The 241,466-nt window shown below is 39.8% G+C and overlaps 1 protein-coding gene and 2 long non-coding RNA genes across 3 annotated transcripts; 1 reads left to right on the top strand and 2 right to left on the bottom strand.

Moving 5' to 3' along the window:
* Positions 1–91,680: 91,680 nt before the first annotated feature.
* lysmd4 (LysM, putative peptidoglycan-binding, domain containing 4) lies at positions 91,681–96,188 on the bottom strand. The gene is made up of 3 exons (XM_030427213.1): positions 96,032–96,188; positions 93,846–94,123; positions 91,681–93,739 (listed from the first exon to the last, which is right to left on the bottom strand). The coding sequence occupies exons 2-3, from the start codon at positions 94,107–94,109 to the stop codon at positions 93,188–93,190; spliced, it is 816 nt and encodes a 271-aa protein (XP_030283073.1). The 5' UTR covers positions 94,110–94,123; positions 96,032–96,188; the 3' UTR covers positions 91,681–93,187.
* Positions 96,189–99,170: 2,982 nt separating this feature from the next.
* LOC115586181 (uncharacterized) lies at positions 99,171–241,142 on the top strand. Its single transcript, XR_003984832.1, has 5 exons — positions 99,171–99,400; positions 100,233–100,332; positions 100,456–100,510; positions 154,975–155,071; positions 240,889–241,142. It is a non-coding gene; the product is annotated as an uncharacterized LOC115586181 (long non-coding RNA).
* Positions 152,954–179,476, bottom strand: LOC115586182 (uncharacterized). The gene is made up of 3 exons (XR_003984833.1): positions 179,271–179,476; positions 166,506–166,635; positions 152,954–155,093 (listed from the first exon to the last, which is right to left on the bottom strand). It is a non-coding gene; the product is annotated as an uncharacterized LOC115586182 (long non-coding RNA).
* Positions 241,143–241,466: the final 324 nt, after the last annotated feature.

The raw sequence follows: 241,466 nt of genomic DNA, 5'->3' as shown, positions 1-241,466 counted from the left end.
TTTGCAAATGACAGGTTGGAAAAAGACAAATCCATAATAATCAGGATTTAATGGAGGATCAGATGGACAAACACTTTGCAGCCCTGCAGGAGGGGGGGTGGGGAACGCTTCAAGGCAGAGAGGACTGCATAGAGGCTGCACCTGTGTTTTAGGATCAGGCTGCATGCAGGAAAATACCGCCACAGTCCCCCCACCCCCCTTTCCCCTTCAGCTTTTTTCAAGCCTCCGCTCCTCCTAACTGCTTCTCTCTGCTCCAGTTTCGCCTCTGATCAGGAAAATCCACCACACCAGGGAGGCTGACTGAAGCAGCACGTCGACAAGTTCACTGTTCTTACACTATGTCAGGATGGTAATTGGCGGAGATGGCAGTTAAAACCTTCTCATTAACCCGCATGTGATTTTTCGACTCTTTTTTAACGCTGATGCAGGCGATGTCATTTGCATGTGGCTGCTGGACACATTACATCATCCCCTTTGTGCATCCAGCGAGAAACTGACCCCTGTAATCCACTCGTTTACTATCTCAGCCCAGAACCGGCCCTCCCCAGATGGCCACTGAGTGGCAGCATATTTTACATCGATGTAACATTAGAACATGAAAGAGTGACACCCCGGTGTGAATAGAATGGTTGAAGAGGTGCCGGATGCCGGCCCCATCTCAAACACAGCTGGTGTACAGCGCTGCCTCGCTGAGGTATTATGGTGAGTTAACACAACAGATCTGCTTTACATATCACAGGATTAAGAAACAGTGCAGCTCAGCTTCTGCTTTCTTTTACAGAACGAATCAGTGACAGTCAGTCAAGTCACTGCTATAGGGGCCAAATGAAAGGAGCAGTGAGTAACGCTCTCGGGGTCTATGTGGTGGTAGCCTGTGATTTAGTCCATTATAAAAAATCTGTTAAGCTCAGGCGGTCTCACCAAATAAAACAGAAGCGGCACAGAGACAGAAACCGACGGAAAAATCTGCCAGAGTGACGGAAATTCCTGCGAGGCTGATGTAAAAAAGATTATAAGCCACAGAGAGCATTTATTTTTCAAACCTCGTCAGAGAATGAATACAGTGTATATCCTGACAAGACGAGGCTTAATGATTGTTTCTGCCTCTAACTTTCCTGACACGCAGAGTTATGTGTTTCTAGAGTCGCTAAACTTACATACTGTAAGATCAACACATGCAGAGGAGTCACTCAGATCATCACATGCTGTGCTCGACTCAACCGCAGGATCAGATTGTTCTCCTCTTGTTGAAGGAGAGGTTGTGATCATCAGTTCCTCATAAACCCAGTTTACTGATGGCGGACTCGGTTTGTTTGTTTTTATTCTCAGTCAAAGCTTCTTATCTTGATCAAGATCGTACCAGGTGAAACAATGATCATGTGGGACACGAGGTGTTGAAAAAAATGTTTCTCCATAACTGACCACATGTTGGGAGTGGACGATATTATGAAAGACACGCAGGAAGCGAGTCAGCGGTTGCAGTATTTCTGAGTCAGACATGGATTAGTAAACATAGTATGCTCTTACTGACCTTCCAGTCGGCTTTTGAACTCCTGCAGCATAACAATTAGCTCGTCGCAGTGTGTCGCGCCGCTTATTCCTGTGGTGTCACACTGGAAGATCTGAAGGGCTGTTACAGTATACAGACACATCCTCTGTGATCACTGTGTCAGCTGACAGAATGTGCAAAAATACATAAAAAAAAATCTCTGCCCGGTTTTCTTCTCTTAGCTGTGAGGATTTGCCGCTTTTCTTTTTGCCTTAGGTGATAAAATCTGAATACCTTTCAGGTGCTGTGCTTTTATTTATTAGTTTGTTTGTTTGTTTGTTTGATTGGGAAGAAGCATATTAATGAACAACAGTTTAAAAATACACAATGTAAACATGCAGGTTTTTCAGCAAGAATGCTAATTTATAGTCCCTCGGAAGGTGACAAAAACAGTAACATTAAAAATAACATTACACAATGCTAAAAAACACAGAATACACTGACACCATTGTTAAGTGATATGGCCTTGAAATAATATTGTGATTTCTTCTGTGGGGCTATATCCTGATACACGATTCATAGTGGAATACCTTTTTTAAAAAAAAAAATCTCCCTAAAAGCCCTTTATAAATTCTGGGACTTGGTGACAAAATGCAATATCCCAATATCTTAAACTGAAAACCACAATATCAATATGGCAACAATGTTGTAGGGATGACTTTTACATCAACAAAATATTAACACAATGACAATTATGATAAATAATCATCAGTAAAAGAGCACATAATAACTACGTGAGAAAGGCAAGTATTAGAACCAGTAGGATCAGGATATGACTCATCACTTTACTGTAATGCAGCCTTTAAAACCAGGAAAACCCAACACTCACACCATATCATGCTATAACAATATCTAAAACCATAAGACAATACATTGTCTTATGTCATGATAATGATATGATATCAAAATATTGCCCAGCCCTACTTTTGGGCGCTTAAAACAAGCTGTTTGATGACATCACAAGGGGCATTTTCCCCCATTTTCTGACATTTATGGACCGAACAGTAACACATAAATTCATAAAATGATATAGTTGCAGCTCTTATCTGCAATGTTTTGAATTTGTTGTCTTTACAATTATAGCTTAAAAGAACTAGAAAAACGAATTATATTTAAAGTAATATTTCAGATTTTGCAAGAAACAAAAGCTGTTTATTTGGATTTAAGAAACTGATTGTGCTGCCAGATTGCTCAAGTTAAAAAAAATTTAAACCAAAGAATACATACAAGATGCGGCACTTAACAATATATTGTCAGCATATACATTATATGCTTACACAACGGTGCCGTATCATATTGTGGTTCATGCACTGCTTTGTGTTTTTCTGATTTGTTGGAGAAACCGCCGTGTTGACTGAAGATCGACTGTAGCAAATGCAAATATCTGCTGCTCGCAATGACACAGGCCCCCTACGTGTATTCTCCACACATCATAAGACTTGAGCCCAGCGTGAAATAATATCCATTTATGAATATATCACACATACACTACATATGCATATCCTTCAATTTGCACTACTCTGTTTGCCGACATGGTGTTGACACACATCTTGTAGAACTCATTGTGTGTATCGAATATGATCGAAGAGCAGTGTTCAGTGTTAAGAATGACCTTCTGTCCCCGCAAAAGGTTTTTCTTTCTTCCTCTAAAGGCGAATCAATGAGAAAAATATTACCCAGTTAACCGGGGGTAGTCCCTTGGTATTCAGCGGGTCGCTCAACTAGACTAAGATGTACGTTGCATGTACATGATTGGCATTTAAAAAACGAAAGGGGGTAGTTCATCTAGCGGCACTGTCTTTGGTAATCAGGTGTGAGCATGAATGCAAGAAATTCTATTAGGAGGTGATATGTGGGGCTCAGACACTGTGTGGAATTACTACCACAGTCGGTAACAATATGAACGCAGGAAGCTTGCAAATTGGTCCGTTGGTGCACACAGAGGAATGGGCTTGAATGTGTAAACCCTCATTACAGACTCCTCTATCTCATTTTTTAAGCAGAGAAGGTGAGTTTCTTCTTCCCCCCCTTATTTTTTTCCCTTCTCTCTGAAGCCAGACTGCGAATCCAGTGAGAATTATGCACACTGTTTAATTCCAGACATGGACAGAAGTAGACAGAGTGTGTACAGACTGCGAGACAAATAATTAGCTCCGCCGCTAAACAGAAGCGATCACAATGGAAGACACGACACATCAAGCCAAATTTTTTTTAGGGGAGGAACATTAGCCAGCGAATAACAGTTTTGGACCATGAATGATCATCGCAATTTTGCACCTGACAGGGTTTAACATCAACACATGTTGGTGAGCGGCCATGACTCCATTAGCATGCAAGATGCCATAAATGCACGCAAAGAAGACTGCGGCTTATCTCAATAAAACAGCTGCCTATTTTAATTTCCTGCCTCTGAAATTTCGGCGCAAAAAAAGTGAAAGACCAATCTCAACGTTCGGTTTATGAAAATAGAATTAGATAAGGCTTTTTTCTCCACGCGGTCTGAAATGCCTTTCCCGCAATTTAATTTACAGTGGTTCACAGCTAATCAGTCTCAGAGATTTTGGCATTATGCCTTTATTTGTCTTTACTGTCATAATAAAAAAAAAAACAATCAGTGCTTCTTTTTGTTTTTGCATTTTTTGCACGGACAATAGAATTAGCTGCGGCGCATTTATCCCCCGGACTAAATGGATTCATAAAATGGCACATTTGATTTTTTTAAATTAGTCGCTGTCACCGCCATATTTGCCACAGTTTTACTACGCTTATCTGAAACACGTGGCACCTCAAGTCAGCTCTTTCTGTCTGGAAACATCTTCCTATCAGACCCAATTTCTTCCCTCCATTTAAGCTCCTCGACCTGTGTAAATGCAGAGTCAGTCACAGGAATCCAAGCACAGACAAAATGTCGACTTTTATCAAGGTGAATGCTCCCACTGTCTGGGTGTCGGAAAATAAGCAACCCGGTCTGGATTCCTCACAGCTCTTTTATGTCTTGGCTTCGTCTTGCTCGGTTGTTGAACTTTACTGGTGTTGTGCAGTGTTGTCCTGTATGCACAGCTGCAGAGGCTGCGTCCTGCCCTTCCCTTTTGTCCCATTTTGCCACAATAGCTGCAGCGCGAAGCTCAAGTTTTTGCAGGTGCAAGCAAATTATCCGCAGCCCAACGAAAATCACTTTGCAGCTTTCATGCTCCGCCGATAGTGAGAAACAGGAATCGGGCTAATTCTTCTAAGCTGCTTGGGGGGAGTCAGATGCATGTTTGCTGTTGCGTCCTGCAGACAAACACTTGGATGTTTATCATACAAATTAACCCGCATTTTGGTTTCAGGAAACATCACAAGACTGAAATCCAATAAGACGCAATCCGAAATTAATTTCTACCCAGTCTAGCCGGTAAATCTTCGGCATTATGGCGCGGTTGGCTCGCAACTTTTTCATTGTTCACCCTCTAGCTCTCTCTCTTTATTACTCTGACCACACACATTGACTTTAAAGTTCCCCCGCCAGGAGAGCTGCTATAACAAATCCCACAACTCGCACCATTTCACATTTTGATACTAATTCCTTTTGAAATTGTCATTATTTCGAGCAAATATGACCATTATGGGATCCTTGAGAGTTTGGAGTCATTCCCTCCAATATCTGCGCAGCAAAGTAGATTTCATTTGCAATATAAATTGGCAGCCCTATTAAGCTTTAAACCATTATCATGGGTCAGCTCCGCGATAAAATTTCAGAGCAATCCTTCCAACAGCAGTCATTTCATCCTCTGCTGGTGGAAGGGAAATGAATTTGCAATTCTAGGGCGAAGTAGACGGAGATCATTTCCATGCTGAAATATTTATAGTCTCCTTAAAGCTGTTGAAGAGTGGAATTCAGTGGTGACTGAAAGAACAGATTAATTTGAAACTCATTAAGATGTATGCTATCTCGTCAGCAGGCCAAATAGGAGCTATTTCCCATTAGACGCCTCCCAAAACATTTGGAGCTGCCTCTCGCATTGTTACTGCAGACAGCGAGTCCGCAGCCACGATATGTCATCCATGTTCATATCCCTATGCAGCCGTGTAGTCCACTCCATCTTTGTGAAGTGTGCTGTTGTTCATTAATATGATGTGGAAAATGTCAGCGCTCTGGGTTCAGATTAATTGAAGGGACCGCGGACGTCTAATTACAGGATAAAGACTTGCAGCCCTCTGAGACAGTGGGCCTCTCCCCTGGGCCAAATGATGCTGTTATTGATCATTATATGTAAAATGATACTGTAATTTCTCCGGCTCGTCTGCTGCAATAGAAGCAGGTTAATTGAATCAGACCCTGAGAAAAAAATATTGCTGCTGAACCAGCTCTAAAGATCTGATTCGTTACGGAGATGCTCCAGCTCGAGGATCGTGCTTAATATGCAATGAGGTTAATTAACAGCGAGTCGAATGGGTTTCTGGAGCTCCACAATCTCGGGCGTCTTGTGTTTGGTCAGGTGTTTGCTGAAACAGTGGAATGACGGCGGAGGCTGTTGATGTTTTTCCTGACGGCTGTTCGTGGCGAAGCTGCGCCTCACACGGCGCGGCTCTCCTGAGAAGTTGTGAAACAGGAGGAGACTCGAGCCCCCCTCAGGAAACAAATCCCAATGCCAGAGCCAAAATAACATCAGTGAGTCATAGTTGCCTTCAGGCCATGCTGACTTTATCTCCTCTGTCTCAACACGCAGTATGGTCCTCTCACCAGTAACTTTAATTAAAGCTCGAGTAGGAGTCGCCGCATATTTAACCTCATCGTAATGTGTCTATTAAACGGCTCGATTTAAAAAGTCTTCTACTTTCTTTGTGATCCGTGGCCAGTCATTAAGATTGAGATTAATGTGACTGTTAGCGATACTCAGATGACGTGCCACCATTGTGCTATACTGAATGTATATTAGCAAGAGGTTTGCAACCTCTCAATTGTGACGAGGCGTTTGAGTTATAGTGAAAAGTGAATGGTGGTTTTCATGACTAATATAGGAAAAGTCTGGCTCGTTCTTTGTGCCTCTACTTGCCCAGGTATTGTCTACATTTCCTCTCGTTTGTGCCAATCAAAGCAGAAAACCAAAGAAGAAACATACCTCTAGCCAATAAAAATTCAATGATATGACAAGTGACATATTAGGTAAAATAGGTTACCTTTTATGAGGAGCAGTGACGTGTCCTGACAGACATTTTACTGTAACTGTCAGGGCATGTAAATCACCCAAACCACTGGCTGCAAAAAAGAAAGAAGAAAGCAGAAGAATCTCAATGAAAAGCGCTTTAATACCCACTGTAAATCAGTTATTCAGAAGGGTGTGATATACTGTTGTATGTGCAGCTTCGGTATAGATATGTAGGCTACTATATCAAACAAAAAAAGCCCCCTGATTCTCTTGTTGACCTGTTCAACCAGCAGAAACACTGAGATGCCAAATTAGCTTTGAGGGTAGAAAAAGAGTCCAAAAAGGCATGTAGGTACAGTAACAGAGAATATCCATGACAGGAAACTGTGATATCACACACCTTGCAGCATTGGTTAAAGATACACTTCTTGAGTAAAGCAGCACAACCACAATAAATGGTGCTTATAAGGGTTGTGTGAAGACTCGGCTGAAAAGAGCGTCTGGTACAGAAAATTCATTATTTAGAAGTGTCATCTGAGCAAAATGTGTCAATACTCGTACTTGTGATAAAGGAAAGAAGTTTATTCATTCTAGTTTATTAAAAAGTAGAGCTGTGAGAAACGGTCTTAAAATAATATTGCATGCATATACATTTTTATGATGTTTTTGGGTTGTTCGTCCTAGTCTTGTGAAAGCACTATCTCCTGGAATTTCTTTAAATTTGGTAGAAATGTTCACATGATATTGAAATCTCCTTAAAAGCACTTCAGAAATTGTAGGACTGGGAGAATGTAATGATGTGTTTATCCAAATACCTCGATGTCAATATTGTACAGATGCTTATCAGTACAGCACATTAATACAATGAGATTTTTGATAGATAATCATCACTAATGAACTCAAACAATCTGGTAAGTATAAAAGTGACATCAGTTTACTGTAATTCAGTCATTAATACCAGGAAAAGACAACACTTATGCCGTATCATGATATTACAAAATCCTAAATCTGGATCTAATAACGACAAAATGTAGATACTTTACCGGGACATATAATGAACATATTTTAAAAGTGCCTGTCCTATAACTAGTTTACTATCAAATAACAAATAGTAACTTCTGACCAACATTACATCAATTTGGGGCTTGAGTCAACAACTTTTGACAAGCCCCACCCAGTTCTGTTTTGCCCATTCGGTGTACAAAAAATGGATACAGATCATTTATTGGTTTAACAGACACAAATAGTGGTGTACTTGCTCATCCATATCACGTAAAAATAATGCAAGGCTAAATGGTTGTTTTTCTAAAAAGATCAAGCGCAACGAATACAAAGTCCTGATAAAGGGAATGAGATTTACCCTGACGCCACAGTCGACAGGTCTTTGCCAGTAGGACAGCCCACGGCTGTGCTGCTGCCTCTTGTTAGTCGGCTGGAGGCACCCGGCCGTCTACTTAGCACATGGCTATTATGTCCAGCACCCTGATAGGAGCTGGAGCTGCCACTTCAGCTTTACTGAAGGTGTGAGGAGTCTGGGAGAGGCTGAAAATGAGCTCTTTGTACTGCTGAGCTGAAATTTCAGAGGCGAGAAAGTTGGTTTCTGTACAGGAGTAGAACAAGAACATGAAAACAAGCTTCCTTTTCATTTGCGGACGTGATTAAATATCTTGTACCTGTCGCAAACTAGCAGCGAAGAAGTGACAAGACTCTTAAGTTCCCGAGGTTGGGTGAGGGCTGAGGTGGAAAATACATGGGCTTCCTGTTTTGTCTGAATATCAAACCCACACCTGGATGAGCTCAAGGGCCGGTCTGAGTATAACTGGTTTCCACAGCCTCAGGGCCTTTTTCGCTCTGACTATAACGCCACAGTGAAAAAATGCTGGCTTCCTCATTCGTTTTAATGAGACCACTGCGTCTGCACAACAGGGGGTTTAATGTTGAAGAAGCCTCGGGCAAAAACACAAGATGGCACACCTAGAAAGTTGGAGCACTGCAGTGTCATCGTGAAACAACCTGCACTGACCAATCAAATACCAGCAGGCAAAAGTACCTCATGTTGTGAGATTTAGATTGAGGGGGGACATTTTTGTTGCTGTAATTAGCTTCCACAAGTTATACAATCTGGCCTCTAAGACGTACAGAGCCACTCTGAAGTGAAACCTTTAATCTTGACTTGTGGGTTCAGATATCAGCTTCTGCCCTGCAGCTACACGCCAACACCACTGCAGCACTTTTGAGCTGTTTCGCCGTAGTTAAAGTCTCATTACAGAAAAAGTGAGCATTCAACCTCAATCATCCGAAGTTAATGGTTGTCAGCGGCCCACAGATCTCATCTGAGGAGTGACTTGTAACACTGCGTTCTCACAGTATCGGTAGAACAGGGAGACTGAGGGAAACCCCCTGTTCTTCTGACATGGGAGTGTTGGTGCAATGAGTCCAAAATGGTCGCCCAAGCAAAAATATAAATCTGGTGTTCTAGCTTCTTAAAAAATTTGCCGCTTTTCTTTGTCATTCATGTCAGTACAAACAAGAGTCTTTGGACTTTTGGTTGGACAAAAGGAGCAATTTTGACATTGTCATTCTGAATTCTGAAAATTAGAGAATAGAATCAGAATCAGAAATACTTTATTGACCTCTGGAGAGGGACATTTAAAAATATACTGTCAGTTATAGCCCTGTAGCTTCTTTTGCTCTGTTACATAATTGCAGCGCGTTCATTGATAAGTGAAACCAGATACCAATAACCTCAAGGACTGTATAGATTGATTGCAAGTGACTCCCACAACTACAACATATGACCGTTGGAGAGCGACAGGCGAACCAGACCTGACCTTCATTGGTCAGGTTTAGGAAATGATCATGGTATAGGTTAAAATAACTATGTTACGTACGTTACATGAAAGACACGTTACGTATGGGATGTAGTTTAAGCGCCTTACATAAGTTAAAGAACTCACTGATGACTTTTGGGTTTTGCTCAGGACATAAACAGCGGTCTCAACCACCAACCCCACTGACCTCCTTGAGTGGACTTCGTCACTCTTGAACGGCATCAACTGCTTTCTTCCGTTGCTCTCATTATTTTTATTGCAGCCATTAGTGGTCGCAGCCAAACAATAATCGTAAACTAAACTGCTTACACAAACACTTATAAAGCCTTACTTTCCGTTAAGGACAGGCAGAGTATTTAGAGGTAACTGTCTAAAGGAGACACAGGTGTACAGCCAGTCCTGTAGTTTCTTCCTCGGCAGTGCGAAATATTGGATTTTATCGCAGATGTTCCTCTTGTAAGAGGCAGAACTTGAAAGGCTAATATGAATGTTTTTCCCCACCGTGCTTGTAAGTCAATGTGTGCTGTTCAAGCCTGTCAGCAGAATGGTGGTTTTGGTCATGGCCAAGCGGTTGGTCCAGGAGAGAGTGGCAAGTGGTGTTGTGAGGCAAGTCTCCAGCCAGCTGTTCACTGTAATGTAGTCAGTTAGCTTCACTCAAGTGCTCGTTGGACGGTCAATCTGATACCCACAGCTTCCCCATTGTAACTTCCTGAAAGCGGTAATCCTTCAAGAAATGTTTAGTTCATGTTGGAATTGGCCAGATGTGAGGAAATAAGAAAAAAAGCGGGGTTTGAGTTTCAATATTTTTGTTTTTCCATACTTTTATGTCTTCAGGTTGTCCGTCGGTCCCTCTAACCATCCCATTCATATTAACGCGATATCTCAAGAGCACCTTGAGGGGATTTCTTCAAATTTGATGCATATGTCAAGTATGACTCAAGGATGAACTGATTCCAGTGTGTTTGCCAAAGGTCAAGGGTCAAGAATTCATACGATAATTACAGTACATTTTTGCTCAAATGTCTAATAGGATTAAATGATGCAGTTCTGAAATTTGACATCCAAAAGGTCAGAGGTTAAATGCACTGTTACAACATTCTGCCCAATATTTAGCGCCATAGCTCAGGAACAGCATCTTGACTGGTGCGTGGTACGTGTACAACCGCAAAGTGTTAATTCTAGGAAATGAATACCTTTGAGGAAAGACCATCTCGATGTGTAGGAAATCTTGCCCTTTTCTCTGGCAGCCTACTTTTTAACACCTCCATTTAGAAAAAGCTATAGCCACTTTTTGTTCGTATGTATTAAGACAACACCTCATACGAACTGCTCTTTGTAGTCCCACCTGCCGAGAGCGTTCAACCTCAATCGTCTCCTGACTGAAACATATGGTTGCCACACAAGATGTCAGCCGCCCACGACCACATCTAAGCCCTTTTTTCAAGATTGTCTGTTTGTGGTGTTTTCTGGCCTGCACGGACAAACAAACATCCACTCCACTAGCTAGTTCTCATGCCTGCCAAATTTAGCTAACTGCTTTTGAGCTTAACAGCAGCAGGTGCGGCTCACTTGGAGCACGTTTGGCCTTCAGAACAATCAAAGTGCGGTCGGGTCTGTGGGAGAAGCTTTCAGCACATCAAATGTGGGATTGGACGTGCCGTAAGTCTGCTGAATGTAAGAGTGAATTTGTAAGAGACTTCAGGGAGCACTAAATCCCAAATTTGTTGTATCTGACTAAAAAGGGAGCTCAAGTATTCTGCTTCATCTGCAGTGGAAAAGAGAGAACAAGTCTTTTCATAAAGTAAAATGACTCCTTTGTCTCAGCACAGAGGATGTATAGTGCTTTGGGTGACTTTTCCAGATGGCTGACACATGCTCATTTGCTTTCCAGCTGCTATCAGTCTCTTTTTTCACAGTAAGGTGATCTGCGCTCATGATCCCAGCTGTATCTTTGCAGCGAATTCCAGGGTATCAGCAGTCAAACGCTCAGCGCCTCTCATCTCAGACCCAACTTTGCCCCATGTGGAAAACACAACCACACCCAACACATGGGGGGAATACAACAGACATGCAATGGAATCAAATAAAAGAAGATGAGACCCAATGCAAAGGCAATTTTGCTCACTTTTACCTGTAGTATCTTTAAATACAGCCCACTTGAGGTTTGTGAATCTGACACATTGGCATTACCGTCAGTCTGCAGAGAACTGGAAAGAACCCAATGCAGCCTACGCAGAGGAAATCTGAAATCACTCTGCCATTTTAGATAAGAAACTCAATTTCTGTCAGATCTCAGAGCCAAGAATTCTGCCGCCCGAAATCCAGAGAATCTGCCTGTGCTTGTCCTCTGCTGCATTTTAAGAGTATTGATTGACGCCATCGACTGCTCATCCAAGTAGAATTAAGGCAGTTGTAGTAAGAGAGTTGTTCAAGAATGTAGACGCCAGTTTTTTCCATCAGTGTCGTCTCCTTTAGTTCTGTATTAAATAGCCTCATACGTGTCTCAAAAATCCTCACCCATGACCAACACAGATGCAGACACTCACACCCACAGGACTTGGTATTTTACTTCCTCCTGCTTTTCTTTTGCATGTACACTCACATACCTCTCCCACATTTTTCCTTTCTATTCATTGACCATTCCTTCTTTTTTCTGCACCTGCGATTCTTCTGTCACAATGCAAGCAGGCTGACAAAGAACCGAAGCTGCGGTTTCACAGAGGCAACTGTCAGCCGATATGGTTTTAACAGAATGGAGGGTGAGAAAGAAAAAAAAACTCTCTTCTAAGGCATCCGATTGGAACCACCCAAGCAAAATCGCTCAAATAAAACCAGGCAGAGAGACTCAGACGGTGTGTGAAAAGGGAGCTGGAGGATCCAGAGATGAGCGTAGACAGGCCTCACAGCAATCTACAACGCCGCTGACATCCGTGCAGCTGGATCCTCGCTTTTATCGCCATCGACTGAAAAGCAAAGCAAACACGTCGGAGAGAGAAAGGTTTATTTGGCGCAGACATTAAAAATCATCCATTATTTTGACAGCCGTGCATGCAGTGGCAAAGTCAGTCCTCATTCTTGCCTAATCAGCGTTTAAACTCTTTCCCTTCTTTTTCTCAAGCTTGTCTTGCGAGCAAACATCAGAGGCTGATATACGATCGAAACAGACAATGAAGCATCTTCCATAAAACTGTGAGAAACAATTGCAAACTGTTTATTTAGTGGGCAAATAAAAAGCTCTGAGAAAAGCAAAGACTGAGATTAAAAAAAACTGATTGGATGATGGATAGAAAGACGGTCTGGTCAAACAATCTCACCCACTTCTACAGTATGTTTCCAGCTACCTCAACATGCTTCAGGGGCCATTAATCCTTTTCCTGCTGCTCTCAGTGCGGCTCTGAACCTCTGGGCTGTGACATAAGAGCGCAACACTAATTGGACTTGATGGCTCGCGCTGTTCTTTGGTTGAAAAGCAGTTAGAAACAACTGGACGTCCTTTGTGCTGCGCTGTGAGCTCGGGCGTTAAAACCCCTTAACTTGTCAGGCTAGTTAACTTACGTTCCAAAAAGTCTACTGTGTTTGCTAATAACACTCCAGATTATCGGTTTAACCGTTCTTTCCCCCCCTGCGGCGACTCGCTAATTCCTCGTACTGTAGTTAGATTTCACTTTTTAAGCTGTGACATCATGGGGGCTGCCGCTGAGACTTTCACTGCTCCACCTGGGACAAATCCTGCGTCGTGTTCTCAGGAATCTACTGGGGGTATATGTGAGAAAACGGAAGCAGCAATTTTGAATGTGTCTCTCTGTGGCTGCAGCGTATCTGCTCTCCTAATCTCCGACACAAAGCCTGGATGAGCAGCACTTTGTGTGTGTCAGAATGGCAGGCTTAAGAAACAGGCCCCGGCATGCACGGCGCCTCGCGCGGCAGCAACACGGTGGAAAGAACTTAGCTGACAGTGAGAACATCTACAGTGATACGGTTGGAATAATGCTGGCAGGGATAAAAAACACATCCATATGCACACAAACGTGTACGCCCACAAGACAAACACGTACCGGCTGTTTACTGCTGTGAATGTTTTGTGTACGTGCTGCGCAGTTTATTTTCCAGCAGTAAATTCAAGTTGAATACAGACACTGAACTTGGAATTAATGTTTTGGTTTGGTAGAGAAAGATAGAAGAGGGGGATTCATGCTAAGTGGATGTGGATGTGTTTATTCCTGCATGAAATTGTTGGTGAGGGTAGAAGTTGCATCATGTTTGGGGAGAAAAACTTGATTTAGTTTGAGTCTGGCGGATCATGAGGTATCCGTACTCGCTTTCCATGTATGCTATTTTCTACGTCTGCTTTACCACGTTTATCATTCACATTTAATAGGCAATAGTTCATTTGCTAAAGATTTTACATTACAAATAGATTATTAAAGATGAAACAAGTGACGGAGGGAGTTCTCAGATCTTTTACAAACCTTTAGATAAATATTACCATAAAAATACCAAATAGGTACATCGCTTTGCAGAACATTTCAAAACAATACATGTTACTGGATTGAATTACTTTAAGTAACACTACCATCAATAGATTTTAAGTTTATAGGTAAATTAATGTAATTTAATAGTTATTTCACCGTTTAGAAACAATGACATAGTCATACAAGTGTTTATAAACCTCTACAATATCTTTATAAATGTTTTATACAGCATTTTGATGTTATCACTCAATAACAATGACCTAAAGTTTAATTAAACTAAACTAATTTAATCATTGAAATCTGCTAAATTAACTAGTAGAGTCATAAAAGTTGTCAAATAAATGTAGTGAGGTAAAAAGTACAATATGTGGTGGGAGTAGAAGTAGAGCAGTAGCATAAGATGGAATTCTCCAGTAATATACCTCAAAATTTTACTTATACAAACAACTTATAATACTATATATATAATATAATAACTTCAAATACTTTGCACCACAAATCTTTCCAATTTTTCCAGCAAAAGAATATTACCTCTAAATGTTTCATTTAAAGAAGCAAAGATTTTTGTCCCAAAACATTTGTGTAGCAGAACATCTGTTGACAACCCAGATTTCAACTCAATCTTTGTTATAAATGTAAATTTTACATTTGATGCTGTGACAACACTGTGCTTATCATCTGGTTCGGTTTAGGCACAAAAAACACTTGGCTTGGGTTAAGAAAACATCGTGTTTTGGCATAAAATACCACAAACAAGGCTGGAAATGTTGCGACTTCTTGTCAAAAATATCAGTTTGGTTTTTTTGCTGCCAGACGAACAAGGCTGAAAACTGTCCTGAGGTCTCATTAAAAAAAGTCCAGCTGAAAAACACTGCAGTCCCTCGTGAAAAATACCCAGCAGTTTCACGCCTAACTAACGTTTGGAAGCCTTCTCGCATTTCAATCCACCTTCACCTCCTGATGTGACAGTCAGGTCATAAACATGTGACGTGCATATGATATGGTGCGTATTATAGAAATGTCAAGACATCTCTGAACGTATTAGTGGTTTGCAGAAACATTAACTGTAAGGTTCATTTGTTTCACATAATGAGTACTTGATAATGTGAGTAATACTTTAACTTCAGTAAGGGATCTTGCAGCACTCAGATGCAGGGAGTGTTTTGTTTGATTCATTTTTGTTGGCTGATGCTTCTGTGTCAAAGCGGCTAATACAATATACTATGATGAGTGACGAACGTTTCTACGTGTGCAGACACCAACGAAAAAGCCTTTCCTTAAAAAAAAAAAAAAAAATGTTTTAGCGCTCACATGTGTGTCAATCTTGCGTTGCACCTGGGGGTGTCTGTTTCTACTTCCTGTGAACTGTTGGGTGTTTTTAGAGCAGCTCCCACAGAGACTTAAAAAAAAAACAAAAAAAAAAAAAACATACAGATGAGCAACTTTTGGATGTTTGATTTCGTACGACGGAGCAACACAAAATCAGATTTAGTTCATCTGTAAACATCAGAGCGAGTCTAATATGTAGAGCGAACCCTCGGATTCGGCTTAATCACATTCAGTATATCCAACATGATATTCAGAGATGGATCGTAGCCATACTGTATTAAGAGACTCCAGTTAACAGTTGGAAACCTCAACTAGAAACTTTTTGAAGAGAAATATTTCCACTGAAGTTCAATTCAGTCCACAAGTCAAGTGGAAAAAATACCTTTCCTCTCATAGCGCTCATGAATTTCTATTTCAGGTAATCTAAGGCTTTATTCCAGACTCTCCTAACCTTGGGATGGGCTGCTGTTGTGGAGCGTAACACATTTAGGTGCTGCCATTTTCATTAACACTGTCATGTTTCTCTGGAGCTCCCAGAGGCAAACCCATTTTGGCAGCCTGGGCGTTGGATCAGACCAACCACCTGTCATCTTATTTCTGCACATGGCCTCTTCTGTCAAACACTCCCTCACATTCCTCCCCGTGCCCCACACAGCACCTGCGATTGGCTCGCCTATTGCCATCACAGCTGTCAGCCTCACCCCCTCAGTGTTAATTAAAGTGATAGACCTCCCAAAAAGCTGTTTATTCTAACAGCTCGGTGGGTTTTAGCCCAAAGTGTGAGGAGACCAAATACTCAGGAACAGTGTGTGACGCATTTAGGTCTATATAGGGCTGTGCTTGGCGGAAAGCAATGGAGCGAGGTTAACTAAGATACATGTGATATGTAGATTTTAGAGCTGAATTAGTCGACCAATCAAATTAGACAAATGGCAGAAGCAATTTTGGGGAATCAATCAATCGTTTCAGCCAAAATGCTAAAAACTTGCCAGCTCCAGTGACTCAAATGTGTAGTTTTAATGCCTTTTCTATATCATACTTCATAAATAAGTGACTATTTTTTGATTTTGACACCTTTGAACGAATCAACTGATTCACTAACAATGAAAAAAAAGCCTTAGTTGAATCCCAGAGTAGAATGGCGTCATTTTTTGGGATAGAGGAAAAGACTTTCATTTGTCATTTTACACACTTTCCTCTGGGAGCTTTCATGACATTACTCCAGAAACGTTGGAGCTCCAGCCGTCGCGCAGACACAAATCAGCCACAGCAGACCGAATGAAACACAAATGTGCTACGTCCCTGCACAATTGGATTTGTGTCAACTTCATCTCTGGGGACTTTTGTTCCCAGAAAGCTGTAATATTCAGCACAATGAGACAGCGTCAGTTACAACGCATTGATCCAATTCATCCAGGCACTGGAGGCCCATTTGGAAGTAAACACAAGCACATTTTTTTCCCTGTAGATCATTTTCAAAATCGGCGCGATCTCACCGAGAGAGAAAAGTCTGCGAAATAAAGGTTTGCGGTGAGGTTTTGTCAAAAGCATTTCCAGTATTACTGTATTTGGCTAAAAATAAATATAGCTGCAAACTAATTTTCGTCTCCAGCAGCATTAATATGTAAAGTCTGTGGGCGGTTACGCAACAAGATTTCTAAAAAAACCCTCCCTGCCATCACTGAAAAAAGCCCGAAGAGTGTCATTAGAATTCTTTTTTACGTTGTGTGCAGAAACGCCAGCAGGAGGGGAAAAAAACAAAAACCCAAAGAATCTGTTGACAAGAGAGCCAAGACAGAGTTTGTATTCACAGCCAGCCTCCCACAGCGGTCCGTATCTGTGCATTAGTCGACATTATGGAAGGTTTTTACAACACTGTTATTAGATTCATCTCATTATGCTGCGCCAGCTACGCCTCTGCAAATATCATCCTTAGATCCATTTTCATAGTGCCAGACACTCAGGGTGTCAGCAGAAAAATCTTCATTATGAGGGTGTGCAGCTTTTTTAGTGACAGAAGTTGAGATATTGGATGGGGTGGTGGAAGGTTGTATTAGAAATGTACAGTAGGTGATAAAATCCTATAAATGATTGTGTTGTTAAATAACGGGAACAAATTAACCCAATAACCCCCTGAAAGAAATGCATTATTCATGTGTCTGACAGTTGAACTGGTCCTCATGAAAGCCAATTCTTGATGTCGAGTTTAAAGGGACTTCTGAATTTTCATCCCTTCTGTGTCCCCTTTTTTTTCTGTGATTCGACTCTGACAGCGAGCGACTTTGATGTTCTCAGAAAGTGTAAATGGGAGCGGAGTTGAATGAAGCGGCTGGGTATCGCTGTGTGACTGACTTCTCTTTTCATTTCTCGACACCAGTAGCCAAGCAGAGCCTCAGCTATGGAAAAAGCATCCGATCCGTGCCCCCGAAACATTGTCCGGGGTCTCTTAACGTGTTTACCACTGGGTTGTTACAGTTATCATCCAAATATGAACAAAAAAACAGAAACAAAATACTTTTTTTTTTTTTTTTACGAAACTCAATCAAATTAGGCGGTAATGAAGCTTTATTCCCTGAATGGCAGCAGTGTTTTTGTCCCGCTGACAGACGACGAGGCCTGCTGCTGAAGGAGTTCCTGAAAAAACGTCCGGTTTTTCAAATGCCCCCATTCAGGGCCAAAAAGGAAGGGATTTTTTTTTTTTCCCAAGCCCAGTGTTCTCACACTTGTGCTTGCATCTCAAATAAACCTCCTATGGATTCCTCAACTTCAACAGAATGGCAGCGTGGGGGGAGGGGGACGGAGTTGGGAGGGAGGAGGAGGGAGAAGGGGGAAGGAGGGGGGACTGTGTGCCAAAAAGAGCGTTTTATAGAGATGCTGATTTCTCATTCACTGGCCCTCTGTATGAGCAGAAACCCAGAGGAATGCACATTGAAAAGCTACGATTCTTCATTCAGAGGCCATAATGCATCCGTCGTATATGAGCTGAAAAAAAAAAAAAAAAGAGTTTCCCCCCGGTGGGAAAATAGTGACCCCCCGAACCCGCTGAAAAGATAGCTGCTGTGTTTGGGGGGGGGGGGGGGGGGGGGGGCCTCAAGGCTGCAGAGGTGCATTGTGGAGCGAGGGGCTGCTTCTCACCTGCAGAGAAAAGAGAGCGAAAGCCCTCTCGAGGTGTTTACACCAAGCCCTCCTCTGCCTTCCCAGTGGAGCGAAGGAATAACAACGTAAGTCCTGGCTGAAAGTGCGGAAATGCGGCTGTTGCGAGATCTTAATCAAGCCATTCACAAAAGGCATGGATGACAAATCATTCCTCTTTTTGCAGTTACGTTCCCCCTTCCATCTTTTTTTTCCCTTTTAGCTTTTACTCTGCGGTAGATTACACTGAAGACATTATGGAGCATGAAGATCGTCATGACAAAGAGCTGTCACACCTGATAAGCATCATAAAAACACCAACCAAATCCAACATGGAGTATACAGGCTGGCCAAACACAATGAGCAGATAAGAGCTGTTGGTTTTAAATGTGTTGAGCGCTTCGAACAGCCGTTTCTGCAACATCTGAAGTAACCGACGGCCTGGTGGCTTCGAAAAACAACAAAATATAGACAAACCTAAAAGTTAAACTCCAGCCAATACATTAAATATGAGCTTCAGTGTTTATATTTTGGGCTCCTGGAGGCACGACGGTGCTGTAATATTCAGATAGGGCCAACCAAGTGCATAAATAAGAGCCAGTTGCACTTAATCTATATCCTGGCAGAGCTGCTTGGATGTGCATTTATTTTGTTATACTCCCTGACTCGGAGCCAGCATTATGCACGACTCGTGCCACATTTGGAAGAATTAGAGATTATCCACTGTTCCAGCTGACAGGACTGCTAAACAGATGTTGAGTTGGAGACAGATATCCTCCGCAGAGCGAAGCCAAGAATACCGACCGGATTTACAAACTGCACTGACGGACACATGACACTCTGGCTTCATGTGCATGTGTGAGACAAGGAGAGAAAAACACAGAGTGTGTTGTTTTACATACGAACAAAGCACCTCGACAACGAGGGCCGCGGATTCGGCCGACTCGTCTACGTGGTTGTGAGAGTAAAGACAGCTCATTGGCAGCTGCACAGAGAATCAGTTTCCTGGGTGATATTGGTGTTCGCGGTGAGTTGTGCATGGCGGTCACATTAGAGATGCTCTTTATATGAAACCTCTGAAGAACCTCAGTTCAATGGGTCCATAGTCTAGGGAATGCTTTGTAGACAGCCAAAGGTCAGAGCTTTTCTTCCGCCCCCCTCCTCTCAGACTGTGTGGTTTTGTTGCTGAGACCATATGGTACATTTAGAGGACCTCCACGTTGTTTTTTGTGTTTTAAAAGCTATTAACACACACGTCCATGCTTTGTTTTTTTTTTTACAATGCAATTCCACTTTCATTTGCATGTCATCAAATATTAATCAAGTGTTATTCAAAGGGAAATCAATACAGACTGTTGAAGCAGTGTTTTGCTGCCATAAACCAAAAGCAACACTGACTGGATCATTGTCATTATTAACACCACCACTGTCATCATCATGACATCATGAGCACCAACATCTTGCCGCGGCATGATGCAATAAACTACGACCAATAACCAGCGATAAAATTTACACAAGTACATTTCCATTTTCTGCTACTTTATACTTTCACTCCACGACATTTGAGAGGCAAAAATTAAACTTTTGACTCGACTGCATTTATTTGCCAATTTTAGTAACGAGTTATATTGCAGATTCCAGCTGCTTAAAACTAATTAATGCTTTTCTGCAATGAGACTAAAACAATGATACATATAATTAAAGAAATGATAAAAATTCAATCTAATAATCTGCCAGATGGGTAATATTAATAGTAAACAGTAAATTAATCCATTTAACCCTAACCCAACATCTGAAGTAACCGACGACCTGGTGGCTTCGATGCATACTATACATGTATGTAAATACATGTATAGTGTACTTTTACTTGTACTTTTGATACTTACTGTACATCAAATATCAGATATATTATAATATTTTGCCCAAATACTATTCCTATGTGTGACTTACACTTTTACCAAACAAATTTTCAAGCATGACCAAAGATCAGTGACCAAACATTCGATTTTTAATGCAAATGTTAGTGATGCGAGAATGACACGTTTTCCTCGAGTGCCATGTCACCTAATGCCTCATGCAGTTTGGTGATCAGCTGGAGTTTATATACTGTTCCCTTTATCACATTCTCCACATTATTACACCACATCCTCTACACCTTTCAAGTTGTGGCTGTTTGAAAACCCCCACAGGGCAGGTCCAGGAGGTGGAGCCCCCTCATGTGTAGGTGAGCGTGAGAGCAAGAATTTCACAGGCTTGCATCAAACCTACAGGAACAAGCTGAGGCCACAGTGGACCAAACAGAAAGCCGCAGAGGATTCGTACCCTAACTCTCAGGTTTTTGACAAAACTTCCACAAGGTTCTGTGGCTCCATGTAGCAAATTCACAACGAAGATATATCCTCTCATGCTTATGTTATTGTTATTTTACATAGATATGGTTGGTGGAAAAAGCTTCTGAATCAATACACATCAAGACAATGTTTATTGGATTTGGGAAGTTGGGGTGGATGAGGGTGGACCAAGGTTCAGGGTTTGCATCCAGCAGTCTGGGTTTAAGTTTGGGCAACATAAGGACTTCTGGTGAGGTTATAGGGAGAGATTGTAATTGTGTTTTCAGTTAAATGCTAATTGAAAATATTATGTGCGAAGTATTGCCGACTTTTCCTGTATTAAAACAGACTGTGATCTTTCTTTAAGCTTAACAAAGGAACCTGCCGTGAGTAAACATAACCCTCCTGACAACTGAATGATGCTGCAGCCACTGCAAGAGGATAATTTATTGGCAGATTGCCTGTTTTCAGTGAACATTTTACTGGTGCATTCTGTAGAGACATTTCTGTGTCTTGCCAGGTGAGTTAATGAACAACATTTCCTATTATGTACCTAATAATCACATCGGTCGGCATTGACATGTAACTTCTTGGAGACAGAACAGTAAATTCTGACATCGGTCTCATAATCTTCTTTCTGTCCCCATTTTTTATTCCACATTTATCAGCACTTCCATCAATCACACGTATTACCAGTTTCTCGGCAATAATATTGCAACTTTATGCTGCAAGTAGCTGTGACATTGTTGTTCCAGTCTTTATCTAATGATGACCTCAAGCTTGGAAATGATTTGAAGCCATGTTGCAATCGTTCGTATATATTGTAGCAATCGAATCTGAACAGATTCCAGGTGTCATTTTGAAATATTTTGTGCTGAAACGATAAAAAACTCGATTTTGTCATAGTGTGTGGACTGTGTGGGTGGTCTTGCACCGTTAACACTTGTTGCAGGAGACCACAGGAGTTTTTGGTCTGTTTTGATTAGTCCAGCTGTCTTGCTGCCTGCTCACTGAAATACCGACTTTATATATTTTGTTAGTCTCTGTTGCTTTTTATTTCGTATTGCATGTGCCTTGATTCATACATCTGAGTTACTAGACTTTGCCTCCTGATCCTCAATTACTTGCAGCTTTGAGAAAGATACTGTTGGAGCTGAACGTGGTCAGGATTTAAAACTATTTCTTGAATACATTATATGAGAAAGGAACACGTCTGGTTGTTTTTTGTATTCAGGGTAAGCAAATGAAGGTTAAATATTCTCTCTTTAGAGACAACTTCAGAGGTAACCTGTAAAGGGACAAATAAAAATATAATGCTTCAGCCAATTAGACGTGAGCAGCGGAAGTTTGCATTCGACAGCAACACGAACAGAAAAAAAGAGAGCTCGGTATCGACACACTGGATGCTGCTCAGACAGAGAAGTCTGTGTATGTGTGTAGACAACCAATTAATCAATTCAGAGACAACCATAGAGAATTAAAGTATTTAGAGTCCCAGGGTGACGTGCCAGAGAGCTGCTAACGATTTCAGCGCACATGGCAGTGCTTGGCAACTGAGTCCCCAAAACACAGGGCAGAAAATAAGCCCTCAGGGCGGTCTCAGACCTCTAATTGGGCTCTCACCAGTGACAGCCTTGACTAATACTCCGCACTGGTCAGATACAAATAGGGAGGAGAGAGAAAGTTTATTATTCCTTTAGAACGAGGAGGATGAAAGGTGGCCTCTTTTTTTGGAGGTGCCTCATGCCAAACTGGAAAGATACATCCGTTCCCAGCAGAGACGCATGGCTGACATTCAGACTGACAGCCGTGCTCATTGTTCAGACATTTCAGCACTGTTGGCGTTATTGTTTTCTCAGGCACAAAGCTTTTTTTTCTCTAATAAACTTAGAAACAAGAGGATAATTAAACCAATATGTCCGTCTTGGAAGATTAAAGAATAAATGAAAAACAGATATTGGCGATGTATGTTCAGACCTCGGATCAGCGTTCTTGTTTTTTGTGTCAAAGAGTTAACAGACGCTGTCGATCTAATGTCACGTTAAGAGATTCTTTCGAAGAAGCTACAAAGGAGTTTAATAGAAAACAAACTGCAAACACTTCACATTATGTCTGTAATGACACGGACTAGTTTCACACAGACCAAACAACAATTATGTGGCCTCGGTATTCAGTCAATCATGTTGTTGCGATCCGACTAAAATCAATGTTTTCTCACAGTGTTTTACAGCCGTGATGAACCAGCTAACACATGAAACAGTCACAGTCTCTGCTCACACCATAAAAAGCAACTTGCTGTCTCTAAATATAACATTAAGCCTCAGCACACAGGTGCTGTTTCACATTTCAAAAGCTGTTATATTTAGCATTGCTATTGTTAGCTGTTATCTACTAATTCGGCTTCTAATACACAAAAAATGTGTGAAGATGTGTGAGGCTTACCACATCAGCAGGAGCATACTGGTTTAGAATCAAGCATAAAAATGGACCTGCAGATGCATGTGTTACTATTAATATGGACATTACCTGAAGTTGTTAATACTGACATGAGAGAACCTCTTCATTTTATACGAACGGGTATGATTACTGCAGATCATTTCGGACACTGTAGTTCAAAGCCAAAAACGGGGACTAGAAACTGGAGCAAAGTGAGATATTAGATTTGTATTTTTCTGCTCTTATAACGACATCAAACATGTGAGATGTCGCCAATGAAAAATATATATATCACATCATTAGGAATCTGTTGAGGGAGGTATGTTGTTATTTTCTACAGCTGCCACCTTGGACAGGTCTCTCCTTGATCTCAATGGGACTTCTTGGTGAAATAGATAAATAAAACATAAATCAGACGGATGTTATCTGGAATATCCACAGTTGTGTTTTTCCTTGGATCCACTTGTTTTCTCTGTGTAAGCTGGTGGTCAGCCCTCACAGGTGATTCCCCTGTTAAATCCGGACAGTTTGTTGAGGTTAAACGGCAGTGAGAGAGCACAACAGATGGTCTAATACGGTACCTGTCAGCAGGCATGAGGGAGGGCAGGCAGCCCCGCTGTGGAGTGACTGAGCGTGCTCAGACCTCCCACATTTGTTTGCTGTGGTGAAGTCATTAGTAAAGAGTGTTTGTGCCGTTTCTGCAAAGTGACACAGTCACACATATGTGACACTGACAGCTGGTCAGAGGATGAATAAAAACAAACAGAAACAAAACCCTTGTTATTTTCAAAGCTGATGAACTATACAGGAGTTATAACTATAACTATATATTGTTTGTTTGTACTTGAATACTTATATTTTTAGGAACACTGGCAAACACTCAGTGGTGCACATAAATGCATTAATCATCAATCAATGTGTTTCTCATGTGACAGCTCTGTATTTGTGTTAACTCCTCTTCCTGGTTTAATATAGGTGCGTCTGTGTTGGAAAAAGTGATGTCATGTGTTTTCATACAATGAAGATTGAACAATATACAGTAAAGATCTCTGCTGACAGCTGTTGGGCTGTTTGTTTATGTTGGCAGGGTGATGACGCTGTCAGTCACACTGAATCACTCTACACCCACACAGGCCACATGAAGCCAAAGTCATTTGAGTCAAGAGTTATTTAACATCATATATGGTATCAGAAACTTTGGGTTATTTTCTAACTTTGGCATTGATTATTATACATGTTTCATGTTATATATGGAGAAATAGATTTGAAACAAAGTTCTCAAGTCTGTGGAAATTGTGGACTACTTTTATTTTCACAGAGCTTCTGCTGCTCAAGAAAACTGTGATTTTGTTGAATCCGGGCTACTATAACTGCCTGTAATATTGACTGCATCATGTATTGTAGAGCCAGTAATATGGCAGTAGAATAGGAGACATTGTTCCAAGAATGACTCCCATACGTTAATGTACGATGTGTACATATATGGAATATATGTACAAACCATTTGTGAAGCCTTTTTGAAATTAGACCAGTTCCAAATATTGACAAATAAACATATTTATGGATATATGTTGGCATGGAAATGATTAAACATATAACAGACATTTGTATAAATGTGTTTGTATAAACAATATATTTATTGTTAACATATTACAGTTGCAACATGTAAAACCATATACAAATTCAGCATATAGACATTTTTTCATGTATGTGCATATACACATTCTACTATGGGTATTTCATATATGTTAAAAATATATTTATTATTAACATATTACAGCTGCAACATGTAAATTCTACTATGGGTATTTCATATATGTTCTACACCTATATATATACATAAACTATACCCATACATATATGTATGTTTATCTATATAGATACATACGTGACATATATAATCATTCATACATATAACATGTATGTATTTGTATAAATATGTAATGGACAAACAATACATATATGCATGGATTATGATGGACATGTATATGAAATGTTCATTATATTCTTTCAATTTATGAACATATGCACATTTTACTACGGCTGTTTTAATATATGTCATTAACTTATATATTTCCGTATATAAATTATATATATGTTATTAACAACACGGCTGCAGTGCACAATACCAATTCAAATTAAAATTCAACATTCACAAATTTAAATATGGGTATTTGATAAATGCTATAAACATAAATCTCCATAAATCCAATGATGTGTATGTGATAATTATATATTCCCTAACAAAACATGTAACATGTAATATATAATGTATATATGCCATATATTAAATTTTTGTATGGGGTGCTAACACAGACAGGACAACTCTCAGATTCTGTTAAACGTTTCTACTCTAAAGCTGACACAGCACTAATAGATTTGACTCCAGTCCTCCTCAGTGAACCTGTTCTCATATCTTTCTTGCAAATAACCGACGGCACACTGACGTACAGTCAATGTACATCAGAGATGAGATAAAGGACACGCAGCTGCAACAGATCACACAACACCTGTTGCTTTCACTGTGAATGTTATTAATACAAATGACACACTCTTTTTTTCTCCTGAACTCTGCTCCAAGTAAGAAAAATGGGTCAACCATTTCATCATGCTAACGTGTTGTGTTAGGCACCGGCTGAACTGGCTGGATGAGATTACCCAGAGATGTGAAAAATAGTGCAAATGTCTAATCGGATCAGACATCGACAGCTTCATATAACGTTCTCTCAAACTGTTACATACCTGACGTTAGTCTGATGGGATACTGACACATTTTTTTTTTTTTTTACCGCCTGCTTTCTTTCAGCTCGTGTCAGTCTCTTGAGTTGATGGATGAAACAAAGGCAGTCGAGGAGGTGGCGGTCCAGAGGCGCAGGCCTCAGGTGTGAACAGGTGTGTAGGTTCACTGCCATGCTGGAATGGGAGCAGTTCCAGGTGCACAGCTGCGGGGTGTGGCTCACAGTCATACATACACCCAGGCTCCCGGCCTGTGTTGAAATACTCACTCCCTGGGAAGGAGGGGGAGGTGGGCTGGGTGGGGCCTCTGCGTAAATGAAATCTCACATTGCCATAACATTGAACAAGAAAAAGTGTATGCGTGGAGAGGGGAGAGAGAAAAAAGAAGGGCAGAGAGCACAGGTTTTTACATTTTTTCGTTCATGTTTGGGCGCTCTGCCTGTTTCTATGTGTGTAGGCGTGAGTGATCTGTGTATATCTAAGAAAAAGCAGGGCCGTAAGCAAACAGAACGACAAAGAATGACGTTGGGGAGGTTGCATGTCTGGGAGCTAAATAGGTCGTAGTCTGGTCTCCAGGGAAACTATTGTTCTTATCAATCCGCGATTAAACAACTCTGGTAATTTGCAATCGTGCTGCAACACATCCTGGTGAATTTCTTTTGAAACGACATGTCTGTATTGAAACCCCTCTAAGCCCTGGACGGCATCAATCTCAGCCTCGGGACAGATTAGGTTGGAGACAAGCTCTCTGTCTGCAGGGTACATGATCTGTAAGTCTTCTCTATCAAAGGTCAGGGCAGCCGAGTGAAGGCGAGCATCGGGGCGTTGCGTTGCTGGTAAATTTGAAATAAGAAATGGGTCAGTGGCTGCCATGGATTGCTTGTGCCACAAACACGAGCCCACACAAGCTGTCAGGGGACACATATATATATATGAACAGTGATGCAGGGAAGCCATCGCAGATTGGGTGTATGGATTTGGAGCTTGCCATTCTGCGGCTTTAATCCTCGGTTTTTCCTTGTACAATGTAGTCCCACCAGTCCTATTGACTGCTAGACAACGTGCCAGACAAGCAGTCTGACCTTTCCTGTCCTTGGAACAGTTGATGCTGCGTAATGTATTCTGCAGTTGATTCCTTTTCTCGTCCTATGAATTTTAACAACTTTTTTTCTGTCCCCTCGCCAGAAGCATTGAGTCTCTCACTCTGTGTCTTTGCACCGCGGGATATTATTCCTCCTATTACCTTTCAGAGCTGCAATCGCCACACGTCCTGTGGAGAAACAAAGCTGCGAGTCACAGTCAAAAGATGGAAACGGCGGAGGGAATGTCAATTTCGATTGGCTCAGAGGAAGGGTTTTTTTTTTTTTTTCTCTCTTTCAGCGACTGAAGATTAAGCTGATGTCAAACCTGAGATCCAACGAGTTATAAAATGTCCTGGAGAAAACCTGACAATGGCTGAGGTGGGAGTGAAGATCAGAAACGTGCTGAATTCACTGCCAGACAGCTGTTTTTTTTTTCAAATCAACTTATTTTAATTCACCCTACAATCCCACGATGGGAATATATTTGTCAGCCGCAGCTGCCATTGAGGTTTTCTCTTCGTATCAAATCAGCAGACAAGTCAGAGGATGCCAAGAGTGTCCATCAGAATCCATTAGTCGTCTGTTACTAATTACCAGTGACTCCGGGGTTGATTAAAAGAAATCACCAAGCAGCAGCACACACCATTATGCTAATGAAGGCTCATTTGGAGAGGCAGGGCGGGGGCGCGCTGGCAAGTATGTGGACGACTTCTCGGTGCAGCAGGGCTGGCTGGAGTAAACGGCTTCTTGGATGGAATATCGTTACAGGGCTGGAGGAGAAAGAAGCCTTGTGATGCTGATGATGATTGCAGATGTTTTTATCGTATTTATCTTGTCCAAAGACTACACTCATGGATTCATTCCCACACTGACTTTTTTCCCCCTCCCCTGCTTCTCATTTGCATACATATTTTTCGTCTGCACTTGCCCCGTGGCACAAACTACCAAATAACTCCCTGGCAACAGAAGATAAGACATGTTTGGTGTGTTTCTAGACGTAATTGATTTTCTCGTCTAATTAGAAACCCTTCAGGGGGAAGAACAAGAAACCAAAAAGCTAAACGCACCGAGCGGCTCATTGCTTTGGTGCCAGCGTGTTTGCAATACACAAAGACGTCAGAAGGAGCCGCGCCGCACATGACAGCATGTTACGGACACATGTTCACTAAGAGACATTGATCATTCATTACACAAGCAATGTTAAGGTCAATACTCCATCAGTAAGCTCTGTGAAACCATTAAACCCACCACTGGCTCCCTGAGACCTACATGAGCATAAAATCTCAAGCCTAATTTTCCACTAATAACCAGAATAGCACCCCAATCAGAATAAGATGTGTTATGTAACCACTTCAACCAGAAGAAACTGATCCGACCTGGACTATTGTGAATTAATTCTCAATCAGATGAAGAGGGTTGGCGTAAGCCTTTGATGATCTGTTCATGAGGAAAATATGAGCTCCCAGTAACCATTTAAGCGACTGGCTGGCTGGAATAAATGGCCTTTTTTTCTCGTGTTCGTCTCACGTGGGTGTTACATTAGGTGACGTCGACAGGAACATGATCTGTGGCCGATGCATGGTTGAAAGGCTCAAAACAACAATTTGATCAAACAAGTGTCTGAAAACTTCATATTCTTCTTCTTTTCCTCTTCTTGTTATATTTCAGAAGGTTAGAACCACTTTGCACATTTACAAAATGTAAAGCTGCTGTAAGCGTTGTTGTTGTTTTGCATGGATGTGGACATGGCATATCAGCAAACAGGAAGATCCTGATCTCTACGTGTTCACAAGCAGACAGGAATAGTGGAAACCATATTTTCCCTCTGCATGGGTTAAGTGTGGGGACGAGAGACATGGGTTACTGGTGCCAGTAGCTCAGTCTACACAGGCTTGTCTTAGGGACCAGAGGATTGCCCCAGAATAAAGTTCCTCTTCTTCTTTTTCTTCTTCTGACCAAAACACTCACACACAACAGTCATTAGTGTTGCAATATAGAGCTACTAATAAATATTTTAATGAAAATATAGCACTTGTTTAGAGCCATGTAAATGCACATATTGCACGATTTTATGTAGCGTAGCATGCAGAGATATTGTCATTGCAACCAAAGCTACTGGTTCTTTATGTTCGTCACGTGAGCTCAAGATATGACTTCTTTAAATGCCCTTGCTATGATGACAGAGTCCTAAAAAACATACTTTCTCATGAGAGATTCTGTACTTTCGTGTTTTTGGAACTCACTGGTTTGAGAAACCAGTGTTGCACACTTGCTTATTTTTCGAGCGTTAAACCCTAAATATATTTGATTACTAAGGATGCTCTTTACCAGCTTCAGCTTAGATTTTTTTCTTTTATTCATGAATATTTTATGTTACAAATACTTTAAAATCCCCTCTACACATGTATTAAGGCATACATGAAAATTCTCTAATATGTGTATGACATACAGTTGAAAAACAGAATTAACACATTAAAGTCATTAAAATGGGATCTTTTCCTTCTCCTTCGTTAAAAAAAATCCAGAAGTTATGCAAATGTGTATGTGAGCATGCAAATGATCTTACATCTCACGAGATTAGCTGCTGGACAAGGTGCTCAAACATTTAACTATAGGAAAAAATACACATTTTTGACTAGACTCATTTGAAACCAAGTTTTCAAGGGCTTTAGACTCTCTATCTAAACTACTGCCCTCCTAGAGTAGTTTATTTAGTAATGTGACTGGTAAAAACTAAATCAGCTTTCATTGTTTCATCCAAAATGTAATTATTTTTTACATCCTGCAAGGAATCCAGTGGATTCTGTCGCAACCGCCTTAATCCCCCGCTTCCTTTGTCTGATGAAAAATAGCCCCGGGGCTTTCCAGAGGTTTGTCCTTGTGCAGCTCAGCTCCAGATGCACCATCCAGCCCCTGAGCACCTGTTAAAGGCCGCTTCTCCCACTGCATCTAATAAACAGCTCCAACTCTTGATCCTCTCGCATGGTGTAGAGGCCACTTTTCATCCCTAACATCTGTGATTTCCCTGAGCATTTCCAAAAATCCCCTTGGCAGTTCAGTGATCTCCCTCAGCTGTTAGCATACCCTCAGGCCAGGGCAGCCTCACTATGCGCTCCAGCTGCAGGCTTTTTGCTATGGTCGTGGGGCCCCTCTGAAGGGCACTATTGTCCATTCATGGGGTTCACTGTGTGAGAGGTCAGATGAGGGAGAGCCCGCGCTGGGGCCTGGCAGGAAATGAAGGTGGTGTGACAGTTTTGTGTGATAGTGTGGGGCCAGAGCCCGGATAAATAAAAAGTCCAACTAAGCAACGAAAAAGTTGAGTCACTTTATATTATACGGCAAATGAGTATAAAATTCGGACTGATAGAAAACAAATCTTTATAGAAATTAACTTGAACAAAAGCTTAAAATGTGTATCTGCTCTTCAGTTGTTGTATGAGTGATACATTCAGATACATTGTGGACTCGGAGCGCCTCGCAGATGTGCAGATAAATCTTCATTTCTCACCCAGTTAAGCAATTCAGTCAGCCTTAGAGGCAGCGCTGCTCCGAGCCAAAGGCACCTTTCAGGATCAAGAGAAACTGCAGAACAAATTGGAGAACAAACAGTCACACTGGGTCATTCACATCATCCTTTATCTGAAAAGCCAAGGACCTTGGGAGGTGGGCTGCCTGCACCCAACAATGAGCAATAACACATGTTGTGATACTGCACTGACACCTTTTCAAACAGCATTTCTCACATAAATCTTTTATAAGCCCTCCATCCGCAGGCAGCTAAAATGGTTTTACAGTGGAACAAAGTCATCATCAAAGACGAGTCAAAGGGCTTTGTGTCGAGATTGAAATTATTAGCCTCAGTGAAGAGCAGAGGACAATTTCCAAATGTCTTTGGCTGCGCTGCAAAACGATGTCTCCAGTGGTTTCCGACAATTTTACCCCTGGAGCCCTATCAGATGTGCTACTGATCGGTACAACTATGTAATAATACTTTACAGCGCTTCACATGTGAATTCATATCAGTGATATGTGTGGAAATTACTATGTTTAGGCTGGGTTTAAGTTTAATTTGACCATTTATGCATTATTTTTAGTCGTCCATTTTGAATTTTCTGTTTACTGGCCAACGACTTTTTAAGTGTGTTTACAGGTCCTGGGGAGTACTATGCATATGTGAAAAAGTAGTATAAAGCCTCTTGTGCATGTAATCTGTTGAATTGAGTCCAATGATGTCACTCAGTAGTAAATTATCAAAATCGAGACAGCAGAACCAGAGATATAGTCTTTTTTATTCCACACATTCTTCTTCCTTTTAAATTGTGGGGCCTACATTACCCACAGTGCAACTTAGCCGCTGAGTTTCATGACAGGAAGCAATTTATCAGATTACGTTCAGCATCCTCTGGAGCCATAAAAGGCTTTATACTACTTTTTTCACATATGCAGTCACACTCCTTAAGAGTCACACTTGAAGCATCATTCCGTTGCCTGTTCAAGGGGGGAACGTTACGCAGTGATTCAGCTTCACTGATCTGTGTGAAAGGTGCAAAGACAGAAAAGGTCGACATGTTGTTTTGCAGAGGAATCAGAAGTAACAGAGCCATACCGACGTCAGCAAACAGGACTGACACTGTTGATGGCATCCAATCCAAAATCACACACTGGGGCGACATTATGCTGGTGGTGGTTCAGTGTAAAAACGTAGAGCTGGCTCAATGGTGAATCTGTGTTGCACTAATACTGTGGGATTTAAGGTGTTAAAACTGACTGAGGTTTGTTAAAAATTGTCCTGTGCAGTCGGTCTGTCAAAGCAAGAGGCTTCCTGGTTACTGTGAAAATAGCTCACACCAATTTTGTTTTTTTATTTCACTCCAAGTTAAAAATATGAGGCTATAAAAATCACAATTTGTATTTTTTTAAGCTCATCCACAATGTCTGCAGGTGATTGCAAGAGTACGCCTGTTTGTTTTTTTTCCAGATGGATTAGCCATTGTAGTAATCTCCCTGAGAGTATTAACCTCTGCCACAACAACCAACGGGGTTTTTTATGGTGCATAAATAAGAAAAACGCTTGTGGAGTTAATATAAAACAGCAGCAGCAGGAAAAAAAGGGGCACCACAACAATACTTCCATGATATTCAGCAGAAACACAGCAGATAACGCGTATGTAAAATGTCTTGAACAAAGCCGGTGGAATAATATCAGATTATCTCAGTTTGCCTCACACTCTCACTAAAATTCGCCCTCGGTGCAGTTAAAAAACCTCCAGTGCTGACGAGCTGAAGTGCAGAGATATGTTGGACTTGAATAAGAGGATTTTCACCTCAGAAGGGAGATGCCTGTATCTCTGCACATAATACAGCTAATTATTTCGGTACAAGCGGTTCCTTTTCAGTGGGCGAACAAAAGCTAGAACTTAAAAAAAAGGAGAGGAATCCCTCCGTTAGAGGGGAAAAACACTGAGGGGGCTTGAGGGAATTTTTTCAAAGCCCTTACGAAGCTTAATGAGAGGCGAAAATGAGAGAGACAATTGCTTTCAGACAATGCAACACTGCGATGTCTATTTTTCTTGTGGTTCCAAACAAGGTCACATATTTCCAGCCACGGATAATGAGCCACCCATGGCTCTCTGAAAAGAAAAATGTAGACCACATACACGCCTGTAATGCTTTCGACATCCGCTGCAGCACTTCTTTGTTTTTTCTGTTTCCTATCTGCTAAGCGGAGAAGGCAGACGAGCAACAATTAGGATTCAGACAATAACAGACAAAAGTGATGATCCATGCTCAGAGGTGTGGAGGGGGGAGGGGGCGACACAGACACGGGGCGTTGAGGGATTATGAGCCCAAAGGGTGTCTGAACGGCAGACCGGCTGACCTTTCTCTACACTGCACTGGCAACTGGTAATCAGGGGCAATTATAAAGGCCTCTTGGCCACAAATCACCTAATCCTGTTGTGGGAGTGGGAGCCAAATGTAATTATGGCACCGTGGTACGCTGACCCTGCTCCTAGCGAAACTAAGCCCAGAAGCCAACCAGAGCGGTCAAAACTTGCCAACTTTAGCTCAGTTCCAATGGCCGACAACCAAAGTATTCTCATTTGGTCAGAATGAGAGAGACAGCCACCTGTTTCCTGCAGCCGCTGCTTCTTTATTCCCCCGACATCGAGCTAATCTGCATGATGTGGGTACATGTCCAAGTGACACCTTATGTTGAGCCAAATCAAAATCAAGTGTTATTATTTTGTATTTCAACAGAACATTTTTTGTGTCTTCAATGTCATTTTCGTGCTCCTCCATGTCACACCAGCATTTACAGAGACGTTTTCAGAACAAAACCAACTCATTTTCAAAGCATTAAATTGGATTTGCTTGCTGAGGTGAAGTAAGTCAGCGCAGAGCTTTTGTTGTTGAGTTCTACTTCGGTGAACATAAACATGCTTATTTGTGAGGTTAACCAACTGCAAACTGTTCTGACAGTGCTGACCTTTTACAGAATGAAGAATCTGGAGTCCTACTTTTTCTTTTTTTTCTTGTAGTACCATCCAATTTTGCTCCACAGAGAAAACAAGATTTCCAGTCCAGTCCACAAAAACACCAGTACAGTAATCAGTGAAACAATTAGGACAAAGTTTATTGGACATTAAATAAGATACCTCTGAGAGCAGGATTAGTCATCAAAGTTACCATTAAGAATACCTAAAAAATGACATTTTCTGCCACTACTGGGTCCAATATTGCCATGTAGGTGAGATATAAAGTAAGACATAATGATTGCGACATCATGGGCTCTTTAATCTCTCATTTAGCATTTCTTTCACCTGAATACTTTCCATATTCTCAGACAAATGGACATCCAGTAACATACAACAGTTGCTGTAAGAGATTGGAACAACAACAAGATAACAAACAATATTTTAGTCAATTTGACATGAAAGAAACCTACAGGTCCCGCGAAAATACTAGAAGTGCGGCACCACAACTGTCCGTTAAAACTCACCATTGCTTTCTTCTACAGTCATTTTCAACTTCCTAGCTGTAATCTCTGTTGCCTTCAATCTAGTGCGAGCATGTTAGCTTACCTGACAACCTTTATGTCTGTAGCCTTTATGCTAAAACAAATCTGCAATGGACATTATGAAAGATAGTCTGCAGACTTTCAATGATTCCAGTTCTCAGAGCTCTCAGAGAAACAGAAGCCATTTACAGAAATACACAAAAACAGACATATTAGAATATTTAGAATGTTTAGATCTATATAATATAAAGAAGACGTCACTTAAAGCAGTTATAACAAGCCGAAATGATCCTTTAGGCTGCAGTGAGGTAAGTAACTCTCCAGCGGTTCCTCATCAATATGTGAGCCGGGCTGCAGCAAGTCAGTGTCGAAGTTAGATGGCCAACTCCATTACCGACCTCCCTCCAGTCCGACTTCAGCAACAGATTGATCACTCAGCACAACGAGCTCTGACAATTAATAATGGCTGCAGTTTTTACTTCCTCGCTGACTTCCTCCTGTCGACTGCAAGCTTCGTATACCAGGAGAGAGTGACACCGAACTGCAGCTTCACAGATTTAGGTTTAGCACATTAGCATTCATTTTCATGACAGCAAGTCGGTTGATAATCAGCGTTTCTGTCGCACTTGCATGTTCATTTCGTATCTAATCACAAAATCAACCTCAGGAGTGGTGACTGAACATTTTGTCGAAAAATATCCAATATTCAGATTCAATTAAAAGGCTCAGCTTGGATCAGCGTCAGTTTACAGCCCCATGGCATCTTGTCGGATTAGATTAGAACTAATTCCAACATCACACGTCACACCATTTATTTAATGCGCCTTTTACTTAACAACACCATTTATCTAGCGCACCATTGATTTTACCTCACCGTCTAATCATGTGATGGATTTATTTGGCATTCCACCTGGAATGACCTGAAATCCTGAAGCCAATAGTGGTAAAGCCTTCTGTTATGCTGATATATTATGCAGATGCAAATGAAAGATGTTCCTGGTGTTTTTAATAGATTGTCGCTGGACATTTTCGCTGTTTGGCATTGAAGAGACTTTCCTTGATGTTTCTTTATCTAGGAAAAAATTATACTTGGCCAAAAATGAAACAATGATAAAATAATATTTATCTGACAACAATTTGGACATCCATTTCTATTTCCTGGTGTATCAGGTGTGTTTCGCTGTCTTCTGTGACAGAATCAAACTGAGCTGACGTCCCGGAGCGACACTAATATTTCAGGTCTGTCAGGTGAAATAATGTCGGGGTATTAAATGTCAGTCAAACTGTGATAATTTATACGCTGTATTCAACACCCCACTCTTAGAATAGATGCAGCCACCCACAATTCATTTACCTGTTCTATGGCCTGCCTCCCAAATGAAATAGAAATGGCAATCAATCATAATGTAGCAGGGTGAAAGCCTCTGGGGGACAGACAGGCCCAGTCTTTGAAAAAGTGGAATAGATCAGGCGGTAAAGTACAGACAGAAACCATCAGCCGGGCAATTGAGTTCTAGCTGTTAGTGGTGCAATCAGACAGATTTATTCAAGTAGATGTAAGCAAGGCAACTCTTACAACGTCCACAATCAATTTTCTTAAGCCTTGAGGAGGATTTTAAACAAGTTTCTGTTCCCTCTGACTTTGATCACATCTTGTATTTAGAATAAGTGCAAGTGAAAGGAAATGTTCGTAGTAAAACCAATAACTATGTTAGTATATACAAGACAGTATTTTCAATAAACGTGGGAAAAATGGTGGACACTGAAAATATGGTTGGGTTGGGCCAAAAGGAGCCTTATAATGAGAGTCAAGAGTTATTACAAGTCAACAAGGCTGCCAAAAGGCCAACAGCACTTCAAATCACATCACACAGTTTTAGTAAGGACATTGGGGGACATTTCTAACTGTTTTTGAGGTGATGGGGATAAATTATTAGCCTTCGTGTCGATCAAAACTAGCTGTTTTTCATGGGATGTTGGACCATCTCCATCCGTAATTGTGGCAACCAAAACAGGTATTTTAAACCAAACAATAGTTTTTTTTGTCAATAAACCTAACCAGAGCATAAGCACAGCAAGCACTGAGACAAAATAAATTTTACCTTAACAAACGTAGAGTTGCAATGTAAGGGAATGTTCAGTTTATCTTAACTGTGGTTTTGTCACAACATACAAGGCTAACATTTATTCTGGTGATTGGGTTTGAATATTTTCTACTGTCTGACTCTGGTTTTGGTCCCTACCGACTCCTGAGGGAAATATCTTGCAGCTGAATGCTACATTTTGTTCAGACTAGATACTTAATTAGTCTGTTGTTTGGTGCTGGAGCAAAAACATCACTGATTAGAGTGACGACAGTGAGCCCAGAACAGTAAAGTCATGAGTGGAAACCAAAACAAATATCTGAAAGATGCGAAAACAGTCCGAGGTAAGGCTGCGGAGCTAATGCGGATAATTGCTGTTGGTAATTCTCTGTGGGTTCATCCCAACTATAAACCCACCATAATGTCACCCGTTGGTTTGTGGACTACCATTTATAAACCACAAGTTTGGCATTACATCACAGCCATCTTGTTTTTGGAGTTATAAGTGACCATATTTGGACAAGAGGGTGGAGATTTAGAGGATATCCTTACTGGATCTGACTGAAAACCTAAAGAGGTTGAGACTTGTTAATCACAAAGCATCCACGCCCTAAAGCATACCCTGCTTTATTGTCTGTTTCACGCTGTACTGAAGACTTGAAACTAGAGATTGAGACCAAAAACTGTTTACTGGGGCAACAAATCAAGTACTAAGAAGGTTTATTCTCTGACTTCTTTTTGTAACTAGTGGAGTCGTCACCTGCTGGTCATTGGAAAGACTGCAGGTATACTTTGCTACTGGCTTGACTTTTCAAACCCAGAAGCTCCGTCCATATTTTATACAGTCTGTGCGTCATCCCTATATGAGCGACAACTTTCACATTCAAGTTGTCATTTGATCGATGTTTTTATAAAAACATTTAACGATCCCCCTTTTATTGACTTATTCGTGGCACCTCTGAGAGGTTTGTATTCAAGATTGTCAGTGTATTTCCTTTGCTAAGCACCAGGCAAGTTTATCAAAGTGGGTCTTGACGGAAAACTAGACAACACAGCTCACAGTGTGACACAACAAAGAGTTAAACCTTTCTTTCAGATTGCAGCATCTCCTGTTTCCAGCCAAAGGTCTTTGAGGGGTAAAATAATGAGGGATGAAGATGCAACGGATGCATCTAGCATTACAGAGAAGTGCTCCCCTGAGCGAGCAGGGCAAGAGGAGAGGGACCAGCACATGTACAAGTACAGGCAAAGGGCAAAGTGCCCCTGAACTCAGACTGATGACTGCAGGAAAAACCTGATGAGGCATTCGAGCATTCACGTTCATTAGAGAATTACAAAGACACCACAGAGTCCTAAAGGCAGACAGATGAATCTGATTTTCATGCCCAAAAAAGGCTGAAACTTATTGACTTATCCAATTAGCTATGTGATATATGTGGGGTAAATAATAAAGGATCAGTCATTTGTTCCCAGCTCAGATTGATTACTCTTGAGTGGAAAGTCATCTAGATGATGCAGAACAACACAGTTATTAAGCTGCATATTCTCCACACTGTGTTTTTTTGTGTGTGACTTCCAACAATACAATCAGGTAGACTAATATCATTACACCTCGGGGAAATCAGAGGCTTTTTGTTCTCGCTGTCTCTGTAAGAGGATTTTCGAATAAACTCCTCTGAAAGGGAACGTGGAGGTTATCAGATGACTGCGGTGATTCTCCTGCGAGAATTTCCAGTCAACTGAGCCCTAATGAGTTTTTTTGCAGAAACAATTAGATATCAGCCATGCAAGACGTAACAAACTGGGCATCATGCCACATTGATCCAGCGCAACAACCTACATTTCGGATAAATGTCATGCTTTTGTTTCACGCTGACGAATAATGGGGCGGTTTATCGGACATCATGTGGCTTTTTTTGCGTCCATGACACATCAGGGTGTCTGAGAAACGGCCGCCATCTATGAAATCCTAGCTGAGATATTTCACAGAGGAAAGTCGGAACCACGTGTGCTTTTTCAAAAATACCCACTTGTTGTCCTCTTGTTCCTCCTCGGGTTTGTTTGTCTATCGCGCTTTTCTGACGCTCTTTTGAAGCTGATATCAGTCGGAAATTTAGATGATTTCTTCCTCTCCCCTCGCTCTGTACATCAGCTGTGCTAAGATTCTAAGAGGCTCATAGGAATTTTCACGCCGCCTCAGAAGCTTGTTTCTAAAAGAGACCATCGTGTTCATCAGAGAAGCAGCATTTATGAGGGTTGCTCACAACCTGGCAGCGTTTCTTTTTGCAATTACCGTCCCACTGTGGCGTTTCAGCTGGCAGTCAGATACGCTTCTGGATATCATTCAAATTCAACAGGAAAATTTACAGTTTGAGATGAAATATTGATGGTCCAGCTGCAGCCTGTATGAAGGTCAGGACTCTGCCTTTATTGCGGGAGTACAAAGGCAGCTATCTCAGTGAAGACTTTGTCACTCTGAGCCAAATCAATATTCTTTGACATTTGTAGTAAGGTGCAGGGCAGCAGGGGTGACTGGAGCAGAGTGTGTACAAAGGATGGGCTTTGGAGAGGGCTGACAGGCCCCGGTGTGACCATTAGCTCTGCGAGAGGCCCTGCGGTGCCTCGGAGAGCGGGAGGTTGGCGAGGCGCTACAGGCTCTTTATTTAGGAGACACGACAGGAGACCCAGATGAATAACTCAGCCGGGGGAAGCAGAGGATAATGGTAGGTTTCAGTCTTCAATGGCGAATTCAATGGGCATAAACAAAACAAGGCTTAGTGAGGCATTTGAATTGAGGGCAAATAACCATATTTTCCGCGCCACACTCCCCTGGCTCAGATCTAACCGAGGAGATCCAGTGTTGACTGTCGAGCGAACGTGTTGTTTGTGCTGTAATATCAGCGCCCGGGGTAATGAATTCATGCTTCATTGTGATTCAGAATTCATCAGTCACAGAAACAGTGTCTCTGAGTGACACGTTCAATGAGCCCCATACAGTAAATGTCACACAAAGCACATTAGATGAATAGGGCCACCAATCTGCAGATTCTATATAAAGTTTATTGTTTTAACTTTTGTGTTGAATAATTGGGTTTTCTGCTTTTGTTTGTGCCACAAAAGGGACGGATCTCTTCTGCTTATCTTCTCCCCCCAGCAGATTCGCAGAGTATTGACAGGTTCGCATTTAAAATTCATTTAAAACAAAGAGTGTCGCTGCAAATAGACTAAACTGCTGTTTGCTGCAATATAATCTGCATAATTAGATGCTGTAAGATAATGAGACAAATAACAGTATTTTTTAGGGAGGCGGTAGTTAACACAATTTAAAATGGTAAAGCGTGTTTGCTCCTTATTTGCATTCACGACAAAGGTCAGTTTCATCAAATTCACCGAGATGATGCAACGACGAGATATTCTGGTGAAAATCTTTGTTCTCAGGGAGACTGATTGCGCCACAGAAAAGGGACCTTTTCTCTCCATTCTCACCGTGTCTAATTCAAGTGAGAGAACGGGAAAAGTGACTCATGGATTGGAATATTGATTTGACCAGAAACAGGGTTTCATCGTTGTTGTCATGCACAACGCGTCTCTGAGAGCCGGTCTGCTGTGAAGACTCTGCCGCCGCATCCTCAGGGACTGTCCTCCAACAGGTACGATGAAATAATGAAGGATTTGAGGTGGCAGATCAATAATTGAACAGTTTTTTTTCTCCTTACTTTTGTTCTGTCATTGTCTGACTGCAAAATGCTGTATTAACATGTTGCAGTGATGCTGCTGTCAGTTTGTTCCTCCCACTTTGAGTCTGACCACAGGGCAGCCGCAGGGCAGCAACACCCAGGATGACTACATTTCCATTTAATGGCGTCTGTACCCACCTCACCTATAAGCCTGGTGTTTCACATTCTGCAACTTACACTTTCTATTTGTTCACCAACAAATGAGAAGATTAAATCTAAACAGATATTTTGGTATCACTTTGCACAAGTTATTTGTTTTCAAATGGATCCGATTCTTTGTGTGCAAGACTGTTGAGGCTACAATATTTCACTCTCGCCAGTGAAACCCGGGAGATAATCAATATGACATGCCAAACAATAGAACACAATGATTTGAGTTTAATACCCTCGGCTCGAGAATCACTAATGTTCCTGTTGCAGAAAATCGATCTCAACATCGCGCCGGCTCTAAACCGAAAACGCAAAGAGCAGAAAGGAGTGAAAGCACATCTAACACGTGCAGAGTATAACAGTGTGCTGCACATGCAGCGTGGCGTTAGCATGCAAACCGCTACACACTGCTACACACTCGGTTATTTACTGCCTTTCTGGGAGTCATACTGTGGAAAAGTGAAAACAATGCGCTGAAAGAAATCTCTTATATGGTAGAATTTCATTTAAATCAGTGGGCCAGATCAACACTTTCTGGTTATCCACCTCAAATTGTGGTTTAGTTGTGATTTTAACAGACACACATCAGGCACACCATTGTCACATTTAATGAGTTTTCAATAACTGTATACCTACATACTACATATACATATGCTTACACCCAAGCACACACACACTCAGTTATTCTAACAGTATATTTCATTGCATGCATGACACACATAGACACACGCTTGTGGTGTAACTGTCGCTCCACCACTTTGATCCTGACTGATTCTTCTCAACAACATTTGGATCAATTGCTGTGTCATTTCTGTACGACCATTCACGGTCCCCAGAGGATGAAACCTGATGACTCTGATGACCCTATGACTTTTCATGCAGCGCCACCAGCGGCAGATGTTTCCCCTCATCTGTTGAAATATCTCAACATCTAGTGGATGGATTATAACATCCGTGGTTCCCAGACTTAAACTTTTTTCTCCGGAAACTCTCTGTACTGCCACTGTGTATAAGCCCACAGGGGTCTTTGTTGATAGGTGAAACTGAAGGGCGACTGCAGTTCAGGAGGTAGTGCGGGTCCTGATGAAGCAGGTCAGCACCTTGCATGGCAGCCTCTGCCATCAGTGTTTGAATGTGTGTGTGAATGGGTGAATGTGATAAGTGTTGTAGGGCGTTTCGAGCGGTAGGTAGGCCAGAAAAAGCACAAAATGCAAGTGCATTGACGATATTATAAGTTTTGAGTAAAATGTCTTGACATCATCAGTTCCATGCTAATACACTGTACAATCTGACAAAGTTATGTTCCTTAAAAAAACTGAGGAAACTGATTACCTCAAAATTACCAAGTAAAGTAGACTAATCATTTTAAGTTAAACTTTTCAGCTTGTAACTCGAGTAACCACCTATGAGAAAAAGTACATTGGAATGCCACTCAGAGTTGGAATTTTTACTTCAAATGCAAATTCATCTCCCACGCCTGAGGGAGCGGTTGTCAGACATAACACAACAATGGCAGCACCCAGGTGGAAGGTTGATAGGAGGTATTTGTAGAGATAAGCATTTGTAAAAGGTTTGTTAATGAAAAGTTTAGACATTTTTCAAATTATAGAAGTGCTGTAAAATAAGATGTTGAATGGCGTCTGTTACCTCATGTGTCGTTTTCCTCCTTTAATCCATTTATAATGCAGGGAGGCTGCTGAGGGTTCGATTCTGTGTTCGCAAAGAGACACATTTTGTAACATTCAGCTGTGTCTCTTGTTCACTTTTGGCATCTTGCACCTTGAATGCCTGGAGGTCAGAAGTTGGATGCTTCAACTAGGAAATACTGACTTCTGACGCCTTGGACACAGCGTATGATAAAGAACATGGTAAACTGTAAATATAGATAAATTCTACAAACATTACCTGTTAGCATGTTGGCATTAGCATTAGCTCAAAACACTGCTATGCGCAGTAAAGCCTCTCAAAGCTGCTACAATGACTTTAGACTTTCTGTTATGCTCAATCTGATTTGTTTTGTTGCTTCAATCTCAATTTGAAAATCTAATGAGCAGCGGAGGCCGTTAAATGCCGTATACGCATTAGCCTACAACAGCATTGTTTTTCTTAGCTGTCTCTGCTAAACAAGCGAACAAACAAACCTGAGAACTGAAGCTGAATTTTACTTCGCCCCTCACATTTTCACCAGCGTCAGTGATTGCATGGAGATTTTTCTCCCTCATCTGACAGACTCGTTTACATAATAATGCCACAGAGATGGGTACCATGCGCTGGCTGGCGGTCAAAGGAAAAATGTTCAAGCTGCTGTGCGTCCTCTCCGGATTCGGGGGCCCACATTCACATATTCTCTCAGATGAACACATACAGTATCGCTGTGAAGTTGGGATAAACTTGTGAAATAATGTGGAGAGGTTTGTTCAGAGAGTTAAGTGCAGAGGCCAACGTGTAATTAATTAACCATGTCCCTGAGGCAGAAAATGACAGCCACATTTTCGGGGCTTCTATTACAGGGTGTTGAGTTGCAGGCCTCGGGGGAGGTGGGGGGGCTGCCACATCCCAGGAATCTCTCCCCCCTCAAATCAGATACATGATAAATATTCAATGACACATGGGCTTATGGGTAACAACGGGCTCTATTTCCCTGAACTTGATGGAAGAGGGGGGATGACGGAGCAACGTAATACAGGATCCTCAAACCAAAAGCGGGAGTCTGCATCAACACACCCTCGGGATTCACCCTCTGATCTCCAAAACCGTAGACGCCAGTGTCAGTAAACGATCCCCGCAGCACACTCCTCTCCTTACAGGTAAAAGCACGCCGCAACCCAAAATTCACACAGCGAGAGAGAGCCAAGAGAGAGGGGGGAGTGCAATGTTATGAAAGCAACACTTCAATATTTTTTTTGTCTTCGTGCGTACTCGTTGCGTTGTTCGTCTGCCTCAGAGTAAAGGGTTAATTTTCGACGTGTTTGCCTTTGCAGTCGCCGAAGTCGCTCTCTGACAGCATGATCAATAGAGCAGATTACTTCACACTGTCAGCTATCACCTTTCTCTCAGTGCTGGGTAAATGAGCTCAACACAACGGCGACGGAGCGTGCAAGCCGATTGCGAGAGCGTTGTGGGAAAATATGGCACAGTTTGAACCCATTCTGGCATCGCGGAACAAAATTAAACCTTAAATCAGCCTGTTTCAACACACCGCAGCGTAATCAGAGGTGTGATGCCGCGGAGCTGATTAACTGTAAATCATTGCACTCACATCAACATATTGGACAAAGAGATATGTTAATGAGGCGGAGGATGATGGGCAAACTGTGCTCTCAGCCTGTGACCTTAATTAAGTCATCAGACTCGGCTACTTGACCAGCGGTCAGGATGCTCAGTCACATCGTCCCCGTAGCTCTAAAAGGACCCAAAAACAGCTTCTTCTATTGAAGATCACAAAGCTCCGTGTCTATAGATCACAGTGTGTCCTAGAAATTACATTTATATTCTTCCTATTTATCTTCATGAATTTGTTTTAGTGGAACCTAATAGTCACTGATGACACAGATTGTTAATTCGGTGCATTATGGGGGCATTCATAGTAAATTCTAATGCTTTATGACTGTATTCATAAAAAAACTGCAGTCTGTGAACGCACCATCAGTCACAAGCCACTTCCTCTCACTGTTTCTTTCTTCAGTTCAGTATTTACATTTATCATACATTGCACAAGTTATGTACACACAAGGACAGTTACTGTATGTAGTATGTTTATCTTTATTCTAATAGTTTCTGTCATATAATATATTTCATACAAATTGTTATTTTATTCTTCAAATATCTCCTAATTATTGTCTCTATTTTTGAGACTCTTGTGCTGCTACTTATTTCCCTCTGTACTGCTGCGTTATCTGCGACTACCTCCCAAGGGGCATCAATACATTATTACCTCATCTTATCTCAGTAGTTTTTGGTTCTTCCCGTAACATTCAGTACAAAAATGAACCTGAAGCCGCCTCGTTTATTAGCTTTTGCAGCCACCTATTTGCACAGAAAAATATTGTTTACTCATATTTAAACCAGGTGGTGATTTAAACAAATGACTGAAAACGTAAATGCATCTTGTTTGTGCTTTTGGGCAGCATTTCTTTATTTTTGTATCATAAACTAAGACAAAAAGCATTTAACTATACTTAACCAAGTTGTAGGAGTGGCTAAACTTAATCATGAAGGTGTTAAAGTCATGGTGTAAAACTAATTTGAGCAGATATTAGGAAAAACAAATTGACTACATAGCCTAGTTGCCAAGATAAAATGTTCATAGTTAACGTTTCTACAGCGTTATTGTGTGTCATGGGCTACATACCATACGAACATTTATCTGAAACGCGGGAACATCCTCAGGATATACCTATACTATCCAGCTGTGTTTGTGGTGTCCAAAACATGATCTTTCCAACCCCTGATAATATGTTTTTTTTGCCTAAACCTAGATAGATCATAAGCACAGCACTGTCACAGGATCAAACTGAATATTTAACCTAAAAAAACGTGAAATTGCAAAATAAAGATAGATGCATTCATAGTCCTGACATATATTCTGCTGATTAGGTTGGAGTTAGCTACCACTGAACATTTTGAATATATGGTCAGAATGATACGGAGCTCCTGAAGCTCTGAAAAGTTAATTATTTTCATAATAACAAATATTACATTACAGGACTTTATGGGCTCTGCAGTAAGAACACTTTGGTTTTTATAAATGCAATTTCAAGGAGACAGGTTTGATTTTAAAACGTATTTTGTAAAGAGGAATAAAATTATTAATACAGCAGTGTCCTGATACGTAAATCTAAGCAGCGTTGGTGCCCTGTGTACCATGAAGGGAATATTCATATCAGTGCTGCTGCACAGCCTGTGTTTTTTCACTCTGTGTTGTTTTACTCCCTGAAAGCAAAATTTGCATTTGCAGACGGCTGATGTGCATTGTACACAAACTCAATTTAGTCTTCAATCTTCCAGAGACTAACTGCTGAAACACAGCAGCAGAGATATGATGAAGGGAAACAGCATTCGTAATGAAATGATTCCGCACAGTCGTGAAAGTTAATTAGCGCAGTATGATTCAATTGGCTGTCTGTTGCTGCTGTGCAGCTCATGAAGCTCAGGCTATCATGAGTAGACAACATTAGCTGTTGAGTCAAAGGTTCAGACGTTAGAACTCAGTGGACACACTGTTGCTCGCACATTACAAGTCCTGGCACTCACACAACATGCCTTAATCCTATTAAAATAGATCGCTCAAGTACTGCATAACACCAAGTCAATAGAGATACATGTAATTTCATTGCCTCTGAAAAGGATAGATTGCCCTAAAGATACTTAAAGTGGTATTAATTTCACTTTATTGACGTGGCGATGAGGCTGATACTGTGTCTCTGGTGACACATTTGACGGAGGGAAACATGAATACTTCATAGACTTTAGGTGCATGTACCCACACATCCACAACCCGTTTATCTGGTTGGAAATGGCTGTTTTATGTCATCATAGCACCAGAACAATGTAAAGAAATGTGATGTTGGAAAAGTTTGAGTCGCACTGTGATTTGTACTTTTCTTTTATTATCCTTTCAAAACACGTTTTTGTGTCGGTGGCTGTTGGCAGGAACAACACATTACAATCAAATCCAGACAGCGAAACACAAAGTGCTTCACAACACCCCTCACATCACAAGGATTTGTTTGACAAAGCTTTACTGGAGGGTGTAAATAATCGCAGCAAAGTTGTTACCCCACTCCTCCCCATGTCCTTCTTCCTACCTGTAATATTCACTGTAGCTTGCCACCAAACACCAACAACATAAATATGGGTCATATTAAAATGCTTTCATTGTCGACCTATGTGTTTTTTTTTCTGATGAGGAAGGGATCCTATTGAGAGGGTGTGATACATCACTGAGGATCGCCGTCCTGTCTCTGACACTCAGGTCTCTCAAAGCTTAAAAATCTAAGCTTAAAAGATTAAAAATCTAACTGAGTTTGTTTTTGTTAACAACAGACAGCGAAAAATACCTTAGAATGAAGCAGAGAGTTAAAATACTCAGTCAAAAATCTCTATCTCAACAATAAATAAAGCGGTATTTGTCTGTCCGCTTCAAATCGTAGTAACTTCTGCCTGGCATACAATCGTCCTAATCCTTTCCTCCAGTTGACATGTGACAGTTTGTGGTTATTGTTTTTACATTTAAATAGACTAGTGCATTGCCCGTAGGAAAGAATGTATTCCTATAGAAAAGTAGGAGGTTCAATAGCTTTTTCATGGATGGCCAAATGAGGTTGGGTTTGAAGGTGGGACTTCAGGGATATAATTGACCACTAATTGTTTTTGACTACTTTTGATTATACCATTATATTTCACCTTAAAAACTATTTACCTTGTCTTGTTTGGTGTCATTATTTTCAGCACAACCTCACATATGTGACTGTACAGTTATTTTTTCATTTTGACCTAAAATCACAACATAACATAAAATCAGAGTAGGAAAAGGTTAGATTTTTTACTGTGAAAACCACAAATAGTTTAATGAACCAATTGCATTAGTAATAATGCAAATATAAATTGTTGTTTGCTAAATTTGTGCATAAGTTTTTAAAATGTACAAAGTTATATGTAACTATTTACATTTAAATGCAGGCAATGCCTCAGGCTCCTTAGCTCATTCTCTCAACTCTCAAAACTCGCCATCTCTGTCGCTGTCTGCATCACCGCCTCCGTCCCTCACACAACTTCCTGTTCCTCAACAACCAAACTTGCTGCTTGGACACTTTCGTGACAAAAGCCTGTTTTTACCGTTTCTTCCTGCACCAGACACAAAGGAAACATAACGGCAATGTTCGCGAAAAAGTGTGGCGGACATTATTTACCCTAAGTCCGATTTTGGACGTGCTGGTGCGTCCGGTCCGTTGCTTTGGGAGGTGGGCCGTGAAGGTTGGCTAGCGGCTAGCAGCTAGCTACACACGAACATCCACAGATTCCTATTCCACGTTGTTGTCCGCGTGTCTCCGGATCTCCTCAGACCCGAACAGACTCGGTCCAGACTCGTTTAGTCTCATTAATCCACAACAGTCATTTAGATGCACAGAACCACCGGCAAAATCCCGGTCCAGCTCGTGCCGCTGCAGGTATAAATCCGCTTGTTTCTTAAGGTGGGGGGTCGCGGTGGGCTCTGCAGTGATTGGCTCTGGTGCGCACGTGACTGTGGTGGCTACAGTTGGCAATGCTAGCGGAATTCGTAAAACATTTCTGAAATAAATTATTAGCGGTATCATTGCAGTCCAAACAAATGTGACGTTGCACACCCTTGAACCACGCAGCAGCCACGTGGAAACTCTCAGGTCAGTCTGATCCGCAGAGATATTTGAGGCAAACACAGACAGACAGAGATTCCTTGCTTTTATAGAGAGATGTCACACGAAACACGTTGACACAATAACTAAAAGCTGCTCTCACCTGCAGTGGGATTGACACATGAACAGGCATCTCTGTGGCAACAGGTGACAGTCTGAGTGACTTTCAATAAATGAAGTGTAGAAAATTAACCAACAAGAAGCTGGGATTTTAATTTATTAAGCACTGATAAGTTCCCCTCATATTGAAACGGCAGCCAATCAAAGAGCAGAGGATTAAATAGAGAACCATCACTCATCTGCCCTCACATCATTATAGTGAGAAATAAACTCACTCATTTTCAGCAGAGCTTGTCAGCTTAGCTGTGACCTAATTAATACCAGAGAGCATCGCCTTTGGAGAGTAGTGCTGCAGCGCTTAGCCGTGTTAATGAGTTTAGCCTCTTCAGCTGAACTGGTGTGACTTCACCGCCGCCTTATAAGTTTGATTTAATTTATAAAATGATTACCGCTTAAAGAAGTCAATATCTACATCAACAGCTCTGACTGCAGGGAGGAACTGCTTTACCTTAATAATGTTAATAACACACTAGAGGAAGAAGAAGGAGAATGTGAAACTGCAGCTGAAACGGAAACGACTGGTTCAAGATAATCACACGAGGTGTCAGTCATGCTGTCATATCCACAAGCTGTGTGGTGAATGTCAAGATGTTGAACTGACAGCGGGTTGAACAAGTTGAGGAAAGACATCACTGACGAACAAATGCCTGCACGTTTGATATCTTTTCATATAAAGCATAATATGCACGTACAAAACTTCTTACCTAAGGGGTCGCCGACAAATGGACTGTATTCAGTAATGTGAATTATGCTGTAATTGATACGGTAACTCTTACGTAACCCATAACAAAAGCTTTAAATAGAGCAGTTCTCTTCAGGGCAGCCGTTTAGTGGAATAATTGACCATTTTTATTCAGAACATTTCTGAATTTGATAACTTTTAAGATAAGAATAGAACAGGGAAAATGTTTTATGTTGTGTTTTCAATGCTGGGTAGTCAGTGACATAGGCCATCAATTTAGTTGTGGTTCTGTTATTTCCTGTGTCATGTCTCATTTTCTGCTCCCTCCCTTTGTCTGTTTTCCCACCTCAGGTCAGTCCTGTGTCTATCAACGGTTCCCTGTCTCCTCCTCATGTTTGACCTGCTGCCTGTGTCCTCATGTTGTCCTGGTTTGTACTTTGTTTTGCTTTTGTTTTGGATTTCTGGAGTTTTGACATCTGCCTTTGGTTTCTTCTATTTTCAGATTTTATTGATTCCGATAATCATCTTTTTTGTGATTAAAGCCTGCTTTTCATTCAGTTACTTGTCTGCCTGTGTGTATTGCCTTTGTTTAACCACAATGACATGTGATCATAATATAGGATGCAGCAAACCTGATAAATTTTTTATTCACTAGCTTTACTTTGTTCTATTTTGCCTATTTTATGTAAGTGACGCTACTTTTGCTTTTGTTGAGACAGATATCCAGAATTGTGTGAAATATGAAATAGCTAAAAGTATATGCGAATGAACAGTAAAACAATCACTACACTGGTAGATAGGGATGTCCCAAGCCAACCTGCAGGATCAGGATCGGGGCTGTTATGGGCATTTTTCCACTGATTGGGATCGGCAATTTTGAATGTGGACCCAAGGCCGATTTCTTTTTTTTTTTTACGTCAGAGCACAATTTGTGGCAGAACACGTTACTCTGGCAAACCTGGGGATAAAATGTCTGCAGTGTGGAAAAAACTTAAATTAGAAAGCGAAAGGCAAACATGTAACATCTGCAATACCACCGTTTCGTGAGTGGGTAACAAAAGAGCTGCATTTCATACTACTGATTGGGTACAATAAAATATTACAGAGAAGGTAATCAAATTAATTGCTCTGGATAACCAGCTCATCTCTGTGGTAGAGGATCAGGGTTTTCTTTGTCATCTGGAGTTTCTGAATCCCTGGTATGCCCTACAATCTCGGCATTAGCGGCATAGCATGCAGAATAAGAAAGAGCCATATTAAAGTATATACTTTGTTTCAACAAAATAAAAAAAACCTATTAAGCAACAGCTTGGATGTGGGTACTTTTTTTCTTAATGCAGCTGTATCCAGGAAAATATTAGTCAAGGCTCAGTATCGGATCGGGACTCTGTATCGGCATTTACTAAAGGACTCGGATCGGGGTAAAAAAAATGATCGGGATATCCCTACTGGTAGATGTTTCAGCCTTACCACATGGTCTTCATATGTAGACGGAGTTAATTGAGGACAAGCTTTTGATTTGAATTCTTAATGTGGAAATGTACAACTTTGTCTGTGTTAGTGTTTCCCTATAGTCTTACTGTTTGTGGCGCTATGGCAAAATTTTGTTAGCAGCACGGCTACTGTCCACAACAAAAAACAACCACAAAAACTACAATTTGACCTAGAAAACCCAATTCCAAACCTGCCTCCTTATTAATACAACTAGATAATTTACTCTGATTAAAGACTGGGGTTTCTTGGTTAAATTAGGATTCTTGCTGTACTTTCTTGCTTTAAACAGTAGCTAGGCTGCTAGCTATAGCCATTTTGGTAACGTTGTTTGACAGTGTTGCCAGCAGTTATACTGCATAGAAAGTTGAAAAGTTGTCTATTTATACTTAAAGTATTTCTCTGTAATGGGATTTCTTCTTTACCCTCTCCTAGATAGATATTTTTTTTCGAGGATATAGGTTGGAGAAATTTGGTTATGAGAAAAAGGGAGTGGGGAGAAAGGACATTCTTTACTATACATCTCATGTGTATGTTGTTATATAGCAATGTGACTTTGTCTCCTTACAGCTGTTGCACAGTGTTTTCTGTTTAAAGGACATAAAGCAATAAAAATGTGAGGAAAAAAAAATTAAAGCTTTCAGAAAAGTCTAGTAATTGGAAAAACGCAATTTAGATGGCGCTGATTCTATTTACTGCTAATTTCCAGCAAACAACAAACAAATGAGAATCTATAACCAGAAGTGAATTTTTATGCTGTGGAAAATTTCCAAAGTGTCTCGGTGAGATGAAGTTATCATCTCTCAAGAAGTGCGAGCCGTGTGATGAAGTGCAGACGTGCTTGGTTGCTGCTTAGGTGCCCCTCAGAGATTGGACGAGCTGCCTTTTCCCATTACATCCAGTGAAGCATCAAATGGATCTCAGCATGTGATAAAATGATCCCTCAGTTGGTGCGAATGTAGATGAACTTAAACATCGGCAGTGTTTTTTATCAGCGCTATTTTCCGTGCCTGCATCCACAACAAGGCATCTCTTTTAATCTATTTGAAGTGCCCTCCAATCTGAGCTTGACTTTTAAGAGCCCAGCTGACAGTCGGGAACACAGAGCCGACTATTATGTGCAGCTCTGCACCAGCAGGCTGAGTGAGTTGCAGCCTGAGTGCCACTCCAGAGGATAAAAAACAACTGGATATATGCCTGGATCTATACGGGCTCCTGTCGTTGGATATGAGCAGCATATAAGAGACAAAGGGCAAAGCAAAAATGACTGAAAATGACTTGTTATCATGCCACTGTGAAGCACGGCAGAGGATGAAATGACAGACAGCCACAAGCTTTCATCTGCAGGAGAACACGTGCTTGGTAATCAACCCCACGGTCCTTCACTTTTACATTAAAGTGCGACAGGCAGGGAAAGAAATGGGAGGAAAAGCTGCTGATATCAGTGTCAAAAATAGATTAAGTGATCTGAGGCGTTTATTCGTGATTTGTGAGAACATTTCCAGCGACGCACAAATCACAGAAAACATTATTTAATAATGAGCCATGTGAGAGAAAAAAGATTCTTTATAGTGACACTTGTTGGTCTGAAGGGTGCTTATTACAAAAAGGACTCTTACATATGTGAAATATCATCTAATATTCTTTTCTTTTTTTGGACATTTGGTGTCTGAATTATATTGTTTTTTCTAGAGTAAGAGTAAGTGAGTGTATTTTTTAGGAAAAGAAGAGCAACAAAAGTAGTGTATGCCAATTACTTAGGGCTAAATACCATTTGTGCTCATACATAATAATAGCAAATACAAACATTACCTGCACCAACTGTAAATAGACTAAAATTCCAAATTGCCTCGTCATTTCCGTCGTCACTGGAGATTACAAATAATAGCAGGTACGACCCAAAATCATTTTGTACCTTCGGCTCTTTGGCGTGCAGGTGCAGGTAATTGCAATCAGTTGGACCAAAATTGCTCTGGTAATTGCTCGCTTCAAGGGTTTTTTGATATCTTTGTAAACTGTTCAGTTCACAAAGCTCTGACTTATAGAGAAAGTCCATTTATTTTTTCATCTCATAGTGAGAAAAAGACGACAAAAAAGATGATTTGTATTATTGCAGCATGGGGATATTGATTGCCTCGACTAAACCGCAAAAGCCAATAATGATGGCGGATATAACAAAGATTGTGGAATTAAAGATGGACTTATTCACTTATATTTGGAGTTATACTGTTTATAGCTCACATTGTGACCCTCGAGCCTTCCTCTGGGCTTGTGACTTTTCCCAGCGAACCCTTAATGAAACAGGGGATTTATTATTCTGACACTCACACACCATGCATTTGCAATTCTCAGTTGACTCTTCATAAAGCACTTTAAAATGTAAATGACTGTTTAACACAGTTCTTTCCACTGGGAGAGTTTAATGGTGTGAAGCAAAACACTGCCCTTATTTCCATACAGAGGCAGAAAAAGAAATCTCTGCCGCTGTTTTCAGATTACACCGCTGACAGACGAATGTTTGAAAATCGCGTCTCTGCCAATTTATGCAGAGCTGAGTCATTAAGGTGTTCAGAATTCAAATCTTGACTCGACTTTGACGCAATAAAACATCAAATTGAATGAGCTGTGATCCCACAAAAACCATTTGGGACACTGTGGCCGAACACCAGAAAAGGAGATTTGTATGGTTAAACGTCCTGTTAACGGTGTAATCTGAATGAGTAACTTACTTTCATTAAAAAAATACTGTGTTTGGTGGCATCAGTCTTTGTCTCTGAATCAACTGCACAGTACATCCCTGCATTTACTATAACTTTAAGTTGTGTTAGTACTGTGCAATGACATTAAATTAAAAAGAATAAATGTTTTGATATTGACATTGTTTTTTGCAACTGATGGATATTTTGAAACTCTCTTTCTTTATGTGTCATTTTTCTGTTTTCTGTTGAGACAACACTGTACTTAGACTCACAATATGTATTTTCCCAGTGTTGTTCAGGCAGTGCCGGGATAGAGCTGCTCAGCTGCTCAGCAGAGTCGGACTGTCTGGAGGAGTAAACACCAGGAGTCACATCAGGTTTAACTCTGATGATTCTGAGCTGAGAGTGCAAAGATTGCTTTAAAATGTTTGGGATTAAACATTTGATTTATCTTCACTCCTGTTAATCAGCCTGATTGTAGCAACAACATGTAAAGTTGATCTAACATTACTGTAACGTTCATACGTCATAAGTGTGGTACCTTATTCCAGCATCCTATATCCAGTCTGAAGTTTTACCAGTCTCTTGGTCTTGAAGAACAAGATGGCACCCAGGTCTCCAGTGACAGCGAACACTGAGCGCTAAGTTGAAGAATCGGTCTTGTTCACAAATAGCACTTCCGTTTACAAACATGAACTCTTCAAAATAAAACACAGTATTTATCATAATTCATCTGCATCTTTTTAAATGTAGTTATGACATCTTACCCTTTTAATCATCCATGAGAGCTTTTTAACCGTTTTTTATAATGTACCTTTACACCATTTTAATATTTTTATCCTGATGTAACATTTAACCTTTCCTATGTTTTTTTTTTGTTTGTTTGTTTTTTAATTAACAAAGTCACCTACCTTTATCACAACATAATTTTTATTAGAATGTAGAGTCATTTTGACCCGGTTACACCTAAAAAACTTTCAGATTTGATGTATCAGTAATTTGCAGAAACATCTGACGACTGGGCTGTATTGATTGCGTTCATGTTCATCTTTCTTTATACCATGCTATCTGGTGGTTCGCACAGTAAACAAAGATAAACATCTCACAGGAAGATGATGCTGAAAGTTGTTTACTAGCAGTAGTTTTGGGTAGGTCTGGGGATGACAATCAGTTGGAGTGTTGATCCACCGCTCTGGTCCTGCTTCGCCTTTCTAAAAACTAAATATTTGATCCGTAATCATATATTTTAATTTAAAAAATAAAACTCAGTATATATCCTCAAGAAGCTGCTGAAATGTAGAGCATGTGTAAAAATACACTCGCTTTTTGGCCCATTGATTTTTCTGTTCTCTTCTGTTTATAAAAATAAATGGATTATAGATATATAAACTATAACCCTTACCTTCCTAAAGTAATTTAAAGTCATGTGTGCATAGCCCCACAGAGCTACTAGTATGGCTGTGGCTGTCTAATATCCAGTGTTTGTCCTTCTGCACAAGATGTCCTGTGTTGTTCTGTTCTGCACCTCAGCTGCATGTTTCTCAGCAATTCAAACTCTTTGTACACAAAGCAAAAACAGTAAAGTTGTTTCTGAGTCTGTCCTTTCCATATTAACTTACCCTTTATGTAATTAAAAGGAGTAAGAGACGTAGAGAAACAGCCTTTTGGAGTAGACAACCACTGGGAATATTCAGACCCTGTTCTGAGAAAGAAAACATGCTGTCTAAAATGCAAGGCGGGATCATCAGCTTGGGTCCTTATCTCTCTCTCAGAGAGAAAAAAAAGATAGAGGTATTTATGTCTGAGAGGCTTTGATACTTCTTTGCAATAAATCCATCTGCAGGCCTTCAAAGAGACAATGCAGTCTCTATGGAACATGTTCTGTCAGTGTGACGCCTCCAAACCTTCACACAGGCTTTGTCTGGCTCACAGACTCACTGTCTTTAATTGTTTCTTTCACCTCTTGTGTGATAAAGAAATTGAGATTCTAACGGCTAAATATCTCCCAGATTTGACGATCAACTACCCTCATTGTGTTTGGGCGTTTTTACTTAACAGGTATTTTAATAAGGAGAGGAAGCAGCATTGCAAATCAATCATTTCTATTGTCTCCAAACAGATTCACTTTCCGAGAGCCAAATCGCACAATTGGTGCGCACGGTGATGAAGAGCGGATATTCAAGAAACACACATTGGCTTTAGGTTGGCTAATTACTTTTCAAATTGACCCATTTATCTTCATCTGAGAGGCTTCCAGATAAGACGACTGTATTACTTAGTGGTGCTTAAGATCCTTTGTTACGGACGGACAATGCACGGATCCACCTGTGTGTCGAAAACACAGAATAATTGTGTGAGATTATAGAATGAAGAGAAATAGATTTTAACCTGGACGAGGTCAGTGTGGCCGTCAATCACATATTGTTCTTATATCCTTATTAAAATTCACCATCATTAATCTTCTGCACCTGTAAACTCTTTGTACACAGTATTATATACTAGGCTGACTTTGTTTTTAATATATTATGTACCTTGATGTACACTGCCTACTTTCTTTTGTTTATAGTATTTTTTTCCTAATTAATATTTTAATTAAACGGATATCAAAAGGTGAGACCTGATCTAGGCATGACGAATCTAAAGATGTTTGCTGTGGTGATGATTTACAGGCTCATATTGCAGAAAAAAAGACAATAAACTGAACAACAAAAGGATTATTTTCCCTAACATTTTCAATTTACTATACTGTGCTCTTTGCTAACTATCATCTGTTTATGACTGTAGCTATTCTTAGCTTGTTAGCCCAGTTAGCCATGCAGCTAGCAGGAGTGTTAGTGTTTACACCAGACCTTTGGACACCTGCAAAAACAAATGTTTTCAGTAGATATCTGTGCAACACAATACATTGACGTCTTCGACAATATGTCAGAATTGTTCTTTCTTCACATTCTGTTGTTCATTTCCGTTACTTTCTTACATATTGCACCTTTTTAAAAGCAGAGAAAATATTACAAACCAATTATTTATCAGCCAAGGTTGGACAGAAACACGTTTTCCATCACAGTGGCTGTGTCAAGCTTTTCACATAAGCTTTTTTTTCTAAATTTAAGTTTGAATCCACTTATAACATGTAACAGGGGTCGCCATAAACTCAAGTAGGTTCATGCGCACACCATAGGCATTTACATCAGAATGGGGAGCAGTTATTTCACAGCACACCTACCAATCGCAAAAAGCATGGACGCCATGAACACAGCTCTTTCTTAATTCCACGATTGTGTTTCGTGCATTCTGGTGACATTTCATGAATGAAAGTAACAATTAATATCCGACAGCATTTCTATGTCAATTAATTTTACTTTAATTCTGAGAAAAGACCACAGAACAATTCACCCCCAAGCATAAACCTGGTTTAGTCTGTGGAATAAAGTAATATTTACCATTTTCATTTCTTTTCTTGCCTTTGCCCTTGAGAGCGTCTGTGCACACGGCTGCCTTGTGTTCGTCTGCCTTTCAGTGGTGTTTGACATGAAAATTGACGAGGTCAGAGTTTATAGTCCCTTTTCTTCACCTAAAAAAACGGGAATTCTTCTCTCCAGGGCATCTGAAATTTGTTTTAAAATATTCGTTCCCCTGTTCCTTTCTCTGTCCATCTCTCACTCACTGAGGAGGATGAGGTCCAAGAGTGCAGCAGACTTCACGCTGTGCAGAGCCAGAAAAAGGTTATGAAAGGGGGGAAACAATGGGGAAATAAGTTGTCATAAATCAGGAGAAATATCAGAGAATTGTCCCTGGGGAAAGATTTGGGAGGGTCGGCAAGTGTGACTTTCTCTCCGGCATGACAGCTGACCATGAGCTTGCTGACAGGTTTTGTCAGAGGGAGCCGCAAGTGTCATAGCCTGGGACGCTTGGAAGTAACAGCCTCGCCAACGACACATTGATTGATTGACTAACATGTGGAAAAGTCACTGTTAAAGTCAGAATCATGGTGCATTTTGTTTTTCATTGGAATCATTGGATTAAGGAATAATGAGTGAACCAGACCCTGATAAACAAGTAAAATATTATAATGCTGGTTTAATTGTGGTAAAAACTGGCTCAGTTTGGTGATGAATGTTGAATCCAGGACATTTTAGTGTTTATACAGATAATTGTCTTGATTCTGGATGCCAAGCTTGAAACAGTGATGTCTGATCAACATAACAGAGGTAGTTTTTTATTTTTAGGCTCTTTGAAGGCATTTTTTCCTCCATCTGGCAGAAACTAGCAGGCTAGCTGACGCCAAACTGCGCTTCTCACCAAAAAAGTACACTACAGAGCATTAGAGTGATGTTCGTCTGCTCTATATTTAAGGTCAGTGTTCTTATTTAAGTGACAGATTAAATGCTACTAGCCCAAAGCATCCAAAAACACTGATTCCTGCCTTGAGTTCACAAATAGCATGAATTCATTTTTGCCCACTTAAACACGTATTGGCATCGTGAGCTCCACCTATTCATCAGTAGACTGTGTTGTGTTTAAGTTCTTGGCAGAGAAACAGCTTCGGCACTTGACATGGACCGTGCCAATTGTGCAGACAGGCTCATTAAAGGCTGCCTCCCCTCGTGTGACAGCAGCCATTTGTTTAAGAGCCTATCTGCTCTCCAGCCAACCCAGATGCGATGAGTCAAAGCGTAGGAGCGCTCGCAGAGACACCTGACAAATGACAGTGTATACCTGCCTCAGATGGTCGCGGCGTCTCTCAGGAAGAATAATGTCCAAGAGGAATCAATTTCCTGCGATAAATCTGAGCCGAGACAAAAATCTGCAAGATGTTTATGGCAATATGTTTACAAATACGGTCCGACAAGGAGACAAGCTCAGATGGAGAGAGAATGTAATATGTGCAACAATAGATGTGGGTCAGATCATGTCATTCAATAAGATGTATCAGCGGGGACATCGCTGAAGGACTTTCAATGAAATAAAACAGGGGCCGCTCAGACATTTTTCTCTTCTCGTGTTTTAATTCACTGCCTCAGTGGATAAAACATGTTTGTAGACTCGGAACATAGGAACAAAAAAAATATCCAGTCAGTGTCATCTTAAGGTGCTGATTAAAAATGTTAAACCCTTACAACACCAGAGCAGTACTTTTGTGGATCAAAGAACCAAAAACACATTATTTACTTCCCTTTTCACTTTAATCAATAATATGATCAATACATATGAGTAAAAGCTCCAGAACAGCTACTAAATGGAAGTAATGTTTACATTATTTTGTCAAACATTGGTCTGATAATTTGTTGATTGTGTTAAACAATGAAAAAAAGTTCAAAATAGACTTTTCAACTTTTCAGTCGAGTTAACTTCAATATTTAAGGCAGTAACTGAACATACACTTTTAAATTGAAATAAAATTATTTACTTCTGGAGCCTTTGTTTATTGACGACAGACCACAAACGCACAAAGGTATTTTTTTTTTCAGTCAATACATTACTGAGACAAAAGCATGTTAACTATTGTAATATAATATAATATAATATAATCACACATCTGTGACAACTTACTTACTGTTACTGTGTCCGGCTGTATCCAAATGTCCGGACTTCACTGATTTAATTACCCATAATTCATTGCAATATGGATGTGATGTTAAAGAACTTATTATGAATGTGTAAAACAATTACTTTATTATAGTGTTGCTTGAGTCGTGTGGTCCACGTATAGACTGTAGAAGTATTCAAAAGTCTTTCGAAGACTATCAGTGGCTTATATTTGCCTTTCAGTCTCAATGAAATTGACGTGATGACAGTAAACACATCACGACACATCCGACTGAAGCCCGCTCAGTCTGCAAGTCCAGAGGGGGGAAATCTGGATTCAGCATAGGTGGGTTTTTTTTGTGTTACTCAGCCTGCATGCACATCTACACATTAGCAAGAAACAGCGAAGCAAATCCTTCAGGACTGAAAGTGGGACTCCCAGCAGAGAATGTGATCTGTTTACTATTCAGATACGTTGACTAGACACTGATGGACACCAGTGGTTATGTTTATCTTTATTTTAATCACAGTCATTCTCAAGGACAATTCAGTCACTGGATATCGGCAGATGTCCATGATGTCCCCAGCAAATACGACACAATTGAATGAGAATGAGAATCAGAAATACATTAAGTGTTCAAATCTAATCATTTACACCTCCTCGATAACTGCTCCAACTTAATCTGCTAAATGTGACTGGACATGACTGAAAGCTCCAGATTGTTAAAAGCGTTTGTTCATAAGATAAAATAGTCACTGTTCCTGACAGACTGATACAAACTAACTTAAAACTAAATATTGTATGCAGAGAAAAACACAGTATTGCCTCGATCTCTTCGTGTATTATGTTCCACTCTCTGGAGATCTCAAACGTGACTGCAGCATTTCATTTGGAGTAACCTTCACCTCCTCTGCTCCTTCAGACGATTGTGATGCAAAGCGAGCACACACACAACGATGCTGTTCACCATGAGATACAAACAATCGGCTCGTGCGCCTCATCAAATATCTAATAATCCTGCCGGGCTTTAGACAAAAATATCGCAGCAATATTCAGTGTGGTGGCAGAACAAGGACAGTGCTGACTCGCTTGAGAAGATAATCCATGTGTGACGGTAACGCAGTGTTCGCAGTCTGCATATTTTTTTGGCTTTTAGTCATAGACCATGCAGTTCGGGAGGTAAAAGTAGTAAATAGACAGAACCAAAATAGAGAAGGAAAAAGTCAGAATACAGAATTTTACGTCCATAACTTCCTGTCTTTAAAACTAATTACTTCTTAATTAGTTCTTTGATCTATAAAACTTTTTTTTATATATATACTTTTACTTAAATGCAACCCATGCATTGTCTCATCATCTTGTTTATTGAAAATGTCACCATCAATCAGAAACCCATGATGATGTTGAGCCATTTACTGTGACACTGCAGCTGATCTCCGGTCCCTACTTTTCTCCCTCAGCCTTTTGATAAGACACAAGACAAAGTAGTGTGAGCCGAGAAGGGTTAAGCCGCTATCGCTGTGTGCTGTCTGTATTTCACCTCCATTATAGCCGTCTCCCCCATGGCTGTATCGAGTGTCTGCTGCTCAGGATGTGGTGCAACAATTAATCCTCAGATTGATTCACTTCCTATTGAATTGCCCCAAAACTCAAGCTGTAATTCAACCTGTCCTTGTTAATCCTAGACCCTGCTTCACTCACACAACTTTTAAAAAGAAAAGGGGGTGAGCCACGAAGCCAAGCGTTTATTCATCAATTTCCAGCTCTTGAACAGTTTCTGTTTAAGATGGGGAGGGTTCAATCAATACGAGTGATTGATGGGAATCAGTTTGTGTTACTGCGACTTGAAAGCTTCCTGAAAATGAAAGGAGGAGGAACTTTCAGACTGTCTCTTCAATACAAGGGTTAGGGTTGATCAGTAGTCATTTAAAACCTTCAAAAATCTAAAGTTAATTTATAACACTGAAATTGTATTTTCTTTTCTTCAGTCCTAACTCCCGTAGAGCTATGTCATTGATCTTGTGGTAGTCTCAACCTTCAGGCCAACATGACTGCGAAGTCCTCAAGGGGACAGTTTGACATTCGGGGAAATAAACTCATTCGCCTTTTCTGCCGAGAGTTAGAGAAGATTGATAAAACTCTCACATCTGTCTGTTGAGTGTCAGGCTACAGCCGGCGGACGGCTACACAGGTACACGCAAGCTGTTTCCAAAGGTTAAAAAAAATCCCCAAACAAAGTGTGAAAACAACAAACTGTGGTTCTACTGAGGGGTTTTGTGCCCACCTCAGCCACAGAGGTTATGTTTTCACCCCCGTCCGTTGGTTGGTTTGTCAGCAGGATTTAACAAAAACCACTGAACAGAACTCCCAAAATCTTTCCCCAGAACAGACCCTATCAACTTTTGGTATGGATCTAGATAAAGGGACAGGGACTTTCTTTAACATTGTGAGATGAGGGTCATTTTCTACATTTCCCAGGTAATAATGCATGGATCTTCCACGATACTTGGATGGAGGATAGCAGAATAGACCTCACTGACTTTTGTTACTGATACAGGAATTTTTCCCATTCTCTACAATTGCAGGATACATGATCTTTTTTCTTTTTCAACACTTCTGTTAATTTCTCAGGGAACTAGAATAGCACTCAGTACAGCGCATACCTCCAACATCAAATTGTACTAACTCATAGATACCAGCTGCCTGAATAAGAATAATGGTGTCTGAAACCATCTTCTATTCAAGTTTTCTGGAAATCCGTTCAGTTGTTTTTGTGTAATCCTGTGGACAATCCAACCAACCAACAACAGGCATGGGTGAAAACCTGGCAAAGATAATCAATGAGCTTTAGAGGTGCCCACAGCCTGATTTTGTTACCAGTGGTCGAAGCCAGACCAGCTGTATCCCCCTGTTGTCAGTCTTTATGCTAAGCTAAGCTAACCATCTTCTGGCTCCAGCCTTTGAGAAATGCATCCTCTCAAATTTGAATATCTACAATTGACCGGCAAGACCGATGATGAAAATCTCTTGTACAGCTGCTACGCCGACCTTGTGGTGAGATTGTTTTGTGTCGTCCATAAACCTCATTTGTTGATGAGCAACACAAAACCTGTAGTGGCTGCACAAAGCTCCCTTACTGCAAGTGTCGATCTGTGAAGGATGAGCTGTCCTTCAATACCTCCTTTGTCTGAAACTGAAAGAAATTCGAAGAGGCGACGCAGATAATGTAATGACAATATTCAAGGCGAAAGAAAACAAATCATTTCTTTTGCTCTAACGAGGCAGAAAACATCGAGCCGGTTATTCGGCCGTTCTGTAGCTGCAGGATTTAAAAATGTGCTGCTGCAGTCTTGGCTTGCCTGTGATCACGTTTCCACTGGTAAAGTGTTGGAGCAGCAGTTTTTTTTTTTTTTTTCCGAGAGAGATTTCATATCACTGTTGGGAGATAATATATTTATATTAAAAGGCTCTCAGTGCAATCAATCTTTCCTTAGGGAAATGAAAAAAAAAAGAAGCTTAATAAGTTTTATCAGCAGCAGCTTTTGGGGCCCATTGAGGTCCTGTTAATTACGATTATAGTGCAGCACTACGGGGCTCAAGGGGCCGCTTTGAAATGGTGAGAACAAATATTTCACATCTGGGAAATTTGTGTGGGGTTCTGTCGGCCAGTTGGTTTTAAACCGCCGACTTCTGGGGACAGTCTGCCGCGAACATCATTGTGCAACACGAGACGGTAACAATGCTAATCCGCTTCAAAGGCAATGTGCTTGTCACAAGTCCTTTAAAAGCTCACTCACCCAGTCTGAAAAAGTGCCAGAGGGGGAAAAACACTAGGCTGCACTTTGATCTGGCCAGGTCTATCACTTTTGATAAGGGCTTCTGAGGCAAATGAGGAAAAAACATTGTCATTCAAGAAGCAGGCTCAGCCGTATGGCACGTTAATTAATGTAAACTGCTGGAAGCTCCAACGGCTCTGCAAGGGGTTGAAATCCTGCACTATCCTGTTTGGGTTTTTCATTCTTCACTTGGTTCAAGATTTAATCCTTTGAACACACGTGATTCTGAGGTGTCCGTAAATCCAAAGCTGTCCAAACTCGACAGCTCTCTCTACTCAAAGATGCCGTCGGGAGAAAATCCAGTTATCAGAATAATCTGAAATGCAAAGCAGCAGAATACAGACGATGGGCGATGTGCTGGAGCTCTGGATGGATATACTGTAGATGCAATGCATAATTTATCCCCAGTGCTTTAGAGGCCAGACATATTTAATGTGCGAGTCATTTACAACATTTACATTCCTCACCATCCCCTTAATGTGCAGTGCTCAATTGAGTTGTCTCTTGACTGCGGTCCAAGAAAAGCCTCAATAATCACAAGATTGCAATCTGTACGGATTAATGTATTATGTTAACAAATAACAAGTCTCTGTAGCTTTGGTCCAATCAATCAATGCAACTGCTGACCAATTACCTTCTCAAAATAGTTGAGTCCAGAGCGAATGCCCCGAGCCCCGAGATCGCAGCTTATTTTCTTCACACACATAAATATGTGTAACTGGATAAGCAGATAATCCTCAGCAGAAGAAGAGGCTCTGTTCTCAGAATTTCACCTGTGCTTCGGCTATACCTGTTAGTTAAAGGAGAGCGGTATTGATTCCTGTTCGCGCCGGGATGAGAAAACATTTCTCCGAGCTCTTTGATGTGTGAAACCTCGTCTTCGGCTTCAAACCTCTTTAGCTCCTCAGCCGTTCCCTGCTCCTGACATCATTGAGAGTGATTACACCCCGAAGACAAACATTATAAAACCAGTGTGTACTCTTACATCCTGTGAGGTGTCGCGTAGATAATGAAAAGGAAAGTGCAGTATGTGTATACTGTGGAGCCGCAGTGTTTCACCGACTTGGCCAACAAAGAGGCTTTGAGATTATTTTAGGGGGAATGACTGAATAAAGCACGCCACGCTATCCATAATGTGGCACCAGCTCCTTTCAGTTGGAGAGAAAAACAAAACTGTCATTGAAGTGACATTCCCCAACCACAGCGTCACCTGAAAAATAAACAGGAGGGGGAGTGAGAACATTTACAGCTCATTCTCCTCGTGATAATGAGAGCCCGCTGAGTCAATCAGCAGAAAGCTAACACGCCGGTGGGCGTCTCCCGTGGAGGCACCCCGTGTCTACTGAGCCTGAAATCTAAATACTCTGGAGTCGTTGACTTATTTAAATGAGATGGATGTTCCTTTCATGCTACACAGCGGTCCTCAGACATTTCGCAGGATGATTTCAGACGCTCACATGGGGCATTTTGTTCACATGCTCACATTTCTGGGTACAATTTGGAGTAATTTCCTGCTGCTGTTTGTACAGTGAGGCGCTCCAGGCTGCGTTTAAGAGGTTTTGTTGGAAAGCTTACAACATATCCATCTTATTGAGCAGGAGCTGCCATTACTGCCACAGCTTTCGCTTTGAATATTAGACTTTCAATCCCTAATAGAGGTGGGGTTAGACATCGTCGAATCCCCTGATTCAAAGACACAGATTTTTCGGGAATTTGTAATATTGGTAAAATTGTGTAACAGCTGAAGCCCTTCTTGGCAGTAATAAACTGAACTTTAATGATAGTTGCATTGTTTATGTAGTGTAATAAATGAATGCCAAATAAACAACGTTATATCTCCCAGCGTCACATAAAATGAATAAAAAGTTTGTAACTTCAAAACAGACGGACAGATGACCCAGACGTAAACTAAGCAGAGCTCTGTCTTGTGATCCTCTGTCGTCATTTTGCGCCTCTTTGTAGTTGTTATGTTGTTATGGTCATTTTTCATCTATTTGTTGCAATTTTGTGTCGTAGTTGTTTGCGTATCTTTCTAGGCGTGTCACACTTATTTGTTGTCATATTGCATCTCTTTGTGATCATTTTTGCACCTCTTTCTGATTATTTTTGCACCTCTCTATAGTTGTTTTGCAACTCTATTTTTTATCTATTTGTTGCCATTTTGCTTCTCTTTGTAGTTATTTGTGTGTCTTTGTAATCGTTTTTCATCTTTTTGTAGTCCCTTTTTGTCTCTTTGTAGTTGTTTGATTGACTTTCCAGCTATAAATGTTTGAAGTAACTTCGCACACAGGCTCCTGTCTGTGGTACCAGTCTTTGTCCTGTAACTGGCAGTCCCATTCAGTAATCCATGATATTAACCAGACATCACTATCTGAGATCACCATCTGACTCTACTCGGGGGGGACACTGTTACGTTGTGTCTTTCTATTTGAACCTTTTTGAGTTAAATGAAAATAATGTATCTGTTCCTTCTCACTCATGCCCATAAATAAAGACATCTGAACTTCAGAGTTCACTCAATACGATGGTACTTATGTTGATATTGTTACTGGAAATCCTACTTGAAGATCCTGTTTTATTTTACAGCTCTGATGCAGCACATATCACGGCGCAAAGCTCACATATGAGTGATGAGGATACAGTAGGAGACAACTAACTGTGAACATGAGACGCATCAGTCTCTGATCAATAATGAGCTTATGACAGTGATGGACTGCAGGAATTGCAGAGAAATTGGAGAGACAAATTGTCCGGAGCTCAGAATACACAGCCCCACCTTGTTTCAAGGTCACTGCTTTGTAGATACGTGTGATGTAATTGCTGTCAGACATGATCTTAATTGAAGACCCTCCAAAGGTCCCTTTCACTGTTAAATTGTAACTCTCGTGTTTTGAACATGAATCGTTAATTGCTTGCCTGCTGTATCTTTTTTTTGTCTATTCATAAATGCCATCATTTTTGAAATGGCAGCCATATTGATTTATGTTAATTCTACGTGGAAGGCTGCGTCGCAGGTGGGAAGATTTAATAACTTGAAGATGGTTCAGGTGCAGTACTGACACTGGTGTTGTTCTGCCCTCACTGTGCGTGTAGGTGCCCAACTATCAACACTTTGAGTAATGTTGGACCGGGCTCATTAAAGCCTCAAAACATTAATGCCGGATTATTACTCTTAAAATCATGCAAGTCTGTGTTCAAGGACAAACCTGCCTCAAAACAAGTCGGACCCAAGTTAAGACGATCTTTTGGCTCCGCGGTGGCACGGCTGGCACTTGCGTTTGACAGCATTAGCACCTCAAACGTCTGAATGATTCTGTTTTGCTTCTGTTAAGCGGCTGAACATGATTATTCCACCGGCGTTTCCCCCTCGCTCCATCTGCCGTTGTGAGACTATCTGAATGCTTCATTAGAGCCAGGAGTACAGCGTCTTCCTTCTGTGTTATGTTGTAGCAGATTTCCAAGAACCATTCCACCAGGTGGTACATAAAGTGAAACACCACGCAGAGGCTGCCAGCCTTGTCTGTGTTAGTTTTGTTGATGCTAAAATGCTACAATATTTAGGAGCTGACAGAAGCAATGATGCATAAGATTTGTAATACGCTTTAGTCATTGCAGCTTCAGGTGAAAATACTGAAATGAAGCTTTTTACTATTTGACTTTTGTTAAGATGAGAAATCAGATTAAGTCTAATGGGACGTTCCTGTAGCTCAGCTGGTTCTAAACTCGGTGCCCCAGTCTCATTACACTCTCTAGTCCCTCGAAGGTATACCATTAAGGCAGCCTATTACCTCCACTGTGTTGTTGTCCCGAGCAGAGGCAGAAGCAGAGAAAAACAACAATTTGAAAAATACCACGGCCAACAACACAAAGCTAAAATCAATACCTAAGCAGGGGTACCGTCACACTGCCAATTGCTATGTTGTGCTCATACAGAGTTGTTCCTTAAGTGGTCTAAACCTGGAATTACAGGAATAAGACCATGATTGATTCCTCGCTCACCACAGGGATACAGGCAATAATGCCCGCCGCTTAAAAATAAGAAGTGTGCTACTTGACCAAAGTGGCTTTTCTGAATGGAACCCGTATTTGTGTTTTGGGGCCAAAGTGTGGTTGTAATCTCACTGCAAGCCTGAAACCAACAGAATGCATTAATCAAATTCGGGAAGCGAAGGACACCATCCGAGCATTTCAATCTCGGCCTGTATTCCCCAGGTACAATGACAGGCTTCACATAAAAAGAAATAATCTTTTTCCTCTGGAAGAAAAAACTAGTATAGCACTGTGTGTGACAAAGAGAGATAGCAGGCGCCCAGAATAGCAGATTTCTGGCTGGATGAGAGCTATGGGGATGATGAGCGTCTGATAGTTCTGGGTCTTTTTACTGATTTGAACTCGGGTTAATCATGAGAGATGAGACCATTTCCAGTCCAATCAGATGGGAGCAGAAGTTGTAACTGAAGTACTTTCCCGGTGAGGATTTCATCAGACAGAGAAAAACAGATTTAGGTGACAAGATCATGTCATTTGGTTGTGCATCTACCACCACCACACAGCTTGGTGGGTGATCTAATGCTGCAGGATCTCATCCAGAGCTGTGCTGCTAGTTTGTGGGTGATACTGTAGGGCGTCAGCCACACTCCAGTGAGCCATTAATTCACATCACACAAATTAATCCAAGTGTAGAGCTCTGCCACACACAGAGAGCAATATATATTCCAGCACGGCTGCACACAGCCACATTTTGGCACCCAGTTCAGCACAAACGTGAAAGCTGGAGGGGAAAAAAGGGGAGAAAAAAAGTTGGAAAAACTTGAAAAAAAACCCCTGTGTCAGAGTTTTAAATATTACAGAGTGCAAGTCAACGTAGGCCGTCTCGCCTGAAAGGAGTCATAAATACCACACACATGTCAAACCTTCTTCGTTGTCTGCCACATCTGAGCTACAGACGGCAACACTGGCCAGCACTTTGAAGCAATCAAGTTCATTTATGTCATTAATCATTAATTTATATCATTTGAAGGGACACTAATTTACTTGTCCAGAGATGAAAAGATAGACATGACTTTCATGTCTGTATGCTAAATATGAGGCTACAACCAACAGTCAGTTAGCTTAGCTTAGCACAAACACTGTAAACAGGGGAAAACAGCTCACCCTGCTAAAACCAGCACCCTCTAAAACTCACTAGCTGGCACCTTACGTCTACTTTGTGTAATTTGGATAAATCATAATCAGTATGAAAAGTCAACACGTTCACTTCCATTAATGTCAAATACAGCTGCCCGGTCTGCGGCCTTGAGCTCCAAAACATGACGCTCTGCCATCCCTCTATAGCAGTGGTTCTGGAAGTGAGATGCTCCACAGTCAAGTTAGAAGTAAAACATAATATGCAATGTTTGGTTTTGCTTTGCTTGGCAAAATAAAGCCTGCTGACTAACACTTCACACAGTATGACACATGACTTTTGGTAATAAATGTTGTCAAACTGTCGCAGTTTGGTTAAGTTTAGTCTCCTAAACTACTTGGTTAAGTTTAGGGCAGAAACAATTCTTGGTTAGTGTATTACCCATCCAACCACCCCATCCAGCTCTTGTCTTGGATCGTCTTTCTTTTTCTAGTACTACACTAAAGGGGGTCAAACATTGGGCCAATGCAAAGGCTGCTGTATTTGCTGCATTGGGAGGGAGAACGGGCTGGAAAATCAACAATTAGTGGTTTTCCGGGCCTTTATGCTAAGCTAGGCTTATAGCCTGCTGACTTAAACTTAACATGTAGAGTTTATTTATGAGGATGGTAAAGTGAATAAGCACATTTCCCAAAATGTTGAACCACATCACTTGTACGATAAGTACTTTTGGTTTCATTTTGCAAGTTGTGTTACATATTGCAGTAAATACACATCTGATGCTAACGTTTGGTTGTGTTAACTCTCCTTTATAAAATAATAGGTTTGAATATCTCTGTGATCCTGGTCTCTGTGTAGCTGAATAATCAAGTAGGCATGTGCAAGACTCCTCTGAATATTGACATCAAATAGTGTTCATCCTTTACAGAGCTGCTCTCTCTGTCTTTTTGGCCTTTGCTTTAATCTAAGTCCTACCGCTGTGTGGAGCTTCTGGTATAGTCCACAACAGTCTGAAGTGATAAATTCACTTATTTTGCTTTCTTTTTCACTTATCTCAGTTCATTGGGTTTGAAAAAAAAAGAGAAAAAAAAGGGAATAAAAGCCACCACACAATACTCACTGCTCTCACAACTTAATATTCTCCCCATGTATCAGACTGTAATCGCAGTATGGGAGGGTTGTCACACAGAAATAAGAGGAAAATGTCATACCGCCCTCCAAGGAGAGCTAAAACTACTGCCGGAGCACCGTAACAGAAGACACTTAATCACATTTATTACACAGTGAAATGAAGACATTGTCATTAAGAAAACACCTTAAGAGGAAAACATTTAACAAGCTTGTTCTGATGTAATGGAGGCTGCTTGTTGCACTGCAGCACAGCATGAAACCATAAACTTTGCTCGCAGGGCTTGTTGGCCATATAATCCTCCCTTTTTATTTGCACCTGACGCTTCAGTTCATAAGAAAATAGATAAACATAATCTCCTCTGCTACTGTTAAACCACTAACACATACTGTATGACGTGTATAGTGTAGATGCATGACTACAGTGTGTCAGATAACAGGTTTGTGACAGATCGGCAGACGATAGATTGAAACTGACCACAGATATTGTAGATATAGGAGCTCCCGTACATGCAGACGGAATGAAATCTAGCCTGTGGGCAGATTGGACAGGGGTTGAGTTTTGGTAAAGGAGCAGAGACCAGGAGGGGTTCAGGTGGCTGATAGGGCACACCTGGGTCTTACTCACAGATGTGTGAAATCAGTGAAATCATGAGGCCGGATGAAAGGAACCCACTTTGATATACAACCGTCAGCCCAGAGAGTCCAGTGCAGCTGTTGCATCGATTTATGTTAATAAATGACTTTTGTGAGAAAAATAAATCTGGAACAGAAAGAATATACATAACTAGTTAAACCACAGTGTGGACTAGAAAAAAAGACACATTTTTACATGAGTATCAGAAATGTTAAGCCTGCTGACGGATGTCCTGTTCAACGTCTCAAAAGCCAAAACAACATTTAGTTCCTTCTATACTAAGCAAGGCATCATACAGTCTATAGTATTGTGTATAGACTTAGCACTCATTAGCACAAATGCTGGTTAGTAAATACTACTTTTAAGCATGTTTGTGTACACAGAGCTAGTATCTAAAACCTCAGAATGACATTCACTGTCTTTCCCAAGTGAAATAAATGAAGATCACTCATGTGTATTTCATCCATCTAATTCAACAACCCAGTGAGTGAGGCACGATCACACAGCATGTATTACAGATTACAGTTTATGTACCACACAGATGTTGAGATTGGACTTCTGAAGCCTTGATTGTGTTCGTTTAAGTCCTCTCTAATACTTCAGATGACAGATTTCTTAGACATTTTCACAGTAAAAGAAGTCCAATCAGCCGAGCGCGGACTCATCTGACACCTGGAAATTGCTTGGACTTTCTTCATTAGGGGTTTAAAAAACATTAAAAAATGTGTCAGGTGTGGTTAGGTTATTTGTGTCTAATGCTTCTCGTTAAGCCAGTGCCAATAGACGACTGACTCAGTTTGTTCTGAGCTTTAACCGATGAGGTTTAGTTTCTTAAAAATATCGTCAACCCCAAAATGTTCTTGACAACTCTTGTTGTCTCAGGGGATAAACAAAGTCAAATCCTTCAGTTATAGAGTATACTACCAAAAAAGTCCTTTGATGACACATTTTTCTCAAATACTCTTTATGTACCTGTACATCAACATGAGCAAAGTCTCCTTTCTAGGTAATGCACATTTTGGAGCTTGGCGGCGAGACTCTCAGAGCTTCAGATCATTTATCTCACCAAACAGGCCGACAGCTCCGACAAAAATACAGTCTGTTCTGACCTCAATGATACACAAGCTAACACACTAACACACACACAGACAGACTATACGTACACAAACTGAGCCCACACTTATACGCACACATTATCTGCCATGCAAACAGATAAAGAGTGAGGGAAAAGGCAGACACATAGAAAGGGCTGTGTTGTGTGTGTGTGCTGCATGAATTGGATGCATGGTCGCAGAAAAATACTGAGGGTATTGTGTAATGTCAGGAAGGAAAATGTTAATATTTGCCCGTTAGCCTCCAGAGAGGAGCGTGTTATTCTGTAGCTTTATCTCAAACAGGCATCTGTTTTCACAAAATGAAACACCGCTTGAATGAGGCACGTGCGGGAATCAAGGGACGACAATGGACCCCGGCAAATTCACAAATTAGCGGGCCAAGCACACACTTTCAAAGACGGTCTTCAAAGGCAATTTGTGTTCGGCAAGAAATTGTTGTCAATCTATTTGTGCGCTCTAGGTACGTGCCTTACTTGTCCCTGGCTGTTTCTTTCTTCTTTACACCTTTTAAACAGGCTACTAACAAAATCCCATACAGCCATTCGTATAAAGCCTTTTGTGGCTCCAGATGAAGCGGCATGTCTTCTGAAAAACTTGTCACTCAGTGGCTAACTTGCATCGTGGGTAATGTAGGTAATGCCGGGTTGTGAAAGGAGAGAGAATGTGTAGAATGAGAAAGGTGATATATCTCTCGGTCTGTGTCAATTTTTTTTTGCAAACTTTCCATAATGAGCCACAATGAGTTTGACCGGTGGACGGCTTTTCCTACATTACCCACAATGCAACAAAGCCGCTGAGTGAAATCACTGGAGCCAATTCATCAGTTTACCTACAGCTTCTTCTGGAGCCCCCAAAAAGGCTTTAAACTCCTTTTTTTTCTCCACATAGTTCTCCCCAAAACCTGTAAACACAAATTGGCAGAGTGACCCTTTAAGCCACGATAGAGGTGTTTACCAGTGGAGTAAATGTGTATAATACCCTGTCTACTACAACAGGGGTTTACTTTTTCGCACCGTGACTTGTGACCCCGTGACAGGAAGAGGGTTCACTTGTGATCCATCATCAGCTGTCACCCGAAGAATGTTTTCCTTTTTTTCTGTTCAAGTCATTTTTGAGAAGCGTCTGACGGTAAAATGACTCGGTGATTCATTAGGAAAAGCACAATGTTTAGAGTGATGTGTGTATATGTGATTTGTCTGCGTGCCTACTTGGTTAATCCTCTTAGACACCTCGAGGTTTACTGGCCCTCAAGATGGGCTTTGCTGTGTCGAATAGTATATCGTGGAAATATATATATATTTTAACCAAAGTATATGTTTTCAAATGTGCTGTATGTAAAGTAAAAAATACACACACACACACACACACACACACACACAAACACACAGGCTTAGTGAGACAGACAGAGAGGGGGAGAGAGAGAGATGCTGCTATTGATTCGGCAGCCAGTTAATTCAAGTCTTTTGTTACCTAATACAGTCTGATCTATCGCCGATCACATCCTACAGCGGAGCACTAAACGCGATTTACCTCGAGCATGTTGATCCTCTTTCAATAAGACACCTGGGGGAAAGAGAAAGAAAGAGGCAATAATAAAGAGAGGATTTCTGCAAACAGTGACTCATACTGATGAGCCGACTGTGCGAGTTCACTGCCAGGAATGTTTTAATAAAAACAAGTGACTCAGGTTTGATCATATTTTATGAACCTGATGACATTCTGTTTTTCTGCGAAGCACGGGCCGTTGAACTTATTATGCAAGTTTGCCTTCTGTATTAATTCCAGTTATAAGGTTGGCTGGAAATCTAAACAATCAAGTGAGCAGTGCGACAATTATTGGATAAGGGCTTGTTTAAAAAACAGAGGAAGATTAGGACGGATCATAAACTGGGTGAGTTAATGTTGCAGAGGAACATCTGTCTAAATTTAGCCGCCGCAGCTCATTCTGAGTGCATTTCATATGCAAGAGATTGAATGTGTTATTGCTTCTCTTTAAAGTTCACACAGTCTCACTTTAATGTTTTAGTATGTTTTCTGTGTCGTTAAGTCGCTGAGCTCTGGACTGCATCCTAATTTCGATGCAGCAGATCACTTGTTGTAATCACAGTGTTTATTAAGGAATGATTTGTAATTTAAGGGCAAAATAATATCCACAGTATTACTTTGTAACTCGGCTGCGGGGTCGGACTTTGTTCTATCAGTTAATTGATGAATTGGTTCTCGAATGGAACCCCTCTTCAGTGTGCTGAAATGCTGTAGAGAAAAACAAGAAGCTCCGTGCATGTTAAGTGATCACACACACACATTAAATACGAGACTATCCACCCGATCCGCAGTCTGGTCACCCTGCTGCCAGAAGTATCCACTGCTGTACCACCAGACTACGTAGCAGCTTTATTCCCCAGGCTGTTTGACTCCACGATTCATCATCAACACTCCTCTTTGTAGAATAGATGAAACACCAAGGACTCAGACATAGTTTGAACTCATGTGCTTTAAAAAATGACGACAAACTTACCTTGTAACCTCGTAAACTTTCTGTATCTGAAGGGATAACGTGAAGATTTTGATAAGCGTTCATTTCAAGGGTTTTTGCCTATACTGTGAACATTGTGGATAATCATAACAAAGAAAAAGCAGATGAATGAATACCCACAGTCTACATTTTACACTGATAACAAATGGCTCATAAAAAAAAGGGGAAATACCAATTACTTTTAATTTTGAATAATTTTTAAGGCATCAATTGATTCTTTCCGAGGCATAACACAGTTTCTTTAATCCCGGTAGGAGCTTATTTGATGCAGCCAAAGATAGCGATCCAGTCAAAACCAAATCAGCCAATAAGCCATAAAGCTGCAGCGCGGCATATCTGTGCAACCAGTTGAGCGTAAACTTGGCTCTGTGATTCCAACTGGTATTTTCTGCTGCCTTATTCTAAACAGATGGCAGATAACGGCAGGAACCTGTTGCTCTGCGGTCTTTTCCATGGAGTGAAACAAACACATGGGAAGACAATTCCCCCCAGAGAATGTTGCATTTTCGAACATTTAACTGAAGGAAACAAAATCTTTTTGACAAGAGTGAACCTTGAATGTTGTACTGAATGATTTTATCTGACACATCAAGAAAGGAAGAGAGTCAGAGGTCATTTGTTTGTAAATGTTTTGTTGCCAAATACCACTTTTCTTTGCATCTTGTGCCTTGTAACAGTCCGTCTGTTTTCAGAACAAGATCCTGTATATCAAAAAGTACTGTCCATGAAATCTGATATGTAATCATATATTCATGGTCCCCGTAGGATGGTTCATTTTTAAAGATCTCTCGACCCTCCATCTAGTGCCAAACCAGAACAGAATTCCCTCTTACACAGAGCAAAAACTAATATTCAAATGAAGCAAGTCAAGAAATTTACTGGGAATATTCATGATCCCCAGAGGATTAATCATTTCCATTACAGTACAGAGTACAGCCTGAGCTTCAACGTAGCGCTGACGTCATGCTAAAATACAAAACTGTAACGAAAGATCTCATCATCTAAAAGACAGAGTGCTGAGAAATTGGCTAAACACATTCACGTTCCCAGGGGGATACACCCATTTTGAATTTCAATCACCACACGGCCTTTTCTCCGGCACCAACCTCTAGATTCATCTTTTTTTAACCTCGCTACTCATAAAATGTTTATTCCATTCATCACTATTCATCACTTCTACTGCCTATCTGTGTTTCTGAATGACAGCGTCTTCCAAGAGAGTCAATCACCAGAAAATGATCGTCAAGTTTGTAAATCACGGATTTGCCGATTAACATTATTCGGTCCAAGCTTGTAAGATGTCATCAATTGCTCATGTTGGACTGTTTGTTATATTCAAAGATGTCCTATTAGCTGTTAGAAAAGTGTCAGGTGCATTTTTTTATAGTAGACATGAATCAATGAATTGAGAAAAGAACATGCAGATTGTTTGATATTGAAGAAGATTGGCAGCTGCAGCCCTGGCGTTGCTTCTGGTGTACAGGAGGTGTTTACAGATAGTGTTGAGTTGTCTACCTGTCTGTCACAACAGCTCACTTGGACACCACACTTTTACCCTTAAAGCAGTGTTTTTATTATTCATGGTGTCTGTCGATCCTCCGTCCTCAGCATCCTCGACAACTTGTTCTTCACCAACAACTGCAGACATGGAAACATCTCTTTCTTGCGAAATGTCAGCATGGACACAGAGACAGAATATCAGAACAACATCTCCATTGTTTTTGCACTGTTTACATTAACATTATTGTGTTTACAGGCACAAAAAGAATCGACGTAAGTGGCTCATCATAGAATTTTAAGGCCGGGGATCTTCACGGTAAATCATGACAACTGTACGTTTAACTGAGAAGCAGAAAAGAGAAATGTCTTATAAGTCTAAATACTTTAGACTTGCTTCACTAAACAGACCGGACTTATTGTGAAATAAGCCCGTCTGGAATATGTGCAACGTACTGAGGTACAGTATTACTCCGTATTTGTAGTTAATGAGAAACATGCGTACAGTGAATGCTTCCAATTCTTGAGAGCTGCTAACTGATTCGGTTGTATACGAGCTGCGTCTTAGAGCAGTGTTGTCATAACATAAACCAGATGTCTTCTCGGGCTGACGGAGAAACACCTCTCTGCCATCTCGCTGTTTGCTCAGTCCGAGGCAGCGTCGACTGGCTAAATAACAGCACGACTCGCTCCTTAAAGCCGAGAGTTAAGAATGGCGGGAGCGTAGCGGCTCAATCAAATCATTACACGCCGCGTAAAGAAATAACACTGTTTCGAATGATACAAGTGGCTGTGCTCTGTCTGTAACCTATGCAGAGTGTGTCTGGATTGCAGGAGAATTACTGACACCCTGTTGTGGTACTTCCCCTGGCTGTTTGGGTTTGGATGCGTCCCAGACAAAAGCCTGTCCAAATAAGATCAATGTGTTCGTGCTCCTCTCCTCTGAGTGGGTACTCTCCCACAGCTCCGGAGCCTGACAGGAGGAATAAAAGAGAGTTAGCAGCTTATGTTGGAGAGCAAAAAAAAATAAAAAATCTTGTTTATGTATCACGGGACATCATTTGGATGCATCACATCGAATTAACGGCAGAATATATCGCGTCACAGAGATATGATGCACGATCCAGAAAATTTGTTTAAAGGATTTTTTTCTTTTTTTTCCCCCTGTTTAATCTTGACAAAGTGATAAATCCAGGCCATTAGGATAGCACAAAAGTATCGCCTGATACCTTTACAGCTCAGTTAAGATAGTGTGCCTAATTGTATCAGAGCTAATTACAGCTGTGGCAAAAAGCTGCGTAATAAGAAACCAGGATAATGATCCATTACAACGCGGGAGGATCATCTGGATTTCTAGCATCTAGTGGGCTCGCTCGGTGCTGTGGTTGTAAACATATAATAGCTTAATGGCGGGACAATTTGGAAGCAGCTGGAGGCAAAGCAGCCGAGGCAGCTGTTTCAGCTCAGACCAGCAGAGGGGGGGGGGGGGGGAGCGCTGCAAACCACAGCAGTGCATTAGCATAAAGCTCATTGTACACACACACACACACACACACACACACACACACACGTATTTTAGTAAGCAAATATCACACTCAGTAAGTGTAGTAAAAACAGTAAAACTGCTGCTTTTCAAAGAAAAACAAAGCAGAGACAGCCACACATGTTAATCTGCGTTCAATTTAGAGGACGAGCATCAGCGGGGGTTTCAGATAGAAGACAGATTTTTATCACACAGTCAAAACAAGAAAACATAAAAATTCTGCAACGACACCATTGAATTGTTTGGAGTTTAAATCATTGACTGCTGAAACCTTTGTCACTCATAACTAATAATTAAATACATGACAGAAGTGGAACGGCCACAAATTTCAAATCCAAACGCATCAGTACGCTGCGTGTAGTTAAGCACAGATATTGCTGCAGTTTCTCATTTTCACTCTGTACTTTGTGGGCACAAGAGCCAGACTCTCTCCTTACGGAGACTTCAGGAGCTACAGTGCCCTCTACCGGCAGCAGCGGATCTCTTTTTTAGGTATCTGTGGTTCCTGAAAACATACCCAAGGTCCACAAGAAAAACCGTCACTGACATTCCCTCGCCCACAAGCTTAGAAACTATAATTTCGTGGCTTGGGTGAAGTGATTTACTTGGACCAGGCCGACTGAGGTTTTCTGCTTCAGCTGATGTCAGTCCCTCAGCGTGAATGCGTCGTGTTTGTTGTTGGACTTTGAAACAATGGGCATAAAAAGCAGTCCATGTGTCAAACAAAGCAAATACACGACTGTGTTTTCGGGCCTCGGCCGGTTAGAAAGCAGCCACCTCCACATACGAGCCGTGTTCCTGCTGTCTGCATGATCCACGCTTTGTTTCAGACTGTGATTATAAACAACGAGGCTGACCGTGGTGCCGCTCTGTTCTCAAGTGGAGAGCCACTCGCGTTCGCTCTCTCAGCACAAGCACATGTTGTACACAGAGCTGGATTTTTTTCTGGCACCTGTGCAAACACACATACACACTCTTGCACACACACACATACACAACCATAACACCTATTTTTAATAACGTGGCTCTGGAGAAGCTCAAACAGAAAGAGCAGGGTAACTGGAAAAGACGGTTCGTGATCCATCCATTTTTTTCCCTTTTTCTTTTTCTTTTTTTTTTGCATCTGCAACATTCTGAAATGATGACATCCTTGAAATACCTGATAAGAGAAGAGAGAATATTGCAATACGGGGACATTTTTGCATGCAAACAGTCACATCAGCAGTCGCCTTCAGACATTTTACTCCAACGGCAGATGTTCCGATAGTGACACGCTGACGACACCTTTCACACAATGAAAACCTGAGGGGTGTGACACGGCGACAAAAAAACCCCAAACCCTTTGACGGGATTTTATTCACACTCCTCTGCTCCAGTAGATAAATGGCGGGTACTTCCTCGCAATAACAGAGATTTGAAGATGAGCAGAGTTCGGGCGGTGGTGCGGCGAGGCTAACAGCTGCACCGCTTCACCTACTGCAGTAAGTGTACATAAACAATCTTTCTCCTTCTGGGAGCTTTACTCTCTATTTTTTCGAGTGATTATGAAAAATATGGCAACGCTTGACCCGTGAATGTGACAAATAGGAAGCAGACTCGGCTCGCAGCTGTGAACAATTACAAACAGTGGATGGAATGCTCCTCCGCTGCTGCTCTCAGGAATGTGCATCATTGCCCTTTGTCCTCCGAACAAATTGGGGGGAAAAGACTATTCAAGCCGGTATAATCCGTGCATTAGAGGTGTTTTCAAGCGGTCATACTTGACATTCTTTTGAGTTAGCCCCATCCTGACACCTGTGAAAACGCCAAAACACTCCTTTTTTTTTTACACTGTTCAGTTTAGATATGAGAGTAAATACGTGTTATCAAAGTTTGAGCCACCTTAAGATGAAAAACCTTAAATGTGCTGTATGTTTGAATGGGCCACCTGCTGAATTCATACTCCAGACATAGCCGCTAACTGCTGTTAAATGTTGCTGCTGTTAGCTAGCGAGCTCAGTTAAACGTGCAGCCAGCAGGCGTAGCGTTGTTATGTTTGCTATCACATTATCATCTTTAGAGGTACAAAGTAGCTAGGGGGCTAGCTGGTTAGCATGCTAACTTCAATAGATATCTCTGCAACAACAATACATATTTGACATCATGTCAAGACTGTTATTTTGTCACTTTCTGTTGATATTTTTAGATACATTTTGAATATCTCAAACGCAATTTCTGACATATTGCACCTAAGTTGTAGTGGCAGTCGAAATACAAAAAAACTCAAGGAAGTTTGAAGCTGAAAGCTGAAAGAATTCGAACTGTCAGTTCAGGTGCGAGCAGTGAAGGAGTGCCAAAAATTCTGGTGAATTAAAAAGGCGTCAAATGTGAGTCGATGCAAAGATGATGTAAGTGGATTTCCTGGAAAAAGAAAACGTGTCATTTCACGGGTATAAAATGGTGCATGTCGCTGTCAGCTAAAGTGTCAGCTGAGCTGTAAACACTACAACCAGTTGAAGTAAATCAGCTATCAACAGTGAAAGTTGTGTGAGTTCGAGGAGCGGAAGAAGCTTTTTTTGGTCTCTGTTAAAAGGTGAAGACTTAAGACCTGAAAGGTTTTGAAGTGTCAGTCACAGTATGAGCATTGAAAGGAGTTGAAATGTCAGCTGAAAAGAAAAAAAAAGGGTAAATGCAAGTGAAATGAAAGGGCTGTGGTGAAATGTCAGTCGGTTTGTAATCCCAGGCCGCAGAATTGAAGTGTCACAGCAGCCGAAGGAAGCACAGGAAGAGACGCGCAGTATAGATGAGTTACCCTGAGAAAAATATAGGATAGTTTAAACACAATGAGGATACAGTATATATCTGCATATCTAATATGAAACGTAAAAAATAGTAAATAAAAGGTATAATAAAGTCAAAAATAGTAATTAGAGAGTGTATCAAGACAAAGTGTATTAACACAAGTGAACATGAAGTGAAGAAATGTGTTGACACCTCAAATATTAGGGGAAGGATGGACAATTCATATTCATATTAATGTGATTTACTCTACTTTTCAATTTCCCCTCCCCATTCCACTTTTAACAGCTCCTGTCAATCAGCGTTACACAGGGGAGAAATGAGAAATAAACATCTCAAGCTTACTTAATGGAGAGCGAACAAAGTTACAATCGCTGACAGGTTTGAAAAAAAAAAGAAACCGAAGTTATCAGCTTATCAAACCTCAGGTTCTAAAAATGTTTGTTTTTCCCGGTTCGAGGCGTGAATCTTTGCGGGTATTCGCTGCCGCGCCTTAGCCGTGCAAATGAGGACAGATCCTTCTTGGAAATCCTCATTCCAAGCTGACAAGTTTAAACAAAGCAATTTCAGGCCCAACTGCACCTGCAGTATTGACACGCCTCGTCAGGGGTGTCTAGCAGGAAGACAGTCATTTGTCTAGCAGCGCGATTGAAATGAGCCTCCAGAGCCTGGATGCTGTTGGCTGAGGGGCAGAGTGACGGCTAGTTAGAGGCTCACTCCAGAGAGGACATCTCATATTAGGCCGTGATTTAGAGCTGACATGCAAAAATTAAGGCGTTAGTTGACTTAGATTAATTAAAACACCAGGATCGTTAAAGATGAAGGCTGGTGATATTCTGCATTTATGTTATTATCAACAGATTCCATAAAAAAGGCTAAAACCAAAGTTGATCTCTCTGTTTGTTCCTACTGAAGACGTCAATCCAGAATATAAATATACATACATATTTTTGTTTTTTAAAAAAAGGCCTAGTCATTTTTCTGTAACCGGAGTAAATTGTGAATTTGCTCAGGACTATTTCGAGCTGCAGATTTGTTAGGTCAGCACATATTTACAGCAGCAGGGTGGCACGTATGGAATAGTCTCAAAATGAACTACAGCACAGTGGTCACAGTTCGTCATAAATGAGGGAAGTTGTCATTCAACGGTGCAGCTCATTGTTACACTGTAAATAGTTTGTGAACAACAATAGAGGTCTATGGCACAGAGGGAAAGCTATATCAGGCTGCGGCGGTGCAGACAATACTTGGATCGATGTGTTGTTTGTTCGTGGGATTTGTTTGCGACCGTTAAAATAAAGGATATCGCCAGACATGTCCTTTAATGACAAAGACAAACAAAGATAGAGTTTTCGGTGACAAGTCAGGTTTTTTTCTTGCCTGCTTGAAAAGATCCATTATTAGCACATTTTTGAAGAGGATCAGCTTTCACGTTGGACTTCCGTCAGTGAGCCTGAGGGCTGAGGTTGCTAGGCGATGGTGGCTATCTCTGTGGTGACGTGATCCCCCTCGGGCCTGATTCTCACTCATCACCTCCACAGACAGATACAGGGACGTGTGCACAATGCCCACACACACACACACACACACACACACACACACACACACACACACTATCCAGAGGTCTTTCTCTCTCTTTGCTGTTATCTCAGGGAGGCTGTTGTCGCTCACTCATTGCTGTGCTGAGAGGGGCTTCAATGGCCTCACCTGATGAGAGAACACCTCGGAAAACCTCCTCGGTTGTCAAGGAGAAACCAGATGAGGACAATGAAGAGGCCACGGGAGCAGGAGCCGCCGAACGCCTCCTCTGTCCACCACTCAGACAAGCTGTGAACAGACAGATCTGTTTATTCTGGATGAGCGTGATGATTTATTATTGAAAACAACAATATGTCGAAACCCTTACTTTGCAACTTTAGGTCCAATTTTCTGGTTTATGTAGTGACAATGTTGCGGATATGGTCCGGTGGGGTTTCTACAACTGTCCCAATGTCTCATCAAAAATATAATTTTTGTCCCACAAACGCAGTGCGAAAATGTCCCGACGTCGCTGTAAAAATATACTGCGGTTTCACACTTGCAAATGTTGAAGCGTCGTCTTGAACAGTTGTCTTTGGCTTGTTGGTCTTGCTCAGCGCTCACAAACACCACCATCCTTTGGACCTCTTGACATGAAAGTCAGCTCAAATCCATATGACATGCAACGACACATATAGTAACATATATAAACATATATTTATATATATAGAAATGTTGATAATCTATGTATCAAATGCACACATTTGAACGTATCTGTGGTTTTTCCAGAAACATCAAATACCAACATTTTATTCCGGGGACTGAGCTGGATATTCCCTCGAGCCACACAGCTGGCATGGACAAAAGGAGAGGGGAAAGAAAAAACACCTCTCTAAATAAATAAAGCAACCCCAAGTTCAAAGTCAACTACGTCATGAAGTCTTAGAAGTCGTCCCAGGTCCTTCTTTTCAAGTCTCGAGCCAAGTCAATGCTCAACACCACATTATTTATGTCGATAAAAGAAACGTCATGTTTTATCGCTGAGGTACCGCACTGAGAGTCAACAGCTCGCCTGCCTCACACTTGTGTTTATTTACTGCAGACTTTTACTTTTTTCTGCTGCGCGATCTTCAAAGACGACAGCCTCAATACTCCCTCGATTACTACCTGCCAGTCAGAAGTTACTTGTGGACAGACTCAGTTACGGCCCGATATAGAAGTTCCACAAGGTGGTAGTTACAGTACATGGAGCTAAAAGCTAAGAGCACACCTACCCGCCCATCTGAGCGGCTTACCGTGTTTTTCGAGTGTAGAACAAAGTCTGACCTTTTGCATCGAGTTACAGTGTGTTGGGAGGCTTCATTGTCATCACTTTGACACACACACACACACACACACGCACACACACACACACACACACTCTGTGTACTACCTCCAAGCACAGAAAGGAATCATGTTTTCCATTCCCCCACTCTTCCAGCGCTGCAGCTGTATCCATGGGAGCGCAAATCAGGTCAGGAAAACATATCGACACGATGGAAGACCGTATCAGTTCCAGTGTGAGGAGAAAATGACTCAGTGTCACTCATAATCGATTCATAGAGCAACATTCAGATTTATGGGTGATCCGAGACACGAATTAGGCAAGTAGAGTGTTTCCCAATGTAAAAGAAAAATTAAATCTGATGTCAGCAAAATTATGACTATAAACAGACTTCAGTACAAGTGCATGTTCATGTTCAGGCTCCAAACACATATTTTCTTGACTGTCTATCTTGATCTATTCTTGGATGTGCACAAGAAGAAAAAACGCTCTCTGTAAAATATTTTTGCAAGTTTGTGAATCTTTCATATGCGCTTAGGAAAAAAAAAAGAAGGAGTCTGTGCATGCTTGACTGAATATTTAGCAGCATCTATAGTGTCTGAAGACAGACCACAGCAAGCCTCCAGCTCAGCGGCGTGTGATCTTTCCTCTGTACACAAGTCTGTGGCTGCTCATGTGTTTATCACAGAGCTGAGAGGCACAAGGAGAGGAGTGTGCTTTCATTTCTCAAGGGGCATATTCCACTAATCCTTGATTGCTATCATGGTGCTATTGAAGTGGTGCACATCGGCTTCTATCTGAGTGTACTGATGCAGACGTGACAGCCTTCGTTAGAGCCAATAAAACACTCTCATAATGTGGAAGAAAAAGGTGTAGCTTCGCTACATTTTGTGCCCCTCAAAAGAAGATGGTATCATCATCATGTAATAACTTGCTCCAGAAATATTCGACACGCTGCACATCGGTGACCTACTTAAAGTATTTCTACTGTACATCTACAGTCAGGCAGTTCACCCAGATTCAGCCTGGCACAGTGGTTATCAAAGTGGTGATTTAAGTAATGATTCGTTCTTCGCGTTTTTTATTTGACTGTGCTATGTGTTTTTTAGCTTGCAGCGTGGCAATGTCAGGGGAGAAGTCTATCGATCCACCACTTGGGTCCGGATTGAAATATGTCAATAACTCCAGGAACGAGCCCTAAAACCTGCAAATGGGTTTGCATTTTTGGTTCCCCAGAGGTCTATGGGGTTGATAGGGTTGTCTGTTAGCTGGCTAACACAAATGTAATGTATTGTCTCGCGTCGTTCTACAGCATAAATTTCATTAGCAAAATGCATCAATAAATAGGAAAAGATGTTATGGGTTGCTAACAGGTGGCTAAGCGAGACTACAAAGAGTGTCGTGGATGATCAGCGTCATCACATCAAACATAGAAACACCTCTACACGCTTAACTCATTTCTCGCTCAAATTTTCCAATTTGAATATTCATCTATAGTGAAGTGCATGTATATTGTGTACAATATAGTGTATGATGCCTAATGGGAGTGACTTTATGTGACCGAGGTGTTGTTCCTTTTCCTAACGTTAGCTTTTTCACTACTAGCCATCGCATTTACGCACCCAGCAGCACTCAGATGCCATGACATTTTTGTCCAGAGGATGAATGCTACTAAGTAAGTTTGGTGATCCCTGACTTTTCATCTAGTGCCAACAGCAGGATAAAGGTTTTGGTGTTCATTTAAGTTATTCATTTTTTTCACAAGTAAAACACACATCAATTAAGATTTCTGTAAATGTAGGAGTGTTCGCCTGATAGCTTATTTTCAACTGCAGTGCTCTGGTGATGGTTAAAATGTACTGGAAGAAGATAACAAGACGCCATAAAGAAACAGAATGAACAAAATAAGCATTCTTAAGACAGTGCACAATTAGTGCAGAGCAACAGGAAACAGCAAAACATTAGGACGATGATACAGTAACGGTATCCAATTTTCAGTACGCAAGCAAGACGGAGCTTTCATTGACATTGACCTCACCTTTATGTTGACTTTGGAGCCAGTTAGCAGATGTTAGCATGCCAAGACACTTGACTGTGATGGAGAACATGGTAAACTTTCATAACTGGGAAACTTTAGCATGTGATCACGTTCAACGACGCAACATTAGCATTCTGATGTTGGCATAAAGCTAAAAGCTCCCATTTCCACTAAATACAGCAGAGACATGCTAACACGGGCGCGGACTCTTCGTCTTGTTGAATCAAGGACAGAGAAAATGTGTTTGGCGAGAGAGGATGTCATTTCTTGTAACCTGTGAAGCTCTGATGTTGGTCATGTTTTGAGCGTGTTGACCTGCTGTCAATAAGAACCAGAAATCCAATATTCCTGCTGCACCTTTGTTCAATTCAAGTGACAGAACGACATGTGTGGATGGCAGTGGACGCCTCTGATTTATACTGACAGAGCACTGAACTGAGAAAGCAGACTGCACGTCCTCCATCTCTGATTTTCCTGTTGTCCGACGCTTTCAGTTCCGAAAAACATACAAAATCTAAACCCATCCCCCTCGGTTCACACACCGGCTTCGGTTGCTGTAATCTACTCAGGGATCTGCCTGCGTCTGTACGCTGCGGACTCAATTAATGACCGATCAACCTGGCTGTGGACACACAAACACACACATCCGTTTGCTTCTCTCAAGTCTGCATATTCTGGCATCAATACAGGCATTTCAGAATGGGAGAAGTGATTCAGGGTCACGTCTCACATCAGTCCCTCTGCAGTTTTTTGTCTGTCTCCCCGATGTCAAATAATCTTCAAGGCTACGAGCCAGTGTTGAGGTATAAAGGGGTCCGTCGCTGTGTCTTTATCTGACCTTGGATCAGGAGCCGTTCGCCGAGGGGAAGGGGCTGACGAGTGCTTCCCCCCGTGTGCGGCAGCTTTGTGAGCCCTGCGATGAGAGATAGATGCTTGTTCCTCGTGTCCGTTCTCATTGTCGACCGAGTCCTCTATCATGTTCCGATCAACTTGGTTTGACCTCGCCGTTCAGCGGTGCTTCACTTCAGACTACAACAAGATGTAGTCTCGTTAAAAAAACTTAATGAATCTGTTCTATCCATTTGTTTACGCTCTACATTCTGAAAAAACAATCAGGCGTATTAAAAAGAGCATTTCTTCCATACTTCTTATTTACAGGAAACGGAAATAGAACATGTCTACTCTATTCGTTCTTTTGTGTGTTTTTCAGACAGGACTTCCGGTCGACAGATTCTCGAACGCCAACTTCTTCACGGCCGTGCAAACACGAGTGGCGGCTTCTTTCGCAGGCGAGCAGCTCTTTCCTTTGAACGGCTCCTCCGAGAACATGTGCACGAGAACATCTGGGAATGGCAGGAAATTCGGCATCTCTCAGCGTGACGTGCAACTAATGTTTTTCAAGTGCTTCAGAGGGATGAGCATGAGTATTGAGCCCTGCAACCTCCAAACCCCCGACAGAAGTTATGGAGTCCAGCAGCAAGTGGTTCTCATTACCCATGTCTTCTTTCAAACAAATTGCTGTATTGGGCTCACAGCTGGGGTTGGTGCTGTCTGTCTCCTGGCATAATTACTATAATATTGTGTTTTCACAATGTGTCCACAGGATTCTTCCAGTTGTTGGTAACAATACTCTTGGCGTGATTTGACTTGAGTGAGGCGACAGAGGAGGATTTTCAAACCATTGACGCACGCTACAGTACATTAGCCTCCTTTTGTTTTGTTTTTTATTTCACAAAGGTCCTCGTGCAGAATTAAAACCACAGAGTAAGACATGTCTGAAGGAATCCCCCTCTAATTTGAGTGGGCATTCCAGTTCCATTCTAAGAAACCATCCAGTTTTTAATAGTGTTCATCTGGCAGTGAGGAGCTGTGAATTTTCCGCCAGGAATTAAGGTATAAATTGTGCCTGAGCCTGGAGAAGTGAACAGTCTGCACCTGGTCTGACACAGCTGCTTCACACACAGAGCTCTGCAGTTTAGATCAAGAGGCAGGATTTTTTTGTGTTGGGGCCTTGAAAATGTTTCAAGGGCTGAAAATAGAAAAAGGGGAAAATGGTCTCTTTGGCCAGTTGTTTAAAAAACCAGCGAGTGTTTCATTTGGCATCTACAAGCTAATGGAGGAGAGAAAAATGAGGAAAACCATTCATTCGCCTCAAAGAGGAAATGAAAACGAACTAATTCACTCAACCAACCTACAACTGATAAACTACCGCATCCTAATGTTTGATTTTAGTGCTCATTGTGGATTCCTCGGTGCATCGTTTGTCATCATCTCTGAGGGGAGTCTGTCGCACGGCGGCCCCGAGGGTCAAAACACGACAACATAGCAGAAAACGACAAAAGAGGTGGTGTTCCATCATTTCAGCGGTCTGAAATGTTGACGTGTTTCCACAACGTTGTTATGTTTTCTGTTATTCGGCAATGTTGTGTCTTGCTGAAATGTCATTTTGTTTTTTTTTCGAAATGTTGTTTTCCGAAATCATGTTGTGTTTTTTTCGGAACTGCTGCTGTGTTTCGCAAAATCTGGTTATGTTTTCTTAGCTGTCGCGTTTTGTAAAGTGTTGCTGTGTTCTTAGAAATGCTGTTGTATACTTCTGAAATGTCACTGTGTTTTGTTGATCACTCTTGAGTCTTTTGAAAATGATTTGCCTCTTCTCCGTGCTCCTGCAAGCGAAGCTACGGTTAGATTGAGGACATACGTTTGAAAACATTGCAGGTAAAGGGTTAATGTCCTCAGCAGTGCAGGTGTAACGTACGACCAGCGTGCTGAGCCCATATTCCTCCTCGTGTTAATGCCTTGTTGGGCTCCTTCAAGCCAAGCAGGTGCTCAGTTGAGTTGCGTCCAGTGCTTTTCGAGAAGCATGTCCAAACCATTATCCTCTCCTCATCCATGCCTGTCTCTGTGGATTCCCTCTTCCTGCCAACATTTCACATTGTCCTCTGCAGCTAACAAGGGTACAATGGAGTGCAAGTTTATATGAGAGCGTGAGCAACGCCACTTGCGATGAGATGCAGTTAACTGTTAATCTAAAGTGTTGATGTACGGTAATAAAAACCTTGTGAATTCGAGCACCAACTAAAGCTGAATTACTGCTTCATATCAAAAAGACTGAGGGGAGTCAGAACAGTAGATGTCATGTTAAATAGCTTTTCAAAGATGATTTAAATGTATATTGTAGTTTATGCTGTATATTCACTATTGCTTTGTAGATATAGGTGATGAAAAAAGTGACAAAAAAAGCTGTAGAGGCTGTAAAACTACAGCCCTGATAAGACATCTATTCTATTTTTTTATCTGAAGTATTAGTCACTATAGTATGAGGTCACTGCCACGAAATCAAAGCAGCACTTTACTTTATTCAAAAATGTTACAAACATGCCTACATGCCTAATGGTATTTCTTATAATTGGATTTCTATATTATGATGTACAGTATTTTTCAGGATAAATCAGATGATTGTGTGAGAAAAGACGTGCTCAACATCTCATTAAATAGGACTGAGAATATATCCGTACTGTGGCGTTTTCGTGACACGAGACTAGATGTCGTCTGAGATTTAGGGCGTCATTACGTCATTTTTTTCCTGGTTTTAAAGACCTGCCTTAAAGTGGACTGGTGTAATTTTCGGTAACTTATCAGACTGCTCTGTTCATTCTGATCCTTGGCCTTGACCTGCGGAGTCATTATATCCACATTACTGATGACTGAGGTTGATATTTTGTGAAAATACCAGCAGTTGCTACACTACTGTGGCAATATCAATATCAAGGTATTTGGTCAACAGCTATTGTAAGATTTAATTGTGTCGCCCAGTCCGAGCATTTACAAAGTGCTTTTGAGGAGACTTCAAAATATCAAGATTTATATCATGCATGGTTATATAGCCTAGAAACATTGTAATATTATTTTAAGACCACATCGCTCAGCCCTGTCACTACGTTACGTTAGTGATTGTCGGTGAGACCAGTTGGGGAACGAGGAGGAATGTGTTGGCTCATTTCAGTCACGGTGCCATTTTTCCCTGTTGCCTTCTCTACATCTAATGTATCTGTTTATACCGTATGTTCACCCTTATTTGCTTTAATCCTCTGAGATAACCATGAAGACTATAATTTCACTAAATCATCTCAAAGCTCATGTGTTATTAAAGTTTTAACCACAGAAAATGAACCAACTCATTTAATGTTCATGTCTGCCAATATTTAAAGTTGAGTCACCAATGCTTTAGATGGATGACTGACAGAATTCCATACATATATATATATACATACTGCATGTATTTCCATCCAAAAGTAGCTACATTTCTATATATTTTTTTAGAAAGCGGTCGTCTGCGATGATGTTTATAATGTGGTTGGTGCAGCTCGTGCATACTGATATCTACAAGGTGTCTCAAGGATTCAACAGTAATTCAAAAGACTGTCTAACTTTTGCTGTCTTCGCGCACTGTGCCTGTGCAGTTTGACCGGAACCGTCCCTCAAGTGAAGAGCCCTCGAAAACCTCGGTGGAATGCAAAACAGGTGCTGCACAATTGGTTCCTCCGCAGCGGGGGCGAAAGAAAAACAGCCGCCCCTGCAGGAACATGACTGACAGAACATCACATTCTCCAGCCAGCTGTGTCTCCAGATGATCCCTTCCCTACACAGTCGGACTTAAGGGGGATAACATACAGCATGCGTGCAATATATCATGCGTTCTTCGTTACTCAACAAGTCAAAATAAAATCCTATCGAGGAATATTACAAAATACCTTGATAGCTAATGTTTTTTTTTTTTTATCTGATCTGTGTTACGTGTTTGTCATAGTACTTAAGATATGCTGGAAGAAAAAGAAAAAAAATAAAACCCAAACAATTTAAACCATCTGAGTTCTTTTCTTTAACACCTTGTGTGTTCTTCAAGTGGCGCTGTAACATCTGGCATGGATTTATACATCGAAATCCTGGCCGGGGATTCAAAGAGAAGAGTTTTTAATTGAATCCACCCCTAACACTGTGAGACTGAAATGTCTTCTGGCAAGACGCTCCGAATACATACTCATGTTGCTTTGTCATGTGACCTCTCTCACAGATTTTTTATTTTTTTTTCTCCTCCTGATTTGTGACGCCTGTGTCAATCTGACATAGTCTTTCCATGCTCGGAAGGGTGAAGAGTGACTCGTATTTGCAGAACAAAGACAGGAACTTTGATGAATTTAACTTTGCTGTCGACAAATTCCTACAAAACACGTTAAAAAGTCAATGTAATGAAAACCTTTTCAACATATATACTGGCTGTGCTTTTTGGGGTTTTTTTTGTCCCTGAATGTCTGCCTGCTGCTGTGTGCTGCCTCCCCTCCATCGAGTCCGGCCCCGACCATAGCACATACCAGCACCACACTGAACCTACTGCTGTGCAACAATACACACATTCACAGCCCACAGACAGCAAATTGCTTCTCTCATTCCCCACCACGCCCTGCCTTCGTTCTCAGCCACCTGCAAAACAAACTGTGCTGGAAATTTCACTACAAATTACCCTGTGTCTGCCAAATCCCCCCGGGAGCGGAGGAAATCAGAACCCTGGATCTCCCTGCCCCCACAGACACAAACCTGAGCCTCGCTCGCACAGAAGTCCTGCAGATTGTTTTCTTGTTTTATAATCCTGACAATTATGTTCTCTTTTATTAGATGGATACATGTAAGACGGTTTAGATTTCCATTTTAATTCATATCTTTGAGTTTATAAAAGTGAGGACGGGCTTTAAAGAGCTACTGCAAACCTTTCTCCTGAAAAAAAAAGAAAAAAAAAGCTGATGTGAAAGTGAGAGTGTCCGGAGGTGAGGAACAGAAAACCATATGAATGTTCCCGGGTTTGCTTTTGTCAACACCAATTTGAAGAACAACCCCTACTTCTGTGGGCTTCAGGTCAACAAGGCATCGTGAAAACTAAGCCTCCGCTCGCACTGAGAAAGAGTGAAAACTGAGACCTGTTTCGCTTCAGGGGAAAATCAAAGGAAGGCACATACCTTAGCAGTGAATAATGATCAACAGCATGAGCCTAACTGCCTTTGCATTGCAAGGGCCACAGTGCCTCCTGGCGAGCGCTCCGCAGAGCTGCAACCAGGCAAGAATGTCAGAGGGAAGGAGAGAGAGAGAGAGTGAGTCAGTGGCCGATGTGCCAGAGAGATGAGTGTTGAAAGCTCCTTGGAAAAAGGATTACGGCTGTTTATGTTGGCCAAGTGGCCCACTGCCAGCTGCTCAAGTGTGCAAACTTCTTAAAGCTGCAGAGCTGCGGGTTCGGTCGTGAATCTTTTTCTCTCTATTTACCCTCCACCCAAGACTGGATGGATGGCTGTGCTTTGTTCAAGGGGAAAACCCCCTCCGCTTCTTGCCCCCACCTCCACAAGGCCAAGATCTACCCCTAAAAAATGTGCTGGATCCAAAACCAGCCGTTTTTACTGTGCCACCACCATCAAAAACATGCCCGTGCACAGAGTGTGCACACATATGGTTCAAGTAGATTCATTTATTTTCGAGCCAAAGTCCACCAGAAGGGAAAAAAAAAAAAAAAAAAAAAACCATGATCACATTAAAACCAATCATTCACACCATATTTGGATTGTTGACAGTAAGAATGTGATTACATTAAGTAAAGCTGTCTTCCTCAGGAGCAAACTTGATATGGATTTCATCAAATAAAGAAAAGGCAGGGAGTAGAAGTGTCCAGGTTGGCGGTGGGTGTGGAGGTGGCTGTGGGGGTGGGTGTGGGTGTGGGGGCATGCATCAACAGTAGGATAAGACTCAGCCTGGGAGCTGGCAGGACGCCAGAGCTCTGCGGCCTGGAGCTACATCAGAGCAGGGTTCGTGAGCTGCAGTTATGAGATGGAGGGTCTCAGGTCATGGAATAATAAAAGGCATAAAGCCTCTGCAGTAAAAGAGCTAAACTACAACTTTTGTTCTCAAGTCTCAGAAAGTCCTCATGAAGCTTGCTCTCCCCTGCACTTGGGTTGTGGGTGACAGCGCTACTGTTTGACGTTGAGGACTTAAACACGCACATTCAGCGGTTAAAGGGCTTTTTTTTTTTTACATATTAATAAAAACGTCACAGGAGGTCACAGACTTTCTAATGGAGGTGGACCACGACATTGAGAAACTGATTCAGACCACGATTGATCAAGATGACGATTTCTTGGATAACTCGTCTCTTCAGCGGTCCAGGTGGCTACGATACATCACTAAGAATCTCATCAATATGCTTCTCAGGGGTGTTTTTTTTGGCTTTAAATGTAGGGTACAAAAGTTTGGACCCCATTACAGCGAGCATCCAAGGGGTAGACCCTGACTTTCCTTAAAGTTTTAGCCGTGCTGACATTGTGCTTTGACTTCTGCCCAGATGGGGAAAACAAAACAACTTAATTCTGCATTGAAATTTACCTTCTGTCCTGCTGCTCGTGTTACTGCGTGCAATCGTATTTCATTTCTACTTTGTGTTTTATGGTTATTCATCGCTGAGACATAAATACAAACATTAACTTGTGTGTACGAATTACATGTTTTTAAGTCTATATATTGGCTTCATAAATTAGATTTCAAACATTATGACAGCAGCTAACAGCTTTGTGTTATATAAAGATGTAGCGTATTAATGGCATCCTGACTAGAGAATAACGTCACACTTCCTGTTCATACTGCATGTTGTTATCCATCTTTTCTCTAGTCGTTGTTTTGGTAGCTGGACTGGCTGCGCGTGCATGTTAGCGCACGTGAGCTATGTCTTACAGGCTGCTAAAGGGCTCCAACTCGACTCTGATCTGACTTTCTTCTCAAAGCACGTGTAACTTGATGGGCTAATGCTACAGGCCACAGAAGACATGATAGTTCATTTGCTTTAGCCAATATGACTTATCTGCAAATGTTGCAACCACTAGCTGTATATAGCACCTTTAAGTTCACTCGTTCACTGGGAAGGACAGAGAGGGCTGACAGGCTTAATGGCTAACAAGTTCTGAAGACTCTGATGTTCTCTCAAATTAAGCCAGATTCTAAAAACTGGCAATCAATGTAGAACCTCTGTATGGCGCTCGGGTCATGCAACTGTTTAACAAATGTTTTAAAATCCCTGTCAGATCGTTATTTCCCTCTTCACATTCTCATCCTCACCTCGTGCAAATGTTTTGGTTTCAGAGCATCACATACAATGCGGTTACACCTGTTGCAGCTTTCCAGATCAGATCATCAAGGTGAACAATGAAAAAACAGTGGGTATTGATGTGGGAGAAGGAATAAACTTTCTTTATATTTTATTAATATTTTGACTATTTTAATCATTCGTATTTTTAAAAAGCTGTAATAAACCATATACCCATCCTACATGCAGTCTTGCTCAGGAGCTATAGGAAGTAAACTTGTCTGACGCCATCCCTCCAATAATCAACACACAAATATTTGTGCATGCTGCCATCCTTTGGTGACTGTCGGTACTGCAACTAATCAAAAATTCGAAACTTCCCTTAAGAGGTACTTCCATAATACATACTATAGCTACACAATATACTGTATATGTATGTAGTTGTATATGTGCTGTCCTAGTGAGTAATTCCATCTCAGTAAGTTGTGTGTCTGATCTTAAACTGGTGTGAATATAATTCTTGGAAATTCTTGTAGGAAAAAAGTCACAGAAAACAAGGGCACACACTCACGCTATAAAGTTTGTATTCAAATAGCTACATGCCGAATAAAAACATTCTTGAACATCCATCAACGTCAAATTGACCGAAACGTTTGAAAAATATGGCAATAATACATTTTTCAGTTTCATTAAAATAAAATACTTTGGATTTTAAAAAGTGCATTGGACAAGCGAGAAATTCACCAATTGTTCATGGTGGACCCAGGTACCCATCAAACAATGTAAGATTACGTGTGCTATACAATACGCACCTGACAATGAAGGTTTAAGGCACTTTCCTGTATCGCAAAGCTCACTCAGAGAGCTTATAGGTGAGTAAATTACATTTTCAAACTGCAACACCATGTACTTGAAAGACTGTAAGGTGTCAATGAATTGATAAAATCTAACACGGTGAAGTATATTGCACCAAGTTCTTACTGTAAACACAATTTTACACTTCTGGCACTGTACACAGACCCAGAGAAAAGGCATGACGTGCATGGCAATAACTTAACAATAAACACACAAACACAAAAAATAAGTTACATCAAAGAAGGCACACAAAAAATGCTCAAACCCATGTAAAATACAGTTTACACTCAAACAGTAACAATACATTTCCAATGTTACCGTTTTTAGGCAAAAGTCTAAAAATATATAACTGTATTGGGACAGATATCAAGATGACGCCTGATACACAACACGGATTTTATGTCACTTGATGTGTTTATACTGGCAACAGGCACGGCTGGAAAGAAAAGTTGTGGTAAAGCCTACAAAGAAATATCTACCGGGTGGATGTTTGCATAGTGCTTGCATGACCATGTAAGGCCTTCAGACCAGATCAGGCACTGCAGTGAAAAGTCCAGTCCACCCTTTCAATCTGAATGTGTGTAGTGCGTTAAGGCAGTGCGGACTGTTTGGGTTGTCAACAAAAAGAGCGCAGAGGCTGTGTGGTGAAAGACAAATGAAACAGGTGAAAGAAACACTGTCTTAACGGCTAAAAAAGGTACACAAACAATCAGAGGTCCACCATGTTGCTTGGTGCCTCAAACAACATTTACGCTTCCAGGAGACTGACGATAACGATACTCTCCCAGTTGTGTCCTCCAACACTGCTGTACAACCACGCTTAATCTCTGCAAAGCCTGATTTGGTCTGAATACAGCCCAATACCTCTAATACAGTATAATGATGAACTGTAATCCCCCCCCAAAACAAAATAAACAGTACCAAAAGAAATTTCAGCCAATTCTGTATGAAAGCTCATGTTAGTGTCATAAAGTCATAAAAATGATTGTGCAGCTATTTCTTTTTTTTTCTTCTCCAAGACAATCATTGAGGTGTTTGCCTGAAGCATCACAGTTATAGTAGAAAATAAAAAAGGTCGCATTCGCTGTTAGAAGCTACACACATGATGGTATTGCACTGAGATGAAATTTGGATTCAACACGACTGTCACCTACATCGAAGACTATCCAACCCAATATTCTTAAATAAAAATTCAGGCTTTCTGTGACTCTGGTCTGAGCTATCTTGGGTTTTTAAAATGCGCCACATCTGTTGTCACTGAGGCATTTGAAGACATGCTGGCTGAATGTGTAGCACCACTACCATCTGTTGGTGAAACTACTCCATTATCTTTTGTTTTGAAATAAATTACATAAAATAATGGCAGGACGATGCCTATCAGAAGCATGGCAACTACAGCGTTCCACCACTGGATGCCCCAGTCCGCACCGGGACTGGTCAGGCGCTGTCCTCTGAATCCAAACCTTTCCCGTTTGTCCGAGTTATCCAAGAAATCGTCATCTTGATCAATCGTGGTCTGAATCAGTTTCTCAATGTCGTGGTCCACCTCCATTAGAAAGTCTGTGACCTCCTGTAGATGTGGTTGGGCTCTGGCTCTGTCCTGAGAAGTTGCTGGTGCGGCAGATGAACGTGGCAATTCTTCTGCAGGGTCACGTAGGTCTGTGCAAGTCTCAGTTAAAAGGCTGTGCTTCTGAACAGGTATTTTGATAGATTTCAGTGCAAATAGATCTTGTTCCTGCATAAGGTTGTTCACCCGTTTTATATCAGCCACCTGTGGACAGAAACACGAATAAAGATACATAAATGTCATCACTGCTATTGAAGAGAACAACACCAGAAATATACAAAGAACATCAGCTGATGTCACAAATCTTTACCTTGCAGCCATACTGCAGTGCGAGCTTGTTGAGGTTGTCGCCATCTAACACCTGCCGCTCCAGCAGCTGGACGTTCCTCAGTCTGTCCTGCTCCTGCTCTTGGTAAACCCGCGGCTGCATCTCAATGATATTGAGCTCCTCATCATCGGAGGATCCAGCGGACTCATTCTGCCTCCTCCTAAACATGTAAACCTGGCCATCTGCACTGGCATGGACATCCACCGGGGCCTGGAAAGCCCGTGGACCCTGCTCCCCCCGCCGCATAGTTAAACACCAGCCTGTGAAGACATGTCCAACATTAAAGCAAGGATACAATTAAACGTGAGTCTCAGATGCGCAAGTCACAGTTAAGACTTATTCATACATACAGTGTGCAACTAGTTAGCATCTGCTCCACTACCTTGTGCAACGAAACAGCATTTTTTTTTTTTGAGAGGGTTTCCTTTTTGTCTTTTTTAAAAAAATTAAAAATATAAGCAACTCAGGAATCAAGATTCTTAAAGTTTTATTAGCAATTAACAATATTTCCCAAGAGACCCTGTCATGGCCTAACAGGAGGTGTAGTTGTTCAATACCAAATAGTAATTGTATCTCTCCAGTAGCAATGGGAGTCCAGCAACTGAGAATCTGTGTAACATAAAACTACACTTGTAAATGTACAGAAAAATATGCCAAAAGGGAGAGTGACCATTCCTATGGAAGCCCAGTATTCATGTTCAATTAAGTTTTGAAACATCATCAGGGTCCACAGTGGGTATTGGGAAGTGTCACTATAAATCTACTGGATCCAATGACAGGTGACCCCATTTTTTACCCATGACCTAATGCACTTTTAATGTGCCTCAGAATCCTACGCTCTCCAAAGGCAAAGGGCAGATACTGAGCGGCTTAACCTAGCCTTCAATCATATCTATATTGTATCTGCTTAAGAGTAAACTGCAGTGGCAGACCCAAATGGCTTGAGTAGGCCGTTTCATCTGAATGCCACAGCCAATCAAATTGTCCAACCACAATAAATGGTTATGTCCTTGCGCTGATCTTACTAACAGCCAACAACCAGTTGGCTCTTTATACCGTTGGTATGAAAAACATTTCATGAGTCATGTTCTTTGGCCTGCCTTAAAAATGAAATCGTGTAAGAGTGCTGAAAGGTCAGCGGGTCATCCAGTGGGCACCCTCTCAGTAACTGGTAGTTAAAAAATCAGTCTTGTATGTCATCAAGGGTTTTCCTGACGACAGCTGCTGTCAGATAAGAGTGTAATCACCATGTTCTGCTCACTTATTACAGAGGAGCAGGACACAAACACAACTCATCTGACCAGATTTACGTTATAACGTATAATAAAACCAATCAGGGGGTGACACGAATGCGCGTTGCCACTGTTACCAGAGATTGTATAACGTTTGCGTGATCTTTGATCGTATAAACTTGACAGGTGTTTATGTTTGGATTTCATTGACTTGGATTAGTCGGCTTAGCGTTGGCACCGCAAACAAACCGCACCAGATTTGACTTGCAGGTCAGTTCAGCTGCATAAAAAAAGGGAAAGAGTAGTGCAAGTCTCGGCACGGTTGTTCTGTCTATAATACTGAATTACAGCATTCACACCTGCCTGAACGAAGTTGTTTGAGTCGCACTTACGAGTGACAGCACCCTATTCACCGAATATTACATTAATATTAAATTGTTTATATTATTTTACTGAACATGCAAGTTATTAATGCTAACTTTACTAAACTTTAATGCTGCGTCGCCTCACAGCTGATTTGCGATTTCTCAAACCAACACGAATATCCTTCTAAAATATATTTGACAAATTTAATCCAACCGAACTGCTCGTTTCAAACTATTCATTTCTCCCGTCTTACAGTGATTTCCCTACATTATTTGGACCGCACAGCAAGCCGTCGCGTTATTTACAACTCTGTAGACGACTCTCTCGCAGAGCACTTGAAAGCAGCATTGACGTTAGCCAGCTAGCTAAGAGGCTAGCAGGTTAGCTCGGGCGTTTAGCATGTGTTCTCCAAAATAACGACACCGTGGCAGAGAGCAAGTCAGCGAACAGTCTCACTCCAGCTACTGTTAGCTAGCTAGCCCGTGTGGCAGGGAACGCCACTCACAGGAAACGTGGTTTCACAGACGCTTTAAACTCAGACCGCGCTGTCCCCATCCGACAGTTAGTTACCTTATCCAACTGCTTTGACGACAGTAGCGAAAGCCGCCGCTTTCCCGAGCTGTCCTCCCCAGGTTGACTGAGGATAGACTCGCTAACATTACGACAGCAACTGGTGGCGCTAGCTGCTACCGTTAGCCGACTTCTTCTTCGTGTCCTTAGAAGAAGGTAGCTGAGATGCACCACTGCCACACACTGATGGAGGGTGACATGACACTTACTACACTGACAATCATTTTTATTTCCAATCAACTATCTGAATAATAACAACAACAACAATACTACTACTACTACTACTACTACTAATAATAATAATAATAATAACAATAATAACATATTTATTATTTCATTCATTTTACTATTTATAATTTTTTGTGTTTGTTCTTTCGTTTCACTCACTGAACCATTTCCAATCCTGATTTCGGCACCGTCATACTGTTTGTGTTCCTAAATGTGATACATATTTCATTTGTCGTAATAACATTGAAATACTGAATTCATGTGATAGCTGTCAGTCTTGTCAATTGGCATGAAGCCAAGCTGGATCATGGAGCATAATAAGAAAATAGAGTGGCAGTGAGGTGCGAGACAAATAACTATTTGAAATAATGCTTCGGTGCATGGAAAAATCAAAATTAAACAAGTGGTGTGTGTATTGAATGCATTTAGGATCAAACCAGCTAAGAAGCTGGGGTCATGGTTTATGACATGTCTTTTTTGCAGTGAGCTCATGAATGTGAAGTTGTGAAAGTGTTGGAGAGGGGGGATTTGAGAACATGAACAGCCTGAAAACAAGAACAGCAAACAAAGAAACTAACAGATATCAGGGAATATATGAGATGTGCACTATACTTACTAGATTTATTCAAACCGACAACTTAAGCTTGAAGTGTAGAATACAAAAGTAGTGCATGTGTTCATGCTTTAAAAGTTTATATGCTAATTCGTATTTGGTAACTAAAAAGCTCCACTATGTCTGACATCTGTTGGTTGAAACCCATCATTACATCTCATCGAAGCCACTGAAGCATGTGGATTTTCCTCCTCTCCTCTATCCCTCTGTGAGTTTTCCAGTACAAGACAAGTGGTGAGAACAGCAGCATGACACAGCCTCAGGCTGAGACTATGCTTGATGGTGAGTATCGGTTCCTGGGTCCAAACCAAAGAGGTCTTAGAAAGGTCACTGGTTGTATCTTACGTGACCACTAGATGGGGCTATTGATCTTTCGTATCTCCTGTCATTTGTTTACAACTGTACATCTATAGTCGCGATGAAATTGATGCAGAGAGTTTTTTTTTGGTATGGGACAAATCATTATTTCCATTCCATTATGTTATTGGTGGCTATTGTTAACTGGTATGTTATGTACAACTGATATTGTAACATATCGTGCTGTATATGAGCAATATGCAGGCAAGGCTCAAAAGGAAAGTATGAGCCCTACAGCATATATCCAATCGATACAAATAATTCAATCGGTTCAATTACAGCACTAAACACTAGGTAGGAAGAACTGCCACCATAGTCAGTATGATATGGTTCCATGAAACTCTGTCCATGGTTTTGACCATTTTTTTCTGGCCTGTGCACAAGACTGTTTTTGTCGTGTTAGGAGCTTTGACCAATTCAATTTTCTTCACAATAACCTGAAGTTTATCTTGAGTGAAAGCCATTTGTTATCCAGGAGAAGAGATCCAGCTCATGAAAGACGTCAATTCTTACAAAGGATTTGAGGGGTTATAGTTTTCAGACATTCCAAGAAAGAGATAACTGACTGATGATAACAGTTATCTCTCTGAAGTATATATGTAACTGCTCATAAATATGTCTTCCTTTGTGTCTTTGGAGAGTGATAGTGCCTTGGCCCTGTGATTTTGTTCATTCTATGTATGTTTTGTGTGTTTTCTAGGTTTTTGTGGTGTTCTGTTTTCCCTTTTGTTTTCTTGTTCTCCTCCAGCTACACCTGTCTTGTGTCTGTTTAATTAGCCCAGCCCTGTAACCTGAGTTACCCTGTTACCTTGTTATCTGCCTTCCCTCCACACCTGCAGTACTTCTTCCCACTGTTTTTTCATCAGCTCCTTCCCTGTTTGTTAGTGGTGTTCCATTCATTACTTCCACCTGTGTTTCTCCGCCATATTCCGACTACACCTCATCCCCTTATTAGTTTAGTTTGTATTTAAATCCAGTCTTTTGTTCAGTTATTGCCAAGTCAAATGCTGAGTCTCCACAAATCTGCTGTTGTGTTTGCATGATCCTGCCATGTTTGCCTGCTCCCGTTGTGCTTCCCGTATCCTGCCGTGTTTGCCTGTTCCCGTTGTGCTTCCCTGATCCTGCCGTGTTTGCCTGTTCCTGTTGTGTTTCTTCGATCCTGCCGTGTTTGCCTGTCCCAGCCGTTGGTCCTGAATAAACTTCAACCACTGATATTGCTGCCTGTCATCTCGTGCATTTGGGTGCCACTTCTCTGCTTCAATGTGACCGATAGGTATAGTGATTGTATTGATAAATGTATCCGCATGAGAACATATTAAGTGTATACTTGCTGTAAACTGCATAACCATTGACATGACAGGATAACCTGAGCTGCAGTTTTAACTAAGTCTGGAAATATCTGCTGGATTGGCCTACATCAGTTGCTGCTGAACGTTTGGTTTGGTAAATGCATAGTTTTTTTTTGGCACTCATTGAAATAAAGGCAGTGCCTGTGGATATATTTATATATATTTTTTTGTCTTAAAACAATAATCTCAAATCACCTGTCTAAAAATGATAAACCAGTATATTCAAATTGATTAAAATCCAAACAGTGATGCTAATTTGATTTAAAAGTGAATAGCCTGCTGTTGTTAACAATAGGCTTTACATAAATGCCCAACTATAATAAAGAAAAAAAAACTACAACTACCAACACTGATGTTTTTAACTTATACACTAAACTACAAATACAGTACAACTGATTATACTTAAGCTTGAATTTACAGGATACATAGAAAACATGTTAAGTACTGTATGTATGGATAAAAAGTACACCAGTTGCTTAATATGCCCCCTCTCTGGAGCCTGATTGGCTACGTCGTGTTTACAAGGAAGCTGATTGGTCAAGCTTGATCAGCCTGGATTCATTCATTGGTCGTTGACCTAGCCATTGGTTAGCTATTAATCCCTCCTGAGATGTGCGAATTTACGCACAGAAAAGTGACCGGGTCTTATTATAAATGCGCGACCGACATGTAAATTGCCAGCACGTTTAGCTATGGCGTTATATTTGAATGCTGTTTGCCGCAAAAGCATAAGCCACACCACCCTTATCCGCCTTGCGAAGAAGTTCAGTTCAAAGCATCCCAGTACGCAGACAACTTTCACTGCAGTGCGCAACCATGATGGTGAGTAAGTGACTTTGTGGTGGTAGGTAGCTGTATATCACTAGTTAGCTGTAATGTTGTAACCTTTTTACATTGCAGAGATGTAAAATATGACAAAGAAGCTATTCAAAACCAATTATCAAGAAACGCCAGCTCAGGTAACTTAGCCTAGCCTAGCTTAGAAACTCAAATTTAGCTCAGGTAATGTTAGCATAAATTTAGCTAAAATAGTTAGCCTTTACTTCTGGCAGCTATGCTATATTGCGAGTACAGTATAATTATATTTTTTAACAAGATATAGTGCACAGGGGCATTACTTTAAAATTATAAAGTTATTGCTACAGCAGCAATTAAAACCAATGTATTATCAGCTAGTATAGTATTATAAACTGATTGATAAATGTTCTAGTTAAAGTTTTTCATTTGTGCAACAGGGGTTATCATAAATTAAGGGATTATTTTCGTATGACCAGCAAACCTATCAAAAATGTTCGTGAAGATTTTGAATGTTTCTGATAGGGATATCTGGAAAACTGTGTTTGCCCCCAGTCCTCATACAAGTCCTTTAATACTGAATACTTGAAAGTCTAATTTTAAAAATTGCCTAGTCTGCTTGTAACCATGAGCAATGGGGCTCAGAATGCCCTTAAATTAACATGGCTGTACACCACACTGGGATTGAACACGGCCTCGAGGACCAAAGGGGGTCACGGACTGCAGTATGGGGTGATTTACAGCAGACTATGATTCTGGGAATGAGAAGACACAAAACAAAACTAAAATATGAAAACTTCATGCAAGCCATTAAACTGTACATCTAAAGATTGGTGACTTTTTGTATTTATTTTCTAAGTTGTTTCCAATGGAGCATGACTTTGATGCTGAGACCTACCTGTGGTCATCGCAGGTTCAGAGGGAAGTTGAGGCAGAGCTATTGAGAGAAGGTGGAACAGGTGAGAATTTCGACTTGACTGTAATAATATCAAATATGACAAATATGCGTGATTTGATAGCTTTGAGTAGCTGCAACTATCTTTTGTTGTGAAAAAATAAAATTCAAAACATTGTCCAAACAGGCATCAGAGGTTCAGATGGAGAAAGCGCACCTACAGCAGAAAAACAGATGGGGTGGTAAGCTGTATTGTAATCACACAGATCATGACATTGGTACATTTATGGGGGCTTTTGTAGAACATTTTCATAAACTACTTTTGAGGGCTCAGATACATAACATGCTGGTAATATGTTATTACAAAACCGAGATAACTGCCCCCCAAGCAAACATGAGCCCAATCTTGGGTTAAATGAATGAAGTAGGATTGAAGTGGACAGGGAGAAGGGTCCGCTGACAAAATGCACTTCACAAGTTTGTTATCTGTGTTAATCATTTATTAGTAGTAAAGGAACAGGATTGAAGAAATTCACCCCAAGGAGCAAATAGTAGCCTGTTTAATATGTGCAGTGTGTTGTAAAATATAACGGTAATAGAGATATTAGTGTAGTAGGCAGCTAAATGAAGAAATAATAGTGGACAGTCTACAGAGAGACATAATAAATAGCACTCAGTTCTGTGATATGAAATTGGAAGATGTAAGTAATACTTTCTGTGACAAGAAATTACAGGGTTTCGAGTGAAACGTTAAAGATTAGACAAGCTGTAAGAATACTGGTTTTCATGAGTCGAGCTGTGCATTTTCTTGCATTGTAAAAATGTATGTGCAGATCTTTGTAGTTGACCTATTGATATACAATATCTTACACAGCAGGGGGCACATTTTTGGATTGAATGAATTTGCAAAGATACGTGTATAGCTGTTGTGGCTTGAGCAATAAATGTATCAACATTACAGCATGTTTCATATATTCAGCCCTTAGAGTCACGTTTTTTTATTAAATGCAGTATGTGCATATTATTTCACATATGATACAGGGCTAAGCTACAAGCAAGACTGGTTAAACATGAAGTAAATAGCAGTCATGCATATTCTAGCATTTCTTCCACATATGCATACCCATTCAACCGGAAACCACAAATGACCTCCAGTTGACTTCTTTAACTAGATAGCGAAGTCGATTCACTGGCAAGTCTGATTTAGTGTTGGAGGATATAAACCAGTCTCTTAATTAAAAGAATCATATAATAGTTGTTGATCTCGTGTGTACTGTTGCCCCTTTTTAATCATGATTGCTCAGGAACTGCTTTCGTTATCGAATGATCCTCTGCCAGCACTACCACTGCACTTAAAGTGAACCGTGCTGTTTGCTTCATTGTATCATGAAGTCAACCTTTGCACTTGAAAAAGCTTAACGATAGTAAAGTTAATGTTGCCTTAGAGGGAATCATCATATCATTTACATTGCATTCAGAATCAGGGTGTAACGCTGAACGATGATCAGCAGAGCGGCATAATGTGCCATATTTCAGGGCCACTGAGCAGCTTGTCCAACTGACGGAGAGAGATAGAGAGAGGCAGGGAGACTGTGTGGTGAGAGAGAGAGAGAGAGGAAAGGGAGGGAGGCAGGAACTGAGAAGTGGGGATAAAACCGTGTACACTGCATGCACATGTTGCCCGAAGAACAACAGAAAGGGCTTTGCTTTAAATGATTCAGAGCAAAGATGAAATATTTATTGAGGTGAAACATTCATGTATGCCTTATCTATGAACTCATTGCTTTGTGGCCATATTATATCATGGTCCTGTATCTTGTGTTAAATAAAAAAAAAAAAGAGAAATTCCTCCTTTACAAACAATTATAAAGCTGACTGACCGAACTGCTTCACCTGGCATAAAAAAAAAAAACAAACACATGTTGATGTTGCATTATTTATGCACACAAGCTGGGTTCAAGTATGCAGTATGTACTGTATTTGATAGACAGCAACTTTTTAAATGCAACATTTTTGTGTTTTAACTGCAGTTTTGATAAATGCGAGGTAACAGTACAGATGCAGATACTAATAAGATTAGTGATAAAAGATATACATGTATATTTGACAGATGTTTTATTGGCCTGATATTGCGAAATGTATAGAATTGGCTATTTACTGGTATTGTAGAGCCAATATTATGAAGCCATATTGCTTTCAGTGACATAAAAAGCGTAGCATTTACAAACTCTGACACCACAGGTGGCTGTTTGCACCTTGAAAGTTGGTTTGAGATCCACCACCAAACACAGAGATGAGACGTTTCTTACAGTGTCTACGGAAGACAGCACGATTGCAATTTGCTGCAAATGTTTTTCAAGAGTTCAGAGAGGAGGGACAAAATGTTGACAGAGTTTTAACACAACAAATCTTATTAGAGCTGTGGAATATGAAATTATCCATCTTTGCTTACTACATCTTAGCCTATCTCACCTGTAGGTGTTCATGAAGTACAAAAATAAAATATATTGGATATCTGCCATATGAAGATGCTAATTATTGGGTTAATCCATATAGTGCATCCCTAAATAAAATGCTTCATTAGGGCAAATATTTGAACACCTTTTGGAGATTAGAAGTCTTTTTTAAAGGTGGTAATGGTGGTGTTGAATGCAAGTGAAATGAAGTGAAAACCAGGAGAAAACATTCTTGTCATCATTGGCATATCACAGTAATTCTTTGCATTGTTATCGAAGTGTTGACACAGGCCTGATTAAACCCTCTTGCCATACACTGTGAGAAACATTTGATTATTTGTCTTGCAAAAAATAGAGCATAAGATTTTTGTTTTCTTCTGCTGGGTGGACGTTGAAATGAACCACAGGTGACGGGAGGTTTGTCTCGGAAATCCGGGGGGGGTCCTGCAGCAGCAGTCGGTGTTGGGAAACCAAATTAAATCCCTATGGCTCAGGGTCATGGTAACAGTTCAGATGTTTATTGATTAAATGTCAACTGCCCAGGTGAATGTGATTCACAACTCAGAGGGGCCGAATTCAACAATCCATCACTAGTAGAGGAACATTCAAACCAACACATCATCACTGCATGTTTAGATTTCATATTACTCCAATACGAAAAAAGTGGTGATGGCTATTGTGCTGGAATAGCTGGGTTGGCAATAATGCTGTTTATAAATTAGACAGTTAGAAGTTCTGTAAAGACTGGACGCTGGGTCAGATAAGTGAACACCTAAGCTTTGGTTGACCAATGTGCATGTTTCATTACTTAGATTTGGTTTTTCAAGAAGTCTTTATTAGCTCAATGGTCATTAAACCAAAGCTGCAATGATGAGTGGATTGTTTAATTAGAGCTGATCAACAAAAAATTAATCAGCACTATTCAGATTATTTAATGACATTGTAAAAGGAATATTTTAGGTTTTAGATTCTTGTTTGGACAAAAGAAGTAATTTAAAGAAGTCATCTTGGGGAGTCATCTTTTCCAATATTTTCTTGTGGTTTTAAAAATCAAACAATGGATGCTTAATGAAAATAGTCGTTAGTTGCAGCCCTATTCTCAATAGTAAATAGAGACTCTGTTATTATAATAATGTTCAGAGTGTTATTGAGTATTAGACAATGGAATATAAGGCTAACTATGTCTCTGTGAGGACAGCAATTGTTAGTAAACATAATGCCTAAAAAAGCAAGCATCCTTGTACAGTACATTATAATGATGTGTTAATGATGGTATATTTCAGGCTGCTATGGGTGCAATTTCAGGCAAGGAAGGGGCTTCAGCCAAGGGACTGGCGGAGCAGTTTGTTGATAGGTGCAGTGCAACTGTAGTGGGGTATATTAATTTTGATCCAAAACCCTTAGGGTGACCCCTCACATGAGACAGAGCTCTAGCAGTCCTGGTCTTCATGCAGGCCATGAGCGTACAGTGACACATAACCTTGCCCTGTCACCACCCTCACCAGTGTGTCAGCCAACATTACTGTGATTGACGTTGAGCCAGCACTCCATCCCTTTGAGATCTGAGGCTCTGTATAACCTCGCCCTAGCTGTGTACCAGGGCTAGGACATTTGGGGCATGGTACTGGATCATGATGCCATCTGTGTTTGTTGCCTGCACCTCTGTTAAACAAGGGCACAAGTCTTTGTAACCTTGTTTAGATTGGAGCATTCAGTGTTATTTCAGCCAAAATGTTTTATTATGAAGTCTGACTCTCTTACAGACTAAACAATAATTACTTGTACAGAAAAGTAACACGTTAACATACATGTACAAAATATATATATGTCCTCACGTGGAGGATTATCAGTGACAGGTTGGAAATTAAACAATATATTCTGTCCTTGGGCCGTATCAACAGCTTTAGCATCCTGTAAATGAAACAAGCAATTCAAATAACTGTTTACAATAGAGATGAGTATGTAACTTATTTGAACAGAAACTTGTTGTAATACATCACATTGCAAAATACTGTAATAAAAATCTTGTTTATTGGAGGAAGCCGATCCTGACTTGTTTTACAATCTTTGTTGCTAATCAGTTGTACACACTTTTAGTGTGGATAATTGGATAATTAGAAAAGCCAGAATATAAGGTTGTCCTTAGGGGGCTTAATAACAAAGTTTTGATAAGTGCCTGTAAATCACTGTGGGTTGAACTACAGACTAATTTGAGGCTCCTCACCTGTGAAAGATACACCTGACCTTATAAAATGACCACTAGATGTGCCTGATGCATGTCAGCTAGTAACCCACCAGCTGAGGAATACTATGATGGTAAAAGCCAAGGTAATTACCAGACTGTTGGATTGCTGAGCTGTCCATCTGAGTTTACTAATCATGCTGTAATGCAGTTTTACGAATGTAGTGGCAAGCGTGTTACCAGCTTTGGAATGCTAGTGACTTCTAATCTTCTCTAATTTATTACCCCTGGCCTGTAAGTGACTAGATCAGTTACTAACTTGGACATATCTGAAGGTATAGTGCCAACAGACTCGCTTTAATCCTATTCCCTGCCCCTTGCATGCTTCATAAACTGTAGCTACATGCAAACATACTCATTTAGCATAACATGGCTGAACTATATAGCATTGGTGTGGGGTAATCCTCAGGTGAGAGTTGATGCTGAATGATGAATCAGGTCTGATGCCAGAGCTAACTACAGCCTGCTAAAGCATCAAGAGTCTAGCTTGAGTGGCAGCTGTAGGTCATGTGTCTACTTAACCTAATTTCATTACAGATAAATGCAACAATGAATGCATGCTTATTTTTAACAGAGTAGACTGTTCACGTGTGTATGCAAACATTGAACTGAAAGGGCTATAAAGGAAAAACACTTTCCTTCTGTGAGGGGACTGTCTTGTAATGCTTGGTATCCTCAGTGCGAGTTCAAACTGCAGTCACAAGCATCACTACCTTTTCTATGTAGCTGGGTAGAATGTGAGCTCCCTTGTGACTGTGGACTTTTTAATAATGTATGCCAGTTGTGTTCAGGCACTGCACTGTGGTTTTATGTCTCAGTTCAACCACCACATGAGCTCAACTTTCCTGCCATTAAATCATCACAAACGACTGGGGAAAAATGAGATGCATTGAAATATTGATCGTTGTATAGAATACTGTACTCTTTATGCAGTTGTGTTACAACTGTGTAGAGTGGATAGTGGAAGACCTGCCTGCACCATTTCAGTTGGTTGTATGGCAACAATTTGGGTTATTGGTCAGCTACAACAATAATGGACAGAGAGTTGTTGCTAAGACAGGGACAGTATGTCGACTTTGCTCCCCTGTTGTGCAATACATATAGCCAAGGTAGAACTAATTGAAACAGTCAACAATCAATGGAAACAATTGAAAGTGTTTTTTTCATTAATAGCGTAAGATATACTTTTTAGTTTTATAGCCTATTGTGACTGTTTGCTTTTTGGGAAAGTTCAGTGTTTGTAGAGACTCATTTAGAAATGTTCGAAATGTTTCTTATTTTATAACCAAAATAGTATTCCAAGTTTACCAGTGAGCAAAATACTACCTCATGCCTTATCAAGTGGCTAAGTGAGAGCAAGGGGCATTTGAAGATTTGCCTCTCTGTCTGCTCAAGAAAGAAATTTATTGAAATGGATTCATTTTCCCCTCCTGCAGTACTGATCTTACACTAAATTGTGACTCCTAAGTGGGGTCTAGCGATTTCAAATGATCTTTTTTCGCGTGTAAAGTTTACATATACATATATATGTATGTATATATTATATGTATATATTGTATGTATGTATTAAAACAATCACTATTGAAAATAATAAAAACAATACATAATATAACCCTAACCCTGTTACTAAAATGTTAAATGAATTTCAGCTCCCCCTTATAAACATGGACACATATATATCTAGGACTCTAATTATAAAAAGTAAAAAACAAAAGAAGTCTGTCTGGAAGAGAGGAAGAGATACATACCCTTATATGAACATCTGTCATACACTGGCAGGCTTACATTTAAATGCTGAACATAATACACATTGGAAGCAATTAAGCGTCACATTACTCTTTCTAGTTTTGAATGTTGGAAAGGGTGCCCTGTGTGACAGTTTTTTCGTTGATTTCACTGTTGGGCTAGGATCCAGACTCTTATTTTAGGTGATGTAAATTGAGATAATCCTCTCAACCAGTACATTCCTCATTTTGTAATATTGTCTAGAAAACACTGGTATCTCATTTGGCAAGATTTGGTGACGTAAAGGAAAGGAGGAAGTTTAAAGAATGAAAGACTATGGAAATTGTCCAATCGAAAGAATAAGCATTCGATGAACTCTGAATTAACCAGAGGATAGATAAAGCGACATGGGGGAGGGGTGCTATAGAGCTAAACACATGATTTTAATCGCTTTAATCCTGACATACACAGGTCACTGACCCATTAAACAACAACTAAAATAGCTCAAGATAAAATGGAATTCCTCGTGACCTATAGAGGTAATATAAGACTCAAGTATTATATTATGTCAAGGATAAAGACAAAAACATAATTTACACAAAAGGACAAAATGATCATTTGTGATATTATTATGTAGTGTAATACTTGTATCATGAACAAAACATAGTGGCACTCAATCTTTCATCTCTAAAGGTATTTTATACTATTCAATAAAGAGCAGTCCTGTATTAACCTTCTGTAGAGAATGCCATGACCTACTGATGAAGTACATCTCCTCTCCATTTGGTGGTCATCCACAGGGAAAGGGAACAATTAGGCCAAAAAAAGGAAATGGTCAACATCAGGAAACAATGCACTGTTTCCAACTGTGCTATCCCTTTGCCACTTTTTCAAGAAGACAATAAAAGAAGACAGGCAAAACTGAGAGTCAAATCGAAGGTTAATTGGAGCCAGAAAAATGTCAACCAATTTTACCGATCACCCACAAGGGATATGTAGCCGTTGGTGAAAAAGATGCCGGAATATCTGTGCGGCATATTAGCTTCCTATCCATAATGGCCTCCTGAAGAGAGTGATGATGACATCTTTTCAGCGCTCTGTCCCCCCTCAAAGCATTTGTGTGTACACAAAAGACAAAGCGAGACTGTGTGTGTATTCGAGTATGTGTATATGTAAGGATGTGTTGTATGTTTTATGTCAAAGTCAGTATTGTTATTGAAGATGCAAGCTCCCTGGGAACTGACAGGTGTTGGCACTAGATCTCTGACACCTCTGTGGTCATGACATATCCATCCCCTCTGGTTAGTTTAACCGTAACACATTGTGGTATAACAACATCGACCCCTCTACTGAATGATATAAACAGTGTTTTGTGCATGATATGCCTTATATGAAGTGCACTTTATTGAGCTTTCTGAAGACTTTAAAGCTGTTTTGAAAAGCTTTCATCATGGCAGCTTTTTAAAACACACAGATGTGAATTCAGCTGCTTGTGAAATGAATTGCCACACGCACGCACGCACGCACGCACGCACGCACGCACGCACGCACGCACGCACGCACGCATGCACGCATGCACACAGCTGTTATGTTTGTAATGGGGTAACATTTTTGGGTTAACCAATTTCATGTACAGTATAATCTAGGACTGTAGTCCTAGTAATGGATGTAATGGAGTAATTGTAAAGATTGAATGAAATTCAAGTATCTGTTGAATAATAAGTCTTGTATAATGTATGAAGTTTGTTTAAAGTATTACAATATTTAGGAATTGGGAAAAACCTGGTATCTCTCAGGAAAAAAAAAAATGATAACCCACTGCATTGAAATTTACAACTGATTTGGACCACTTCCATCACAGTGTTGTTAATCAAATTGATTAGCTCTTGCAAATGCATGTTTATTGCAACCTTATTAATCTGTGCTCTCTGGTAAACCCATGCTACCACAAGCATTCTATCATCCTGTCAGACCCTTTAGTAGTTTTTGTGCCTTTGACAAAGGGCAACTTAGCCTTGATCTTCCTCACAGGACTACAGAGACTAATGATAATAAAAAGGATTACTCTTGGTATTAGAAAAGGTGCAGTAGTCCAGTCTTAATTGGTGAGTTCCCTTGCTAAGTTGATCTAGTCTTGAGGCTGCCAGTTAGTGAACTGGTCAATTAATCTTCCCGCTCTCATAATGAGGTGGGGGATTTCACATGGCTGGTCCTTCACACAAAGACAGACAATGTGCCCAAAGGATCTTCTGTCCCTGCACCAAGTGACCTGACAATTAAAAAATGTACCTCCCTACTTCCCCCTCCTCACCAGGTGGCAAATTGGTCTGACCCAGCTGCGTATCAAAAGGACTAACCATGACTTCAAATCAACTTCACAGGCACACAAAGGGGGGAAAGGGCAGTATCATCCATGAAATAAGATTGTTGTATTACGACTTTTGGCCCCACATCATTCTGCCTTCCTCATTTTGAGGTAAATGAAAAGAGACTTGTTGGATCCTCCCTGCTGTGTGTCACAGTGATTTGCCCTCTCAGAGGGGAAAAAGAAGCTTGACACTAATTTGATGATGCAGATGCGACAGTGGAATAAGCTAAATGTTTAGGGTTAAATGTGCTTGACCTTGCACCGTAGCAGGCTTTAAATCTACAAACAGAGAAGCCAGTCACAATAAAGGCAAATAAGAAATCACATTGATCAAAATCTTTGACCTTTGCACCATTTTTCTAGCTGCATATGTATAATGAATGGTTGTACACTATGGCCTCGAAAATAGCATTCCTTATGCAATACTGGCGGTTTTGCATGTTTAATCTACTGTTTATAATCTTTGTGTGATACCTTTTGAGGTCATTTCTGATTGGGTGCAGGAATTTGCAAGTAATTGCTCATAATGGCTTGTTCAATATTAGATGATGTTTTGTTTTCTGTGACTGGACGGATATATATTTTTGCTCAATATGCAGATTATTTCATAATTTCAATATTTTCTGAAGTAATTCAGAAAAAATGGATGGATGGATGGATGTACTAAAGGGGACATATTTAGTCCTGTTGTGAAATGAACAGAAGACAATAGTTGACAAGCAGATAGAAAATCAATCTTTGCAAGTACATGTGCTTTGAAAAGGTCATACAAAAGTAAACAATAGTTGAGCCATACCACCATTGGTAACACAAGACCAAAACTTACTGTCACTTGCAAAATTGATTGAAATCTATGTAAACTCTGCAGTAAAATGGGCCTATGCTTTAAATATCTTGAGCACACAAAGAGATTCGGTTTTGCTCAACTGAATTGTGAAGAGGGCAGTTTTGAGCATTGGTGAGTAATGGGCTCTCGGTTACAGCTCAGTGACTAACCATTATGACATTGTTTAAGTTCACCGTTGAGTGTCAGTAGCTACAATCCTCATTGATCCATGACTTTATCAGGTGCTGCCATGCAGAACGGTGGTACAAACCAGGAATTAGTTCACTCACTGCCTCAACCTGGTTGTTTGACCCCTGACATTTGGGACATTTTCTGCTAGAATTCAGAAACTACAGAATTTGACAGAAATACATGTAAACATACAAAAACAAATGGTTTGATATCAATAAATATATAAGAAGTATTGTGATGTAGCTTAAAATTGACATTTTCTTGGTCTTAATGGTCATAGAAAGTTGGATTGTATTCTTTTCGTTGAGCAAAACTGTTTTTTAGTTATTAATACATTTGTCATTAATGTAAGTTATACTATATGAACTGAGACTGTAGCCCCATTCACTTTACCCTGTCAGTGCGGGAATCATGCACCAATTCTCTGCATCGCCGTCATTTTGAAAGTTTCAGATGGGGAGAAGCGGTAGAAGTTTCGCTGCGGCTCTGATGCGCCTCCGGAGGAAGTATCAGAGCCGCAGCATAGGTGAGCCGGTGTCTGTGTGAATAGAAATGCGGAGGCATGGATCAAGGCAACTTATGTGAGGAAAAAAATACCGTAGTTACACATAAAAAATCCTGTCATCCTGTCTGTCCTACTGACTCTTCGTCACATTTCTGCCCGAAAATGAATGGCTATGGGGCCAATGAATCCAACGTTTCTTTTGTAAGGGGAACCGTGTGCTATTTCTTCTCTCTGGCTTGGTTTGTTGTACATTGTTACCAACAATAACAATTCTATGAAATGTACCAGAAAACGTATTTGACAGTAAATAGAAAATTAGAGAACATAACACAGTATCATCAATATATCATCGATATCTCTGTTGAAATGAGCTTATTGAAGATCTGTATAGTTGTACATGTAGATATCAAGAGCTTGAAAATCCAAAACTAGGTTTGAGGTAATTAAGAAACCCTATCTCCATAGTGTGTCCATCAGAGAGCACTGACATGTAGATTTTAACTTTTAACCCTAACCCTACTCAGTTTGTATCTTGGTCCAAAAAAACTCCCATAGGGAGTCATAGTCTTACCATACCAATCATAGTCTTACCATAATTTTTGGTAAGACTATGATTATGTCTTGCACTATAAGGCAGTGACATCCAAAAGTACTGAAAGAGACAGGAGGGTTGAATGGCAGAATGTGTTTCTCAACCAGTAGGTGGTAGTCATATTACATCAGTGATGTGTATTCATTTAAAGGCGGTAAAAAAATGCTTTTAGGAGGGAAGCCATCCCTGCCTAGTCTGCATCTGTGCTTCGACTTAAATCTTCATCACTGTACATCTCACCTCGTACAACTTAAACTTAGAAGTGCTCTTATGAATACTTTGATTATTCTTTCGGGAAATATGGAAGATTTTAGATTATATACCTTGCAAAATAAAAAAAACAAACACTAAGCCACTAAGCCAATAGAGGAGCTTGTGCTCAATACAACAAATTACATTTGACATTTTTTTTAAAAAATGACAGTTAATAGGAATCCTGCACAGCTTACCTTTTAGAAAAAATGAACTGACTTTATACTTTGGATGCTGTATAGTCCATAACATATATATGTATTTGGAATAGAATGTGAACTTGAACTTGACCTTACTCATTTATGGTGACTGAATTGTTCAAATAGTAAAACCCCTGTGAGGGATGATTTAATAGTGAGAGAACCCTAAGTATGGGTCAAGATCAGAGTCAAGTTTTTTTGGCTCTGTCTTGTGGAGTACAGACTCCACCGAGAGTAATTATTTGTGGAGGGTTTAGGGCCCTGGGGGTGACGGAGTGGGCGGGAGGGGCAGAGGGTGCGCTGAAACGGAAAGCACGCCAGTCCCACTCACGGTTGATGCTCAGTGAATCTGAAAGGTCATGTCATGTTTTCTGGCAATTGACTCGATTGGTTTGGATTCTGCAACATAAGGCCGGGACAGTGGTGTGTGTTTGTGTGTGCGTGTGTGTGTTTGTGTGTGTGTGTGTGTGTGTATGTGTGTTTCTCCACATTTGCTGGGAAATGTGCCTGTGGGTTATTTTTTGCATTGACCTTATTACCCTGCACAGTGACGAGCTTGCCACACTTGCTCCCTCTGACACAAACAAATCTAGATGAGGATACTTTACTCATTAATTGTTAACATCCATGAAAACCTTTTTAGATAATTTTGAAACATATTGACTTCATTCACATTAATCCCTAGGCTTGCATAATTTATAAAAGTAGAGTACATTACCATCAATTGATTATCACAGAACTTGTAGTGCCAACATTTTCCTAGATAACTAGATTTAAATAAATGCATTGGATGCTGTCATTAGACATCAGTAGAGCGAAGTGAGAGAAAAGAAGCCGTTTGTTTTTGCGTGCATGTGTTGCAGCCTCCACTTCCCTAAATGAACAGAGACAGAGACGGTATTAGCGCATTTAATTAAGGTTGATCACAATCATCTAACACAGACAGCTTACAACTAGAAGCTAGCTCAGACATATTGTACGCACCGGGCTGCAGTCTTTAAGGATATATCCGCTGATATGGCTTCTGCCTTGCAGCCATTCTGTGCAAGTAATTTACCAGAACAATGTAATCTTAACCTCTCCCCTTTATTCATCATCTGGGAGGCTCAACTACTCAGCTATAAATAAAGAACCACCGTCAGCATCAGGAGGACTTCTATATATATAGTGTGAAATACACCAGTTGCTTTACTTATTGACACAATCATGGGAAGAGTTTGCATCTTATTAGAATATGTCATAGTTATGGAAGAGCATAGAATGAAACCACCAATAAAGGAATGAGTTTGTCCTCTAAGCAATAACACACTCATTGCAGTTTTACCAGCTAATCCTTTGCCAGCCTTCACTCTGCCATGCCTACGCGGTTGACTCCTGCACTCCAGCGGATCGGTGGCAGAGGTCCAGAGCCACTTAGATCATTTTACCCGGGGCACAAAGGGGGCAGAGAGGAGCCACTGACCCTGCACTCGTCAGGCAGGGCTTTACGCCTCGCTGACTTCCCTGGTGTGACATTTCTCCTGTATTTGCCCCCTCCCATCGCCTCCCTATGTAACCACCACTGCAGTGCAGAAAAGGATCATTGTCTGTAGAGATATCAATCAAATGAACAGCATCTGGGGTCAATCTGCTGTCAGTGCTCCCTCTTTGCTGTCCCAGCTCTCATGTAAAGTGACAATAATGACAGAATGTCAGAAACGTTGCCAAATGTGGCCAGTTAACACAAGACGACACTTTGAATAAAACTGAGACGTCGTACCTGTCCCCCTCCCATCATCCATCACCAGACCTTTAACACATTCTTCTGGTTTCTCTTAACATGATGTGTGTTTGTGTGTGTGTGTCTGGAATCAAGCCACACCCTCTACATAAAACACACCCCCTGCTATGGGTCACACGATGGTCATGACATTATAAAAGGATCAATTGTGCCTTAAAACACTGCCTGTCCTCCATGGGGATATGTAGTAGAACAGATGGGGCTTATGCAGAGCGGCTTTAATATCTATTTAAAGTGCTTTAGAGACAATGATCTAATGAGACATTTACATTTTGTTCAGCTGTGTTGAGAAAGCTTAGGCCAAAGCAACTGCCATGTGATACTACCAGCATGAATGCCCCTAATTTTTTGTTGATACACATGCAGTGTATAGACTTAAATTTGGATACAGGTAATTTGGTCTGTTTCTGAAATTCTTTTAAATGGTAAAAATCCCAAACTAAACTGATTTCACACCTGGAGGTTTTGTCTCCTTTCCTGCTGTAGTACACAGTCTACAAAGTGCTTTTGATCGTTAAATGCTTCTTGAAATGAAGAGAAAAATTGAGAGAAAATGCAGATTAGCTCATGATTATGCACAAGAATCCCTCTTGGTTAATAAACCAGTAATGGATAAACTCCAGGGTGTTTGGGCTGCAACAGATATTTAAAAAAATATATATTTTCACCCACATTTTTGCATCATTTTGTTATTTAAAAGACCAGCAGTAATGCTCCCAGACTTCCATAGTTTGGAAAATCTCCAGGAAAATGATTAATATTAGAATACATGTAATTCCGTACCATTAAAAGACATTTAGTCTTTCGTTTCGTTTCGTTTTCTTTTCCGCTTTTTCCGTGAGGGTTGCGGGATGTTGCCGCTTTTTATCCCCCTGAGGGGTTGCGGGGCTTACTGGGGCCAAATCCAGTTTTACTCATGGGCGAAGGCCAGGGTACACCCTGAATGAGTCGCCAGCTCATTGCAGGACCGCACATTTAGTCTAACATTTGATTATTAGCAATTGATTATTAGGATTTTTCTCAAATATTTTACACACGGACCTGTTCCTTACAAGTGATGATAAAAGGCTGCTGTAAAGTTGAATGGCCTGGGTATTCCTGCTATCATAAGCTGCTGTCAGGAGAGTCGTGAAGAAGGGGTTGGGAAGGTAAAAGCTAGGACATGCTGTGCTGGGATCAACACGTGTCCGCAAAAGCCTGGAGGTTCCACAACAATCTGTTCCAGTTGGTTCACTCTTGTGCTGTGACCTCAATTTTTGACTGCTGTTGGAGCTTCCTTGCACTCTGGTTTGACACAAGAAACAGCACAGGCAGCTCTGCACCCGCCCAGCCTAGCAGAGGTCGGCAGAGTGGAAGAGCTGCTCGAATATCAAACAATGAAGCTGAGGAGGAACATTGAATTAACATCCGCTTATTCTGGGCTGCAAGAGCATCTCCAACTTGGCAATCCTGTGAAATGACACTTTCAATTGGGGTCAATTGGACCCCTGCCTCTGGATTTCAGGCAGCTTCCCTGCCTAGGGGTAATCAAGGGCTGTAGATATAATTAGAGTAACAGGCTTTCATACTGTAGTTCAAGCAGTGCAACTGAACGTTTGAGCAACACTAGGGGTCAGTGGCAGTCCACGCAATCATGTAGTGAAGAGACCCATGTATATCGTCAATTTTAGGTATGATCAGAGGACAGATTTTTTAGTGACTTACCAAAGGTGAGAGTTGAATCATTTACACAAACTTAAAAGTAGTGAGAGTTTATATCTGAACCACAACAGCAACTGCTGCTAAAGGTTAATTATCAGACCACCATTCAAAGCATGTCCTACTTTTATACATTTACTTTTCATATAACCTTTTTTTGTTTTTTAAATCTTCATCTCTTCTCCACTGCTGCTTTGCTGCAGACAGTGTATTTGTGGGCTCTTAGCGCCGTTCTGCTCCCCCTCAGTGGCACAGCAAAACATCTCCGCAGTGGTGACATGGTGGTCTTGTAATTATCTAATTGTTCGAGCTATGTCTTTCTTTGATTTATGGTCTTGTATCAGTGGCTGACCTGATTTATAATGAGGTTCCCCCACTTGTGAAAATATGAACCTGAATTATGTGGCACCAGTCCAATTATTTCTTTGTTCAGCCGAGGCTCCTGTCGACATTGACGGTGTGCATCACAAATAGCTGCCACTGAAGCTTTCACCTAATAACAATAATATGATCCATCATTTTAGATTGGCCCAATCACACCTCCCTCCATGTTACCTACTTCATCTATCATTGTGTAGATGCACCCTTATCCCTTAAGATTGTAATCAGACATTTTCCTTTAATGGATTATTGGTAGTTCATCAGATTGGAGTTTTCATCACAATGTTTATCAGTTTCACACCTGCCAGGTACCGTATACAATATGATGGTCATTACACCAACACTGGTGTCTGGAAAACCACAAGAGCAGCAGCCGGGAAACAACATGACTGCACCTTCCATTAATCCAGCAGGCCCCCCATTATCAAGTTCAAGCCACAAAGTCAAAAAACTGGGCACTAAGTGGAGCAAGTTGCTTGGCACAAGGACAAAGTTGACAGAAAACATAAGGCCCCCACACACTGTCTGGACAGCAGGAGGCTGTGAGTACATGGGTTGAAGAATAGTCCCCGCCACAAACACATCCACTATACAGATGAGCTGCCCCCTTCAAATTAGCACCGAGCATGGAGACTGCTGCCGGTGTCTGATGAAAAGATGCACGGCTGCCACTATTTGTGCCGCTAAGGCATTCATCAAATTAATTACTGGTGGATCCAAGCACCTCTCTGATACCTCTTTATTTTGAGTCCGGTAAATGGGGACTCAGACTAGTGCTGACAGAGAGGCCTAATACACCCAGTCTTTCGCTGCACATAATTAATTGAAATCTTTGCTAGCTTGACAAATTGGAATGATGAATCTATCTTCTATGAATAGCTTAAGAAAAAAATGCATAATCAGTCAAAACCATACAGTAGAAGCAACATCTTCCTCTCTCCGTCTCACTCACTCGGTCTCTGTCTCTCTCTCTCTCTCTCTTTTGCTCTCTGCAGCATAGTATGATCCATTAGGCTGAGATAGGATGGCTTGTTGTGAAGACAGCCCCTCCTTTCACCACCTCGATTGATAACTTTGGCTTCTTACTTTAATAGAGCGGTCAAGGTGGAGAGTTCCTTTGTATAGTTCAATAGAATAGAGGAGAACATAAATCAAACTCCTCTGTTCTTAGCCACCGGAATCAGACACACTGTAGTCTATAATCTCTCAAATCATGTATTGTCATACAAGTCAATATACATTCGTAAAGCTAATCTGCAATAAAGCGGCTATAATCAATGTTTATAATCAATGGATAAAATGACTAATTGTAATGTGATATGGGTCGCTAATGAATCTTCAGAGAACCATCACCTTTTTTTTGCAGTTCCCCTCAGTTCTTCAGAGCTTTACAGCATATTCTCAGCTCAGTGTTTTCGTGTTCAGCCTGTGACTTGAGGCTTCTGTTTAAGTACATTTTCAGTCTCACATCATCATCACAGCAGGCAAATCTTTTCAGCAAAGACACTCTTAAAACCAACCGTTTGACACATTCTCAGCACCAAATGATAGACGGACAGTGTTAGGGGCAAGCTGGTGAAAATAGCAGATCCTTTAGCAGCTAAGGAGCCAAATATTTCTCTCAAGAATTGGTGGAGACCAAAGCCAGAGAGTCAATACATATTGGACTTACATTTCCCAGGTGGACAGAACATGACTCCAAATGAATGCTATTGTGATTCAATATCTGCTGGCAACAAGTTTGCCATATCTCATGTGTGATTCAGTGACAGGGTGGTTCATCTGGGTAATTTTCTGGGTTCAAGTGAACCTATTTGTATAGAGTGTTTGGGTGTAGTGGTGCAACTGAGGTAATGTTTATTCAGATCATGCAGTATAATGCAACTTGGGACAGATTTTGGCACTAAATGGCACTTATCATTCCCTGCTCTAATCACCTCTCATTGCAAATGCAGGTAATTTTCCCGACTTTACTCAGTAGTAGCTGTTCAACTGCAACACTGACCTAGCCCCTGTGTGTATATTTTATGTGTGATAGTTACAAATTGCATGCTCTCTGGTGTTTAATACAACTAATAGGATTCAACAAGGTACAAAGTCAGAAAGATTCAGACAGAAATTAGGTCCCAATGCATTGTTTGCAAACAACACCAGGCATGATACTGTAGAAACAATTAAAGTCTGTATTTCAGTCTTAGTAGCAGGTTGTTCATTTGAGAGTATTAAAAAGAGAAATTGATTAATAATTTGTCAGCACATACAGTATCGTTAAATCTGTCTCATGTTTTGAGAAGAGAGCATGAATAAGGAGTTAATGCAAAAACCCTAGTAATATGAGAGCATAGTCCTGTGCCACATTTTCATTGTTAACAGAAAATACTGGTCCTGGGACATTTAAAGATTTCAAGGGTGTTTGTAGGAAGGACAACACCATCACATGTGGCAGAAGATGAAATATAACACAAAAAAATATGCACAGCAGTCTGGGTGTGTGTGTGTGTGTGTGTGTGTGTGTGTGTGTGTGTGTGTGTGTGTGTGTGTGTGTGTGAGTGTGTGCATGTATGTGTCCATGTGGGTGTGTATAGATTGAGAAAACACTGAATGTGAAGGTTGCTGCTGTGAAGGACATATCTTGTCTATGGTAAGTAGTCATCCTTAATAGGTTTGGTTTGGATGTGAAATATTAGTGTGCCAAGTCAGTATGTGACATTAGTGTTGTCTCTAGGGAAAACTGCAGACTGATCTCAGTTCAGCCAGTACTGAGACAGGATAGGGGGCTAAATAAAGGCTCAGATAGATGAAACTGTACCTAAACCTTACAACCCCAAGACAATCATTTTCCTCAACCCTTTTCTGATGTCCATGTTCATCATATATACAACATAGTTGCTAGAAAATACTCCTTTGTATGAGCAGGAATGTTTTACTCAATTTATATAATTTAAGTTTTAATGCTAATTTCAATAGTTTATTCCAAGCATCAAATACTGATGTGTATGCTTTCCAAGCCATGGATGTCTTTTATAACTGAGATTAACTTTAACTTTAACTGAGTTTAATGTGAATTAGGCTAGTATTATTGGTATTGCAATGACAGCTGAGAACATAAGGAAAACTGGATGTTAAATTAAAGACACGTCAAAACTCTTTGTCAGTCAGCCTGTAACTCCATTGATATTGCATCTGCTTACAGGTAGAACATCGGTTTGCTGCATTAATCAGCTAATTCATTAGCAGTATCCTATTACTGCAACAATAATCTCTCTAGATCCTAAGAAAAAATGTTCCTACATCGTAAGATAGATAGTTTAAAGGATGTTTTAGTTATGCAGTATGTGTTTTCTTATTATTAAACAGGTTCCCTTCAAATCATACAGCCAATTAGAAAGGATCTTTAAATCACAACATACCTACTTTCAAAAAAAAAAAAAAAGGCTGCAGGAAGCTAAGGGTTTTACTTGTTTTAAAAAGTCTTGGCTCTCTGAATGAAGTGGTTCTTTGATTGAAATCCTTGCCATGGAGCGTGACATGAGCATTTCCTTTCTGTTCTCCTATTATCAGCTGAGCCTGTGGTGCACAACCTAATCCCTCTTCATCAAAGCGGTGTGGGCAGCAGTCAGCGAGATGTGACCATCAATTAATCACCCACTACCCCCCTGACCAAGCTCAGTCCCTGCACAGATGTGAGGCCTCATTGGTTTTAAACACTCTCACTGGGAGATCTGCTGCAGACGAAAGGCTGCCACAAACTGGCTTTGTCAAAGGGTTTGTGCGGACAGTGAAGCTGTTCGCAATATGGGAGTCAGGCTGCTCTGAGGGGAGGTCAAAGTGTGAGAGCACCATCAGATTAATCTTTAAGCTTCGACTTAACTACTTCCTTCTTATAGTCCAGCTTTAGAATCTTAACTTCATTTTTAATTGAAAGGAATGCTCTATTTTCTCTGTATCATCGTAGGCACCCCTGCTCCAAGACTTAAGACCAGCCAGTGAGCTCATTTACTCAGTTTCCTCCTCAGGGTTTCACTGCTCTCCACCTAAGCAGCTCTCTGAGAAGTCTATTGTCTTATTGGAATCTTTCTGAATATTGGTTAAACCAATTTCCCCAAAGTCCCTATCCCCAACCCTCCCTCTCGTGCTCCAGATGCCCAATTCCCAACACACAATGCAGATAAAACAGCAGCTTGCTCACCTTACTTTTCATTAAAACTCAGGTAAATGTCATTTCAAAGTGCATTTTCATTCAGCACTATGTACTTTAAACTCTGAATGCACTATATTTTTTGCCACCTAGCCATATATATTCCATGTAAATTTAAGCATCTCAAGACCAGTAGCTTAGAGCACTGCAGAACAGAAGGGTTGCAGAGTTCATAAATGAGTAAGAATCTCCAAATGAGTTTGGTGACCTCTTAAACTCCATGAAATTAATATAAGCAGACATCCTGCACGCTGCAGGCTACTGCAGAGCTTGGGAAGATCACTTAAGCTCTCTGAGTTCCATAAAACTTTTATAAGTTGACTTTCAAGACACACTGCAGCTGCTTACTGCTGACGACAGGGAGCAATATGGAAGCAAACAAACCTTTACTGCCTTCACTTAACCCCTCATACAAGTACAGGGGAAATACTGGCATCAAAACATGTAACATCACCCCTGGGTTTTGCGCAGGATGCTCATCCTAAAATATATCTGATTGAATTTATACAGGGATGAAGTTGTGAGTATTGCACACAGGTTACACGTTTCTGAGGTAGTTTACAGACTTTATTTTTGTTTTCAACAGTAACTGTTAACTGTTGTTTTATTGCAACTGCTGTTTTGTGAGGCTGTCACAAAAGATTTGATATACTGTCGGTTCTTTGACAAAATACATGTCCTCTCTGTTCCATCTTAATAACTTAAGACATCACTTAACTACATACATCATATATACATTAACTTTTTCACTGACAATGTCCTGAAAGTCAGCATTGTAAATCATTACTGTTGCTCTGTTAGCTTAACTCCACAAAAACAGCAGGAGTAGTAGATCAGCAACGAGTCAATTATTAAGTTGTTAGTCTCAAGAGATGTGTTTGCAGTACATCGAGGCTGTTTCAATTATCAAGTGTCGAGAGGAGAGACAGTAGACAATAGCGGAGGATTTGTTGTCAAATCGAAAAAAAAAGAAAATATTTTGGCAATATTTAGAATTTAAACTAATAGGGAACTTGATAATATTACTGAAGGAAAATGAGTTGGTTACCTCTGTGAGAAGTTGGAGCTGTGCAGCTGCAGCCTCTTGTCTTTATCTAATAGCTCGCTATGGCTGCACGTTGTTCAATGACTCCCATGGAGGAATAAAGATTTCCCCCTGCAATATATCACACTGATCCTCCACCAACAAATGCGGAAAATCATTGCTGTCTTGTTTTGTAGATGTATCTTTGCTGAAGGACAGTAGCCACTGAAACATTACATTTCCGGTTAGTATCCTACTTCATGATAAAATTCAATTTGTGTTTCACTAGTTAAATGCTTTGAATGTGAAGCTACACCAGTAGGAAATGTTTGGTTTGCATTAGCAGAAACTTAATGCAAGGCTCAGACATTAAGCATCTTTTCTTTTCAAAGGCGGCTCAGACAATGAGCATCACAAGCTTATCAGCTGGGGAAGAAATTTCTTTACTTTGCAATCTCTACTTTGAAATTGGGATTTTATGACTGGTTCTTGATGCCCAACCCTACAGTACTTGCCACACAAACTGTAGACTGGTGCGGCTGTAATCATCAATTCCATGGTCACATGATGACTTAGATGCAAAGAGGTTTCTTGTAGTCGATAATTATCACCTGACTCGGCAGATCCCTCAGGTCTATGGAAGTCTTTTAAATGCTTCGATCTACTGGCTCACAACTTTAATTTTTGGTTTGGATGGGTAAAGAATCTTAGATTTTTGTACTTTAAGTATTGTACTTTAAGATGGTAACCAGACACATGATGTCAGTTGAACAATAATGTTGCTCTTTGTCTCTAAGATATGCATTAGTTAATATATGGAGGTGGACCTTTTTTCTTTGAGCAGTTCCTTTTGAAGTCACACATACCCTTTTACCTGAAGATACATAGGAAGTTCTTCTAATTACTTTCTTCAGCCTCGGAGGGTATATGTTAACTGAGTGTATGTTAAACTACTGCAGCCTGCTCCACCTTCATGAATCTTAATGCTGTTCTCATAAAAGGTGCTTTATTAAATCTCTAGAGTCCCAGAGTGTGACTGTCTAAGCAGTTGGTGGGATACTAATCTGAACACGCCTCTGGAAATTAAGAAAGAAGGTTGGCTGTTTAAATATGATCAAGCGTAGTGATGCTATGGGTATTTGCTGGCGGTTATCTCATGTTCAGAAGCTTGCCCAGGTTAAGCTGCATGTTTTTGAGGAAAATGGGCCAGCAAGATAAATGGGGACATTGAAATGTATTTAATGAGGATGAAATTGACTTCTCCCACAAGGATGTGCTCATGCTTAATGAGTTTTACCCTCCACCCTAAGAGGAGATTTACCTGTCTTGCCAAGTTGTGAATTTGTAAGAATAAGAATGTCAGATGTTTCTATTTATTGTGTAATGACTGTAGGAACGTAAGACAAAGTAATAGTTCAGTGTTGTTGATGCAGGAAAAGGATGTAAGAATCAGTGGAAAACAAGAAAACGTAATCCAATTTTATATGAATGACATTATGGAATCAGTAAGAAATCTAATTATAGTTGAATATTTTGATATGCCATTTATTACAATCCAGGAAAAGATGTCAGAGTCAATCAGGAACTACAAAAATGACTTTACATAATGATCAAGGAAAGACTACGCACAAGTGTTTAAATTTCAAGGCACTCTGTGACAGATTTGGTTGATTCCATATGATGTGGCATTTGATACCATGTGTAGCATACCAAAAGCATTTAATGGACTAACCAAGCTCCTGTAATATGCTATGTCATGAAGATACTTCCTGGCAGTTCAGCTGTGTAAAGCTTTAGATTCAGGTCAAGTTCAGATTGAGAGGTGTATCGCTGACTCCACCTGATTTTACTTTGTTTGGATCCCCCATTAGCATCAACAAGACTGGTTGCTAGTCTTTACGGGATCAATATAAAAACAAGAACAACACAAACAACAATCTTGTTAACATAGTATCAACAAGACAATATAAAATGCAACACAAGCCCAACATATAGATCACAAAAGAAATTAACTGACTCTCTAAGCTTAACTGCAAACAGCAGCAACCCACTGTCGCAACAAAAAGTACAATTTTCACAAACAGCAAGAGAAAGACAGGACAGGTAAAACAAACAGATCCCAAAAAGATTTACAACAACAATATAACATCAATGTCAGTATGTGTTTCAGTGACTTTTTGAGAGTGAGTCTATTTTTAAACTGTCCAATGTTGCCAACTGGCAAAAAAAAGCAAGTGTACAACTTTGGATGACTTTCAGGTCTTAAATTTGGCAGTACCAGATGGGTTAAGTCAGGTCGGGTCTCAAAAAAGAGTACTCCACTGGTTTAGCACAGCACTCCTGACTGTTTTTAAAATAGTACTAAAATAGATGCGGTCAAACCATAAATAGTATTTTTTCTCTTCCACTCATTCTTGGTACCAAAATGTCTCATTTTTAGTCTTGCAGCAGACTTTTACCAAAACAACACAGTTCAGTTTACTAAAGAGGAAAAACTTCTACAACTGACATATATCAATGAAATATCACAGTACTAAAGCCCTAATATGTATGTAGTCCTCAAACTCTTACTATGTTCTGGGTGAAGAGGAAAAGCATCTACAGCTATCAAATTGCAACCTAGTGTTGCATAGGGCCCTCTGGACAGAAGTATGCATTAAAATGACCTAAAACTTATTCTTTAAGGTATGCTTTTCACGTTAGAATATGAACTTGAACTATAAACTAGGAACCTGCATCTAATCTCATGTCCTCACACATCATAGTGACAGGGGATAAGAATCTGTCATCTGCAGAGGTAACATGGAGGTGACTAAATCACATGTGCACTGGCCCAGAAACAAGACTGTCACCCTCTGATGATCTCCATGTGACTAAATTTGCTCAAAGTGCCAGTCTCTTAACACCATGTCTCCAACACAAATCTGAAAAAAACCGTAATGCCATTATATAACGGTGATGTTTATGTGTATCAATGAGGCGTAAAGCCAAACTCAGATTTATACAGCCTGAGCTGTATTCCAAATATAACAGAGTCCTTCACATTGCCAATAGAATAAAAGATAATGGAGCTAAAACACATGTCACACAAATGACCTCATAACTGCAATGCTAAAGTACAGTAAGAATTGATTTTCGTAATGCAACTTGTCACAAGTTGTCACCTGCTGGAAATGTATTTATGCTGATCTCTAACCATCTCTGAGCTCATATCGTGATTGCATCCCGATCAGTCCTTGTCAGTATCATCAATGGCAAAAAGACTATGCAACCATTTAAAAAAACACAATCAAGTTGTTTTTTATGTTAAAAGTTGAAAGCCTCTTTTCAGCTTTCTTTAACAGTGGCTTATTCTCATACCGTGACAGTAAACTGGCTAAACTGATGATGTTTATCTTAGTGTTAGATTTTTAAAAGCACATCTGTTGTAAACACACATCAGAATCAGTCAAAGATTCTCTTGATATTAAACCAACAATCCTCAATTAGAAGAGAAAAAAAAATGGCTGGTATGAAAGTGAACAAAAGTCTGCTCAAAGCTGCTGTTAATCAGCAGAGTTATATACTTTAATGAAGTTTCAAAGTGCATTTTTTATTACACTAAATGCCTCTGTAGAATGATTGTGTTTTAAAGTCTGAAGTATATTAAAGCAAATGTGGATGCCCTGTAAAATAACTTCTCTCAACAACAACATTAGATTATCAGGGCAGCCTAACAATCTCAGAATGTTAGTATTACACAATTATAATGATTATTGTCTGTTACAGTGAGACCTAATGGAATGAAAATAGAAGTTTTTTCTTTTTTAAAGCAACACCTTATTGTAACTGTCACCTGACAGATATTTAACTTGATTTAGACTTGAAATAAATATAGTTTTTAGATAATGTCTACCTCATGAATTTGGTTGCTATTAAAGGAAATGAGCTAGATGCTCAAAACAGAAGTTATTAGACATCTATGACAAGCTGTTGCGTTGTAGGTTTTTTTTTTTAACATTTTAACTATTTTGCCAATAATCATTTTGTAATCTATATTTTGTTCATATGTATTTCCATGTATCTTCTTCATTTTAAAGAAAAAAAAATAAAATTATAATAGTTATCCAACAATGTATCACTTTGCAGTACATGCTTAAAATTTGATTCAACAATCCAAAAATATAAGTTATAATTTGCTTCACCTCGACCATCTATCGAAATAAAATGCTTCTCATCAGTAAGATGTCTAGAGATGTTATATGTCAATCTAACAATCCAAAAGGGGACATATTGCTTTGTGAGTACCTGCACTTAAAGATAAGTATATTTTACTGATAATATTTATGTTCTCTTACAAAGTTATAATTTTGCTTGCAGAGCTCGTGGAGTACAGTACATGACACATAATTCTCTTTCTTTATTCTCTATATCTACAAGATTATATATAAAGTAAAGATTATGGACAAAATTGATAATTCCTAACTTTATCTGCTCTGTTGTGTTTCTTGAGCTTTAGTTCCTTAGCTCGTTGCAGCTCTGTGGCAGAGTGATGTAGTGCATGGTGTGATGAGATTATTAGGCATGAGTGAAGAGGCGAGGTTAGTACCAGGTCATTGTATGCAATAATCTCAGTTACATTCACTATCAGTGTGGCAAATGTGTGGGTTAAAACTCACCTAGTGTGTGTTAATGCGCGTGTGTGATTGTGTGCATGTTTATGGGAGAGAGTGAGTCAGAGAGAGAGAGATGGAGAGAGAGTGAGTCTCAGGGAGAGAGAGAGAGAGAGAGAGAGAGAGAGAGAGAGAGAGAGAGAGAGAGAGAGAGAGAGAGAGAGAAAGAGCGAGAGAGAGACGCGCTGCAATCTCCCCTGTGGGCTAATAGATTCGAGATGACATGCTCTCCGCTTCCGAGCTGAATGTTCACTGAACTTTCTGGCAAAAGAGGCTGCCACTAAAGAGGGTTCAACCAGAGGTTAATATAAACAAACAGCAGAAAATGGAGAGCTAGGGATTATTAAATACAGGGATGACTGACAAATCCCTCATTGCTATTAGCCCCTGGCCTCCACCTATGCTCCTTGCCAAAAATGCTGTGTCTTCCTATTATTGTCTTGATGACCCTTGCTATTAAGATCTGGCTTTACAGGTCAAATATTCCTCGTTCTTGATTCTGAAGTGGCAAAACTGACATTGATGAAAGCATCCAATACATTTCGGTGTAATAGGAGCTTGTGCATCTCTCTGTTTACTCCAGATGACTTCAAATGTTTGTAGCTTTGTCCAAAGGTTCAATAATGTGCAGTTTGATGTCTCACCACAGTGCCAATATCAGACAGTCAGTTTGACTGGCTTGAATTCTTTTTTTGACACTCTTCTTTTTTGGAAAATACCCCAATCTTTTCCCTAAATGCCTGTTTTCCCTTTCATTGTATGATATTCCTGTGTGTAAATATACAAGTCCATGGTGCTTAAACTGTTTACTGCCCTCCAGTGGTGATTTTCATACATTGCTCTTATAGCCAATCAGCAGGTCTGAGTGTGGTGAGAGATGTAACTCTGGTATTGTTACCAGAAGCTCACCGGTGAGTCATTTCATTTTTACAGCAATAACATCTTATAAATACATATGTGTGCAAAATCTGTTGTCATGGTAGTTGATATTTCTAAAGTTCCTGCATGTAATTCTTTATTATGAAGTTATAAAACTACACCATCTTGTAAAGAGCGGGTTAAGTGAATGATGTGAGTTGGCTCTGCTGAGGTGCTGAAATTTATCACTGCCAGAGCTAATGTGCAAATTTTGTGATGTTAGCCGCGCATTGTTAACAGTGATTGTCATCTAATTAAATCATGGTTCGTCACAAGAGATGCTTTTAATGGTGAGATAAGCGCGGGGAGTCCACTGAAGCATTCCCAAGATCAATAAAGATGTTACAGTCTAGAGTACGAACTGTCTCAGGGTTACACAGGTCAGTTGAATTAATTAGTATTGCGTTTTTAATATCCCCCACTCAAACTTTCTGACCAAGCAGCATGTGGTGTGGTGCTGGATGGGTCTAGCCTCTGACTCTATTATATTTGCTGTTGGGTAGCTTCATTAAGGAGATTAATCAGGCATGTGTTCGTTTCTAGACATAAATGTATGTGGATGTTGCTCAAAATCCAACATTTTATTCTATACAGATATTTTCAAGCCTTCTCTACGGTATTGTGGGTGTTATACGTCCTCTTGTCCATTTTGGCCCAGTTCTTTTTTTTTCTTTCAACAGCTTTATAAATCATGTCCATCAACCAGTTCTGGGAAAAGCTTTTCTGTCACTGCAGGGGGTCCGACCAACAGACTGATGTCTGCCCTATTTGTAATACTGTGATTTCAATCAGCAGGCCCTGGGCAGGTAAAAATGAATTCCTTTTTTTTTTTTTTTTACACTTGTCTTGCCTAAAATACATTTTTTTGGGCCACATAAAAGTGCTCAATACTGAAGAAAGTGTCGTCCTTTGTGCCTAGCAGTATGCTTTGTACATGGTCTGAGAAGAGTCTTGTCAAGGTGGGCGCTCTCTTTCTGTGTTAAATTCTGTTGGCAAAGACCAGTAAAACGATGTTTTATTTTAGCAATACAAGAATTTGACGATGTACAGAAAAACAGTTCCTAAATTCTACTACATGGAGTTGACATACAGTATTTGTTTTTTACATTTTGCATAACATATTAATGCAAACTATAGAATAGTCTTGCTATGATAACAAAATGATTCTGATTACAGACTCTGACTCTCCTGAGATTTTGTTTTACGTTTTCCTTATCTTACTGTATAACATCCTAAAACTTGAATATGGATCAAATCTGTTTTTTCACTGGTTACATTTGGTTACAATGAAAATGCTTATATATGAAGCACATAAATGACGTAACAATGATATTATAGGTTTAGTAAAACATAATACCATGCTAGTTGATGTAAGAGAGACAGAGGAAGACTGAGGGGTTAGAGGAGTCAGTCCAAGCATACTACCACAGTGTCCTGCTGAAGACATGTGACTGTGACTGTGTGAACCCTGAGGTTCCTTACAGACCATGCCTTGTGTCAGTAAAACCAGCCAGGGGCTCGACTCATGGGCTCAGCTCAGGCCACCTAACTGGGAGTCAAATCAGAAGCGCTCAGTTGGCACCTCATGCCTGAATGGCCCATGACCCTGCGGGGTGAGACCCATGTCTGGGTCACGTACAGTCCTGTGACCCACTTACAAACTGATGGGAGGGTGACAGTCATATTCTTACGTATAAAGCAGCATCAACTTCACCTTCAAACAGCAGTTCCACTATTGGCATTGTTAACGTGTAGTCCTTCTAAAGCTTGTTTGACAGATTTTTTTTGTTTCAAATATGGTTTCAGATCCAAGTCCCTGTTAGGGCCTCTTTCCCCCTAGTGAATCATTTTGTTTACTGATCTTTTACCATTTTTTTCATAAAAATTAAATATCCAGATGGACAGCTTGACCCCACATGGTGACATGTGTTCCTGTCCCCACAATGACCAGAAATATGCAGTAACTCCCATTAGTTGGCATCTGTTCTCTTTAAAGTTTTTTCCAACTGTTTTCTTCTCCCTAACATTAAATGGAGTCAAGTGGGTATTTAGCATCTGCTGGCAGTAACAGTGCAACATGTTTTTTTCCTTCATAATCCAGCTACTCAGTGCCCATTTCAAATACCTACAAATTAAAAAACATAATCCAGTATCTGTACTTGAGATTTATATAGTACTTTCCTGTAATTCTTGTAGTTTTATAAAAAATTTTTAAATAATAATACACAAGACATAATAGTATTTTACTATATATTTTGTAGACATCACATCTTAACCAGTTTTATAACCTGGGGTGTGAACTGTCACGTGACTGCGTTTGTTTGGATTAGATTTTTTATTTCTGCTTGAAACTCCCGTTTTAAGGTTAGCATAGACCTAATGTTATCTGAAGCATATTCATTAGATCTGACATCTGATAACTTCCGGGTGTGAAGGAGCACACTGCAGGCTGCAAAGTGGTAGAGGGCCTCTTGGAGCACATCACCTGCTTCCCTTGTCGTCACTGTCTTGCAGCTGAGAGGGCACCACAGGGCCTGGTCACTGCTCCATGAGCAAATGCACACCATCCCCCTCTTTGCCCTCTTAATGGCCTTTACACTTCACTGTCACTCATCAGCTCACCCCTAACACCAGAATGCAATTACTTGTCTCTTTAGGTCGATGAATTGTCGCTTGTCATGTTCATAGATCCCTCTTTTTTGTAGATAATGCAGTTGTCATTTAGTATTAGTAGGATAGCAAATTGGGAGATGAATAATGGTGCCTCATCATAAATAGAATAGTATTTATTTATACTTTTCACGCGTGATTATAGAATTAATGTTTATTCTTAATGTAGATATATATACTAAAGAATATCAAGCCACAGTAGCTTTGTAAAATGAATTGGTACAGCAGAATAATACAGTTTATGGCTGAAAAAAGTAGTGCACCTCTTTAGCTTAATTTGATAAGACAGAGTGAAACTGTGGTCTCTCGTTGTGCGATGGGGTCTATTAGCTCACCGACATGCTACACAGTGTGTCATTTGAGTCTGTTACAGTGGCAAACTGCCTCGTTACCCCTGTGCCTTGTTGTGCAGCCTGACCAATTACTTTTGATCTTAAGAGGACATGACATTTGTAGGCTTTGCACTCTGAAATGACTGCACATGTTAAAAGATGCATCATGCCTTTTCCCTTGCAAATAATTTATAGCACTCTCTACCCCAGGGTTTACTCTTTGAACTTAAAGGTACAAGCTTTAAATATAGTTGTGTTAGCTGTGCTATGAAAAATGTCACATTTGGAATTTGTTACGACAAATAGACTAATTTGTATCTTTTGTGCATTTGGAGACAAACATCACATTCAGTAATCCAGAAGACATTTTGATGTTTAATTTTCTGCACTTAAATTACAGAGCAGTAAAGGATTTCCACTAAAGTGTTGTGCTTCGAAACATCTTACATGCACGGTTACAACCGCCGCGAGTGGAGCGACTGAATGGAAATACCACTGGGTAATGCAGAAGCCTTTTCTGATCTGTCAACAGCCTGCATATTTTCATCTTGTTTCATACGGCTAACTGGTAATGGGTGATATGATATATTACATGTCATGCTTGTATTATTAGGTATACTGAAAGCCTCAGGTTTAGACATATTTTATGCCTATTCAGCCATTTGAATTGTTGCCTTTCATATCCAAATTTGCCATGATAGATTGGCGAAAATGCAAAGACTACAAGCTTCTCTGCATATGTTCATTAAATGTTATTTTTGTTGTTGTTGAAGATAAATATAGAACAGTACATTCAATATGAATTCTTCAGAGCTGATCACTGAACTGTGCAGCCCACTTGCATTACTGTGTAAAAACATTACAATTTAATCCTGTATTTGTATTTTAATTTGGCAGGAATTAGTTTTAGCTGAAGCTAGACGTCTTATATGCATCACATTTTCCCATTTTCTGTGGCAATGTTGTATGTATCGTCCCTGTTAAATAAACTTCACCCCTGTTTTACATAAGTTTCTATGGCTTACCACCAATAATGGAGCTGTAGCTAAAAAAAAAAAAGAAAAAAAGAAAGATTTGTTGTTCTGTTTTCCCAGAAAAGCTTTATTCTACATTTGGACACAACACTGACATGAGTTCCACCATTTTTATGCTTGATTAAGGATATAAGCTGTAAGTGTACATACAGTCATACAGGTCATCTATTTATAGCAGGTGTGTTTAGGTGCATTTACTCTCTTTTACCTCCCTGGCCATTAACTTGTTGTTACTGAGTTATCAACCAGACATAATATTATTAAATGATCTCTTCTTCTGCAGCTTCTGGCTGTGTGATATAGCAGATTGTACAGAAAGGAAATCATGGGTGGGTGGGAGGGCGGGAGGGTGGGAGGCTGGTTGTAAACCCAGTCCTATTCCCTAATTCCCTTGCTGAATACATGTGTTACCTCTATGGCAATTTGTCAAACACAACACTGCATGCTTGAGGAATCAAGTGCCCCCTGGTGGTGATGTAATGGACCAGAAAAATAGATTTTGATTGTTCAAATTGGATGTACAACCAGCCAAGGGCACTCCACGTCCATCTGAGCATTAATTTGTGCAGAGGGAAACAACTTGTAAAGCCATTTATAAAAGCCTCAAACAATGTAATATTTTCTCCTTTTGGCAGATACATATAACAATAATATAAAACAAGAATAATATATTCATTATTTTGATATGAATAGAATAGAATATAGAATTTGTGCAGAGTTCTTTGAGAAACAAAGCAGAGATTTGCTATACCGTCACACTTTTTGTTTTATTCTCAAAGCATAGTCACAAAGATTCCCTCGGCTTTCTTAGATTCAAATTGTTTTGAGTCTTAACGTGGGTGAGTAACCCAGTGCCCCTCGCACACACATTCAAACACATAAGGGACATAAACAAATAAACAAGGGACATGAGGGAGCGTCCAGCCAGATGGTTTTTAGCCTTTGTGTTTTTGTGGGGAGGTCACAGAATGAAAGAGAGACAGAGCAGGGCATTTAATCCCATCAGCAGAACTGCATTCCCATAATGAGAAATTAATAACATGAGCATGCTTTCAGATTAAACAGAGCAGTTAGGACCATTAGATCGTTTTCATTGCTGGCATTAGGGCAGCGGATCAGTTTTTTTTCCCCGTCTAATCCAACAAAGTAGGTCAGTGTCTATTGAGTATTAGTGCTGCGGCTGTGATCCTGTTGTTTCAGCTCCAGGACATGGAATTAACCCCAGAGCAGCTAAACTGGATAGGGCAAAGGTTTTTCGAAGGGTAGTTTGGGGGTGGGACTTCAGGCACCCCTGGACATGGGTGTAAACTGTGGATAGTACCTCTAAACCTCTAACAGGTCCTGACACTCAGCTCCTGCTTATTCGCAGAGCTTCAACATGTCTGCTTCCCTCCAGCATTAACTTAGGAACGTGTTACTGTACACTATACACACACACTGACCCTTACTTCCTCACTTAAGTCTAAAGCTGCATTATAGTAAGCCCCACACTTTGCTGTGGTATTGGATTCCCTGTTTAGCATGTGAAAAATAATTAAACTTTAAAGATGTTTACTGTCTTATTGAAAAAGAAAAAAAAATGTTCTTGCTGTCCATTGAACTTTAGACTTCAACCCGTGTTCGGTGGCTGGAAAACAGAAGTTTTCTCAGTTACAGTCTATGTTTGAAAAAAAAAAAAAAAATTGTGTGTGTGTGTTTTTTTTTTCTTGTTTGTTTTACTTTTCGTGCAGAATTTCCCATGCAATATTTAAACTTGCATCACTTGAGCAAGGACTAACAGCTGCCCCTTGAGTAATAATCAGAGAGCAAGCAGAAGGCCCATTTCAGATCAGTGTCCTTAATAACCACACCCAAGACCTAACACCCAATGAGATGATGAGGGGGAGTCACAGATCATGCCAGATTAGTGCAGCTTGTTTTGCTTTGCTTTGGCGGTTGAAGCCCCCATGCCTCGCATGCACACACACAAACAGAAACACACACACAGGCACACACACACTACCAGCTTGTCACTGCTGCCCTCTTAATGTGGAAGCAAGTGTATTTTGACAGATGAGGAATGAGTGGCAGGAGAGCACAGCGCAACTCTTGTTGTGTGCTGCGGTGATGAGTGTAAGATATGACAGTCCGACCATGGAGATAAATATTTTGGAGAAACGATCTTTTTTTCTGAAAGGCAGGGGGAAGAGGAAATAACACACTCAGAGACCATGGGATCACATTTGTGGCTGTGGTTGGGCTCAAGCTTCTGTTGCTACTGCCTTGTTCACCCATGCAAGGAAAATAGTGTGCTCTATATATAAAAGTGATGTGACTTACTCGGATATTCAGATCAGATTGTTAGAAAAATTCATATTTTTTTATCAAATTCGAACAATGAACTGCAAGAACGGTGTCGCGACATGAAAATATGGCTCTCTGTGAGACATATTTTCAAAGATTTATAAAATAACATCCTGCCCCTGAGAATGTGTGACACCCATTTGGGTGGAAATGTGGGGGAAGCAGCAAGGCTTGGCCTCCTCTGTCCAGCTCTTAAAACCACAGAAGAACCAAAAGCCAGTGGTGGTGCTTCTGAAGCAATCTGTGATGCCATTAAAAGTGACAGCAGCTGCTCTGTCTGTCCTTGTGCACAGTATCAGTAATTCCCTCTGCCACTTCTTAAAGAGCCAGGTCACTTTTACCCCTATTGACCCAAGTGCCCTTATACCTGTGAGAGTGCTCCGAGGCAATGTGATGGCCTGGTTATAAGAATGCTTCTTGGAATGGTGAAGATGGATAGCAGAATAGTAAATCTCCTTAAACAGTGTATCTTGCAGCTGGCACATCTGCACTTGCCCTCTGTATATGGTGATGCATTCACATAGAGTATGCCGTGCCCTGGATTGCCCTTTTGCTCTGATGTCAAAGTTGGTTGGGTGGAATCCCAAGTGAACTGTGCTACTGTTGTTAGTGTGACCTAAATAGGGCAGTTTGGCACATTTACCTCAGTTGCCCCAAACAGAGACAGAAGAAGGGGATAGGGTGCAGAGGAGACATGAGGTTGCGACAGGAGAGGCGGGGAGAGAAAGAGAGAGAAAGCGTTGGAGGGAGAAAGAGAAAGAGAGATTGTGGGCTCAACAAAGTGTGAGAGCACGCACATGCATATATTCGTGACATGGTGAGGCTGTGGTGAGGTTCCTTAAGGATACTTTCAACAATAATGCCTCTAGAATAAACAAAAAGCTATGCTTCAAAGCTTTAAATCATAATTCTTAATTCATTTATATGAATGTCACATTATCACCTCTCTGCACTTTTATATTTGATGGGTCGTGCACTATTTAAAAAAGGTATGGCTATAATGACTGATTTGATTAAAGAGGTAATGTAAGAGCAATGTGTGGATCAATACTATGGCAGAAAAAAATCACATGTGATGATTTCTTATATAGATCTACACTCGTACATTAATTAGCTGAAGTAATCCGTACTTTTACCTGCTGGTCTACTGCAGGAGACATCATATGTAGATTGTGTTTATGAATTCAATTTTGAAAAAATGTGAGGATATATAAACAGTAACATCACCTCGACATTTGGCTTGCAAGGAATGTGCATCAGGCGTTGTATGAATGTTATCCAAGTTCATTTCTGGTATTTGACTCTACCAGAATAACATTTATGGGAGGGTCATCCTTTAGACAGATTTACAAGGACAGGTGGGAGAAAAAATGAATGTATGACAACCTTGTTGAAAGATCTCTTTATTTAAAAGAAGGAAGTAATGCCGAAATACAAATATTTAAAACATTTCATGACATATTCATTAATATTTATGTAAACATGTTGTTACTGTATGTCTTGTGTTGATGCACTGTAGTCCATTTTACTGCATTTTAGTGTATATTTATGTACATTACACACAGTTATTAGATTGGAATTGAGGACAACTTTAAGCCGTCATTGATTTACTTAAAGTGCATTGTGTGTGCAATTTTACTTTTTTACTACCTATAATGATTTATCACAACCAATGTCATCAAATATGTCAGACATCGAGGTCCAATGGGGTTAAAATATATATTAAATATTCTCCTGGTGGTGTAATAGCAATGACCCGAAGTTTAAAAGTTTGAGAAATTTGACCAAAATGTCACCCAACTGATGGGAAGCTTTAATACACTTCAGTGGATATTAACTATGCTTATCAAAGCTGTGAGACTTTCTATTCTTTGATGGTTCGCTTGAATGTCACTAAATCTAGTGTACATAATTACAATAAATGGTAAGGAAAAAGAAGTCTCCTGTCTCATCCAATATGAGTCATGGTGTATCATCCAGGATGTATCAAAATCATTTTCATTTCTCCTATACTAATTTGTAAGTTTCAAGATGAGGTTATTAGGATTCTGAAAAATACATAGACAAACTCGTCCCTCAGAATAAGCAGGTTTGTATAGATTTATCCGGACAACTGAATGTTGCGGATTTGTGTGTGAGATAATTGTGGTTAAGCCCCCAGCCACTCAGTTCAATGACCTTAGCTTCAGATAATCTGACTTTGTGCTCTTTGAGAAGTGCAGCAAGTGACCGAAAACACACACAGCAGCCAACCTAAAACTAACCTGGTCCTCTCAGGTATAGAAGAAATCATCATTTTTAAACCTTTTGAGAGGATCCAAGGACAAACAAATCATTCAGAATGCAACCTTGTGCAATGAGACACTTAACGGTTAAAATGTTGTTTCGAACACCTTAATGAACTCTTTTTAATTAGATTATATAGATATATACGGCCTGTTCTGTATAGTCGACGTAAAGCAAAGGCTCTTGAGTGCAGCAAAGGGTGGTTGTAAAAATTGTGTTGGGGGAGGGGAGGGGGGCACAAGGACAAGATCAGAAGATCATAAGGTAGTCTTTATCCTGTAGAGGGCAGTGAAGACACATGGCACAGTGGGTTCTGTCCTGTCTTCTCAAAGCAGCACATGTAATGTTCTCCAAGCGTGGCACATGTAACATCAGCACAACACATACATGCAGTGGTGACATGTAACAAATGAAACCTTTTTAGAGCCACTGATCTGCAGCATGAAACTGCCAGTGATAATGCTGCTAGTTGGCTGAGAAAATATCTCAAACCCAGGTAAAAGTAGTTATTTTGTATTTTATTACATATATTTTATTATATTTATTCATTTTTAGTAAAGGTAGAATTGCAGCTTTGTAACCTAATAATAATGCAAAATATTATTTTACTGTTACTGTTTATTAAATTAACTTTATTGTACATTCAGTGTACGTTTTGTTTGGAGTACAGTTCTGCATATTGACCCCTGCCATAATTTAGAAACTTTTTTTTCAAAAAGTATTTTTGAGATGACAAGCAGGTGGGTATTTTTTATTTTTTAAATGAGTAGTCTGGTGTTGCATACAGGAGTGATTGGATAAAAAGTATGAACCAAATCAAGGAGACGCCGAAATATCTAGTATTTTGACGGGTCAAGCTTTAAACGCACTGGATCTAGTGTCACTGACTCTATAGTGCAACTGGATAGTATCTTTTGTCAGATGCCCATGTCTTTCAATCTTAAAGCCACCACTCTATAATGCAGGCTTTCTGTTAAATACTTAAAGTCTTAGGCCATTTGAGGTAACAGAGATGACGTTATTTTCTCAGACTTAAGAAAGCTCCCTACAGAATAAAGCTTCTTGTAGGGAGCTTACAGAAGTTGTAGACTATATTATACATCTGTTTTCACAGAATGACTTGTACTCATTCTGACAAGTAAATTGATCTTCACTTCCAAAATCATTGGAATGCCCCTTTAACAGTTAAAAAATAACTTAATTTCAATCTTTACTGTCAAAAATACAAAATGCCCTTTTCTTTAGCCAATACAATTTAGTTAAATTTCTCAGGCCAAACATACTAGATGTGTCAAACTCTTCACAAGCCATTCACTCCTAGGCTTGGGTGAGCACTATTTTGAGATATCCATACTGATCTAGAATGTACAGCCAGTTACTTGGTGACTGAAAGCGCATACATCTGCAGACACCGTTGTTGATTCTTAGTGGATTCAGTAGTAATAGCAGCCCTTTCACAATTTATGCAGTCATGTGCTTTAAAAATATCACTTTTTGGATTTTACACACCATTGATTGCTGATGGCTGAAAGTCATTGACCACTGAGCCCTCTACCATTGTAACATCCTGATGGTAAAAGCCAGCTGTTGTTGCTCATCAAGGTCCTACGCCTTCTTGTCTCCATCTTCTTTTTTATTATTAAACCTGCCCAGCAAGGTGAACCTAAGACGCTCGGTTACAGTGGTGGCCGTTTTTTTTATGTTGGCCAATATCAGTTTTTTCAATTTCCAATTTCTTTCATTGAGCCATTGATACTTGTGCCTTTATTTTCTTAGCTCAGCCTTCCTAGTTAAGCTAGCCTAACGACTCTGTTTAAAGCTTCAGAGCCTGACCACAACTACGTTACGGACATGTGGTGCAGGGCCAAAAATACCTCTAAGCACGGCACAAGGGTGCATGCTGGATGCGCTACCTGCTCCCTTCACCCATGATGAAGCCATAGTTTTCCCTGGGTAAGACAGTTGGAGGTTATCGTGAGATTGACAGTGGGAAGCGGTGGTGACTACAGTGTTGAGTTCGGGAGGACTCTTCCTATTCGCTTGAGCTAGTTGGCTTCTCTGCTATGTGACAGCCTTCCTGATACAGTCAAAAACAGAACAACTCCTGCCTTACACCAACTCTAAGGGGATACACTACCTCAAATACAAAACACAGTAATGATTGCGAATGAATTATATCGTTGTCCATTGTAATGTTTCACTATGGACATCATTTGGCAATTTGGTTAACGTCCCAGCCCTAGAGAGTCATGTAGTATGAGTAAATGATATTTTAGATTATTAAGTTACGCCTTGAGAATTTGTCTTTTTCAGCTCATTCAGACTTAACTGAGCTTCTACAGTAAATTATAACACAGTGAGTTTAGCAGCTATAGACTTGTAGTTTTTTCAACTCAACCATTGATGTCCTTTCCTGAAAAGGATTTTGTATGTACCATTGACTTGGGGGTTTCCTTTGCTGGTTACTTGTGACCATGGCATCTGACTTTTTGATAAATAAAGTGTTCTGTCTTGTATCACTATCACTAAATTCCTCAGCCACTTGATAATATATTTGTTCCAGTAGAGAGATTTAAGAATCCACTCAATCTTTGTTTCCAAGAAATTCATCTTTTTCACCCTCTGACACAGTTGTTGGGTTTTCTGATTTCCTTATCATTTCTGATGTGAAACCATTCTGCTAATTTATCAAAATATTGCAGGCACGGAGGTATTCTGAAACCGAGTCACTCTGAAGGTTTGGGGCCATTTTCAGTGAGGGATATAATCTGGTAAATATTGATCGTTTGGATCGTTATTGTCTGACTACAAAACACTTGGGTTGCTGTATGCTGCATGAGCTTTTTAGAAAAATCTACTTAAATCTTAATGCAATTTCTGCTTTACTGGATGGCATTAAGAAAAAAGGAAAAATATTCCGTATTGCAAACTGAGTTACCAGGACAAATTATGACTTTTTCATTCAGATTTTTTACTCGCTTTATTTGTTGGTGATCTTAGTTGTCTGACTAGTTGATTTAGAGCTTTGTAATGTTAAAATATATCCACTTGTCCACCCTGTCACAATCTCACTTTCCCATGGAAAAAACACATTCTCTTTTTGTGGTCAATGTAGCGATAATAAATATGCAAATCCAGTTACACAGTCCAAAAAAAGGCACCTAAAGTACTTGGTTAGGTTTAAGAACGATTCATGGTTTTGGCTTAAGATAGCTACTTCCTTTAAACAAGCACCACCCACTAGTGGCTTAACACCCTTGGGTTTAAATCATGTAACTGATGCTCCCACACCCCCCCAACCTACTCCCTATGCAGACTCTCAGGTTGTTTTAATAAACCCATCAGTTGTTCCCTTAAATTTGACCCCTTTGCTGTTTCTGTACTTTCATACATGTGTACTTTTTCACTAGAAGAAGAATTTTTAGCATGTCCGGTTGTAGGGAAGCTTACACTGAATAATCATGCCTGTGTCTTACGGTTGCACAGTAGGGAAATAACCGTACTATTTGGACAAGACGCTAGTATACAATCAGAAGAGAAAGATTACGATGTTTAAGATATGTTGAGCAAACTTACCAGAACAAAATGCTTCTGTGAGGTTTCTGACCGTTTATATCTGAAAGTCCACGAAACAACATTTGGACAGTCCTCTATAGATTTTGAGGATACATCTACCAGGCGAGCTACAGTGTTGGGGTTCTCTGGTCGACGTAACTAGGCTAATTTTGAGTAAGCACAGCACAGGCCAACTGAAAAAATGTTTGTGGCAGTGCCCTCCCATTGAAATCAACAGAGTCTATTCGTCCATTTCTTTTAGGTCTATGCAAACAACTAGGCTACTAGATTAACTCTTGTCCCAGTCCAGTCAAGTGGCGGAGGTACTGTACCAGAACGCTAGTCGCCAATCGCTGTAGACTCCATAGTTTAAAATGGAAGAAGAAGAATTCAATCAACAATGGTGGTGGCATGCAGCAACAGCAGTAGCGCTGAGGAGCAACAAATAGCAAAAAATCATGCACACAGCCTTCAGAAGTGTGGGAATTTATGCTCAAAGTGCCATGTTAAAGAAATTTTTAATAAATATTGAAATGTTAACAAGAAATGTTTTGATATCCATATTGTGGGAATAGTTACATTTAGGGGTGCACCGATCTGATATTAAGATCGGATATCGGCCCCGATATTGACAAAACGGCTTGATCGGGGATCGGTAAAATGAACGGATCCACGGGCCAATCCAGTTTTGTTTTTGTTTTTTCTCCGTCGCAGCACATCCTACGTCATTCGTCAGCGTTAGTGTGTTGGATGCTGCATGTGTGTGTTGCATGCTGGAAGAGCACAAGTTGTTGTTTGACCAACTCTTTATTAGTTTATTCTCAGGTTCAGCTGCTATGTTTTATTTTGTATTCCTGTTTGCAGGACGTTACACTTACTCACGTCACATTTCTCCGCTGATTAGCTAGTAGACCCGCCATCAGTTGTTAGCCTCACCGATCAGCTGTTAGCCTAGCAACGCTAACTTTCAAACCGACATACTCAATACTATGAGGGCTGGCCATCGTTGCTCCGCAACGGCGGGCTGCTTTGTCTACTCCTCTGCTTCTGCGGTCTCCCCGGTTTGCAGCAATGTTGGATGGTCGCTACTCCAACGTTGCTGGCGGGGTCTTCAGGTGTTCAGCACAGGAGCACCTGGACCTCTGCTGTCACTTAACCCCAGGCTTCATCGCTTGGATTGGATCTCTTGGTCTCCTGCGTCGCCCCCGCTGTGTGCATGGAGCCTCCAGACGCTAGTTTGTACACGGACGGTCCTACTGACTTAAGTGCTAGTGTTCCCTCCGTGCTGACTGACAGGCGCTCCAATTATTCTTTGTTTTGTTTGTTCCACTTTGATACGTGTGTCCTTGGGTACCCTGACAGGCGCTATATAAATTAAATGTATTATTATTATTATTATTATTATAAATGTTACACATGTTTACAGTGTTCGGTAACTGTTTGATTATTTTGTCTTAGTTAGGAAAGTCTGGTGCCTTTAGTCCCTTTCACATGGTGGAAGGTATACAGTTTATTATTAATTCAACAACGGTATCGGATCGGTATCGGGTATCGACCGATACGCTCAGCCCAGGTATCAGTATCGGGATTGGATCGGAAAAAACAGGATCAGTGCATCTCCAGTTACATTGATCAATTACTGTAAAATAATCAGTAACTGAAAAATTAATCGTTCGATTAATCAAAAATGATTTGTTAGATTCGTCTACTAATCATAAAATAATCGCTAGATTAATCGTTTGAAAAATTATCGTTTGGGACAGCTCTACTTTTCAAGCCTTGCCGAGGCACACCTTGGCATTTGCACTGTCCTACAGTGAATCAGTGGGTGTATTACATGCTCTGGTTTGAGACTGGGCCACATAAATCCAGTATGCACCCGCATGTAAATGGGAATATTAGTGGAATATGCATTTTCATCAGCCAGTTGGCTAACTAGGAATATTCTTTTTTGGAATTAGGGCAAAAAACTGGAGTCAAGGAGATTTTTCACAAGAAGGATTTTTTGTACGTATTTCAAAACCCAGCCTGCATTCTCTAAACTCACACCATATCTAGTTGTGCTGTAAAAATATCAGGCGTCAGTAGGCACTGAACATATGAAAACAAACAATTCCACCAGTGTACTTGTCAGCACTTGGCCACTTACGTCAGATGATTATTACATGCCACTCTGAGACAGACGGCCTTCGGATCAAATCCTCCTTGGTGCTTTAGACTATCAGAGTGCAGTCTCATCCAACATAATGTAGAGGATTAGGCGGGTAATGCCTGTGATGGCACATCAGTGACACATGGTCCAAATTGCTTCCTGACTGGGCTGTTTTGAAGAGGTAAGTGCAGCAGATGAACAGCAAAAACAGATAGAAGTTGCACACTTCGTACAGTTCAGGTTTTACAGTATTTCATCGTAATCTGGCTGCCCCTCTCCTACAATAAGGCATGATCAACAAACAGCAAGGTTATGTCTTGTAGCCTTGATGCATATATAATATTACTTTGACATTAACGTTTTAATATTCTTATCTCATTCATTCTTTTGCCTTTGTCAGGGTTATCATGTGTTTGAATCTTTGATTCTCCTTCATCACCGCCTCATCTATTAACCTGGATATCCGCGCTTTGATAAGGAATGCCTCGTGTCACATTATAAACAGCTGAAAGTAAAAGATAGGAGACAAGCCTGGGTCATCATGGCAATCTTCCAAACAGCTTTTAAACAGTGTTTCACAATTGATAAACAACCGCGCCTGTAATTAATATTGTACATTCATGGTAAAAGGCATTCTGCATAATTACTCCACTGTCTCCTCCAGAAATATGCACATTCAGTGTTATTATAAAGCACACCAGTATATCATATTAAGTCATAAATAATGTGCCAGAAGAATTAATTAATTTTATACACACCCCTCCCCCTTACGTGGTACTTTACATTTAACGATGTCAGCAGTTATTGATGCACTCTTTAAACAATGACATTTTACATGCCTTTTTAAAGGGAGCTATTTTGTGAGGTGCTGATGGTGTTGGTAAAATTTCTTCTGAGATAACTTAAGGAGTTTGCCTAGCTAATAGCTTTAAACTGTTTACATTTCAAGAATTACTTTCTTTCAACACACCTCCATAGATTTAGTTTTTAGTCATATGTCCATCGCTTAAATGTCAGATAAATACGATACAAGCTTATGTGTAACAATATTTTTACCTGGATGTTTAAGCCTACTTTGGGATTCATGCTCACAGCAGGGAGGTGTTGGAAACATTAATTAAGTGCCAGTATGTAAAGATTAATCAGTTTATTAGCCAATTACCCTAAAAAAGGACAAGTTATAGATATAGATATATGATCACTGATTATACACATAGCAAAGTTATAAATCACCAATGGGCACAAGTCCACCTTAATATGATACTTACAGGCCCAGATGTACGTTAAAAGAGTTATTGGTCCCTGTAATAATTCCTCATTGCGTCTATGCATTTATGGCCTAAACGAGGACTGTGGATTCTGTCCTCTATTTCTGTTACAGTTTATTGGTGCTACAAAGGGATCACTTCACTGCCAGTGAAGACAAGAGCTAGGACTGTCACAATATCCGATTTTCCCTGCACGTTGGGACCTAATGAATCCACAATAGCCATATTATTGAAATATATAAGCCATATTATTGGAATATATAAGCCGTATTATTGGAATATATAAATTTAAATTTGTCAAAAGTCAAAGTGTAGTGAGTAGGAGAAAGTGTCTGTAAACATATCAATACAAAAAGAACAACACACCTTTTGATTTTCTTTCTCAGTTTAATGGCGGGTGGCAACCAGTATTAAGATGTAAAACTGCCAGCTAGTATGACAAAGCAGAAGAAAAGAAATAATTTAAGTGCTGATGTATGATTTACACAATACTATCATGTGTTTTATTAACATGACATTAATATTTATATCGTAAGTGCAATGCGACTACCTGTCACACCTTGATTCCACAGCTCTATGATGCTGCGTCCTTCAGTAGCAGAGCTTTATCCCAGTTTGTTGACTTAATCCGTTTCTTATGAATTGTTCACTTTTCTTTTACCTTTTGCTTCGACCATGTGTAAGTGGGCTATGTAGATATATTGTTTGCTTCATGTGATTTACAATCAGAAGTTTGCACAGGGTGTTTTATTTTGAAAATTGACCTGATGCTCTTTGCCATTCCTGTGTCTGACTTCCTGTCATGCTTGATCATCTCTGTCCAGCTTGACACAGCATCTATCAAAAATAGACAAGGTGTGCAATTTAAGCAGAGCAAAGTGGAAAGCTGCAGGACACTTCTGAGATGTGCTTCGGTGCATCTGTTAGAATGGCAAGCGTTGACTATAATGGCTGCGATCAGTTCCTGCGGTTGTGCTCCAGCCACAATGCAATGCAGCTGCGCCCGCTGGAATCAAACCGCCAGTGTTAAAATGGCGTTTGAGTATTGTGTGGACTTGAAAATCAGAATCTGTCCTTGACTTAATGAAAGAGCTACTGTAGCCAAACTGGTCAATAAAAGAAGTGACAAAAGTGACAAAACAGAACACATTTATTTGGTTCAAAGGAGAAATATGCTAAAGGGTGGTAAGTGTGGCATTTTTGTGTTGTACTAGTCCAGGTGTGTTTGATTGCTTTTCGAGGGACGTCTATCTGCGGTGTGGCTTGATTGGGCTATGCGAGTCCACAACCCTACTTAAGACAGCCTCCCCCATTGTCTTGTAAGATAACCTGATGAAGGTCTGAGCACCGAAACGTTGTTGTCAACAACCTTAATGGCAAGTGAAGTGGACAGTGTGCGGGAGTCTTTTTCCTGTGTTGTGATGGGGACATTAACATCATACTGACTTTGTGTAGTATAGGGAATTTCATTTAGCTCCCTTATTTTTCTCCCCATTTGTATGTATTTGTATGGACTGGACTCACTCCCCAACGCACCCAACATATTAATACACACCACCACAGAAATATGTTTTCAGGGCCAGACAATGATTTTTTGAGATAAGAGAAGCCTTACTTAGTACCCAGAGGGGAAATTCAGGTGTTGCAGCACATGGAAAGAGATAAGAATAGATTAACAGAGAAAATAAAGAAAATAAGCAGAAAATAATTAGAAACAAAAGATTATAAAGAGAAGAAATAGAAATAAAGACAGGAGCACTACAACTAGAAATGATAGGGTGAGCAGTGTACATTCAAGTTTAGTGTGGAGGGAATTATAGAGTAACACCTGAATTATATATAACATGATTGAATATATATATATCCTGGTGTTCTTTTATTAATCTAGAAATATGATAAAGTATATTATGTAATAAAACACTATAACATATTAATACAGTACATTGCTAAATAGTGTAAATATAATAAAAAGTGAAATTAAGTAATTGATGTAACAATATATAGTATAGCTTATTAACACTCTCTTTGAGTCCTGTTTGGATCACGTCCATATTCCATGAAAAATGTATTTATTGTGTTCCAGATAATCATCTTTTGATCTGAAAGGTGCACCATGTCGTGTATCTCTTACTAGACTGTAAACAAACAAATGAACTCGTTTTTTTCTGGGGTTATGGTCGGATACATTCTAATAACTGCTCCTCTGATTTGTTCTGTATTGTATCAGATTAATATGTCTGAATATGAGGGCATTGGCGAACATATGACAGCACTTTTGTAGTTCCTATCCTCTTGTCAGGTTCCTTTTTTTGATAAATACGAGATGTTGTCTTTGATGGCTGCTCAACAAAGAGAGAGCTGTCTTCAGCTGTAACCTTTCTGCACCAGAATCTGGAACATGACACATGTCAGGCTGTGATAAATGGTGCAGAGTCTCAGTAATTTCACCAGGAATGCCCTTGAGATGGCCAAAACCCCAATCGCAAATGCTATTGTTGAATTAAACCATAAAAAGAAATCCTTCCCCCTTGACATGATAGGAACAATGCTGAAAATGGAGGAATGTTTTTATTCTCTCTAGGATTTACCTGTAGTACTCCGGCTTATGAACAACAGAGCATGTTTGCATGCATGAAAGAGAGGACATATGAAAAGTGCATTACACTTTATGTTTACTTAGATGTGTGACTGTATTATGAAGGCATAGCATGTTAAAACTAAAAAGAATTTTTAGAATTTTAAAAAATGTTAAATCCTCATATCAGCAGAGTTCTATGTAGTAGCTATTAAACACCTTCGACTGTCAGAAGGTGCACAATTTGTCATACCAAAGACAGATTTTGCAACATTTTCAAGTGGAAAAAAATGAAGTTGTTAATATGAGTGTTGCCTATTGATTCATTCTCTTGAGCATAAGCCACATATAGTATATTAAGCCCTACCCGCTTGACTTCCATATAACATGAGGAGATTTGGCTTACGAATTAAAGTGAGAAGATTACCTGAATATCATCACTGTGAGAAAGGTAGTTTGATTGGATACAATGGATTAGATTGGACACAATGGCAAACCTATATTTGCTGATACTTTGTGTTCCAATTTGCAAATTCTGGTCTGCTGTTTTATCGCTCTTATGATTGATATGATATAACATGACTGACTGTGTATACAATGTTTCCATAAATCTCAAATCACAAAGCACATCTCAGTCGAAGGACAGCAGGATGATTTGGCCCAAAATAGCTGCTCGAATTGTCTGCAGGTCTGAATGAGTATGTATGTTGAGAATTTGTTATATTATAGTACAATGTGTCTGAGACAGTTTTGATTTCCAAAATGAGGAAATCAAATCACATAGGAAGTATTTTTCTGAGCACATTTTACAACCGCCAACACTCGACCCATCCATGGCATATTTTGCGTCCATGTTTTTAAATAAACATGAAATACCGTTTTTTCTTGTAGTGGTCACATTGAAAAACCTGAGACGTTGCAGTTGCTTTTTAAACGCTCATGAGTGTGACAGGAAACTAAACTCACCACCAATAACTTCAACTATCTATCATTGCATTTTTTTTTAGGGAAATCCATGTACTACACATATAGCACACCAAAAATACAGCAAGCCACATAATGTGGAGGAGAACTGTGCCTGTGTCTGTCTGGACTAAACATGCTCAATAGTGAACACTCTTGCCTTTAAGCAATGACAGGACACTATTGAGCATTAATAATGCAAGTTACGAACAGGCTGTAATAAATAGTTTTTTAGATCCAATTCCCCACGGAGGCTTATCTGTAACCATAACAAAGAAAAAAAAGAAAGAAGCAGACTTATTGTCACTGGTAATCTTGCTCAGGCTCACTGAGCATTCTTGCGTGTGGTGATTTGCCCAGCAATTAATCCAAAAACTGTGGCTAAACTACCCTCTGTGATATCCTTTCCATCCTATGACAAATAGAACAGTGGAATCTTAATTAGGGGGGAATGCGCGGCAGATGTATTAGAGTAGCGATGGGAAAACAGATGAGGCCATCACACCACACAGCAGGGAGCTGAGGAGTCTGGTCCCCCATAGCTGTGTCCTATCCATAATGCCACGAGTATGCCACATGCCTCTGCTGTCATCCGCACGGAGCCACCAGGGGCCCCCAGGGGCCAAGGAGGTCCTTGCTATCCAGCACTTGAGTTCTGGGCTCATTCACTCATTTATGAAACCTTCAACATCCCAGTGACCCTAAAAATCTGCTGCTCATTAAATAATAAAGAGCAACCATCATTCAGTCCGTAAAAAAATACAGTTTCACTCACCTTTTTTTTGTTGTAAGACACTAAAAGTTACAATTTTCTGGAAAAGCAAACATTTTCACGGTAAAGTTAAACTGGATCTTTAAAGAAAATAGATGTGAACTGGACATAATAAATCATGCAGCCGTATCTGCATAGCTTTGCCCTGTGCCTTGGCCCCGGAACGGCTCCTTTTTTATTTATTTTTTAAGTTTCCATGTTGGTCATTGAGGCTCCCTTTTGAAAAATAGCCATAGTTTGACTATGTCTGTTCAGCTGGCTGCTTTCAATTTTATACCTGCAAAGTTTCAATCTCGGCCCTCCCTGCGTCCTTTAACATACGGTGCCCGCACCAGCACCCTCCCCCACCTTCTTCTCCTTTTTCCAGGATTACTGGTAGAGACTGCACTTGTGCTGTTATTTTCAACCTTGGTGGACAGGGGCTTCGGTATGTATTCTGGAAATACTTCAAAGAAAAGCAAAAAGGCAGCAATTTTCTGCTTGAATATCTCTCTGACTAAATCCATTGATCATCCTTGGGTTTCCTGAGAGAGAGGGAGTGAGATGGAGAGGCATGTTTTATTCTCTAATAACTCCTACCTTCACCCCTTCCTGCCTCTCTGTTGTTGTGTTGTTGTTGGTCGCACTTCTGCTCTATTCCTGGGAGAGCTGCTGAGATTGAAGTTATTTTATGCTTCGGCTCCCCGGGCCCCAATTTGAAAACTCTTGTGTGTCAGTTTTCACACACTCCTGTCATATGGCAGGGAGCACTGCAGAGTTTTGCCTTTTACTTTATTCTGTGAAGGCATCTTGTGGGGCATTCTGTGTTTAGTGACAAATAGGTCAAAGAAAGATGACAAGTTTATGTGTGCTTTGAAAATTCATGAAAACTTTTGCCACTGCATTGTTTGTAATATGAGAGGTTCTGATTTCTTCTGATTAGAAAAGTTTTGATTGGGCCAAGTATTTTTTATGTTTGCACCCCCATACCGCAGTGCACTGTGGAGTCCTGCTTCTGTATGGCTGATACAGGTTTTTGAAACAAGTAAAAAATGTTGATACTTCAATGTTTAAATACGGGAAATAATGAGGGGGCTCATTATTTGCGGGCTGATTTTGGGTGAGATAAACAATAGAACAAGAAATACACAAATATATATATATTTTTTTCTGTTGTTGCCATCTTGTAAGCTCAGCCTCACTTACATAATTTATTAATCCTACTTGTCAGTGAAACACTTTGGACATTAGGTCAGACTAAAGGGTTTGTTGATGACAGGACTCTCTCAATGACCTCTGTGAAAAGTTGAATATTTTTGGAACACTAGTGTGTAAAAAAGGGTTTAATTTACGTTAATGAGCATTCAAACAGCATTTACATTTTTGTGTGAAGACATCCACACAGGTTTAGATAATCCATCATGCTTTCGACCCAGAATTTTTCCAATGATGTTTGTTTCCTCATTTATTTTTCTATGCTGTTGGTTATAGCGTACTGCCTGTGCTAACTGCTAGCTCTAAGCCTGTTTGATTAGAGCTCTAGGTTTGATGTAATTTAGAGATAATTGTAGATAGTTGGTCGTGTCCGCTAATAATCTTTACAGGTCAACACTGATGCAGGTTTAAGTTGGCGCTGTGCAGGACTCCTGGTCGGTGTGGGCTTTTTCCTTCACTTTCGCTTCTCTTTTTCTTTTTTTTTCTTGTTATTAATTTTATGTGATATTTCAGCCAAGGTGCCAGCAAAAACATCTGCATATGACTACAGTCTGTACAGAGTCCCCCCTTGATTGTTTTTACTATATGGAATCTTTTCAGCTACTCCTATTGCCATTGCCATGATGCTTTTCATCCAGAACAACATTTTAACTCTAAATTTGTATGGGATTTTATTGTGTAGCAAAAATCCTAATAATGTTGTATTAAAATGTTTGTAATTGTCTGTGAATGCAGCTTTACCTAAGGGCTAGTTAACCTTAGTTTCCAGTTTATTTGGTTCACCAAGCTAAAGCTAATGCAGTCTAAGACAACATTTCTGCAAAAAATCCTACATTCATGAAGTGGGGATCTGTAATTTAAAGTACGAGCATGCATGGGCCTGGACAGGTTTCACGCTTGTTCTTTCTGTATTTTGTCAGCAGTTTCTGCATGTACATGTATTTTGTCTTGCCTGTGAGGTGTACTGGTCAAGGTGGTGGGCGATGTCTAGGTCACAAGTGAGCTCTGTCCAATTTTTCGGCGTACTGGCGCAGGCACCTTTTAGACACCTCTCTTCACCTGCCAACATCCTCCATCTCTGGCAGACTCAATAAACCGCAGCTAATTGGAAGGTGATGACAGACAAGCCAGGCCCAATTTATTGCAGTTTGAAGACAACCCATTCACTTTCCCTCTGTGGCCCGGGTGATTCCTAATGTTGGAGCAATGTTTTCACCGACCCCGAAGAATATACTTGGCGCCTGATGTCTCCACTGTGTGACGGACCACCGAAACAACCCATAAAGAAAATGAATGAACTGAATACCATGCATTCTTAAAAAAAAAAAAAAAAAGAGTGTTGTTAGATTAGCCTCGCTGGTTACCTTGCCCTCTTCCAGCAGTATCAAAGGTATTCTTCGTGTTCAAGCAGGTTAATGTGAGTGTATCACAACAACACAATCCATCCCTTCCTGTCTGGGCTTTTATGGATGTTTTGTCGCGCTGAAATCAATTTCCTTTTTCAGGTTCCAGTTTTTATACAGAGCATGTTAACATGAAATTGTGCAGTATGTATATTAAAGCGTGAAGAGACCAATATCATTTAGGTTACGGTATAAACTTTGTTTTCTGCTGCTTGATTGCTGAAGCCCAAGCCTTGACACTTGTGATGTACTCTGCCAAGAACATTAAGTATCCGAAAGTGATAAAGCTTCAATTTGCTAGACCATTAGACTAATTACTGCAATAATTAAGTAACTACTTGATTAGAACTAATGGGTACCTAATTATCCAGGAAGAAAGGATCAGGTGGTAATTAATAGAGTCAAGCTGATGTCTTCTGACTTACCAATGCCGATTACCAAACATACGGGACTGAAACTAGTGAGGACAAAAATGTAAAAAAAAAAGAAAAAAAATGCCATTTGGGTGTTTACCTAGCCCCCTGTAGCTAAAGCAAACAGTTTGTTAGCATCACATCACATGAGTGGCTTGTTAATGATTGCTAATGTAAAGAGAGCATTCTGCATCAATACATTATACAGGATGATTAGCCTGCATCCAGAGGTTGATCTCAATAGTATTGATACTGATTACAGAGATAAGGAAGTATAATACTGTACTTGACTCAAGTTATTTTGATGGATTGGTGACATTTGTTTCCATTTCCACACAAGCTTTGATTTTTTTTTCTTCTGTGTGTGTGTGTGTGTGTGTGTGTGTGTGTGTGTGTGTGGATGAAGCTATGAGGCTATACACATGGAGCTGTTATTCCCACCAAGAAAATGAATGTTTTATACTTGATTTTAATCACATCTTACAATGTACGACTCTCACAGACACAGAGAAAGATGAATAGAGATAAATCTAAAATTTATAGAATTCCACAATTTGCATAAAGTGTATTATCTAAACATATAAGTGTAAAGTAAGGGTGTTGAAAAGGTCATTAAAATTTAAGTATATTGAATACAGAATATGGACATTATCTATCAATCCATCAATCTGGTAGTTACTTAATGTATAATTGTTATAAGACGGGCAGCAGTCAAGCCTAGTCTACATATAATATGCATGACTATGAATGAAAGTAAAAGTGAAAGCTGACACCTTTTGATGTATAGTTCTTTTTTATATTAATGTTTGAATAATATGTGCCTGGAGGGTGGGCTATAAATTAAAATGGAGAATTGAGGTATAAATTTTTATGAGTCGTCCTCATCTATTTCCATTATGTATTTAAAAATGAAAGAATCACTGTTATTTGGATTAAACAGACAATCCTACTGTGCATCCCTTCAAGCAGACAGATTGAAGGTTGAAGGTGCATTCAGGAATCCTGAGTTTTCCTCAGACAGCTTCACAGAAAATGCAGTTAATGAAAACTACAGTTTTAATCCTAATTGCATCCTAATATTTTTTTGTTTAGCAAAGCTGTTAGCTTAGCTCAGTTTTTTTATTCAGAACTTGAAGGATTAGTTGATGAATCGTTAGATGACTGACGGAAGAATAATTGGCAATTATTTTGATCATTCCAGTCATTTGTCAATCAAAATTTATGAAACAATGCCAAAGATTTCCAAGTTTGGCACTTGGAAAAACAATTGTGATAATTAATTGAATCTAAGTTACAGCCCCACATTTACTGCGTATGGCATCAACCATCTGTTAATGTTCTACAACCGTTTTTAATCTAATTATTTGTATGCAGGTTGTACAGTAGAGAACCTCTGGCTTGGAGGCATTGTTGTCTGTAGCCGATGTCCCACGACCTATTGAGGAAAACTCTCTTTTAAAAATGCTGTCATCACAGCGGTGGGAATTGCCCTGGGAGTGTGCGATTACAAATAGAAGGACAGTGAAGGAGGTGTGGGGTCTCCAGTTGAAGGCTCCTGTGAGAATCCCTATGAGGGTTTTTAACAAGATGAGCAGTGAAGCTAGACTTACTATACGTAAGCGATCTCCCTCTGCATATTCCTGTGAGAAGATTATTTTTTTTTATCTCAAGGCAGGATAAAAATAACATGCTTTGTGTGTGTTTCTGTCATAGTTTAGCTTTTGGAAGGCAGGGGTTCATATAACTGGAAACAGTGGTGTCAATTAATCAAGTGTTTATAGGCCGTGCTCTACAAGACATCAAAGTTTACTGCTCTCAGCAGGGATGGCTATTTGAAACATGGGCTGACTTGTATGTTGATTACTCTATTCAAGTATCTACCATGCTGAAACTACATATTCTTTATTTACACTTGACAAACACCCAGCAAGTTGACAGATAAGCGAGCTACGTTGTCGTTGAGTGTGTGGGATCTTATCATATTAGACTACTTGTAATAAAATAACACTTTATAACTCAGTCACTATCCAGTCCTCTCCCTGTGCTCTCACACCACACTACATTGATATGCAGTCTAATCATCTGCTAGGAGCTGATGTGATGTAAATGAAAGTAATTAGGGAAATGTCAAACATAATTAATAAAACAGGTTTAAGTTCTGAAAACACTTGTCAGCGGAATGAATGAAGATTTCGCCTCTTGTCTCCCTGATGCTGCCCTCCCTTTTTTGCTGCTGTTCAATTAGGTCACAGATTGCTCCTAAGTTACCGCTCCCCTCTCACTTTCCCTTTTACCCTCTATCTCTTGTTCTCACAGCCTTTCCAATTCTATGCATGGAGACCTTTTGAGAAAGGAGGGGGAGCCTCCATCCTGTGGAAGGGAAATAAATTTGCCTGTCCATCCACCGCCTGGATGAAATTAATTGCAGACTCCTCATGCTGTCTGGGTACAACTGGGGCATTAACATAAGCAATTTGCGTCCAACTTCTTCTGCTAGCTGTTTAATAGAGCATCGGACCTGGCCGATAAGGCTTAAGGTCCCTGACGCATTAGCATTTTCATAATATCAAAATATTATAGCACCATGATTTGCTAAAGCCCATTCATTATTGATAAGAACAAAAGGTTTTATAAATTACAAAAGGGGAGCATGACCTATAATTACGGCAAGCAAATTAGGGTGTGCAGTAAAGTCAGTTACATTTTGAAGGAAAATAATGATGCTGGAGACCTTTCTCCTTCCCCCAGGATTGAAAAAATAATAGATTCCTTCACAGCCCTCACATGGGGTTGAGGAGCATGCTCGCAGGTTCACGAGGGACAATGTCTTCACAAGAAACAGAGCAAGTGTCCCTGGCCCATACACCATCGCTGCATACATAAAACGTGCCATTAGGTGAGTTGGTTTTAGTTAATGAACACTCTGAAACCAAGAGACATAGTTATGCAAATAAACACACAGTAGAAATCTCAATTCGAACAGCGTTGTTGAATAAAAGGCTTATACAGCTCCTAAAAACAGTGCGGCTGATTTGCTTTTCCAGACCTGTTTTAATCTGGTGTTTGTTGTGAGGAATACAATGATAAAACTTAGACTGTTAGGGGGGCAAACTGGGATGATGGTCCAGGCCCGGAAATCTAATGCTAATCCAAGCTAATCTCCATACTCACTCTATCCACATGCCTTCACTCAAAATGTAATTTACCACAACCGGAAGCTGCTAGAAACATTTGTAGAATTAGTGTTAAGAACAGCAACACTAATGACTGGGTACCAGGTAACATTTGTAGTGATTCACAACACATCCCACCACAGTTCACTGAGGGCTATGGCCCAAACACCTTGTCTCAAAGCATGCTGGGAAATTCCAACTGCCTACCTCGGGTGGCTGTGGCTCAGGGGTAGAGCCAGCGTCTTGCCATCGGAAGGGCGTTGGTCCAGTTCCCCTGGTCTGCATGTGGAAGTGTCCTTGGGCAAGATACTGAACTCCAAACTGGTCCTGATGTGCTGGTCGGCCCCTTGCATGGCAGTCACCACCATCAGTGTATCTTTCAAGCCCTCATCTGAGCAGAGTATGTGCTATTTATCAAGGATATAATTTACTTTTAGTTTTTTAAAAAAAGTGTCTTCATTTGTAAGAATTAGTGTGTTTGCCAATGCCTGTGATAAGTCAACCCAGTTCATTGAAATAAAGACAGAGATGACATGGCACTGATCCTGGCTTGAAACTGTTTAATACTGATAATAATAGTTGATATTAATCATCTCTTAAAACAAAAATAAACAACATTTGTGCTGAATTAAACTAAATTAAAAATGAACAAAGTAAGAGTTATTGCCCAGAAAGGTTGCTCGACTTTGTTAATTTGATTAAATGGTGCGGTCCCACACACAGCTAATGGATGCAATACATTTTTGAAAATCAAGCTTGTGTGTGGACCCATAAAACACTAGCAGTGCTGTATGCTGTCTCACCAAAGCACGGCGGTGTCATTCTGTCACTATCCTATCTTTCCATGTGTGCCATATTTTCAGGTAGCGAACCACAGATGCCAGTTGAGGCTTCAGGGTAGATGAGATAATTGTGCAAGCACACTAGAGACATCCTCCATCATTATCCACTGTTTGTAACTGCAGTACGTAACACAATTCATCTTGTCTGTGCTGTTGGGTAAAGCTGCAAAGTTCAGCTTTAATAGTGAGGTGTTAGCGACTTGCTTGGACATACAGTAGTGTGTGTGTTGTGTTCTTATTTACTTTCGACTGAGCAGGTCAAACTGTCTCCCCTTGCGTCCAGCTCTTTGTGCTTGTCAGACTTAAACATGTTGAAAACCCTAATTTGTCCTTTTCATGTCATTTTTAGTAAAACAGCACACAAGTATATTTTCCACTTATGTCTGAGTGTTCCCTTCATGTATTTAAGAAATAGCAAAATTTATTTCACATTTTAACTTGCTGCTTCATTATCATGAAACAGGAGCTCGTATCCTCTCTGTAATTCACATTTGATAAGAAAACCAGTAAGTTGTTGCCCCATGTAAACAGAGCCATCTGGAAAGGCTGTGAAACTTGACTTCAACTTTAGTTTTTTATTATCCTATCGTGACTCCAGGGAAAGCACACAAACACTGTGTGTAATACCTGCACAGAGTTCCTTTCTTAGTTTCAGATGGTTTTGTGTAAATACTGGCAGATTAGCCCCGCGCAGCAGACTCATCCAAGTGCTACACAGGTTATTGTTGGTTTCTGTCATATCTAATACCCAATTAGAAAGATGTCTCTGCAAAACAGTTATATGAAATAAGGACTTTAATAAAATAAGTTTTTAAGAGAGTATTTTGTCCTTCTCATGTGCTCAAAAAATACTTAATCAAAAGTTGTTTTGTAGAAATGCTGTCATGTAAGCAAGCCCGGAAAATGTAGACGGGTCCACCTGAGCACCCATAAGAGCTGCATACTGATGAATAATGAGCATTGAGTATTGATTACCGTAGCAGCCCACCCTGTCTGAATTAATTCTTTGGAAACACTATTGTTAATTTAAGTTGATAGAAATCCTATTAGTTGACTTTGTTTTTTTAGTAATTGTGTTATCTTCTCATTCATTACCTTGTCTAATGCTTATGCAGTCATAGCGGTGAAGAAACAAAAGCCCCTTGCTAAGGTTGGACGTGCATGATATGAAGCTTTTTTTTTACTTTATGTTTGCCCTTTTGTGTAAATTGCCACAACAACAATTACATCTACGATTTCACAAATCTGCAGATATCCCCTTGAATTCTATGATGTATGTAGTCTGCCACAGTTTTCTTTAGGTATCAGTGCGGATAAGTATTTAGTGTCGCAGCATAGTAATATAACCAGTGGGAATTATCCTCTGTTATATCACTTATCCTTGTAAAGTGGACTCAAAAGTTTGATTGCATCCTATTGGTCCTGTCTAATCACTGCCACACTGTGTCCCAGAGTGCTCCAGGCTTCTTATCATTCATTAACCTCTAGCCGTGATGTCGCTCTGCCTCTTCATTCAGTCATACGGCATTTGAAGTCACTGATGTATTTTGCTGGAGAAACAATGACCATGTAGGTAGAATATATTGTGAATTCAGGGCTTCGTTAAAGGTGACTTAGTCTCCGCTCTCTCTCCTTGTTCCCCTCTCAATTTCTCTCCATCTAATCTCCCTCTGTCTATAACAATAAGAATTAATTAGCCTGCTTATTTTTCTCTGGTTGTAGAGAGGCTCCCCATCTGGATGGAAGACAGTCCTCTGTGTGCCTGATTAATGGCGTGGAGAGACAGTTGCCAGTTCTGAAGCCTCGCTGTCTGGCCCAGGTCAGTACTTCCAGAAGGCAACCTAATGTTAGTCCAAGAGAAAAAAAAAGCCTCAGAGATTATTGTGCTCTTTTATAATGAGCAGGATCTACCTAAGTTTTAGTTCTGACAATAAAAAGTTACCTGTACAAAGTCATTCATGGACAAAGGGATTTGAAACCTTGAAAAGGAAAAAGTATACATGCATTACTTCATTTTGAATTAATATATGCTGTTGTTTATACACAACTGCTCAGCTGCCCTGACAATCTATCACCGTTGTTCAGGCTGTTGCATGGCATCACATTTGTAACTCTCAAACAATGCTTCTCATCAGTGGTTATCACAACTTGTTTACTTCATGTCATAAATGATAAGGGGTCTTCTTGCCTTTATGTATCTTTGAATATTTTTTACATAAATAGGAATCATGCCTTCAGCCATTTAAAAACTTCATTAAAAATGAAAAACAACAACAAACAGAGCAGGAAAAAAAAAATTCCACCCACTCTGTAATAACAAAGCAACAATTTGGAGGACTAGTCCAATCAATGTAATATGATTTTGCAAATATATACTTAAGCATGCAGTGAAGCACTGCTTGTGATTTTAGCCAGCTAGTTGCCTGGACCATAGAATGGAAGGGCAAAGCATCTCTCTTGCCACTAGAGCTTTGACTCATTTGTCACTAACATGTCAAAGAGAAGATGACATTTACAGCCTGGTGAAGTGCGGGCCTCACCGCCCATCAGGCACCCCTGAAGTAATAAATGTTTACCTTTAAGAAAGAGGTCTGTGGGTTCAGGTTTTCTCTTTAGCAGTAAGAAGGTTCCTTTATACGCTGGTTTCTTATTTTCTCCACCGTTCACTTAATTTGTCAAATAGACAAATGGCAGTATTTCCACTACTGTTATTATTTGAAATTTACACTCAGCTGAAAAAATATTGATTGATTCAATGTTTTTGTGTCTATTCACGTTAGCTGTTTTAGACATGCTCAGAATCGCAGTTTGCCAGTTGCAATTCTATTCAGTTCAACATTAAATTCTGTTCGACATTTCAATAAAATACTCATTAAATATATTAAATGTTAGTATATTTGCCTGAATGTGATGAAGTCCATTATTGACCAGTTATGACATGTTTGTAAAATATTGTATAAGATACATAGATGAGTTAAGTGGTGAAGGCTCATGTATTCTTGCTGTCTGTTAGAAAAACAAAAACATAGAAACATAACAGTTTGGTTTTTATGTAGGTATCAATACCCCATTTGTTTAGATTATTTCAGCTCAGTTTTACACAAAACATAAATGGCAAAAGCTTATAAGGTAAGGCACATGTATTTGCAAACTTAGAGCATTAAATATAAATAATGATACATTAAATTTATTTAAAACATTATTTACATTGTTTGGGAATTCTTAACCATGTCAGTCCAACCAGTAAAACAGCCAAAACATGACAGAATGCACAACAGTCACCTGAGGATCAAGTACTCACACTGATGAAGTGAAGCTACACAACAAGCCAGTAACAAGCACCAAACCTTAATTAAGGACAAAACTACTGGCCTTGAGTTTTGCTCCTAATGGAGCAGACTATAAAGTTGTAAGAAGGTAATTTCTGAAGACACTTTGAATGTTTATTTTTCAGCGTGTTGCCAGTATGTTATCCTTTCTCTGATAATTACTCTTGTAAGAGCTCTCAGCTGTGTAGACATTGTTCAAGGATCTTAATGGAATCCTGATAAATCGAGTATGTGAAGGGGATAACAGGTCGACTGTGTCTACATTGACCTACACTGATAAAATGTGGACTTATCTTGAATGTTTGTATCCCCAGCTGTCTGTGTACAGACAATAGCACCCTAGCTAATACAACCCCGGCTTGAATAGCCCATGACTTGAGCTCGTACTAAATCAATGGAAAGCTGCAAAAATGTGAAAACGAGATGAAGAGAAAACCAATGTCTGGGCCTTCAGGGCCAAGATTCGCAACATCACACTAGACTCTTATCTGTGGACGCGTCTTTCCCCTGAGAGGATTCTACACTCCAGCAAACAGCGGGATTCAAAGGTATATCAGGTGCATGACCTTAGGGTTAGTGAAATCTACAGCCAAGCAGTATTAGCTGAAAAAAATGGACACAGAGCTAGACACCATGTGGCCAGCATACAATTATAAACACACACGCACACAACAAACTTACTGTTCCTTCTGTTACATGCTCAGTCATACAGTACTACAGTAAATAGTATATACTGTCATACATTCAATTCAGACTAATGCCTTCTGCGATAGATAGATAGATAGATAGATAGATAGATAGATAGATAGATAGATAGATATACAATGTAAAATGAGCTACGCACAACAAGTGAACAAATGTTACGGACTAGAAAAAGTTTTTGCTACCTTCTACAGTAGCTACTTTTGGCCTGGGATGAGCTAAATTTAAGTTAAATTTGATTTAATACTGATTGACTTTGCATTATGCCAAGACATAATGCATAATGTGCTGTATCTTTGAAAAAATAGATCCATTATCATTCAATTTTCCCCTCATTAACCTTTGGTTCATTGCTTAATGTGTCACAGGGCAAAGGCCATTGTAATCTCTCTCAATGGACACGCTGTTCTTGATCAATATGCTTCTTGCTCAGCAACTCGCATTGTTTTATTTTCCTGCTTGTGTTCCAGAGTAAGGTGTGAAAGGATCATTCCAGGTCTCAAAGGAGAGGCTTCTTTCAATATCCTCAAAGTAGCGGATCCCACCCACTCAATTGTTCTCTACATAATCATATAAAAAGATTCAGGAAGAGTTGTTTTTTATTGTTGTTGTGTTTTTCCTCTGCTGAACAATGCCCTTCCGCCACAAGGTCCCATAACAGCCTACCAGTCTCTGTTCAGCGCACCTCCACCCGTCATCCCACCCTTGCTATCTCGTTTTCCTCATCTGGCCCAGGCCCACTTCCACATCTACATCCCATTGTCTGAGCGAAGGCAGCACGCGCAGGGCTGGGGCCAGTCCAAACATACTCATCTCTTTCTCTGGAATACTGCCAGTATTCTTTGAAAAATGTAAACTTTGTTACTTTCCATATCCACTAAACAGTTGTGTTTTAGTAGTAGAACAAAGATGAAAGTCTCTTTGCCATTGAAAAAAGGGTGTATGTATTTACTCACATGACTTATACTGTGTGTACGTGTCATGTTGTATGTTGGGATTCCTGCATGCACATGTGTTGGAGAAACCAAATCCCAATCCATCATGCATTCCCCAAGGTGGGCCAGCCAGTGTGTGTGTTTGTCACTGTCCCCTGTCAGGAAAGAGGGTTGGAGCGTGTTCTCCGGACGAACCCCCTTTGGCTGAGGAAGTGCTCCTCTATATTGGCCTCTTTGTGGCTCGCTAATCGAGCTTTCCTGTCAGCAGGCTGCACAGTCCCAGTGCAGGGTGCACTACGTGATACGGACCCACTCCGGTGCTCCAAGGGAAGTTCTGGGATCAGCAGATAACAGCACAGCTCCCTCATCTAACACGCAGAATAGTGTTGCGTCTCTCTGTCCCTCTGCCCATGCATGAATAAGGAAAACACCGATTTTAACCGTTTAAAAAATTCCATTATTCAATGCTCCTGACTGCCAAATGGTCTCCTTTGGAAAACCCCATAATTTCCTTTAAACCTTTAAAGTGTGTGTATAACAATACTATTTCCCAGAATGTGGATAATTACATATAATTGAACATCTATTGTCACAAAGCTGAATACAGCTTGAAGAGAAAATACTGTCATAACGTACATAACTCTACCTTTTGCATTGCACTGTCTGCTTTGGGTTGCCAGTTTTGTGATTAAAACAAGACTATTATCCCTCCCACCTGAATTCTGTACCCCGCAGTGGGCCATCATGCAAACTGTAGCCCTCTTTTCAAATGTAAGCAGGTTTTAGTGCTATCTGAGAAGAGTGGCCACGAAGGACCCATGTCCTGGTATTCAAGACCAATTATAAAATTATAATCTGTAGATGTCACTTCCATTTAAAATTTCCGGTTATTCAAGCAGTCACTGACATGTCAGGGGGATTTTTCAAGGACAGTGTAGGATGTTACAGATATCTCATCGGTGACATCACAATATGTTCTCAGCAGGTTACCTTCATTTAGATGGTATATTATTGTTCACCTGTTCCCCGGTTTAGGTAAGAGAAGACAACTGATGTAACTATTTTCCCTCTTGAAAGATTGCAACAAACATTACATTTTAAGACTATATATTGTACTGGTGTGTAAATTCCATCTGAATTAGATTTCAGATAGACAAAATCAATGGAGGAACACTCCAATGTTGAGAATTATATCTGCCAGCTACACATACAGTTTAATCCTAATTGGTTATCCATGCTCAATTTCAGCTCCTCCAAAGCCTTCTTTGTTGTGAATAATTACAGTTCAACAGTTGTTTGGTCTGAAGTTACTAAGTATTGTGGAATTTCGGCTCACTTGATCGTTCAGGAAAGATGAAGAAGACTCAGAGACACCGATGGCTTACGTTGAGATAGTTTATAAAACAAGATCTTGGAGGGGCAACATGACATCATGTCTGTCTGCACCTAATTCTCCTCATAAATACATTTCTTTATCCAATATCTTTTCATAGACTTTGTCATGGGCTTGTAGGCAACTTCCTTATTTTCACTTCATGCATTGCATAGCCTAAATGACTTTTAAATGGGCTGCCCTGTCACTCAACAACCAATCACCGTTGTCACCGCTTCTAAGTGTGTCCTTATAAATTGACGTCATCCATAGCAACAGAGAGTTACTTCTAGTTTAGGAGTTCACTGTTTTCATAACTAAAAGTAGGTCTCTTGTGAATTACTTTTAAGAAACAACTCCTACATAAAAACTTTTAGTCCGATTTAGGAGTACTCCTAACGTTAAGATAAAAGTCTTTGTGAATACGGGCCCTGTTCTGTAGACATATCTACAGTAGCTTTGAGTATCTAGGTTGCAGAGACTATGAGAAGATTGCTCGAAGAGCAATCATCACCATCGTTGTCCAAATTTTAACGCCTGTACAAGACACTTATGACCTCCTATTTTTTGGAGACATACTGTCCTTGGATAATCATATTTCTTCCCCAATACTAAGTAAACCATAAAATCAAGTTCTTAGTTCCTGCTGAAAAGGCCAAAAGTTTTAACAATATCTATTTAACAGTTATCAAGTTACTTCACACAGATTTGTAGTCACCTTATGATAAAAAAGGCCCAATAATATCACACCTAAACTCAGGGTCAGATGATGCATGTCAATCCAAGTTTACATAGACACACCAAGATTGCACCTGCTAGATGTAAAGGCCAATGATTACAATTGTTTTATATTCACTACTGGGCAGCATATATCTCCAAAGTATGAGATGCGGAGTCCAATATTTGAAAAACAGGAATATCAAATGCGGATCTGAAGCTGGTGAAGTATTATGACTTTTAGTGGTGACATTTTCCAGCGGCATATGGCAGCAGGCTCATGGGAGAGCACAGCTTTTTGATGAATACTTTGAGTCTGTGGGACCAAAGGACAGTGCCTGGCATATGTTGCCTTCTGTCTTTGCCTTGTGAAATGATAATGTGGCCTCGCAAAAAAAAAAAGGTTCTGAAGCGCCTGAGCTGCCATTTTTAGCAACAAGAAAATATCATAGGATAAACATGGAGGAGCTGGCTACACACGTGTATATGAAGATGTAGGTTTGCGTTTTTAAATGAGTTGCCAATGTCTGTCAATTCAGTGTTCTCGCTTTTCATAACTGTTGAGTTAAATTGATTTATTTCACTTAAATGAGGATGCTCACATTTTTACAAAGCTACAATGTTTGTATTTAATGTAGATTTCAGCATGGTGACTGACCAATAAAATATGTAAGATTAAATATATACTAGGATTGGATTTAGGTTAGACATGCTTCAGTTCAGTTATGTATAACTTGTGCATTTTAATGTATTGCAAACAGTCTCCTATTTACACATCTAGCAGACACCGCACAACATTAACATTCATTTTGAGTGTAATAACTGTCCACCTGATGAATATAATTCTCACAGTCACTCTTTTGTTTCCACCAACTCCTAAGGTATTATGCAGGTAGCATCCAGTGGGTTTTGTCAAAACCTTTTATTGCTGAAAATGACTGCCTGCTGTGTAACAGTATAGTTCAATCTTTATTTTTTATTTTTTTATATAAGTTAAAAGGTGCAAAACCAAAACAATATGCTGAACGGTTCTACAACTCTTCATAGAACTGGAAGGAACAGCAAAGTTGAGTGATAATTCTTTTTGTTTGCTTTTGGCCAATGTTGTTATCAGGTTATGCAAAGACATAGGTGATTCTTCCACAGGCCTAACTTCACCTACATCTTTGTGTCTGTGCTTAAAAATAATGTTTTGTGGTTATATAGTTTTAATTGTTATTATAATGTATAAGGAGCTTGGCCAGAAGCTGTGTGGAGGCACAAAACTATGGTTCATCTTGAAGCCTGCAATCCTCCTTATCACTGTAATATGCATATCTTTGGCCTCGGTCATCTCCTTACTTCTGTTTGAAAATATACAGTTGAATAGACAGTAGAGAAAAACAATATATCACATTTCAACAGGGCTAAAAGCTCTGCTAAGTTTGTGTTAGAACACACACATACACACATTTGCATTCTGCATTTTTCCATAAACAAAATCAAATTGAAACGGGTAAAGCCAGAAATTAATTATCCATCTAAAGCAAATGTACTGGAAAATATAATTTATGGAACAATTATGAAAATGGTGCGCTTAAGTGAAAACCCCACAATAATTTAATTAATATTTCATTGGATTACTCTTTTAATTCCTAGCCATGGTGAGCGTGATGGAATGTACGAGGCTGTTGAGTGGAGTGGTGTTTTAGGTTTTAGGTAGAACACAGTGGCGCACACACACACACACACACACACACACACACACACACACACACACACACACACACACACACACACACAGACTCACACATGCACACAGACACACAAAAAGCTTGTGCCGCTTTCAATGAGATTGGAGTTTTAAAAGGTTGCTGTTATGAAACCAAATCTGAACCAAAGGGTAAATGTTCTGCAGGTGATTAAAAACATTTACAAGATGAGACCTTGACTCTTGGTGCTGAGATACGTTATATGATAAAGCATATTATTATGTACTGGACGCTCTGCAGTAGAATGAACAGATGTAGGTTTCAATGCTTGTCTGCCTTTTGAGTTTAAATATCTCTGTCTTAGCATACTGTGTGGGTGATTGCATGCAATTGTATCAACTCAAATGGTCCCTTTGGCTGAATGTCTTTCCTCTACACAGGGCCTCTTTATGCCAAGGAAGGACTTGCCCTTCTTCCTGTCACCCGTCCACTGGGAACAGTGCTCTCTGAGCAGTCTCATTGGCATGCTAAAGAGCCTTGATATTTTTGTCTTACATTTAAAGAGGGAATTACGCCGAGCTATTGAGGGCTTATGTCCAAGGCATTTCAACTTTTTTCATGGTTCCTGGAAGTCGTCCAAGTAGATTGAAAAGATGGGAAGGTTAGAGAATGGATAGAGAGGTTATTGACAGCGCTGAGGTTAGTACTTTGAGGGACAAGCGGAAACAATGTGCTGACTGTTAGCCAAGGACCAGCTCTGCTGTATTGCATAGCGACATGAGTGTCCTGAGTAGGCTTTTTTCAAATGTTTCTTTCCTTCTCCCTAGAAAGCAGCAATTTGTAAGTCAAGAGCCTGGCAAAATGGGCAGTGTGGGGGGAAAAGGGAGTTGAAAGTGTATGGTGTGTAAAGTGAGAGCCTGGGGTCTGTATAGGGCAAGTGGAGCTCTGGTCAGCTTTGCATGCTGCTTAAGTGGCTTCCTGCAGCTTGCTGTAAAGACACCAGCAACATTGTATTAAAGTCCATTTTATGCATATTTAAATCACTTACTGTTAATGTTGTTAGATACTACAAATTATATCAGTAAGATATCAGTCTCATTAGTAAAATGTTGGAATAACATTTCACATGTAATTATGTTTGCACATACTAACACATTCCAAAATAATTGTAGAAAAGGATTTTTTTGTCACAGCCTAGTGGTTACAGTAGGTTACCAAGTGCCGATTTTTGTAAGCTGGCTTCAGTAAAACATGTAAGCCTGTTAAAGTAAAATGTTTAAATGCTAAAGATACAAAACTGACGCAGAATACGGTGTCACTGCTTTTTCAGTATTTTCACACCACTGTGGTTCTCTTATAAAGAAAAATATGATTTAGTGGAATACATAAGAAAATTAAATGTATTTAGATTTAGTCATAGAGAGCTCCAAAATCAGGATAACAGCACCTTAGTACTCATGTGTCCAAACACCAGGGTGTTGATGGGCATCATGGCTGTGTGATCCCTTCGCTAGATGGTCTCTAGTGTTCAATTTGTTTCCGACTGGTTCAAGTTATGCTGGATCTTTCTGAATAAATCTCACATACAGTAGAAGACATTTAGCTGCTTTGAAAGCACAAACACAATCAGATGCACAATATGCAGAGAAAACATAGAAAGAGAAAACACACACACTTGTGGACTAAGCCATGTCCTCTGAGTGTCATATATAACCCATCAGTCTATATTCTGCCTGGCTGACAATATAGCCATAGCCTGATTAAAACTGTATTTTCCACTGAAATTCTATGCTGTTGAGCTTGCCTAATTGGCAGATGGTGAACAGTGCTAAACATTGTCATCCTTGACACCAAAATTGCAGAGCTGGCTCGCCAATGACACACCCCTGCTGTGGCTCTCCACCAAATTCGGCAGAGGGCGAGTCACCAAAATGCCAAATGGGCCTGGGTGATGAATCCTCCTCTCTGCACCTCTGGAAAATGTCATTTCGCCGTTAAGATGCTCCAAAAATACACCCACAGTAAAACAAGTCTGAGCCCTTAGTCTGACAGTTTTACATTTAACAACAGTCTACCATACATCATAGTTTTTAGCCCTTGATATTTAAACAACGATGTGGCCACATTGTAAGATTTGGTAGACTTGAGAGGAATGTGTGTACGCCTAACTAGGGCTGCACAATTAATCAAAGCTGCCATTTCTTCAATAAATGTAAAATATGTGACCCAACAGTATTATTATGAAGTACTGCAGGGCTGCTGAGATTCCCTGACCTACAAATGTTGTTCTCCAGATGTAAGAAAACATGTTTGTTTAGGACAGACCCGAACAAATTCGACATCATGATTTTCATTGTGGAAATTACCATTTTTGCATCACAGGTTTCATAGTGACATGAAAAACTATTACAATATATGTCAAAATAATCACAATTTTACCATGTCCTACACTCCTGCAGGTTAACTTACCTCTCTGTACTTGATAGGTTGTTATATACACAACTTTTAGAGTTTCTCCACATAGCACTAAGTGAATTTTCATATTTCTTACCTAATTTGTGAATTCTTTCAACTGAGGGTTTTGCATTGTTGTAGAAAGTAGTGCAGAATTCATATACCCCAAAAATATGCTGTTATAATATTTCATAATTTTGTTGAAGAATAGTAGTTGTGTCAAGTTATAATTAATCACAGATATCTTCTGGGCAAATGAGTAAGAAAGAGGTCCTCTCAGCTTTCTGGTAGATTTACAGAGTGACATATTAACTGTGGCCTCCAAGGCAGGCATTCTCGATAGAGTCCCTGAAGTATCAAAACGATTATGAGAGCCATGGGCTGCCACTGGAAACAAACTCACTGACACGCTGATAAAATCCCTGCCCCGTGTTTATATGCCATTTTGCAAAGAAATCAGAAAAGGTAATCATGTATGGAAGCCGAGGTTAAGAAGCAATGTAACAGTCTATTAAGTTTAATATAGATATGTAGAATAAGCATATGCAGGGAGACATTAGCATAAATCTTGGTTACACACGAATGGTGCAGTGCACTCTATTCTCTCCCTGCAGTCGGGTCTAATGACAAATACTGTGAATGAGCCATGCCAGCCTGCTGACTGCTCACTTGAGCTCTCAATTAGCCCCTTTACCAGTAAGTCTCTAGTCCATTCAGAGCTCTAGTATTATTCAGATTTCCCAAAATGAAATGTAACAAAAACATTACCATTATTTAATATGTACTGTACCTTGTATGGGTCATTTAAACTAAAGAGTTTCCTTTGCCAACTAAAGAACACCTCTAAACATGAAGAGATTTTGGTTCCGGACCAGAACGTCACATGACTGGCTATTTACATATTAAGCTGTTGGCTAAAGATGTTATTCAGAGTGACTAATGGTGACTCATCAGCTCAGTGTGTTGCTGAAGGATGCTTCAGCGGCACATGTAACTCCTGTCTTACCCACCACAAGCATGTAAAACATTATAAAAGAATGGCAATGTGTTAATTGTTATCACTTCTTTGACGCTTTTGTGTCTGGGATGCAGTCCAATTATAGCTCTTTGCTAATTGGGATAAGCAAAGCGTTTTTTGTAAAAGCAGCTAGAAGTATATTCATTTGTTTGTTGATTCTGGCACCCCCTGTAGACAAAAGTGGTATTGGACCACCGCCCTCTGTGATAAAACTCTTGATCTGAGGATCGTATGCATTTGTTTTGAAAGTGAATGAATGAAAGATGGGTAATTTGGATGATAAATAGCCTCATGGATGAGGATACTGTACACATATGTACACCCGTCTAAAAACTTTCATGATGCATTGGTTTCGTGTTGAAGTTTTCCAGTCGTTCTATCCATTTTACTTTGGGATTGAAAGGTAACTGAGTTTTTGGCTACAAGTGGTGCCATATTGTTTTGATTATCGCATCTTTGGTCATTTTTGTGCTTTACTAGAGAGTGTACAAGCATGTGAGAATCATGATACAAATTCCCACGGACTGCGGAGGGCTGCCATGCCAATGTGCAAGCTGTATTAGGCCTCTTGGTTTTACACTATTTCACTGATCAACAGTTGTTGGCTGTACGGAGACAAGGAGCAAAGCAGCTAACTGATTAAAGCATGGGTGTAAACATTGCAGGATCTGAAATATCCCCCCCCCCCCCCCAAAAAAAAATGGCCTTGTTAATGTTTTTGGAAAGGAAACATGTTTCTTTGGCCTCAAGGATACACTCAGTGCTTTTGGTGTGAATGTTTGTCATCTTGGGCTACTGTGCCAAATAACACGGCTATGTCCTTTTAAAAGAGAAGAAACAGCTTCCTTGAATCCCTCATCATCTTTTTTCAGTGTCAAAACTGACAATTGACAGCAAACCGCAATAAACATTTTTATAAAAGCGATATATCACATGACAGAAAACCCACACTCAATTGAGTTGTGCTCAGTGTTGCGCCTTCAGGGGCTAATTGGATTGGTGTTTAGCAAGACCTGCAGATGAGGCAAAGATTACCTTCATGCATAAAATTGTCTTTGTTTTTCTCCATTGTCTTGTCGCTCCCTTTTCCTCCTTGGTTGCTTTTCCCACTGCCTCCCCCATCTGCACAGGCCATCGAAGGAGTCATGTAAGCATACCTTTGTCCCTGCATGGGAGGAAGAAGAAATGATCTGGTATTAAATTTCAATAACACGTTTTCCCAGGTCCTCCAGAGTACAAGCAATCAAGGGTTAAATTGGATCTGTAACGTATGCTCTGTGACCCACAAATCGCTTACCCATCAAACAGACTCATTACGAGCCGGCAAGCAGATGAGTGTTTGTGAGCCTTGCCTCTGAGCGGTGGGGATTGTGTGTATTACCGCTAACACGGCTGAGGTATTTAAATTTTGATTTTTTCGTAATGGGTTTTGACATGTTTCATTTCCTCTGGGGGAAGCGCTCGAGACCTCCGAAAGTAAATGTTGCTAAAAAGTCATCAAGGCAGAATATTAAAATGCCATCAAATAAGAATTTCACTAATGCGATGGGGCTTGGGCTTCAGGTACGCAGGGCCGGGGTCAGAAGGGCTTGGTTCTGGGAGAAACACTATTTGTTCCCCTTGGCTGCCTTCTTTCCCTCTTAAATAAATTATTAAACTACTTCAACCCCCTCCTCCTCCTCCTCCTCCTCCTCCTCCGCCTCCTCCTCCTCCTTCTCTGCCCGTCCACCTCGGGTGCCTCTCACAGCTTAGCCCTTGCTTTTGAAATGAAAGGCCAGTAAGAGGAGGAACTGGTAGAGCTCTAAAATAGCACACCTTTGGCTGAAATGAGATTAGCCGAATATATCTACATTTACAAGGCTCAGCGTTCGAAAGCTGTCCTCCTATACGTTTTTTCTTGTAATAGTGCAATGCCTTTTAAAATTGCGATAACTCATTGGTGATAAGTTATTGTACATTTTTGTAGATCTGAAAATGGAGATCGATGGACCTGGGTTTCCATACTGCAAAGCTATCTGTTTTGACTTTTATCGCCAAGGTGTAAACCGTTGCATTGCTGGTAGTTTTTGTATTCCATGGGTACCCCTTTTGAGGCCATTACCAAGCTGACAACCCACCAGCTGTCACTAATTGCCCACTAATGGGGTTTGGTGGTCTGATGGTTTGTCTGTGAGGGGCGTTCCAATTCTGCACCGGAGGTCCTTCTGGCTTGCCAAATCAAAGGGGACACATTTAAAAAAGCATGTCATGTTATTCTGTTATATTACCTCTAACTGCACCTCTACAATAACATCTAATTTACAGGGCAATATATTTGGAGACAAAGATTTCTTGCACGTGTGATTAATCACAGATAATTTAATATTCACCTGACATTACCTTGTATTGTTTTTTAAAAAAACGGCAGAGATTGCTTTGTTGGTGGCAACAGCCATTAACATGCATGATATTTTCCATTCCTTGTCATTGAAATCTTTGCAGGAGACAAGAGGGGCTCGTGTCTGCCCTCTGCGTCAGCCAGCCCGCTAATAGATGTGAGAAGGTCATCTGGCATTAGTGGCAGAAGTACGTTAGCATTTGTGCTGAGCGTCTCTTGCCAGACTGTGTGCATGTTTGAAGGCGCTTGGACAAGCAGGCCCTTTCATGGTGATGAATGGCTTTTTTCAAGCGTTCTGCTCCCTAGTTATGAGAAGGGTGACCTGGTCATTGGACGACTTTATGAAGCTATAAAAAATGTATGTCAGTCTGCAGTCTCTAATGCCATCCCTAAACGGGGGAAGGGGGGCAGGGGTAGCTGGAATGGTAAAAAGGCCATTTACCGTCACTCTAAATAGCTCTCTGACTGCCCTTCTCCACTTATCTGACAATGTCCTTGTCGTCAAGACAATTTTTTATTCTCTTTTTTATTTTTCCCCTTTGAATCAAGGGTAGACAAGCCAGTATTCCCACCTAGTATTTTACAGTTCACTACAGTCTACTAACCCGCAGTTACTGTTGATGTCATATGTTGCTCAAAACACAAGATCAGTGGTCGCGCTGTACTTATACATGAAACAATTTGCAGTAACAATACTGTGTACCCCTGCATAATGGGTATAATACTGCATGACCAGTAATTCATACTCTTCCTGGTAGAAAATAGTGTGGGAATACTACCGTACTGATCCAGGCTGAACATGATCAAGGATCCATGATTTTCTCCTCATCCACATGTGACATGGCTGGATGCCATTAATCACAAATGTCGCCTTTTTAATAAATATGCAAATTTATATTAGCCAAATGGTGTTACAGCTTTTGTGTCATTAATAAATAATGAGCTTCTTTGTTGGATATCTGAGGTATTTAGATACAAACTGCTCCTACTAAAAAACAATGAAGCACCACGAACGTGTCAGACTCAGTTTTACTGCGATATTATTCGTTAAAGGGCTGTGCTGTATACATCCAAGGGCATCTGAAGTCATAGTGATGTTATGACCAAATCATAATGACCAAAATCATGATCTATTTTTGGCCATATAGTTAGTCTCAATAAGCATAAAGTAAACAGATCACCGTGTTAGAGGTAACTAGCTAGAGCAAAGATAGAGTATGACACCAGGTAATAGGAATAAATATTATATGCCATGTTTTATGTTGAAAAGCTTGGTACTGGAGGACTATGAAATACACTTCGGTGTACATTATTTTCTATAGGATACATCCTAAAACAATAAAAGAGTTATTTTTCCTCAGAATATTGGACATCCATATGCTAGCTTTTATTGTATATTTTTGTCAAGCACTAAAAACTGTATAAAAGTCTAAGAGCACACTCACACAGTGGTGGTAATTAGAACAAGGACTAAACTGTAACAACCTCATCCAACACGTTTTTGACTGTAGGTTTTAGCTATCAAGCTTAGACTGGCCACAGAAAAGGGACGTCCTATTCAAAGAAACGGTGCCAGAAAGATGTGAACACTGGTGAGGTGATTAAAAGTATGATTAAAAATGCTCCCACTTTCTTTCTCTCTCGTGCAGCACAACACTGCCTTTGACATGTTATCACAGTTAACCTTGCAAACATTTTCAGAGGTAAGCTAAGCTTCCAGAAAGTATTTTTAGAGTGTACGCTGTAAAAACGTCTGGTGATGGCCTGTTAACACCTAGCAACAGCAATAGAAGTAGGATGTGTTTATGTGGGTTTTGTATAAACAAATATATTAATTATATAAACTAAACCTAATGGCATATATGTAATAATTGCATAATATCAAAATGCTTGTAAACAATGGACAACAAATGAAAAGCGAAATAAATAAGCGCTGCGCTACTGCGGTGCAGGGAAAATAAATCTATTGCAAGAAACTGGATTTAAGTTATCAACCTTTTGGATTTTATGTAAGGAAATTCTCAGATGGGAGAAATTTGTATCTATACCTTACACCGTTTGTTGACAGTTTGAATGAGCATTATTTCTTGTGCCACTCATAGGTCTCAAATTGCAAGCTAGCTACTTTTACAATATAATTCAATGTGGCGATGTAGATATTAGTAAAAGTGGTATTGGTGCATTAACTAAAACATTTTTTTGACAGTTTACTCATGCATAAAAAAACGTGTTTCATAGAATGTGACCTGTTGAAGTGTTAAGATTTTTAAGTCGGTGAGACCCCTGGTATCTAAAGGATAGCAGAATTCCCAGGAAGATTAGAAATAAAGGAATTTTTCCATTATCAGAGCAGAGAGGCAAAAGTGAGATGTGGGGGGCTGAACTGGCTGACTCTGTCTCTTGGTGAGCAATCAATCATGGGCCTCGCTGCAGTCTCTTTGATCTGAAAACAGCTGTAATCTGTGGTCATTGTTGCTAGAGTAGATTGTTTGCCAAACTATTACCATAACTGTCAGCCCAAATCAGAGAAATAATCTCATGGCCCCGGACAGATGCGGTTCCTCTGCATTATTGATATGGTCATCTGAGAGAGAGGGGGAATTATAAAACATAGTTCTATTTACAAAGGGAGATTGGCTTGGTCCTTGAGAGTGAGTGAGTGGGACAGGCACCTCTAGAAAGTGAGATATAGCCAAGTTCAGGAGGAAAAAAAAAACAAATTTCCTGGCTGTTTTCGGGTCAACTCACCCCTGGGGTCTACTTCCTCTCTGAAAATGAGTCACCAGAATACACAATGGAGTGATTTCTGAGAAGTGCCTCCACATACACCTGTGCAAGGACATTATAATATGTATATGTTTAACTTTTCTTTTTTTTTTAATCGTGGTGCATGACCCTTGTGACAAAGCAAGACATGTATTTACTCAAATATTCATTGTTTACCATAAATGTTTACCTGCATTTGGTTTCTGTTTGCGGACATTTTTTTTTCTTTGTAAATGAAATTCAGGAGTGTGACAAAGGGGAAAAAAAACTGCCTTTAGCGCAACATTGAACGTTTCCATTAGAGCCCATGGTTGTACCTTTTGGAAAGGTTGTGAACCTGACCAACCAATGCATGTTTATTTAGCAGCCCTGCCAACCCTGTGAGACTGGCTAAGTTTCAGTCAGTTAGTGTGGCCAATGAAACAATCCCACATCTTGAAATTACAATGCCTTAACAGCGTAAGTAGAAGGACGTGTGAGGTTGTTGGTGTCAGCAGTCAGAGCAACATGCCCTAAGGTGGGCTGGCATCTCATGCAGGCAGGAAGAAAGAACAAATATTTTGCTCCTTTTATTATATGTGTGTGTGTGTAGATATATATATATATATATATATATATATATATGTATATATATATATATATATATACATACAAACACATATACACACACACACACATATACGGTTGCTTTGATATTTTAAACACCATTTTACCGGCCTTGAACACATAATTTGTGTTCTTTATGATTTTAATTTGTCCAAAAAATCAACATGCTGCACAAAAATGCAGGAAGAACAGAACACACTAAGTAAGACTTAACAAGAATATGCTTAACTGACTTTGGTGATATCAGGACTTTTCCTATATGCCCAAATTACAAAATCATCAGCGCACTATTTGCCAGACTTTCCTTTGTGGAAACATGTGGCCCTAGTTGGCAAAGGGCAACATTTGGCAGGATCCTGAGAAACCGATTACAAGTACTGGCATATGGAAGAACAAATAGTTCCTCATTCAGTGCATCAGGTCTGTGCCATCTTCATGGACTAAAAAAGAGACATGATGGATGTCTAGAAGTGCTCACTGGGCTGTGGCCATCTACTGTTGATGTGCAGTACAGGAGTACTACACGACCTGTCTGTCTGCAGTGAATGTCGTTTTATGTAAATCATGATTAGTTTACATTCACTTTGCTTCTGAGCATTCATGTAAAGCTCATATCCACATTCAGGATTGTTTGCCTTTTAATCTGAGACGTGTATATATAACACAAGTGCATCTATAAAGCCTGTTTCCATGATAGTGCCCTCATTGTTACGTTTTACAGTGTAACCCAAATTTCAAATCACTTTACCTTAACTATGTACAGTTCAACTACTTAAATAACTAGCTGCCAATTTGGTTAGTGGCTTTTGCTTGAATAATAGTACTTGATCCACAATCACCAGGTTTCCATAGCATTTACTCAGACAATGTGCAACAACAGTCCTTTATTACTGAAACCAGCATTATTGTGGGGGCCTTGATGTTTTAGTTTGTGATCCGATAATTAACTCTCATAAGATACTATTGATTTGTATACACAATGTTGATACTAACTTATCACTTCCTGTTTGTGTTTCACAAGAAACAAATTTGTATCACGATTGCTGTGTGAAACGACTACAGGAAGAGTTGACAACAGAGTGATAAATATAAAGCTGCCCTGAATAGATTTTGAAAACTGTTTCCAGGTTTAGTCAGGAGGGTATTTTCAAAAATTACGCAGATGAATTGGGTTTTATGTCTGACACTGTTGGGAGTAACACAATGTTTTTTCTTATGAAAAACCCTGCACTCCAATACGCATTTCAGCTGTGGTTTGTGTGCAAAAAAATGAAGGTCATGTACAAATGCAGTGTTAAGAGACACAGGTAAGAAGAACGTATTGCTGGACAGAACTGTGATATTGGACCATTTTACAAAACCAGGGATTATGTTCAATGACCACGTTGTCAAATTTCAATGATAAAGCTGTTTATTATTTGTTTATTGTAATATCAATGATATGTATTATAACTTTACATGGCAACTACAGTATGATTAAAATGTGATCAGAACTAGCTTGATAGATTGAGATTATGTGGTTTTGGTTACGTAAACCTCTACATAGATACTATACTTTGCACATTCTATATTCAATATGTAAATCATGTAAAGCAGATCTGTCTGATATGACACCTCTGCAAGAATACTGGACTTGTGAGAGTCTAGTGATTTCTGTTCCGCTTCTGACATAGGATTCATACGATACCATAATTACACAAATATACTGCACATTAATAATACGATCCAGAATAAGTTAAGTACTATGTGTCACAACTGGCTGTGATTTCTAGAAGGAAACTCAATGTTCAGTCCACAGTAAAATTGTACCTTTTTTCCTTACTGATGTTTAAATCTTTTCATGGCTGGAATCACGTCAGCAGCAGCCATTGACAGAGGTAGCTCGATCTCTTGCGATCCATAATTTACACCTGTTAGTTGACTCCTCCGTCATTTGTGAGTATACTCGGGCTTAAAGGTTAACAAAAGAGAAACAGGGCAAGCTCTGCTGCCGCTACAACAGATCAATGTCAAGTTAATAACCTTTTCTACCTTATTTCCTGACATGTATAGATCTGTCTCTCCTCTCTCTGTCTGCCTTGTGCACTCTGTTCCTTCACATGCCTCCTCACTTTCCCCTTTCATGACTTTTCCACCCTTTTAATGTGTTGTTATCAGTGAAAAGAAGCATTTTTTCAGCTTGTGTAATATTTTTCTAGACCTGTCTTAATAGAACACACAAACAATAGGGCTTTCAGACGGCTTTTTCTTTTATATGGCCTTGTTTTGAGTTTAGTGAAAGAGTACTTTAAGAGGGTAACCACTCTTTGTTCCTTTTATTTTGAAAGGTTAATCAGAAACATATAAAGTGGCCTATCCAGAAATCAAAACATATGCAGTATGTATTTATTTTGAAGGACAAATCACAGCATTCATGTTAAGTGATTACCAGTCCAACCAATAAATTGTTTTCATTAAAGTGAAGCAAAAAATGTTAATGTGCTCCAACAAAATACATAATAATTGTTTGACCATTAGAAATTGAATCATTCAGCTTGAATTGGATAGACATAAACATTTTAATGGTGTCACCAAGTCATGTGAAGAGGAGTTTGTGGTTGGATTCTCTTAATATTTCCTGACATTTCATTGAAGAAACGATCTATTGATTAGCCAAAAATCCCAACAAACAATAAAATGGACAACAGTCAAAATAATCAGTGGTTGAAACTTTCATGCACATCGGTCAAGATCCTCTGCTTTTCCTAGCAGCAAATCTAATGAGTGTGGGAGTCTGTATAATGGCGCTCCAAGGGCTCAATTGGCACCGTCATTACCATTATTAGGACACCATTCTATTTGGGTGAGCAGCAGCTGAGTTGGTGGTAGTGTGTGGTTTAGGGATTAACAAGAGTAAAAGTATAAAACCTCTCTCTAGCAGCCTGCAATATTCATTACACCATTAAACACAAAAGCATTTGACTAAACAAACAGCGCGCTGGCAATTTCGCTGTTCTTAGAGCTTTACCATTGTAGGACTTTCCTGATGGTGGAAAAAGAGAAAAGGCCACAGGGTCATTAAAATGAAAATGGGCTTGTTCTCTTGGGAGCATGTATGTGCTCAGATCATGTTTTCTCCCCCCTAGTTTTATCTTGGAGTGCACCATGTTATAATTGTAAATGCCTGCCCAGATGGCAAAAGTCTAGAAGTTAACATAAAACATAGGATTTATAGTTAAATTTTTGCCATAAAACAATGTTTAAGTTATTTGTTCATGTATTTAATTGTTTTAAATGAAATAATATTAGAATATAAGAACAGACAAGACCATGTTTAAAAAAAAAAATGTATTACCATTTTGTGAGGGTCAAAGGAGTACATTGTCTCTATATACTGACTTGTTTTGGAGACTTTTTTTATCATTTTAAATTTCATGAATTCAGCAGCTTGAAATCCTAACTACTGCTTGTCCGTGGGGTTAATCCTCTGTGGCATTATGTCATCAGATGAACTTGTAAACACAGTTGTGTGCATCTGTGCTCCATTGATTTTTTTGCAGGCAATTCAGGGGACAGAGAAAGGGGCGAGACAGAGGTTGAACAGCAGTATACATGTTCATGCCCTTGTGCTACAAAAGCCCTGAATTTCCCTTTGGGAATGAAAACCCGTAACCTCTTCGAATGATTCTCTTGTCCAGATGATCATTTTGGAATCACTTAGTCCAGTCGTAGCTTTGGAGACAATCATACTGTCCATCTTAGCTATCTCTTAGGAACGAAAAGACATGACCTCCATTCTTATTACCAATATTGGCCAGCACTCAAGCAGTGATATTCAACTAAGATAAACAAAACAACTCAGAAGTCTTGAGATTAGTGTGAAAGGTCCTGTAGTAAAAAGCAACTGCTAGTGTCTGGAGTTACTTCACTCGTACTACATTTAACTAGTTTTTGCAGTTTTTCCAGATGTCTAGACGTGCATTTTTGTATCCTTTGGCCTACTTATCCACAGGGAGCTGATGGAGTGAGTAGGAGAATCACTATTGTGTGTTTTGTTTTTATTTTTACATAAATATTCTTCTTGATTCATATAGGTTTTAAGAGCAATCAATAAGAAATTACATATGTGGTTACTTTACTTTCAGAGTTTTGTTTTATGACAAAGTAAGAACAAAAATTTCTGGCATCAGTCGTTTTTCATCTCTGTTCCTGTGGGTTAATTCATCAAAAAAGTTGTATTTCTCTTTTGTGTGATTGTGAGTAGAATGACCACTAAAGTAAAAATCAATAGCCACCACATTTATACAACCTGTTATCTCTGAACCAGCAAATGTAGCACTGCAATCACTATATATGCATAAAAGACACAGAATTCAGGTGATGACATTAAATATAATGCATCTGGCACAGAGATTTTGCCACACATGAACTCTATGCCAAAGATACATGATAACTTAACACCTGTTCTCTTCAATGAAATTCTCATGCAGTATTTACCACTGCAAATCTGATTTAAAAAAACTTAGCATTGTTAAAACTAACTATTTCAACTGATGTCTGCCATGACTTGGGAAGTTCAACAGTGGTTTCCTGCTCAATATAGAGGAAAGAAAATTTGGAAAATGAATGCACTAAAATATTGTTTGGAAATCAGATAACTAACTACACCCTTTAGAAGCAAATGACCAGAAGCCATAATTTACAACAATGTGCAGGTGAATTGCCAAAGTTATGATGTGTTCTCAAAAGTCACATTCTAGATTTTTCTATTTATATTCTTTCCAACACATGATTTATTTATGTATTGGTTGTGCCTATCATCTAACAGTAACCTTCATTTCATTTAGTTACCTAACTTTTGATAATTGCTTTTATACTAATGCTTAACATAAGGGAACAGCAAAGCATCTAAAAAAATGAACCTTATTAGTGTTTTAGTACTGGTTTATACACTTGGTGAAGTAGTCCTGTTGTTCACCATTTTCAGCTGAAGAACCTTTTCGCTAAGTGAAACCAGGCCCTCGGGTTTGAAAAAAAAAAAAAAGATAGAAAAAGAAAAAGAAGTTCTCTGTGGTCCAAGGTCAGTGACCTGCTCTGTAGCTGTCTCTATTCCACCTCAGGGCACCTGCTAATGTCAGCCCTCTTTTAGATTCCCCAAATCGTGGCTTGCCATTGGTTATTTTCAGCAGCGATAAGTGATCCCAGTGACCCCAGAGGTCTGACACACGGCTTTTTTTTAGCTAGAAGTCAAATGCCATAGCATTGCCTCCGGATCAAAGCCTTCAAAGTCAAACTCTACTTAGGCTTCCATTGAAATAAGAGCTCCAAGCCCAGTTAAGTGTAGAGAGCCAGACCAAGCTCATGGCTTGACTTTCACTCACACTGCAGCCAAGCGGTGGGCCAATGTTCATGTACACACGCACAAGCACACATGCACGCACAAGCACAAGCACAAGCACAAGCACACAAACACAAACACAAACACACAACAACACAAAGAAGCATATTTTTTCTTGTAATTTTTCTGCCTACTGGACTTAAGAACTAGCTTTGTCAGACTGTAACATTAGACTGACGCTGAAATGATACCAATATAAGCAGAGACTTATTCGCCTTGGGGTCAGTCGGTTTGATTCCTGATAGATGCTTTTAACCGTGCTGACACAGTACGAAACCTGTTTTTTTACGGTTTTGAAAATATGACAGGGTTGTTTATAAATTATTGAAGGGAGACGGGGGATAGATATTGTACTCTGTTCCTTCCATTCTCTCACCTAATCCTGGTCATGTCCACTTCCTTTTCCTGTTCCCGACATTGCTGTACGACCCCTCCCCCACCTGACAGGATGCGAAGTCTGGCCTCTCAGCAGATAATGTGACGCACACGTGTGCTAGCGGAAGACGAGGCCATGAGCCACAAAGGTCCACGCTGGGTCCCGGATTATGATAACATCAGGAAGTGCAGAGAGGAAGAGGTGTCTGCAGGAAGCTGGCCCGGCCTGTGAAGGCCTCAGAGAGAATCACACTTATCTTACTGAGAAGCCTGGGTGTCACCCTGACTAACATAATGTTCGTGTTAGGAGGGCTGACAGGTCCTCATCACACTGCTGCATACAGTACTTTGGACATCAGTGCTGCTGTTTAGCCCCTGGTCCTTGAAGTTAAATTGATGTACGATAGGGTTTATGTGTTGAACTACAAACGTGACAATTCTTTATTAATCACTGACAGAAAATAGACGTGAAGACAAAATAAAGTGAGCCTCCTTAAGTGTAGTGATACTAGAGAAAACTCTGTCCTTTAGAGCATGTTCCCAATGGAGACAGCTCAAAATAAATGTTAAGGTTGGCTAGTCCAGATGGTCTTTAAGAGTGTATTCCCCCGCCATAAGCACTCTTGATTTATGAGATTCTCTAATGGTATCTCTGTTCTGATCTGGCTTTCTTTCACCCTGCTCTCCTCCGAAGCTTTAAACTCATCAGGTTCTCTCAGCCCTGTCGTTAATCCTGAAGTACAAAGAAAAGTATGGCTGTTGAAAATTAGGGATTTTTTTCCCCTCCTCCTCCTTTCTCTTCTATACTGAAACTCCTGCTGTCTGATGAATGATAAACTGATGAGCAGACTTAATCCAGGAGAACTGCCCCCTGCTGCTTCACTTTACATTCCCCACACAGATGTATTCCGGGGTGGAAATTTGCCATGAAATTGAGAGCTGGTTGGTGAAGAATTCCTCACATGACACTGCAATGACTGAGCATGTACAATTGACCCCCATGCCTACGAGTGACATTCTTAGTTTTTTGTTATAGAGTGAGAGTGGGTGGGCCGCAAGAGCTCATATGTTGGCCTCACTAAATCCATGTTAAGTTTTTAAAAAGTATGGTTGTGATACAACCTACAGTACTCATCACCACCTTGTAGAGCATGAGTGACTGGGACTAAAAGGTCAAGAATTAAGTATTTGTAATTTACCCTCACTGAGTTATGTGGTTACACAGCAGAAGATGAGCCTCACATACTGAATACACAGCATTTTCTGTAAATAGTGTGTATGTGTACACTCAGTTGCTAGTTTAGTATGTAGACTTAGCAATACAAAATAAAATATTATAATATTTAGTATTTTGTTGTAAATGTGATAGACAAACTCTGTCTCATGAATTATGTTTGTATACTATTAATTCACAGCAAAAAATGCTTAAAAAAAACATAATGCCACCTGGATGACATATTTTTATTGACAGGAATCATGCTCAATTAACATATCAGGAAGGTAACAAAACGCTCATACTGAATGTTTGAGTACATGTTCATGGACAATATATTTCCTTTTTAAAAATGTTTTGCAAATCAATATCCACTTATAGGAACTATAGCATAAATTTGTTTGACATTCACAGCGTTCAGTTAAGGTTGGGCAAATTTGTCGTCTTGCATTGAAAGAAAAGTACTGGAAAAGTCGACACTGCCTGAAGCACAAGACCTGATGTGTTTACGCACATAACATAACTAACATTTAACTGACACAACAATCTCTTCTTTCACTGGCTTAACGTAACCACACACTAGGTCTTGGGATGTGAACCTCAGCCTCCGCTGACAAAGACAAAGTTATACGCCCACCATCACCTCTGACCAACTCTGTACAACTTGCATGCACTGAAAGAACAACACACACAATTGCATTTCTCCTCAAAAAAATTTGGTGAATCGAATTGGTAGTATTAGAAATTCAATTTTATGAGATGAAGATGTTGCCCCACCAAGCCAAAGGCAAGCAGTCTCATACGACAGCCCCGCACGTTCAGTTGTTTGTCAGAAGTGTTTGAGAGGCCTGTTGCTTCAACTTGATGATCATTTTGGGGAATGTGGTCTGTGGTGCTGTCGAACTATATTGCACTATACGGAGAGGAGTTTATGTCGCCTACCTTGACCTCATTGGTATAAACATGATTGATAAAACAATCTAAACAAGGTACATGCAGTCAGTGTAACACAATACGATACGGCAGCATCATAAACTGCAGTTAAAACCAACAGAAAAGTTTAAACAAGCAGGTGAATATTCTTACCTTTATGTGGCTATATGAAGGAATAAGGTTTGTGTGTGTAAAGAGAGATAGTGTGTCTGATCCTGCGTCATTGTTATTTAGGTTGAAAAAAAAAAAAAAAAAAATCACACTTGTCTTCAGGCTTGTTCGTTCACCGTACAGAAACCTTCTAAGGCATGGCATCAGTTAGTGTTTCAGTCTTCCTGTGGTCTCAGCACCAGCATGGAACTTTAGCCCCTGGCTGTACAGATGACAGTTTATTATGATCTCTCTGACAGGGTGTGCACCCTGGGGGACGAGGAGCTCATACTCTCATGCACACGCACGCACACACACACACACACACACACACACACACACACACACACACACACAAAACACACACACTCTTACTTACTATGCTATCCCTCCACTGGCTGCCATTCATGCATGCCTTTCTCTCCCATTTCCTTGTTCACTGTTCATCCAGTTCTAAAAGAAAAAGAAAACCTGTCTCCTTTTGGTCCTCTTTCATTCCCTTGATGCAATCTTCACAGACGAATATACATACAGTGCATACACAAAAACCTCAGACAGAAATAAGTACTGCATAAGTCAAAGGGGTGAGATTTTTATTGTCTCTTATGGTTATAAAGTTTGTGGTATAAATGTAGCTTGTACTTTTTGTGTGTCTGTATTTGGTACTACAGCTGTTCTTGTACTGAGCCGCACATGTTTTCAGTTTGTTTTATGTATTTAACTATGTGTTCATCTGCCAAGCTGTACACAACACTTAAAAATAGACCCAACAACAACAAAGAAATTATAGCGCAAAGATGAACACATTGACTTGACCTGAGTGGCAGTGTTTTGTCGAGGAGGAGGGAGAATTTAACTGATCATATTCTGCAGCTTGTTTATTACCTTTGTCTGCCTTCTTCAGTTTGTCCTTCATTTTATGACATATTTTTGAATCCACTGAGAGACTGCTATGATAATGGGAAAATAATAATGGGACTCCGGTTTACATTTAGTGTATGACGAAGTCCTAGAGTGTCTTTCTCTGATAGAAAGGTACACATTTACCTGGGGCAGAGACATCTGAAGCCCCGGTGCAAAATGCCAGTAGACCCACTGTGACCTGAAGCCAATGTCACAGCACCATATAACAACAATATAGGAGGAAGAAAGTGATGTAGTTCCAGCCCTGTTACCATTTTCATTTTCTGCCTTTTTGTAGCAACAGATGAGGGGCATGAATGAGGAGATGAATGTGTGCCATCTGGTTTGATGATGAGTCCAATCCTTCACAGGGAAAAATAAATAATCAGTTCAAAATATTTAACTTGGTGTCTTTTAACTCATAGCATGAGATTTGTGTTTTGAATGGTACATCTTTGGTGTACAAGTGGTACATATACTGCCCTGGGACAAACATAATAAATCAGACTTTATGATAACCACCTTTACTTATTTACCTGAAAGTTGAATAGTTCATAGTTTTCCCGCCCTCCACCAGTCTTCATACCCCACCAGAACCATTTCAGAAATGGAGCGTCATGCCTGCCTGATATTGTTGACTTGCTCAGGTTGTGTTTGTTTTTGAGCTTCTGCCATGACCAAGTAGGTTGTGTAGTGAGGTGTTCTGTTTCAATTGTGATAGTTAACACAGGGTGTTTTAGTTTGAAAATTGACTGGATGCTCGATGCTGTTCCTGTGTCTGCCTTCCTGTCTTACTCAATCTGCTCTGTGCGGTTTTGACGTGGCATCTGTCCACTTCCGTCAAAAAAAGAGACTCGGCGCATATTCTCTGTGGAGCAGAGCGGCGAACCGCTTATAGTAATTTTCTAAAATACACTGTGGTACGCCTGGTCGAACCATAAGCATTTTTCAGAATGGCTGCAATCAGCTGCGATGCGATTGTACCCTGTTGAATCTGGGGGTTACGTTGGCACCCCCAGTGATGGTAAAAAAAATACAAATATTACATTTGTTTCCTTTTATATAACTGTTTCCGGAATTATGACTGCTGTATACTTTACTTACTGCATGAGGTCATAGAAATATAGGAAGCATCATTCCTTCTTAAAATCATGCAGTGGTCTGCGGTAGGATAGCTCGACCAGAAACCTGCCACAGGAGTATTCCGGATGACTGAGTTACACCATTTGCTAATACTGCGGACATAAGATTTAAATACTCATGCCATAAAATTGTTATACACCCCGTGTTCAGCGTTTCTTGCACACTGAGTATGCCCGTATTTCCCATAATATTGTAAAGCACATTTTATTGCATGAGATGGGATTATTTTACTGGACTATATATATCTCTAGCACAGTGTGTAGTGTCCTGCATGACTGAGGTTCACATCAGCCTTTACTGATCACGCTGTCACATTGTGTTACTCAAACAAAAATTTTTTAGACTACAGTGCACGTCAACAGGGGACATCCCTTTGTAGTGCTGCATTATTTGCCTTGTAGTAAACAATGGGGAGGACATGCTGTCTCTTGCGTGTGATAGTACTGAGAAGTTGGCTCTTTTTTGTCGATAAAATGAAAACAGAAACCACTTAACGAAAAAGAAGTTGTCCAAGTCATATTGTAGCAATAAGGTAGGCTCACAGGCATCTATTTAGGCAAGTCATGACCAATTAAATTTGAGTATTCTCTGTTGCAAAAGCTAATACGTATTCTAACACATAATAATTAAAGCAGGTTAAGTAGGACATATCTGAAACAGGCTAATGGTGACCAGTACAATTGGACCACTGAAATGTTCGGCGGGCTCCACTTGTTGCAACCATTTACAGAAAACAAAATGCTGTTTTGCTTTTTTTTTCTAAAAGCTAATGAAATGTGACTGTAATTGGATGCAATTCTAATGGCTTCATCAGACACTAAACATTGATTTGGCTGTTATTGGGACATACAGTTGCTTAGAGCAAAGAGTAGATGGCACCTTTAATCCACCCAAAAAATTAAATGATCCAAATATGCTGAAGAGTTGATACGTTGATTGGAATGTGATATTTTTTTCTTTCTAAGTTTCATGTGTTTCAACTCATATAATTAACCAAGAACAGCTGCAGACTTAGACATATGAAACTGCTTCACTGTTTTTAAGATGTACAGTATTGTGTGCAGTGTTTTATTTGTATTGTATACCATGTAAAATGTTCCACATCAAAACATGTTCTACACTGCAGCTATTAGTTCTACCACACAGGTGCACTGTAAAAGACATTTTTATTTAGCGTGTAGATTCCACTGCTCCGTCACCTCTTGCTCCCTTCTCTCTCTAACATCCTTTGGGGTTTTGTTCACCTCTCATACTTTGCTGTCATTGTCTTGATATTTTTGTCAGCTTGAGCCTGGAGGGCATCAGAGCAGCAGGTTTGTCCTGAGCCTCTCAGCTCTGCGCTTTTCATTACGACAGTATCCGACTTGCTATTTCAGGCCGGGGCGACACAGAGACTCGTGTGGAGGCAGAAACGGCTGTAAAAGTCATGACTGGTAACCTTGTCCGCCCATGGTCATGGGTCACTTGGCAAGTGCAAGTTGGAATTCGCCTCACTAGGAAACCCCTTTCCAAGACTGAGTAGAATGAATGAGAGGAGCTGGGCAGGGAGAGACACACAGAGGTGAAAGAGTGAGACAAAGCAGACTGTGAACACAGTGCTACAAAGGAGACTGAAAGGCTTGTGTGTTTTTCAGATCTTCAGGTTGAAGTGGTGCATCTCTGTGTTTACACTGCCTGTACTCTAAAACATTTTCATTTAAAATTGTGTTGTGTTATTGCTTTGTATTGAGACATCTTAACTAAGTTGAACCTGAGGTTGTACTCTGTTAGAGCTGAAACCATTAGTAGATTAATCGACTTAATCTGTAGCTATTTTTGATAATTGGATAATCAAATAATTTTTCAAACAAAAACACCCCAAATTGCGCTTACCAGAGCCTCAAATGTGACACCTCTTTACTGTTTCATTATTTGGATATACTGATGTTCACATGCTGCTCTACTTCATGTTGAACTTGCATGTGTATTCAATGATTCTGGACTATGAATCTGTCAGTCTATCGGTCAGACGGCACAAGCAGCATGTGCGTATGTTAGGATTATCAACGATTCTGCTCACTTACCTCTTGTATCCCCTGTATTGCATCATTATCTTAAGCTACTCTCCGATCCTTTCGAGTCTCCTTCACTACGGCTAAAAGTTAAAATACATACAACAGACAAGATACTGTAAAGTTATGCAATATCTTCAGCTCAAGCCATGGCTGGAAGAAAGACAATGGCTTTTTGTATGTACTCTCATTTCCTTCCCTAATTGAGTCGCAGACTAAAGCGAAGCAATACAAAGGCTTTTTTGTTAGCTACAAGAAACACCTATCCAAACACATTGTGCAAGTGCATGCTGGAGCAATTAATAACCCTCTGAGGCCAGCCAGTCGCAGGCTTGTTCAAGTGTAGTCAATTTCAGTCGATAGGTCAAAATGGCCTGGAATGCCTAATAAATATTGAAATAATCAGGGACTATAATTACAGAGGTATTTGTGTTATTGTAGATCTAAGAACATATGCAAAAAATTCATCACATTCATGCCTTAAAAGTGGTTCAGTATGGAACTGTGTCAGCATGTTTATGCACGTATTATTGTTTTAATCTTTGAAATTCTCAATTTAAACAATTAGACACAAATAAATACGACTCCAGGTATCCTTTATGGCCAGAATTAAGCACCAGATACCAGAGGCCTACATTATGTTACATTAACCTTGTCACTGCTAAATATAATGTTTCCAATTCCCTAGTGTCAACAACTAATGTAAGTGAAAGAAGAATCCCACTCAGTTATACAGTCCCATATGAGCATACTTAAAGACTTCTCCTCTGACATGTTCTTGAGATATGGCAGTCCTCCTGGCAGGTAGCTTGATTAACCGCCACAGTCCTGAATGTGTTATGAAATGATACAGCTTTCCCCTCTACAGAGATGATCTGTTGGTTCTGTAGGTGTTAGTTATTTCCCTATGTTTTCTACAGCTTCTACCCATTAACACGTAACACTTAGGAGATCGCTGGGTAAATGATCGACTCACATGACAGTTATGGGTCTCTGGCTGCAGATGACGGGGTGCTTTAAAGGCGCAGTAAATTATTTTGAAAGTAAAAGCAAAGCCGGGCGGGTGCAGGGAGTAAGCATGCCATTAACATTCTCTCTATTAGGATATACACACTACACATTTCATTTAGTTGACATTTGTGTGGGCTTCTACAATTAAGGAAATATGAGGCTTTCCACCACACTTTGTAAAACCTGTGCTTGTACACTGCGGGAGCTATTTTGAGGGCTTGAAAACAAGGTTTAAAATGGTTAATTGGAGCAGTGAGGGTTTTATTGAGGAGCTGTCTTTTGTTACATGCTTTCCAACCCTTTGACCCACAGGCATACACCTGGTATTGGGTCAGGTTTCAGCCTGGCTCTAAGGCTTGCAGGTCAAGACCTAGTGCTTCACAGACCTCTAATCCCTCGCATGGCAACATATTTGACTGAAGGGCTGGATCTACACACTCCTAGACTTCATACGTGAAAAAGTACAGCACTATCTCTTCAGCTAGCCTGCCCCTTTCCCCTGTCTTCTCTCCTACTCCCTCCGCAAAGTGATGATTTAACACTTAAAGGATGTTGAAGGGGTTTGGTGGAGCATTAACCTGCCTTGATTTACGAGCTTACTGAATTATGAGGAGTACATTTTGTCTTTACACGAGTTTGTGTGAGCGTACACAGTATGTGCATGTGTGTGTGGGAAGGCGAGAGAAGGCGAGGAAGAACGTTAGTCGCTCCATGTAGCTTTTTTTCCATTAAGGAACCCCTGCCAGAGATATAAATCTTAATTCTCCAACATCAAGGATTAACACTCGAGACTTAGAAATTAGCTTAAGAGACAATACTGTGACATCTTGGCTGTGATATCAGATGTTCTAATTGAGAAGTGAAAGTTTTTTTTTTGTAGAATTTCTTTTTCTCATTTTTATTCAGTGGAGCGCTGGAATATGGTGCAATATTTTCTGACTGTCAAGAGAGGTGAATGAAAGGCTACAGAGCTAGAGCATTATGTGAAAACGCACTCCTTCCAAGTCGGTACTTTGACCTAAGGGTGCATACTAATTACGCCACAGATTATTCTCCCAGGCAATGCAGTGTTAAGCACACCAGGGGGAGCAGTTATACTGTTATTTTGATCCTGAATCTGAGAAAAAGAGGAGCTTGGAGTTCCCATCTTAGATGCTTTCACAGCCAATAGAATAGATATTTCTTGCATGATTACATAAATAAGCACATTTCTACTGAAGACCTGCTTCACAGTCTGCACAATTGCCCTGCCTCAAGTGGCCCCTGCTGCTCCCGATTCAGAGGATTTCAGAGCATAATCCTGCCTGACTCCTGAACAACATGCTCGTTCACACACTCCCTTTGCTTGTGCTGTTGCAAACTGCGCTCTGTGTCTGCGATCATAAATGATAGAAACTAAAAAGATCTCCCCAGGATGCAGATACTGTACGGTTCCTCAATTAATCTTTGTTAGCTCAGCTCCCTTGTACGCAATAATTATTAAGCTGCCACAGATTTAATGTCAACTAATAGCAGTGGCTGATTCTTTGTATATTTTACTCCACTTTTCAGCCATCTACATGAGCTGGTGCTGCACCTCTGTAGCTTTATGCAAGTCACGTTACTCAGCACTTCCATACTGCCTTTCATAAAAAAAAGAAAAGAAAGAAGCAAAATGAGCTAAACCACTGTATGTTCACTTCCCTGCATCAGCAATCTTTGACAATTTCAAGAACAGAAGTCAATGTGCTGAGCTGATATGCATTTGCGTGTGACAGGAACAGCCATCACAGTGAAAACAAACCACAACATCAACAACAAAACATTTATTCACACACTGGCAATACATCATGACAAGCAGTTGTGTCAGTGGTTGGAGATACAGCCTCTCATTATGCGTTTGCCTTTGTTGTACATACACTCTACAGAACGCTAATATGTGATGACGTGATAATTTTGTCTGTATTAAAATAATTAAATTTGTTCTTCTTCATTACATCAGCTGCATATCTGGTTCTTTTTTGCAAAAAATAAGTGCCATGTAATCCCAAGTAATGTCAGCTTGCTCTGTATTTAATATGATACAATTTATGTTATATTAACAGTTGGATTCACATCCGTCACTTTCACATTTTTTTAAGTGCTGTGCAGTACACATCCAGCAGTAATGTGCCCAGGAGGTTTTGATTCCCTCACACTGTCAGCACAAGGTTTAATAAAAAAACAAAACAAATAGATATATATATTTTATTTATAACCGAGTATCCTGTACTTTTAATTCCCATTTTAAGTTTCACATTCTCTGTTTCATTTATCAAATCTCTTACAGTGTACAGGAATTCAAACTTAAAACAAAAGTAACCATCTAAGTCAACTTTAAACATGTGTTTGTGTGCTTGTGCAGCTCTTAGTGTGTGTGTGTGTTGGGGGTTGGGGGGTGGTGGGGGTCCTCTCTCTTCATTTTTCAGGATCAGGTAAATGGCTCTATTACCACACTTCTTTAAGTTGGTTATTGCTCCATATAACTGACATACGGCACAGCCTCCATTTTTGTCCCAGACAGTTATGGGGCTGTGGTGATCATGTGAGGAATTTCTCTAGTGCCCTTGGTTTTATAGGATGTGTGTCTTACATCTCTGATAAATACACCCATTTGAGCAAAGTAGCTGAGAATGCTAGCAGCCCACGCCGCTTTATCCTGTTCCCTTTTAGCGAGCAATATAACAACCACTCACAGATCTCAGCGCAAGTGTTTTAGGACATGACAACAAAACTACCAATTCTACCTCTGGCAGATGCTTTATCTGATTCACTTATCAGCGTATTTGCAACATCAGTTTTAACGCAGAAACGCTGAAAGGCTGTTACAAGCCAGAGACACTCTGCCCCCTTTTTTAAAAGTGATTGCTGAACTCTGACTCTCAGGATCCCTCTCCTCACCCCTGACTTCCTGTCTTAGCTCCTCTGCTGCGAGTCTCATTGCCATTCCTCTGCTCTTGGCCTTTCTCTTCCTGCGGGAATTACCCTAAGTTGTGCTGCACTGAAACAACTGTTTATTAAGTTTCCACTCTGTTAATTTTCCACTTTGTTGTGCTTCTCTAAACCCTCAGACACTCCGGCTTACCCCGCCAGTTTCCTCATTCCCCCCCCCCCCCCCCCCCCCCCCCCCCCCCCAGACTCAATGACATGAAATACGTTATGGGTTTTAAGAGGGTTTACAGTTGAAAGCTATAGCCCTGCATATGTTAATGTGATTATGAATACATATTTTTGGAATAACCTTGTATTTGACCTGGTGGTTTTTGAAATGTAAATCAAGGTTTTGCCTTGAACTTTAAAGCTTGAAGTGTGAACCTTTTCTCGGCTCTGTTTGTGTTGTTGTTGTTGTTGTTTTTCCTCGCTGGACATGGTTATGGTTTGACTGCATGCAACTGTGCAGAATAGATGGAAACATGGTGATGATTTTTAGTCTTTTTGTCAATTACAAAGCATCATATATATTGAGAAAATATGTGAGACTACTTTTTACATATAGACCAAGATCAATCGCCTTTTCATTGCCTGTCATGTCTGTAAACATTTGTTATATGACATTTAGCAGTGAAAAACATAGATCGTTGTTGACCGATCCTTCAGTGTCTGCAGAGTGTGTGGTCCCAACATTGTGTCAGAGTTGCTACTGTCTGTGAGTCTTAGATATATCGCCGTGCAAAGTAGAGCAACACAATTTGTCATGTCATTTAGTTTAAATTCAGAGAAATATCTGTGTTCAAAACATAACTTTATTTTTGATTAGGAGATTAATGCTCTTAACTTAATATATGTCTAGAAAAAATGTATAATATAAATTAGAAATCTCTCAAATTAGTAGAGAATTAGTGAATAAGTGAAAAGAGTTGTGTGAACAAACCATAATTTTGCTTTAAATTCTAATGCAGAATTAATTTGTGTTTAGGCTGATTAGGGTCCACACATACAAACATACAGAAAAGAAGAAGAAAAAAACCCTTCTGATTTAAAGAAGGCTGTGAACATTTCTAAAGATGGAGGTGGGGCACAGAGCCGTTTACACTTCTTATTTAAGGCTTCTTTTTTCCCAAATGTTAAATACTAATGATTGGCCCCCATTTTGAGCTCAACCCCCACCGGAGGCCTGTTCAGGATCTCCACTGAGGCATTTGTGTGTGTCTACCCTGCTTCTTTCTTCTACTCTTAGCCACACAGGCTCAACTTCACAGGACAGTCGACAGCCCGTGGACAGCAGATGAAAAACTAAGGCAGCATATCCTGCGCCTGTTAAGTCCTCAACTAATTAGCAAAAATGGTGTCCTTTCTTTTCTTTTTAAGCATTTAGTCTCGGGGGGTGGCAAAGAGAGAGAGAGAGAATAAGACAGAGAGGAGGCAAAAGAGAAAGGGGTGGGGGCAGATAGTGGGTGAGGGAGAAAGGAGAGATGGGGTAATGCTGAGAGCAAGACTGGAGTGAGGGAGTGACTGAGAGGGAGGAGAGGCATCTGAGCTCTCAGCTGGGCTGTTTTGAAAACACACTGTTGAAAGCCCTCAGTTAATTCATGGCTTTTGTTTTAAGACCTTTTGTGTTTGCCAGTTTGACCATATAACATCATACATCTGGTCTATAGATTTTTTGGGGGCTTTCTTGCTCAGGGACCCATCGAGTCCCCCTTGGGCTCAAATTCGAGTGGTCGTGTAACATAAAAGCACCTCGAGTGTGGGCTGAGGGAGAGACGCAGACAGCCAGAAATTGGAATAAATGGCTGGGATGCATTTGGAACGTGAAGTGATATGGTGCACATAATCATTTTTACTCTTTTCTTTGCTGGCATTCACTAGGTGAGATATTGTTTGTGATGTTTTTGAAAAGCAAAACACCATTTATATTTATATTTCAAGTAAGAGTAGTGTTTAAAGATTTAACTTTAACACCTGAACAATAATTAAGAATGTCTTAATTCATAGAATTGTATGAATCCCTAATAGTAATGTAAAAAAAATACTATTACCAGTAATAGCAGCTTTAAAGCCAGTTCATACAAATAAACTGTTCTTCAGTATATCCTTATTGATGTGCTATTTCAGACTGTTAATATAAAACAATTTGGGCATTTGTCCTAACAAAACATCGATCATGCAACATTTCTACTTCAATAAGCAAAATGTACCATCGCATTTAACTCAAGTTTGAGTATTTTGATAGTGAAATAGTATACACTCTTAAGATTACAACATCAAGATTAAGAAAAGTTAAGAAAATCTGTTGTACCTCGTGTAAATGTTCAGCAATCGTTCAATGATTCCCTCGATTTCTCAAACACCCTTCTGAGCTGCATTTGCTACCTTTATGCCTTGATTTTCCTTGGTGGCTCTCACTTTTTGTATTGGTTTATATTTGCCAAGTTAATATTTTAGAGGATTTCCCCTCTCGTCTCTTCTTTTTTCCAACATCTAACCAACCATGAAACTACATCTTGACTTCGGCTTTTGTACGCAGTAAACTGAGAAGGACTTTTAGTTTGTATAGATTTTGTTACTGTTGGACAGAGATAGGCAAGCCTTGTCCTCCTGTCTCAGTCTTTGTGTTAGCTAAGCTGACTGTCTGCTAGTTGTAGCGTCATATTTAGTTGACAAATATGAGTGATGACAATAAGTGGTATCGATGATGTTGTCTGACTCTCAACAAGAAAGCGGATGAAGGTACAAGTGCCCATCATTATTTTTATTATTTTTTAACGTTTTTCAGACTGATGGTATTAGCCACCTCACAGCTCCATAATATTGATGTCCTGACTCCGAACACTTAAGCTGAGAAGCTATACTTAAAAGATAAACTGTCAGCTTCTTACTTAGTTGTCTGAAAATGATGTGACACGCTTAGTTAGATTGTGTCGGTAACAAAGTCTCACCATTATGGACAGCAAAAAGACAGTAGCATTTATTTGAAATTTTAAATTGAGAGTGGCGTTTCTCTCTGAAAATCCAAAAATTCCAATCCTGTGTTTGCACTACTATTTCTAAATATGCAAAAATTCTAGCAATGGATTTAGCTATTTAGACTGATAAGATCATTTGATTTGCTAATTAATACACTGAAATTACCTAGTATGGTGGTATCGTGTAAGCACAAAGTTTGGGGTGACACAATTAGAGCAGGATGTCAGTGGGCCCTCCCTAAAAATGTTAAAAGAAGTTCTTCAGACTGAATAACCACTGTGATTAAAGGCAAAGCAGGGGGTGGCATCGGTGTGGGTGTGTTGCTACACGTAACGTGTGAAGATGAAATATGATCGAGAAAGTCAAGTTTGAAAATAACATCTCGCACAACAGTTTATAATAACATGAGACTGGCTCTTACAACTCTGAAAACACACCACAGAGGTAATGGTGTTATTCTCCTTGATGGCTGCAAGGTAATCAACAGAGATTCAAAGTTTATTTTACATAATCCACCAGGAGTCTGCATTCTTATATTATGCATTTGATTTGGTCAATACAGTATGTTGCTGGAGCCCTTCGCTTTGGTACCCCTGCTGTGCTCATCACTGATGTCTGATGAGGATTAACTTCCAATTTTTTTGGACAGAGGATACTGATGGGAATTTGACCACTCTAGGGCAGTTGCACGATGATTGAAAAATGTCATACATGGTCAATGGATCCATTAGCGTTTCATTTCATTGAACAACAGACTTTGGCTGAGGTGAGGCGCCCATATGTGTTTGTCATTTCATGCACTTCCATATTATTAAATTGCCAAGTCTCATATATTAGAGCTTTCAGGAGAGTTCCACTCTTGTAAGTATGAGTAAGACTTCATTAACAATATTTACAAATAGGAAACTGGTGATTACAGTAGCTCCCAGATGACATGAACATGGCATTACAACAATGCAACAAAAGTTTGAGGAGAGGCAGGAAAACATAAACAGTGATGTCCTACTTACTCTAAACATTGGAAACTACCTCTGATGATTTCAAGTGTTCAATATACAACATGTATGTTTTTAAATACTGATTGGTCATTATTATTATAAATATTGTTGGCTTATTATTTTGATTAGCCACTTTGTCAGAGCTTAAATAGTGAATTAATTTTGCTCCACTTTACCACAGGATTTAAGCTGTACTGTGATGTCAATCGTGCAATGTGGGCCGACATGTCCGTTTAAGCTCTTCAATAATCTTGCTGACCTGTTTGTACTCTTTTGTCCACCATGCCTTTTATCATTTACTGTTCTATATAAAATAGGCTGTCACTTGTTGTTGTTAGCCCTGCTCCAAGTACATATAAAAAGAAAGAAAAGACAATTCACTGGAAAGTGTATGTGCATAATGTAAAAAAATCCTGCCAGTGATGGGAAAGATCCTCCCTTGAACTGGTTTCATTGCACTATGATAACATATTGTTGATGTGCCCACATATAAAACCACTTGTAATCATTTGTGAGATGACTAATAATCAGTTAGAGTAAACCATCCCATATATTGTGTGCATGTGTACACATTTGCATACATGAGTGCATGCCCGTATCATTATGTCAATATGTATAGAAGATAACGTGAAGCTTTATAATTTTATTTGACCTGAAATTAATAATACAATTTACAAAAATAAAACAAAAAAAAACATTACGAAATGAGAGAAAGGGTGAGGAAAAAGTCTATGTTTAAATCTACGTTGTTCTGTTTACTAGGTTGACCAATAGCTGAGGTTGAATAAATAATTCTAAATGTTTATGTGGATGTGCTTTTCGTACAAAATATTGGTTAGGGGGAGCTTTTACTGCAGTAAGTTGGAACTTTACATGATATGGTTTTGGTTTCATATTGCCAATAGCAGAGTATATAGGGGTCAAGGGACTACACCAAGTAAATCAATATGAGGTATAATAAGACAACAAAAAAGACATTTGAAAAATGGTGTCTGTATTTGCATGGTGCATGTACTCGCATGGCTCATGTGTGCACATCTAATGGCACATGCACACATGAGGATGTACACACGAATATAGATACAAAAAGATCACTACCCCCACCCCAACAATGAGAGGCTTGGAAGGAAGAAACCCCAAACATGCACTTGGGTTATAAATTAGGAGCTGTCAGTATTACAATGTATATTAATAGTCACACCTCTTTTTAATGAGTTTGGCATTGGCAGCTGAGAGGAAATACAAGTCATCATAGCACAGCTCATGCACACCCCGATGAAAGAACCTATAATAAATCTTGTGAGAGCAGGGCTCACCATAAATATGTATCGCATAAGGCATCTGTTTTACATTCTGCATATAAATCAGCCAGAGTGCTGAATAGCAATGAATCAGATGCTCGACGCTTGATTTGATAACAAATCGACTCTGAACTTGGGAGGGGAGAATTTAAAGCCTTTAACAAAAGTGGGGAGTGGTGGGGTCAGTTAAGACCTGTGACACTCTGACATGCTTCTCTTCTAGCAGATAATGCTACATTTTTCTTCCTGGGTCAGGTGTGGGACTAATCTTCTTTGAGTTATCTTTTTTCAGTAGACCGCCTACTCTTTCACATGTCACAGATGATGACATTACCTGCGCCAGGACTGGTCAGAGTGTGAGGATGAGGTGCAGCCGTTCTGTAAAGGACATGCTCACATATTTGTAGAATTCTGTTGTTATAATGCTATAGTGCTAATACAGAAGGGGGAGGTTTGATTACACTAAAAGCTGCAGATTTGGATCTTATTATTTTGATCAAATACATTCAATTTTAACAAAAAAGAAAAGGCTCTTTTATCAATTTAAATAAGAATTCACTCTCACTCATCTCACTGTAGAGAGCATTTTTAAGGTTCACCATATATTCTGTGGATAATGTAGAGAGACTACATTCTCATGCAAGCATACAATACATGGCTGCAGATGATGTTACAGGTACAACAGCCTCAGACAGGATTTACAACCTTTGCTGAGCTCTTAACATGACGAGATCAATGAAACTGTTGATTTTGGTTTCAGTGGGAGTATCGTTTTGTCGTCAATGCTGTCATCATGACTGGGACAAGGTCATCGAGTGATCTCAAAAAACATGAAATGTTAAGCAATTGTTAACCTTTTGTGACATAGCTACTAGTCAGTTACACACAGCTGTATGGAAAATACATATACGTGTCAAATTTGAAGTTGATCTTAGGAGAATACTCAAATCTAGAGTGAAATAGCCTGACTGAGTGGAATTTTTAAGCCGATCTGTGTGAACACTTACATTTGACAATATATTTACCAGTACATTTAAAAAAATATAGACACATAACTTAAAGAAGACCCAGACATTTCTGATGATTCGATATTTGTTAATAAAGAATTGTAACCACTGTCTGTACCAAGCAGGACATTTCACAGTAGAGAAATACTATTTCAGTGTAAACTGACAAATTATGGGATGGTAAAACAATTCTAAACATTTTGTTGGCAGTACTGTGCTGCAGTTTTTTTTGTGTTACTTAGCTGATTTATACATGGATATGATATACCTGCAATAAACCAATATGGGCTGATACTGATACTTAAATCATGGTGCAATGTACAGTATACATTAACTGCACACACATGCAGTATTTTCTGTGTATACAGTGTATGTGAGGGAAATATTTCACCTGACCTTTAGTCTGACAAAACATTTTAAAAATGTTAAGGTGGATTCGTACAGTCAGGGGCATAGAGGGCACCGGGGTGGAAGTGACTGTAAAACATACTTAACAATGATGCTGGCTGATTCACAAAAGGAAGACATAACCATCAACCGAACAGCCAAATGGGAGCTCTCTCCACAAACATACAAATTATCTTGTGATAGCAGCTGGGGTCTAACATCTGCCTGGGAAATCAAATACCCAGGGAGCAGATGTTCATACAACCAATGGTGTTATTTTGTGTACTTCAAAATTGCCCTTGGATGTAGGGGCAGCATTCAAATATAAGGTGTGTCATTTGTCTAACTTGACCAGGAACAAACTGTGCTGTACACCCTTAGGTTGAAGAAAAAAAAAAAAAAGATCACAGTGGAAATGTGGTGACTGCTGCTGTTTTTGCGCAAAGTGTGGAAAAATGCAATTCTCAGACACAGTGCTTAACATGAGATGTTACCCTTAAATACAAAGTGTGGGCAGCCGATATATCAACTCATCAACAAGTCGAACCCTAGAGGCCTGTGGATGTTGTATCTCCAAAGACAGGGTGCCAGAAGGAACGTTAAAGGCAAAAGAATCAGAAGCCAATGCAAGCTATCTGGAGAGCTTACTCCTCAGCATGTTCTTATCCCCTGTTGTTCAGAACAAGCAGATGGTTTTCCGTGAAATTCAACAATCTTTCCTTGCTCCAGGGGTTTGGAAACGATTGGGAGTCAATGTCTCTCGATAAGTAATAAGACAACCTCCTATCTGATTTGCTGGCATGGACAGTTGTAAGCTGCAGACTCATTTAAGTTTCATATTTTCCATTGCGGACCACTAACATAGTCAAAACTGTAGATAGTTATCTATACCAGATATTCTTTGAGTGCAGCTTTTTTCCATATTTTTTAGAATACATTTTTTTTTTAGTTAAAGGGGTTGCTCATAGCAGTGTACCACAGAACAACGCCACTTAGCCTTTTTGTGCTTATATGGCCATTTTCTGCAAAATCTGATAAACCATCCATTGGCGACCTGTTCACCACTAAGTGCCAGAGTAACAAACTCCAGGTCTAATAGGTCGAGAAAACGGCCAAACATCTAGCATGCTGGAGTAAATTTGCCTTAGTTGACATTAGTGTCATGCATGCACACATTTCAATGCCAATGCTGAAACAATATAATGTGCAGCCCTGCTAAATGCCTAATTTGTGAACAGGCTACCCTTCGCAGGTTTTTAAGGTAAGAATCTGAATAATCTAAGGTAATAAAAAGCAGTACTTCAAAATAGTTGATCAGTTAAACTATTCTGTAAATGTTATTTATACAAGGTGGGTCCAATAAGTGCAGTTCACTCTCTTTTCCTTGGATGCTCTGTGTATAATAAAAGCAAAACTCCAACATTTAGACAATCAGTGAAACCTTCAAGCTTCAGGCATAAGATCTAGATACAATGGTAAAACTTGCACCAAATGATCATTAAATGAAATATGATCACAGTAATATGAGATGAGAACATAGTAAACATTAAAGATCGACACTCTTCAGATCTAACTATAAGATACAGAAATATGTATTATATAAATTTTTTTTTTTAATCTTAATCCCCAGTGTTTTATTTATTTGACTGGAGTGGAGCAAACATCTATAGACCTTTTTACTAACTGCCACCTTGTTATAAACAAACATGATGGTATTATAGTTTTTCTTTATCACTGTAATTCAGCTTGATTTAACATTAGAAAATATCTTTATTCTAAATCGGGGCAGGAGCAAACATTAGATGTATGATTTCTGTTGAATATAGAGATAGTCGTGACAAACAAGCAAGATTGAGGAAGAGGCTGGCTCTGAAAATCTTTCTTCCAGCTTGATTCACACCTGCACACCCTCTGTGGCAGCATGTTCTGCAAGGGTCGTCTGTTGCACGGCGGGAGTATTTGGGGATGATTAATTGCTCTGTCTTGTCAATGGTGTGCTCAAAACAGCGGGATCCTCTGCATATGTAAATACAAGCAGTCTCAGCACAGCAATCTAGAGCAGGATTAACACAGGTATGCTTCAAAATTCAGACCTATTCACCAATCTTTTCTATTATCTTTGACATCCAACCTATGTTGAAGAAAGAAAACATCCCTTTCCTTTCTCCTGATCCAGATACATACATCTTGTCACCACACGCTTCTTATAAACAAGATTTATCTTCCAAGAGATTTATCTTCCATTTTGTTAACAAACAGCTATTGTTGGAGACTTACGTGAGCAGTTGGTGTAAGGAGGTATTGACACCATGAATTTCTATAATAATTTTAACCCAATAACTAAATATTAATACATATTTCAGGAGTGATTTCAGGAGATACTTACAGTGAAAGATGTTTTGATATACACTGGTAACATGGTGTACAGACAATCACAATTCACATCACTGAGCTAGAATGGTCCAAAATAGTCGTTCCCAACCTATTTTCCAGACGTATCCAACCTTTTATCCTGACAGCCCCATCAGATGTTCTCCAGTACCCCTTCATCAACAGCAGGCATGTTCCAAATGGGTTCATTTGAATTGATTTTTTGTTACCCTATTACTTTTATACAAAACAGTTTTCAAATGTGAACCATTGCTTTTAGATCTCCATTTGGACTTTTTTGTTCTCTTGCTAACTATTTTCACTCACTCTCAACTGCATCACTAAAGTGATAGAGCCATGTCAGGCTTGATGGAGATATCTGCTATGTATTTGGCTTATCGTAGCTGATATTTTATTGCTCTTTGTAACCAAAAATGTAAAGCTGCTTCTATCACTAATTAGTCACGCTATTTCACAAAATCTCTTCTGATAACTGCTAATGAGACGTGTGGTACATGTACCCCTGTTTGGGAATCACCAAATGTAAGTTATGATACAAAAGACATAAAAGACCCATTCTTATGGTGGAGTGTTGATGTTGATGTTGAGTACAAGAGTCTCACAGCCTGAGGAAAGAAGATTCTCCATAGTTTATTGGTACAGCAGTGGGTACTTCTGTATCTTTTGCCAGACTGCAGCAGGGTCAACAGACTGTGGCTGGGGTGGGTGTTGTCTTTTAGAGTCCTTTGAGCTCTAGCCAGACCTCACTTGACTGGTAACACTGATGCTCGGTAATTGGGTACCAGTGGTGTTCTGGGTGGTTTTAATCACCTGCTGCAGACAGTCCTCTCCTGGGCCTTGCACAAACCACATCAGTTTGTGATGATTCCAGTCAGAATACTTTCTATTGCTCCTCTAGAAAAGTTAACTTGGTATGGTTGTCTGTGATGTTTACTAATTCCATAAATTGTTTCACTGAACTGAAGGTCTTAAAGCTGTAGTCTGTAACTATGTTTTGGTTATATTTGCTAAAACTGTCATTATGATCTGACAGTAGAATAAGATACAAGTCAGCTGTGTAAAAATCCACTGTCTGTGTTCAACCCAGTGGCTGTAATTTGATTTGCAATAATCCACCGCTCCTGGATCTACACAACCAATCAGAGCCAAGGGGAGTGTCTGAGAAGTGTCAATCATTCTTGTGCATACGCTGCTGGCAGCCCCCCTCCCTCATGCAGCACGTATTTGGCAGTGCCCCTCCCCCACGCAGGTGCAGTGTCTGCTCTTACCTGATCAGTTACGTTCAAGCTCAAACTGTAAACAATGGCGGTAAAAACAGACAACAACAGAGCTGAAAAATGCCCTACCATTGCCCATGTCAAAGAGAAGAAATAAGAAGACTGATGAAGAAAAGCAGTGTAAAAACAAAGAATTGGACCGAGCCAGAGAGAAAACAAGGATAAATATCGGAGCGTCATTTCAGAGGTGGAAGGAGGTGTGGGATTTGTAAGGACTCAAGAGCGATGCAGAGTTAGCTACTTTTCTGCTAGACAAGTAAGGACCCCTGCTTGATATATGTTTCATTCTTTGTCTTAACAACAAGGCTATGGTTGGGGCATTGCAGTAATACACGCAATAGTGCATATCGCCACACAATATGCGCAGTCGAGCTACGTAGTTTGTTAGTAAATCTGTTTTGTTAGCTTTTATGCTAACTCCGGTGTTTAGCTTTGTGTTTATGGCTACTGGTTAGCAAAAGTGTCAAACATCAAATAATCAAGCAACATTTCTGAATAGAATAAAAATAAAACGCCATGCTGTTGGAGAATCATTATTTTCTTTTATACCTATGATAGCTGGTTTAAATACTTGTTGACAAATTCTTTTAAGAAGGGGCGACTGCAAGCCCACACATCATCAAACACAGTAGTTCTCCTTAAACAAATCTGCAAGTATGCCGCAGTATGTGTAGCTACCTCTGGAGAATGTCAGAGGAACTTTTTGTTGTTTTGAGACATCTAGTGACATGCAGACACTATTACTAAAGAGAGTAAAAAGAGGTATCACCTCAAAACAAGCCAGTGATAAAAGGTTTCAGGCTATCTCTAAAATTAAGAGTCTAACAAGGTCGTAGCCGCCTAGCAAGACAACCATTTTCCTTGATATGTTTCATCCCTTAATGTCATTGGCTATTACCTGTGAACCCACCGCCTCTTGGCAGGTAAGGAATTTATTGGTGCTCCATTATTAGGGGATGGCAGAGAAAGAAGTGCAAATCGCCATGGTTTTCTGAGGATGTTACGACCTCCTCCTAGATTATGCCTTCTGACAGGTTTGTCATCCCTGTGCACTGATGTGCTCTATAGAGTGCTCTGATATCATTAGCTTCATTGCTCCTAATGTGTCGGCTCCCTACAGCAGGAGGACAGGTCATATATTGTGCACATCAGTGGACAAAAGCCAAAAGCGAGATTACTGGATAAACGCCATCTCAGTAGGAAAGGGGAAAAAAACATGCTTCATGGAAATTAAACATAACTGGTGTTTTTTAGTTCAGATTGAGATACCATTTGATTATACTTTAAGATAACATTTAAGATATGAAGCACATTACTATAACATAGACTGCCGTTTTTATTACAGGTTATGTAGGAGCAGATGGGTGAGCTCATATCTTTATTAAAGGATTAACAGCAGTCCTGCAAAGCAGTGTATCTTTTGGAGAGGCCACCCAGGTCAGGCAGCAACAATAACAGGAGTGGTGAGATGTGAAGGACACTGGTGACTTATAGATTAGGAATATTTGGAGCACAAACAGCTAGTTCTATATCTTGCAGGTGCATTCTGTAGTGCAAGAGACAAGGTGTAGTATACTGGGAGTGTCTCTAGCATTCCAGTGGCACATAACAATTGATATCATTGATGACGGCAATTATTGCCTGACCTGCCCCGATTTGGACTAAGTCCAAAGCGGAAGGCTCAAGGCTAATTCTCTTAAAGGGCCACTTGATCAATATTCTCCCTCCCTTGATTCTAAAGTTGAGCAGACCTGAACAATCTGAATGATTTGCAACTGTGGTGTTTCTGCAGAGCTTGGCAGCATGTGCCTCTGCTGCTATTGGGTGACACATTTCCCATCATGTGGCCTGGCCTGAATACAGCCTGTATTTTCTCTTTTTTTGCTGGTTGGCCTCCAAGGGGAGACCAACGTGCCTCCAAAATCAGCCAACTGAAAAAGAACACTCGCTCTTGTTAGATGAGTGGTTATGGAAGCTAACATACTGTACCCCAAAGACAACAGCTACTATCCCAGAGCATATGTATATAATTTTGACTTGATGGCTATATTTTATCTTTGAATGACATTTTTGTAGGAGACCTGGCAAAAATAACAACTCTGTGCAGAATTACTTTCACTCACAATTGATCTGCATAGCTGATGATTATTTAGACTTCGACCAGTTTAATCTGTATGTCATGATTGTTGTGATAGGGGATTTTTTCACTCACTTTCACTCACTGTCTTGGTGCCAGTGTCTAGCAACCATCAGATGAACTGCAACTTTAGACATCTCTACGTTGATTTAAACATTCCTTGGTGGTTGCTATTTCGTGGCATATTTAAAAATTTTAAACATTGCAATTAAGTCAGAGAACCCTGCAGTATTGCATGAAGATATATGGCCCATTTAAGCAAACTTGCAGTTAATAACAGCATTAGATTACTTGCTATACAGAGGATACGGATAGGAAGAGTTGTTAACATTGAAGTGAATTTTACGAATGATGACAAATACCCATCAGTGTGCCTTATTTTTTAAAATCATTTTTGGTGTTCAGGATGCACCTCTACTAGATATGCAATTCTTCAAAAACAAATTTTTCACATTCTAAAGAGTCACGCCTAAAACCAACAAGGTTTTATGACATTTCATTCAACATTGAAGATATTTTGTTGGCATCTACTTTGTTGTGTTTCCTTTCATATTACAGTCACTCTGCAGGCAGTCTGTTGGCAGGCAGGAATCAGCTGAAGATAGGAGAAAAAACTGCTGAAATCTGGTGTGGGGAATTACACCAATTGAGGAAATTCCTATTTTTCTGGAACCTACGACAGTTATGGGGCAAAGAAAGGTTGTATATTTTAGTTAGGATGGAGAGCGGAGTTGAAACAAGTGAATATTGCTGAAAGAGCGTCGCTCACATTCAGACAGAGACAAAAGGTGGAAATGAAATAACTTCCTTTCCTCGGGAAAACACAGCAGCTCTTGACAGAATAATAGCAGCTGAGTAGATGGAGAAGGTCTTGCACTACTAGCTCTAAAACACAGGAAACTGTTGTGCCGCCCGCATGCCTTATTAAAAGTGAACAGACACACTCCCGAAAACAAAAGCAAGTTCCTGTGCAAATGATTTTTATCATTGTCAGGATTTTCCAGTAATTTAAAGTTGTTGTATTTTTAAGTGATTTTTTTTTTTTGTGAGACAGATTTATTTATCAATTTGAAGTAGATGTAGCACCAATGACTGAACCTCTTGAAGGTATGAGAATGAAACGTTTTGAGGGTGTTGCGCTGTAAAAACATAAAAGTGGAGAGAGTTCATAATTTCAGGTCGCTTTGACTTTGTTTTTGACTCAGAAAATTGGACTTAGAAAATAAAAATGTTCCAGAAGATGTTCCATCTGTCATATTTGATATGATTTTGTTCATTGATCTTTTAACCAAAGCTTGATAGTTTGAGAGCCACAAACTAACAATTCTGTCTTTGTAAGATTTCTAAGATGTACTGAGTCGAACATGCTGATATGAGTTAACTGCAGTTGTTACTTTACACAAATGTGTCTGAGTTACTTCAATTAATTTAATTTGAAATGTGTTAAATTTAACAAATAATACAAATTTTCATGTTTAGTTTCAATGAAGTACAGAAAAAAACTTGGCAATAGAGGGGTTGATCAGATCACCTAAACTTTACATTTGTGGTACCGTCTTACTACTCTCACCAGTGACAGTTTGACTGCAGCAGGCAGCTGTTTTTTCACAAGCTTCAAAACGCAACTTTACACTACATGCCTAGTAAACATACACAGGTCGCAAGGAGGTGGTGAACAAAGTGAAGTATTTGACAGCTAAACATACGAACATATTGTTGATAAACGTTCCCTGTCATCCCGGTCATGGTTATTCTATAACTATATCGTTTATGCTATATCGTAGACAACTGGACTTGTTTCATTTGCAAGACATATTCATTCAGAGTTGGTGGAGACCAAAGACAGATCCAAAATGAGAGTGGCATTGAACTTAAATTCATAAAGTGGCCAAAAACAAGACTCCAGATAAATGATAAAAATATAGTGGCATTCAGAGCTGTCAGTCCCACATACTTTGAAGACTCATGTATAATCACTGTTTCACTGAAGTACAATTGTAATGTAGCCTTTGAATCAACATTGTCATAATTATAGTAGGGCTTACAGATGTTTGCTCTTTTTGGGTACTTAAGGTTGACAATTGCTGCTTCATTTGAAGACATGCTGTGAATCTTTCATAGATACTAATTTGTAGGTTGCTCATGACTGAGGACATTAAGAGACCTCCACTTGTGTCCTGGACCTCTTCAGTATTTAAAAGCTACATCCAATCAAGCAAATGATTCCTCTCATGCAATATGGTAATGTGTGTGTGTATGTTTGTGCTAGTGTGTGTGTGTGTGTGCGTGTGCGTGTGTGCGTGTGTGTGTGTGAGTGAGAGAGAGAGACTTTGCATACACATGGGTGTATTCAGAAGGGGGTCCATATATTATATCAGTGCAGTAAAAGTTAATTATCATATGTTTGTAAGTCCTGTAAACTCATGTACTTGATGTTTATAACTTGGATTATTAAAATGTCTCCACTCAATTACTTGAGACTGCTCTCTGTACAGATCATGACTTGACCTATTGTGTGTTTTTTTTTTTTTTGCCTCAGAATGTCTGCATAGAGTGTTACGACTGCTAAAAGCACAGACTCTCAAAAATACTGATTTTTGTTGTACATATAAAGAAAAAACAGATTCAACAAGGATAAATATGAGGTTAAAATTCCACATTTCATAAATTGTTGTGCTATAATTAAATTCTCAAAATTATGCTTGCGGCTCTGTAGATAGCACCATCTCCTCACAGCAGGAAGGGTTTGAAACCAGTTGGCTGTTTTGTTGTATGTAGATTATGTTTCCTCCATCATCAAACAAGGTTCTTCCAGTTTCCTCCCACTGTCCAAAGACATGTACTTAAGATAAAATGAAACTGCCAAATTATGAATATAAGAGTACATTTCCCTGTCAGTGTGATAGTCTGTATATTGTGCTTTGCTTCCCACCTAGCGCTTGCTTGGATAGGCGTCAGCTTCCCTCCCTCACCCTGAAGAGCATACTATAAATGGCAACAAAAATAGACTTAACATTATTTTTTTAAGCTGGCACAAACCTGTTGTGTCAGGGATTTTTCTTTTTCCTTTTTCCGAAAGCGTGCCTCAGTTCCATTACCCAGAAGGTTGAGAACCACTGATGAAGACAATGTTATCACTAAGCATGAAAAGTATTTAGACAAAAGGTCAAAGAGCACATGGTTTTTAACCATTTGTGTTGCTTTGTAATTGTTTTAGTCTAAACTACTTAGTCTAAACAGTACTCGCTCATTCTTTTGCACTTGGCATAGTATTGTTACTGCAGATAATCAAAATCGTCACTGATGCTGATACTTGACCTGTGCAGGTTATCGTGACTCTATACCTGGTTTCCCTCTTCCCCTGAATCAATTGTCTGTTAATCTCTTGCTTTAGCTTTCAATGGTGAGAAAATGTAGCCATTGCAAGGTTAGTCCTTTAATGGCTTGACCCGGAGTGGCTTTTTCTCATAGAGACAAAAGGGTGGTGAGGAAATCAAAGAGACACATAGTACAGCATATGTTGAGAACTCGTGGTGTGGTGGCGGGGCTTGGAAAGGCAATGTAGTTGCGATGTTTTGACATAAATTTACAATCTTTGTAGACAAACAGCCTCCAGAAACTTTAGTTATGGTTGTTAAACCTCAGTCAAGAATTTTTTTTATTTATTTTTTTTTTTAAACAAACTGATACATGGCAAAAAACAGGTACAGGTTGATATTAAGTCTGCATTTAAATAAACGTGCTCTGATGTTTTGCTATTGTCTTTGATATCTGTAGAACAGTGACATCTCTGACTAACTGTTAGTTTGGGGTAAACTGAAGCTGTCATTTTTCTTTAACAGGTAAATAAGGTCTAATGATGTCCTTCCTATTGGTCGAATCACCTGGTGACATCATAACATTAATGCTTTAGTCTTGCTGCTGAATTCTGATGATAATTTTGGAGATAACTCTGAGGTATTCACTAAAATAAGTGTCTGAATATATAAAGAATGGTCTAAAGATTAAGTTATGTAAATGGAGAATTAAACCAATTTAATGTTTTGATAAAGGGGCACTCCACTGATTTTACATGTGTACACATTGTACACATCAGTTTACTAGTCGTGCTTTGTACCACTCTGGAGTGGACATTTCTGGAATACCCCTTTAATGAGGTTAGGACTCAAATCAAAAGTTGAACTTTGATTTGATATGTCTTATTGTATGGAAGTATTGCGAATGTGATGTGTTTTGGTTTTCTTTTTTGTCTTTTTTGTCTATTTTTTCACTGTTTTAAAATATGCTGATCATTTACTAGCTACAGCAAAGGTAATCAACAGTGGAAACTAAATATGGGACTTTAGCACTCCTCTTAATCTCAGACTAAAAGGGTGTAAAGAGATAGCATTGCCACAGTCACAGGTGGATGTGTTGTTTTTTCAATTTGTGGTAAACGATTATGTGATTGGTGATGGTGGTGTTTGCAATGCTATAATGCATTTTGGGCACTACCTAATGGAGTACTAAAAATCCTTATAATTAAGTATCCACACTTGTGAAGTCCTGTGGAATAGCTTCATTTAAGTGTTGATGCAATGGTGTCCACAGTGTCTTGAGTTGCCTTGATCAGAGGCGATGTTTGTGCTGATTGTTTTAAGGACCTCCATTTGTGAGTGGGTTTATATTGTTGTCCTCAGTTGAGATGGGGAAAAAGTCTTTCATTCCTCTACCTGTTTAAAAACAATTGTTCCCAATATAAAATAGCCATTTGACTGACGTCATGAAGTGGGAAAAAAAATGTTAGCTGATTTCATTATTTGGACTACCTTGAAAATCTGTGTTGCAGATTAGATTATGAGATTCTATAGATGGGCGGTAACTACATTAATGAATGTAATAGGGTGACATTAAATGGTCAAGAAGTCACTGACATTGACATAAGCACTAGTAATGAACCTGAATGTAAAACTGCAAATATTATCAACCTCCGCTTCACATGTTATTTTTGTTCTGATGTATGCGTTGAGAGCTCCCATGTGCTGTACTCCAAATTATTCCTTAAAGGCACATAATTAGCCCTAATAGAGACCTTTGGCTCAGTGAACCCCTGCCTTAACTAATTGACATCATGACTACAATGCTGATGCTCTACCTTCATACGACCTAACTGGGATGTCCATTACTCATTACCTGGGGGTGAATAAAGAGGGAGCGTTGTGGTCCTCTTACCTTGATATAAATTAAATAGACATTTTCTTTTCTGTTTTCATTTTGAACACATGGATATCTGAGTTAATGAAATGTTTTGATGTTTTGCGAAGGACAAATTATGCATCGGATGACATGCTTTCACCCTGAGGGAAGATGTTTTTCACCACTTAGTTTCTATTTGCATGATGTCATTAGTTGTTTATTGTTAATAGCGTATCTGCTATCATTCAGGCCCTCAGGAATTTGACCAGTCATTATAGACATTTGTGGCTGCATACAATCAGGCCATAGCCTTTAAACTTAACATGAACTGCCTTTACAGTGTCATAGAAACAATATAAACAATACCTGATCTTGGTATATATTTTTAATGTACTTTTTTCATAGCTAATGTGGGATTTACTTAAATGTCAAAGGAGAACTTAGAGTCATAAAACGGATGGATAAATTGCCATGGTTATCAGACTTGAATGAGTGTTTAGTATCTGGATTTACCCTTCCCCACTCATCCCTGCTTTTTGTCTGCTCTCTCTGAGACAAATCCCTATGCCTAGCCCACTGCTTTTATTAAATTCGCCTCAATAAAAAAGCTCAGACAGGATTTATTAGGTACTCAGCACGGACGTTTAGTATTTCCCTCCGTTATTAACTGAAAATCAATAGATAGCAAAGAAAATGGAAGTCATACAAGTGTTGTCGCCTTTATATTATGTCGGCTGTCGGGTTAGATTCATGACGGGGCTCCGGCGTCTGCAAGGTGGATTTTCTGCTTACATTGCAAGACCTAAAGTGGAAGTTATTCATTAGAGTAAGCCAGCGGTCAGATACATTTCCAGGCCCTTTCACACATCTGTCTTGGTAAGACTCGAACAGAGTGAGAAAGGATGCTGATATACCCTGATAGAGATGTCACACGCAACACACAGCATGCTGGATTTATGATTATTTTGTTCTGAAGACCTTTTTTAACACCATCATGAAGCCTGTACCCTTGGAATGTAAACTGGAATAGCGTTACGCTTAACCTTGTTCCTGCTCTAATACCTATCATTCATTGTTACATCGTACAATTTGTTTTCTTAACTTCCATTGTCATCGGCAGCATGCTTCCTCGCATGACGACAGCAGTTCTGTCTCATGCCTTCAGTCTTGAGGTTTAACAGATGAGCATTGTGTACTAATTTGACATTCTCAAATAAAATAGCACAAATTGAAATCCTGCATACTAAGGCAACACAGTCGGCGTTCACATCTCCAGGAAAGCCTTGATAGGTTTATCGAAGCTTATTCTGCACTGTCAAAGGTTTGGACTACTGCACACACTCAAGTTCAAAAGGGGAAAGGTGGTATTCACTTTATATGCGATAAAATAACAGTCATTCACTAAGCCTGCATGCCATGGCTCGACTGCAAAGCAATTCCATCATGAGGGAAAGTGGCTTTGTCCACATATTAGTCTTTTCTTTCACAAAAAGGCTAGAAAAATGTAGGAATAAAGAGCTTACCCACCTCACTAATTTAATTACTCTTAGGACCTCCATGACAGTAATGTAAATATTCCATCATGAGGACCCAAGATACACAGAGTAATTACTTAAGGCTTTCCTTCACATCTCTCAAGACTTTTTTTATTACCCAAAAGCTTTTTAACATTAGCACTCTCTTCCTGACAAATTAAATGAAATTTCATTACTCTAGCCATCCTAATGGCATGAAACTATCAGCTGTTGTATGCCTGGTCTCTCTTCCCCCGGCCGCCCCGGCAGATTAATCAAATAGTCAGCCTCAGAGTCAAACTGAGAGGAGCATCGATCCGCAAGTCTGTGTTTGTCTACGGTTCGTTCGTGCTGCTGATCTGAACCTTGAGTGAAAGTCTTATATATTGATCTCCATATGTTAAACATGTACAGTCCATCACAAAACAATTAATTCAGAACAAAGGCAAACGTCTACCTGCTTCTACCTGTTCTTTTTCCGTGGCTAATAAAGAATACATCCAAGCAGTGTGTTTAAGATTTCGCAAAATATCATAATTATCATTGTAGTTCATAGAGACTGAATGTACTTAGATTTTTATATTCCTGTTTAGAAATAAAACAATCCCATGCAATTCCAGTAGGATATTATCATGTTTTATATCCCACTTAGTGTGAATATAATACATAATGGCATTCAAAATATGCTTTAAGTAGCACCCAATAACACAGAGTGGGCGTACACCAATGAATGGTGTCCATAGCTTTGTTATAACCAGCCATTACCTATGATATTTAACACCTTTGGTTTTGTAAGGGTTAAGCTGCCTGGCCTTTGATCCCTCAGGGGTAAGGTCTTGGCAAAGTGCCCCTCCACCACCCCGGGCCCTTAAGGGACTTTCAATCCAATTGCCGGCTAAGAGTGGATGCAGATCTCAAGGTTACACCTGAGTGTTCAAGGGCAGGTCCAAGTGTAATCGGCACTTAGATCATAGATTAATCTTATTTGCTATCTATTAGGCTTGATTCTTGCTTCCTTCTCTCCCCTCCCAAAGCCAGGATTACTGTGATAGTTTAAGATAATGGATTCTTATGGAAGAGGAGGTCAAGAACCATTCTTGTTTCAGAACCTGCAGATAATATGATTAATCTAAAAGCCTCTTTCCAAAGAGGTCCCACCTTCAAAGGCCTAATTGGCAAAAAGGTATAGAATAAATCTGAGATGCTGGCTCTTGGATGTGTTATTAATTACAATTTTATTCTCTCACCAAGCGTAGGTGATAGAAAATAGAATTTGTATCTACTTCATTCACTTATTTATCAATGGAAACAGAGCTGATGTGTTTTTTCATCAAGCAGATCGGCGGGGATATACAAATGGTTTTTATTAAATATGATGTTGGTAATCTCATAGTCTCCAGCTTTCAACCTTTAGGTCCTTGTATATGTATTTTATTGATATATAATACAACATATTGATGTTGATGACACTATTTGGTAAGGCATAATTGACATTTCTTTAATACAAATAAGCCAGACATTTTAGCGGGATGACCACTGCTTACTACTTTCAAACCATTTACAAAATGCTCAATTAACATTTAAAAAGCAGACGAAAATGTGGCATCATTGTCCATGCATTACACAAAAGGTTAAGTAGAGAGATATATATTGATTTCACTAAGTACAATCTCATTTTGATTCAAAATCTCCCCCTTGTTCTGATTTCTGCGGTAGCCACTAGCTAAACAGATAACAGATAAACTCTGATAAAATATATCCAAATGTGGCAGCCTCCCTGATAACCTCTGAAGACACGTTGGTTATCTTGTCCAGTCATCAGCAACTGAATATTTATCGCAAAAGAACAGACCCGTGTTCCTGCCTGCATGTTTACCAGTATATACACAAGTTAGAGGTCTTTTCTCTCAATAAATATCAGCTGATATTTGAACCAGAAGCATGTAAAGCCCTTCACCTACTCAAGTACAAATAAACAAGGTAGATGTGTTGGACCAATTAAACACTGTCAATTTAAAAAAAGTCTTATTTGGTTCATGCAGATGGAGAAACCTTAGGAGAGGCGGTAGGTGCGTTTTTATGTGTTCACTGTGTTCTTTAACCTGTATTTCCTTCTGTTTACTTCATAGGCAGCCCAAAGCCGTGATAAGGCTCTTATCAGATTGAATACCTGACTACCAAAGACTCATTTATGTATTTATTCATTCATTCATTTTAATTTCCAAATCAACACATCTACACTGGGGTATGTGTTTAACTTCTACGACAATGCCAGTAGATGTTGCCTGCATCTTGTTTGTAACCTCATTATTAAGATACTTTATAAGTAGAATAGATGCATAGTGGCGTATATTTTTGTGTAGTAATAGTCTGTGACTCAATAGTGCTTTTCTTTTCTACCCTTTTTGTAACCTGAAAACTGAATGAGTAACAGTGGTGTTGGTTGTTAATTAGTGCTGAAACTAGTAAATGTGTAATAAATTATTCATTATTGATTAATTTACAAGCTATTTCTCAGATTAAGCCAGTCTATGACGTAAAAAAAAACAACTGTGTAAATAACCTATTGTATTCTCCTAACGTGCTAACACTTTAAGATGTATATATACACATGTTACTGTCATATCAGACAAATACAAACAGCAAACCATTACACTTGATCGGCTAGAACCATGAATGTTTGGCATTTCTGATAAAAAACAAACAAACAAACAAAAAAAAACAACTTATCAAACGTTTTTGATAGAACAATAAAGTAGTTGCGATTTTATTTGTGTGGATTAATTGAAAGGTGTTTCAGCCCTGTTATCGATAAACAGGCCATTTTTGTTGATAATGTCAGCAATTGTACTTGTCATACTGGATTCTACTGTTTATCTCTGAGTATGTACAACACCTTTGCTTTGGTTCAGTTGCAGTTCTTATGTTATATGTCTGTATGGATGTGCATTTGACTGCACATAAGTCCATTAATTTATGGTTTTTCAATGGGTGACATGCTGCATTACCTTATCAATGGCATTCAACTTAATTATGAATGACCCAGGAATTATGAGTCATAAATTTAACGTTTTACATTGATTTCCATGACACATATTCTATGTGACATGGCTCATTCTTCTCAATGGATTAACTGTTAGGTGCATTGTAGACTAGAATTATCCACTGGGTAACATAGCACAAGATTGAAGTTGTTGTTGGTGTGTGTCTAATTTACTTCAAACTATGAATTTATACATTTTGGGGTAAAATTTAGATATTAACCTGAATAATGAGTATCCTTATTCATAAAATAAGCATTATATGCATGTTGAAATTGGATTTCTCTATTAATGCGGTAAAAAAGAAAAGAGAGAGAAAAACATGGCAATTTATAGTCCTGATACAAAACACAAAAGACTTGATTTAAACTGAGAGAGGCTGATTTTCCTAGTGACAGTGTCCATTTAGTGGCAGAAAAAAAATAGGAAATCAATTACAGAGCAAAAGACTGTCTGGTTGTACTGTGTTCTTATGAAATAGGGACATAACCTTTGCAAAGATAGATTGAGGCCTCATTTCCATTCTCACCTGATACTGTCACACCGCTGTGCTCATTAAAACCTGTCTGTCACCCTTTTTCCTCACAAAATAGCCCGGCATTGTTTTCACCATCTATCATTGTCAGAGTTGTCATTAGAATCAGAATTACTCACATCTTCACTCTGGTTCTTGATGCCAGTGCAATGAATAGTCAGATTACTGTACATCTATATACTAATTGTTTAATATTTGTAAAGATCAATCTAAATCATATTGACTGGTGACACCATCTCGTTTCAAGACAAAGAATGCCGCAGAACAATGTTTGATACGTATTAAAGAGGGGTGCTGACACTGGGTGAAAATGTTGAGTGACGGTATCACAGTTCACATCTTATAGTTTCCATATTTGTTATTGCCTTTACAGGAAAATTATACCTTGGTTACTTTTACACTGATCACTGCATTTCCCTATTGACATGAGGGATGCAGGTAACCACTATGTGACCACCTGTGGACAAACATTTTCTCAAAAGGTTGCTTTTGGTTATAGTACACATTGTGTTCCCTCTTTCCTTAGATATTGATTGGTAAATTCAATGAAACAAGGAGAAGCAACGCAAATCTTATTATCTTATTTAGTCATGTTCTTTTTTATATTCATTCTCAAGTCATGATAGAAGACATGAAAAGACGATCTCAACTACATTAGGACCTTAGAAGCATACTTCCACTCATGCATCATTTCATCATAGCATTAAACCCCTGTCAGTCTTTCTCGAGTGCTTCCCAGATGAAAATTGTTTGTTTTCAGCTTAAGCTTTCATTACAGAATGAAAGGTGAAGTAGTTTTGTTACTATTGCAGATTTTTTCCCAATTTCCTTAACATACCTGGTATTTTTCTTCTTTAAAGTTCTTATTGACTGTAATTTTCCTCCATATAAGGTTTATATTTTGTGCAGCATAATCATTGCATCAAAATGAAGTAGAATATGCTAATGATTCTAATTGGACTACTAATAGAGACTGTTTCCCCAGCTTTAAGCTTTTGGGGGGTCTGTGTAATCAGTGTAGACAGTCGTTAAGGGAATGGAGAGGCAACTAGCAATGTCAGGAGAGGGCCCAGGCGGTTCCGGCTGACACTACCCCAATCTTCCAGGACCCATTAAATGGCAGTTTCAACACATTACCAACCATAACATCCTTGAATATCACTGATTTTATTTGCAGTATCAAACATTTCATTTCACGCACCATTAATGGAAAAGTGCTGAGGTTCTAATGCTGCCAAACATTTAGTAACTACCTGGACTCAGAGAACCAATTAACTCCAGCGACAACATGGCCAATTAAACACACAAATAGGTGAGTCCAGCGCTGGTTACTGCCCTAGTAATTTACTTTTGAATAAACCCAAGCAAAAATAGAAAGTCAGTCATGGAATGACCAGTTGAAGTGGAAGTAAGAGTGGCAATTTAGGAGCAGAAATGGAAGATAATGTACTGTACAAGCAATTTAGTAGAAAATGCAAGGAAATATAATGTCATGAAGGATTGCACTTTTGGACATAATAGCAATTGAACAGCAAAATGAATGATACTAGGATATGATGGGAGCTAATTTGTCTGTGATTCAATTTGACATGAATAAATAAGCTCCTGATCAAGTGTAACTGGCTGGAGAAAGAGCTGTAACAGGGATGAAACAGACAGGGAGTATATTGCTAAAAGACAGATAAGATGATGTTTTTTAATCATCTTAACACATATTGCTTTTTAATATCTACTACGATCATGCACCATATCATTAGGATTACCTTGTGCATGATGTCCTGTAATCTTCTCTTTGTTTACCAATATCCTATCCTGCACTCTATCGATGATGTGAATGTAGGTGTTGGTTTGTTGCTCCATGATCTTACTGCAGTGACCTCACAACCTCATCTGAACTAGGTAATATTTTTTGTATTGATTTTCCACCATGCTTTCAATTATGCTTTCATTGCAAGCCAAAACATATCAATACACAGCTGATGAACTCTTACGGCAGAGGAAAGCAAAGAAATACGTTAGTTGCACTTGTTATTTATGTGAGTTATGTCATATCATAGCTTGATAATAGGCTACCGGAGCTATTTCCCCTCTATAGATTAGGAGAGTGTGAAGAGAATCTCGACATTTAATTACCTCTGGGGATCAGCTAACTGACTGGCAGTGTTACCAATTTACTGTTACACCTGTGTCCATGGAAAATGTCTTTGGACAAGCTACTGCAGTCGATCCCTGCTATGCACTGCTGTTGATAAGGAGATCTTATTTAAAGGGTAAGTACACCAACTGTACATATTTAGATGTGTTTACAGGTATTGGGAGTATGACTGCATCTGCGAAAAAAGACATAAACATAAAGCCTTTTGTGGCTCCAGAGGAAACTGCATGTAATCTAATCACTCCAGTGATGTCACTCAGTGGCTAAGTTGTAGTGTGGGTAATTGTGTAGGTGCTTTGTTTTGGTAAGGAAGAAGAATGACTGGAAAAAAAGGTGATATCTCTGGTTCTGCTGTATTGATTTTGATCATTTGTTCTTAAACTGTCTGTAATGAGTCCAACAATGATAGAGGGGTACAAAGGTCAGCCAGTGGGCTGCTTGTCAAAATGTGGCACCTACATTACCCACAATGCAATGTAGCAACTGAGTGACATCAATGGAGTGATAAGTTTACATGCCACTTGCTCTGGAGAGAAAAAGGCTTTATGTGTTTTTCACATATGCAGTAGTACTCCCCAAGACTTGTAAACATTGGCATTACCCTACCATTAAAACAATATGTATCTATACTATAGCTTGCTAACTTGAATGCTTTTTATTTTTATTTTGGACAATCGGGGTCAGTGAAACATGCTGTAGGTACAGGATTGACAAATTAACGTCTTATAGACTTGTAATAGTAAACATGGTCACAGTTGCCTATGTAGACATTTGGCAGACATTGAGCAACATGATCATTCATTTGGAGTTATGTTTCTGGCCCACTGGCAAAGGTAAAGGCTGAATTGTCTCTCCCTTTTTTGCTCTATTTTGATCTCCTCTGTCTGAGGACAATATCTAGCTCTTAAGATGCTAAATGGTCCACCAGATATGTGCTAACTTTGTCTGCCTCTTGTAACGCACCTCATCACATCAGTGTTTTGTAAAAATTCACACAGCTATCAGTGTGTCTAATCTGCCTCAAAGGATATTTTGATGCTGGTGTTGCTGAGATGGGATGGAAATTTAAACAATCCAATAACTGCTTCAGATCAAGGTTTGAACAAAAACCTGCTCCTTGTCTGCAAGAAAATACAGTCATGCATGGCTGATGAACTTGAAATATCCCAGTTGTCTGTCAGCAGAATTATCTTTAAAACCATAAATTCCCACTTCAGTCCGCATGTTGTTCAACAGTTCATTAAGTTTCCATTAGGTAAATGGAAACTCAACCAAAAAAAAGACTACATTGACCATGAAACCATTCATTGTATTTTTGTGAAAACAATTAGGGTAATACATTTTGCAGATTTTGTACAGTATGTGCGTGACTCTGCAGATATGTTAATGCAACATTTCCATATGTTGATAAAAACTGATTCTGAGATGCATCACATTGTTTGCAGATTACTAGCATATAAACTTATTTTTCTAAGGTTGCACTGGGGTGCTGGTACAAGAAAAAACTCCTACCTGCCAATTCAGATGTTTTTTTTTAAACTTATATTACTACTATTTTCCATTCTCTTTGCTCTCATATTGAGACAGACAGTATATTGAAGCAGGATTTTATCAAAAATCATCTGCACCGAAAAAGGGGAAGTGAAATTTTTGCTGTCAGATCCAGAAAATGGCCAAAAACCAATTACTTCCAAATATCCAATAACAAAAGTCTTTTATTTGTTGTTTTTTTGCAGTTGCTGTTGCTTTCTGGTGATTTCTAGACATAATATGATTCCCCTGCAGTGGGGTTCCTCTTTATTCTGTTAATTATTACTGTGTTTGATGACAGGGATGTCCAATAAATTCACTCGCAATATTAAAGATGTTTGGTGCTGTGCCAAGAGTGGGGATGCTGCTGGGTGATGGTCAGTGTGGTACTAAACAGCATCTGATTACTGTACCTGATAATGATGAAACACAAGGGATGAAATGTTTGGCTGCATATTTTGGAGCATATCTTACGAGGGGCTTATGTGCCAAATCACTCCTCACTAAGCCTGGCCTAGATTTGCTCTGTGTTTTTAAGACACATTGGTATTTTAGTCCTCATCTGTTTATTTTTTGTTTGTCTGTTGTGCAGGGATTATGAAGGAAAAAGGGATATACAGTGTGTATTTATCAGGTCATGCATGCTTGAAATATGAACATATTTTTCTCTGCTTCTCTGACTCTTTGCTCGTTCTTCCCTGCATACATAAGTATATAACACAAAGGCTTTAGGAGAGTGACTTAGATCTACAATTATCGCTACAATGTAGCTTTGTTATTCTGAATACTGTGAAATACTGTGTGAACAAGTGAAATGTTCAGATACCAAAAACACTGAAGTGATCACAATCTGATTATGAAAGTGCTCATGATGATGACAGCCTCACAGTTTGACATCATTACCTTTTTCAAAGAACATATCAGCTTGAAGGATTACAAAACTAAAATTGTGAATATTGCAAAATGTTTCGTTGCTTAGCTGAGACAAGTTGTGTAGAGGCATTATCAATGAACTTGGCCTCCCACTTATCACGGGTCCACTGTGTCAGTGAATATTTTGTTAATAGGTTCAGCATTCAGTATTTTGCACCTTTACAGATGCGTTTAAAAAAAAGTGATCTGTTGATGGAAAAAAATCCTAATCCATTCGGCGTGATTTCTTTTAGACATGCTGTAAATTAGTTTGGCAAATTGCTGTTGCAAAGTTGTTCTAAGAAAGCGTAATTTATAGGAGAAGGGGTTATTTTGTGTCAGCATCTTATTAATTTGCAGGCTGTCTTGCTTACGTTTTGGAAATGTACAGTACATGTTCATTGCAAAGACAATTACCAACCATTGAAATATTTCATTCTTATTCTGTAAAATGGTCCCCAGTAGCTTTACAATTATTTGGTAATCATACTTCTTATAACCCTTACTCCCCCCACTCTCTCTTACCCCCTCCCTCTGTTTCTTACACATGCCATTTTGTTCCACCTCTGGGTTAGACATCCACTAGTATCCCAGCTTATTGTTTAGGAGCAAAGGGGTAGCCAAAGGCCAGGTAACTTGGATTTGACTGGTGTATTCTCTTGTCCCACAGGACACAAGATACAAATCAAGTTGCTTTGACCCCATTGTCCTCTCCACACTCCTAGTCCCCTAAAGGCAATACCGTGGTATGGGATCCTTTCTTCTCTTTATTTATTTTTTTCCCTTTGTATGGTTGCTGCTAAAGCCATAAAGTACATACATTTCCTTGGGTAAACCATCCGACATTCATGCCCAGAGTCGGCTAACATTTTGATTTTAAATTGTGTTTACCCCTTGTGATGGCTTAATAATCAGCAGGCCAGGTTATTTGGTTCCGTTTCCATATAAATGAAGACCTATTTTTGTCATAGTCAAACAGAACGTTTTGTTTTTAGACTTTCTCCCTGTGATCATATCAGTCTTAAAAAAAAACAGTAGTCAGCCAACAGTTTTCATGTACTTGTAAGAAAGTCATGATGAGTGAATTATGGCCTTATGCAAACCAGTAAACCCAGATTGCCAAACAACTTGCCATCCTCAAGTAGCAGTGGCTCACTCAGTGATGTGTGGTTTGATCTCACCAGAGAGGCTGAATCTCTTCTTCATGTCATGCTGACCTTTCCCAGTCTTAATGAAATCAGTCTTGACTTAAAAGCAAATAAGCACATTTCACTCCCTGTTAGCCTGCAGATCATGCCAGTGACCTTTGAACTTAATTTTCTGTCAAAACATAAATTCATAGGTGGCACCCTTCTTTCCATGATGGGAAGGTGTCACAGGTGTTGAAGTCTGATTAAAAATATGATAATTTAAATATCCTGATTCAAAAATCCTTTGACAATGCAATGAAACAGAAACAGGAATCCAAACAGAATCTAACATATTTCAGAAGGATATTTATGAATCTATGCCAGTCCAGTATAATAATTTTTTGGCATTATGATAAAATGTAAGTAAGTAAGTAAGTAAGTAAGCTTTATTTGTACAGCGTACATACTTAGTACATACTTACTACATACTACATTTTATTAATGCTAAACTAACATGTTTGTAATATGGTAATGCAACTGATTAGCGATACTTTGTTTCCCATCCTCCTCATATGTTTATAACATATACCGTAGACCTGCTTCCTGTTTTCAAAAGGAGATTTGTCATAGTTTTCTCAGGTTTCTCAAGTTTATGCCTCCTTGGACCTTCCTTACTGTCCTAGTAGTGAGAAGCTTAAACAAAATATAGGTTTGTTATAAAGTAAGATTTATCTTTGGCTCCAGTAGTTCCAGTTAACTTACTGCCTGTTTGTTGGATGTTAAGCTCAGAAGTTACATGCAGAACTTATGCTGTCATCCGGTCAGGCTCTCCAAAAGTAATTTGCATGGCTTTTAAATGTTTAAAGCTTCAAATGTTGATTTGAATCATTTCAATCACTTCTCTTATGGCATATAGATGGTTCATTCTCTTTGATGGGGCCATATTATAGCAAAAGGTAAATTAATATATGAATTGATTGACGCATGACGATGCCACAGTGTAGATTGACATATAAGCATTATCTTTAGATCACCCCAAGCAGAAAGATTGGGCAATTGTGGTGGATAATGCCTCTGTACTGAGACTGGGCAAGGTAGAGTTGCCAACACATCTCTTGTAGAGGAACCCTGAAAGTTATCATAATTGCCACTGACAAAACCTGGCAAGAGCAAGCTGACTTGTCTGTGATGCTCTGTAAACTAGCAGAACTAGTGTAGACTGACAGCAATGGTCAAGCAGTGTAGAACGGACAGTGTGTCAGTTTTCCTATGTTGAGTGAGGGAGTTGGTGCCACTTCTTTTTGTGTTGATGGAACTGTTCCTGATTTGTTGAACATGAGTTTGAGAAAAAAGAACTTGGTAAAAGAGATTTCACAATTCTGATGCATGGAAATCCATCTCTTTTTAATTGTGCAATCTTTCCATTTCGTTGTAGCCATCACTGCATTATATACTATGCTTTATACATTTGCAAAAACCTGATTTAGCATGAATGCACTATGTATTATAAACTATCATTAGGAGGGATTACAATGTTTGTTGGTTGGTTCGTCCACTACTTTTTTCTAGACTGAAATATCACAACAACTGTTACATAGATTGCTGTGATATTTTGGATAAACATGTATGCTATAGAGGGGATGACACTTACTTACTTTGGTGATCCCCTGACTTTTCCTCTGGTGCCACCAGCAAGTCAAGATTTTTGGATTTTGGATGGAGTGCCATAAAATTTGGTTTTACTTTTTTGCTAACATGGTAATCTAAGATGGCAAACATGGCAAACACTATACCTGGTCAACATCAACTTGTTGGCATAGCTATTGTGGGCATGTTGCAGTCTCACAGAGCTGCTAGCATTACTGTTTACTGCTGTCTTGTTTTTCTCAGTCATTCCACAGATCTGTTTCTGATGGCAGCATGAACAGAAAATAACTGGATTATCACACTTGGAATATCCCCTTGAAGCTAATTATAGGATCTGCCCCCAATCTCTGTGTTCAGAAAGTAAGATTCAGGCGTGGCACCTGTTTCTTGTCATAAGAGGCAAACAATTCAGCCCTTTAACCCACCCTCCACCACCATCCTTATCAGCACGTTTCCTACAAAGGGTTAATTCAATCATGTCAAGGTTCTCTGCTCTGTTGCTTGCCTCTACCATCATACTTTAGGTGCAGTGGAGTGTCTCCTCATTGATGGCACCTTTGGCTTCACAATAGAAGCTAATTTGTTAGAATCTTTCACAGGTCAGAGGCTGCTTAAAGGCGAGGAGGGCGCCTCGGCCACCGGAAAAATAAAGCCATCCACCGAGTTGGAGAGGGGCAAATTAAATGCCCAGTCATTTTATGACCGCAGACATACAAAACATAAATATCCATTTTCTTTTCTTCAATACAGTCCATGTGATCTTGCCAGCCATCCCAGTTAACACAGGTTAATAGATTGATTCCAGTGACATGGCTCATAATGAACAGTAAATTGTTTTATCTCTTAAGTCTTATTTGGTCAGCCAGGAAAACATATGAGGTAATATGGCTGAGGCTAAATGGAGCGTATAATAGATCTCTCACTAAGGCATAAGGATAGGTTGATGGCAGGGCTATGATTAATGAAAATAATAATGCTCTTGAAATTGAAATTTTTCTCTCTTTTTTTTGGCCCTTTCAACCCTTTCCTGCTATGGTCATTCTGACTGTTCATGCACAATGTGATTGATGTGTGATTGCTAGCGTCTTTATTTATGTCTATTGGGTCATTTTCACAGCGAGGTCTACTCTGGCTATGATAGAGACTCCAGCTTCCAATGAACTCCCCCTTTCAAAGCCAGGAGGGTGTAACAAAATAAAAAAAGAATTATAAAAGGTGCAATCTCGCTTTTTTATATTATGTGTATACTAAAGCCCTGCTGAATAGATGTTTGTAATTAATTTAAATTATATTTTTGCATTAAAAAATTGGCAGACATTTCACAAGTTGACATTTTACTCACTTTGACAGCAATGACTGCACATGTTTAAGAGTTTATTTAAAATAACAACAGAACTTGCTCCTCCCATGCAATTTTCAATGTCTCTAGCGTTTACTCATTTAAAGACATCAGTTCAGTGTAACAGTCCTTCTACCTTCTTTTCACCAAAGGAAAAAAAAAAAGAAACTCGCAAAAAATCAATGACTTTTAATTCCGCACTATTGATATGCTTAGATAATGCAGCAATTGAACTGTGCTTCTGCCAGTGGTGATGAGGAGCAGTAGATGAAGAGTAATTGGGCCCTGACCCTTGTGAGCCTCGGCCACTATATTGCCTAAGCTTCCCCAACACAGTCTCTTCTACAAGCAAGAGGGCTCATTTTGCAAACCCTCAGTTGTGGCAAGGTGATAAATTACAGTTCTTAACTATCATTGATTACTCAGTGTTTCTCCACTTTCTGTGACAACTGTTCAGTCACTCTGAATGGCTCTTAATGGCACATTAGAGAGAAGAAAGCATACAGTTTCCCCAGTATTGATTAAACTTGCTTGTTGCTTAATAAAGACAAACTGACATGCACTACACTTTGGTGGCCTGTGACCAAGTAGAGACATAAGACCCATATCATGTAAAACAATGAGATTTCACTGATTCTCAGATGGTTTGCATGTAACTGATTACAGTGGAAGTTGCCCTGCAATGATTTTTCATTCCTTCAGTAATTTATAAAAAAAAAAGCAGTAGCCTTGATAATTAAAAATCTTAATCTCAGAATTTTTTGTGATTTTGTTTGTCATCCAGTGAATAGTTCAACGTTAAGTCATCAATTTAGTCAGAAAGAAAACTGAAATACATTGACTATATTTAAAATGATTGTCTAAGCAGACACATATGAAAACCTAAGCAGTGAGTGTGCAGGTTTTATACCACACAAAAAAAGAAGCCAAGGTTTCCAAAAAACTTAAATATAAACCAACTTTATCGAACATTTCCCGAAGCTTGAACACTGAGTTCTCAATTGAAACTGCTTTTTTGACATTTTTTGTGTTCAAAATGTTATCAAATGTAAATTTGCTTTGGAAAGCTTTGGTTCAGTGGTACCTTGCTTTTCAATACAGATGTGCATGCTGCTTCCAGTACTCTGACATCCTCGTCATACAGTGATTATAATTAGACATATATAAAAGATGTATCATGTCTGAAATATCCACCCTGACATCATAAAATGATGAAACATCTTTTTGCAAGCACTAAATAAATGAAGCAGATGACTATCAAGTTCTGAGTATGGGTTTTAAATCTCTAAATCTGTATGGATACAACAGAGTGCCCTGTGGATTTCAGGGTCATGTTGTCCATTTTCAGTTGTATGCTGAGTTGAAGGTTGAACCTTAAAATGTGCTAGTGGTTTGTTCGACATGCTTCCTAACGACCATCCTTAAAGACAAAATAATGTATAATGTAATAATGAGGATGAATCATCATTATCATCATTATCAGAAGGATCCTTTCAATTGTTATTAATTGTTTAATCTTTCACTTTTCATCTAGCACCATCATCACATCAGAACTTTAATTTGTCTTTGGTTTGAGACCACATACTGTGGTGTTGTAATGTTATTACCATCATTAACAAATGTCCTAGGTGTTAAGTGCTAATTGGCAAATGTCAGCATTCAATATGCTAAACTAAGATGGTGAGCATGGTAAACATTAAACTTGCTAAACAGCAGCATGGTAGGTTTGTCATCGTGAACATGGTAGTACAGCCTCCCAGAGTTGCTGACGTCACTGTAGACTTTGTTTTTCCGAACACATGACCTTCCCTATCTTAGTTGAGTGGTGGTCCATCCACTGAGCGCTGACTATGACTTTGCGTCATTGTGCCTCGAGATGAGCAGAAGAACATCCAGTTTTCCCATGTAAAGTACTTGAGCCTTGTGTGACTCAAGAACGTAATGATCCGCTGGCATCGATATTTTTGTAATGCTATACTAGTTGCTGGCTGTCTGTGAACTCCAGCTGTTTGTCTGTTCACTGATGTTCTGAGTCATTCAGTTGACAACAGCAGCATAGTGATGGGGGTGTATTGGTCTGTAATGAGGCTCTGACACAGTCGGCATGACGTGTAGCACATCAGACATCAACATTTTTTGAGGAGAGGTGCGGTTAGGAGATCTTATTCAGTGGCTGATTTTGCTTGTCCGTGGGCAGTTTAAAAAAACAGACTGTGTCTCAAGGGAGAGCTTGTTCATAATTTTTTTATAGAGTAGCATATTTGACCAAAATTTTGAGGTATCGTCCTGCCAATGTGTGTTATTTAATATCACAGTTAAAGCAGTTCTTGTTTTTAACAGAACAGGATAAATGAGTAAGGCTGCCTATGACTGTGACTTGTATAAATCTCAGGCAAAAGACAATAAAAGACACTGATCCAGGCACAACCTCAGGTGTCAATGTTTGAATCCAAGTTAAGAATACAGTTTGTGAAGGTTTGTGAGATACTCTCTGCCGTTATGGTTTTTGCTCCTGCTGTGAGATGTGATGCTAACGGAGAGCCTGCGTGGCTTTAGCCAGATTCTCAAGCACAGCAAGCTGAAAACAAACAGGAACAAATCCTTCTTTTCAGCAAAGCCCAGCTAAAGATTCTCACAGTAACACATCAAACTTTGAAAACTTTGCTGTATCAAAGCATTAAATAAGATAAAGAGCACATTAAGTAAGAGGAATAATCATGTCTATGTTATATAAATACGTCCACAGCTGAAAGCAGGGCCTCTTCTGATGCACAAACGCTTATTGACTTAACGGGCGTGACATCAGTGACTTCCTCTTAGGCTTGTGAAGTTTTGAGATCCCCTGAGATGAACTGGACTGACTGAAAGAAAACAAGATAGTAATCCTTGAGTTGGGTTATTAGCCATAAGGAAAGGACAAAATGGCATTAAACTCTGCAGAAATGATTTTTTTGTGTAAATTAGATTACACATGATGATGATTTCAGTTTGAAACAGTTACAAATATTATATTTAATGTAGAAGTTATGTCATATAAACTGTTTTTTGGTTGGGTTTCAGTCATTCAGCTGTCTCTTTGCTTAAAGAGATAATGCAAACAGGCATGGTGTGTATTTGTGTTTGCGTGTGTGTGCGTGTGTTTGTGTTTGAAAAGCCAAGGAAACCAGTTTTTGACATTTCTGTCAGCTTGTGACCCACTACTCACAGGACTGACCCAGTCCATCAACAAAATGTCACTGAAGACAAATCAAAAAACAAAAGAAATGAACCCTCATTTGAATAAGGATAATATCATAATAGTGGCAGGTTGAGGAGTCTATAAGATGCTGTTGGAAAGATTTCTATTGTCTCTGAACCTGATGTCAAAATGCCATGAGAGGTGTCCCCCTGCCAGGTCAGTATGCCTCTGAGGTCGGGGCTTTTGCCCCAGCCTGGGCTGTAGGCCACACTGACTCTAGAGTGGGCCTGGCACTTGTGTCAGCTGCACATCATGTGAAACTACAGAGTTGAATTAGTATAACAGGGTTAAACTGATTAGGGATGCACTTGTGTTCAGTGGGTCACAGTTTGAAGAACAAAAGTGATATTAAAGGATCTATATTTCTCCCTTGGTGCCTTAATACCATCAGCTCTTTTAACATACAAAAGTCAGCTTGAGATCCCTGACAGATAGGTGCCATTTTTTCTATTCAGTTTAGCCTTTTCTTTCCTTTCTCTGAGGATATCACAAATCCCCCCGCTCCCTGAGCCCAGTCCTCAAATTCTTAACCCCATGTCTCCCCCTGTCAATACATGAACTCCTCTTTTCACTTTTAATTCTCGCTTTTTGGCTTGTACTCAAACTTCTGCTCTTTCTTGCAGTTTCCTTCTCACTTTCACCCACACTCATCCCTGGGAAATGTAGATCTTTTCCTGACAAGTTCCTCAAGAAGCAAAGCCTCTGGAGATCATCAGCAGAGCTCTGCCAAAAAATGCGTGGGAATAGTCTGGATGGGAAGGGGAAGGGACTTTTAATTGTTTTTCTTTTTTTCTTCTTCTGGAATTAGTCAGTGGGAAAAAAGGGAAAAATCTCTGATTGTTCCTTTATTTACCTTACAGTGAGTAAGATTTTAAACTGTGGGTGGCAGTGGCTGCTTATAGGAGACAAAATAGCATACTATTCTAGTGTAACTATAGCACTAATGTTTTCTAATGTCCTCCATGCGATACAAATTATGCACATGTTTTGTATGATATAAATCAAGCTACTTTGAAGAGTGAAAATTATGTACTCTGTGTGTTTACACACTCTATAACCTGCCTGTGTCAACAGCTGGAATAACAAGCGCTGTATTTTTGCGTTCATTAGGAGCTCAGCTCAGATGGTTTCCCGACTGGAGGCATTTTAAAGTTCAGCTCTGAGGTTGAGGGTCGGAAAGTGTTGAAAAAGGAGCCGAGTATATTTATAAACCGGCTGACATGTTTTATCTGGATAGGAGGAAATATCCTAATTTGTCAACTTAACATTCAGGGCATTGTTTGAAAAATCCACTGACAGGCATAAAACATTACGATAATAATGATGTTTAGACAAAAAGAATCATATTAAATTGCAGATGACATTATGGCCAGTAGGTTATATGTTAGTCTGTTGTGGTCGACTGCACTGCTGTCTTTATATCTGTTTTCTGCTTTCTTGTTTTTATTGGGTTTTAATTCATTTCTGATGTAGGTTCTTGGGTTCATAACAATATATTATGGACTTAAAAAAGGCTGTGTATCAAAGAGACAGATATTTTTATACCGTCCAATATTTCTACTAGTACATAGTAGTTTTTTCAGTCAATTTCAATTCATATATACTGTATATATTTTATATTTTCATATTGAGTTTATTCCATCAGTTAATGTTTGACATAAGCTCCGTTATCTCTACAACAAACTATGTACTGAAGAAAAATGTACCTTCAACATGGTTAGTGCCAGATGTGACAAGAGGATAACGGTACATAACAACTCATGATAAAGACCAAATAAGTTTTTTGCCGTACATAATGATTACAGTTTTCTTTTCATTTTCAAGTTTGACATTATTTTGGCTGTACAAATATGCATAAAATAGAAAATAACACACAAACACCAGTAAAAAAAAAAAAAAAAAAAAAAGAAATGGAAAGACAGTGCTTCGATTTTGTTAACTCATTTGTTGAATGGCAATTAGATTTTTACAGAAATCACAAATGCGGTTTAATCTCAAGTCTGCAAACAGTTTGAAATAGTTCGCTGAGTTGTTGCACAATGTCAGTTACCATCTTTGTTCAGTGATGGACATAAAAGGGCTTCCTTTGTTCGGACACAATGAGACTCCATTCTTAAAGCAGATAAGCATAACAAAGTAAAAGTAGGGGGCCGTCAAACATCCAAAACTAGAAGTGTCCAAGGAACACTATTTACATATTGGCTATTCTCATGGAGGGTATAGCTGAATAAGTTGTACTGATTAAATAAGTCTCGTGACAGTCACTCTCAATTACCCTTTTCCCCAGATAGAATAATAATAAAAATATGAATCGTGGAAGTGCTTAATTATATAAGGAACAATTGAATGTTTGAACTGAAGTGTTCATGTATTCACTATTTTGACATGAAGCTATTCCTAAATAATCATTATTGGGTTTGCCACTTGTTGACTGAGCCTTTTGTTGTTCCATCGGGACTATTATTGTTTCAATAAATTACAAGCAAATCAGGGAGAACACATTGGCCTCATTTACTAACTCACTTTATCGTCTTTACATTGCGAGAGGACTTGATTGGTATTTTCTACTGCTGGATCACTACAGGGGGCTGATTACCTAACAGTACTCTAAAGCGATCAACTGGGTATTGTAAACCAAGGAAGGTGATCTAAACATAGTCAGGATTTGAAAATCAAATCTCTTGTCCCGCACAGCTAAACTTAATATTTTGACGTTATATTGATTTGAAGCTGGAGGAGTAAGTAACAGGACGAGAGGTCCACATGTGGATGGTGGCATGCTGCAGGCTGCGCAGATCTGAAACCGGTGCCTGGGATTTGAATCGCTGCTCCACAGGAAGCAGGCCTGCTGGTTTGTTTAGCTGGATGTGATTTCGAGTGGCAGGAGGGGGTGTTGCCTGGTCGTATGAAACACAATGGGGCATACTTTCTGAACACGACTATTAGGCAATAATGACGTGGCTCAAGTCCAAATCATTCGCTGTACGTGTCTGCAGATTAAGATATGCCCCTCCTTGTATTAATAAAATAGTTGGCTCTGTGTGAGGCCAGTATATGAGTAAATGTTTCTGAAGTGTATATGCATGTTTCCAGGGGCAGAAATATAGTCTCTTTATCCTATTTTTCACCAGTTACAGAAACAGAAACTTCTGTTGTTAAGTTGCACAGGTAAATCACTGTTGTTAATGACTGCCATGGTCTGGGGATTTTTTGTATTTTTTTGTAACAAAGTCCTGATTCGTTGTTCCGCAATTGACCATTGCCCCGAGCCTAACTTACACCATAATAATGTCCCTTGTGTACAGTCCTATAAACATTTGACTAAATGCACTTTTAACATATTGAACACACAGAAAAAAAACAAAGAAACCCAGGAGTATCCTATTGCAGGAAATAACTAGTCTCATTTTCTCTGTAACTGATTCCAGGAAAGGAGCTACATGAGAGAAAGAAGTCAAGCAGTGGGATTTAGAACACTGAACAAGACAGATTCTTCCAAATTCTAATTGGAGAACAGTTGATTTAATTGGTATCCATTTGGCTGACAAAAGAAAGCAGGAGTAGTGGGCAGGCAGGAATGCCTCTGGGGCCGATGTGAACATGAAGTGGCTCTGCTCAACGCTCAGGGACGGATCACTTCCAAAGACAAACCGTGGGAGCTGGCAGGACAGATTGCAGTGGGAGGGAAGGAGGGGAGGGGACGGGGAGACCAAATTCATGGTGGAGTGAGGAGCTTTCAATAGAGAGGTATCTTTATTTGGAGAGGGAGGCCATTTTAGACGCAAAACTGAACTCCCACTCCGGGTAGTAATGTGTAATGTGACTCTGACCCTGAGATGAGAGAAGTGGACGTGGTTCAGCGAGCCTTGTAAATGCAGGCTTTCGGTGACGGACACAAATCTAAATTAACGCGACCAAAACAAAGTGTGTGGCTCTCGAGCTTTGGAAATGCATGATCATTTTCTTGCAACACTAATTTATTTGAAACATGAAAACATGCGGCAAATTTTTTTTTTAAAGTCTGGATTAAACCCCGTAGCCCTTTGTAGTCTTTAAATAAAAAACATCCATGACATTACGTTTTAGGAATGCTTGAAGGTCAGTCAATAATAATCTCTTTACGGATGTTGTAATGGCTGTCATTATAACTTGGCCTTCACAATAACCTATCAGAGATGAGATTTTGTTTTTATTTCAAGACATAATCACAAAGCCCTCTTTGCTCTCCGGAGCTTGTGTTGTTCCGCGGATGAAAAATGTAGTCATAGGTGTGTTGTGCTGTAGCCTGCGCCGAGCTGAGGGGGAACCCAGGTGTTGGAGTGTTTTTACTGCCTCTGTAGAGAGGAAGGGTGGGAGAGTGAGGGCAGATGACCTGGAGGGGGTTCAGAGGCAGGGGCCGTGCTTGGGAGACCTTCACAGTCTCCCTCAGGGGGATACAGCCACTGCTTATCTCTTCCTACACTTTTACTTCTTTTTTATCCTCTTCCACAGTACTGCTTTCATTTCCCTTTCCTCTCAGTTTGGGAGGACGAGTACTCCGGCATTATTTCCTACGAACGCCAGCCATTGTATTATCTGCTGACACGCGTTTTTCTAAGGGTGGAAATGCTCCTTTCTTCTCTTTTACAGCAAATTTTTGAACCTGGCTGGATTATAAATCTTAGTGTTAGCACTCTGGGATTAGTGTGTCTGTAATCATTTAATGAGTCCTGGACAATTTGGAGCACAACACGCACATACACACCCAAGACAACCCTACAAAGACATAGTATTATCACGATGACATTAATAGTTCTACACAAGACCTCTTTTCTCGTATTCAGTTAGAAAAGCCCGGTTACAGTAGCTCTTTTTCCCAAAGTGACTACAGTAGGTTTTTAATCCTCCTACAGTATATGACAGGCTTGCCCTCACCTTGCCCAGCACTTAAAGAAGCAATCTTTCAAAAAGTCCCCTTAAAGCCTATGTGAATGTACGTCCGTGCAGAGGAGAGTGCAGTATGCTGATGGAGAATGGGCCCATTCCTGATGTAAATGAAGAGATGCATATCAGTGTTAATCCATTGCTTTGTAGTCACGGCCATACCCAAAGTCTGTCTAATTTCCCTCACACTCCCTTTTGCAGCCAGAAGTGTATCGATCGGCAGTAATTGAAGTGTACTTGATAATCCGTAAGGCAACAGGGGAGAGGGAGACCCTCAACTCTCACATCGATGCACAGAGAATGGGGCTGTGGGGTTGTGTGTGTTTGAGTGTGAGTGTGTGGTGCGAGGGGGGCTCTCTAATGTATGGGCGGGCAAGGCAACACCTCCCTCACGGCTTCTTCTCAGCTGATTAAACTCATTGAGAGCCAGACAAGTGGAACAAATAGATATAAAGGTTTGCCTGGCAGCTTACAGCCATTCAGATTTCTTCATTGAAACGGCAAGCACCACATCTACACGGACCGCTTTATGCTAACATTAAGCAACTGGAGTGCCTGTTTTGAAATGAACCATACATTATGCACCACACTGGCTAAGATATCTCAGGTGGTGCAGTACACAATCAGCTGTAATGTTGTCAGCTTTCTTTTGAAAACCGACACCAGCCTGAAAGCACAATGTGTTGTTTGCTGTGTTGGCTAGTTTTTGTGTTATTCATCACAGTGTTACTTTGTTACTGTATTAATTTGAATAAAAAAAACAAGATTACCAGTCAAAAAAGTGTTAACTTTTACAACTAGTCAGCCAAAATATGAGAATTTTAACAAAAGAGAAATTAGTATTCTCTTTTTTTCCCCACAATTACTTTGAAATCACAACAGGTTGGCCTGTTTTTCATAACCCTGTTTGTGTTTCCAGCCTGTTTTATGATAATCATTTTGGAATACTTACATCCTGTCAACACGCCCCCTCCCCTTGTCTTTTTAAATGATAGCCTGGTGTTATTTGAAAGGGCAGGGATCATGTGATGGATTGTTTTATTTGTAATTATGCCATAAACAAGGAGGAATAAGATGCATCACTCAGATGTATTGTAACCAGAGGGAAACAATATTTGCTCTATGCTCTCAATGAGTTGTCAAAGATAAGTTTTGAAAATTGATTGGTAAGACAGGTTAGGGTTAGGGTTTGTTTCGTGTGCATGTGTGTATGTGTTTGCGGGCCTGTGTGTGTGTAATTCAAAACAGAGTGCAAAAATTGAATTTTCCCCGTGCGGGATTAATAAAGTTCTTTCTAATTTAATTGGAATGAATTACCATATTGGATAGACATCAGTAAAACATTTGATTGAACACGGCAGAACATAACTATGCAATGACAAACCTCTCACTGACCATGGTGCAAACTGCATCGATCAAAACTGCAGATTATGTAGTCATGAAAAAATGAATAGTTTTTTTTCTATTGAAGGGTGCGATAGAACTAATTATTAGCAGCAATCGGTGATGACAGAGAAAACAGGCCCTGGCATCTCGAAGTCGTAGGACCACCACAGTGATTATGGTCTCTCTGCGGATGTTGGAGCAGTAACTAGACGGCTGGTGGCATAATAAAGGGCATGCAGATTAAAGATGATTAAGAAAATGTCTCAACTGTAAATGTTATGAGATGATATTGCGATATTGAAAGTCATTGTAATCTTACAATGATGATTATAACTGTGCCATCTAGTTACATAATGATGCTCTGGTAACGATGTTGACAAATCTATCTATCTATCTATCTATCTATCTATCTATCTATCTATCTATCTATCTATCTATCTATCTATTCATCCATCCATCCATTCGTCGGTCTGTCTTAACATGTGTAAACATTTCACCGAAATCAAATTACATCTCAGCTACTACAAGGAGCTCCCTGTAAGAAAGAACACGTTGGAAGCTGCTGGTGTAATTGGACTAATTGAAATAAGTACTGTATATTAGTTGTATCATAAAGAGGCCCAAATGATTTAATTGCTCTAGACCTAGTTGTGGGGTCAGGTGAAAGGACACGCATGGAGCCTCCTTTTACAGCGTATTTATCACTGCTCCGTGACACCTGTTCACTCCCACTAAAGTGCTTCTTCCATTAAGCCTCAGTTATTCAGGTTTTTCAGGATCTTTGCCCGTTCACAGCGAAGCCATGTTTTATTTATAGCATACTCACGTTGACAAAAAACAACATAAAAAAATGATCAAACGGACAAAAACACAAAAATAATGGAATCAATACCAACATAATCTTTTAGTGTTGTTGAGAGATGAGCCAGGTTGCAGTCCAAATTATCTACGGTCCACAATAAGTCTGTTTTTTTGTTTATTTTTTGGTAATGAACACACGTTTTTTGTTATGCTTCATAATATATCATACATAATGGAATTAATGTTATTAACCACAGCTTGTCCAGGTCTTCACACCCAAACCTTTGAGGCTCTCTCACACACAGACAGAGGGAGAGAGAGTGAGTGTCTTACCCTGCAGAGAAAATAAGAAATAACCATAACTCCTTCCACTGCCAGCCTGCCCTGCATGACCCCTGTTTTAAGTGGGTAGCAGGTAATTGCTGAGGCAGTGTTACCCATCAGCCTACAAGTCCATGTGTGCCTTATGTGTCATCTCTATTTATTATATTCTGCACGCTCCCTAGGCCTTGGTAATCAATTTCACAAGGATACAGGGCTGATATCAGCTGCCGTGCACATTATGAGGCGAGCCCTCCTCTTATCAAGTGCAGAATTGCTGGCTAGAGGTCATGAACAGATAAACAGGGATGTAACACAACTCCCCCACTCACCTGCCCCCCAGTGAACACAGAGGTGCGAAGGTGATGTTGTGAGGGGGGGTACAAAGAACAAAACACCCAGCAAGGAAGAGGTTGTGACCCTTGTAAGGTGCCTCTTGTTACGCCCAACCTTCAGAATTTCATCATCAGTGCTACGGTCTGCTTAATAATACGGAAGCTCCCGTCTCATCTCTCTTGAGTCAGCGTATGTGTGCGTTTGTGGGTGTGCGAATGTTTGTGTGGCGGTGGAGGTGTGTGTGGGGCTGGAGGGGGGTTATGAGGCCTGCAGACACCCTCTCTCTGATTATCTCCAAGCACTCTTTGCAGACCTTTATAGACCAACCACAACTCCATCAATCATTTGCCCTGCCTTCTTACACTTTAGGCTGCCCCATGTCCCACCTCACCACTGCTGGGCTAATATTACCTAAAGCTGTGTCTGTAGTGGTATGTACTGAATAAAAAAAAAAACAAAGTGATTTCTTCCTCTGAAACTTAGGGGTTTAAAATATACATATGCATAATGTTTAGAGGGCAGAGAATCAGATGTGGTCCAATCAACCTCAGTATTGTTCCTCAAATTGTTATTTTTTTCCCTGACATCGGATCGATGGAGCTGCCGAAACGAGGTGTAAGGCAACGGCATTTGGAAAGAGAATTAAGATTCTGTGTTTAAACATGTTTTCAGCTCTGAGGGGAGAGATGTCTGACTAAGAAAGTGTTTATAGAGATCATTTGTGGTCAGCGGAGAAGTCGTGCAGTACTAGAAATGTCATGCAGTTGCATCAGCCTTAGTAAACATTAATTATGAGTCCATCTTTGTTTACTCATCCCTACACCCCTCACTGGCAGCTGTGCATATTTGCCAAGAGGATTGGATCTCCATGTCTCTATATTTTGGTGATGTGCCTATACTATCGACCCCGTGTGTTTGAGGAAACACGTTGTTATTAATTGCTAAACAGGTCAGCACCATGAGGGACGACATTAAATAATGGGATACTAAATGAAGAATATCTTTTTGAGAGAAACTACATGGGAAAAAACATTTTACTGTTCACTCTTGGATTTCCAGTATACAAAGTTTTGCCCTGGTCACCTGCCTTTTGTTGTAGACATGTGTCTGGCTCTCTCACACTAGCCACCCCCCAACCCCCCCCCCCCCCCCCACCGCCCCGCCGCACAGCTGACCTTGTGCAGCCTTTCCAGGCCAAAGACTTGATGAGTGTTTTTTTAGCCCATCCCCCAACATCCCTCGGCATGTGCGCTGCACATCCGCTCTGTCATTAAACCCTCCACCCATGGCTTTAGGACCTAACCATATGGTGCAGCTAGTGGAGTGTTGCAAGAAAGGCTTGGCTTTGGTCATAATCTGATGAATCTTTCTCAGAAAAGAGGTTTTCTATGATGACATCACAACCAATCATCTGGAAAAGAGTGTGCACTGGTGTGTTTATATGTTCGTGCATGCGTGTGTGCCTCTTGCATATTTTGTGCGTCATGCATGTATGTAGGCTCTCAGAACGTATTAAGAGGTGACAAATTAAGAAGCATGACAGAAATCCTCCAGAGACGCACAAGTGACGTGCTGCAGGACTAAATTTAAACTAAATATTCCTGTGGATGAGTTGTAAAGCACAACATCTTTTATTCGAATTTAGAAACAAAAAAACTTTCTTCAACACTTTTCTCTTTATTGTTCCTGTCATTTTCTTTCTCAAGACTTATATTACAAAGTCAAATGCCTTGAAGAACATATGAAACTGTTTAAAACCTCTGGTACCTTGTGCAAGATGAAAGGTTGCCCTTGGAGTCGTTAGAGGCATGTTCAATAGCAGCACGAACAATAGTTGCCAGTTTCACAGTTAAGACATGACCAGTTGTCTGGCAACATGTTTAGTATGCAGCAAGCAGAGCGTATCGCACACAAAGATGGAAGAGATTTTCTGTGGCTCACACAATCCGAAAAGAAGCTATCAATTCCCTGACATAAGAGTGAATGGATATGGTTGATGTCCAGGTGATGTTATCGCCTTCCACACACTAAATCCATGAAGGGAGGAAAGACAGTGAGGTCCATGCTTGTATGGCCTGAGAGAAAACAGTGTAAATGAAAAGCATGAGCTTTGTGGAGTTATCGTGGGTCACGGACATGTGTATGTGTGTGTGTTATAGAGGGAACGAGAGACAGACAGAGAGAGACAGGGAGAGAGAGTTCATGGAGTTTGTTATATAATGCTGAACCAGTTTCTGTAGTGTACGGTAGGTCACATTGTGACATCTCTGGCCTGACAGATGTGCTTATTGTGAAAATAAAGCCTGTTCAAATTTGGTAAATCTGGTATTTTATAGGCCATACAGTGTTGGGTTATCCAGTTCGTGTCGGGTCATGTCGGGTGATCGCCGGAGCAGTGTTTTTTCAATATTATTACTCTGTTTGCAGTGACCTACTGACCCCGAAAGGCAGAAATCCAAATGTGGTCACAAACCATAAGCTCATTTCCCCTTGGAAATTTGACCAAGTGTAATATCAGAGACGGCTTAAGGGCAGAGAAATTTCCCCGCATAATTTGAAATGTGTACAATTAATCCAGATTCCAGCATGCTGCATTGCTGACTGAAACATTAATCTATGAAAATATCTTTGCTCTCCTGTGAGTTTGCACGTTTACAAAGCTGCCTCTTGCAAAGTTCAAAGAGTCCATCCACACATACAAAAACATACTAGCATTTACTCTAATAGGCCTAGAGGCCTCTTGACTTTCTCATTTAGCTCTTTTGTGTATGTCAGAGGAAGGGGCAAGGGGGGAACATGGGGCCTTAAACAGTAATTTCACCAGAGTGAAGTGTATTGCAGATGGGAATTATTAATTTGTATCTGCTTTGCCTCAGTTCTACCACTTAGTGAAGAGGGGAAAAGTGTCATTCTATTCAATTTTTGTGTTTCTGAAGTCTCTGGTCTCGAGCACAGCCTGGTCCAGGGTCGTGAGTGTTAAATGTCAAGCCTTGTACTGAGCTGTCAAAGAACAGAATAGGCCCGGGATGATTGATGACTGGAGAGCCTGAAACCAAAACCTCCCAATTGCAAATGCTACCTTGCGTCAGTCTTCTTACCCCCCCCCACCCCCCCCCCCCCCCCGCTTTCTTTCTCACTTCTGATAGTTGCTTACTATAGGGCCGGGGCAGCTCCCACATGCACATTCACACACACTCACACAACTATCCCTCAACATACCAGCATCAGTAAAAAAAAAAAGAAAGAAAGAAAAAAAGAAAAAATTCTTCTCTGCACACAACCAAGAGTTGTTTTGTATGTATGTGGGGAAATCTCCTCCAAAGTATTTGAGCATTTAATCCCACTAAAAGAAAAATGAACCACAGATTTCATTTTGGTATATTTTGCTTTTTTGACTCCGGCTGTGACATTTGTAGTGGGAGTGTTATTGGGTAGTACAAATCCAGAGGATTGCGAAGTAAGTTAAGACGATAAGTGAATAACTGGAGTTCCAGGCTGTGATGACAAGATTATTAATGGCTCAGGCTGGATCGTACTTAGCCCCCATGCATATTCAGTGGAACCATACAGATGGGCTCCTGGCTGTGAAAAGTTTTCTGCTGTCTGCTATAGGTCAATTAGTCCACAGTTCAACGTCTTAATTTTTGTCCGTCAGTCCCTCTAAAAATCAACATAAAAAAGCCCAGATAAATCACCTTAGTAGCACAAATTTATGATAATATGAATCTAACACGATATTAATAAGTAATTAATACAGTCCCATTTTTACATTAGGTGCCATTTAAATTGAAAATTATACTTGTAAGCCTTGTTCCCTGCAATCTTAAAAGAGATTTAATAAAACATAGATTGAGATAAGTCGTAAGACAAATCATGTGCTTTAAATGTTGAAGATTCCCTCAGGGTGCACATGTGTTCAGTGTAATTATTGTATATTGATGGTCCATGGAATCTAATATGGCGAAAATATTTATGCCCGCTAGCCTGTGACAGCTTTAACAAGGAGCACTTCTGATGAAGATATCTCCGCTGAACACAGAAATGATCAAAGACTGTCATAGCACTACAATAGTTCCATTTGTCTGCCTTGGCAGGGACATACATCCTGCTTACCGGATGGTTAATCAGAGACTCCCTCTATCATCTTCATCAGGATTGCCTGTGGTTTCAGAGAATGCGTAAAAACCTGCTCACATTTCTTTATCTGTCTTTCTCCCACCGCCACTCACTTGTCCCCCCCCCCAGATACTATCTCGTCTCAAAGCGCTGTCCGTTTAGCAGATCAACGAATTATCTTTTTCAGACCCTCAAAGCACTAATTTCAAATTATCACATCACTTTATTTATTTCTTTGAGTGTAAAAGTGTAAAACAGGCTATTGCTGGTGTGGCAATTGTTGTTGTCGAGGTATATGATACTCCTACACGTGTCAGTCTGAAGTCCCCCTATTAAAGCAAGCATCATTTCACTCACCTGAAGCGGAGAGCAAAGAGGCTGTGAAATCACAGCGTCGGAGCGGCTCAACACCTGCCAATCTGACCCGCAGTGACAGGCCACGCTCCTCTTGCCCACATTAATAACATAGATAAACATAAAGCTAAATACCAGGCCATGCTCTGTTAACTTTTATGTGGTTAAGAATGATTGGCTTTTTGCTTCACTACACCAGAGGGATCAAATGTACCCGGGAAGGATATCAGAGTGTTGGTCTCCCAATAGAAATCCCGCTCCGTTCCTTTTACCGGCCATGCATATATAATTATCAGTGTTCCCTCTCAGCGCTACCTGCAACCTCTGTGGAGGTATTGCACACGATATTGTGTGATATGTACTAAGTGGTTTTGGCAAGGGGCTGCAGTGGGACTGTTTGACTATGTATGCACAATGTATATAAATGAGTTCGAGGATGTACTATAGCTTTGTAACGTATGAATAACACCTGCCCCTTTTTTTTAATGACACTGAAGCATACCAGAATAACTATTGTAGATTTTACCATGACACTGTCTGCATAGCCTTTTAAATGTCATGTTAGGTATCATATTATTTTACACTAGAGTTTTGTTCTGAAAATATTGATTATTTTTTGTTCTAGAATTAAACTTTGGTGTATGATATAAAATAAAATGAGGCCAAAAGTATGATATAGTTCTAAAATAAATAGTAGTTAATTGTTCCATTGGTTTTTAATGGTTAAATATTTGGCAGTTAAGTTAATGCACCATGATTTGTTTGGTCCCACCAAAGAACCATATTTCACATCTTGACATTTAAAAGGGTGGAATTGAAGGTCGTTAAGGAGCAGCGGGTGCGGGCAGACGTCTGCAACTGTTTGTTTACCATACCGCTCATTGGTGTCAGACTTCCTGACATTCTTGTACCTTATCTCCACTACTCTGAAGTCCGCAAACTGGTGCCAGTGAACAAGGGGGATGTGTGTGGGGTCTGCTTCCACGGCATGCTGCATTGCGCTCTCTCACCGGGACTGAGTCCAAAAGAGCCAGGCTTGTGCTTTTGAGGAGTCGGGGTCAGGAGAGATTAACCCATGTGATCCGGCAGCACTGGGAGAAATTTGACTGAGTGTGGAGCAGAGGTGCTGCAGAGGGCAGTGCAGGCCGGAACAGGTTCAGCCCCTGCTTGCTTATCTCTGGGCCCCACTGTCGACAAAACTCCTTTGGTCAAAGAGTGCTGAGAGTGGTGTAAAAAACGTGTTTACAATTCAAGGAGGTCAAGGACTTGAGGACAGATAACTATTAACAGAATAATGCCGCAGTCACTCAAAAGAAGGGATGGCATTAGAGTGAAGGCGAAAATAATCTCAGAAGATTATCACACTTCATTATAATAGTTAAATTATTACCTTGAAAAAATGTGACAATAAACAGATACATTTAAATGTGAAATGTATATATATATATATATATATATATATATATATGTACATATATATATATATAATAATGACAAAACTTAATATTTCAAATTATGAGCAACTGTAAGTGAATTAATTCACAGACCAGAAAAAAATACATAAATCATGGCAGGATGGTGATAGTACACCTGTTTCAGAGATAATATATTGAACTAACCCACTCAGAACAGTATGTTTAAGATGCCACGGGCTTGCCAGTGTGTAATGGTTTCCTTGTCGACTCATTCTTCATTATTTTACTGTATTTAAATATAGACTCAAAGGCACATGTGAGCCAGCTGGCAAGGGTGATAATCTCCAGACCTTGAAGTTTTCCTCCAAACGCATGAAGGATCTATTACACATGCCTGAGTAAATAGGTGACAAAAACACAGTGGAGTACTTCGCCCTATGGATCGACAGGGCAGCTGCGAGGTTTGTCGGTCACAACGATGAATAGTGTCACACTTCTTTGAGGTCTCAGCCTCCTGTAAAGGCCTGTGTGATCAGACCAACTCGGATCCGTCTGTATCCATGCAGAGTAACATCAGTGACAGGTGGCCTGCCACTTTAGTGTGAATTGCCTCCCTGTGACAAACTCACCGAGGAAATAAACAGGAGCCAGTGGAGGAAAATTTCATTTCTTGTTCAAATTCTTCTTACGTTACCCTGCAGGATTAGAGCACAGTAAAAACCGCGGTACAAGCCAGTGAGGACTGATGTAATTGTACTGTGTGTTTCCAATGGCTGACAGCTACGACTGACATCTCCCCTAAAGGTTTGGTGACCTCCATTCTTGCCCAAACCTGTCTAAACATACTATCTTCACATCGTTCCAGGGGTTAGCAATGTGAAGCAGCTGTTTTCCTGTATATGAGTTCAGTTTGAGCTTCACCCTGCAACAGCTAGCCCCCCATCCCCCATATTCTGTCTCACACACAAACAGATACAAACACACAAAAACACACTTTCTACCTTTCTCACACACTCCTCTCTATTAATAGGCTGTTTCTTCACATGCACTGCAGCGACGGCCTTCGAGAGCAATTATTGCCCCAAGTCAAACATCATTATGACTTGATCGATGAAGATGATGTGGATAAATGTGAAAGAGTGAATTGTGGACACAGAGCAGATGATTTGAGTTAAAATTTGCAGGCAACCACAAGGGTTGGTTTTATTTTTCTGCCTTTCTATTTATAAAAATGTCTGATTTAAATTTTTAAATTCAGGTTTAAGATTCCTATTTTCTACCCATGTCTGTAAATGTTTTTATAGTAGCAACTCACTGTTGTTATTTTCCAAGAACAGCATTTTTCTCTCTCCTAGATATCCATGTGAAAAGACTTGCTCCATGCTGTTTATGTTTCATACAGTGCCGTCCTTACTTTTTTGTTGCAATCCAGCATGAATTCATATTAAATGTGACTGCATCCATCAGCACCTCCCTGGCAGCGCAGTTGTCTGGCTCTTGGTGTTTAATCTATTAAAGTGCACCCTTGCCTTTTTCCATGACATTGAGAATCTGAAAACTGGCTTTGAGCTGACATCATGTTTGAGGATCAGACTCCCATCGACATGGGCATACTCATATCTCCTTGTCTTATTGATGCCACGACTTTAAGGTTAAGGAGCTGTTTTTTTCTTTTAGTTGCATAATCCTCTTCTGTTAAAATAATACGACAGTTTTTTTTTTTTTACAGTAAAACAGTAAGAGACATTGAACGAGCCCATGATATTAATGTAACTAATGTAAACAGTAATCTAATTAGAGGAATGTAAGGGCTTGTAATAAACCCATAATCAAGACAATTATGTATAGTATTGTATTTATTCAGTTGATTGAACTAGTGTTGATCAGCGACATATTCTAAATAAACATGGTTAGAAAACCCTGATCCAGTGGTGATCAGGCTGTTGGATGTAAATGATGCAATGAAGTAAGAGAGATGGAAAATAAATGGTTGCTTGCACTTAATTAGGCACGGGACGATATGAAAATGTATCGTCACCATTATCCTGGACAGAATAACTGCAATTAACAATACTATACTGGCAATCATAAAAAATATGACAATATGACAGACAGAATATTATGCTGATGGAGACTGGACTGCAAACTGGAAGCGTTGAATACATTTCCGCACGATTTAACTTTTTTTGTGGGGGACACCATGGGCCAGCCGTGCCGTCAGTCATGGTGACAGGTTTAGGATTTTTGCAATGACTAGAAGGATGTGGGCTCCACCCTTGCAGCAAATCAGCTAGTTAGCGAGCTAGACAGCTTCATAAAGTCCTTCATGTGAAGATATCTACGACTATCCCAATAATGGAAATTCATCCCGATCAACTTTTTTTCTTGAGATTACTTGTTCGAAATCTGTGGTAATATCTTTATTGTCCAACCCCTATGCATAATACACAATTCATATTGGCATATAGCCTCAAGCCAAACCTGCATATGCCTATACATTCCTTTGTTATACATTTTCTAAACATGGATAGTTTTTTTTGGAGTAATGAATCATCATTACTGTATGTTGGGTCAGTTTGAGTACAAAACATGACTGCTTATCAACAAGGGTGTAAACAAAAGTGTAATGTGGCACATTGTGTGTTTACGTACTGGTGTAGAGAGAACTGGAAGGAAAGGGAAGTGAAAATCCTCCTGACGTTATTTTACATTTAAAGTCTTTGTACTGGTGTGAGCAGAAAAAAAAAAGGAACAACTGCCAGTGACGTGATTGGCCTAGGCAATGCTGTAACAGGGAGAGAAAAGAAAGCGGCAGTAGCTGGTACTTTAAAGTGTCAGAGTCTTTGTAGCAATGACTAGTTTATGATGCTGATGTCAAGCATCACACTCAATGAGGCCTTTGTCCCAGGCTGAGACCAGGGCAGTGGGAAAACTGCCCACTCTTAGTCGGCAGGCCCATCCATCTTTCCATGAGGCCTTGCCGTCCCCTTTGCACCAAAACTCTTGTGTATTAAAGATCTCTTGGGTTAATGCGCTGGAAAATTGGCTTGCATTTTTATTGGTGGAGGCCAGCTAAATGAAAGAAAAACAACTGATGGAGGGTAGGAGACGAGAAAAATATCTGGAGGACTGATTGTGGAGGGCAGGCCCTCAAGACTTGTTTCCTGTGACTTCGGCGAAAGAGAAACCCTGTGTCTGACACGCCAGAGATGATATTGTGCTCGGGCTGAGTGTAGCTCCGTCCATTTATCATTACCGTCATAACCAGCGGTCGCTACTGCTGAAGTATTGACCCGGTCATGATGTCTGTAATAGGACATTAGAGATAAATCTGAAGGGGACACCAGTGACGATAGAAGTAATATTCCATTTTCGTCCTGTTTCCCCTTTACAATCAAATATCACATGCCATATAAAATTAATCACTGCCATTTTTTTTCTTCACGTTTCAATTTTATAAATCTGTAAAAAAAATAAAATCTGTGCCGGCTAACTCATCTGTTTCCCTCCAATAACATGTTTACCTCTGAGGATTTTATTGACACATACAGACCACTTGTGTCACCTACTGCCTCTCACTCGTTTTGATGAAGGTGCTTAAGTCAAACCTCAGCACGGAACACATCAGAGCGATCAATGAGCGCGGAGTGACTGACCTACTGGACACATTTATGGGTGTGGGAGGCTAATTAGGAACCACTTCCCAGGCTTGGAAAGACAAGCCCACAGAACAGCTGCTGGTCAGCACTGGACTCCTATCCATGGGTCAAATAGGTGGCAGCTCGTCACAGACAGTGACACAGCTATAGGTCTAGAGAGGCCAATTTACTTAATGGCTAGCCCTGGGGCTGGGGACTCCCAGTATTTCTTTACTTGGACACTTGTAGATGACAGTGCAAGAGCCAAAACGATCCACTTTATCACAGCCGGTCTCATAGGAGAGCCATGACCAGAGCCATTTTACAGGATAGTCCTTTGTCTTTCAAAGTGAATTTAATGAAGTGAAGTGTTGAAAGTTGTGATGGAAATTTATCCCAAAAACTGTTTACGTTGTTATTTAATGCTACATTAACTATCATAATGTGTTAATGCACTGCAATTGTTCAAGGCAAACAACAGATTTATTTTTTCCAGTGGTGTGAGGATTTTATCTCGCCGAAAGTAGCTCCAGAGGGCTTCATGTCAAACACGGTCATTGACATCACCACTCTTAACTGTAGCGTTTACTTTTTTTTTTCTCTCAATCATGCCCCTGAGGGTCAAAATACTTTAGTCTCAGGCGTCTCTTAACACACAGATGTTACTGTAACACAGACAGGAAATCATGGCCAAACATCACCTTTGACCCCACATGTCAGCTGATCCACCATCACCTCTTTTGAAATAGACTCTCAACTTCTATAAATTACCAGATTTTCCCACCATGTCCCTCCATTCACGTTGTCTGGCTCCAGCCATTTTCCACTACAGACCCTGCGGTCAACTAATAGTGATTGCACAGTTGCTGAAAATCTGTCCCCTTGGGTTCAGAGAGGTCAAAGGGCTCACACCAGGGTCACAGCCTGTCTTTATGTCTCTTCCCACCAAAGGCTTTGTGATGAATAGAGAGCCCCAGGAAACAAAAGCTTTCAGCAAAGACAAGCAACTTTGCTCAATACATCAGCACCTCCACTCACTGCCGCCCTCCCTGGTAAAAACACACTTTCTAACTGAGATAATGTGCGATTGAGGGGGGAGCAAAAACCCACAAGGACGTTTCAAGCAAGCGAAGATGAGTAGTGAAAACAGAAGAAATCTGACATTTAATATTCAGTCCACAGGTAGAAAACGGAAGGAATGGAAAGAAAACAAAACACATGCATGCAACAGCATAACTGCACTGAAGGTCAATCTGCTTTTATTATTAAAAACAACGTTTCAAATGCACATGTATACTGTATTTCTTTGAAATACCCATTTATTTTTACATTAACATAGCATTCCAGCTGTAAACTACACATGCTTTCCTTTTCTTTGCAGAGAAATGTTGCAATACCATGACAGCGTTTTTCTACAGCTCTATTAGGAGCCTCTAGTGCGAGCTGCTGGAACACCTTTTCTTCCTCGGCTTGTTTTCCCTATCATTGCATTTGACCCTTGTAAAACTGTATCAGCAAACTAATAACCAGGCTGGCCTCTAATCTGCTGCCTTTGTTCCCTTCTCTTCTTATAATGTGTTGCAGATTCCAGAGTTTGAAACTGGCAGGGAGATTTTCAGCAAATGACATCTGGTTAAAGGTCAGATTTGGGGGGCCCAGTGGGTGAAAGGTTGAATAACTCCAAGGAAGGTAGTGACCACGTCTTAGGGGAGACGTTGTAGACCTTGTTTTGGGCAAATCCTTATCCTATGACCCGTCTCATCATTTGAAAATCTCAAATAAAAACATTTTTTTACTTTAGATTGTCTGTTTGGAGAAGATGTAACTAAATAATTTGTAATGTGTAAGAGTCAAACTAATTAGAACGGTTTTGGTCTGTGGTTATATGGAACTGGTTGGTCAATTCATGTGTTTTTTTTTAGTAAATGTGTTTTCTTCACTTTGATTTACTGTTTTTAACCAAGCTTTAAATATAAGTGTGGTTAAAGTTTGCAGAGGGGATCCAAGTCCCCGAGTTCAAACTGCAGGTGTGTAAAATGGAACATGCACTTTTCTTCTAAATTAGGCATTCAGGGCATGGAGAGAGCGGTGGGGAAATTAGTGGAATAACTGGTTGATTCTAACCAGATGATTGCTTCAGTTGGACACCAGAGAGTTTTCAT

This window comes from Sparus aurata, chromosome 8 (assembly GCF_900880675.1).
Source record: "Sparus aurata chromosome 8, fSpaAur1.1, whole genome shotgun sequence".
Classification (NCBI taxonomy): Eukaryota; Metazoa; Chordata; class Actinopteri; order Spariformes; family Sparidae; genus Sparus; species Sparus aurata.
Note: the sequence above shows the minus strand (reverse complement) of the source record. Positions and strands in the feature narration are given on the sequence as shown.

Bases quoted from the DNA above. Each gene is read 5' to 3' on its own strand.
- lysmd4 (XM_030427213.1), bottom strand. From the start codon at position 94,109: ATGCGGCGGGGGGAGCAGGGTCCACGGGCTTTCCAGGCCCCGGTGGAT. The intron at 93,740-93,845 runs GTAAAGATTTGT...TTCTGTCCACAG, and splicing joins CACTGCAGTATGGCTGCAAG to GTGGCTGATATAAAACGGGT.